General features: G+C 42.3%; 12 protein-coding genes across 14 annotated transcripts in view; 5 read left to right on the top strand and 7 right to left on the bottom strand.

The window, feature by feature from the left end:
- Positions 1-8,085: 8,085 nt before the first annotated feature.
- Positions 8,086-13,483, bottom strand: prokr1b (prokineticin receptor 1b; the record flags this gene model as incomplete). Its single annotated transcript, XM_084562474.1, has 2 exons — positions 8,086-8,868; positions 13,017-13,483. The coding sequence occupies 2 exons, from the start codon at positions 13,481-13,483 to the stop codon at positions 8,163-8,165; spliced, it is 1,173 nt and encodes a 390-aa protein (XP_084418600.1). The 3' UTR covers positions 8,086-8,162.
- A 10,077-nt stretch (positions 13,484-23,560) lies between these two features.
- Positions 23,561-32,550, top strand: bfsp1 (beaded filament structural protein 1; the record flags this gene model as incomplete). Its single annotated transcript, XM_084562386.1, has 8 exons — positions 23,561-23,934; positions 24,741-24,801; positions 25,137-25,232; positions 26,784-26,876; positions 28,956-29,069; positions 29,862-30,082; positions 30,870-30,961; positions 31,237-32,550. The coding sequence occupies 8 exons, from the start codon at positions 23,561-23,563 to the stop codon at positions 32,244-32,246; spliced, it is 2,061 nt and encodes a 686-aa protein (XP_084418512.1). The 3' UTR covers positions 32,247-32,550.
- A 1,649-nt stretch (positions 32,551-34,199) lies between these two features.
- pcsk2 (proprotein convertase subtilisin/kexin type 2) lies at positions 34,200-62,512 on the bottom strand (the record flags this gene model as incomplete). Its single annotated transcript, XM_084561556.1, has 12 exons — positions 34,200-35,095; positions 39,784-40,011; positions 41,348-41,448; positions 45,039-45,254; positions 48,963-49,138; positions 49,651-49,739; positions 50,700-50,776; positions 55,287-55,324; positions 56,211-56,319; positions 56,771-56,884; positions 60,417-60,521; positions 62,330-62,512. The coding sequence occupies 12 exons, from the start codon at positions 62,510-62,512 to the stop codon at positions 34,606-34,608; spliced, it is 1,926 nt and encodes a 641-aa protein (XP_084417682.1). The 3' UTR covers positions 34,200-34,605.
- Positions 62,513-79,917: 17,405 nt separating this feature from the next.
- On the bottom strand, positions 79,918-81,075 carry LOC311500855 (otoraplin-like). The gene is made up of 4 exons (XM_084562478.1): positions 80,894-81,075; positions 80,623-80,762; positions 80,276-80,386; positions 79,918-80,184 (listed from the first exon to the last, which is right to left on the bottom strand). Exons 1-4 carry the CDS (start codon positions 81,006-81,008, stop codon positions 80,161-80,163), a joined length of 390 nt encoding a protein of 129 aa, XP_084418604.1. The 5' UTR covers positions 81,009-81,075; the 3' UTR covers positions 79,918-80,160.
- A 976-nt stretch (positions 81,076-82,051) lies between these two features.
- Positions 82,052-91,715, top strand: gtpbp2a (GTP binding protein 2a). The gene is made up of 12 exons (XM_084561955.1): positions 82,052-82,680; positions 83,564-83,590; positions 83,983-84,167; positions 84,289-84,397; positions 84,494-84,691; positions 84,850-85,024; positions 87,598-87,817; positions 87,906-88,041; positions 88,145-88,203; positions 88,297-88,468; positions 88,626-88,790; positions 89,270-91,715. Exons 1-12 carry the CDS (start codon positions 82,480-82,482, stop codon positions 89,450-89,452), a joined length of 1,830 nt encoding a protein of 609 aa, XP_084418081.1. The 5' UTR covers positions 82,052-82,479; the 3' UTR covers positions 89,453-91,715.
- A 188-nt stretch (positions 91,716-91,903) lies between these two features.
- On the bottom strand, positions 91,904-96,263 carry polh (polymerase (DNA directed), eta). Its single transcript, XM_084561954.1, has 10 exons — positions 96,126-96,263; positions 95,534-95,668; positions 95,197-95,429; positions 94,917-95,095; positions 94,742-94,845; positions 94,495-94,614; positions 94,100-94,223; positions 93,820-93,885; positions 93,547-93,719; positions 91,904-93,453 (listed from the first exon to the last, which is right to left on the bottom strand). Exons 1-10 carry the CDS (start codon positions 96,260-96,262, stop codon positions 92,544-92,546), a joined length of 2,181 nt encoding a protein of 726 aa, XP_084418080.1. The 5' UTR covers position 96,263; the 3' UTR covers positions 91,904-92,543.
- Positions 96,264-98,662: 2,399 nt separating this feature from the next.
- On the top strand, positions 98,663-101,975 carry LOC311500509 (polymeric immunoglobulin receptor-like). Of its 3 annotated transcripts, none has more exons than XM_084561956.1 (9): positions 98,663-98,718; positions 98,930-99,247; positions 99,344-99,658; positions 99,803-99,935; positions 100,234-100,328; positions 100,425-100,459; positions 101,284-101,370; positions 101,468-101,533; positions 101,643-101,975. In XM_084561956.1, exons 1-9 carry the CDS (start codon positions 98,673-98,675, stop codon positions 101,697-101,699), a joined length of 1,152 nt encoding a protein of 383 aa, XP_084418082.1. In that variant the 5' UTR covers positions 98,663-98,672; the 3' UTR covers positions 101,700-101,975. The 3 variants fall into 3 exon arrangements, with proteins under 3 accessions (XP_084418082.1, XP_084418083.1, XP_084418084.1); XM_084561957.1 differs by having other exon boundaries at positions 101,471-101,533; XM_084561958.1 differs by having other exon boundaries at positions 99,812-99,935.
- Positions 101,976-108,551: 6,576 nt separating this feature from the next.
- On the top strand, positions 108,552-114,081 carry vdac2 (voltage-dependent anion channel 2). The gene is made up of 9 exons (XM_084561557.1): positions 108,552-108,669; positions 109,792-109,863; positions 109,975-110,024; positions 110,627-110,779; positions 110,906-110,958; positions 111,833-112,060; positions 112,549-112,699; positions 112,797-112,854; positions 113,091-114,081. Exons 2-9 carry the CDS (start codon positions 109,797-109,799, stop codon positions 113,180-113,182), a joined length of 852 nt encoding a protein of 283 aa, XP_084417683.1. The 5' UTR covers positions 108,552-108,669; positions 109,792-109,796; the 3' UTR covers positions 113,183-114,081.
- A 1,138-nt stretch (positions 114,082-115,219) lies between these two features.
- Positions 115,220-119,320, bottom strand: LOC311499937 (uncharacterized protein; the record flags this gene model as incomplete). The annotated part of the gene is made up of 3 exons (XM_084561077.1): positions 118,278-119,320; positions 118,062-118,186; positions 115,220-117,866 (listed from the first exon to the last, which is right to left on the bottom strand). The coding sequence occupies exons 1-3, from the start codon at positions 119,217-119,219 to the stop codon at positions 115,220-115,222; spliced, it is 3,714 nt and encodes a 1,237-aa protein (XP_084417203.1). The 5' UTR covers positions 119,220-119,320.
- A 1,714-nt stretch (positions 119,321-121,034) lies between these two features.
- Positions 121,035-124,740, bottom strand: comtd1 (catechol-O-methyltransferase domain containing 1; the record flags this gene model as incomplete). The annotated part of the gene is made up of 7 exons (XM_084561206.1): positions 121,035-121,654; positions 121,737-121,870; positions 121,958-122,012; positions 122,378-122,496; positions 123,050-123,155; positions 124,473-124,591; positions 124,674-124,740. The coding sequence occupies 7 exons, from the start codon at positions 124,738-124,740 to the stop codon at positions 121,502-121,504; spliced, it is 753 nt and encodes a 250-aa protein (XP_084417332.1). The 3' UTR covers positions 121,035-121,501.
- A 69,664-nt stretch (positions 124,741-194,404) lies between these two features.
- On the bottom strand, positions 194,405-197,801 carry znf503 (zinc finger protein 503). Its single transcript, XM_084562126.1, has 2 exons — positions 196,693-197,801; positions 194,405-196,330 (listed from the first exon to the last, which is right to left on the bottom strand). Exons 1-2 carry the CDS (start codon positions 196,945-196,947, stop codon positions 194,903-194,905), a joined length of 1,683 nt encoding a protein of 560 aa, XP_084418252.1. The 5' UTR covers positions 196,948-197,801; the 3' UTR covers positions 194,405-194,902.
- A 6,183-nt stretch (positions 197,802-203,984) lies between these two features.
- The window catches only part of lrmda (leucine rich melanocyte differentiation associated), a 201,036-nt gene continuing 147,766 nt past the window's right edge, over positions 203,985-257,254 (top strand). Inside the window, exons 1-2 of the mRNA XM_084561641.1 lie at positions 203,985-204,468; positions 204,952-205,052. Of these exons, the coding sequence (XP_084417767.1) occupies positions 204,427-204,468; positions 204,952-205,052 (143 nt within the window). The 5' untranslated portion in view covers positions 203,985-204,426. The remainder of the gene's footprint in view (positions 204,469-204,951; positions 205,053-257,254) is intronic.

A 257,254-nucleotide genomic window follows, 5' to 3' on the forward strand; every position in this document is an offset into this window, starting at 1 on the left:
ATGGTGAAGTGATGAGAACTTGCATGCGTGTTTTACGTCACATACTCATCCTCCTTGAACTCCCCAATGCTCCAGAGTGGCTTAAATCCAGTCCCTGACAGGCTGCATGGATGCGTTCAGGTTTGAGTTTGTGCCTGGTGGGGCTTCATTAAATTATGCTGATCTGAAGGATCTGGCAAACCAGCTTGCATATTGTTTCTTAGAGTCATGTCTTTAGTTAATAATGAAGATGTAAAAACATAACTTCTTAGGTAAGTGTCAACAGGCTTTACGCACGTGAACTTCAACAGTTTATGTGTCTTGGAACATCCTCTCAAGTGCTGTCAGATTGAATGGTAAGAGTCAGAACTGCAATCTTCTCCATCTGGGTTCAGTGTTGTGTGACAAGTGAATTGTTATCACACTCTAGGGTGGCTGCACCAAGGAGCAGGTTTTCCTCAAGGACAATTTTAAATTTGGTTGAATTCATTTTGCAATCAGTTCTGACTTATCTTCCTGTCCCTCCCTCTGAGAAGCTCCAACGCAGCATGATGCTGCCGCCCCCATGCTCGCTTTTAGTCACATGATGAGCAGAGCCTGGTGTTAAATGTGGTGCTTTGTGGAGTTCTGTTCAGAGTTACATTTTTTTCATGCTCTCAGATTTTTTCCAGCGCAGTCTGTCAAACTGCAAGCGGTGAGCTGTCATGTGCCTTTTACACAGAATGGCTTCTGTCTCGTTGCTCTGCTATAGATGCCTCATAGATGATGTGCAGCTGAGAAGGTCGCCCTTCTGTCAGATTATATCATCTGAAGCTTAGCTAGCATCTCACATCACTGACCAAGACTTGTTTTACTTAGATCTTTACCTATTGGTTCCAAACGTGTTTTTTTTCACAACGACTGGGGTCACTGCACTCCTGGGAACACTCAAAGCCTTGAATTGGTTTTATACCACTGCCTTAATCTAGACTTCACCACAGTTTTATAAGGAGGTCTACAGCAGTGCCCTTGTATCTGGTTGGTTCTTGACATACTTGTGCATTGTAAGACTTTATATATGGATGTTAGCTTTTATTAAACAATGTCCGATCCATTTAGCTAGTCACAGGTGAATGCTTCTCAGGAATTTGATAATTGATCATTTAAGCAAACAGGATACATTGAACCACAACCACAATGTGTAGCAAAGAGTCTTAATCCTTTGGTAAATGAGAGATTTTTGATTTTTAATAAGTTTTCAAAAAAATCTAATCTTTTCACTTCTTTTACGGGTCATTTAAACTTTCTGACAACCAAGAATCATTTTAAAAAGCAGTTTCTATACTATCTTTAATCAGCATACTCAATGTGCCAAAGCCAGGACAGCAAGCACTGTTATAGCTTCAAGGTTTTCACACAATTACCTTCGAAATTTAAACAGAAAATAAAAATTCACGTGTGTGAAGGTGAAAGAAAAAGCAGCTTCTCAGATCCCACCCTAAATATCCCTGCAACCCTAAATAACAAAGGACAGTGGACAGATGGGCAGGTCTTCATTTAAGCTCTTGAAGGAACAGTATTGATCAACTTGTTCTTTAGTGGGCGCAAACTGAGCCTGAAATCAGAATCATTATTCATGACCAGGGAACGATTTGCTGTCACAAGGTGTCTTCTGCCTGCAAAGCCATGGGCCATGTGAGGCCAGGGAAATGCACGGACATTACATTAAACTGCTATCTAAGAGAAGTGGGGTTAACAGCCCTGTTTTGACATCTAATAGTCATTTGTCTTTTGGAACATGCTAGCTCCTAGCAAAGTCTGCCAACCTGTTGATCTAAAGAGGAAAAAGTCTCGCTCCTGTTTCCTCGAGAAATGAAGGGGTGTAATGAGTGGAGCAAAGTCCACACACATTGAAAACATTTACATTGTACACTAAGGTGAGGGTATCGCCGTGATTTATCTGTTTTTAATTACATACTTGTTAATTACTCACCAAGAGATGGAGCAATTAATGGTCTGTGAGACTTTTTGTTAAATGCAGAAAGGAAAGAGGAAATCACTCACATCACATCATTCACGTTACTCATGCTAGATAACAGGTTGGCAGGGATTACATGTAAACCCATTACTTTGACTTGATTCTACATCTTGTTTGATCTTAATGACATATCTGAAATGTGCATTTAGCTGTAAGATGCAATTCCTTAAAATGATCTATTGATGTTGGGAGGGTATCTGCATTCTGATTATCACTGATTTAATTTGTAACTGCAACTAAATTGAGTAAAAAAAAAAATAGTCATCCTGCTATCCTGGTGGCTAGCCATTTAAGGTAAGCTTTTATTGCACCAAACAGTCCTCTCCCCATGTTAGCAACAGTTAACATGTTTAGTGACATTCAAGCTAAGCACATTTGGGAAGGGGGAAAGTCATATTTAGTCCTTTGGATAAAGTCACCCTGCTGTATTTTTGTCCTGGTGGCAGATGAAACTGAGGGCCAGACCGGCCAAAACAGAGAGACACATCACTGCGTCCACAGACGGACATTACACTCGAGGGTCAGAATGTAAACAGCCCGGTGGGTGGATAAAAATATCCACACAGAGTGCAATATTACTATGTCATTTTTTATTTGCTTAATGCCCTTGATACTTCAGACTTAGACCTACTTTCAAGCGCCTGATGCTCTATAGAACAGGGGTAGTGGAACTACTCAGACTGTTAAATGTGAGAGTTGCTGTGGTGTGTAGCTTATAAAAAGCTCTGAAAGCAAGCCTGTCACTTAGAGATAATGTTTCTATAGAACTACACCATTTTCCAGTTATGTTCAGATGCAGTGTGGGTGGCTGAAGGCAGCAAGGTCTATTAGAAGTCTCGGAGGTGGATGACGGGCGTTGGGGTTCTCACGTCAGGAGCGGGTGTGTGCGTCCAGACAGCCTGTAGGCGGCAAAAGCTTGTTGTTGCAATTAAATGCAATTAAACTCAAGTGGATCTTTACTGTATTGAACCCACCATGATCTTTCCTCCACTTTAGCGAAGCGCTGTAAGTCCAATAAGGCTGGAGCCTATCCCAGCTGTCATCGGGTACACCCTGGACAGGTCGCCAGTCTATCGCAGGGCTAACACAGAGAGACAGATAACCATTCAAACTCACATGCACACCTACGGCCAATTTAGAATCACCAATTAACCTAATGAGCATGTCTTTGGACGGTGGGAGGAAGCTGGAGTACCCGGAGAGAGCCCACGCAGACAAAGGGAGAACATGCAAACTCCACACAGAAAGGCTCAGTCGGCCCATAGATTCAAACCCTGGACCTTCTCGCTGTGAGGCATCAGTGCTAACCACCTCTCCACTGTGCCGCCCTGAAGTACTGTAATCTTGGATATTTAATAGGAAAAATATGATATATGGCGTCAGAGAACATACTGATACTCATTATCAAACTATTTGAATTAGCATAACTTCATGGCAGTCCTATATTATACTGTGGTGAATGTTTGATGGCTAATACGCCAAATGAAAACCATTTTATTGCGTGAATTTTAAACCATGTCCCCGGTGTTAGCGTTGACGCCAGGAACAAAGAACAGAGAAAATCATGCGTTTGAGTTCATGCAAATATCAATGGTGGTTCGTATGGGGCGCGTTTTTATCGCGATTTAAGCGCCGTGAAGTCGAGCAACACAGGAATGCTACGCAATGTCTAGACACACTGTAGGTGACATTCCAGGCCAATCCCTTCACATTGCAGTTTCTGGTACACGGGAAAAAGTAATGAACAAGCTTTGCTAAAGAAACATGACAATGAATAAGGATTGCAGAAATGCCATGCACAGCTTATTGTGATTACTGAACCAGGGTCTCTTCATTCCAATTTGTATGACTCCAGCTAGTACTACATGGATACTAATATAACATGCAGCCTTAGAGTCAGACACAAGTAAGAAACGTTCATTATACAGGTACAGAGACAACAAGCATGTGCACTGTGCTATTAAACAGCTTTGATATTTATTTTAACGTTCATATTGTAGCAGCTGAGTCCAAAATTCTTTATTGGCAGTGGTTAAATCTTTCCATTTAACAGAAACCACCTCTTGCTTCCATATTTGTATTAGATTATATCAGCAGGACTTGCAAGTGGTACAGTCCCTTGCATCATTTTGCCGTTTCAATTGACGCCTTCAATTTTTACGCCTCTCACAATGACACAGCATCTATGAAAATATTCAGTGTGATCGAAAAATGATGTCGGTGGAGGAAATAAGAATATGCGTCACCAAGAAAGAAGCCCGCTGGAGCCAAACAATGAGACTATGAGCTGCATGTTGGAGCAAAATAAATGCTTAAGATCAAGTTCTCAGAAAAAACAAAAAACAAAACAACAACAACAGCAAAAACATCCGTGCACAAACCCACAGGGATGCGAGCACAGAGAGTAATGGGGCCAATAAGCAAGGACCCTGATACTGGCAAAGTAAACATTTCCCAGAATCACAGGCCTTAAGAAAATTAGCATAAGAGGCGACAGTCTTCACAAGGCATCAACATGCTTAACAGTAGCTAATGGCCAAATGAGCAATGCCAAAGAGCAGCATGACTAAGCTCATTGAAGAACAATAAGCGTGACCCGCACGCTGTGGAATTAGGTTGACAAGGAAAAAAAAGGTTAGCATATGCAATTTAAAGTAAATGTGTTCTGGAGACGATATCTCAATACATTAGCCCCTGCTTTAGAGGCTAATGGTTTGGAGCTTGTTAAACTCCAAGCCTAAAACTATTATAAGCACTCAGCTTGTCAGCATGTAATGACGGAAATCGAATGATGACCTGTGGAGAAGGTGCATATTTTACTGGAAAAAAAACTGTGGTGAACACGTAACAATGGAACATGCAATTTGCCGTATATATGTCACTATAGTCAATATTAAGCTAAATGAATTGACAGGAGACATAATCCAGTCTACTGCATTAAAATGTATTTGCTGCTTCAAATTAGTCGTCTGTTAACATCAAGTTTGTTAAGCAAACAGTATTTTTAATATTTTCTCATGCCTTATATTGTAAGTGTCTGGACAGCATTTCTGTCTTGTAGAGATTTTTACTCCCAAAGAAGAGGTTAAATACGAGGTTAAATACGAGTGAGTAAATGCCTCACATTTAATAAGATGTGTTTACAACAATAGACTCTCTGTTCCCTTAAAGGTCAACATAATCAAGATAAATTTCTGTTAAGCAGCACAAATTCATCAAAGTTGAACTCATTTCGCCCCCTCACATCACAAATTCCCTTTACAATATATTTTTTTGTCATTTTAAATTCAGACGTGACAACGCCTTGTCACCAGAGATGATCGTTAGTGGTGCTGGACGCCGCCTACATTTGCTCTCAGTCTTGCAGTGATCAGACTCTTTCTGATTTCGGTGTCTTTGGAATCAGCTACATATTGGTATACCCATATGCGGCGAAGAGGTAAGTAAGGATGCAGTGGTCAGGATGGATCAGTGCGTAGAAAGGCAGAAAAGCTTGTTTAAGAGGTTGGTTTGGTTTCTTTTAAGTGGTGTGTTATGTGTACTTATCCGTAGTCAGATGCGAAGAGCAGAAGGTCGTCAGGCTCCAGGTCGGAGAAGCAGACAGTATAGCACCGGCATGGAGGCCAAGCAGGGAAATGCTTTGAGTAGGGTCAGCAACAAAACATATTTGACCTAGTTTTAGCCACGCACATAAAACAAAACCCAAACAATATCAGGTTTACGTGGATGCTGTACTTGAAATATTTTCACTTCTTTCTTTCTGTCGGTCAGTCTTTTGTAATGGGGAACTTACTGTATATTGCTCTCTTCAAAGCCACCATATTGCATTGACAGTAACTCGAAACACAGGAGTTTACTGTTATGTGTTTAAAGTATCTGTAGCATACAGTATCTGTATATAAAGATGTAAAAACAGCACCCATGGGTTTCCTGAAGAGCACTTTCATCAGTGTGGCTAGCCTGGTCATCGCCATCTTGGCAGTGCCTTATTTCTTCAAACTTCTGCCTAATTTGAAAAGAGGCGGAGTGAAGTGGGCTAAAGTGACCTTTCGGTGGAAGCATCCACATCGGATGGCTTATTTACATATCTGTATAAATATTAGCAACATGAGTTATGTAAACTCATGTTGCTTTCATGGTTCTGGTTTTTTGATTCCTGTGCTCATCTGTTGAGGATTTTCAAGGTGTGAGGTAGGACCCAAATGCTGGAGTAGGAAAAAACTGACTAACTTTCAAAAAGACAAAAACGTAACATCACAAGACTAGAGATCAAAAATACTGGGAACACAGAGAAACGGTAGAAAACAGTATGACGTGACAGAGGACAATGGGAAAAGCAGGACTATATATAGACACACACACACACACAAGGGCAGAGGAGACACAGGTGAAAACAATCAGGGCGGGGCAGACAACTACAAAGGTGGGAAATCACAGGACAGGAAGGTGACGAGAAACAGGTGAAACCAATCAAGACGAGGAAGACAATCACAAAAGTGGGAAGATACAGGAAGGGACACAAGACAGGAAACCAAAAACTTAACAAAATAAAACAGGAAACTGAAAAACATGAAACATGTACGAAACTCAAAACATGAACACAGGAATCAAAAAAACAGAACCATGACAGTTACAGTCTTTTTGACATTTTAGGTCTATAGAAGAATGACTCAGCTGGCTATTTGAGGAAATACACTTAGATGCTGGCTTCATTTTTCAGTCCTGGAGGTTTCCTCTTGTTTTTGACTCATTAATCTGGATCTAAACACTCAGACACAGCAACTGAAATAGGCAGCTGTAGACCAACAACTTGAGTTTCCCATAAGAAAAGGGTATCTGTCGGCAAGGTTAAGCAATGATATTAAGCATACACTAAAAATTATTTTGCTATAAATTGGCCTTAATTGACATCCCAGAACTGCAATCTTGTCCTCCTTACAGACATAGCTTTTAGCGGAATAATAAAACACGTTATCACTGGTGAATGACAAGCAGACAGATTACACACATTGGATGAAGTTTCTGGATATCAATACTTCCTTCAGCCTTCCAAGCCTCTAAATATTAAAAACGCTGCCTCGTGGTACTTTGCCATATTTATATATTGACTACACTGGATGTTTAATGCATTCGAGCAGTGAGTCATCAGATATTCCGAAAATATCTTCAGAGAAAAAAGTCGTGACTTCTCTACTTTAACTCAAAAAGAGGCACAGAGAAAAAAAAAAGGAAAATTCATGAGCTGGGTTGTTAATGCATGTTCAACAATGACATTTAAAATGAAAAGTAGCTGTATGTCGCAGCATGAAGAACCATCTGCATGTTGATTTAGATCAAAGAAAGGCTATTTCAACACGTCTTGGTATTATACATCTAGATCATTTATGAGGAAACAGATAACCCAGGTACATAATGTCTGCTCTTCTTAGTCCCCACGCAATTACTGATGAACACCGGTGTTGCGTCTTCCAACATGACTTACAAATCAATCCCACTCCTTATACTCTTGTTTTTGATTGTTTGCAAGTGTGTAAGAAACTTGGGCTGTTTGAAAATTCAAAGGAAGCCACTGTTCTTATGCCTCTCGCTTTCTCTGTGCGCGTGTGGGTGAATGATGCTTTGAAGTATAATCATGCCACAGATAATGAATAATAGTGCAGTCAGCATGCGAACGGGAAAGGGTACAAGTTGGTGAATGAAAAAGTCTTTGTTGCCAGTGTCACATTGTTTATTTCCATCAGCACACATAAAACGTATTTGACCACAAACAAGGCATGCAATATATCAATTATTTTCAAAGACAATTAAGCACAAAAACATATCTCCTTTTTATTACATTCATAATGCAGTAGAGATTTATCTTTGTTGGGCTACCCTTTTCTGGAAAGAAAGCTACTCATTACTTACATAGTGGGGTAGAAAACCCTTTTATGTTGGTATCCCGAGGTATTTGATCTTGCGGAAACAAAACAGATACAAGAAATACAAAGATTTGTGTTGTTGATGGATCAGTATCACATAGCCACAAACCTGACATGTAATCTGCTGTACGGGTACAACATTATTTCACAATGTAATGTTTGTAGCCAATGTACAAATGGCACAACAATCATATTCTCATAATAAGAAGAACAGAAAACAACTGGAAACGCTCCTTAACGACCCTTCACCTCAGATGCACGCATTGAATCTCCTCTGTTACATGCATGGTGGAGGTCCTCATATCCATCTCCTCCACAGTCTTACTGGGGGCATAGGTTGACCTCCAGCGCAGCAAAACAATCTTCTTCAGGTACTTAACTGTGTTGTTCTTTACACTGACAAAACAGAAGGTATTAATCATGCTGTTGCTCATGGCGATACACTCTATGATGTAAAAGGCCACCAAGGAGTTCTTCTGGCGGGAGATGATCGTAGGGTGGAAGTCTCGGAGGATGGTGAAGCCGTAGTACGGCGCCCAGCACAGGATGTACGCCGTCAGGATCCCAATCAGGACCATCACTGTCTTACGGCGACAACGCAACCTCTTCCGTATCTGCTCCGTCTGGAAGCCTGGGACGTTTTTGAACCAGAGCTCGCTGGAAATTCGGGCGTAACACATCGCCATGACAATCACAGGCCCCACAAACTCCACAGCAAAAACAAACAGGAAGTAAGAACGGTAATAGGCTTGCTGGTCCACAGGCCATATCTGAGCACAAAAGACTTTGTGAGTGGTTGGAGTGGTGCCGCTATGAGGGTACATGGTCTCAGAAGCAAAGTATGCGGAGGGAATTGATATCAGAATGGGAACAATCCAGACTCCTGTTATCAGGCAGTAAGCGGTTTGGTACTTCATACGAGGCCTCAGAGGATGGACGATGGCCATGTACCTGGAACAACACAGACACATTGTTGTATCATTGAAAAGGCATGAAATAAGCCTCCGAAACAATGAAATCAAACAACCTATTCAGCAGTCTGAGTGCTGTGTGAGCCCTAAAGATTCTGCAAATGGCTCCCAGTCACTCACATAAGATTGAAGTTCATTACACAGTGCTCCATAATTCAGCAAACTGAATATTTTATATTGGCAGAAAGTCATTTTTATAGAGTCGAAAAATATTGTGCTTTTTCTCACTTAACTCACACATAATTCAAAAGGTAAAACAAGAGGAAGGCACTAAAATGGCTCCAAAATGACTGACAAGTCACATCAGTGCGTGACCTATTGCAAAAATATAATTATTAATCAGAAATACAAAATTTTTGGTAAACACTCATATATTTATGTTGTTGGTTATTTAAATGGCAGAAGATGAACATCTTGGATATGGCTTTAATACATAAGAAATTAATAATTATGACATGGACATAATTATAGGACTATAGGATTATAGGAAAAGTTTAAAGTTTAAACTCATGAAGTGGTACTTCACTTTTCAGTGTTTCCTTTGAGCACATGGAATTAATGTGCAATAGCCACTGAGATCCATGCATTTTTAATTTTTTTTTTTTTGTTCTTTCAGCTGTTAATGAATATGTGCCACTGAAAGTAGACGCCTGTGAATAAAATGTCTGCGATTCCTGCACATTTCATCCAAATTGGATCTAAATACCATCACATACAAGCTGGGAATCTGCATTTTAATTTCATGCTTTTCATATCATTGTATCTTGTAACTATCAAAAAGAAGATGAAAATGTGACCAAACATTTCTGGGCCTAACTCTATATTTATATTCTGCTGCAGTGGTGGGGGAAGTGTCACAACAGGCGGTGGGGGTTGCATTTTGCAGAACTGGGTTCCTAGAAATCTGCATTTGTGAAGTTTAGAGAAGTCTAAAACAATCACTGTGCACAACTGACAGGGAGGCAGAAAATCGTTCATTCATTCATCTTCTGTAACCGCTTGTTCTCTGCAGGGTCGCGGGGGGGGGGGCTGGAGCTTATCCCAGCTGTGATTGGACAGGTCACCTGTCTCTCTGTCGCAGGGCTAACGCAGAGGCCAGAAATCAATAGCAACCATTTGAGGCACTAAGGCTTTCACTGATGCCTGCAAAACCGGGATTTTCAATAACCAACACACAGGTGCAGGCAACGAGACAATCAGTTAAACCACTTTCTGAATAGACTTCACGCTAGAGAGACTGAAATAATTATTTTTTTTTCTTTTGAGTGTTTCAGAAGGTATTTTTTTCAAGATGTGACTGAGCACACCGAAATCTGACATTTTCAGACACAAAATAACTAGAGTAGTTTATGAAAAGGTTCAAACTACCTTTTTCTCTTCTTGAAACGTTTGGGCCTGTTTATTCTGACAGTGATGTTAACACGGAGCATTTTTATTTAGTTGGGTTGGTTGAGCTTCAAACTGGTTCTAACCTGAGTAGCTTCCATGTGACTGTATCTAGAGGTCAAGCAGAATGAAAAACAAACAAAGACACAACACAGGGGCCCTGAAATTGAAGCAGCTAATTGAAATCCACCCACTGATTTTATTACTTACATCTGTGCCTTATCACCAATTTACAGACCATGCTCGGTGATTGCACCTCCACCCACTTATATTTAAGGGCCCTCTTGACTCAGTAAGCCTTGATGTCTGAGGGATTCAAATGTTTGGTGCTGGGTTTTATTGTCTTTTTTTTTCAGGTTTGGTTCTCGACCTACACATCAAAAACAGAAGCATACTGTTAGCAGCTGGTCTCCTCTGTGTGCTATCTCTCACTCCAACAGTTACCATTGCCTTCATTCATTAAAATTGATTAGCAACCTTCATCCAAGGATCGTACTAAGTACTGTAACAGACTACTTTTGGCCAGCTTGTTGTGAGTACTAGCTTATAAGAATTTCTTAACATGGTAAATGTGTAAGCAATATCTGCTCACCCGGCAGTTGCAGAGCAACGTTATCAATTATTCATAGCCATGTTCCTTGCAACCTATGTAAGACCAATATTCACTATCTTGGAGCTTTTTATGTTATCTACTTTGCAGTCTTCCAGCTGTTGTGGAAAATAACACGCTCCTTGGCTGTCAAAGGTTTTACAGTGTTCACAATGTGTGTGCCTGTTCATATATGCTGCTTTCAAATCCATTAATACATAATGCATTTGCTCTTTTATCATAGGGCAAACATGTTGAGAGTAGGTCCAACCTGGATTATGTAGCATGTAAGTATTGTGATTTCCATCTCTGTCCCCTGGATGATGTGTGAAGAGTACTTCAACCAGTGCCAAATGGAGGACTACATAGATAATATACCTGGCGCAGACAAATGAGGATATAAAGATGAGCATCCGTGAGAGGATATCTACCTGTTGAATGCAACACAGAAATCAGGTGAACTGCATGTTTGAGAGGAAGATCGCTGAGCAGCTTTCATAGGAACATATTGGACGACATCTTTGCAGTTCTTGGTAATGCATCCATTATGTAGGCAAAATAAGTATTTACTTGTCCAACCAAGAGCAACCAAAGCTAGCCAGTTAACTTTGTTGTTTGTGCCATGCTTTCAGTACCGACACAATCTTTGACTCACTTCAACAACATATTTATGAATAACAGAGCTCATTTTATAGACAGAATTAACTGTTTATGCTGAGAACACAGACTTTGTTTCCGCTGTTGCTTGACCTGACGCTGACAAATGGTGCAGTCTTTAAGCTTTTTCTTTAATTAAATATCTGTTAAATCACGATCTATTGCCAAGGGAGGCAACACAATGATGAATGAGCTGATGACCTGTTGATGAAATCCATCACTGGCCTTGCTTGACAGCATGACAAACTGGATCTGTGACAACACTCCTGTGCAAAATTACAATTCGTGCCCAAGTAAGTGACACATGATCAGTCACCCAGATATTGTCTTTCTGCAAACGAAGGTTCTTTTCATCTGTCTGACAACGTAACAAACCTCGGAGCTTTGGGAAATGAAGTGAAATGAAGGAGCGAGGACTGACTGACGGAGCTGCACACCCATGGAGTCCAACTTGATGGTTACTGTTAATATATAATATATGTATTTTGAATATGCATTCATCTATTGGCTATACTGGCTTTGTCTTCTGGGGCTTGAGCCTGTCCCAGCTGACTCATGTTCACTTTGATTTATAGTGAAAGATTAAAATAAATGAATTACCAGTTAACACACACACACGCTGAACTGTTGAAGAAGGTATGTGCACTTAATTGGAGGCACAGCGAGAACACACAAACTGCTCCACAACCGTGCGTCTTAGCTCTTAAAATGATGTCCAAAAAAACACATATCAAATCCTGTAATTCTGTAAAGTCCTCAGTAAAAGACGTAAGTAATGGCACACAATCAGGAAGTAATGAGTGAGTCCTTAGTCTGGGTACACTAAAAGAATAAGTAACGGTTAGATGATCATGAAGTAATGAGAGACAGCTTTGCCCAGGGATGTGCAGGAAGAGTAAGGAATGATTAAGTAACAAGTGATGGTTAACTCCAATCAGCATCTGAGTCGTAGTTAATCGGGAAAGGCTTATGTTGAAAGTGCTCCCTTTCACGGATCACTCATTATTGTTGCAGACTGTTTTCATTAAATAGATTGAATTTTCTTAAAGTACCACTCATTAGTAATTAATAATTCTCTTGGTACCATATTGTAAAGTGTTACCATAATGACCCCTAAGGAGTAGGTAGCTTAATTAAGAGCAGTAAACATGTCCAAGAGATTTGTTTAACAGTAAACTCACAACAGAGGGGCAAGTCAAAAATGAAAAAGCGTCAATGTGTGTGTGTGTGTGTGTGTGTGTGTGTGTGATGAATAACAAGTTATAAGAAAATCAATATAGAAATAATTGCACAGATACAGCTACAGCTATATTGTGTTTTGTCCGGTTTTGTTAGATTTTGTCAAGAGGTGTGAGGTATTGTCAGGAAATAAATAGTGAAGCTTTATTTGTTCTGTTATATCTCTGCAGGGCAGTCTGGAAGATTTCTGAAAGAGGCAGGTGTGTTGCATGCTCACAGACAGAGACACCGGCATTCAAGAGTATTAACAGACTCACCTGTCAACTGCGATGGCAAGCAAAGCGTTCGTTGACACGTAGAGGGACACAGTCCGGAGATAGTTCACAGAGGCGCACAGCAACAGTCCGTGATCCCAGGAAAGCTGTTTTACCACATAGTAGTCCACCAGGAATGGGCAGCACACCACCGCCACAATGAAGTCTGAGATAGCCAGGTTGGCAATGAGCAGGTTGGTGAGATTGCGGAGCTTTTTGTAGCGTGTCAGTGTGGCGATGAATATGAAGTTCCCCATCCCACAAACCAGCATGATGCAGACGAGGACGACACCGATAACAATGGTGGCCACAAAGAAGGCCTGGCCCTGCGTGGTGTCTGGGATCTCATCAGGAGGGACGCCGTAGTCCGTGTCATAGCTGTACATATAATGATCTAGCTTGGCTTCTGGGAGACTTTCCTGCATCTCTGTAGATGCTACTACCATGTGGCTGATGTTTGAGTCCCCCATCTCTTAGAGCACACTCTTACTTTGGTTTAGAAAATGTTATATCTTAAACCTGAAATCCAACAAATGAGGTAAAAAAAGGTGATGCCTCTTGGTGCATGACGCCCGTGATCCCTTCCTCAACTAACTTGTTTGTATGAAGGTGAAAATTTGAACGGGCCCAATCTTCTTTGGAGCACATCTTCACCTGGAACAGACAGTTCCCACCTCAGAGTTAGTCACGCAGGAGTCACGATTCACGGCAAAAAGATAGGATCACAAGAAATGACATGATCTCACTGCTTCAGGAGCAATCAGTCCGGCGTGTGACACTTCTGGGATATTTTCTGAAGGCGGCGAGGTCGTTATTTCTCGCAAAGGCCTTCAAATAATTTATTAAGACTTTGTCACTTCACAGCAAGCCAACGTCACAGGCGAGGCTGCGCCTGGTGGCAGCACATATAATTTGCTGCAGAGGTGGTCACTTAAATCCACTAGCATGCACACGAGGAGAGCAGCAATATCGTAATAATAATAATAATATATTTCACCAAATAAAAACAGATTTGCCTGATAGATAAGAGATACAACTGCTTCTCCAACACTGTGAATGATACAAGGCAAGGAAGAGAGAAAGAAAGAATGTGATCTCTCCTAAAGTGCCTAAAGCTAAGAGAAGTCATTGCTACCGTGTAAAAAACATAAATATGAATCAATAATACGTGCTACATTCAAGAGAGCCTTTACACACAGAACTTTTATAGCCAATGGTTTCTATTAACCTGCAGAGTATTGGATTATTACGCACTTACAGATAATCAGCATTTCTCCTTCCTCTGGCTTTCTTATGACAAAAATAGTAATAATAATAATTTAACCTTTTGCGCCTGGGGAGCAATTTGGGGGTTAGATGCCTGCTCAGTGCGCCTCAGCCATGGACACGGCGGGAGGAGAAGTGGGACCCCCTCGGTCCCAAGCTGTACCTCTAGCCACTACTCCACAGACCCCCCATAATAATAATAATAATAATAATAATAATAATAATAATAATACACAATGCAGCAAATTAAGACGCACGTTGATATTTCAGGCACTTACCAGCAATTGTTGAAGAAGGCTCCTCAGTTTTTTCTTAGATGTAAAAATAATAATAACAATAAAAACCTGTTAACCTACTGTGAGGTGTGAAACCGAGCTTTGGTCCTGCCTTAATGAGCAGTCCAACCACCAGTGATGGAAGATCGCTCCAGCAGCCTCCCTGCGCTCTGATTGCATCTGCTGCCAGACCGCTCCGCTCTCCACCGGCGCTCCTTGGAAAGGAAAAGTTGCGTCCGTCGGTTTCCTCGGGCTCAAGTGATAAATCTGACGAGGAGGCGCGGTTTCAGGAGGCGTGAGAGAGAGGACGATGCGCCCGCGAGCCTGTGTGCGTGTGTGTGTGGGGGGGGATTGAAAGTTCGCCAATTTATTGGACGTGCGTAAAAGCATTGTGCCGTTTACCACTAGCCTTAACCTAATATTTCACACAGGGTACGAGGATGAAGGAATAAGAAAATAATATGTTGTGGATTATTCTTGAATCGATCGCTAACCAATCACAGTGTCTGCTCTCTGACCACATCAAAATATCTAAAAGATAAAAATGCATTTTTTTTGAGTGCAATTTTATTACATGATCTGGACTTAAATTGGACTATGTTACTGCAACCACGGCTAGATTGTGTTTAGTCCAGTAGGGGGCAGCAGAAACAAGCTGTAAACACAACAAATTATCGTCTTTTAATTAATACCGTGAACTTGTCAGCAATCAGTTGCACCGGAAATCCAGCATGGAGTAACATTAGCATATGTTAAAGTGATAAGACCACAATGTTTGTTGGTTGGTTATTTATTTCCCTTATAGACTCTGCCTTTCTCCCTCTCTTTAGCTGCTGCTTCTTTGTGGCCCGAAATTATTTGCTAACGTGCTTCTGAGCAGGTTGTGTGGAGCAGTCGTGCAACAGAATATTTCTATTGGAAAAAACAAAGAGCTGCGTGACAGGTTTTTCACACCCACATTTCACACATAAGACTGATGTTGTGCAGAGCAGGGCTAAGATCTGCAGTGGGTGAGGTGCTATAGCTTTTGACCACAATCTTCCAATACATACTTTCAGTTGTAATGGTAAAAGGCAGCTTGAAGCAAACACATTCACACGACCAGCCATGTCAAAGGTCACAAACATCTAGAAAGTCTGCACAGCTTACTCTGACTCTATGAGGTCTGCAATGATTATGCTCATGTAGTGCGACTACATCGGATGCTTGGTTTCTGTTGATTTCCAATAGATGCTTTATACTGTTAAGCAGACAAGTCACTGGGTTATGGTGGTTATGTCAATATGACATGATCACCTTTTACGTATTGGACATGAATGAAGAATTTGTGAACTTCTGTGCCAGTCTGTCAGATCTTAGCAGATTATGTGCACTCTGACGGATGATGTGACCTGACATCACTACCTCGCAGCTATGAAATGCCAGCTGTCATGTCAACGCCAGCACTGAGTTTAGCTTGCTTACTTGCTAATACCGTGCAAGTAAGCAATCTGCCTGGAGCGTTTTGTTTGAGATGTATCTGAAATGAAGATCAGTCCCAGTCAGTTGTTAATGAGGCTCCCCTCGTGGACGAGCTGCTCATCCACAGTAGGTAAAGACTAAACTTACTGACCCTCCTCTGCATTCCACTTTTGTCATCTCTGCAGGGTAAATTTGACCCCCCTTTCCATGAAGTTGAATATTTTCAAACTTTCAACTTTGCCACTTTTTTTCCCGGTTCGTTCCATGTTGCATGGAGTCCCACCGCGTCATGTCCCATAAAAACTGCGTTCAGGGATAATGAAGGAGAAAAGTGATGTGCGAGTCTCTTCTTTCCTAGAGTTTTACAAATGAACTTACCATAAAATCGACATTAGAATAGGTCACACAGGACTATTCCACCTTCATTTTATTGGATCTGCTTTGTAGCACAGCTGCACCTGTGAACATTTTCCGAACACAGTACCACCAATAGTCCGCTTAGACAATTGGTTGGTAAAGCTATTGGCTTGTCCCTTCACATACATATTCTGCACCTCAAATAAACTGTACATGTTGGCACTTTGTGTGTGTCAGTCCTGTAATTTGACTAAACAAAACGCTTTGAGAGCAGTCTGAGTGATGTGAAACACTAAATTCAGTTGTAATAAAAACCAAACAGGTGATAATACTCTAATAATCTATTAAAAATATAGATTATACGGAGATATGTATTTGAAGGATTTTTTTTGAATCCTTGGATAATGCATTTTGTGCATCTTTATCTGTATAAATTTAATTCTACTTGAACTTATTCTACCGGTATAATACACTCTCTGTCTGTGTTCTATTACTTTAAAATTTCTGGCTGTTGTCTCAAATGACAGTATCTTAAAGATGCATTTAAACATCGCCAGTTCTCCAGCACATAACTGTAGGTTTTTTAAATATCATCAGTCCATCATTATATGCAAGGTCTTACAGTGAATCGCAACCACTTGAGAAGAGGAAGTCACGTAATCTCTGGTTACAAGTGCTCCACTCTCTGAACTGCAACATTCCTTCCTATAACAGTGAAACATCTGTCAGACCAATTAACGAGACTGTGGACTGATTCTCATCTCTTTTTTTTTTTTTTCTCTATTCGTGGTCGATGTATAGACAGAGCTGGGGAAAGTTTTCAGTATCAAACGCCGTCCCGAGAGGTAGATAAACCCACACAGACAGCTGCACTGATGACTTTTTAGGATCAATTTCTCATTGTGATGGAAAGCTGCAGCTTTTTTTTAGATTGCCTCTGACAATCATCTGTAAATAGCAGCGAGATGGCTTTTTGTGTTATCTCACACCTCCTCTGTATCTGCCAGCAGGGTGCTTTTCAGGCTGCCAGATAGTGGGTGCTGTTTATATATAATAACAGATAACAAAAGACACAAGTGAACTGGCATACAACTCCTCATGTCACCTGTAGTGGTCACAGGAAGATAAGTTTTCTTTTCTAGAATCTGAGCGTATTTCCCCAGATCACAACAGAAGACAGAGCTCTCTTTGCATGTTCCTATTAGTTTTTATTACCCTCTAAATATACTTGCCCAACCTTGCAATTGTCTGTCACTGTAGCCCAGGAGGCCTGAACAGCAGGATAAACACTAGGCTCTAATTTCCAGCTACGGACAGCTCTGTAAGCTCACCCGGGCCTCAGATTTACTGCCACTCGTAACCAGTGAATATGGATGAAAAAGATCCTCGAGTCCCCCTCCTCAACAGGAGAATATGCATAAGACCTGTAATCTACGGCTTCTGCATGTGGGCGGACAGACTGGAAAACAGTGTATTGGTAATAGCGTAACGGGGGAATAAGCAGCAGTGAAACAGAATCCATACAAATACCGTATGTCTGGGGTTTTAAATCTGATCAGAAGCCGTCTGTTTTGGAACAATGTTAGTTCTTTTGAGGACAGCAGGACTTCAGCAAAGCAAGCAAAATCACTACAGCCTTAACTCATGTTTGCATATTTTTTTGACTACGTGTTTCAGTATCAGTTGCTCAATAATTCTGTCTCTGCATATTTAGTTGTTTAGTAACAAGGCAATAGATCTCCAGTTGTCTTTCTTTGCCCCCGTAGTACACAAGGGTGCATTAACCTGCTTCCTGGACCCTTTGTTTTCACATCACAGTAATAGGTGATTTAGACTTTGGCGTCAATTTGACATCGTAGCTACGGCGACAGCGCAGAGCATACACAGACTCTAACGCTGTGGCTGATGTGCGGCAACGCAGACCACAGGAGCTGTGATTGGTCTGCTTGATAGTAGCGCGTTCCCGCTTTAGTACTTCTGGCTGTTTCTCCACCTCCAAATTGATTGTTTTGGATCAGTAAAGACGGGACACATCGAGGAAATGTTAAGCGAGGGGTTTCTGAGATACAAACATTTGTATGTGTCATGGTTCTGTTTTTTTGATTCCTGTGTTCATGTTTCGAGTTTCATTCATGTTTCACGTTTTCCAGTTTCCTGTTTTATTTGTGCCTTTGTGATTGTCTTCTTCGTCTTGATTGGTTTCACCTGTTTCTCGTCACCTTCATGTCCTGTGATTTCCCACCTTTGTAATTAGGCGCGTTCGACTTCATGCAGATCTGTGCAGGTCTGACTTGACGTGATGCATGCTGGGTCGAACAAGTTCATTTTAACCAATCATATGCGAGGTCTATGAGCAGAACAACCCAGCATGCATCACGTCAAGTCAGATCTGCACAGATCTGCATGAAGTCGAACGAGCCTATTGTCTGCCCCGCCCTGATTGTTTTCACCTGTGTCTCCTCTGCCCTTGTGTGTGTGTGTGTGTGTATATATAGTCCTGCTTTTCCCTTTGTCCTCAGTTGCGTCATACTGTTTTCCATTGTTTCCCTGTGTTTCCTGTGTTTCCTAGCTCTGGTCTTGTTATGTTACATTCTTGTCTTTTTGAAGGTTTTCATTTTTGTTTTTGGTTCACCTGCCATCTCAGCAGCACTTTGTGTTTCCTTTTGTTTTAATTAAATGCAGTTTTTGCCTACTCCTGCCTCATCGTATAGTGTCCAGCATTTGGGTCCTACCTGTCCTTGAAAATCTGTGACAGTATGACTCGCATTCGGAGAAGTTTTGGCGGAAGTTCCAGTCGCCATAATTGAAAGTGAAGCAGGAAGTGGAAACAAAAAAGACACAGTGCCGACTAGTGTTTTGGTGGTGTTTTTAACGGAGTGAGCCAGACTGACAAGCGCACAAGTATAAATGGCTCGCACTGGCGTCAGCTACGTGCGTTTATTACAGCGTCTATGTCCTGCAGTACCCCAAACACAGAATCCCCCTTTCTGCTGGCTCTGGCCCTGACTGGATGCTGGTTAGAAATGCCCTTTAATGTGTGTCACTGTGTGTCTCATCCTGGCTGTAGCACTTAAATGCAGTATGTGAAAATGGATTTCCAGCCAATTGCACAATCAAATCTCAAAAATTTAAAAAACAAAAATGTATTGAAGCACATAATACCTTCACCCGCACAGGCAATTGACATTGATGATCAGTGTCAGTGTTCCTTGTAGTCTGTAATCTGTGCACATAGTGGAAATATTACACAGAAGGCTTTATGAGCTCTGAGGGCAGGCTGATTATGAAGTATTCAATGCACTATACAGTATATCACTATAGGTGGAGTAGTGATTGACACAGATCCCTGCATACACTTGGAGAGTTACACCGGCACCAAACTCTCCTTGGAGGCTTGTTAGTTGGAAGAAACATTCACTGCTTCAGTGCTGTGGTGAATGCTAGACTAATTAGACAGTTCCACATTCTTAGACAATGCTGTGTAATACTGTATATGAGTCATACTTATATCTGTGCTGAAGGGGTTAAAGGATCTGAAAGTTCAGGCAAATTTCGGGTGGAGTTTGAAACACTGGGCTTGAATGATCAAGTAGGCTAGCATTTCCTGAGGGTCTGTTACAGACCTGGCAAATTTAAAAAGAGATAATAAGATAAGATATGATAAGAAGAGACTTTATTGATCCCAGAGGGGAAATTTTGATGTTACAGCAGCTGGACAGGACAGTGCAAAAATATAAGTTAGATACAAAATAGAATAAAAGAAGAGAAGGAAACTATATAAGAGTAAATACACACTGATCAGCCACAACATTAAAACCACTGACAGGTGGAGTAACATTAACCAATCTTGTGACAATTCAGTGTTCTGCTTGAAAGCCGCAGCACAAGATGTTGACCTGGCCTCCAAATTCCCTAGACCCAAACTGATCAGGTATCTGTGGGGGGCGCTGGAACGAGCCTGATCTACCGAGGCCCCTCCCTTCAACCCATAGGACCCAAAGGCCCCCATTAACAACATTCTGTTGCCAGACACCACAGGACACCCTGAGAATGCCCGTATTATGTAGCTAGTCATAATGTTATGGATGATCAGTGTATTAAGGGCATAGGAAATATTTACAGACTGTATGAAGTTTAAGTAACTACACTTTGGTGCAAAACCAACCGAAGTTAAATAAAAACTTGAGGTGGAGGCTGAATATACATATTGACATTCATGAATGTCATGAATAATGACAAACTCCAGTAGCTGTTAAAAACAAGTGGTGCACCAACATATGAAAACATTATGACTGCTGAGAGGACAAAGGTTCTTCGGAAGCGTTCTCTCTTGCATTGTGGATGCAACAGTCTCGTACGAGGGGTGAAAGTTTTTTTTTAGGATGTTTAACAGTTTGGCCAAAATCCTCCTCTCACCCACCTTCTCTACTGAGTCCGGAGGACAGCCCAGGATGGAGCTGGCCCTCAGCATGAGTCTGTCCAGTCTGCCCTTGTCTCTGTTTGTGATTCCCCCACACTGACAGACCACAGCGTAGAAGGTTTGTGTCACAAAATGTCCTGAGCAGTGTCCTGCACACACCAAAGGACCTCAGTCTCGTCAGCAGCTGGACGTCTACTTTATTGTTCAAGTGAACAACCCAGGTATTTGTATCCATCAACTGTGTCGATATCCAATCACGGGATGCTCACCGGTGCGGTCTGTGAAGTCAATCATCATCTCTTTTGTCTTGGAGGAGTTGATGTGGAGGTGATTGAGTTCACACCACTCCTTGACCACTTTCCTGTATTACAGGTCCTTCCCGTAAGATACTCATCCAATTATGGCTGTATCATCCGAGAACTTCTGGATGTGGCAGCTTTCTGTGTTATATTGAATGTCAGAGGTGTACATGGTGAAGAGGAATGGAGAATGCATTGTTCCCTGTGGAGCCCCTGTGCAGCAGAGCACCCCATCGTACATACATACACACATACATACATACATACATACTGTGGTGTATTAGTGATGTAGGCGAGGGTCCATGCAGTCAGCTGGCTGTTGACCCCTGCTCCCTATAGCTTCCCCCTGAGCAGCTACTGTTGTATTGTTAAAAAAAACCATGACCCCCACAGTGCCCCCAAGAGGGATCTGTGCAGCAGGTAGATGAAGGAGTCATCCACCAAAGTGCTCTGTTTGATGCAAGAGATCAAGCTTTGGGTCGGACGCGGTTCAGCATCAGCCTTTTCATGACCCATGAGAAGTTAAAGTCACAGGTCTAAGGTCTAAGGTCTAAGACGACAACTGCAACAGCCTTTTAGTGTATTGCTGGCAGTAAGCTGCTCAAGGGATTTAGCAAATGACGGGCCAACCTTGAAGTCAAAGCTTTACTGCTCATTTTCGCAAAGGACGACATTCAGACGGAAGAGTTTGAGACTGCTGGGGTTTTGGTTCGTTAGTGGATTCATTTACCTAATGGAAGATTAAGTAAATGAATTTCGTTGGCTCTGAAGGGAAGGAAAGTAATGTCATGTTGAAAAGCAAAGAAAGTCCCTGGACAATTGCTGTGAATTAGCATACGACACTAATAATTATTTGATCATCCACGACCCAACACATCCTGGCTACCACCACTTTAAATTACACCCCTCTGGTCAAACGGGACAATTCAGTCACAAAGAACAAAACAGCTTCTTCCCTGAAATTGACTAATGGCAACTATTCTGAACTCCTTATTCGTATAGTATAACCTGTTTTTGTGCCCTAAAACGCTTTTTTACGTCAACTTATTGGCTGTTATTGCTGCTGTCTGACATAACTGCATACTGTGCTTTGTTATTCCTACTGTTTACTGGTTACTTTACTTCAATGTCCTTAACTGAACATAAATGTTTTCTTTGTCTCAGTGAGTGCTGTCTACACGCGGTTGCATTGTCATCTAACCCTCAATGCGATGGTAATTAAGTTCTCCTTGATCTTGATGGAATATCTGTAAAGGTTGAACACAAACATACATTGCTTAAATGAAAGTTAACTTCCTCAACTGTTTTGTTCAGTAGCTTAATGTTTGCTCGGCAGCTTGACTATCGCACGTCTGCCCTTGAGCTGAGGGCTTTGCCGCGGCCAAAATCTGCTGAAGGGCTGATGTGATGCCACTTGACAAGTGTTTCGTTCAGCTGTTTTACAGACAGCATGCAAGATCCATCTGGCTGAATTTGTGCCACAGCTTGTGGGAAAAAAAGCCAAGAAAGAAGCTCGTCCATGTCTTCATTATTTTTCTGTCTCTCATACTCCGTCCCTCATTTCTGCCAAATGTCACAATAAGGGGATAAAATGATTGGAATAGGGTAACAAAAGGAAACAAAGACCTTGACTCAACCAATGAGAAACAACCAGAGACTTTCATTTTCAGTATCACAAATTGCTGTCATGCTTCAGAGCACCATCTCTGTAAATCACAAACACCAGGAAAATTGTTTCTAGGAAAGCAGTCAACATGATGTTTAGATGAGGACTTATTGATTCTCAGTTCAATTAAACCTTGTTTGTTTGATCCATTTTGGCTATACACGGGATCATTAAACATTCATTATAGTGTGCAGCTATTTGTCTTAGTTGCAGATTCTGTCTGTCTAAAATGCATCAGTGAATGTGAATATAATGCTTCTGAGATCATAAACAGAAACACAATTAGAACTCACTTGTAAACAAAAAAAACAACTGTTCTTTCAGCTCCGTTTGTCGACATTTAACCATGTTTGGCAGGAGCAGTCCTCCATAGTCCCCACAAATGCGCTGCACGAAATTTCCCTTCTGTCCTCTGGTGGGACAACATCCAATCTGCCATATCAAACAGGGATCTAGAAAGCAGCTGACTAAGAACCAAAATAATAGTGTTTGACAACCCAGTGCTTTCGCGGACCGGCCATTTGTTTGTCCGTGTGGTTCTGCTTTGTCATCAACACCATGGCTTTTCTAATCTCTGCCACAAAGACAACAATAAACTCTGGAAGGCCCCAGGCTCGTTGCATGTGCGCTGACAGCCAGGGGGAGGTTTTGAGGGCTATTTCGCCTCCAGCCAGTGCTGTACAGTGTTTAGTCTAGCATGAGACAGCCAAGGGTGAGCACCCAAGTTTTCACACAATAAAGGTGCTGAAGGGGACCGAGCACTCCAGGGATACCACCAACCCAGAGGAGAGAAGCTTGCCGCCATGTTCAAGACCAGCTACACGCGCGAGGTGCGCAAGGAAAAATACGAGCGCTCAGATGTCTTCGACGAAGAAGCCGAGGACTCTGAAAACTCTGCAGGCATCTCAGCTATCCACGGCTGGGAGAGCCTTCAGGAGCTCAACAGCCGCTTTGCCCGGTACATCAACAGGGCACGGGTTCTGGAGCAGCGCAACGCTGTGTTCCGCAAGCAGCTAGAGACACTGCAGCGGATGGAGGAGGCCAGCGGCCTGGAGGAGGCCTTCACAGAGCAGATTGATGTCAACAGACAACGCATTCGGGAGCTATTTTCAGACAGAGCAAAGCTGGAGCGAGAGCTGAAGGAGGCTTGCCGTATGCTGGACGAATTTACCAGCAAGTAAGGGAGTGGTTGGCTGAATCTGTGTGTCAAATGTCTTCCTTTGAGATTAAGTGAGAATTACAGAAATGCCATCAGAATTAAGAGAACGTGATAAAGTACATGAACTTAAAGAAGATGATCGTTAATCACTGCCAGAATACATGCAGTCTGAAATGTCATTATACTGCCTTATATATAGTGTGAGATGATAGTCTGTCTGACATTGGCTGTACAGTGAACGAGGGTAAGTGAAATAAACACTCAAACATGAATGCTCACTTATCAACTCTGCAGATGTCAATCAGAAACTGACGGCATGCAAGAATACTCGTTTCAGCTCTTTCCAGAAAAGGTCTTCATATTACTCTGCGTACTCTACAGAACGTGATGTGTTTTCATAGGGGCTGTTATAGCTGCAGTTTAAGTTGCTTAAACAAATCCTGCAAGCCGTATCTCAAAACCCGAGTGGTACACGTGTGCACAGTTCCAGATACCATTCAAGAACGAGGAAGAAAAATCTTGTCTAGATTTAGATAAAATTTAGATCAAAGCTTTAATAGCAGCTTTGTAGAAAGGCCTTGTAATCAGCTAGAGCTGCAGGCAGCCTCGCTACAGCACTGATGAACTGAGAAAAATACAGCACTAGCTAATAGGTGTTAAGCTTCAAGAAAGTGTTAACCTGTGTCACTTTTAGCTGACGAAGCAAACACTTTATTGTATATGAATAACACACAGAATATTCAGGATATGTATTGTAGCGTAATACGACATTGTTTTGCCTCTGCCTTTGTATTCATTCACAATCAGGATACTTTGTGTTCCAGATATAAAAATGAATGTGATTATCAAGAACAGCTACGAGGCACACTGGAACAGCTAAACAAGGTACTGTATGGAAAGAATTACATTGTTAAACACCCTCCTACAAAGGGAAATATAGAATATCATCTTGACAATCATGCATCATAATTACTTTCCTTTATTCATAGAAAAATGTGTGCATTTAAAGCAAGAGGTGGATTAAAATCAATAACAAAACTTAATTTAAAGACTGAATGAAGAACTGCAGTTTTCTCTCCACAAAGTAGGCACTGCGAATTTGAATTTAAACTTACCACCGTGCACTTAACTGCTACGACAGTGAAGAGCTTTCTGCAGTCGTTGTCTGGATGGATTTTGTCCTCTCCTCTTCTCTCCTCTCCTCTCCTCTCATCTCGCAGGAGGCTGACAGTGCCCTGCTGAAAAACCTGGAGTATCAGATCCAGTCTCAGTTCCTCCAGGACGACATTAATTCCACCAGAGACAGACACAAGAAGGTGAGAGGCAGTGAAGACGTGAGCTAAACTGAAATGAAGGATAACGAATTATTGTGCAGGATCCTTAAACAGCTCCTAAATTAACCAAGACGACATACTGTGTAATCCTAACATTCCCAATAGGACAGCACCTTGTTCTCATATATGGGCACGTTTAATGAAATTGCTCTGCTATCATATTTAAATAAAATGGGCAAATATGTTTTGATGGAACTCGGCGATTGCCATCTGGAAAGTATACAACACACCAGAATGGGAGCGATGTGTGGTTGAGTTATTGGAGAGTCATTAAATGCATCGTGTCTTAGACTTAAACTGTCTTTTGGCTTAGAAGATTTAAATAAAACCTAGGTTTAAGACTCATATAACATCCTACTGCAGCGCTACGAGAAGATATTTTAGTGCAAATTAAATTTACCAATGAAATTCATGTTGTTCCTCCAGCGTTACGGCTCCTTGAAATTATGCATTAAGGCATTATTCAATGAGTAATAGCAATTTCTAGGAAACTGGGTTGCACACTGGGACAGTGTTGCAAATTAGCTGGTACATGCTATGAATATATGGATTTGTTTATTCTGTACAAATTCTATGCTTGGTTGCAGCAAATAATACAGAAAAAAATTAATTTTTTATATTTATTTTTTTATTTATTTGGCTGGGTCTCTTATGTCAGAGCAGTTCATTTGGTATGGATTTATTGACTAACTTTGAGTCAGTGTGAAAACCTAATACGTATCAAAGACTATTAGTTCAAAGAATTTTAGATAACCGGATGCCTTTTTTTTCTGTTGCTTTTGAACACCGCCGACTGTCAAGCCGCTGCTCCTTGGAGCCACGATGACGGTATGAGTGAGGAAAGCACAGCAAAGAAAGCGCAATACCGCTCATCACAGGCTCTGAAATACGACTGGAGAGAACAAAGGGGAAACCTGAAATATTACCCCCGTGTGCAGTAGAAACGGCTGGAAGGTCCTACACAATAGCTGTAAAAAATGCTGAGGCAAAACAGGCCAGAATGTTACATAATGGATCACGCACACTTTCCATTGAGCCATTTCTCTCCCTTTTTTAGTTTCAGCCAGTGCTTCTTCTGAGGATGAATTAATACATGAGTCTGCTAGGTCGAGATAGCCTTTCTAAGGGCACTGCTATTACTCTATTGTGTGCAAAAGAATAGGGAGTCCTCTCGTGTTAATATTAGGCTTCTGTTCCTGAACTCTGAAGCATCTGGTGAGAGAAAAATATGGCTGCTCTTTATTAGAGTCTGAGATCATGCTATGAATTAATTTATGGGGTGGAGGTGGGGGGAGGTGGGAGTTTCGTTGTTATAAGGAAATGTTTGATTAATTAATATCTTCTAAGTTAAATTTTATTTTATTGACACTTTTATTGAATAGCCTTTTTTTTTCACAAAGTAGGACGTGCAAAGTAAACAAGCAATGGGTTTGTGATCAGACAGTTTTAGTCGGCAAATTGTTTGGAGATGTTTTTCCTGTTGCTGAGTTTAATATTTTACGTTATTCTTTTGTGTTATCTTCCTCTTCGCAGAACCTCGCAGAGATCCAAACCTACGTAAACATTTTGCAGCAAATAAACCAGACACTTCCTCTTGCTCCCAATGTGTCAGTTGGCATCTCCGAGGTGAGGTCACAAATGCTGTCATTGTGTGTGTGTGTCTGTGCTGCTCTCCCCGCGGGAGAAGATGGCGCTTGCATGTGTGTCAGCCCTGGCTAAGTGTAGGAAGGTTGATGAGGTTACTGGCTTCTCTGTCCATTTGGCCGCCTGTGCCTGCCATTGTATGTGCTTTTTTTTGTATACGTAAGAGAGCGCATGTTCAGAAAGCAGAGACACTGTCAAACAGTCTTCACCGAAAGGGCAGCCGCTTGAGAGCGACAGGGCACATAATGATGCAAATGCAGCGAAGAACAGCCATGCATTCTAATTTTTGACTAACTGTGCCACAGTGGCCCGCGTTTGTGTGGCAGATCGAGGATTTATTTATATAAATGTTTCTCATAAGCAGAGCTGCTCCGAATGTAGAAACCGGTTGATTGGTTGAGTTAAATCTCAGTGGGTAGTGACAAAGAGTCACAGCGACCGGCTACAGTGCTGAGCTGAAATCGAGAGAGAATAAAAAAGAAAAATTAAGCAAGGAGGACTCATTAGCCTCCGAGTTTCAGATGTGCACAAATACAGATGGGTGGCAAATTAAAAGAAAAGCTTTAATTAATGAGCGTCAAAACAAATTAAATGTAGATGCTCCCGTAAGGATCTGAATGATTCATATGCTAAGGCTTTTGCAGACTAACCCGTCTGAACACCAGTAATACATTTTGATGTGTTAGGCGTCATTAAAATGCCAAATGAAAGAATACCATTCACCCTCCAGTAAAGTTTAAGAGACTTATTTAGAGACCTGAATAAACTGCCAGGCTATGAAGATGATCAAGCAGCTTTTGCAACACTTTTTGAGTTGTTTTAGTCTTTTTGGTAACATAGCTACACGTCTGGGGATCTTGGCAGGTTTTGGGTATGAACACTTCTTTTAGATAAATGCATGACATCTTTGAGACAGAACAAGGTTTAAACCACAGCTTAAAAGAAACTCAATTCAAAAGGAATCTATATAACTCTTCCCCACAAGAAAACAATACCAGTGCTATTAAAATACGTGCATTTTAATAGTTAATTTTGAAATGATAAAGCCTGCCGTAGACTGTAATAATAATTGATATAACAACATTATGTATGTATGTATGACCTATACACATCCTGGATGCCATTGTAGTGAATAAATGAAAAAAATATATTTTATATGCAAAATGTAAATACATATGTTCTATGTAGTTTTCCCAGTTAGTGTAAGTATCATTATTGACTCACAAACAAAGGTTCTGGTTAGCTAAGTTTGCTGTGGGCTAATAGCTAGCTAGCTGGCCTTCTCGCTTGTTTGCCATTGATTAGCATTTGACGATTAGCTGAATCGCATGTTTACAACTGTGTTTAGGCAACACATAAACCCAATTTTATAGTAAATTTTATTTTTTTTATTTTTTTTATTGGTTTATTTAAGACAGGGACCATGTACAAGGTTCATTAATTACGCGAAGTAAAAAGATGGCTTGTACCAGATTATAGCTAGGAGCTAATTTCCATCTGCAGTCCCTGGGCAGGTAAGAAGAAGTAAATCAATGTAACAAATGTAACACTTGAAATTCAGCTTTAAATGGATTCGTCTGAACCACCACCCAGCTTTTATTTTTTATGAGTAAGCCTCATTTGACCAGATGGTTTTGTTACCACCTGTGAAACTTTGTCAGATTCAAGGTAATTTAACTTTAATCACTCAGTTAAGAGAAATAACACACCCAACCTTCTAAGCTTTAAATTTAAGTCAATAATCAAAACATAATTTCTTGTTATTTAGACTCTTCAGGAAAGACAGCACCCTTTATTGATCTCCATGTTTCAGGAACAATGCCACAAACATGGATTTGATTATAGTCATTATATTTAATATCTCAAATGGAATGACTACAGCTCTAATGATAACTCTAACAAGACTATAATCACTGCTGTTAGCTGTCTCAGTCCCCTTCTGTTCAACAATCAATCATTACATTTTTAAATTCACGGAGATACTTGTTTGTTTGTGTGTCATGCTGCAAATGCGGCAATTCTCTGCATGTTGTCGTAATGATTTGATCTTAATATGTGCAGGAGCAGGAGAAGCTGCTGGCCCAGAGGAAAGTGCCGGGGCTGCAGATTCAGCTGGAGGAATATAAGAGCGCCCTCTGTCAGCTGCAGGCCCAGAAACAACGCCTACGGGCTGAGGTGGGTCACCATGACAACAGGAGGTGCCACATTAATTACATGCAGTTTTATCTCCTTTTCTTTTTTTTTCTTTTTTTTAACTACTAAGCTTAAAATAAATAAATAAATAAATAAAAATTATTGTTTGGTCTACAAAAGACTTACAACTGGTCTTTGATGGCAACATATGGATTTAAAACAGCCTAAAACTAGCACTAACATGTAGTTAGTTTACAGTTTTGATTAATATTTGAGTCTTTGTTTAGACTACATTAAACTAGAATTATTTATCAAAGTGCATTTTCATTTTCGTGTTTTTCTTGCGTTAAAGCACAACAACCACATAGCAAGGCATTAAATAGGCCTTCCCACTGCAGTCTTGATGATGTTGTTGTACTAGATACAGATGCTGCAGACATACCACTAGATGTCAGCCATGACCACCTCATGACAATGTGGTTATGGATTTTGTGAAGACAGTGTGGACCCCTTTGGCATAATTGAAGCAAAATTACCAACCAGTCATTGCATTGATTTCCAAATTTTCTTCACTTGGCTGCATTGTTCCCACAGATGTTGACCTGCATCTGCATTTGCACAAGCAAGCATCTTTATTTTGCATCTGTTATGCACAATCTATTTTTTTCTTTTTGAATAATTTTATGCATTTACTTTACTCAGTTACATTGTCTTATCTCCAAACACTGATCCTTCTTTCATTCATAATACATACTATGTTATTATTAGTGAAAGTTTCTTGATTATTTTAATTTCATATAATTTCTTAAACCCTGTTTCCATTTCTTCTGTAAGACTTCAATGCTGGATCAATCCATCAAAAGCACACAGGAAAGTTATGACGATGAGATCCAGATGTACAACGAGCAAATTGAATCTCTGAGGAAGGAGATTGAGGAAGCGGAGAGGTCCCTGGAGAAGATCACCAGTGAATGTCGCCACCTGGCCATGTACCAGACGTCTCTCGAGAATGAGCTGGAGAGGTACAAGAGGATTATCGAGAACGAAGATACTAGGTAAAGTGCCTCAGATTGGCTGACACACACAGAGACACTTACACAGACATGCAAAGCCTGACTGAAAAGGTTAACGGTTCACTTCAGGTTATTAAGAATTGACACAGAGGAACTGAGCTCTTAACCGTTGGCTGACATAAAATGTCAAATTTAAGGGTTTACATTCTCATAAAATCCCACAAGAGGCAGGGCTAAAGCCCGAAATGATGTGGTCTTTATAGAGTCAAGCCCCCAAAAAGAGTTAGATTAGCTTCTAGTCAACAACATTTACATATTGATTACTTTAATTATTAAGTAATAATTTCCCTAAATGTCATCTCTTGTGTGAATTGTTTAAAAGCTCTCTCATGAAGTCCAACAAGAGCTTCTCGCAATGCCTCTTGACAAAAAAATAAACAAAACAGTAACATTTAACATTATTTACATTGAAGAATACTGAAATTAGCATTAAAATACACTACATCAGTATTGTGAGTGCAATTGTAGAAATGCAGACTAGTTTACAGCTACAGAGATTAATCTTTTTCTGTACTGTATCAGGGTTCATGTAGAAAAGGAGACCAGCCAGCAGATGGCCCCGTATAACGACAAATACTTTTCTCTATTTTGCTCTTAATGTAATTTAATGTTTTATACATATTTGTGTAATTTAAAGCTACCTATTGTTTACTGATTTTACAAATGTGAATTACTAACTTCCTTACCTGATTTCCATGCATAATAAACCTGTTCGGTACATTCAGTACACTGTTGTATGGGTGACATTTTACTGCTCTCTTTCCTGCAGGTTGAATTCAGCAATAATTGGCTCTCCCATTACCCTGTTTACAACTAATTACCGCTACACTCACACACCCTCTGCATCAAGCAGGGGGAGAGGTAAGGGCACATCACAGCTGGTTTACATTGGCAATGACAGCTGAGTGCACAATCAGCTGCTATTGTAGTTGAGACAAGCATGTCTGCACGGTCTTAAAAAACTGACAAATCTCCTGACCATTTAAAGTAATAGTAATATCTAATAATATCTAGTTATAGATATTATATATACTTTCTTTATAATATTTACTGTCCTTAATATGTGTGTTTGGGCATATACAATGTTTTTAGTTCATCACTTCCAGCTACTTGACTCATGCCTCATTTGTGCCCAGATATCACCCAGGCCATCCAGGATATCACCAACATCAAGCCCCGGCAAAAGATACTGGCCAAGAAGGTTCTGAAAAAGAAGGAGCTGAGCCCAAAAGATGTGATGGACAGCAGACAAGAGGAGAAAAATGGTGGAGCTAGCGGCGAGGCTCCAGATGAGGAAACAAAAGGGATCCCATCTGAGCAAGTGCAGGAAGAGAAAGTGAAAAGAAAAGAGCAGAGACCTCATCTCACCGGAGTGTCTCCACAGGATGTGCCAGACGGAGCACAGATTAGCAAAGCCTTTGACACACTTTGTAACATTGTCAGAGACAGAATGAGGAAGTACAAGAAGCCTGAACCAATTGCTGATTTCTACACCAAGGGCCGGTACGTCCTTGTCACTGGTGACGGCAGCTACCTGGATCCCTGTTTCTACACCTCCACACCATCTGCTGGCCACATCTACGTCACTATCAGAGATGGAATGATCTCCCCTTATGAGCCTTACGGACGTAGCACACCCTCTCCTCCACCTCCTCAGCCCATGCTAGACCCTACCCCTCTCGGTCCCACCCCGCCTTCTAATGTAGGAGGAGGAGGAAAGGAGGATAATAAGGGTGGAAGAGCTAAGGATAATGGAGGTAAAGGAAAACATAATAATGGAGAGCCTCACCCTCACGCTAAAGATCCAAGCCCAGTCCCTCCACCTTTTGGTCCAAACTCTGGCCACAAAGATCCCACCCCAGCTGGCAATCACTCCAAGAAAAACAGGGGTGACAACGGCTCAAGTGGGCCCGTCCCAAAGCCTGCTCCTCGCGGTGCCAGCACAAGCTCCAGCTCAAGTTCCAGCACCAGCACAAGCACCAGCACCAGCTCAGGCAGCTACAAACCAGACAGCATGAGCTATGAGAAAGTGGAGGTGGTGGAGTCTGTGGAGAAGATCTCCAATGACCGCAAAGTTAAAGGTTATGAGGAGACTTCCATGGTTGTGGAGACCATGATTGAGAAGTCCTGCAAGAAGAAACACTGAAGTCACGTCACCTGATGAAGACTCATCTCCACCAAGGTCCTACATGGTCCGGGACAAGAAGACGATACTGATGTCGGGGTCAGACTACATAAATGACATGGTTCCTCAGACTACTTTATTAACACTAATGTTTCTCTTGGGGAGACCAACCATGCATAAAGACCAACCACACATTCCTGCTCTGATAATCAACGCTCCTTCATTTGCTTGCAGTCTCTCTGGTCTTGCGTCCAGAATACGTTTTGCTGGTTCCATGAGTACTGCTGTTGTTGTTCGACTCGCACCTATACTCAAGCTATGAGTCCTTTACTGTCTGAAAACTTGGGACAATGAAAACCAAAACTCTATGCCACCTATAAAAAAAGAAGAAAAAGAAAGAAAAATGTGAGAAGTTGTGCCGCCCTTCTGAACTCTGTCTTAGAACTCCAACTTTCCCCTTTGAGCTCATTAGTTTAATTGGATGCCACTGCCTGCCCTCAGCACAATTTTGCTGTGTATTAATTTGCTTTGATATATTGAATAATAAAAAAAGAGATTCAAACATCAATTGACACCTTGTTCGACTTGATTTAAGAACATCACTGTGCACCAAGCATCTCACATATTTATATGATAGGTTACAAAATATTATCAGTATATTGGGTTTAATATATACCTGTTATTTTATAGTGTTTAACAGTTTGGAGATATTTCTTCCAGTATCATTGCCACCTTAACTCTGTGTTTTATTTAAATGCTGCAGCATCCACAGGATTCTCATTCATTTTTTATGTGACCTTGAGTAGTTTGCAGTGTCCTGTGCAGGTCGAGTCTGTCTTTAGAAATGATGAGAATGATAAGAGGAAAAAGAGTAGATGGTTTTAGTCAGAGATATAAAAGAGGTGGTGAGCAAAACTGATTAAGCTAGTCAGAACCGCACACCAAAAGTTTTATATATAACTTTGAAGTTGTTTGAGTTGGGCAAGTTGGTTAAATTAATTAGTGGCTGAGTATTAGTGTGCTGGTTATGGTGCAGTCCAATACCCCATATGCTGTGTGTTTCATAAATACATGAAGCCATGAAGATTTGTTTCATTCTTTGCCCTGTTTGCACGTGAGAAAAACAACCCAAAGTGGACCACATTTGAAGTTAGGCAGCTGCCAGCAACACCAAGAAATATTAAAATTAATTTGTATTCATGGTTCTGCCACCCCGATAAATTCAAATCCTACGTTCATACTTCCTCTTTAGCTTGAAATATCCGGCTGTGTTACCTTAGCTTGCTAAATGCTAACTAGCTAATTGTTGGTGCTACTCAGGGAGCATAGGTGGATTTTTGGTTTCCAAAAAGTTGCATTTCACATAAAAATGTTGCCTTCATTTTCACATGGCATACATTTGACCATTAAGTCAATTTTATTTTATGTTTTAATACGTTGCTAATAATGAATATGACATACGATTGACTGATGCTACATTTATCATCCTCAAACCTGAAGAGTATCTTGGCCCCAATACATACTGTAGCTGAAGCTTCACTTTTTAGGGGGAACGTGGTGATTGATTAAAACAGTAATCTGCAGTTATCCTTTTTCCCTGGCCCACCAAAATGCTTGTGCGCCAATTTAATTAATACATTTTTTAGACTGATAAATTTCCTCCACATTCTCCATCGTGCGATTTTATCAAATTCTGCTTTTCTGTAGTTTCCTCAAATGACAGAGAATGATGAGCTACATTTAGCCACTATCTTTGGCAGCGTGTCCCAAATCACTCAAGTGCTTTAATAAACAGCTGAATAGATTTATTATAGTATACGTCAAAGATTATGAAATATGAACTGATGACCACAGGCTGCAAAATGAATTACACATTCCTTTCCTTGTTTATAGAAACAGTGCATGTCACAAAAATATAAACAGAAAGAGATATCACTGCTCTGTTTGCAAGATATTAAACTTTAAGTAGAATGACACAGAATATCATTTACAGTCACAAACTGTACAACAGTTGGCAGGAGAGAGGTGCGGGGCAGTTAAAGCAAGACCATGAAAGAGTGGCTTATATTTGGTATATGTACAGTTCTGTAGAGTGTAAAAATTCTGGTGATATAGTTACTCTATGAAGAACAGATTACTGAGGGTTACATTTTTATCGTGATTGGATTACAAGAAACATTCATTGAGGAGGGCTAATTGAAACACTTGATGACAAAAAGCAGAGAGAGGAGGGGAGGGGCGGAGAGGTGGACAGAGGGGAGGATAACAGGAGACTGAGAAGAACTAAGGAGATGCAGTGAGATTTAGGGAGGGACAGAGCAAGACTGCAGAGAGAGAGAGAAAGATAAAGTGAAACAGTTGGCAACATGCAGATGTGACTTTAGTTGTTTTTACTCAGCAAACTCTTCAGACTTCTCTCCACAGCCTCATCCAGCTCCTCCTCCAGCTCCTCCTTTTTGGACATGGCAAGTTTGGACTGATAATCACGCACGATCTGGTCTATATAAGGGGCACTTTGTGTTCCGTGCAGCATGAGAGTCCACTCCTTCAGGACCCCGCGCTGTGGCTCGTCACCCTGAAAGCCCACCTCGAGGATCCAGGTACCACGAGGGTCCTCGCCCCAGGTGTGGGTGGTCATGAAGGGCCACTTGTCGAAGCCCACCTTGGCGTCGTCGTCACGGGGCCTCCGGCTCAACAGTATGGACTTCGTGCCCATGGGTGAGGTCATGTTGATGTTGAGGTCTCCGCGGCGGCTGGCATTGACAGTGACTACGGCCTGAACGTGCTCCAGGTAGCGGACAAAGTTGTCCTTCCCCTGACAAGCCTCAGTGGTGATAGCCAGGACTAGCTTGTTGCCGGACTGGATTTTACTGGGGAAGGAGAGCCAGAATGAAGACATTAAAACTGCATGTCAGAGAAACAAAGAGGAGCCAAATATCAGTGATAAAGGTCAATAAAGAAAGAGCGCAACGAAGGAAAATAGAATATGGGTTTGAACATAACCTAAGACAGTCTTTGGAGTAAACCGCAATTGACCTATTTTTCTTATAGATTCGTCCAACCCTGACAAAGAATGAAGCCTCATTTTGAACTTTCTGCTTTGTTGCACAAAAGCAGTGACAACTGTCATGTTTGCTCGCTTTGCCGTGTAATTCATCTCTAGCACAAGGAATAAAGTGCTTGTCTCTGTGCTCACGATCACATTTTGTCACATAAAGTTCTAGTTTTAACCAGTATAAAGGGCACACACATGCTCAAATGAATGATGGATGATGCGTTATTATCATTATTAAGCAAGAGTAGACAAGAAAGAATTAGAAAGGATTGGACTTTAAGGTAGAATTCTCTGCTGAGGTAGTTTCTGTGAAATGTTCAAAAACTTCAATACAGCAACTAAACAGACCTGGTAAAATGACCAGTTATTAAATCTATGTAATGACGTGTATTCAAGTGGAAATCTACATGCATCCAACAGTCAAACGTTGATGAAAAAAATCCATTTGTCATAAGCAAGTGAAATTCTTGACTATGTGCTGTGCAGTGAATCAGTACCTATTAAATGGATTTATGCAACTGTGCTGTGGAAGTGTTGATTGCAAATTTACTGAATATATAGTGAACTCTGTCCCTTTGCACTAAATGTGAGCCCTTCTTTCAACAACCTGTGTGTAACATTTCATACGTACTGAAACAGCACTGAATTCAAGGTCATTTTCAGTTCATAAAGAGAGTTCATATTTTCTTTCTTTAGTCACAATGGATTTGTTCAGAAGACTGGAAAAAAAACAGGTTGGTTCTGTTATTGTTGTTGCTTTGTGCTTGGGAGCACATACTGCTTTTCAATCTCTTTGGGTGATGGAAAGGAATAGTGAGAACACAGCAGGGCATGGGTGGTGGCCAAAGCCTGCGAAGAGGCTTAATAACATTATTAAAGGCTGAGGCTGCATCACAGGCGGTGGGGGGGGCAACCGGGACAAGAACATAAACCGAGGGTAAGGTACGTGTAGAACTGCACTCAGTATGAAAAATGATTAATGGAGCACTATGCTGAGCACAGCAAGGTGATTGCAGCGGCAAGCTTCTAAGGTCTGACGAAGAGAATTACTATTTCCCAGAAAAACAGAACAATTCATTGTGAGATGTTGCACACTAAGTAATAACCTGCACTCTGTGTTTGACATAAACAAATACTAAATTGTTTTCCATTGTCTACATAGAAGGAGAAAAACCTTTATTGTCATATGTTTAACACATTAAACATGACCTCTGCATTTTACTTATCTGTACACAGTGAGCACAGTGGGCAGCCACATGAAGGGGGGGGGGGGGGGGGCTTGCTCAATGGAACGTCAGCCATGGCCGTTGAGGGGATAATGCTGCTTATTTATTTTACAACTTTGCAATTTGCTACAATAGTCCCCCCCCCCCCAATTATCTATAAAAGTGTCATTATTAATTAGGTTTAATTCATGTATCAGTAGCTTTTTAGTATAGTTTTTATGACTAGTCTAAACAAAATATAAACAGATCTAGGAGGGAATTTGTTGTGTTATGAGGAGGTTCGCAGTGGAGCTGGAGGCTATCCCAGCTGTCATTGGGCGAGAGGCGGGCTACACCCTGGACAGGTCGCCAGCCTATCACAGGGTTAACACAGAGAGACAGAGAACCATTCACACTCACACCTACGGCCACTTTAGTATATTCAGTTAACCTAACGAGCATGTCTTTGGACGATGTGAGGAAGCCAGAGTACGCAGAGACAGCCCACGCAGACACAGGGAGAACATGCAAACTCCACACGGGAAGGCCCCAGAACCTCCTTGCTGTGAGGCGTCAGTGCTAACATTTTTCTAACCATCAACTCCACAACCCCTCAAGAACCAAAGAACACCAGCAACTCAAATATCTTAGAGTGACTGCATCCACCGCAACAAAAACACATGAGACACCAAACACTGATTATAGTGAATTATTTCCTCAGACTCAGCTGCAATGTGTACATTTGCGTTTTGACACCGAAATGGATTTTGTGTGCTGCAGTTGCACCGCTTCCATCAGATAATATGCACAAGTAATTACAGCAGTCGGTCATAGAGCAGGGAGAGGGATGCCTCTGAAGGGCAGGACCAGAGATTAAAAACAACCCTGGTGCACAGTGGGGCACTGCGTGCCAGCTCCACTGATAATGAGAAGTTCTCCTCCAGCTAAGTAAGCTGCAGTCAGCCAGAGCAGCTATCAGATCAGTGCCGAGCAGTGTGTTTGTGAGCACTGCAATGTTAGTGTTTATTGCTTTTCTCTGGTGATACACTATCATCAGAGGTGGGCTTGTTGTAATTATAGCTCTACCACAATAGAGGCAGCAGAAGCCCTGCAGTGCTGCTGTGGAAACAGTGAACTGATGAAAAATATGACACAGCCAGTGATACAGCTTTTAAGACGCAGCTCAAAAATAGTCAGCGAAAGAGAGATGTTTCTGTTGGTGTTTCTCCATTTCACATATTTAGCACTAGAGCTGATCGCACTTTCATCAAGTGATAACCGCTCTGTATTCGAGACTAGGTCCTTTCGACCATTTGCATGAGATATCCTCTATACAGCATGCAACAGAGGCAGCATGGTGTTCCTTTTTATATCCTTTATCTGCGCTCAGGGGAGGGACACACACATGCATGCACACTTTCACACCATGTTGTTGTGACGTCTGCCGAGTGCTGATTAGAGGCTAAAATAAGGCATCGGGGGTGTTGATGGTGGCAAAAAAAAAAAAAAAAACTCACACAGACTGCATTGTTTTTATCTTCACCCACACGCTGGCTCTTTCACAATGCATGTTAAAGCACGGGGTTAGGTCGCACACGTCTAAACAACAAACACACCTTCACCCGGAATCCCTTTCTGAATGTGTTTCCAAAGCATGCCGAGCTGGGCCATTTGTGGCGCTCTAATTAGAAGGAATAAGAGGCCTAGCCACAGGAAACCACCAGACATCACACACTGGAGCCCGAAGCCTCAGGATATGAAAGATGAAGGGATAGCGGAGCCCTTGTGACGGGTGCAGCGGGGACAAGGGGAAGTGAGGCAGAGGAGGTGGGAGTGCGAAGGACAGGATGACAGGAATGGAGGCTGGAAGCACAGAGGGGAAAGTAAAAGCTAGGATGTAGATGGAGGAGATGCGGGGAGGGAGATAGGGTGATGCAAGGGGAGATACTGTGCTTACACAGGGAGGATAAGATGAGGGGAAGGACGCCTTAACTACAGCTGCATCGTGACAGATGGGGGCAGACACGGAGGGACTTCTGGAGAGCAGAGGCCAGACTGGGTTGTTATCAAACTGCCTCTGGCCAGAGCTCTAATAGAAGGAGATACCACTGTAACATGTGAGAGATTTTAATGGTTCAAGTACTGACGATGCAATTTAGTAAAAATATGCTTCTTTATTCATAAAAATCCAATTTCTCTGCCCATTTTTTATTGAAAACCCCCCAGACGTAATTGAAATATGAATATTATGCCATGATACTGACTATGTCTCTCCCTCGTTTCTCCCTTCCCTGTGTCGGCCCCTTGTTTGTTCTGTCTTTGTATCTATGCGTGTTTGCCTGGGTGTGGAGCTATACAATCCACCTGCACCTAAACATGATACTCTCAACTCTGGCTCAGTCTTGCAGTTCCCATTGTTGTTGTTATCCCTCGTTAATCCTGACTTTCTTTGTGCTTCTGGTTCACTGCGTCACTCGCCGGGCCTGCCACGCTCAGCTTCATGCCCTGTCATCTCCCCAGCCCACTCTGCCTGTTACGCTTCTCCCGGGCCTGCTCCTCGGTTCAGCTGGTGTGGCCACCAGCCTCGCTAGCCACGCTCCATCACCTGCTTGCCACGTGCCTCAGAGAGCCCCAGTCTCCCAGCTCTCCTCCAGCATCTGCTCTCAGGATCTCTCCGTTCCCGCGTTTGACGATAACGCTGAGCCGATCTGAGTGTGGACACGCTGATCGCTCAAAATGAATTTCGAAATGACACGCAACGTCAAATACAAAGGGAAGGAAACTGAGCAGACCTAATGCTGCAACTAGCAGAGCACGGTGTAGGACAACAAGGAGAACAACAGTCTGTGGACAGAAGCCAAAATAAAGTGATCTGATGGATTCTTGTTGGGGAACATGCGTACAAGAAACAGAGCTGGACCACTTAAAGTAGAACCACCAGCTTAGCCAATGAAAAGACTTTATTCAAACCTAAACTAGAAAACTGAACATCATCTTAAGCGGCTTACCTGTCAAAGAGAAACCTATCTTTGATGTCAAAAGATTAGTGTCTTAATCCACAAACACTAGCTTTCAGGATTTTTGTAATGCTATCATTATAAATCTCCAAGACCATCAGACAGATTGAGCAGCTAATCTAAATATTACAGGGTTATAAATTAGACACTCCCACAGCAGATGTTTTACTGAGTCAGGCCGTATTGGGATTACCCAGTAATTAGATGAGTGTGGCTCTTGCGCTCAAAATCTTGGAGAGGACAGTTTGAGACTGTAGAAATGATCAGAAGTGTTGACTCACTGGGCTTCCTGAATGGATCCTGCGACACAGTGGAAACGCTCCGGCACCGTTTTCCAATCCTTGGCCATTTTCACCATCCCTCCGGCGTCCAGCACGCCGTAGCCAAAGAGGTGGTTAAACTCGAGGCCCACGCCATTCCTCCTCCACTGGTGGACTTCGTCGTGGAGCTGGTTCCTCTTGGAGGTGAGGACTGACAGGTGCTGCATGTCTCTCCACGTCAGGTTAGGACTGGCATGGACAAGTGTACATAGCGCAGAGGATAGAGTGATGGAGGAGAGACAGTGTTGTAGGTTAAGGGTGGGCAGGCTAACCGGAAACACATTAAGAAATAGTAAAACCAGTAACAATGGTTTACAACAGTAAACATTTCTCATTCATGGCTTTGCTTTAATTAAATGCTTTGAATTATCTAAACATCATAGTGTCTGTGCTTTCAGGCAGACGGTTGCCTTTGTCTCCCACCATTATCTTGTCCGTGTGTAGTGACAGCTTTGTTCTGGCTGACTCACTGACTCCTGCTGTCGCGTGGTTCAAGTGTGTTCGGGCAGTAAAAAGGCTCGTGGGTTATTTGCCGCCGGACAGAGTGAGCATCCGCTCCTCCCAACAGCAACATCATTATCGTGTGTGCAAAGCAAACAGCGTCTCTTTGCTCAGCTCCACTAGCTGGTGTTACTTAATGGCTGGAGAATCTTGTCAGCCTTTAATGTGAGAAATGAAGCATCCGGGACAAAGGGAAGGCTTTCCTCCAGGATTTGAGAAGGCGCAATTCTCCAGGTTTTAGATTTGTCGTGTTTGCCTAATTACGTGTGGGTGGGTTTACTTAGGTGGCCTTCGTTTTTCGGTTATGTCTTGATCCACAAGGAACAATCTGTTTTGAATTCAAAAGGATTATAAAATAAACTCGCAGCACGGTGTTAATATGACGTGATTAACAGATTTTGTTGTCAGTGACTGAGGCGTTGGTATCACTGTTAGCGCAGAGATAGCAACATCTTCAGCACGCTGAGATGATGAAGTACCGCAGTCAGTTACATCACCCAGCACTCTGCTCTGAGCATATAGAAAGAGACGTAATAAATAAAACATAAGCACTGAGCCCTCTGAACAGCACATAAACTGTATTTTTTTAGCCTTGTACTGATATAAACAGCACTGATCCAGACATGATGTGTATCCCTGATACCAATACATAGAGAGTACACTCTGTGGGTGAAAGAATGAGTGCGATTTCATTTGGCCTGTGGTTGTGATAAATAAGCCATCCTGAAAAAAGAATTGCAGAAATGATTTGTGTCTTTAAAGGGTTGGGACAGACAGGTAGAGATTCTGAAAAACTGAAAAATAATATCGGAGGATAGAGACTGTCAGATGGCTTTACTGCCATATAAAAGCTCAAGGTTGAAAGAAACAGCCGCCCATAAACGAGGAGATACCTTCTGAATACCACTTTCCCCTGCAGAGTGGCGCTGAATGAGAAAACTTAATAATGTTTGATGCAGACGGTCCATCTAAATCAATAACCATAATTATTACAGGTCTGCGGAAAGGGCCGCAGAGTACATACTTAGCTTCAAGAGCCAGAGCAAAGACGCCGGCTGCCTCTGGAGCTGCTGCTGATGTCCCGGAGTGACGCAATGTGCAGTTCCCATACAAGTCTGTTGTGGCCTGAAATAACCAGTCACAGGAAAGAAAGCCATATTTAGAGGTAGAGGCTGAACATTTTCCATGTTTCATGTTTTTTTTTAAATGAAGAACTTAAAGGGGAACTACTGTTTTTTACAACCTGGACCTTATTTCTAGCATAAAATACTCACCCATATAACTTTTGTGTCATTTGCACTCGTTCAGGAGATAATTAGAACAACGTATATCCATATAGTGGGAGTGACTGGGGCATCGAGACGCAGCCTCTAAATAACGCATTATCTGCCAGTATCGCAAATATGGTTCATTTCGAGTGCTATGGTTCGTCCACAACCTCAGAATCGGAAAAATATTCAGCCATGTTGCAGTAAAAAAACTAGCAGCAGCAAATTACAAGTAAACAAGCCGACTGTCGCGGGTGCACTCAGCGTTCAGAGATTACATCATCCAGGTCAGAAGACATCATCCCTGTTACCTGTTATCATCATCCGGGGTCTGTAGATTGACCTACAGACCCTGGATGATGATAACATACACTCCTGATCAAAATTTTAAGACCAGTTGAAAAATTGCAAGAATTTACATTTTGCACTGTTGGATCTTAAGAAGGTTCTAAGTAGTGCTTCAAAATGCAAAAAGAAGAAATGAGAGTGAGACAAGAAAAAAATTTGAGTAAGCAATTTATTGCAAACAACCATTAAACTGAAATAGGCTGTTCATCAGCTGACCAAAAGTTTAAGACCACATCTCAAAAAACCCGAAAACCCCCTAAAACAGAAATAAAATTTTCAAAAAAGGACTCAGTAATGAGTAGCTGCACCATTCGTGTTAATCACCTCAAAAATTCGTTTCGGCATGCTTGATGCTAGTGTTTCCAGGAGGCTAGTGGGAATGTTGCTCCAAGTGGTGAAGATGGCTTCACGGAGGGCATCCATTGTCTGGAACTGGTGTCCATTTTTGTAAACTTCCCTTGCCATCCAACCCCAAATGTTCTCAATTGGTTTTAGATCAGGGGAACACGCAGGATGGTTCAAAAGAGTGATGTAATTTCTCTGGAAGAAGTCCTTTGTCAGGCGGGCATTGTGAACTGCAGCTTTGTCCTGTTGAAAAACCCAGTCATTACCACACGGACGATGGCCTTCAGTCATGAGGGATGCCCCCTGCAACATCTCCACATAGCCAGCTGCCGTTTGACGCCTCTGCACAACCTGAAGCTCCATTGTTCCATTGAAGGAAAAAGCCCGCCAGATCATGATGGCGCCCCCTCCACTGTGCCGTGTAGAAAACATCTCAGGTGGGATCTCCTTGTCATGCCAGTAACGTTGGAAGCCATCAGGACCGTCAAGGTTAAATTTTTTCTCATCAGAGAATAAAACTTTCTTCCACATTTCAATGTCCCATGTTTGGTGCTCTCGTGCAAACTCCAAACAGGCAATTTTGTGCCGTTGAAGGAGACGAGGTCTTTGAAGACGTTTTTTGTTCTTAAAACCCTTCTCTCTCAGATGCCGTCTAATGGTTATGGGACTGCAGTTGGCACCAGTGACAAGCTTAATTTGGGCCGAGGATCGTCCCGTGTCTTGACGGACAGCCAATTGGATCCTCCAGCTCAGGGCCGGTGAAATTTTTTTGGGTCTACCACTTGACTTTTTTTTCCCATAACCCTCAGGATCTTTTAAGAAGTTTAAAATGACTGTCTTACTGCGTCCAACCTCAGCAGCACGCTGCGAGAGGCCTTGCTGATGCAGCTCAACAATCATACCGCTTTCTAAGAGAGAAAGCTTTTTTGCCTTTGCCATCAGGAGGTCATGACAGTGTGGGTACCTGACAGAAAATGACACTGAATCCACATTTTTGCGAAGATTTGGGCTTTTAAAGGCTGTGGTCTTAAACTTTTGATCAGCTGATGAACAGCCTATTTCAGTTTAATGGTTGTTTGCAATAAATTGCTTACTCAATTTTTTTTCTTGTCTCACTCCCATTTCTTCTTTTTGCATTTTGAAGCACTACTTAGAACCTTCTTAAGATCCAACAGTGCAAAATGTAAATTCTTGCAATTTTTCAACTGGTCTTAAAATTTTGATCAGGAGTGTATTACTCTGGACTCAACGGGGAATAGCACTAGCGTATCATAACAAAATATTGGTGAAATGAACGAGTTTCGTGGCAGATAATGTGTTATTTAGAGGCTGCGTCTCGGTGCCCTGTCACTCCCGCTATATGGATATACGTTGATCTAATTATTTCCTAAAGGAGTGCAAATGACACAAAGGTTATACGGGTGAGTAAACGACCGTATTTTATGCTAGAAATAAGGTCCACGTTGTAAAAAACAGTAGTTCCCCTTTAATGTTTCCTCCTTGACGAGAAAAAAAAGGCAACATCTCAAAGTAATGTTACTCTATTGACTGGTACAGGTCATTGTTCCATTAATAGAGGCACACATAGTGAAATTATTACAATTCAAATGAAACATCAGTACGACAAGCTATAGTTTCTAAGCCTCTGGGACTTCATTTCAGATTTAGGGACACAATCCAAACCTTTTTGCTTCAAATATAAGTTTCAGTGTACAGATGGAAAAGGACACATACGACAGTAGAGTTAGCTCAGCAGTTATGCACACGCATCAACATAATTTATGTTATATTCGCTGAATAAATATTTATTTATTTAATTTGCTGCTTAATTAGAAGCGATAACAGATTGACTGCAATTAGAAGGGAAACCCTAGGGAGGAACCATAGCTCTGTCAACAGCCAAAGGTGATTTGCATAATCACTCAAACGCCGCTGCCTTTGTACGCTTTATTCCCAAGCACAGGCCGCTGGTCTATAGCATGACAGTGTGCATGCTGGGATATAAGAGCCTTCATTAGTCTACCGCCGACCATCAAGGTCAGGAATTCACCCTCGGTGAAAGGATGTAAGCGCAACCTCTGAAGATGCCTCGTCCTTTCGTTTCTTCAGGTATTAGACACGGATGACACTATTCATTATGTAACTGCTCAGCTAGAGCTAGAGCCAGACACAGTTATGGCCACTTTGCTTATACAGTACTAAGGTTTGCCACTTGATTCAGTTTTATGTCTCAGTCATTCACTTGATTAAAAGGGTCGAAAATGCACCTCCTAATAGCTTTATTTTCTTTATTAAAATGGGAAATTGGGAAAGAACAAGGTGACATAAAAATGTTTTTCTTTCCCATTTCTCTCCCACCACGCTGTAAATCAGCAGAGTAGGGAGACCGCTCTGAGAATCTACAGCAAAATGATGGATCTGATGAAAGTCATCAGCCAAGAGCCATTCTTCCACCTGAACCTCCATTTTTCACAACTAGCCACCAATTACAGTGTAACAGCTTCTCAGGTTTTTTGTTCGTCCAATCTCCTGAAAGGAAACACTGCATGCTGAAAAGAAGTTATTTGCGGATCTCTCTGATAACTCTCTGAGAGACATTAGACACAAGTGTTCATCCCTGAGAGTCATCCCTGAATGCTAAAAGGCCAAGGACCATGGAGTATCGAAAACATTTGATGAACTGCAACAAAGGCTTGAGATGATTTCTTTTCCACTCATGTGTAACACGTATTGGATGCTATTAAAGACACTCACGACGCCGGCCTCTGGGTTCCTCTTTCGCCCGTTGCTGAATGTGGATGCCAGGGTGGAGGAGCAGCTCTCATCGTACAGGGCAGTGCGCCCGTCGTTGATGGCGGAGTTGATGGAGATTGTCCACATGCTTGAGGCATAACCATCGCAGTTGCAGTCGTCATAGCTACCACCGTCTCCCGATGCCCAGACGTAGATGCTGCCTTTTCCTCCGCGCCCCTAAAACAGCACATTACCATCAAGTGAAAATATGTCACAGTTCTGCTTATTGCTAGATTTATATGTGTGAAACGAGAACTGGGGATATGGGGACTTAACTTGATCGTAATTATACAGGAAGTGCCACTGCCATTCAACCTATTTTCCTTAGAGCACTTAATAATTGGGCTCCTCTGAACATTTCTGATTTGCTCACTGACTACAACCCCAATCAGACCTCGCTTGTCACCAGGTGGTGGTTTTCTAATTGTTCCTGGAATAACTTCTTTTAGTCACTCTGGCCCTGCGCTATGGAACAAGCTGCCTAATCATACAGTGCCTAATGAGGTCTGTCACAACAGTGGTCACATTCAGAAGCAAGCTGAAAACTCGCTTGGGCTTATGGTAAGCTGCTGAGTCCGTCTGGTGAAGCCGGTGATGCAGGGTTTCTTGTTTCTTTATTTTTGTCAGGGGTGACGCAGGGAGTAAACAACTCCATACAATCACATACACTACCACCACACTACCATTCAAGCATCCACCGAGTCCACAGTCTCCTCCCAGTTAGCATTAAAATTAATCTTTTTCCAGAGCTACATGCATGAAAAAGAAAAGAAAATACCTGCTTTTAATTAGTTTCCCTCTATGTATGCATTTCATGGTGCCAACCAGCCACTTATTTCTATTATAATTAACAATACATAGCTTCCGTTTGTCTTTTCTAAGAAAATGTGTTCCCAGCTGGGGAGGGCGTACAGCGTAGACAAAATTAGAACTAATCCATTAATCCATTGGCACCGATAACGCCAATAATTGGCACGATAGCAAGTTAGCAATGCAAAAACAAAAGTACTCGAAGGTTATCATACTGTAAATGTGTGATAATTAAAAAAAAATACATATGTTGGTACTGATTAAAGTTCCCCAGCTGACTCCATAGCTGACTGGCAGCAAAACATCGCACCAGGTTACAAGCATTGATGCCATGAGGAAAAATAATTTAAGAAAGGTAACACATCAACCCAAACGTGTTTAATTAAATTTTAGATTTCAGTCTGCTTCAAAGGAACATGCGGCCCATAAAGGCACAAAAGAATATTTGGTCAGTCTCTTAGTTTTCTCTTTAACACTGCAGCAGGTAAACAGGCATTACTGTAGTCACAGCAGACAGAGTAACAGTTTTATGTCTTCCCTTTCTTTGTGCCTCGTAGTGCAAAGGAGCGCAAGGCTCTCTGTAAATTCAAAGAGACTGTAAAATGTAATCTTCACAACTGAGAGAGAGAGCGCCTTGAAACATTTGACTGTGGCTCCGCCCAGAGAGCATCCTCTTTACCAAACGCTGCACCTGTTCCTGTAAGAGGACCACTGCTTCCCTGCAGAACAAAGGATCAAGTGGAGGAGGAGTGGCATGTCCTTCCCCTCACAATGTTTATTTAAGTCTCTCAATTTGAATTGCAAAAAAAGAGTTCTGAGCACCGCTGACCTCACCTATGTGCTTTATGCCTCGTCTCCTGAACAGTCCAAACGAAGTGCTTTCATTTCGCACAGCACACAGTGCAATTTATTTTCATCAAAGCCGCACTGTCTTATTCAGTTGTTAATATGGCATAATGCGCTTCTTAATTTTAAATGTCTCCTTGTGTGCACGGTGCGCCTCGTGTTCAGCCTACACGGCAGCTTATATAAGTGATCATTAGAATCTAAGTGGCAGATTGCAGAGTGGCAGCTTGATTAGTTGTGTTTACATGATCAGAGATTACAGTGAGCTTTGCTCCTGTACTCGCCCACCTGCCTGAGACAGGGTGATTTCAGATCGGCCCACACCTGCCCGCACACGGTATACGATGATTAATCAAGCAAGTAATTGGCAGTGGCCCTGTTAGCATGGTAACTCTGTGTGTGTGTGGGGAGGGGGGGGTATGTGTGCGTGAGTGTGTGTAAAAAGACTGCCCTTCAACCAGAGGTCCTAGGTCTAAGCCCCTTGGCTTTGGAGAATTTTCACCTTGCTGAAGTGCACTTGAGCAGGACACGGAACAGAGTGTGTAATCAACTTCAGAATCCCAAAGCACCACTCTGACTTACTGGGAAGCTAATGTTAATTAGTAAAAAACAACAGTGGAGTGGACTTAAAAGAAGCGCCACGCATTAGGGATTCTATGATAGACTGACTGCCCGATTACATCCTTTTGCCTCTAAACTGGCTGTTTGTGCGGTTAATGTCAAAACAGAGCACAGGAAAGCCTTGGGGTGTAGACCTTTTTTTCATCTTTGCATTAGTGCAGTGGCACTTTAGTGTTTAATTTATGCATTTATCAGTCAAACAATAAGAATATGCAAGGCGACGAGTCCATCGCCACGCTAGCTGGATGTATCAAAGAGATTCTAACATGCTGACTATGATGATGCATTGCATTACAAGCTGCATGATATGAAATGCTACACGCTTCCTGTCTGCTAAGTGCGTGCCATTATTGTGGATATCAACAGAGCTGTTTCAACCCGCTGAATTGCTTTGCACCACGGTCCTGGAACAGTCTACAGTCAAGGCTCCAACTGATGGGCGGTTCAGACTTCTGCGATAAGTTGACGCAGAGGCCACGGCGACAAAACAGAATCACGCAGAGCCTGCACAGACCCTAGTGCCGTAACTAACGTACACCACCCCACAAATGTAACTACGCGCCGCGGTGACACAGAGCCCAACAGCTGTGATTGGTCTGCTTGGTAGTAGCGTATTTCCGCTTTAGTATTCGTGGCTGCTTCTCCATCACCACAATTTTCGGATTGATTGTTTTGGATCAATAAAGATGGAACACACAGAGGGAAGATTAACTGAGGAGGTTCGGAGATACAAATGTTTGTATGACTTGTCTTCGGCGAACTTTAGGCCAAAGTTTCACTCGCCATTGTTGAAAGTGAAGCAGACTAGCATTTGGGCGGTATAAATGACGAGCACACAAGTATAAATGTTTGCACCGGCACAGGCTACATGTGTAGGTTACAGCGTCTATGTCCCGCAGAGGTATAAGCTCTGCTTTACTGGTTACTACCAATAGGTACCTAAGGGAAGCAGTTAAAGCCTTCTGTTTTACAAAGCTTGGACATTTATAACGTGAACGCACTGATGCACTATTGCAGTCAGAATCTGTGCTTGCAGGACTTGCCACTAGCCTCTAAAAGGGTCAAAGCTGTGGCACAACCCAGGGAAATGACTCTTGAGTCCACCGTCCATCTGATTGTATTGTTCTAAGGTAAAAGCAAACCTGCTAACGTACACACAAAGACAATGCTGCCATGTCGATGTTAAGCAGGTATAATATAAAATCCATTTTAGTTTAGCCTATTGTCTTGCTAACATTTGCTAATCTGCACAAAACACAAAGTGCTTTTCAGGCTAATGGGGATTAGTCTCACAAGTATACGGCCATAAACCAATTGGGAATTGAAATTTAGGCCTGATGCTGCGACATGAAAATGCATTGTTTCAAACTGACGTCCTCGTGGCTTCAGGTAAGAAGTCTGGGGTTCAACAAAATCATTAAGTTGAACCTCTTCTATGGAAGACATAGAAGAGATATTGCAGTCTCTCCTAAGGAGTCTGAAAAACTCATTTAATATTCCTGAAGACCAGTAGCTGATTAGGTCCAATAGCTCACATGCTTTGATGGAAGCAAACTAAATTTAAAAAAGATAATTTACATCTACACCGATGAACTGTGGGCAGTTTACCTTATTGACGCCATCAGCCATAGCCTGCAATGTGAGCTCTCGAGGTCCATCCACTGTCTTGCCGTCATCAGTTGGTCCCCAGCTGGCACTGTAGATGTCAATTACCTGAGGCATGTGGCTGATGGATGATGCCTCAATAATGTCTGTCATAAAGGGTTGGTCCAACATCCTGATACCTGAAAGAGGAAGACTGGTTTACAGCACTGAAAGGTAGCCATACATGGGTGATTAAAGAAAGTGTACGGCTGCAACGACTATAATGTAAAGATAGCACATTGATGCATCCTATCCCTTAACAACGCCAAAAGTTAATGTCAGTGTTCGAGCAGAATATAAATGGAGCTGTCAATATTCATTGTCTTATATCTGCTGTGTTACTCCCAGAGCACATTTTAAAAAAATCAATATGAAACAGAAATATAGCGCTGTCTAGATTAATGGTGATGCCCTGTTGCTATGCGGACTCTAACTGACCTCTTCGGTAATTTGCAGGAAATCTGCGAGTAAAGGCATACCTCTATGTGCTTCAGCAACTCACCACCATTCTTAAAATGACCTATATTTTATATAAAGATGCACTCAGCGTTTCCCCTCGGTGAATCACCCTCATCAGACCTCGGGTCCTTTCACCGTCAGAGCTGTTATTTCGCATCGCCGCTGTAAACAGCAGCTTTAACATGACACACACCTGCCACCTTGGAGTTGTAGGCGACTCCCACGCCGCAGATGTTGTTGTTGGCCGCCGCAGAGACCTCTCCGGCACATCGTGTGCCGTGACTGGTGACGGCAAAAAGCAAAGAAAATACTTAAGAAGATTTGCATGAATTTACATGAATCTGCAAAGGGTATACTGTGAGTTAAGACTGAGCTACGATTTCCCAGATTAAATGTAACCCCTGTTTTTGCCGAGGTTTGTTGGATACTGATAAGGGAATATGTAGGTCTAGGACCATTAAGCCGTAAATCTATTAAAATTTGCATAAATGCTTGATTTGCCAGGGCATGGGCAACAACATTTCCATTCATTCATCCGTCATTCATCGTTGCCCAACTGAATGTGTTTGCACATATCAGTGTTTTGTGTTCATCATGTGACGCGTGTCTGTCGCTCCATCCCTTCTCTCGCCACAGGGACACTGCAGAGAGTCAACCCCTCTTTCCCGGCATGCTTTGCTTCAGACAGGCAGCTATTTATAACAACCAGCTGATTACCCAGCGAGCATTGCCCGACAGTCAGCAACTGCTACACTACTACAACCAAATGCTCCCTCCTAGATCCTACACGCAGGCTCACACACATGCATGCATGCAGACACGTCTGTGAAGACGGAGGAGAGGCAGAGGAGGAATATATTTATCTCTGTTCCCCTGCTCGAGTGTTGTAGTGACAGAGGATCACCCGGTGTGACTGGGAGATGGGAGGCAGATACAGTGTTATCAGACAGAAGGTCACGGCTATGAACACTCCCTTATGAAAAGAGACTTTTTCTAGTCTAGTCCTCCTTTATCTGCCTCATCTCCTCCGAGTGAGCAGGAAAAACTAGGCACCATGTTTTCTATTGTCTTGTGCTGGACAACAGCTCTGTTTATACTGCACCATTATACCTTAATGGAACTATGTGGAGAGAAAATCAATAGAGGAGAGCTGCCAGACTCCGGGGAGAGCACACGCATGTGCACACAGAACCACACTGAGTATGTGTACATATAAACAGGGGTTGTCTGGGTGAGCTTTACCTGTTGAACCAGTCATCTGTGTAGCGAGGAAATGGGTACGGGTCATTGCTGCTGAAGTCATAGCTGGCATCGGCATTCTGAAAGGACCAAATGGATGAATTCACAAAAACAAACAACACTGAGGCAGGAAAAACAACAGGAGAGAAGCAGAGAGGAGCATTTCGTGGTGAAGTGCTGACCTTATCACAGTGTGTTTTGTTGTATGAAAGCACAGGCTGAATATACCCACCAAAACATAGCTTGATGGTGCGGAAGTTAACCAACCGCGGTGTAATGGAATAGGTTCTGGAAAATATTTACTTTCTTGGAAGCAATAGCATAAAAGTACCTTGGAGTAAAGATGGCACACAGGAAACTCATATTATTCTGCGGATTGTAGCACAATTGAATTCTATTCTACCTCCAAAAAGTTAAATCCACAGTCATGGCAGGATTTATCGCAGGACATCGGATCAGACTGCATTAACTTTAACTTGCTGTTCCTAATAAACTGTCAACGCAGTGGATCCACATTAACATTGATCTGCAACACCTTGATGCAATACTTAACTACGAATCTTTACTCCGCGGCAATACCGGGATAATGTGTGGTCACAGCGGGGATTTCAAGCTGAGAAAATAATGGCCCAATCACTGCGAGCATTTAATTCCACATGGCCAAAAGTAATAGGATAAGAAGGAACAGCAGCGGAAAGGCAAAAGAAAGAAGGCGCAGGAGATACACATCTGCCAGGGAGACATTAATGCAGTCAACATAATTATCAGAAAAGCCAGGTCTGGAGGAAACACACACGCACACACACACACAGAATAAGAGTCTACAGACATCACCGTGAAAGCGTCCCACAGATTTCTCTTAGTGTAACACACTTTGAAAGCTCATTCAGGATATTGCAGCGCGCTGAAATCTCTCTTTTATTCGTCACTTGGAGTGTTATCTGTTTTGTTCTTTGCGCCCACTACCAGGTGCTCGGGGTGGTCATGAGAATGGAGAAGCCAAATTCATTAGCCATAGACCCAGACACATCAGATCAGTCCTCTGTTTCCACGCAGCAGCCTGACAGCCCCGAAGGCTGGCATTTAAAGGAGATGACTCAGTCGGCAACAAAAGAGAGGAGGCAAACGACAAAAGCTTACTGACCCATTGGAGAAACACTGTAATTATCACGATGCGGAGCAGGTAACAAAAGGAAAGTAGAAATTCTTACATCGACTAGGGTTACATGATAAAGTGCCCATGGAGACAGGTGCACACCTCTGTAATTGTTTAACAAGTAGTGGTGATGAATAGAAGGATAAATACCATCAAAACTATTTCTCTCTTTCTTGCTTCTTATTTTTTGCGTCCTTCTTTTGCTCAACGAAAGTATCTTTAAAATGTAAAAACAAAAACTTAAAATGTCGTTATTATTCAAAGCAGAACACATCTGAGGAGAGAACATGTCACTCCCAAACAGGTTTTGCGCTCACGTCAGAAGCAGGAGTGCGTTTTTTTTTCTTCTTCTTTTTCATTAAATGGAGTGAAAAGTGCTAGGCCCTGGTAATAAATAACACCCAGGCATGTCCATGAATCACTTTCTGTGCTTCTCAAGCTCATATCTTCTGCTATCAATCAGACTCTTCTCTTCATCGTGTGTCCTGCGAGCAGCCGGAGTTAGAATAATGGATTGTGCCAAGCCTGGGCCACCTCACCTTTCTCCCAGCAACCCTCGGACGTCCTCACAGCAAATGACGCTTGAGTAAACAGTGACTCCAACGTGCTGTAGCGAGGCGAGTACATTTTCCGAGATTCAGACACCACTTAGACCGAACGAGAATGAACTAGCTTGACGGTATATAGAAAAATTATAACAAAAAGGTTGTCACAGCCGTTAAAAGAACAATTGCTTTCCACATTTCCAGTTTACCGCTATTTTCAGACGGAACTATTGTACTTTTCTCTCCACTAGAATTATTTAACAGCTGGTGTCACAACTTATTTTTTAGATTTAGATCTTACGATGCACTGGAGAGAATTACGGTCTTGTCTGGGTCCTCAACGGCACAGTTCAGATATCTGAAATGACATGATTTCAAGATCCCAACAAGGGGAACAAAAACCAGAGACTCGAGAAACCCTAAAGCATTAAATCAAAGTGACCCATTAATTGTATTTTAACTACGTAACTGTTGTTAAAAGAGCTTGACCAGTGCTGGACATCTGTATTTACAACGCTATAATTCATATAACGATATATATATTTACCATTATATGTGTGATACTGTGCATCCAACGTGTGCTACGGATGTGTTTTATTCCTGATGTTGATAATGAAGAAGATTGAGCAAAGAAGAAACTTCCGGATATACCTTTCTCTCTTGGCCATTCATCATGTTACCATGGCAGAATTAAATAGTCCATTCGGGGACAATAATCTTATCTATAATCTAGGAGAGCTGATGCATATTTCGAATGTGACCTTGCTCGAAAAGTCCTTTGCAAGATGGTTAAACAGTACAAGTACCATAAAGGGAGCTATAACTCAAGGGCCGAGTCAACTTTTAACAGATTACAGTAAAGATGGATGTTGTCCATTTATAGCTCTACTCTTGAACATCATCTTCAGCCACTTCAGCCCCATTATATACACCGTATTGTAACAGCGCATACATCTTCTTTACATATATTTAAACATATGACTTGGGATTCGTGGCACGTGAGGTAAAAACATACTGTGGCGGTAACTTCCCGGAGCGTACGTAAGGGCGGCCACGATTAAAACAACATATTCCTCGGAAAGGTTTAAAACTCAGCAACACGCACGTTCTCCTTTCGCACAGCTCTCTTTGAACAGAAAAGGAAAAGGTCACCTACTGATCAATACCACTGCTATATAGAAATCCTCTAAATACTGCAGAAGCCAAGCACATTACCACCATTGATCAGGCGTGGGTGAGTACGCACATAAAAGGGGGTAACTGCAAACTTCTACAACGAAATCAAGCTATATATATTATAGCATTATACCCTGTTGCCCATACATTTGGAATGATTTAGTTTTCAGACAAGAAGAGAATTGGTCAATGAAGTTTTGAGAAGACATACACTTTATCTCTCAAGAATAAATCACAATCATTTCATGAGAAGAGGTGAAAGATATTTCATTCCAACTATACGGGCAACACTGCATACTCCCATCTGTTAAACAATAGACTACATCTGCTATCACACCACTTAGTGTGACATTACAATCTGTGGAGATGTGTTTATTTGTGCAAGATATCACTTAAAATACTATAACGGTTGGCATTTGCAGATAAATGTGCCGTAAAATTGAACGACCAAGTCAGAAATTTCTCATCTCAGGACACACACAGTCTCACAATTAATTCGCCATATCAAAACACATCCTATGAGCTATTGCAGTGTAATCATCGCGCCAAATGGGAAATCTTGAAAAAACAAACACAATCCAAACGCCCTCGCACAAACTAACGTTTTCTTGTTCAAAGCAGCTGCACACAAAGATCTGCCGCACGGCCGATTCAGATCGAGATGAACCCAAAATTATATTTCATGCTTCTTCTTTTTTTTTCCCGTTTTTATTCTGCTGATAGTGGGAGGCCTTTGTGGGTCTGCAAAACACCATGACAACGCTAACAAAACAGGATTACATACACAATGTCGCTCTCTCGCTCTCTCACCCGCACGCACGCTGTAACACTCGCACAGACACGCATTTTGGGTCTGTGCGCAGCGTGATCCATCAATCCAGCGGAGCATGCTCCTGCATCACCACAGCTGAGGCTAAGTGTTATTTTTGGGCCGCGGCTCATCTCTGTTCACAGGCAAGAAACATGCAACGGCAGGCAAACACGGCGGCAAGTGTGCAGATGCATGCACACAGAAAGGAGACACGCTTATGCAAGACACATTAAAAGGGAACCCGCACACGAGCTGAAGCAGAAAAGCAACAGAGAGAGAGAGAGAACGCTGTTTCAGGTTTTTGAAATGTGAAAAAAAAATGGGGGAGATAAGAACACAAACTGCAGGCATTCATTGATGAAAGAACAAAAAAAACCACAAGGATAATTGTCAAGAAGAGATGTTTGAGACCACCAAAGCACTCCAGTTTTCTCTGGAAGAAGGGTCTGTGTTTGAACCTCCCCGAATTCAAGAACGCAGTCACACTGACGAAACCACGAACGCAACAGTGAAATCAAACCAAGCCTCCTGTTCCATTTAGCACAGCCTCTTGTCCTTTAAGGTTTTATCAGTATTCTGGAGATAGAGCATCACATTATGCAGCGCCAACTACCCTGGCATTATCTCTGCTTGTGACAGATCGGCCTGCCATTGTGCCTGCCACAGTGCAGCGTGCATTAACATTAAACAGCTTGGCTGGCCGTCTGCCCGTCCCCCGCGTCCTCCAGGAATACAAGGAGACTCGGCAGCCATGAAGGCGACTCGGAAAGCACCTGTCACCGCCAATGACAAACCACACGAAGCCCATGAAATCCTCCACCTGAACCCCTGCTTCATGCGTTGACGGCACTTCACCAGAAACGGAAGGAAAATAAGGAATTCAGACACACTTGGGTACTTACGTAATTTGACGCGAGATCTGGATGTAGATAGTCGATACCTGAAATGAAATTTGGATGTTAAGCGAGGATGTAATGAAGCATAACGGCATGGTGAAGTGAATAGCGGGCTTCAAGTGTTTTGTCGCTACAACACCACAGTTTCTTAATGGTGTTATTTTGTTATGAAGCATGGATAGTTTAATTCTGACAAAAACCAACCAACTGATCATATCATGAAACATTCTTACATTCAGATAGATAGACTAAAGATAGACTAATCTATCTTTTAGTCTTTTTATCTCCCTAGTTTGTGAATTAAAGTTTTGATATAGCGTTTAAAGTAAAATGCTGCGTTATGAGTTGAGAAAATGCCATGTTTATAAATGGGAATGTTGGAAATTGTGCGCAGTAACATGTGGCTTTTGGAAAACTTGATCAGTAATACATCTTAGTTTGATACACTGAATCATCTTTACATACATACTCTGGAAAGCAACCTTTATATCTTAGATTAAACTGAAGAGCAGTGTGTGCCTCTTTGGGACTGTGATGAACTTTTTTCACCACTGCCTCACGTTTTCTATACTGAAAGATCAAACGATTAATCAGTTTTCCGGCGTATTCTATCAGTACAGGCCAATCTGAACTGAGCCAGCAACACAGGAAGGATTAAATACTGCTTTACGAGTTGAGAAAAACTTGACGAATAGATGCACTGTAGTGAATCACCTTAATCGGGGAATGTCAAATTAATCTGAACCAATATGTTTTCTTCATAACAAATGGTCACTCTGCAGTACATATACTGGGAAGCAACCTTTTTCTATTCTTGATTGTTTTGTTAATTAAATGGATACGAGCAAAGTAATTAATTAAGTCCACGTGAGTTTAATTAAGTGCTTCCAGACAGAGCTCAAGGGTGCAAAGCGGGGACTTTGTGCTCACCGTCGTCCATGATTGCGATGGTAACTCCTTTGCCCGTGTAGCCCAGTTGCCAAGCTTCAGCCACATTAAGATCCAGCCCAGGGGTCCCGTCTGCTTGGCCCGTGTTTATCTAATCACTCAGACAATATGGAGAACATCCATGACTCATGGCACCCAGGTGAGCCACCGTTAGGAAATAATCAACATGGAGGATGCGTGTATGCGCAGGAAGGGAAGGTTATGGATAGAGGCTGCTAGGGGCCGGGGGAGTTAAAGGTGGAAGGAAGGGGGAAGTAAATGTCAGCGATACGGCACATTCATCTGACGTACCGGATGAATGAAGGCACGGCAGCCGCTGCATAAAAGTCACGCTTGCCAGTTAGCGTAAACAAGAGGGGAGGAAACTAGGCAGCATGAATGCAGAGATGAGATTGCACGGCATTGGCCGGGCTAATTTAATATGAAAAACAACGCTGATACAGAATGTAGTGTGGAATATGCCTGGCTTCTGAGTAATTAAGGTGAAAGAATGTGGGTTGCTACGAAAGGTCAAGCAAACAGCAAGTTGGCTGATTACTCACCAGATACCACTGTTTGGTGAATAGAGGGTCGCTCATGTTGACTTCAATATCGTTGATATTTCTGTAGCCTCGCTTCTGACGACTAAAACCATCTTGGTCAAAGACATCCTTCACCTTAGGAAGAAAGCAAAAGAAATGCCAGGTCAATACTAGTTTAAAGTCCACGAACAATTTTATAATTGGCTCGCACAAGTTGCAAAATTAAACGCAGGTGCTGATAGTGCCTGTGCTGCTGGAACACAACCAGTGGCGGGATTCATGCTAGCTGAGATGAAGGCATGTGTTGCTCTGTGCGGAGGGAATCAGAAACCCCAGCTGTGTTCTGATGTACCAGGAAGGCAGAAAAGCATGCAAATCAAAGGGGCATTTCTTTCCCGCCTAATAAGAGGGGCTGCAGCTGGAGCCAAGGCTTCCAAATTCACCTGCCTCGTGGGAGATGATCTTTTCTTTCCCTCAGAAGCAACAGAAATTACGCCCACAAACGCACTCGGATTTCTCTAAACCTCGGCACATTAACAGCTGTGTTTTGGATTACGAACGCTCACCGAGAACTGGCACAATACAGACGTGACGTGCTGGAAGATAACACAACAGAGCAAATGAATGATGGGGATATTAATTTAGGTGTTTGATTAGCTGGTGGTTGGCGCTGAAATGATTGAAAGTGTTTGACAGTGATGTTTTTATTCCCCTTTAGAGATCAAGTCACATAAGGTAAAAGACGGCCTGGGTGCAAGTCAGTAAATTTAGTTTGATTCTTCTGCAATTTCTGCAAGTAGCTATCTCACCACACTTGGAAAAACAAAAGAGATTGAGGAGAAAGTAAAGGATGGATAAATCTGATAATCTTTTACAATCTGGCAACTGCTAGACCAAGCCTGATGTGATGTGAAGCTCTCAGTTTGGAATTTATTACCAACATTCGGCTTGTCACCAAGGACTCACGCACAATGATTTCATTTGAAGGTTTAGATCCTTTCCCATCCCTCTCTTGTCCTCTTCTCTTGATGTGCTCGTCGGGAATGAACTCAAGCGCGGCATTTGTTGAGACCAAATAAATCTATAGCTTGAGTGCCTCATTGACGGATACCCGTTTATTTCATTTCGTTTCCTTTAATACCTGAATTACTAAACAATGAAAGAAAATAGATGTCTTTTTCACAGTTAACAAAGATGCGTTTTTTCCCAAATGGGTCCCTGGATAAATGTCCCTCTTATGCTTACCCTTAGCAAATTCACTCCGGTGTGACTCAGAGAAACAGGCATTGTCTGGTGTGTTTACCGCCGCAGATAAGAGAGCCGAGCAGCACTTAAGATGTCCTTCTAAAACGGCCAAAGCCTATTCATCCAGATCTATCTTTTATGGTATACTCTAAGCAATCTGGAGGCACACACACTGTAAATCAGAACAGTCCTTTAAAAGACAGGTCAGTCCTGAAAGAATACAAACGCTATATCTGCATGCATATCTCTCGTCTTAAAATTCAGTGCTTTTGCCCTATGTTACATTTCTTGTTGCATGATATTATTAACATTTAGAGAGGGAACTACCAGCACTTCTATATATAATTGCAGCATTTCCACCTTCTCTCCATCCACCCTCAATTTATTCCATCGGCTGGCAGGAGAGCCGGTATTTCCCTTGAGACGGCATGTCATACTGCCCACTCACAACATCAAACAGTGCCCGTGCACCCCCATCACTGTCTGCCTTTGCCCACTGCCTGCTCACAACGCTTCAGTTCACTTCAAATCAAAGAGCTGTGCCTTGCCTCGCTCCTTTCTCCGTGTCCTCATTTCCCTCCTGGCTTTTCCACGCATGCATCTTTCAGGGCCGGGGGACGCCGGTCGTTCACGGCGATTTGATAAATGTGTCCACAGTCGTTTGCTCCGCTCTTACTTCCTAATTTACCTTAAATAGCTTTTATGTATGGTGTAAAGAAAAAAAAAGGGAACCATGGATGGACTGGGTGAAGGTGTGGATGTGCGGATGAATGGACGTCTCATTGGGACTTGAGATGTGAAAGGACAAGACAGGGGAAGATCAAGTAATCAAGCATCAATACAGATGGAAAGGAGAGACAGAAGGAAATGATAGCGGGTGAGTCAGAAGTGGGTCAACATGCTTCACTAATAGCGTCCAGGGCTCATGGGACGCCATCCACTTCACTCATTGCTGCTACTTAATTAGACATGTTTTAAATATGTTGAATGAGTGTGTAATGCCTCTTTTATATTCAAAAATTGAGCTTAACAGTCTACTAAACCAGGAACTGTGGGCGTCTCGGGTGTCCATTGCGCTACCTTGGACAATGGCAGCAAGACACTTCAGAACGACAAACAGCCGACTTTAAATCAACCTCATGCGTTTCCAGAGATGCACAGAAATCAATAGCCCGCAGCGTCACGTATGAGCATCCGATTAAAATCTGTAATGTGGATCTGCACATGTCCACGCTGTCTCACTTCCATTAGCTGTATTAGCTCGGTGGAGTGGCTCACATTTATTTTCATTAGCACCTCTCACAACCGCAATTACAGAGGTTAGTTGATTGTCTGCGGCAGGACCTCCACTTTCACCGCCCCCAACGGTGGACAAACACACAGGGCCGAGCACAAAGCCAAACTGTTGTACAGATAAGGGCCTGAGGAGATAACACATCTTTGTGCTTTACGTGAGGAAGAACGGCTGAAACTATGCGTCAATTCATCAGCGAGTAGAGTGGCATACCATTAATCTACAGCTATTTTTAGAACCGGTTAAGTGATGTTTTCTGTTTCCATTGTTTCAAATGTCTTACATTACTGCAAACTGAATATCTTTATTCATTTACAATGCGCACGCAGTAACACTGGTGCACCCACTGTACTGTAACAACAAACAGGCCTTCGTTTGTGTGTCTTCACCAGAGTGAAAACAAATCAGAATGAAAACTAAATTGGGTCATAACAAAGAAACATAATTGGGTTTTGACAGGCAAAAACACAGTGGCATTTTTCTGAAGACGGGGCACTTAGCAGATAAGAAAACACCAACTTTAATACAGTTTTACTGCTTATATTTACTTAGGTACACAACTGTGACTGTACACACAATGAAGTTCCAACCTAGACATAAAGACAGGTCGTTATTAGCTTTCTTTAGTTTGATAACATGAAGAATATTATGTATTAGTTTATTTCTCTCTTTCTCTTCTTTCTCTCTCTCTTTCTCTCTCTCTCTCTCTCTCTCTCTTTATATATATAGATATATATATATATATATAGATATATATAGATATATAGATATATATATATATATAGATATATATATATAGGTTATAATTTGCAGTTATTAAGTGGGTTTTGATGTAATGTGATCATACACGACATGAGAGCTTTCTTTGCTTTCTTTGTACCTGGTGGTATTTTCTGCACATTACAGGCTGCATAAATATCCTCACTTTTGCTAATAGAGTGTATCCTGTTCATGGAACTGTAAGTTCTATCCCCTTTATTGTACATGGATATACTAGCCTCAAAATAATCATTGTCCTGTTGCCCGGCTGGGAAGCTATATGACTGGATTCGTACAGTACTCTGGCTTTCAAAGTAGAATGTGAAACACACAGTGTGGTTTCTCATGCATCTCTGCATGAAGGCTTACCCTTCTATCTTTCTGGAGCCGCTGTCTACTGCGAGCGCTGCGTTTGCTCCGCCTCTTTGAAGTGTCCTGAGGATAGAAGTGAAAGAGCCCTTCTCCGAAGGGAAGCTGGAAAATAAAAGAAGAAGAAGAGAGGAAAAAGGATCAGGGGCAGAAAAGGAGATGAGAACTAATGTGGAGGCGGCGATTATAAAGTGTGAATGGCAAATCAAAACACAATAGGCCGTAAACAGAGGAGAAGGACAGCAGGTCATCTTCCAGTTGGGAACAAGAGCACTGATTCCCTGGATTTTCACTGAGGATCTATTTTAAGGCACCGGAGAATAGTGCTGGAATCAACCATAATAAATCACAAGGGCAGGGAAATGAGATGCATCATCCAGAGCTCTCCCTCCAGCACTGTGCACAGATTAAAGACCCCCTTATGCTTTAGTAACAGCCAGGGTTCAGGTCAATCCTCAAAATAAATGCTTTCAGATGCGCCTGTCAGATCGAATATGAAAATGCAATTCTTATGAAAGGATGAAGATTATTCCTCCACTGCGCTTGTAGTCTGAAAATATACAGGAGCTTGTCATGCAAATAGCAAGAATCAAAGCAAAACACTGCATATCTACTGAATGCGCTTTTAGTGAGAATTGTTTTTTTCACATTGGTTGATCCCAGATATCTTTTTCACTCTCTTATCTCTGTGCTCCCATTTGTGTCCAAGCTCTGCACCCCAGTCGTGTTAATTAAGCAACAAAAGGAGATAAATCAAACAACGCCAACATTGTTTAATGGGGCATACCCCATTAAGACAAATATAGCTGCGGATTACATAACCTGGGAGGCAGTAGATGGTGAAGATGATCTAGGTGGCTACAAGAAAGCGAGCAAGCAATCACAGAACTGGCGATGCTTCACAATCTCCACACAGACATCCCATTGTGATGACTTACAAATTGAAACAGGTTTTGTTTTCCTTTTTTTTTTTTTTATCATTATTATTGTGGAAAAAAAGACAGAAAATCCTCATTCAGAGTGGAGCAGGCACCCCTCTGTTCACTGCTACGCCTCACTGACTAAGGCTCCAGCCAATTTCACCCACACATTTATTTTGACATGTGACAAGGAACACACACTGTCGGGGAATTATTTCCATTGGTCTGAAATAAACGGCGTGTTGCGTCTTTTGACATTTTTGGAGGCACCCCGCGCTTGTCAATCCATTTAATAGGACGCTGTGTCTCAGGTGAGTTAAATGCCATTATCTGCAGGGGAAGGCCGCGCATGTGAGCAGACGGAGGCGAGGGGAGACGGGGAAAGACGTGTGTTGTAAAGGGACAAATAAAAACCGAGAAAATGAACTTAACTTTTATTATCTTTTGATGGAATTTAGAGACCGAGGGGGGAAATCTGTCCAGCTGCCAAGGGTGAGATCACACCACAACTTCATGTTGTGAGAGAAATCCCTGCTGATGCAATGCTTGAATGCTTGGTCTGTATATATATATATTTTTTTTAAAGAGCAGCTCCCATTATTGCTCCAGGCGCCCTGTTTCTTTGCCGGACCCTGGAATTGGATGTGTTTTAAAATGCAGTTTGATGTGACCCACAGGCCAGTGGGCAACCTGCTAACCAGGGCCTTCATTTCACTGGGGATGACGTCATCAAATTACGAGAAAGTGGAACGAAGTCAAAGCTGAAGAAAACCTCAAGATGATGCCTCCTCTCGCAGACAACATGTATGTGGCCCTGCAGCTACAGTCTGCCTGAATGTTCTGACAGAAATAATAGAAAACAAGCATAAATATTTGATGTGAACCTTTCCATTTGCATGCACTGATGATTGGTTTACTCAAGAGACATATTAATAAAAAATAATTTTAAAAAACTGTTACCAATGCTTGACAGTTTCATCAGAGCATCCCTACCTTTCGGGCACTCTGAAACCCATGTTGTGTTGCAAGTTGGTGAGCCTCGTCCTGTGCGTCCTCGTGCAACTGAACCAGAAGATGGTCCGTCAAGACTCCTTCTGCAGCCTGCGTCGCGAACAGCAGCGCGTTCAGCAGCACTATAAATCCCACGGCCGTCCCATGTCGGGGAGATCCACGCATTGTGTCTGGCTTGTGTCAGTCCGCCTGTCTGCCTGGCTGACCGTCGGAGTGAAATCAGAGTGCGGGATGCTCCTCGTTAGAGATGGGAGGAGGAGGAGGAGGAGGAGGAGGAAGAAGAAGAAGAAGAGGAGGAGGAGGATGTGAAGAGGTCGAATCAAAGCGCTTGCGGACGCATCTCCTCGTCGTCGGCTGATGAGACCGCTGGAAGTTGGATTTCGCCGAGGTGCAGCAGCTCCTGCCGTGTGCTTCGAGTCCTGTGTGTTGTGGACCAAACCTGCATCCTCAGCTTTCTATCTCTCCTACTCCTCCTCCTCCTCATCCACTCTCCTGTAATTCATTTACCTTCCTCGCTCGGGTAGTTTCTGCGCGTGACGTTGTACCAATGGGCTCCGGCGGGTGTGTCCCCCTCGTTTCCTCCCCCGGATGAGCACGGGGACACTTTTCAGCACCTTGGAGAATTCCTCCCATCGTCCTCGGAGTTGATGGGAATGGTATTGATCAGCGGGCTGCCTGGTTTCTGGCTTCATCAGAATAAAAACACGTTTGGGTAATCTCCCAGAGAGGATTAGTGTGCCATTTATGGTGACCTTCTTGAAGGCGTATCACTATGCCTGTAGAAACCCTAAAATACACCTCTCAGCCCACAGTTCTCTTGCATGCACCTGTTATACCCAGCCTCGACCCTCTTTGTGCAGCGGAATGTAAGACCAGTCCCACTGGACTGTAACAGGTCATTTGGATGTGAACAGCAGGCAGCAGCAAAATGGACTGCTCTTACCAAAGCTGGCTCATTAAGGGACTCCAGCTCTCCTGCCTTCCTCCTGCTTCCCTGCTGCTAGACGGTGGAAGAATGGGATCCAGGGCTGCTGTGAAGTGATGTAGCTCTGATGTGCATAGGCTATGTGAGAAGGCAGAGAGCAAGACGGGCAAATGAGTTCCTGTGAGTGCGATGCTACTAATTTGCTTTCCACAGGCAAGATCCAAGGCCCGTGATTTACTGCTGTACAGCTGGCAATCATTGCAGTCATGAAGACTTGAAGGTGGTCAGATAATGTGACAGTTGTTGCCTTGGTTTGATTAAAGATGACACCTGAGCCCCCCTTCATTTAAGGTCACGTATACCAATCAACAGGATCTTTAACAGATTTCTATTTGCATTTTTGCACGAGGGCAGTGGAGTGAGTGCAGCAAGGTTGTTGTTACATGGTTCTGTGCTTTAAAGACGTATACCTGAACAAAGAGATCTTGAAGAAGAAATCAGGTCTACAATCATCCCATTAGTGAGTATATTCCAAGCATTGAGCATTGCGTACATTTCACAAGACACAAAACCATATGTGCACGGAGGAGAATTAGAATAGGCACATAATAAAGCCAATTAAAACATGATGTCTTGACTGTTTTGCACTTAATCTCTTTTATGCACCTGATTAAAAGATGCAGATCTATCAGCATTGCAGCGTGCAGTCGCATGCATTGTTCACCATTACACGGCATTGTCTGCAAAAGTGCAGTATGCAGAGCACAAAAGCAAGTCTGGAAAAATAATGAAGGTGAATTTTCTATAAGTGGATCCGCTTTACTAATCACTGTTTCCGTGCTCCCTGCAGACCTCCTCCCACACTCCTGCCATCCAGCCGCCCAGAGATTATTTATTTAGCTTGGGCGAGCCGTTCTCCTCTCTGCCGGGCCCTCGTGAGCGATCCACGCTTGGACCGCTGATTCACGCCAGCTGGCTGCATCCTCACTGTAATATATATATATATATATTACCTGTAAATAACAAAAAAATAACAGCGTCTTCTGCTGCTAGGCGGTGAGGGAGAGGGTTTATGTGACGCTTGAAGACATGACACATGTGCCTGTAGTGGAAGGAAATGGATTCAGGTTGACTTGACAGAGTACAAACTGTTTGTAATCTCTTATTTCCTGCCCTTTACAATCAAAATACAGAATGGTGGGTAAGTGATTACACAATAAGACAAAGTATATATTCATTAACTTTATGAGAAATGTAAATAAATATACTTTTAAACAGAAAACATAACGTTTTAGAGGTCGTCCACACAAAACAACCAGTTGAGTGAAATAGATTTTCTGTAATGCTCTTTTTAGGCGCCAAAGCACCGTCTACACAACCTCCTGAAATCCCAAATCTTGTCAGTTTTTGTTGAGTTTTGTAACATAAATGAAGTCTGTTTTTAGATATTTCATTTACAAATCCCAGGATATACCTAAAATATTAATAAAGCTTGTGAAGAATTTGATTTAGAATAAAAAAAACATTTAGTAATATCAAAATTTTTAGTAATTTATGAAGCACAAGCTTGTAATTCATTCGTTTTTAAGGATCAAATGACACTTGAGTTTGATAGACAGCATTATGAGTTCTCATACTTTATTAAAAGCCAGTTTCTTCTTTTTATCCTTCCTTTATCGTGCGTGGCCTTCACGGCACAATTCCGTTATAGATCAAAGTTTTTGTAGCATTTTAATATGCCGCTGAAAGACTTCAACGGAAGATTGACTGAAGATAATAATATGTTCACACGGCTGCATGTCTTGTGAGACGATTTAGTTCCACAAATACACAGAATTACAGGTTAATTGTTAGTGCGAAGCTCCAGAGGCATTTGGAAATCTGATATTTTATAGCTGCATGGTTAAACAGCCCTCTGCCGTGCTGTTTATCCACTTGTGAGGAATGACACAACATAAATGGAGTTGTTCAAATGCAAGGATCTGCGGCAGTGTTGGAGGAGGAGCTGAGAAACACGGGTCTTTAATTTTTCATATTCGCCCGGGGCTGGAGTGGATGCAGGCAGCCTGTCAGAGTTTCAGCAAGAGGAAGAGAGATTAGGCCGGCGGCTACAAGCTGATACTTGGCAGATAATCAAGGGAGCGCGCGCACACACACCAAAACGCGCTGATCCTGAAACCATGGCAAAGCCTCTGAAGCCTTTGCCACCAACCTTTCAACCAGACAAGAGAGAAAAGCATATTGATCTTCCACCTTGCAAGTCTGTAGTCAACAAACCCTGAAGCAACCAGTAAATTTGCGGACTGTTTTTATGTGTTTTGCAGATCATGAATTAAGCCTGGACTCGTTTAAATCTTGAGCACTTCTAAAAAGCAAATACTCACTGACAGAACACACTTGGGAAACATTCATTCATTCATCTTCTGTAACAGCTTGTCCTGTGAAGGGTCGTGGGGGAGCTGGAGCCTATCCCAGCTATCATTAGATGAGAGGCGGGATACACCCTGGACTAACACAGAAAGGTCCCAGTTGGCCCATGGATTCGAACCCAGAACCTTCCTGCTGTGAGGCATCAGTGCTAACCACCACACCACTCTGCCGCTCCACTTGGGACACATCAACCAGCAAATGCGACTGTTACAGCTTTCCTCCCTATTAGTGTCACGGAAATGAAAAGCCGCGCAGAGAGAGAGGCAAAGACAACAACAAAATAAGACAAAAGCTAAAAGCGGATCCCTCCCCGTAGTTAAGCTGTCATTTCAGAGGCAGCTCCAGTTCTATACTCCACTGCCTGTGTTGTGGGATGGGATGTCTCAGAGTGAAGTGGGGGATTGTGGTTACTATATCCGCATTGATTGCAGTGCGGATAGCGTCAGGAGCTTCACATCTGATTTCTGTTTCACTCCCTCTCTCGCTCTGCCTCTTTCTCCGTGTCTCCCTGCTCCGCTCTGCCTGTAAAGCACCCGCCCGCCTCTGCTTGTGTGAGATAAGATGCCGGCCTTCATAGGTAGACTGATATCAAAACCCCCCAGACAACGCTGGTCTTCATAATGGAGGAAGGGTGACGCGTCGTGACATGTCACCTAAATGCCTCCTCTTGCTTTAGATCATTTCGTTTGACATCAGTCTTCTTGACGCGAGAGCAGACAGTTCAGTGGCTCTTGGTTTCGTCAAACGAAGCAGCTGGGGACGCCAGGTGAATAAAATGTCACACTGAATGTAAGTGTGCTCAGGAGATGTAAAGTCTCCCGGTTCTGACATTCTGAGTAATTCACTGTGGAAGTTGGATTTAATTGCAGCCACTCTACAAGTGAACCTGACTCTAATACTGTGTCATGCAGATCTTTTACATCCATCAGGGCAGCTGGAGGAGCAGATAGCAGGCAGTAGAGGAGCACCGTGAGGTTATGTCGGGGCTAATGCTCTGCGAGGCGCGGCGGACAGAACGGCCAGGTGAAAACACCACCTCGATTTGTCATGCACCACGCAACTCAGCACAGAACATTAAATTAAACTCATCGCTCCTATCTTTTATATCCCTCTGTCCAGTTGCCTCTCTCTCTCTCTCTCTCTCCCTCTCCCCTCATCATTTAACATTTCCTCTCTCCTCCAGCTCCTGAAATTGTAATGTTCCCATGTAAGTGTTGTTTACAACCCCCCTGTAGGTCTGAGGGAGCCTCCAGAAAGGCCGTTCCGCCCCGCGGCAAACAGGTAATACATGTTACCACAACCCACAGCTTTCATTTGTGAGGTTCAGTTCTGCACTGCTGTGTTGTTTTGATTTTTCTCACTGCGGGGTGCAGGCTAATATGGAGGCTATTGATATTTCTGCCCGTGCTTCTGCTTAGCCTTGAGCTTATACCGAGCGTATTATAAACCATGAAGTCTAACGTCCGTCGATAAAACTGTAGGTTTCATTGACACTGCGAGGCACAGTCCACTCGTTCTTGATATGAAGACCAACTCGACAGAAGCCGATAATGGTAAAAAGCACATAACAAACCTGTTCACTCTAAAACAGCTGCTGCAGAAACCATGTGTTTATCAGATTAATAACAGATGTGCTGGACTCTCTAATATCTCAAAATATACACTGATGTTTTGGACACTTGTTGATACGGCAAACTTGTTAGCACTACCATCAGGTAGATCCAAACTGGGGCCACACTGCTCATAATAAGCCTAATTTTAAGTAATTTCAGCTGTCTTTATTCTGTAGTAGCTCCTGACACATAGCCGCTACATGCTTTAGATGGTAACTACCTGTTACTACACTTTCACAAGCTAGTTGCTAAATTTGTTTTAATAATGTAATAATGTATTTAATATGATTTGTGGGTATCATTATTTAATCTTTGAATAATTTATATTCACCAGGTATACGTACAACCCATGATGATGTTATTTCGCCAGCTGCATCATGTTTTATTCATCAGCTGGATAGATAAATTATGCAATTGTGTTTCTTAGCAGAGATGAAAAAAAAAAATCCAATTTTCTTCTCTCTGCCCAGATTATATAAATCACTGTAAAATTGAATATAACTGGGTTTGGGACAAGGCGCCTCATCAGTATGGGGGGAAAATGTCCTGTAATATCAATTGTGCGTTGTTTTCCCAGAGGCTGGAAAAACAACGCACTGCTGCAGCCTATAGCAGTGCACTGCTCACTCAGACAGAGACTGAGCAAGAGCAGGGGTGCCACCTGCTTTGACAGTCAGAGCATATCCCAGATAGAAATTTAGCTTAATTGGAAAAGAAAAACAACTGCGCGAGCAAAGATTATGCATAATCACAATAATTATTTCCCTCTGTGTATTACTTATTTTGAGGCGAGTCTTCTGTGCCTCCTAATGAATGCATCACCTAGGAGGGAATAAAAAGGACATGCAAATTAGCATTAGAGATGAATCACATTTGTGATAGAGAAAGAGAAAGAGAGGGGATGAAAAAAATATCCATCTGATTTGATTTATTATCAAACCCGCTTTGACTTGGAAGGAAATGGCTTTTTCCACAGTTTGCCTGGCAGAGGATTCTCCAGCGTGTTTCAAGACTGCAGTGTATTCTTAACTTAGTTCACAAGTTTGAGGCCAAATTAAATACAAAAAGTTCTTGCTTTTTCCAAAACTAAAGAAAAAAAAAAGTGAATCTGTGAGACCTCTGGACCTGATACAATCCTTACCTGCCTTATCCTATGTGCTCTTACTATCCTCCCTTAAGGGGAATTACCGTTTTTTACAACCTGGACCTTATTTCTGGCATAAAATACGACTGTTTACTCACCCATATAACTTTGGTGTCATTTGGAGTCGTTCGGACAATATTTAGATCCAGCGGATCCATATAGTGGGAGTGACTGGGGCAACGAAATGCAGCCTCTAAATAACGCATTATCTGCCGTGAAACTCGTTCATTTCACCAATATTTTGTTATGATACGCTAGTGATATTCCCCGTTGAGTCCAGAGTTACCTGTTATCATCATCCGGGGTCTGTAGATTGACCTACTAACTTCTGACCTGGATGATGTCATCTCTGAGCGCCGCGCACACCCTCGACAGTCGGCTTGTTTACCTGTAATTTGCTACTGCTAGTTTTTTGCAACATGGCTGAATATTTCTCCGATTCTGAGGTTATGGATGACGACTTTGTTTATGATGGACGTCCTTACCGTTTTGAGCCAGAGTATACGGATGAGGAGCTCGTTGAAAGGAGGATGCAGAGGCAAAGAGAGGAACAGCTGGCCAAAGAACAACAAACTGCTGCACGTCTGCAAATAGATAACAGGTAACTCCGGACTCAACGGTGAATAGCACTAGCGTATCATAACAAAATATTGGTGAAATTAATGAGTTTCGCGTCAGATAATGCGTTATTTAGAGGCTGCGTTTCAGTGCCCCAGTCACTCCCACTATATGGATGTACACAGTGCTCTGCTGGATCTAAATATTGTCCGAACGACTCCAAATGACACCAAAGTTATATGGGTGAGTAAATGGTCGTATTTTATGCCAGAAATAAGATCCAGGTTGTAAAAAACGGTAATTCCCCTTTAAAGGTCTTGAGACTCAACTTCCGGGGGCTCACAAATATAGCCACAAGAGAAACAAATGGGAAATCCCCAGAAATGAACATGTTTACTTGATTGGTACAAAAAAATGCAGTTGCTAATTTCAGCATATATGGTAACTGCACCGGGTAGATTAAATTATATTAAGGCTTAAATGCATGAGCACTATGAGTGTCAGGTCACACAGGTTTCCAGCTGTCTGCCTAGGTGTTCACCTATCAGCTCCACTCACGCTTCCAAGATGGTGGTTGCCAGTGCCACCCACACTGAGCTTCACAACCGCTCTTCAAGAACCCTACAGTTGACATCATTGAGGGTTTTTCCATCTTTATAGACAGTCAATGGGCGTCACCTGCCTAGGTAACACGACTCGTTGCCTATTTTCGGAATAGCTGGGACTGTGTGTGTGTGTGGATGACTTCACAGAGGTCTCGTCCATCTTTACGTACAGTCCATTGTTCCTTCTTTGATCCGAACGAAGCCTGTGCAATATTAGCACCTGACTGCAACAGTTTGATTGCTGTCACTGTAGTAATGACAAATCAACACTGTGGGAAATGTGTTTTGACACTGAGCTTTAGGTGGAACTTTACAACAGCGTTGCACTTTGAGCTGCACCCAGTTGTCAGTAGCTTCTGCTCCGTGTCACATAATGGGATGATTTGTCAATAGCACAACAGTAATCAGCTAAGTGATATCAGTGGGTGCTTTAGAGTTTGTGGTAAGTTTGTGGATGAGCAACGTCATTTACTGAAATAAGCAGTCATGCCCAGCGTGTAGCCAGAAATGAGTCTATGTCAGTGTCATGACGGCAGTGGTTTAATTGCGATTTCTAGTGTATCATGCTGAGTGCCCTCAACTTGCCAGAATCAAACGCCTCAAACGCATTTGTTGCTGATGATTTTGATTTGACACTGTGGGAAACATTACCTCCAACTTAATTTTTCCTAATCAAGCCTCCTGAGCTGGACCTAGTCCTCACCTATTCATAGCACTGCCAACTTTCCCATTTCCTTTCAAACGCTCATTAAGTCGTCAGCCACCTCCAATCTGATGTGTGAGCAATTATCAGCTTCGGTTGGGCTGTGACGTTTGAACAGCGCAGTGTTTAACATTGCATGCTTTTGTGAGAGCCTGATGATGAGACACCCTGACCTTTGTGGAACAATAGGAAATATTCACTCTTTAAAATCACATTAACCCTGTTGAGCTCCATGTCCTCAGTATGCGCAAAGAAAGGCTGACTCACATGGAAACTCAACATCACAGAGAGAGGTCATCCTATCCATCAGGTTTTCTTACATTGCTTATATTAGAAATGGTGTGTGCGAATACTTTTTTGTCAAAACTGTATCTATTAGGCTGGGAGACTGAAACATTACACACAGATAAAATAGCTAAATACACAAGTGCTGAAAATGGAGTATGAAATGTTCAACAGCAGCCCATCAGCTTCAGAAATGTGCCTTTTTTTTTTTTTTTACAAGAGACTCATTTCTAATGTGTCTGTGACTACAGGAAGGGGACAGGCCAAGTGACCTTGGCAGGGTTAGAATGACAGAGAGGTTGCATCACACAAACACCGCACACAGCAGTCTCTGTGTGTGGGCGCTTATGCTCTTTCCATTTTAAAAGGACATTAGGCGTAATGGTAATGGTATCTCAGAGGTTTCCAAGCCTCTTTCCAGCACTGCCCTACGTACTTGCAGCCAAAGAGCATAGTCCATTAAGAAAGCAAACAACGGATATTTTTCATAGGCCACACAGGGCATAGGGTAAACACATCTACGCCACAAGCAATTAGAGACATATCGCGTGTTTTAGCTGTTTAGCGATGCTCCAAGTAGGGACATTATACTTAAATATTCATTCATTCATTCATCTTCCGTAACCGCTTGTCCTGTGAAGGGTCGCGGGGGAGCTGGAGCCTATCCCATCAGGATAGAGGGGGGTACACAGGTCGCCAGTCTTTCACAGGGCTAACACAGAGAGACAGACAACCACTCACGCTCACACTATCCTTTAATATCAACAGAGATTTTCTAAAAACGGTGATAAGGAGCAAACATTGCCATTAATCAAGATATGAAGTCACCATCAAGACCACTTTAAAGCGTCAGCGACTGGAAACAAAGGTTGCGATGGAGGCAGACAAATGCTGTGTAAAAAAATCCATTGTGTGTTCGCAATATGCCCGTGGATACTTGTCTTTTTCCATGTCGCTCAGACGGGAAGGCCCAATCTGATTTTTTATTTGTTGTTCTTTTGCGTGCAAGCAGCTCATGTAACCTGAAGCAGTGGCTCTCATGGAAACCCAAACTCTTAACATAGGTGTGAGAACCTGCATCGTTTGATCCAGCCTGGGATTAGTGATGGTCACAGTCTCTTAGTAGCGGAGGAACTGCACCGAGTTGACGGTGGCTAAAGGATAAGCCTGCCGTCGTGCCTATTGACTGTGAAGTCAACACAGTTATTAGCAGTTCCCTCCTGGGCTGATTAATTTATTTGGTGCGGCCTCATTTCTTTAATCGAGTAAAGGTAATCACTTGAATTGTTTTCCCTTCACAACTTCACCTAACATAGCCACTGTGTTTATATTATTAAAAGCCGCTCGCCTCATTGTAACCAGTCAGCTGTGCTGTGTATCGTGTGCATTGCTTCCGTCGACACCTTTCTCACAGATCCATCATGCTGTTGTAAAAACCGCCCGCTTCCAAAGTGTGTAAATAAACCCTTCGTCGGCCGATCCAGGAGGGCCAATAAAACTACTAGCTGAAATGCATTTAGAGATCCTCAATGAGAATCTCATTGTTCATTCCCCTGCGATTTGCGAGGATACCCCAGCCAATCAATACAAGGACCATTAGGCTTAACAAACCCGGTTTGTCTATAAACTGCCTGCAGGCTCTCTAGAACAGCCTGCTTACCTATAAAGGCTTTGAGGCAGGTGGTTTACACAAAGCAGGATGTAATTTTATTCTGATACACAGCATTCTGACTCTTCTTGTCACTTAGCGCCAACAATTTTTCCATGTCTCGCGTCCGTGTACTGTACATGTGGTGACGCAGATAACCCCTCAACTAATACCTCTAATGTATGCGCGCGCATCTGCTCAGTTTTTGCCACAGTGTTTGCTCCGATTTGACATTTAGCAAACTGAGAAATACACGGCCGTTTCCCCCACAATGAGAAGTTCTATTACAGCAGATTTTTTCCATCACTGTCAGTCATGTCACTGTCTGGCGACAACCTTTGGGCGGCTGCAAGACTGAGATATGGAACTTGAAAGAAACAGGAAGAAGCACGGCCTAATGCGGCAGAGTGACACAGTGTGTCGAGATTCGACATTCAAAATGGGGCGTGCTAAAAATCGTACTAAAAATAATCATTCTGTGATCGCAATTCACTGCTCTTAACATGACAGGGGAGCTGTCCAGCTTGAGAGAATGTGTTCTCCTGTAGGTCTATTTGTTGTCATTTCATCACTTTGAATATACATTAAATGTTATTCTGTAATTTGATGTTAACAGCTACTTATAGCTAAAATAATGTTTTTACACATGTAGTATATATGGCCTATTTCCAGCCAAATATTGTTAGGTTCCTAAAATGATATTCTTACTTTACGTTACTATATTTAACAATGTTGCTGAATGACTGTTCATACCAATGTGAAAACATACCACTGAAAAGTATGTACAATGGTCTGATGTACGTTGTTTGCTTCTAAGACGTTTGGAAACCATAGAAATAGACCACCAAGTCATAAATATTCCTATAGGAAACTCCGCACAAGACCATTTTGCCGCCCTCAGACAGTGCAAGCAGAAGCACAGCGCAACACACAATTTTGTTTCACCACTTAATTGCCTTACTTATCCTTGCTGCTTTTGTAATGGGTAATTGGTTGTCATGACAAACACTCAGTCTATTCATAGCTCAGAGGCTTGTGTAAAAAAAAAAAAAAAAAAAACAGAAGGAGAGAGAGAGAGAAAGAAAGAAAGAAAAACCTCTGCAAAAACATTTTAAGACAGGACATTTCTGTCAGGAAGATTCCTGATGTAAGCGTTCCTCGTCTCAAGTGCCTAGAAAATAAAGACATGACATTTTTTCTCCATCCCTCCCAAAAAAAACCCTGTAAGCATGACAAAATGGCTCTAATTTCAGTCAAAGAAAACCGTCTTTCAGTCTCACTTTTATATAAGAGGGAACTCAAGCTTTGTGTCTTTAATAAATGGCTTTTAATATACAAACATATAACAAAGTGCGTTTCTACTGATACTTCAAGACGTTTCTTTCTTTGTGTTGTGCACACAGTGTCATGACGCGCATACGTCAAACACAGCAGAACATGCTCTCCAAGACCTCTGTTCTTATGTTACCTAAACCATGCATCATTTACAAAGAGGTGAAAAGACAAGGCTGTGCAGCTTCTGTGACCCTGGAGTCATAATAATGACAGATAACATTATATACTGTATGTAACAAAAGAGGTGACGTGAGAAACTCTTTTGTTCTGCATCCTTGCAAACCTCCTTTTCAAAGACTGACGGTGACACTGACATTTTAACATGTTCCCACTCAAGAGATTCCAGCCATTCACGCTGACATTCAAACATAAGGGCAATCTGACGCTATCTAATCTTCCGACATGCAGTCTAAACCTGCATGTCTTTCCAAGCAGAAAGGCTTTCAGGTTTGATCCCAAAATCATTTTATTATTTGAACTATTTTTCTGTTAACACTATCTACAAGCCCTTCAAATGGTAATAAGATTTCCATTTAAACAAATGATTCACGATCGCGGAATGGTTAACACAATGGTGATTCAGTCAATGGCCCACTGGTGAAACTATTGCAATAACTTGCATTTTTATGAACTTGGTTTGTGACAATATTCCCTGGAAAAAAAAGGTATATTGAGTTACAGCTACTGTCTACCTACACTGATCAGCCACAACAATAAAACCACTGACAGGAGAAATAAATAACATTGTCCATCTTGTGACACACACACACAAAAACGGTTGAGGAACAACTAAAAAAAGCATGAAGAACAGCACAAGGTGTTGACCTGGCCTCCAAATTCACTAGATCCCAAAATGAACTGGAACAAGCCTGATAAGCAGAGGCCCCTCCCCTAAACCCATAGGACCCAAAGGCCCCCACTAACAATATTCTGTTGCCAGACACCACAGGACACCCTCAGAAGGTCCATGTCCATTCTCTGATGAGTCAAAACTGTTTTGGAGGCACAAGGGAGACCTACACAACATTAGGAAGGCAGTCATAATGTTATGACAGTATACATCACTACAGAAATCTTGACATGAATGCAAAGTGATAAAGTGTCCAGACGATAGCCGATGGGTTTGCTGCTAATGCAGACTAAATAAGTCTGAGCTGACTTTTATTAAGGTATAGTCCATCAAACGCTGTGCATTTTGTCAGTGAGCTTAGAACTTAACGCTATCACCTAAGTACATCTCCACAACAACAGCAGCCATTTTTGGCATTTTCTGATGGCAGATTCGTTCGCCGCTGTTAGACGAAGAGCTGCGGGCTGCACACGTCCGACTACTCAGCTAGGTGAGCATCTCCTTTCACTGTGCCCTACTTTTTCGCAGGCTCACGGCTGTCTGAATGATTTGTTTTGCTTCCTCTGTGATTCTGTGACCTGAACATCAGATGTCACCAAATCAGCCAGAGCTGCCACCCACTCTTAAATGAAATTTTCAAGGATAACGTTTGAATAAAAGCACGGCAGCTGGTGAAGTATTTGTTTTGTGTAAGCACGCCGCAAAAAGCTAATTAATAATGACAGCGCAAACAGAATCGTCAACTGATAATTGGATGATTTATTTCCACCCTTTGCCATATACTGCTGTTTAATTATTACAGCTGCCCACTCGCAAGACCTTAATTATGTATGTATCTAATACTTCTCTAACCAAGTTGTCTCATTATGAGGCTCATTTCCTCATGGTATGACTCATTTCCTCTTTTTTTTTTTTTTTTTCCAGCTTTATGACCTCTTGACCTAAAAGGACTTCAATAACCTAATAGAGATGGTTTACATAAAGCTTATCTGGGTTGAAGGTCCTCTTATGACCAAGCTCACCGTGGACCACATACACTGTAAAACATTTCAAGAAATGAAAACTTAGAAATGAAAGTTCACCTGCTGCCTTAAAAATGTGAGCAAAGTCAACATAAAGAAAACCTGTTTCAACTCAAAAAGCTAAGCCGTAGTTAATGATGATTTATTTCTTTACAGCTTGATATATGATAGGTAATACAATTTAATAGGTTACCTTATCCACTGAAGAAAGCTCATTATATCTCGTCAAATGAACTCACAATTGCTCACTATTTCAACTCACGTTTCCAAGTTGAGATCAGTTTAACTAAATTCGTATCAACTGCCAGTTGAGAGCACTAATGTTTTTGTTCCTACGTAGATTTCTCATCTTGACGACTCATGGCAAGTTTTAAACTTGAGACTGATTCAACTCACACCTTGCCAGAAATTTAACATTTATTTTATTTAGGCCTTTTAGAGAGGAGGACATTAAAATCAACCAAAAACAATCCATTCCTGGTGCAGAAACCGGTTCTAAAATCCACTCATCTGTTACACTTATGGTGCCAGTATTTGTCCTCCTCCCCATCACTTTTTCAACTCAAAACTTAAAGACATGAGTTAAATGAACACTGATTACGCAGACAAAACTCACAAGAAGTCAAGACAATGGATTACTTTAAGTTTTTATGGTTTAGAAAACTTATTAAATTGAGTTCAATATCAAAAACTTGTCATGACTATTGGAGTTAAAGAAAAGAAAAGCATACACATAACTGTAACGGAGCTGTAATGTTTTACAGTGTACACACACAGTAACCTTTCCATGGATTTTTTTTGGTAACCACGGCTACAGGCAAAACAATGGAAGGAAGTTGATTTCCTGGGGCGGAGAAGCCAAGGAGAAGGCTGTCTTGGGGAAATGGGTTTACTCAGGTGCGCCAGAAATCCAAGTGACAGCTGAGACGAGGAAGAAAAGTGGAATAACAGGAAAATCATCAATACCTCCCTCCGACTCTCTCAGGCGGTTTTCCTCCTCTTCACTCCCAATGAGCCAATACTAACACACATTCACACTTTTAATACAGTTCACTGGTGCATGTAGGGAAGTTAAAAGGTGATTGTACAAATGGATTAGTGTGAAATGTAACTCTTTTTTATCCTAAAATGCAGGTTCTTTTTGACTTCCAAGAACAGTAAACATCACGTAGTAGATCCAGCGGCGTCCTAAACAGCTCGGAGGGTTGAACATACAAGAAATGAAATCAATGGCATCTTTGTGTGCCTGTGTGACAGAGAAAATGGGGGGAATTACACTAGCTTGTGCAATTATGTGAGTCAGAGATGTAACTCACGGAGACGGACGGGGAGGGAGAGAGACCAAGAAAATAACACAGATCAATTTGAATAGAGGGAGAATATTGATGAAGATGCACTTTTCTTTTCAATGAATCATATCCTTATCCTTGAAAAATGGCAGCAATGCGCACGTTGTGGCCGGCTGCAGTCGCGCATTATTGACCCGAAGCCGGACTGACGAATGCCTTTTGAAATGTAGTGGATATTAATCAAGTTAGAAGGACGCCGCTGATCCTCAGGCTATAGCGGCGACTGATTCGTTCTGACTGATTGACTGATTAGTTCAAACAAGCAGTGAGCTGACATTTCCTTGAAGAAAACTTGCCCAGACAAACCCTGTCATTCAAACACCTTGGAGACACTGCTGATTAATGCAGATTTTTGCCTCTGTTCGTACATGAGGGAGCGTCTTCTGACCTAGCAGGTGACGGCAAGCTACGTTTTTGTCCGTCTTGTGTTGAGTGAATGTGTTTTAATTGGGAATGGAAGCTTCTTCTATGTCCACAGAAAGAAATGTTTCAACCAGAAATATTCACCTTGGGTCATCCCATGCTTAGGGACAGAAGCAGTGTGTTTGACTTGTTTTCCCCCCCTTAATTCTGTTCAGTTGACATTTATGGTCACAAATGTTTGCGAAATTATCTTCCGATATATAGAGTTATTTTTTGATAATTGCTTCATCTTTAAAAAAAATAAATCCTTACAACTCTCTACATCACGCAGACAGGCCGGGCAGGGGAGTCATTTCTCTAAATGTCTCAAATGTCACACTCAGATGCTAACCAAGCCTGAAGCTGTTGATTTCTTAGCTCTACAGGGTGCTGCGCTGCTGCCTGTAGAGGTGTGGGTGTGACATTGGATGGAAAAAAAAAAAAGAAAAAGAAAAAGCTACAGTTGCCTGCGTTTGGCAGCTGCTCCTCCAAGCTCACACAGAGGAAAGACACGAGCGTGCACGCACATCAATCTCTTGTCACAGTGGCCCTGCCTGTCACCATGGCGACACCCTAAAGCGACAGCTGTCTGACGGAAGATTGACTTAACTTGCTGTGATATTTGTCTTTTGCGGATTTGCATAAGCACACATATACTCTTGCACAACTTCGCTTGGCAGTCGGTTGGAAGGATGTTGAGCTTTCCACCTCTTTGGGGCAGCTAACAACCACCGTGTCCGGCATACGGTTCCTCCGTGGATACGTCTCTTCTAAAACTGCCACTGCTTTACCAGACATGCCCTAGGTATGTTTTTCTGGAGTGACATTTTGCAATAGCACATTCGAAGTAAGTTGGTATTGATCTGTGCTGAGAAGGGGACAGGGGGAGATTGATCGTACCTTTATGTGACAGCCCTGTTTCCTAAACTTGTAAGCATGCATTTCCAAGAATGCCCGAGGTGTTGTAGAGATAGACTAATGAAAGTGACCTGTTTCCAGTGGACTCAAAAATCATTACATTCAGCATTCCTGTTGAAATGAAATTGCAGCTCTGAAAAAAAAAAAAAACACTCTCTATATCCTCTTTTGTCAAAATGAAATGTCTTTGATTTTGATAGCCCACTCCTGTAAATGATCAAGATTCGACTGGGATCCTATATTCACCACCAGGCCTGTGTCTGTGTGAGTGCTGTGATGTAGAGAGAAAATATACTGACGGTTCAAAACTAATCAAAAAGAGATTCAAATCGTCCTTTGAAAATAGTTATAACAGTCATAATCTGCCAGGCCATGTTTAATCGTGATGGTTCTTTGGAAGCTGCATGTGTGGGTGGATGGGTTGGCGTATGTAAAACAGACAGACAGACTGCTAGACAGACTTAATCTTCTCTTGGAATTGATGGTTGCATAACTTTCATCATTTTAGAATTTTCAGCGCTTTTGGGCCGTGCCTATGAAATAATGTAGCAATGCTTTATGGAAAATAACTACAGCTGGGACAGTCATGAATATGAAGTGGTGGTAATACGCAGTAAAGAGTTTTTCTCTGGCCTGAAACAACAAGATCTTACTGAGATTTTAGCAAAAGATGTACAAAAATGCATTTTTTTTAAGGCAAATGTAGAATCAAATCTTTACAACTTAGGCCAAAAAACAGACTACAAAAAAAAGTCAAAAATGTAATTGCTTAAGGAATTGTCACTTCAGTAGACTCATTTGATTCATCACAGCTAACCAGAGATGCTAACAGACCACGTGGATATTGTTGATGAAGAATGCATTTCATCCAAGCTGCAACCTCCAGGACTCCAGGGCTGAAAATGAACCAGTGACAAAAACTGCAGTTCCTTGAATGGCCACTTGAGGCAGACTCCAAAAGATGGTCAATCTCCTTGGACCTCCATATTTAATTAGTTATTAATTACAACCTGTTATCTATTTTTTTTCTTATTATTATTTTTTAACTTTACTCACCTGCTGTAATTCTATTAAGGCTAGAACTTATGCATAATTTAAGACGTGGCTGCTTTGAGTTACACATCCTACAGATGACACCATGGAGGGTTTGTCTTCTTTATGTACAGTCAACGGTCACATTCTCACTTTTTTAGCACTTTTTCCTCCTCCTCCCTCTTCCACACTTGTTCCCATTTCCCCATTAACGCTGCCACTTTTTACTGTAGTCCAGTTCCACCGAGCCCTTGTTTGTTTGACGTTGTGCTCCAGCCTCTTACCACAGGGCGTCTGCTCGCTCATTAAAATTACTCAACGGCTCCTACGTGCTACTCTGTGTCTGCGCACCGGTCATGACACCTTTGCACAATTATTGCTCTTAGATCACATTTCTTTTGAGAAAGAGAAGATAAGCAGTGGACTTCCTCCCCTGCTGCCTTAGAATGAATCACAGCTCATGGCAAGTTATGATTCATGTCTAACAACAATAAAAAGAAAAAGTCTCCGATAGCATACAAGCATCACAAAACCTTGAAACTTCAGCAAAAAGGTTAGAGCAGCAGAGCATATTGAATCAGATAATATGTTTAAAGAGAAGATCTTCAAGGCAGCAACACATCTAGCAATTGCGAGCAATTTACCAGATGGTTTCAGCAGAAATGTACTATAAAATTGCAATTACAAATCCTGAGAAGTCACAGCAGCTATCAGGGAAGCTTATTCTTATCTTATTGTCAAATAACTGACATTTTGGATTGACATGGAAACAAGGTTTATTGAGCAAAATATCTGAAGAAACACAGATAGCTATGACTGACTGAGGTGTCAGAGCTATGGCGCGCTGAGAGGATCCAGCTGAGGATAAGGCAACAAGACCAAATGGCACATAATCAGACTCACAAGCACAACAGAACAACTGTTTGCTGTCATATAGAAGCCAGAGTTACAACAAGAAAGACTTGAGAGGAACGATTTTTCGGTCTGCCATCCCTTACTCACAGAAGAAGTCCATGTCCTGAAAGAAAGGCAAAACACGATGTTGACCACCATCTGCTGTTCCATAGACGTATTCATCTGAAAGTCCTTCAAAAGACAAATATACTCACAGTTGTTTGCATTTTAACCGTGTCTGTCGTAAACTTGTGTTTCTCCTTCACCATAGTTTCAGGGAAGTACCCAACGATGCCCATCTGGTCCACATAGCGCTCACTGTACACCTGCCATTAAACATAACACAGGTTTTCTAGCAAATTAACAAGTATCACAGAGTGCATATATGCAAATAACCTTCCATACTAAACTTGTTTGCTCATTTCAGATACTGTGAACCTGAATATTTAGTGTCTTTCTTGATATTTTGCTCTTGTCAGGATGCCCAGGGAGTTCTCTGGACCTTGAAACAGATTTTAACTTTCCAGTGTTACCAAATGATATGTAACAAATATTCACATACACTTCCAGACCAGAAGACTCCGGTGCCCTCCTCTGGTATGAGTTTAGAATACACGTAGACCATCTGACCCTTCTTTAGGTTAATGAATCTGCAGTCAGGAGCAATGAAATCATCCAAGACTGTGGCCATGGAGAGAACATCTAACAAAGCGCAGAAAACAAAAGTCAAATGCAAAATACAGGTTTAATGATGTCAAGTGCATGCATTTACTGCATGATTTAAACATGGATTAATTACAAGATGCATAACTTTATGCATGACTCTGACTTACATGAGCACTCTGCATCTCCACAAAGCTTGCTGTCTGCTAGTTTATCCATGAGGACGCCCCTTGCAGTTTGATGCAGCAGTCCCACACAGAACAGAATCACCAGCGGATAACTCATGCTGACCTCACAGAGCAGAACCAAGGGACCGTTGTTTGTTGGTGCGAATGTGAATGTGGACGTTTGAGTGAACTTACGGTTCTAAAAATCCACAAACACTTCCCTCAGCCAGGACTGAATGGGCTGAACCCCTACATCAGAGGTTGCCTGACCAATCAGTGTCTAGTTTCAGAAATGCCAGAATCTGAAAGCATTCATCGCCCACAGGGGAGTTGGCAGACTTTTCTCAAAGTCTCAGTCTCATTGCAGGAACAAAGAGTCACAGTTCAAGTTAACTCTGTGTTTTGAGCTCTATAAATCTAATTCGTGGGCGGAAATACAGTATGTTTTCCTCTCAAAAGGTCTTGGAGTAACGTATTTCTGGACAGACCAAAATGCACTATGCAAGAACTTTTAAGGCATGTTGTCTAACTAAATTAAATGTCACAGCTATCAAAAGTGTATCCTGAAATTGTTTAAGCATATTAACCAAAACCAGTTTGAACAGCATTTTCAAATATTTTAGAAATGTGAAATTCACTTTCACATTGCAATCCGCTCTGTTCTCTCAAGGACCCCAGTGGACCTCAAGATTGCAGTCCTATTTTCAAAACACCTCAAGGCACACTTGTTCCTTAGCTATGGTCTTGTAATTGCACCTTTCAAGAATATCGGTTGTTTGTGGGTCGAAGAAATGAGCAAAACACATTCCATGAGTAGACGAAGGTTAAAAACAAGTTTAGGGGTGGATAGGTCAACCCAGTGTAGCGGCATACGTTTTCAGCTTTTGAGAGTGCAGCATAAGATAAACAGAACAACAGTGAAAAAATAAGCTGATCACTGTGTGAACATTTTTGATCGTGAAATAATGAAGCAAAAACTATTTATTGACATTTGTGAGTATGACTACAGCACTAAAAAGCCTCTAAATGTCTGTGCAGGGGTCACATTCTATATGTCGACGTTTGTGACACGTTTTTCGATTTCATGGCATCATCTTTTGTAAACAACCTTTCCAAAGTCTTTGTAAACAAGTGCGTAATTATTATTCCCTTTTCCGTCTGATGCAAAGCTCTGCAAAAAATGTGTGAGCGCCTGTGTGTGTCCGCCGTGTCAACCTAGGTAACTCGGCGGGGCGGAGTTTAAACCCTACGTCTAATCCAGTGCGAGACGAGAAACAAAGAGAACCGCTCACTCGCGCCCTGCGGTTCAATAAAACAAGCGCACTCGTTGACGTTTCGGCCTGTGACGTAAGCACACTGTAAACTCAAAACGATAGCATCGGTCGGTTCTGTTATTGTTCGGTTTGGAGAGTTGGGGGAGGTCGGCGCTTTGTTTTTATATTTTGGGGGCTGTAAACTACCACAAGCAGGTTTTTTATCACGCTTAAACACCAGCACCTGCATGTCCGGGCTTGGGAACATTTTAACAACATAGCGTCATATTTGTCCAGGCAGTGGTAGGCTAACAAGTTAGGTCCCAGAAGTAGCCGATGGATGCGCGGGTATCGGACTTGTTTAGCTCAGGAAATGGACACGGCTCTGGGTCTCAAGGTGTCGCGTCCAACGTCAAGCCGGGCAATGGCTATGGGGTAGCCTCCAAAAAAGCCTGTGCGAAGAACAACAAGAAGGCAAAAGCTCGCTTCTCTCGCAACTTCAAACCGAGCAATAACACCCCGTATCTACCTCCGGAGGTAAGCCTAAAAATTGCGCTCAGAAAAAAATACTACCAAGCTAATATTATTTACCACACGTAGCAAAGTTAGCTAATAAACAACAGTGAAGAAATGTGTGTGTTTGTGAGTTCAGGTAAGCATTTAACTAGCGTTTCCTGACGCCGGCGCTAGCCTTCCTATCCCGACTTGTCTGTGAACCTGCAGTGACACGTAGCTAGTCGTTACAGGAAAATGAATGAAATTGTTTATTGGGGCACAATTAGCAGTTACATCAGTTCACAATGTGTCTTTTTCTGCAGTGTTAAAGTAGTACTAAACCACATGTGTGTTCATTAAAAGCCGCTTCGTGTAAGTGCGTGGCTAGCACTTTGCTAGCTAGTAAAAGAGGAAGCGCTGTGTTTGTAAATAGGGGGGCGGGTATACAGCGACCTAAAAATATTTCTGCTACAGTCCCTGACATGCATGCCTCTACTCGAGCTAGCTGGGACCTGGAGGCAAATGAAAACATTGGGTTCAAGTTTAGGTGTTGTTGTAGATATGTGTAAATTCTGCACATTGACAATAAAGCTGACTTTGACTTTGATGAATAAAAGTTAATGCAGGCAGATTACTCTTGAAATTAAGCTCATCTCCATGACTGTCATAACACATTTGAGATATTTGTTCCACTTTCAGGAGCTCTAGTAACACACGGATCATCTGTGTATTGAGGCTAACTAAGCAGTTACTCAGTTTGTATAGCTTTTGCTTTCTATTCACGGTGGCACACTGACTGCTCATTCAGTGGGATCGCTTTGCTGTTTGTCTTTAAACAGATCAATAGCCTGTTGTCTCACGTCTCTACAGTCTGACAGCTGTTGTTCCTTTTCTGTCTCTCTTTGTTTCCCTCCCTGTCTCTTAGGCTGAAGAGGGAAATATAGAGTACAAGGTAAGCAAGTCAGCTGCGATGCAAGGATCTTGTTTAGTTTAAAATGTATTTTTGTTCCCATCGAAGGGAGTTCGTTGCTCTGTGTAACACTATAAAAATGCTTTATGACACTAGTGTTGATTCATAATTACAGCTCACTCTGCAATATGTAGGTAAGAAAGTATGTCAGAATATTTAAGCACTGTCTTCCCATGGAAATTCAACACCACAGTGGATTAGCGGGAGCATTTTTAGTATCTTGACAGCTGCTTCACTGAAACATCCTTGCCTCAGTCTTTCAGCATTCCCTTGTAATGTTAATCATTTTCCTCATTTAATAACTTGACCCATTCAACTTTCCACAGCCTAGGTTCAAGCTAAGCCCTGACTTTCAGAGTCTTCCCCTTTCCTAGTTGAAGCTGGTGAACCCCACACAATACCGCTTCGAGCACCTGGCAACGCAGATGAAATGGCGACTGCAGGAGGGTCGAGGCGAAGCTGTCTATCAAATAGGTGTTGAGGATAACGGCATGCTGGTGGGACTATCGGAGGAGGAAATGAGGGCGTCACTAAAAACACTCCATAGGCTCGCAGAGAAGTAAGTGCGCGTCTGTATTTATTTATTTAGATATTACCTGTATTAACCAGTTGGACGGTCATTTACTTTAGTATTCCCCCTGGACAAGCACTACAATTTATATAATTTGTTTTTCTGACAGAGTTGGAGCTGACATCACAGTTCTCAGAGAGCGGGAGGTAGACTATGACTCTGATGTGCCTCGAAAGATTGCTGAAGTTCTCATTCGCAAGGTGCCAGATGACCAACAGGTTAGTGGGGGTACTGTGAATATGTTTTTTTTTTTTTTTTTAACTCACTTGAAACTTATCTGCCGTGTTTAATTCATTCCTGTGTTTTTCCCCCAGTTCTTGGACCTGCGCGTAGCCGTACTGGGTAATGTGGACTCGGGCAAGTCCACTCTGTTGGGAGTTTTGACGCAGGGTGAGCTGGACAATGGACGGGGAAGGGCGAGGCTCAACCTCTTCAGACATCTACATGAGATTCAAACTGGACGCACTTCAAGCATCAGCTTTGAGATCCTTGGCTTCAACAGCAAAGGAGATGTGAGAAAAGACCCACTGACAGAGCATAAATAGCAGCGAGTGTTGAATACATTATGTTATGTTATCTGATTCATATGCAGTGCAATATTGGTATGCAACTATTGCATTTTCATGGAATTCTTGAAACTGACATTGAATGTTACTGTTTTTATTTCTAGGTTGTGAATTACAGTGAGTCTCGGACGGCTGAGGAGATTTGTGAGAGTGCTTCTAAAATGATCACATTCATCGATCTAGCCGGTCACCACAAGTACCTGAAAACCACCATCTTTGGCCTCACCAGCTACTGTCCAGATTTTGCGATGCTGGTCGTCAGTGCAAATACTGGCATTGGTAAGCAATAATGAATTAACCTGACTTTTGTATGTCACCGTTTGTCAGTTAACATAACAACACACATAGCATATACGTATGTCTGTGTGCACTTAATCCAGTCCCTTGACTATTCAGTAAAGCCATAAGGAGAGTCTGTTAGTAAACACTTGTAAGACCAGTCTAACAGAGAGCCCATGTTTGTGTACAGTACACCTCCACACTGTAGTGGACCATTTGTGGCTCAGCACTTTGCAAACATTTGATATCGGAGCTTATGTAAGACACCACCCTTCAGCCCCTTTACCCTTCCTCCTCACCCCTGTCTTGCACTGCTGGTCCCAAAATATCTCAAATACCAACTAATCACGTCAGAGTGGTTTCACCCTCTCGAAGTAGTTCTGTGCTCGATCCGACTCTAAACCTGACTCCTGCAAATGTGTCAGTAAGCGAATGTAACATGGCTTACTTTGCAAAAAGGACGTAACACTTGACAGTGACCGGAGGTTATGACCCAAATAGTTGCTCAGTTTGACTTTGAGTAAGTTAGTAAACAGGAACCAGACATCAGCACAGAATAAACATATATATGGATACCTAAACGAAAGAGGAAAGGGAGAAGAAAATGATAATAAGCATATCTGGTGTTCCAATAATAAATAAAAAAACACACAGCGGTTTACATATTGCTTGTGTAGCCAAACTTCACTGTCCAGTTTTTTTAAATAAAATAAATAATAAGCCTTACTTGGCATTATGTTTCAACACTTTGTTTTATTTATAGATATAGATTTTGCGCATAAAATGCTTTCACTAACTAGGACCACTTTATGATAATGGTCAATGAGACTGAGTGCAGGAAGCTCGTATCCAGGACGTACTTTGGAACCTGAGCCTCTGAAATAGTTGGTACATAAAAGGCAGTTATGTGCATTTCTTTGTTTACTTTTGTTGCTGTGGAACTTTGTAGGATTTCGTGCTCACTACAACTCACCACCACGTGCAATGTGGCCGTGGATCGCTCTAACATTGTCACATGTAATATTTCTGTTTGTGTCAACTCTGCTAGATTATGGGATGAAAGTGGGTCCTTGACTGTTTTAAATCTGTTATGTTGTCCTTTTGCAAGTGGCAAGGAGACCTTCATATGAAACCTTAGCCTTTGAGACACTCGTTACTTAGCACTCATGTTAACAGCCTGCTGGAGTTATTGGGTCAACAGTATTGAGCTGCTATTAACTGTCTTTCAAGGTCACTTTTGATATTTGATTTTTGAAGATTTTGCAAAAGGTTGTTAACAAAATAATCCTTCTTGTTTTATTATTTTTGAGGCTTTTTAAGGACCTGTGCACAGTCGCAGTATAATATAACAATATATATTTGATTAGTTAACACACCCAATGTGTCGTTCATTAATAAGCTGCGTTTAATTTGCATCCATTCACAATTAATATGCCAGTGTCAAACGATAATTACTCCCATTGCTGCAAAAGCTGACAATTAAACTTCTGTTCGGAAAATAAGTTCAGTCCAGATGTTCATAGATTTTCATACCAATAATTAAGGAAAACAACACCATTCTTATCTTAGGCTGCATTAAAAAAAATCTAATTTGTTTACGTTGGAATTTTCCTGCCTGTTGCACTGTAGGCTTTGCTGTGTTTATGTAGGTGTCTGTTCTGAAATAGGCATGCTGGGAAAATGGGGCCAAGAATCTGTGCAATAGACAGAATGGGACATGCTGTCTGCAACCCAAGAGCTACAGCTTTAATTATGAAACAGTGTAATGTATCTATGTAACAGAGAGGGCTCGTCTAAGGCTGTATATGTCACAAGCCAAAAAACCAAAGGGCGAGCGGCCATAGGGATTTCAATTTTTCCTATGCATCTTTACTTCACATGCGCTATAAATAGTTCAACTGGCAAGACTCCCTGCTGCTCAGCTGATCAGAGGTCAAGTTATTTAGAGTCTCACCCAGTCTGTAAATGTATGTTGTGGAACTGCGCCCTTGAAATCCTCCGTGACGTAGGACAAGTTGAGACTTGTGTCCAAACAGTCTACTACACATATCACTGTCGTTCACATGCCAGTTTTGTTTACAAAGCAACTTAGCCCAAGCTATCTGTGTGTGTGAAGTCACTTGGTTTAGAAAACTGGTTATTTGGTATTCTGGACAACATAGATATTAAGTCACGTAGTTATTATGAATATATCTCTTTGGTTCGATGACATAACAATCATACGTCATGGTAAATTCAGTCTGTGAACATGGTATCTAACTCACATTAAGTGCCAGCTTATGATACCCTGTTATCTTATCTTGCACAGGTTAGCTGTTTGTCATTCATAGAGAAGGCTGCCATTGTGTTTGAAATTTTATTTTTCCGTTATTTCTAAAGTTGGAGTTTCTTAGGTTTGAGTCTACCTGAGGCAATAGCGATCATTATTCAGTGTCCTGCTAGTGTGCGTTTAAGTAAGAGACTCGATCCCTTCTTGTATCACATTCAAATAAATGTTGTATGTGCAGAGAGAGAGCAAGATGTGACTCATTTCTAACTATTCCTTGCTTCTTCTCCTTCTCGCTCTTTTCCAGCTGGTACGACAAGGGAGCATCTCGGCCTCGCCATGGCACTGAAGGTACCCATATTCATTGTTATCAGTAAAGTGGACCTGTGTACGCGAGCCACTGTGGAGCGCACGGTGCGGCAGCTGGAGCGCGTCTTGAAACAGCCGGGCTGCAATAAGGTGCCCATGGTTGTAAGCAGCACAGACGATGCCGTCACAGCAGCGCAGCAGTTCGCCCAGTCACCAAGGTATGAAACACATAATTACGTGAGCCCGTTTACGTGCGCTCTCTCAAAAGTATCCTGACAGTGTCTCTGTGCTCTCTCTCTCCGGCAGCATCACACCCATCTTCACTTTGTCCAGTGTGTCTGGAGAGAGTCTGGACCTGCTCAAGGTCTTCTTCAACATCATTCCTCCTCTTAGCAACAGCAAGGAGCAGGAGGAGCTTATGCAACAGCTAACCGAGTTTCAGGTACGTGTGAGATGGTAGGATCAGTGGGATGCACGCTCCTCCAGATGCAGCGTAAATACAGAGATGACTGTGATGGAACTGACAGCAGTGTGCGTCATTACAGGTGGATGAGATCTACACGGTGCCAGAGGTGGGGACAGTGGTGGGAGGCACTCTGTACAGGTCAGTGCCTTGAAGTGCTTTTTTTTTTTCATTCATGTGGGATTATTTTTAGCACGGATTGTCCCTAACACATTAATCTCTTCGATCATGCAGTGGTATTTGCCGTGAGGGGGATCATCTTGTCGTAGGGCCCACAGATTTGGGCCAGTTCCACAAGTTGACCATTGGAAGTATCCAAAGGAATCGCTCGGCATGCAGAGTACTCAGGGCCGGCCAGGCTGCTACACTTGCCCTAGGCGACTTCGACCGGTCACTACTACGCAAGGTCAGACTCTTGATTTTGACTTTCTTTATACAGAATGTGTGCGTCTCTGTATTCAAAGTGGTTGTGTTTGATTTGTAAAGAAAACCGATGTCAATGTGGTAGACGGAAATCTAATCTAATGTACTTCATGCACTATCCATGTGTTCTCCACTTAAAGGGCATGGTGATGGTGAGTCCAGAAATGGATCCTACCATCTGCTGGATGTTTGAGGCTGAGATTGTGCTGCTCTTCCATGCCAAGACCTTCCATAAGGGCTTCCAGGTTACTGTGCACATCGGCAATGTGAGACAGACTGCCACAGTGGAAGCTGTGTATGGCAAGGTGAGTTCATCCATCCCAGTTCAGACCCCAGTGGCAGGTGATGAGCAAGATGAGCAAATGCAATTTGACATACAGTAACCAAATACGGCTCCAGTGTAAATACCAACTGGGTACATACAGGTTCTCCTTATGTTGCTGGTTGGGCTGCTTAGTTGTACGTTTGTATGCACTGACAGCGCAGGGAGCTATGTTTGCTTAATCGAGCAAGCCCAGTTTTACTGCATCGTCTAGGCAACGCTAGCTGCTTTTATGTGCAGTAATCTCTCAAAATGATGCTTCCTTGAAACCTGATACCGTGTGCCATGCCCTTGAATAACAAATACAGGAAGCATAAATTGGCAACATAGTAGTCATTCATCATGGAGAATCAGTCCATTAAAGCCACAAATATTTTTACTAGTGGTGTATTGGGCCCAGATGATCCCATCAACCTTAATCCTGTCATTGTTTTATTCTTATGCTCCATGACTGCACCTCAGGAGGAGTTGAGGACAGGAGAGAAAGCAGTGGTTCTCTTCAAGTTCATCAAGCACCCAGAGTATCTGAAGGTGGGAGCTAAGGTGCTCTTCAGAGAGGGGGTGACCAAAGGTATCGGCCACGTCACCAAGTTGCAGCCCATCGCTCAGTACCGGCCGTCCCAAAGTGAGGATGAGGAAGCCTAAGATTTTCCAGACAACCACAGCAGATAACACCGTCCCACCCCTGAAACAAGGTGCTTTATAAACCACCACCTTCCTCTCCTTGTGAAGGCCACTCAGCCCTGTTCCCTGCACAGTAAATCCCTTTTGCAGGATTTTGTTGTTTTATTACCCTTTTCCAAAGCCATGTTACCATCTTACTTGTTTGTCCTCTTTGGCCTTTTTAATAACTGCTAATGTTTTTATGTGCTTTCTTTTGTGGAGGTTTAAAGAGTGTTGCTTTTCTTGGCACTGATAAGAGGAAACCCCTCAACCATCTCTATGACAAATTCACTTAACAACATCTACCAAAGTGATATCGAATGAGAGAGAACACGTAGTTGCACAGATCAATAAGTGGCAACTAAGACGTTGCCTTCTCACATCCACGATCAAGTGCTGCTTCCAAAGTTTACACCTCAGTGCACTTCTAATACAGTTCAAGAAAGATACTCACATATACACACACTGCACTGCACTGAAATATACACTGATCAGGCATAACATTATGACCACCTTCCCAATATTGTGTAGATCTGCCTTGTGCCTCCAAAACAGTTGTGACTCATCAGAGAATGGACATGGGCCTTCTGAGGGTGTCCTGTGGTGTCTGGCAACAGAATGTTGTTAGTGGGGGCCTTTGGGTCCTATGGGTTGAGAGGAGGGGCCACTGTGGATCATCCCACAGATACTTGATCAGTTTGGGATCTAGTGAATTTGGAGGCCAGGTCAACACCTTGTGCTGTTTTTTATATTTTTAGTGTGTGTTCCTGTTTCAGGCTCCATCCTGCTGGGGAAGCCTGGCCTGGTCTAGCAGGGTGGTGCATGTCTAGTAACATCCACATGAATGCCAGGTCCAAAAGTTTCCCAGCAGAACAATTGTGTTGTCACAAGATGGTCAAAGTTATTTACTTCTCCCGGTCATAATGTTGTGGCTGATCAGTGTAAATGCCAGCGCTGGCATAGCAGATCAAGTATGGATGCTGTAACATTAAGGTGTTACCAGCGTAACTTGTTCTACCAGCATAGTGCCTGACTGATGACAACAAACCTCTGATCACACATTGGAATGCTTTCAGTGTCAGACTAACAATGAAAAGAAAAAAAACAACGAGATGTATTTGTGGATCTCGGACACATAATAGGGAAGCTGAATGATCGTGCTTTAAGCTATGTTGCTGCCACGGGCACTTTATCAGGACGGAGAAGAGGATCGTGAGGTATGCAAAGCTAGAACTTGACCCAGTTTGTATGTCAGTCTGCCAATATAACTCACATTGGCAATCACGTTTTTATCTGTCACATTCGTCTGCGAGAGTTATTTTATATTCACGACTAATGCCTCACGATGGTGCGGCGAGACAGCAACAGCCCCGCTGCCTGTCTTTCAAGTGCTTTAGTTACTCAGGTCGGTGTAGATATTAGACGGCATTCCACTTTCACAGATCTACTCCAGTGGAGGTTTCTGTTGACTGACTTTGAGGAAAAACAGGCGGGGTTGTTTCTCCCAAAGAGGCGTGTCAGATTATGCATTTTGTATGTCGAAGCCGCCCACTGATGCGGCTTTGTTTGAAAGCAGTTATGGTTGAAGTACTTGATGACGTCTCTTCGCCTAAGTTACTGATGTCATGGACTTTGAAGGGGTTTAACACAGTGCCTCATGGAACTGCTATTTGAGTAGCCTTCCATTACAGCCCAAAGTTTTTACAGTTTAGTAAAGAAATCCACTTGAGTTGGTGCTACTACTAGAAACTGCTTTTGATATTTAGACAACACAGTTAAAAAAAAAAAGAATGTTAATTACTGAAGGCTTGTTAGCCTTACCATCTGTCTTATTATTGCATGTCGATGTGATTTATATACACATGGCGGTCTCACTGACATCTATGATCTGGAGGACTATTGTTTTGTTGCACCCGCGTCGTTAACGCAGTTTGTGTGCAGTCAGGTAAACTAAGAACACAACCAAAATATTTTATAGCATTTATAAAGAGTTCAAGTTTGTTTTAATGCATTTCCGACATATTTTATAGATTTCTAGTAGTTCCAGATTTTACAGTTCATTCTCACGTTTTTCACTGTGGCAGTTTTTTTTAATGACACTGGCACATCTTCACTTTTTCAAAATCACGTTCAAAAGCCTATTTTTCTTTTAATTGAAAGTGTAATATTTAGATCATTCTTTGGGTGAAATGCAATATTTATGTACAGATCCAATTTGTGTATCATGATGTACATGAATAAAACTTTTATTGCCTCTTTCACGTGCATTTTATTTTTGTTTTTAAGTGTTTTGAAACTCATCTTCATGCGTCCTGTGGTTATGTCACAAAGGCTGAGTCACTGCACATAATTGATCTTTAAAACAGTTTCAACTTCCTGCTACGACTGATGCAAGACAATGCAATAATGATTACTCATTCAGGTCTTTCGATGGTCGCGAACTACAGAATGACTTCACCGCTACAGAAGAATGTAACGGTTCAGTCCTTTATGGTGCAATTCCTATCATATTTTTATTTTTACATACAGTATAGTCACAATGATGAAGACATGAGGATTAGTTCTTTGCGTTTGTTCTTAGAAAACTGAAGTGAAACCTCCATATTGGATGACGCTGGCCTTATCAGCAGTGTGACCAGTGCTCTGTGTACCTCTGATTAACTGTGGTGTTTTCTCTTGTAAACACGGACATACATTTGTCTACAGATGTGTTTGAATACCTCACCAATAATTTAACAATATTTAAAATACTACATACTCTGTTGCTGAAACATTTCTTTATTCTCTTCAATTCAATTTGAAAACGTCCTGTTGACAATCAAGTGAGAATTCCTGGTCTATATTCAAGCTGACCAGTGGCATCTGCTGGTGTGTCACAATACTACAACTTAAAGTGTAAAAAGTATCTTTAATATCGTCTATTACAATAAAATCCCTTTTAAATTAAAAACATTAAATAAGCAATTTTATTTGCACACACTGTCATAATAAAAAGCACAATGATTTTAATGATTTGATGGCTTTCAGTTCTTTGAGCAAATACAAGGATTTATGACAATGTCCTTGCACATCTTCAGTTCCTCTTGAAGAAAGAATCCAGAGTGCCTGTACTTCCACCTTGGGAGCGGGGTCTTTTCGGCGCGGGTCCCGACTGGCCTCTGGTTTTTGTTTTGCCTCTGGAGGACTGGGCTGCTCCTGCTCTGACAGGAGTTGGAGAACCACCTGAAGGGGAAGAGAAAGAGGAAGGCGAGGCCTCCGAACCCGCAGGTGAGGAGAGTGACTTCTGGAGGTCCATGGCGAAGTGATAGTCATTGTGTTCAGGCATTTCCCAGACCAGCACGTCCTGGCCGCAGCGTTCACATTTCAACAGGTCTTCTCTGGCGACGTTGGTGGGATGCGGATTGAAGTCCGGATCGACGTCCTGTTCATCTTTTAACTCTTCACATAGCGACTGGTGAGATGTAAAGTCTGATCTATTTTTTGGCTGTGTGCCTGACACAGCAGCAACACAGTCTTCAACAGAGCCACCGTTTGTTTGTTCTGTTTCAGGCTGGTTCATTGCTGAAACTGGGACCTTTAAGTTTCTTTCAAGGTTTTTCTTGTGGAAGAAAGAGGAAATGCCAGAATGGGGGCTGCCTGAACCTATTTTAGAAGGAGAGGCCGGGCAGTTGGTCTGATCTGTCTCCGCCTGACTATCAACAGCAAGAGGTGGTAGGATACCTGTTGAGCTGATACCGTCGTCTTCTTCGTCTACATTCTTTCTAACCTTCTCTTTTTGTTTCTCTGTTGCCTTCTGGAAGAAGGACTGGATGTTGCCAGGTTGTTTCGATGGGGAGTGATTTTTCACTTGAGACCGTGGCTGGGTGGAGGAGAGACTCTGGGTTGAAGCAACATCACTGGAGAGAAAGCCAGCAATCCCCGTCCCTGATGGAGCGTCGCTGAATTTGCTAGCCGAGATGTGCAGCATAGTGAGCGGTGGAGTCCTGGAGACATGATGTAAGACAGAGCGTTTGAATCGCACAGCATTCCATCAGCCCATTACTTTAAATGTCACTGCATTATCACACTCTAATTACCATGCGGCTTGGTGGTTCCCTGCCGTGTTGAGACTCTTGATAATGGCAAAGCTGTCAGTGGATATTTTGGTCGCCTCGTAGCGCACTAAAGCGCAACATCGAGAGAAGCTGCTCGGCCTCTTATCGCCGAGCTGTCGGACACCGACCGTCAACTGCTTAGCCACTCGACCATTCTGTGAGACAGAGATAAATTTAAAAAAAAAAAAAAAGCTTTATTTAGTGTTTATGACATCAACGTGAAACCTATGTCGGGATACTTTAGCTTTCTCTTACCGCTTCTTTGTCTTTGGTCAGCCTCTCCTCCAGCTCAAGGGCCAGTTGGTGAAGCCAGTACTGCACCTGTCCAGACGTTGTTAATAAAAAAATAACATGATAACCATCTCGCAAATCATCACATAAAATGATGTAAACGTCTCATATTGGTTAACAGTATCACTAGATCACATCTGCATGGATGAACTACATTTCAGACAATATGAGACTAAAAATAAAAGACTAATAGTAATTACTAATAATATGCTGGTGTGAAACAGAGGAACCTCATGTCCTGTACCTGATCTTTAGTAGCCAGCGATGTCTTGCCAGGAAAATTCTTACTGCAGCCGATGGACTTCGGAAGCTGTCGGGGTTTCACAGCTTCAAACTCAATCCCGCGACACAAGTCGTGCAGCCACTGGCTGAAATTTAAGAGAGATTAAATAGTAAATGCGGTATAGTATAACATGCTCACAGTTTAAATCCAGTTTATTTCTGAAGCAGGTTTGTCTTTGTCTGGAGTCAGAGTCTGGTAGTATGCATGCTGACGTTCAAAAATATATTAGGCGGACCATGTACTGACTATTTGCAAAATCATCATCATGGTCTGACCTAGTGAATGCTAGATTAAGCAGGAACTTGTTTGCCAGTCATCTTTTTAAGTTTGACTTTTGAAGGGATATCTTTTCTTACCCTGTTTTTTCTCCAAAGTGCTGTTCCAGCTGGGCCTGAGAGAACTGAGTGACCTCTCCCATGTTCTCTATTCCCAGGGTTTCAGTAATTGAAGCACCCAGCTTACCTCCAAGGTTACGACTGCATGGGTGAAATAAGTAATACAGTTAGGCAGTTTGTTGTTAGGCACCTTTTATTTTCAACATTCTTTGTCTGAACATGTGAAAGAGATTGAACTCTTTGTGCCAGAATTATACTTTGAACTCACATCTTCCCGATGGGCAGAGAGCTGAAAAGTTCAGTCACGGAGTCCAGAGGCAGAATAGTTTGTCTGTTAGGTTTGTTCAGACCACAGGCTAGTTTGGACAGTACCTTGGGAGAAAAATAGAAACTGTTAACACTGCAAATATAATTGCTGCACATTACATAAGAGTTAATCCTACCTTATTGTGTGATATCCCTGCTGAACAGCGAAAACCTGTGTGTTTCTCCACGGCTGCTCTCATTTCCTCGACAATGAGGGCCCCGACAGTTAGCTGCAGTTCTGCAGAACTCTGCTCCCCTGATAAAGGGGCAGGTAAGGATGCCAGCCACTCCTGGAGCCCTCTGGATCTCTGCTCCTCTAAGGACAAACATGATACAACCGTTTTTTTTCCCTCAGTTTTCAACACCAACCAACAAATTGTTCAATAATTGTCAAGTCAAAATTTAGTCATAATGTACCTTTGTCTAAAACGGCGTCTTCTGCAGATGGTTCCGATCCAGGTGAACTTAGTGGGTACCCCTGGATATAGGTGGTCCTCAGGAGGGAAGCCTCTACTTGTTTGTCATTCATGTTTTTCAGCCGTTGGTGGACAGCGGCAGTCAGATCCATGTAGGCCTCATCGATGCTGGCTCTCTCAATCACAGCAAAGCGAGACATCACCTCAATCACCTCCACACTGGCGTCCCTGTAACTACGAAGCAGAGTAAGTTATTTACCTTACAACTCAGGTCACAGGAATACATGTATTTTTTTTTAAAAAAGAGGAAGTTTAGGGGTGAGCCCGCCAACACTTACTATGTCAGATCTGCCTTGCCATGAGACTCACGCACTCGTGCCACCTGGAGATCTGGACACAGTTTTTTTGCATCATCCACCCACATGTTCCTGGTCACACCATGGGCCCTGGCCTCGTAGCTCACAGCTATGATACTAACAAAGGATAATACTTAGTAAAGAATACATTTTTTAAGACATTATATATTTGCATCAGTGGCTGTGGAAAAGGCGGTTAAAGGAAGTGCCACGCATCAGTGCACTGCAACTTCACAAGTGCCTTCTGCAGAGTTAAAATTGTCAAACTACTCTTACTGAAAACAAAATAAACTCCATATAGGCATATACACCAGAACAGACATTGTGTTTTGATTAAGCATTGATGGGCTGAGATTTTAGAAATCTGTGTTTACTGTCTAGAGTAATATAATACACCATATAACAGCCCTGAGTAAAAACAGAAAACATTTTTTTATATAACTTCCGGTTTTGTAACACAACATTATCCTCACATCAGAGCCCTAACAACACATTATGACATGACCTCATAGCAGTCAGTTTAGATTTTTTTTTTAAATTATTAATAAACAGTATATCTGTGTCAGAAGCTCACCCGCCTCCTTTCCACGTCTTGTACTGGGCCACAACACAGGATTTGCCTTTCAGAGCTGGATTTAGCCTCTGTTCAACCTGGACGTAAAAGCAGTCCATGTCGACTAGCGCCACCACTCTCTCCTTCCCGTACTCCATTGCTGAGAAGAACAAATCAAATGTACACCCACTGACTTGTAGGTCTGTCCGTTGGCAGCTCTCGCCAGCTCTGCCTGTGTTCACTGGAGTTAAACAGAGCGCCGAAATGCTCCTCTGTCGCTCAGTGTTTTGCAAAGCAGCCCGTGCTTACGTAAAGAACGTCATCAAAAGTCGACGGGCATTCGGCTCGACCACTGCAGTGCCAGAGACTGAATGCAGTGAGGTTTAGGGTTTTCTCAGTGTATCGTGCTAATCATGGTAGCTAATAACTGGTAACTGGCCTGCTATTTTTAAATGCCACACTATATAAAAAATAAATAAAAAGCATACACGCAAAAAGCAAATATTTTAAGCACTAAAAGTAAAGTCATGACACTTTTCAATAATGGCTTGGATAGAGTGAATTGAAATAAAATAAAAAATGTAGTCTACCAGTTTGCCTATGTAAATGTGCACACTTTTTTGTTCAGGGTATTAGGCAGGTAGGTTGCTCCAAGCATCTTGAAGTTACTTTTGTCTCTTAATGCTGGGCTTTCAAGTTTTGAACTTTGAGCTTGGAGTGAGATTTTTTTTTTATTTATTTATTTATTTATTTTTTTAAGGGTTGCAAGGGTGAAGTGCGTTTGAAGATAATGTATTAGTAAATTATTAATCTAATAAAGGACAAATTCCTTTAAATCAAATAAACTGTTTTATTTACAAATTTCAGGACAAAAAAAGACATTTGGCCAAAAGGGGCCCCTTGAACACCACTGGTCATTGGCTGCATTCATTAGCTCCTGTGTTTCTAGGAGGTTCAGCCTGAACATGCAGACAGCATACATGTGTACATTTACATGGCAATTACAAACAGAAACTCAATTAATTTAAGCTTTCTTAGATAGCCCCTTCTAACCATAACCGTCCAGAACTGTTTAAATAATGTGAAAAAATGATCCATGAAGCAAATATCCTGCATAGTTCCTTGACTTTAATAAGCAGCAATTGTAAAAAAAAAAAAAAAGATGAAATTATTTTGTGTTCACAGGCTTCCACTTCCCGCTCTTCAAATTCGAGTGCATTTGTGGAAGGCGCGGTTACGACTGTATTATTTCATCTGGCAACGAGAAATACTATTTTCTGATTGGCTGATAGGTTGCCGATTCAAGCAGAGCAGTCTGCCTTCGCCTCATCCATTCATAGATCACTAATCTCTTTTTTTAACGGCCTATGTGTTAATAATGCTAAATATACCTGTCATTCTCATAGCAGTACAGAGACAGGCGTTAAGATATATCAGTAAAGCTAACGTAACCGACTTATTTAATATCTGACTTATAGCTACTGGCATTCTATGATCAGCAAAATAAACGAGAGCACACTGTAATTTATGCCAGAACAAGTACATTTTCAAGAGTGAAAATAAATAAACTCCTTCATTTAGCTGAAATGTAGTTCAGGCACTCGCACACTCCCTCACATAATTAAAGATGGTGTGTTTAACGGTGTTGTAGCAGTAAATGGTCAAGCATACTACAGGCCTGCACAGAAACATAGCGCCACTGGTTAAAATTATAGTTAGTCATTGTATCAGAATTGATGACGTGTTAATTCAAGACCACATCCTAATCTTAATCAACAATCCTCTGTTTGTCTAAAAATCTCTCTAATGGATGTTTGGATGTAATGGATGTCTTGTGGATGAAACCTTAACACACCAGGAAATCATGACTGGTAAAAAAAAAAAAAAAAAATCAGTATAATTCAAGCTCTTATGAAGTTTGAGCCTTACTCAGTGATTTGCATAGCGAACATCCACAGGCTCCAGAGGGCCGGTCAAACTTTGAATCAGTCAACATACTGGATTATATTATTGTATACACTATTATATTTGTTTTTAAAAAGCAAATGTCATTATGCCTTGCTAACATGATGTTTTTTGCCAACATCAAGGCACGCTATTAGCTATTACATTATTTTGTGCAGTCTGTTCAGGATCAAAACATCCACCTGTGTCAGAGTGTGAGTCAGTAGGTACTACTGTTGCTGTAGCATCTTAAATTGGATTGAAATTTTAAACTTTAATTTTACTTGGATGTAAAAACATGTACAATATTGAACCTCAATGAACACAGCTTTCTTCTGCAGTCCATCTTCAGATATATATTAAAGGCAAATATAAGTATATTTAACATAAGAGTATAGATAGATAGATAGATAGATAGATAGATAGATAGATTATTCATTTATTAATTCCAAACTGGGAAATTTCACTACTTATGTATATTACTGTACTGTAACATAAGTACAGTGCAGTGGAAGGATTTGAGTAATGTTTGAGGGAACACTGTTCAAAATGAGGAAGTAATCGAGTTAGAATTACCACCTCTGAAAGTGAACGGGAACACTCGCTGAGAACACTGATGCAAGCATGACATATCTCTATATTCCTCACCTCGTGCTGGCAGCACTCATGGGTAAGTCAGCTATGCTTCAACTTGTTAATTAATAGAATTGAATTTGAGTCATTTTAATCGTTAATATGCTGTTTTAATATGATAATTTTAAAATTATGATATGCGCTTATATCAGACATTTTAGCTATGCCATATTGTACATCTTAGTGACATACACAGTGCATTTGAAGGTGCACCACTTAAAGTTACATGTCTACTTTTGCTTTTGCAGGGATTCACTGTGAAATTATTACAGTCAGTAAGGTTTCAGTAGCGGCTGGAGGCTCCATCTCTATCCCGTGTCTCTATAAGCAGCACTACAGAAATCATGTGAAATACTTGTGTGAAGGGTATTATCAGTTCGGATGCAATAAAGTAATTAAGACAGACCAAATTAAATCAGGAAGATTTTCCATCTCTGATGATCCTGACCAAAGAATCTTCACTGTCACGATTAATGATCTCACAAATAAGGACAAGAATTTCTGGTGTGCTGTGGAGAGGAAAGTCATTGATGTTAAAAAACATTTTGAGCTGTCAGTCACCACAGGTAAGGTCCTTTGAATGTTTTAAATAACTACTTGGTGAAAATAAATCAGATTTTCTTGTTTCAAATAATACAATCACTTCATTTTGTTTTCTGGAGGTATGCCTAGTCTCTATGTGAACCGACAGGAAATCACAGGATCGGAAAGAGGAAATGTGACTGTTGTCTGCCACTGTAAAAATCCGGAAGGAACAAAGTGGTGCAGATTAGGTGGCACCTGTGTGGCAGCTGAAACCGGATCAATCGATGGAACAGCTGTGCATATACATACAAGCGTCCCAAATGTTTTCAATGTGATGATGAGCGAACTGAGCCCAGAGAGCAGCGGCTGGTACTACTGTGCCAGTGGAGACTTTGAGATGCCAGTGCATGTGACTGTTGACAAACTAACGACAGCGAGCCCCAATACACCAAGTAAGCTACTGATGTAATTTTCTAGAATACTGCAATATAAAAGCACACTATCAGCTGTTACAGTATGATAACTCATGCAACAAAAGTCTAAAATAATTTGACTCAATGCACAATATGGATTAGCATCACTTTTCACATTAAAAGACTTCACAGGGACGCTCCCGACCACTGACCAGCATGCCTTCTTACTCACGAGTACTGAACCATATACAGTTCAGCCCACAAACTCCACCAGAAACAGAACAGGTGGCGAGAGCCTGCAAGATGAAAACAGGAGGTCTGTGCTTGTTATTTCACTTCAACAGCCTGACTGGGTTCAGGTCTGATTTCTGCATGTCCTTCCCCACCCTCTCAACCTTTTCAGTTTCAAATGTTCTGAATATAGTCTCTTTAAAACATTCTTCCTATTCATTCTTAAGCATAGATCATGACTACTACTAAGACATGCACGTTTCCTTCAAATTCTTTGTAAACCCTACTGTATATGAAATATGGTTGCATTTGTGGATTTGTTTAGTTGAGTAAAGACTTTAATTGTACTTCAGCAATGTAATGCATGCACATTTATCTTCTAGTTTCACTATGAAGGTGATGATTCTCGCAGTCACCCTGGTCCCACAGCTGTTCATTATCCCTGCGGCCTTTTTTGGATTGAGGATGATAATGCGTAGTGAGTAAACTCTACTGAAACTAGTCCATGATTAAAAAATAAAATAAAAATATATGTTATTTTAAAATGTCTTCTTTCCAAATTGCTGTGTTTTAGAGAAAAACAAACCAGAAGAGTGTGACACCACTACGGTAAGATATAATCATATTTTCCTTTTCATTTATTGCGTCATTATCCTTTGCAGTGTATCAAAATTAGCTATTGATTGTGAATTATCTGGATTCCATCATCAGCATACAGTGTAATATATTGTGGATACACAGTTGTAATAATAAAACCAATGAGATTAACAAACAGACAAAAAAGAAAAACAGTTTATTCCCACAGTCCATCTATGGATACTATGCTGTAAAATATGGATAAAGAAAAGCTGGTAAATCTTGCATGGTATCATCTGCATTCTTGCATTTATTTATTTTTCAACATGAACAACTGAGATGCATCAACTGTTAAAATATAAAACCTTTATGCAGAACCATGCTGTCATCTAATATTAACCATTTTAACCATAAATGGTGTCGTTTTGTGTCTTTACAACATTCAAAGAATTTTTCTGTGCAATTTTATTCTCCAATACTGCTGCTGCTGGTGCTATTGTGTTAAGAACTAGAGATTCTACCCTGATGAGTATCTATGCATTTCAAGTTTGAAAACCATTTTAGCATGTCACTTTGAGATTCTGTGACACTTTGGGATTAGAATGCAAATAATGCAATATGTGTAAAAAAAATAAAAAGTGCAACCCTGGTAAACACGGAGCTCCTGTGAATTTTTAACCTCAAACAGGAGACAGCAATGCTCATAACTGAAACATTATTGTTGCTGGATTTGTGAATTAAATATAGTAAAGCTAACACCTCCATACAAATGTTCAAACAAATGTGCAATTGAAAAGGAGAAAGAAATCCATACAACAGATGATAAATATGCAGTATTTCAAATTTTTTCATCGCAGTTGTCACAGGTTAATGACCCGGATGTTCTCTATGCTACTGTGGCTGCTACTGTGGCTCATTATCAACATGTGACAGCCCAGACAACGGTAAAAAATTATATTTAGAAATATTTCATCGTATATGATTGTGATTTATTTTTTATTATTCATGCTCAAAATCACTTTGACTGCATTTGTCATCCAGCAGGACTTTACGCCCACTGAGAATCCGATATACAGCATCATTGTGGAGACAAATGTGCAACAAACGGTATGTGATTCGTTCTATATTCTGTTTAGGCCTCAAAATTCACTATAATCACTATAATCTATAAATCTACTATCAGCGTTGCTTGCCTGTGTCTGGTTTCACTCTTTAGACTGAACCAGCAGATGAAAGTGTGATCTACACCACACTACAATATAACAAGCCCTGAAGAGCGAAACCGGATGAGACGACATTAAGCCTGGGGATCTGAAGATGAAGTCATTCTAATGTGCCCTTTATTAGTCGTATCTTACATGATTCTTGATAAATCTGTCAGCCCAGCAGCAGTGTGTATTAGAAACACAGTTGCGAAGCAGCAGATTTTATTGCTGCATGAAAAATAACAAGGATTCTGCTGCTCTCAGTAAACAGTGTGTCATAAATGTGTTTTTTTTTTTTTACTTTTACAACTTACCTTTCATTGTTCTTCAAATAAATCCTAAAGATCTGCTTTTATGTCTTTTTTTCCATCTGTGCATATTTACAGTAGGTAACTCAGGTTTGGCACAAATGTTCAGTTGGACTGAGTATGCACTAATTAGAATTTGGTGGTCACAGGTCAAAGGTCAAGATTACAGCGACATCACAAATCATAACTTGAGAATATACTTTTAGATATTTCAGACAAATATCTAACTTCACCATATGCAAATACACTTTCATTACATTCAAAGTCTTCACTACATGTATGACACGAGTCTAGGCAGACACGGGTGTAAGGGACACAGCCATGTACTGTGTAATAGTTCTGTATGTGGCCTGACTTTCTGTCTGAGTGGTGTTCCCTCTAGTGGAAACCTCAAGCAACACATGTGGTATCTCAGTCTGTTAAAAGAAATATGGAAACGATTGTGCATGCAAACACATGTATAAAAAGAAAGTAGATGCCTGACCTTGGTTTGACACGCAGACCAAAAACCACACCTCCAGTATGGCTGGGGACCTTTACAAGTCTCTCCTCATTTCCCACCACTTCTCTGTCGAAACATAAAATGCCCCTAAAGCTGTATGTTAGTATTTTAACACAAGGCTAAATCAATGAGTCCTTATTTTTTGTCCTTATTTTTTTGTCATACAGTATGAAGACATGTGCATACTAACACGAAAGGCTTGGCTTCTCAAAAGTGTGCTTGAAGGTATGCAGTACAATGTTTAAAATTAGAGACAGGTCAAATTAAGGAAGTAGGTTTTACCCAACTTACTCAAGAAGAAACTTTCCGGTCTGGAGAAAGTGTTCTGTCTTATTATGTAATTATTTCTTCCAGTACCTTCACACGTGTGTCTTCCCATATGTAGATACGAGATGTTGCAAATGTGTGATTTGCAGATGTTGCAGTCACCAGCATGTATGATGCATGTATTCGTGCTTGCAGTGTTGTGCAAGTTCACGCTAAACAAGAACTAGTTCTAATTCATAGTTCACATTTTTTAGTCCACAGACTCCAAAATGAACAGTTCCCGTTCATTTCTTTTCCGAACCTCTGACTAACCTGCCCATCCATCCCCAGCCCGTCATACACATGCTTTTTTGAGTAACCATTGACTGTATATACTAGGAAATAACTCAGCTGTTTGTATGGATCAGCTGCTTCTCTTTCAACTGCACCAGCCTTGCTGTATGCACATCGGCTGACTTTTTTTTCAGCCGATGTTGTTATTTCCCTCCAGATGGAGCGAAACTCGCGTCTACGCTCACAGCTGGCAAAATTAAGCATTCAGTTCACAGTTCACAAAAATATGAACGCGCTCATGCACAACACTGAGTGCTTGCATAAGATGCAAATCATACAAGGAAGAATGACCACAGTCATGGTTGCATATGTAGTTAGGAAAATCAGGAAGTGCAGAATCGGTGTGGTAGTGCGCAGATTCCGGTTGATTTCTCCACTCACTTGTCAGTATGGCTGTTTATCTCAGCGCTCTGCTTCTCCTCACCGGACTAACAGGTCAGTGATGTTTTAAAATGTTTTTTTATTTTTATAGTCGTATTGTAGTCCTCACATCAGATGATATTTCAGTTACGTGATTATTTGTACTCACCTGGCAGTGTTTTATTTCCTAAGCTGTCAGTTTGTCATAATTATAAAGACACAATTTAATATGGAGAACTTGCAGATTATAGATACATACTATTGGTGAATGAATATTAAAACACTGCATTTCTTCTTATTGCAGGAATTCACAGCTCAACTTCAGTCAGTAAAGTACCAGTGAAGGCTGGAGCTGCTATCTCTATCCCCTGTCTCTATTCCACGCAATACAAAGACCTTGTAAAGTACTTGTGTAAAGGATATTACTGGGCCTACTGCAAATATGTGGCTCAAACAAACCAGCCACATCATTCAGGGAAGTTTTCAATCTCTGATGACAAAAAGCAAGGAATCTTCACAATGACTATAAAACATCTGACATATGACGACTCTTATTTCTGGTGTAGTTTCCAGCATGGTGGAGGATATGACAGAACGTATTTTGAACTGTCAGTTACCAGTGGTAAGTATCGTTTAAATTCTTATGCACATTTCAAATACTTTATGAAAGTTAAACAATCTGAAGGAAAAACACACGGTGAGACCATAATTTTGAGACTCATTAGCTTTATCAGTCTAAAGCTAATGAGAATAAACATGAGGGCTGAATGGCACAGACAGTTTTTATTTCTTATTTTTTTCCATTCATTACTACTTGTTTTCAATCAAGGAACGCCCAGTCTCTCTGTGGACAATCAGGAGGTTAAAGGATTTACTGGAGAACGCGTAACCATCAACTGTCGCAGTGCCTCAAAGGAAATTACTTGGTGCAGGATTGGCGGAAATTGCGTGAAGAGCTCATCTGGGTCAATAGACAGAACTGCAGTGAACATAAATAAGACGGGGGATAATGTTTTTACTGTGACTATGAGTGCGCTGAAACAGGAGGACAGTGGCTGGTACTGGTGTGCAAGTGGAGACCTTCAGATGCCAGTGCATGTTACAGTTACTGAGAAGCCTACTACTTGTAAGTACCTAAAGTGATTAGAAAATGTAAAAGTGTATCAGTTATTTGGAATTAATAATATTACTCTATCAATGATTGTCTTGTTTTAGCTGCACCCAGTCCTACTGATTTTGAAGACAGGGTATCCAATGAAATTGGACAACACAGGTCAGGAGACTTTGCATTTATATGCAGTCTATGGTTTACTATGTTCACTATAGTCAGTTTATTAGGGAAACTTTCTATGAATTGTTATGCCTTTTCAAATGACCTAACTCACACTCAAATTGTGTGCAGCACAACTTCTTTTGACCTAAAAATGCTCATCATCCCTCTGAGTTTGCTGATCCTGATTGTGATGTTGACCTTGCTCGTCTGGTTCCTGTTAAAACGCAGTAAGTATTCAATATTTTTACTAAAAGTTCAAATTTTTGTGTTCTTCCAGAGTGAGTTGGTAACAGATGTTCTGTTTTTCTAGAGCGGACCAAAGCAACGACCAAGGTAAGTTATTCTGATTTATTTCCCTGCTAGACTGTTTTTTTGCCATGTTATCGAGATTGTTTTGTATTTTAACAGATGTTATTTTGAAGTTGTGCAAAAGTGAGGTTTGTCCTCTGACATTTAGTTTTGCTCATGCACCACAGGCGGATGAGGAAGTGACATACAGTATTGTCACCCACAAGAGAAAACCTTCAGCCCAGGTAACGTCCTGTGATCAGGAAATCAAGTTTAACATTTTCAGTGAATCTATAACCAGTCCACATATATGATTGCAGATGGATCCCTAATATTTTAGGGATTATTGACCATATTTTTCTTAGAGTTACTGATCTTTGGTTTGCCTTTAAAGGGAAGCACTTTTTTATCACTTTTTTTTATGACTGTTTCGACAAGGGTGGAAATGGTGATAAATGGTGAAATATAATGAAACTTAAGGCTAAAGGGGAAGTAACTTACTCTAATGTTAAGTATTTAGCTCAAGGTTTCATACATTCATATTAAACTATTCAAGTAGACCGAAATCTAACTCGTGGTTTTACTGAGTGCAACTGCGTCTGTCCCAACCCCAGGTGTCATCTGTCAAAAGTGATGTGGACATCCTATACGCTTCTGTGGATGTGAAAAAGAAAAAGGCTGTAAAAAGGGTAAATATTAAAAAACCACTGTTTCTCGCTTCCTGTAGTGTAGTCATTTCACTTCATTTTATTCATGGTCCTGGTACGTCAGAGGACATATAATTTGACCTCCTGATTCTTCTTATCAGAAAGTTTAGTTTGTTCATTTAGTCTTACCAGTCACATTTGCTTCTGTTTTTCAGCGGGATGAAGCAGATTGTACAGATGTTACATACAGCACACTGGCGGTTCAGCATCAACAACGCATTTAAATGTTACTTCTATTTGCTTGTGTATAACTGGAACTCTTCTTAATAGTACTTGAATGTGGGTTACGGTCATCGACTGGTTGTGCAGTAATGTGCTTCTTTTTTTTCTTTTTTTATTTGACCTGTGCATATGCTTCTTGGTTTCATTGTATTATTTATAAGCTCATCAATGAATAAACATGATATCTATTTTCAGGCTGTGTGGGAATTCATTGTGTATAGTAATCACTATATATATATATATATATATATATATATATATATATATATATAGTATGTATTAAGTGATATGGTGTACTTATGCCATTTCCAAGTTCCCTGTGGTTAAAAGAAGCTGCTTGCACTCTATAGAAAAGCTATGTGGTGCAATAAAAATCACAATAATTGTTTGAATTAATGTTTATCCAACAGAAATATTACTCATCTATCATCTATCATATGTACAGCACATCATATGACATTTTGTATTGGCTTAAACTTACACCAAGAAATAGGAGAAATAGGGCTGTGCACACCAGCTCACCGAGGTGCTGACAGACATCTTCAACACCTCCCTCCAACAGGCGTCAGTTCCCACCTGCCTGAAGACTGCCACGATCATCCCTGTTCCTAAAACGTCCACAGTGACAAGCCTGAATGACTATCGGCCAGTAGCCCTCACCCCGATAGTCATGAAGTGCTTCGAAAGACTGGTCATGGCCCACATCAAGGACTACATCGACATCACTGTGGACCCGCACCAGTATGCATACAGGAAGAACCGATCCACAGAGGATGCCATTTCTTCTGTGGTCCACACCGCACTCACCCACTTAGAGAACAAGAACTCTTATGTTCGCATGCTCTTCGTGGATTTCACTTCAGCATTCAACACCATCATACCACAGACCCTGGTACAGAAACTGACAACACTTGGACTGAGCTCCACCCTTTGCAACTAGGTCCAGGACTTCCTAACCGACAGGCCGCAGTCTGTGAGGATCCACGACGTCTCCTCCACCTCCATCACCCTCAGCACCGGCTCCCCCCAGGGCTGCGTGCTGAGCCCCATCCTGTTCACCCTGCTCACATACGACTGCTCAGCGATTCACCCGAGCTGTCTGATTGTGAAGTTTGCGGACGACACAGCTGTGGTTGGACGCATCGCTAACAACGACGAGTCCGACTACAGGAAGGAGGTGGAACACCTGGAGGGTTGGTGCAGAGAAAACAACCTCTGCATCAACGTGAAGAAGACCAAGGAGATGATCGTGGACAGAAGGGGCAGACACCCGGAGAAGAAAGCTCTGCAGAGGGTGGTGAAAGCTTCACAGAAGACTGTGGGACACAGTCTATCCACCACCACGGACATTTACACCTCCAGATGCAGGAAAAGGGCCACCTGTATCAGGAAAGACCCCACTCACCCCGCACACACACTGTTCGTCCCGCTCCCCTCAGGCAGGAGGCTACAGAGCATTAAGAGCAGGACCACCAGACTGAGGAACAGCTTCTTCCCGGAGGCTGTGAGACTGTTGAACGCTGAAAGACCTCCGTAGCCCCCGTCCCCCGCCCCCCCTCCAACAGCCACCCACGGACACATCTGCACAGATTGCAGTTTGTTTTGCACTGTCACTTTAACTCCATTTGCACACTACCTCAATTCATTGCTGTTAAATTCTATGTTGATACTTTTCACCGCCTATATTTATACATACCTGCTATTTTGTATAATACTTGGAAAGATAATTTTATTCTATATTCTATATTTATACTTTTGTTTTTTTGTTTCTTTACTTATGGCTTGAATCGGGACCAGAGTAACCAATTTCGTTCCTTCCCATGTACCAACATGTGTCGTAATGACAATAAAGAATCCTTGAATCCTTGAATCCTTGAAGGATGCTACATATATTCAGGTAATCAAAAATGTAACAACACACATATGTTTGAGTATTTTGCATGTATTATACATGCCTGCATGTATGTACAGCACGTATTGGTCAAATCTGTGATTAAGATGTGACATACTTGCACAAAGGGTGAATATTACGAGCTCATAGGCCAACTTGACACAGTTTTTCACATGATAAATCTTTAAACTTCTAGCACATTCACTGACTGTAATGTGAACTATGGAACAGGGTACATTCACATCTTGTTCAGGATAACTTGCAATCGACTGACAGGTCAGATTTTGTTCATGATTAAATTCCAGCAAAATCAGTTACATTCCCAGGCTCATCAATTCTATTTGCTTCTTGCATGTTTTCTTTGCTCCTCCTTTCCGTAACTGTGACTCTTCTGTCCACCTATCCACGCACACAAAATAGTACAGACCTATTTGTTAGACAGAAAGAAATTGAGATTAATTTAAGAATTTTTATTTTCAGGCTGCAAATAGCCTGTGTGTTAACATCTCTAATGCATTTTTGTGACATGCTTACTAAATAAATCTACTCGCGGTGCTTAAAGGGGAACTAAATCATTTGATTTCACTGACTTTTTAAGCCTTCCAAAATTTAAGACTGCAGCACCACCGTGTCATTTGGTGCTGCCGTTGCAATCTGAATAATTTGGCGATTTTTACCATACAGTCTATGATTTTGACAATCATTTGTACTCAGGCACTCATGCGGCCACCTCGGGTCCTTAGCCGGGATGTGATAGGTCTGGATTTCATTGCAGTGCAGTCTCCTTCAGCTCGTCCTCCAACCGGTGACGCCTGGCTCTGACTTACGGTGTGAGGAATATCTCCAAAAAAGTCACTTTAGTTCACCGCTAGACCCGTATTTTACCGGTAAGTGACTCATTTATTCACGGTGACACTCTTAATGTACTCCAGAACAAGGAATAAGCAGCGTTAAGGCGCGCTTTGCATACGCCGGTACTACTGCATGTTAGCTAAGTTAGCTATGCTAGCCGTACTTAGCATGCTGCGTCTGTCACATGTCGGGTAAAAATGTCAGCCTTGCTTTGGCTCACAAGTTCCGTGCTGTTTTAAAAGTACAGCGTGTTCTTCAAATTTACTCGTTGAAAACATTTAAAACTTATAACTTAAGCGGTTGTTATGTTTTCGTTAACCGCTCCGTGGCCTAGTTCGCACCACAGGTGTAATTCTAGCTTGCTCATGGTGCTGGTGAACCGTTTAATTAACCCGTCCGGCTAATTGTCGCCGGCATGTACCGTGCCACGCCTAGCTGTGCCTGCCAGTTCACGTGGAGGGCTAGATTATTAAGAGCCAGGCCTGGACGGGGTGCTCCAGTGCGTCAAAATGGCCACTGTCTTAACCAGTAACCTTGTGTGCTGGCTGTCACACACTGCTGGAACTACCTGCACCACTGGATCGCAGCATCTGTGCTAGATGTGTGTAAAGGAAAAGTGAAACCAACATCGTGACTGTCAGGTTAGACCGGAAATGTAAATGTGACTACATGCACACTAATATAGGCAACGTAAAACATATCTAAAAAGGACTCCAGTTTCCCTCAGGGTTTTAGATTATGTTCTGAGTCCGTTCACCTGGTCATCAGCAGCAGAAGAGTACTGTATGACTGGTTGTAAGTGCTCCCTAAAGGAAGGCCTAGTTTCTGCGCAACAGGTGTAGCAACTGCAGGAAGGGTAGACACTGTTGCAGTTTGCAGTAAATAGTGTATAGCCAGGGTAGTGTATACCCAATACATGCCCTGGGTGGTACAATGACAAGAGCCGCCTGCCCTAGCGTCCGATTATTGGTGCTATCCACATTAGTATATGGCAGACCTTTTCAGTTGTTTATTTGGCATCGGGCATCATGGAATTTGTTTTATATGCGCCACTAAACCGTACTTTTATTGTTTTATTATGTACAATGTGGTTAATGTGCACTTCAATACTAGATCAGGAAGATGACTCAACAAATATATTTTGCTTTCATCTACAGATACAATGGCTGTGCCTCCCACATATGCGGACCTGGGCAAATCTGCCAAGGACATCTTCGGCAAAGGCTATGGTATTATTTCTTATAGCTTGACCTCGTAGTACTGGACCATTCTTTAGCTGCCAGGTGTTTTTTGACTAAAAACTTTTGAAATAATCTGATTAACGTAAATCTTTCTTTCAGGATTTGGCTTGGTGAAGCTCGATGTCAAGACAAAGTCAGCCAGTGGAGTGGTAAGATCATGTCTTTTGTTATTTAATTTGACATTCAAGAATATAAACCAAAAAAAACGGACTTCATAGTGGTATCTACATCTTATGGTATTCCAACCTTTTGGAGCAGATGCAGTACTTTATAAAATGAAACTGCTCCTCTGGGACTGTAGTATTACATAAGTGATAGATAGATACTTTATTTATCCCGAGGCCAGCACAACACAAAACTAAGACATATATGCATAACAGTCAGCTATATGGATTATAAAGGCTGCAAATAATCTTGTCTCTAAAATTTCTAGAGTCCAGATTGATATCTTTAAATTTCTTGTTTTCTCTTATCAACAGTTAGAAATCCAGAATTAATACATTAATAATAATGGTGTCTTTATTGCTAGGTTAGTTAATTAAGTAATTGATCATCAATATGAATAATCCATCTTCTGCCAGTACAATCAGCCACTTCTGCAGATTAACGATTGGTAACGGCCTGTACAAAGACTCACTGACACAAGATGCATAAAGGCACTGAGTCAGTTTATTCATAGTAATTTTGTCCAGAGTAACGTTTTATTATTCTTATCTTGTGATTGCTATTTCTCTAAAATTGTCTCCCACAGGAATTCAAAACATCTGGTTCCTCCAACACCGACACCAGCAAAGTTGCCGGCACCCTGGAAACTAAATACAAGAGGTCAGAGTACGGCCTGACATTCACCGAGAAGTGGAACACCGACAACACCTTGGGAACGGAAATCACCGTTGAAGATCAGGTTAGGGATATATTCAAACATTTTCTACTTCTGTTCTTTAGGGATGTCAAAATGAAGAGTCTTTAAGCATGACTGGACAGAAATGGTTTGTTTTAATGTCGAATGTTTCTCCATGCCTTCTTACAGATTGCCAAAGGTCTGAAGTTGACATTTGACACAACCTTCTCACCAAACACTGGGTAAGGTGATGGTTAAAATAAGTTTTATTTGAAATTTTACTTGAGCTCTTGGTGAATGTAGCCTTCCCTGCATGTTGTCTCACTACATGAGTAATCGTGGCAACCCGATCTTTGACGCACATGCTTCTGACAAGTGTTGTTGCCGACCACGTGACCCTAGTCCCAGTATGGAAGTAGTCTCTTGTAACATGTGTTGTTCTGTGGAATAATTAAGAAACTAAATTTTACTACTGTGCCTACATGTTCTGGCATAAATGTGTTTTTTTTATTTTTTTTATTTTTCTGACCGACAAATCACTTGAGGAATAGGGCACATGTCCCAGATGAAGTGTGTCCTCTTTCATATTGAGTGAGGGATTTTGTTACGTGGCTGCACTGAGACAGCATGGTCAAGGCGACAGTGTTGGACTTAAACTGGAAAATAAACACCAGTGTGGAGCCAAGTGCGTCTTTTAAAACTCTGTTGTTTGGCAGTGTCTGCCTAATTCACCTTTTGATACAACCATAATCAAACTTGCTGAACTTATGCAATGTTTCAGCTATGTAGCCCTCAAAGAGAAATCGTTGTCTTATCTGGTCTGCTACTTGAGCTGGCAGCTGGTATAAAGACTAGGCGAATTATCGTAAATCTGAGGAGTAGTGCACAAAGTATTTGCTGCATCCGGGGTAGAGTTGTGGAATCAGATATGGCCTTTAGTTCCCCATGAATGAGATTAATTTGTTTGTTCTATGGTAAACGTATATTTGCTCTAACAAACTGTGAAGAGTTCCTCATTTAAAGTATTTGACGAACCCTGATGCTTAATCTGATGGCTAAACTTTGTATTAGCAATTCATTTTGAAGTTTATAAAAGCCCTGTTATTTCATCAACAGCAAGAAGAGTGGCAAAGTTAAGACCGCCTACAAGCGCGAGTACGTTAACTTGGGCTGCGATGTTGACTTTGACTTTGCCGGCCCCACCATTCACGGAGCTGCTGTTGTCGGCTACGAGGGATGGCTCGCCGGTTACCAGATGAGCTTCGACACTGCCAAATCCAAGATGACCCAGAACAACTTCGCCATTGGCTACAAGACGGGAGACTTCCAGCTACACACCAATGTGTAAGTGGAGATCTTTTCTCATGAGGTTTGGATTTTTTTTATCAATAACTTCAGTTATTCAAAGGCAACATAAAGGTGACAGCAACCCTAGAAACATAATGTGTAACATAGTGTTCAAAGCAGCAGACTTGGCAACAACACTGCATAACATAGTTACTGGCCTTTTTATGATTTATTTTAGGCTAATAATCCATAAAGCCGTATTAAGAATAAAAATGGAACAGTCGATGCATCTATGACAAATGGTTGCTATCTGTAGGATGCAATGTTATTTTTGTCCATGATACAAAAATCCAAACAACCACACAGAATGTCCTGTATGTAATAAGTCATTCTGAAATGGTTTTAAACTAGTTACAGAATATGAGAAGCTTAAAGCTTTGAAAAGTGGAACAAGTGTTTCAAATGATGGCGAGACTTCCACCACCTTTATCAAAAATCCCAATTTCCCAATAGCATAAGATTTTTCTATCTTATGATCTTTAAAGCAATGATGGAGCCGAGTTCGGTGGCTCCATCTATCAGAAGGTCAGCGACAAGCTGGAGACAGCGGTGAACCTGGCATGGACCGCTGGCAGCAACAGCACACGCTTCGGTATCGCGGCCAAATACCAGCTGGACAAAGATGCCTCCGTCAGTGTAAGTAATGGAGTGGGAAACTTGGAGTCAAACAGATCTTATGTTAAACTTACACAATTAATTACCAGTGACTGAATTTTGTGTTTTTAATTTGCAGGCTAAAGTGAACAACAATAGCCTTGTTGGTGTCGGGTACACCCAAACTCTGAGACCTGGTAAGGTGGTTTCTTATGGTTTAATTGATCGCTGCACTACACTTCTTTCTTAACTCTAGAGTCATTTCACTCTGTACTCCAGTTTTGAAACGGTGATAGTAAATGATTTGACCTAGAGTAGAGTTATTTATACCAACACTTAACAGCCTGCAATTCCAGTCGAGCTTCATTCTCAAGTCTCTGAACCTTTGCTTGAGTAATGTGACGGCTGACGTTTGATCCTTTTGCTTGTGCAGGTGTGAAGCTCACTCTGTCTGGCCTGGTCGATGGAAAGAACATCAACGCAGGCGGCCACAAGCTGGGTCTGGGCCTGGAACTGGAGGCCTAAGCTTTCCTCATACTGCAAGGGACTAGGGAATATCAGAAGAATCTGGCCTTAAATGTGTGTCCAACTCAAACCAGCACGGGGATATTATGGAGAGATTGGTTCAAAGGCTTCTGCAACAAACTCTTGAGTACCACGTCAAGTTGGTGCTTTTGTCATTGGTACATTTTACCTTTGTTGCTTTTTACTTTGTAGTTGCAACTTTTCAAGAGACAGTTGTTGGCCTGTTATTTATATATCATGTCATTGTTCCTGTCCAGCACTGCCATAATAATCTGATCAATACAATCCCTATGTCTGTCATCAACTGTGTGGCTTCCTTGTGATAATCTCAGACACTCCGTTTTTTTTTTTTTTAATGTGAGAACATTAGTTTACGGATTTGTGTGGTGAGAGTGGTCATACTTTCTCTCTGATTTTACCGTCACAACCATCTGATATTCCTTTGTCATCTGAACAGTTTTCATTCGCAAACCTCTTTAAAGTACACTAAATTTATTTTCAGCTAATATTTAAGTACTATTGCACCCTCCCTGATCATGCACACAAGGACAAAAGCTCAAGCTCTGTAATATTTTGTTTTGCGTTGGCCATGAGGGTTTGTGATATTCTTTTAAAGCTGCACAGCTTCCCTCAAACTGGACAGTTTTTGGGTCGCTGAAAGTGGGATCTGTAATTTGGGTCACATGGCCGACCAAGCAGAAAAAAAAAACAGAAAACGGGGGTGTAATAAATGTTCACAATAATGCCAAACTATCATTATCTGAAAGAAGTGTAACTTCAAGTTGCACATATGCACTCTCGGAAGTGCTTCCCTGCGCTGGGCGGTGATGGAGCCCACAGGAAGTCTTGGAGGTCCTTAAGTGTATGTACAAGTTTTCAATAAAGTCGTTGAACTCTTATGCTTGAGCTTACTTATGCATTTTTAGTATGTTATGTTGAAGTTTCACCAAGCAAACCTCAGTAACTACCTGGTTTGATAAACTTTCTAGTACAGTTATAATAGTGGATGTGATGGATCGAAGTATTGCTTCTCAATCTTTAAAATTAGATTGAAGCTGAGACTTGTGACTAAAGTATTTTCAGAAAGCTAACCCAAAGTGCAGACCAGTCTCTTTTAAAGGGATGTTTTGGGAATGAGGTTGCATAATTTTACTGACACACCCCCAGTCATCTCTACTCCAAGGTAAGTAGACCTTGAAAGAGGAAAATGTTAAAATGAAATGGGGTGAGGATGGGCAGATGGATCAAGAGACTAACCGAAGCAAAGCAGCAACAATGAAGAGACGTGGGTAAATAGTCCTTCACAAGTTAGGAAACTGGGTAGAAGGTCTGAACAACCTTTAGTTGAATTGATGATATAAAGAAGCAAGATTGATAAATTGATCATACAAGCATTCTTGATTGTGTTGTGATTGTACATTAACTGATGTTGATGTACTTTAACATCAGAGGAGTGAGTGAGCAAAAAAATCGATTCATCTCTGAATGGTTCGTCTTCATTACAGCGGAAATCTAAAATGTTTGCATTATTTATACAGCGGCCCAGTAATTGTTACTGGAAGTGCGTCCATATCTGTTATGCTTCTGAACTCTTAATATCTCCATTCACAATAAAACCCAGAATCACTGGCTGTTTCAGTTATTGCATTTATTTTTCAGCACATATCAAAGCAGATAAAGATCAACAGAAACTCAAAATGCTCTTTACATTCATAATTATATTTGTTTTCAGGTGAGTCAGAGTTTTCAATACACAAGTTGGTTTAAAGTTCAAAAGTAAAGCTGTTGCAAACATTTAAGGAACTGTTCTCTTCCTTTGTAGTCTCAGCTCATGCCTTGTAATTTGCATCTGCTTTAAATAAGCCATTCTCTATTTTGAGCTTCACAATCCCTGATATTGGCCTGCACCAATTGCTCTTTTGTTTGATTTAGTATGGAAGCATTCTTTATCATGTCTTCCTCATTCACTGCAGATATCCACTGTTTTATTGCATTTTTATTGTGCTTCTACCTTTTATCTTATCTAACCTCTGAGTCTTAAGATGGTTTTGGTTTATGAACCTGGCTGCTCTCTGGTGCCCCCTGATGTTCGCCTTTTATTCCTGCAGTCATGGATATAGTTTCAGTTGGTGACACGGTTTGGACTGTTTGAAGTTTATCCCCACTAGTTGGCTGTGAATGCTCAACTTCAGGAAGACGTTTCATGGTAGATTTAACAGATGACACCTCACCTTTTGCTACTTTATCCTCAAGTTTTGCCTCTTTATCCTCACCTTTTGTTTCTTTATCCTCACATTTTGCTACTTTATCCCCAATTTTTGCATGCTTATCCTCAACCTTTGCCTCTTTATCCTCACCTTTTGTTTCTTTATCCTCAATTTTTGCTACTTTATCCCCACTTTTTGCATGCTTATCCTCAACCTTTGCCTCTTTATCCTCACCTTTTGTTTCTTTATCCTCAATTTTTGCTACTTTATCCTCACCTTTTGCTACTTTATCCTCACCTTTTGCTTCTTTATCCTCACCTTTTGCTACTTCCTCAACTTTTGCCTGTTTATCCTCATCTTTTGCGTCTTTATCCTCATCTTTTGCGTCTTTATCCTCTCCTTTTGCTTCTTTATCCTCTCCTTTTGCTTCTTTATCCTCACCTTTTACTACTTTATCCTCAAATTGTGCATTTTTATCCTCACCTTTTGCTACTTTATCCTCAACCTTTGCCTCTTTATCCTCACCTTTTGTTTGTTTATCCTCTCCTTTTGCTTCTTTATCCTCAACTTTTGCCTCTTTATCCTCACCTTTTGTTTGTTTGTCCTCTCCTTTTGCTTCTTTATCCTCAACTTTTTCCACTTTATCTTCAGCTTTTGCTTCTTTATCGTCACCTTTTGTTTGTTTATCCTCAACTGTTTCTACTTTTTCCTCACCTTTTGCTACTTTTTCCTCAACCTTTGCCTCTTTATCCTCACCTTTTGTTTGTTTATCCTTTCCTTTTGCTTCTTTATCCTCAACTTTTGCCTCTTTATCCTCACCTTTTGTTTGTTTGTCCTCTCCTTTTGCTTCTTTATCCTCAGCTTTTTCCACTTTATCTTCAGCTTTTGCTTCTTTATCGTCACCTTTTGTTTGTTTATCCTCAACTGTTTCTACTTTATCCTCACCTTTTGCTACTTTATCCTCAACCTTTGCCTCTTTATCCTGACCTTTTGATTCTTTATCTTGACCTTTTGCTTCTTTCGCCTCAACTTTTGCCTCTTTATCCTCACCTTTTGTTTGTTTATCCTCTCCTTTTGCTTCTTTAACCTCAACTTCTTCCACTTTATCTTCAGCTTTTGCTTCTTTATCGTCACCTTTTGTCTGTTTATCCTCAACTTTTGCTTCTTTATCCTCAACTGTTTCTACTTTATCCTCAACTGTTTCTACTTTATCCTCACTTTTTTCTACTTTATCCTCAACCTTTGCCTGTTTATCCTCACCCTTTGTTTCTTTATCCTCACCTTTTGCTACTTTATCCTCACCTTTTCTTTCTTTATCTTCACCTTTTGCTTCCTTATCCCCACCTTTTCTTTCTTTATCCTCAACTTTTTCTACTTTATCCTCACCTTTTGCTTCTTTATCCTCACCTTTTGTTTCTTGATCCTCACTTTTATCTTCTTTATCCTCAACTTTTGCCTGTTTATCCTCACCGTTTGCTACTTCATCCTCACCTTTTTCTTCTTTATCCTCTTCTTTTGCTGCATCAGATTTACTGATCTCCTGTGGCTCTGTGTGAGTGTTTACCTCACTCTTGGGTGTTGTGCTTGAAGTTACTTTTTCTGTAACGTCCATTGTGTCTATGGGCAGAGTGCTTTTTGTCTCTGCTGTAACATCTGTGGTTTTCTCCAAAGTATCATCCCTATCTTGCAAATGAACATCGCTGCTTAGCTCTTGAGATTCATCTGTTTTTTCAGACACTTGAGCTATGCTTTCAATAAAGGGCTTTTTTGCTAGGTCTGAGATAAAACTATCTTCCTCAGTACATTCTTGTTTACCGTCGTCAGGTTCTTTCAGAAGTTCTCCCTCCACAGGGACCTCTGGCTTTAAATCTTGTGGCTTTGAAGAGGGATCTGGCTGGACTGCCACCACTGTCCCTGCAGCTTGTTTTTCTCCTGATTTATTTTTGTCCTCTTCCAGACTCTCACTCTGTAAAACTTTGCTTTGAGTATTTATATCTACACTGCTGTCTCCTTCTTTGTCAACTACTTCAATCTCCTGTGATTCCTCTTTTCTTTCTTGACCTTTTTCATCGTCATCCACTTCACCAGTTTCCGCTGCACTCATTTCATCACCTCCATTTAGTTCATTTCCTTGATTCTGCTGACTGTCAGACATCTTGTCACTTTCTTCCTCTCCACCGTCTTTATTATACTTCTCTTCCTCACTGCCCCCTTTCTCACTTTTCGTACACTCCTGCTCGTCTTTTTCTGTCTCATCTGATCCCGTCTCCTCAAATTCTGACATCTCAATTTCCCTGGTAGTCTCCGTTATTATCTCCTCTACAAACTTGTACTGGGGCTCCGCTCGTCGGTATGGGCCCCCTGGCCGGCTGAAGCAAGGGAGGGTGTAAACAGGGGACTGATGGTAGATGTACGGCAAGGAGATGTTGGTGTCTGACATTGTTGATAGCCGAGCTTCCTCGCCACACAGGAGTTTCCTGCAAGATAGAAAAGACAGATTTTATCAGGAAAGACATATTTTATCTGCAAAGACCAATGCACAGTAACATTTATTAGATTTTAGTAGAAAGACTTGATAAAACTTTTCAAATGGGTAGTTAAACACAGCATTCATGACAGATAGAACACATATCAGAAAGAAAAGTACATTTTTTCGCACAAAAATATGTTACCTGTAAGACAGGATCTCCACATCCAAAGCCATCTTCACATTTAATAGGTCCTGGTACTCCCGCAGGTAAGCAGACATGTCAAATTTGCAGTTTATCAGCTCATTTTCAAGTTCTTTGATTGCGTTCTGCAGCGATGACAGAAGAGATTTGTTATTGGTCAACATGCGCATATAAACATTGCACAAGTCTGTTTTAAAACGTCCTAAAAATAAATACCTGATAGCGGATGATTTCCTCCTTCTGGCGGTCCTCGACCTCATGAAGTTGCTTCTCCAGTGCTTCTCTGGTGCCTTTAGCGCAGTCCAGTTCAACGTTTTTGGCCTGCAAGCGCCTCCTGTACTCCTGAATCTCCTGCTGAGTCGCCTTCAACGCCTCTCGCTTGGTCTCAGCTGCCTCCGTTAATTTTGCAAATTGAGATCGGAAAGTTTCCCCTATCTGCTCGAAGTCGGACACAGTGTGACCTTCCAGCTGTGCCCTGATGTCCCGAAGTGCCGCAGTGACGCCGGGGTGGTCAAATTCGTGCGCCCTCACGTTCACCTGCGCATCCTGGCTTTGATCAAACATCTCTGACACCTCGGCCTCATGGTTTCTCTTCAGGAAGTGGATCTCATCCACCAGAGACTGCGCTTTCTTGTCCAGCTGTAGCTTGGCCTGATACGCGTCACCGATGTCCTTCTTCAGGACCGCGATACAGCTCTCGGCATCGGATCTGCTGCGCGCCTCCTGTTCATGCTGTCTCCTCAAGCTGCACAGCTCTTCCTCTAAATTCTGATGCTCGATTTCAACCTGGTGCTTCTGATGAGCTATATCCCGAACCATCTGCCTCAGTTTCCCGAGCTCTGGTCCATACTCCTCCTCCAAACATGATGCGGTTTTTGCTCTCCCTCTGATCTCTTCGATTTCCCTCTCCAGCAGATTGTTCTGGTGCTCCAGCTGGTGCACCTTCTCTATGAATCCCGCAAGACGGTCGTTCAAGCCGTGCATCAGCTCTTTGTCATTAAACTTTCCGGATAACTGCTTGGTCGAATGCATGTCCGGTGTCGTCCCTTTAATCACGACGCTCGTGTCGGATCCCAAACGTCTCGTTTTGTTTGGAGAATACACATCTCGACTGATCCTGTGCGGGAAGTCGAACCCGCTTTCCGTCCTGCGACTCATGCTGTCGTTGTGAATGTATGGTGCAGAGAGGCTCCGTGTGGGCTTTTATATCCGTGGCCATGTGCTTGGTCTGCAGAGCGGAGCTGTCCGCCGTGCTGAAAAGGTGTAGAATCAGCTGATGGTCTAATGAGCGCTTACTGCACAATTTGACGCAGACACCAGTGACGTGGGTGAATGGAGTTATATGCCAATCAAATAACAATGAACTCTTAATAGTACATTATTACTATTACCATTATTGTTAGTATTATTGTTGTTGTTAGCATTGTTCATGATTAACTAATTACCCATGTACACCAATCAGCCACAATAAAACCACTCACAGGAGAAATGAATAACATTGACCATTTTGTGATAATCCAATGTTCTGCTGGGAAACTTTTGGGCCTGGCATTGGTGTGGATGTTACTTAGACATGTACCACCCACCTAGGCCAGACCAGGCACCCCCACCCCATAGCAATGACACACACAAAAACAGAAAAACAGCACAAACTGGCCTCCAAATTCACCAGATCCCAAAGTGACCAAGTATCTGTGGGATGATCCACAGAGGCCCCTCCCCTCAACCCATAGGACCCAAATGGCCCCACTAACAACATTCTGTTTCCAGACACCACAGGACACCCTCAGAAGACCCATGTCCATTCTCTGATGAGTCACAACTTTTCTGGAGGCACAAGGGAGACCTACACAGTATTACCAAGGTGGTGATAATGTGCCTGATTGCTGTATTTAGACCCTACTTCTATACAGCCCACTTTTACTGTTATTCTATAATTAATTTCATGCTTTTTTCCACTTCACTGAAAGTAGACTTCAGCAACAATATATATATTTATATAGCTTTCATATCTTTGACTGAAAAATTTCCTCCTGATTATTTGTGATGAAGCTACTGGACACTGAATTTCCCACAGGATAAATAAAGTACCTGTCTATCTACACTCTGCATCATTCAAGTCTAGAGTTTAGATTCTCAAGTAAATGCAAGTACCTGTTAAAAGTGATAATTATCTTTCTTTTCTCATTCCTTATACTGGAATGTAGCAATGTAGGCGTAAGTAAAACTCATTTTTATCCGTTTACTTCGTACATAGAGCAGCAGACAGAAAAAAAAATTCTGTCAACTCTATTATTGGTGTAACCACTCTTTTGTTTTTAATACTGCACTAATTCTCCTCTATTCACTTGTACATGGTGTTCCCAAGTACTTATCAGGACGGTTACTTCAAACACCGCAGAGAAGTTGTCTTTGCTCTTCTTCTGCCTCTTCATGTGAATCCCAGACTGACTCTGATGTCGAGATCAGAGCATGTGTTAGAGGACTCTTTCTTCCTCTTGCGGTTGGGGATAGTTCTTTATGACTCTGATTGTCAGTGTGGGGTTGCCATGCTGCTGCAGAATAACTTGGGACTGGTTGTAGTGCGTAAAACCTTTGCTCAGTACTGGATATTACAGTCTTGAAGCGTTAATTTGTACGTTACTTCGTCTATGTTGCAGAAAAAAAGCTAATGTGGATAACTTCATATTCCAGAATTATAGTGACATGTTAATAAACAATTATCAGTTAAGTCTCTCATGTATTGTTGTATTTCATAGTGGAACTGTAAAACCGGAGAAACTCCAAAGGCTCGCAACTACTGAAGAGTACAAGTAGTTCACAATACATTTTAAGGCTTACCTAAGCATTTACTTAAGTGGGACTATTACTGGTAACGGAGTATTTCTGCATTTGAAAGGACAAACGTTTGTTTTTTTTGTTTTTTTTTTTATTGGTACATAATATAAAAGCATGACACAAGCCCCCCAATGCAACACAAATGTCCAACAGTTCTTAAACAGGGGAACACTGCTTGCCTTCAGCTTGTAGACATGCAAGAATATTATACGTCAAAATTGTATTGTGTATTGTAGTGACGGAAATCTGATCAAAGCCATCTCTAACATCACATATAAAGAAGTGTATAAACACTCAATCACAACAGTTAAAAACAACTGACTTTATTTCGCTGCTATTTTGTTGCTTTAGATGGTTGTCTCAGTCTTATTTGTCTATAAAACCGCTGATTATATTAGCCTGTCAGCAAAAGGATATGTGCCAATAACTGATTTTGATGCTTAAAATCCTTATAGATAGATTATAAGACTATGAACAATGAAAGGAAGCTGTAATGTGTAATCTGATCTCGAACAGGCTGACAAAAGGCTATTTTTTTATTCACTGATTTCAAGAACAAGTGCACTATTAATAAAACATGTCTAATTTTGTTACTAGTGATTTTAGCGTTTAATGGCGATAGTCAACCCATCCCCCACGGTGAGCATGCTCAGCTCAATCCTCTGGTCCTTGTGCAGCTTCTTATTGAGAGCATCCAGAACCTGGGACGTGAGGTCAGTGGGAGCCGGATTCACGACCTTCCCGCTCCACAGCACCTTCAGATAGATCAACAACAGAGCTGCTTCATCCTGTTCACAGTCAAAACGTAAACCTGCCTGTGTGAGGAGGAGCACTTACATTGTCGATCGCAATAATGCCCCCTTTTCGTATGAGCTCCAGTGACTTCTCATAGTATCCGTCATAGTTGGACTTATCAGCGTCAATGAACACAAAGTCATACGTTCCAGCCTCTCCAGCTGTTATCAGTTCATCTGATGAAGCAGAAAGAAAAATCATAATGTAGAAATTACACTTTTTAAAAATCTGTAATCATGAGTGAGATTTATGAAAGCCCTTACCCAGTGTCTTCATGGCCGTTTGATGCTGTATATCTATCTTATTTTCAACTCCAGCCTACACAGAAAGTTAAATTATATGAACTGGGAGTTGTGCAGAGGAAATCCTGAATTGATTTTGTTGCTTAGCTTTGCATCGTAACGTGACACAGTTTCCTGAGCAGACACCTTTTTACTGTCCAGCGTGCAGCATTTTGTGGAGACACACTGACAGCACCTAGATGTCCAGTGTGCTGTCTGCTGCACAATTTTGTTCTGAGTGAAGCAGCAATCAATCTCACTTGCAAAATGCCAGATTCCAGTGCGCAAGGAACTGGACATTACTCACTCGTGTATGCAATGCAATTCAATTGTTAACATCTTATTTTATTTCATAAAATCTTGTTTTAAAGAAGACAAAAAAAGCTGTCCAGCCGTTCTCACCTCTTTAAAAAATGGTTTGGCAATTTCCACGTAGGCGTCCTCTATTTCACAAGCGACCACTCGTCCATTTTCTGGCATTGCCAAAGCCATACTCAGTGCATTGTACCCTGTGTACATCCCTACAAAAAACATACCGAATCATTTTAAATTTTTATATTTATCCCTTTCAAGATGAAACGCATCTTTCAAGATGTAAGGGACAAAAAAAGATAAGAGAATCTTTTAGACTTGAGCCTGTGGAGATCTGACAATGTGAAATGTGTAATCAATAATTTAAATATATCACTGAATTTGTAGCATTCAAACATCTTAATCCCAACGATCAATGTGTCAGTGTCGAGTCAATGTGACGACTACCTCTTTTGGGGAATGTTCAAGTATTTACTATTTAAAGACTATATTCAAGTTGCACAATCTCAAATTATCTTTGTCTTAAAATTCAATTATGTAATCAATCAACTCTTAAATTTAGATGTCAACATTAAAGACTTAATCAATCCTTAATGGATCTGATCGGTCATATGACCCAAATCAAAACGACAGAAAAGAGAAAAAAGACTAAAAAAATATTTTAAAACATTCGAAAGAGAATGGCAGTAATATTCAAACTTCAAATTTATGTTTTCATTTGGATTTTAGTTCCACGTTATGCGCCTTCCTACATAATCTCACCAATTTCAATAGCTTTAGTGGCATTAATCAGTCTAATGAGATTTGCCATCAACTGGGCCTGTTCGCTGGCGACCATCATGCGACTCCATTGGTCTTCAAGGGTTCTCTGAAATGAAAATATGAATGAGTGTCATTGTACTGTATTGTCTGACTGAATGGAGAGACAGCATTTCTTGAACTGTGCTGCCTTCTAGTGACCAAAATATGTACTGCTTAGACCCTGGAGGCAGGCATAACATTATGACCACCTTCCTCATATTGTGTAGGTCTCCCTTGTGCCTCCAAAACAGTTGTGACTCATCAGAGAACAGACATGGGTCTTCTGAGGGTGTCCTGTGGTGTCTGGCAACAGAATGTTGTTAGTGGGGGGCCCTTGGGTCCTATGGGTTGAGGGGAGGAGCCTCTGTGGATCAGGCTTGTTCCAGTGCATCCCACAGATACTTGATCAGTTTGGGGTCTAGTGAGTTTGGACGCTAGGTCAACACCTTGTGCTGTTCTTCATGTTTTTTGAGTTGTTCCTAAACCATTTGTTTATGTGTGTCTGTGTCAGGCTGCATCCTGCTGGGGATGGCTGCTGCCATCAAGGAGTGTCATTGCTATGGGGTGGGGGTGCCTGGTCTGGTCTAGGTGGGTGGTACATGTCTAAGTAACATCCACACGAATGCCAGGTCCAAACGTTTCCCAGCAGAACATTGTATTGTCACAAGATGGTTAATGTTATTAAATCTCCTGTCAGTGGTTTTAATGTTGTGGCTGAATGGTGTAAATTACTGATTGCATAATAAAACATTTTATGTAAAATCAGAAACTGAACTGATGAAATTCTAAGCAGGTACTTTTTAGCAGTTTTCACTGAGAAGCGGCAGCGTGATCCAAAGTTTAGAGGCCACAACTTCAAAGGCACAATCATCATCTCTGGTTTTTAGCCTGGAGCGCAGGATGACCAGCCAGCCTTCATCTGACCCAAATAACCTGCTGGTGGCTTCAGCATATAGATTAATGTTGCTTAAAAGTATCCTGAACTATCCATCCATTAACTATATATATATATATATATATATATATATATATATATATATGTGTGCTTATCCTTGAAGGTCGCGAGAGAGGAGCTCGAGGGTAATTCAGCTGACTTTGGGTGAGGAGAAGGGGGGGGGGGACAGGTCGCTAGTCAATTACAGGGCTGCCACATAGAGCCAGACACACCTACAGGCAATTTAGAGTCAATTTATAACAACCTGGCATGCATGGTTTCATAAAATTGTCCAAAACTGGAAGAATCCTGAACTGAATTTATTTAAATATAGCAAGCTGATTATAACATGGGACTTTTTTTTTAGGTTGACCTGAATGAAAACGTTACAATATCAAAGATTAAGTTGAAATCTTTTCCAAATGAGACACTGTTCTTTGATTCTCTTACCAGTCTGAGTTTGGTGAGAACTGGATGCTCCCTCAGTGAGTTATTAACCACATACTGCAGCACAAGATCGTCCTTTCCTCCGCTGTGGCTCTTCCCGATGAAGGCAGACTTTCCCACACCTTACCAACAAGACATAAAAAAGCAGCTAAGACAACCATCTACCCAAAGAAATCTCTGTCAACCCGCCAGATCGTCTCATACCTGTTAATACGAAAAAAAGTCCAACACAGAAAAGCATTTTAATATCCGCTGCCATTATGCTCTGCATCCTGTCAAAGTTGGTTTGAATCGACTGAATCTCTCTCTCTCTCTGTGGCAGTGCTTTTTGTAAAGTACCACCTGTGTTTGTTTTGGTCAACCTTTGAGAGGGACGCTCAGGGTATTGATTTTTCGTTTACATTGCGAGAGAAGGGACATTTGTGTGATTGAGAGGTGGACCACCAGCTATTTATAAAAGCTGGAAGATTAACACTCCACTTTTAAAAGGATTCAGATGATAGAATGAAAGAAATTCTATCAGGGCTCACAGTAGATTTCCATGACTGATTCCACTGATTGTTACAGTAAGGGAGTCCAACTTCTTTATTTGCGGAAGCCCCAAATGTCCAAATACTGCGGATAGTTTCTCAATCCATTGCACACTTTGAACCGCTTTATCTGTGTCACTTTACTGTGTCATCATTACTTGGCACTATACAGTATGTCGCCATTGTTCACATGCGAAAGGCCATTTTTTAAACATTTACCTTATCTATTTCACGGGACAAAACCTCCGTGTAAATTCCATCACATTTAGCGAGCGTTTGGAGATGCAGTTTAATAAAATACACTGAAACCAGCTGCAACCAAAAAAAAAAAAAAAAACTGACATGACTCTCCCTCTCTCTTTGTATCAAACTGAGCAGCTGCATTTCCAAAGAAGCCACAGACGTGAGGAGCCTCTTTGTTTGCAGCCACATGAGTTGCATTATTGTGAATGCAAGTGTATTACAGTCAAGGAGCGTTCTCTTCAAAAGTGATATAAATAGTGGAGAGGATGTTTGTGTCACCTGAGACTTTGCAATCATTGAGGTTATTGCACATACATCTACACAATAGATGTGCACTTCTAGCCTACAATGCTGCCTCCTACTGGTAGATGTTAACATAGACAACTTGTTTTATTCCAACACACTCTCACACCTTGTCCTCACATGCTGCCGTTTGGTCATTTAGCCCTGACGTCCTAAGCAGAGGGGGCCCCCTAGACGTCGGCTTAGGACGTCAGGGCTAAATGACCAAACGGCAGCATGTGACGACAAGGTGTGAGACTGTGTTGCTAATTCAGACCCATGACTTGTTATCATGTTGTATACCATTCCAAGATGTAAAACTAGATCTGGAGATAAAGTCTACATTTTAATTAACATGACTGTAAAAAAAATCTGACCTGCTTGTTTTCGGGATGATCTGGGCCTGCCGTAAATAATGTTTCCATCACTGTCCCTCTTAATCCACCTAACATCTTGCTTGCTGTTTGATGGCTGCCTGGTGGATGGCTGACTGGTGGATGGTTCTGCCTCCTGGTGCATGCTTATGAGTTGTTGGAGGTTTTGGAGGTGAGCCTGAAGTTCAGCCTGATCGACAAGGTCACTCATCTCCTTCAGGAGACGGTCCATCTCAGGATCAGACATGGCACACAATATAAACACACAGGGACAAGCAAAAGACAAAACAGACAAACAAAAACACCACTCAGAGGGGAGGAAGGTAGACAGCAAGAGAGAGAGAGAGAGAGAGAGAGAGAGAGAGAAACACAATACAACAGTAGAGAGAATAACAAGATACAAGACAAATGTGGCTCTTAAAAGTGCCTTTTGATGAATTAAGACTCTGCTAATAACTATTTGGAAAGGGCAGGGATAAAGGAACCTGAGAAAGAGAAGAACAAATCAAAATAGAACAGATCACCCATCTACATATTACAATATGAATAACTGCCTAAGAATCACTTCAAAAAGTTAATGTTGAGCCCTGAACACAACATTTAGCTGGCGCATAAATGAGGTACAAACGTGTTACACGTATATGTAACTTGTCACAAATATCTGCCAATGCCAAAAGTACACGTCCAAATCAATAGCTATAAACTAGCACCAAGAGGTCCGAGATAGCTAATCTAGCTAGCTAGCTAGCAGAAGCTCTGCCTAGCGACTTTGCATTTCATTTTGATGCAACAAACAGTTGCATTATGCCAGTCTCTTTCTAATACAGCTCTTACAGTGGGGTTCGAAATCAACAAATACGACAATATGTTATTTTTTGCCATAACTTCATGATTTTGGACGTGTAAATGCTTATTAATTTCTCTTGCTTATTTGACTGTTCTACTTACCGGTGGAATCGCGCTAGGCAATTGGTTTCTGGGATCGTCGCACACAGTGACGCGTTGCACAAAATTGCGCCAAAATATCAATCTTAATGAAAAAGTACAGTCTTGATATTTTATATCATTGCTCAAAATTGGAAAAGAATCAGCACAAATGTCTGAGTGAAGGAAGGAACGGGTATATGAAGCCATTACATTGAAACATATCACTTCCCAGAATGCATCTATTTGCAAAAGAACGTCATTTAACCTGGACAGGCTGGGGATGGCCATCAGCAATATTAACGTTTATGCAGTGGGCTATTTAATTTATCACAACTTCATAATCAATATTTAAACAAAAGATCTATAAAAGTCGGCTATTTTTTTTCAAGTCGACCTTCCGCTTCTGACACGCTTGGGGGGCCTGAGACTGAACCCAGATATTATTAGTTTGTAATTGAGTGGCCAGATAATTATGTATGACACCCATATCCCACCTAAATTAAGGCATGTTTTAAGCCTACAGCAAATATGCAGTCCTGTAACTCCAGTAATTATGTCATTTTAATGTATACTTTAAAAAAAAAAAAAAAAAAAGTCGTGGTAGCGAAGACAAGGGTTTCTGCCCCACGAAAATGTAGGCTATGTTCACTGCACCAATGATTGTTCAGCATATGCGCCGCACGGTAGGCCTACTGCAAAATACACATTTGTAACGCAAAATCAATCGCCAAAAAACATATTTCCAGCGTAGGCAAACCGCTGGATGGCTAACCCCCTTTCCGTCAAAATACAAAGATTAGGGATTTGCATTCAAATCTATCGGATGACCCTCTACGGCGTCAAGCGACGAAGAGGGGGCCCCCTAGACGTCGGCTTAGGACGTCAGGGCTAAATGACCAAACGGCAGCATGTGACGACAAGGTGTGAGACTGTGTTGTTTGTTCCTGTGCTCCAGGACATGAGAATGTGCAAAAGTCGGAGAGAAACACATTTGTTCAATAGTGGAGTTGCCCCACTGTAATTAGATATGTTATCATAATTTTGTGCGTATCAGAGTGAAGAAAGGGAGGAACCCTTCATTCTCACATATGTTTTGACTGATCTGTCCTGAATTTTATTCATAAATCAAGCTGTCTTTAAGGAAGTAGCCGAGCAAGTTGCAAGTGGTCGTCTCAGTCTGTGTTTCAGCTGATGCCCTTTGGACCAACAGCAGTAGCCTACTTATTCCAAGGCAGGTGGGCAAGCAAGTAAATGTCAGGAGGTTAAGGGCACAAAAGCAAGGCAAAAGTGTGCTGGAGTGCAAATGCACCTTTGAGATTTAAGACTTTATGTATAGTTTTTAAAAAAAATGACTTGCAAGCAAGTGGCGAGGTGGTTAGCACTGATGCCTCACAGCGAGAAGGTCCCGGGTTCTAATCCATGGGCCGATGGGCCTTTCTGTGTGGAGTTTGCATGTTCTCCCTGTGTCTGCGTGGGTTCTCTCCGGCTTCCTCCCACCATCCAAAGACATGCTCATTAGGTTAATTGGTGATTCTAAATTGGCCGTAGGTGTGAGTGTGAGTGGTTGTCTGTCTCTCTATGTTGGCCCTGCGATAGACTGGCGACCTGTCCAGGGTGTACCCTGCCTCTCGCCTGATGACGGCTGGGATAGGCTCCAGCAGACCCCCGCGACCCTTAACAGGAATAAGCGGGTACAGAAGATGAATGAATGAATGAATGAATGGCTTGCAAGCAATAACCCACAATTGAGCAATTGTGGGTTTGCACAGGATGACTAATATTTAACTAATGTTAGCAAACTTTACATAAGTGAGTTTTTGTGAGTTTTTCAGTTTGTGCTACTGTGAGACACGTATTATCTCGTCATGCAGCAATGAAACACCACAGGAAATTGGAAAGAGCTGTTGAAACAAGTTGTAAAATCACAAGCCTCTTCTGCCACGTTCAGTCCCGGCTGAGCTCATAGCTACAGCTACATAGCTAAAGCATCTATGGAGGAAAAAACTACAGAAAGACACACAAAGGTTGCATATGGAACAACAGTCATTATCTGATAATGACAGGTTGCTTCTCTTAGACATGGAGACAGATTTTGCTTTGACAACAGCAGCAGTGATGTCTGAAATCCATACTTGTCTTGCAGCCTATAATCAAAGTTCAGGGCTAATAACGGAGACAAGTTTTGTGGCAGATAATGACAACTTGTAGCTGCATTTGAGTCACATCTCCAACTTTCCATGGCCCTGGAGTAAAGGTGAAACTGCAAAAGACAAGATTCTCGCCAAAATGCTCAGATTTCTTGTGTATTCTCGTGAAACATTGACGGTATACAACTATCTTGACCTCTTTCACCCGGCCTCATGATGGCCTTACAACCTTAAGCTGCGCCCACATACCTTCATGGCTCTCCAGTGCAGATTTCAACATGAAAATCATCACATCGTATCCTAAATGAAGTATATTTCTGAACCACTTTCAAAGTAGGCAGCAAATATTTTGGGATGCCTGAAGGGTCAGAGCTGGGAGTTAGAGGGGAGTGTGCATCGGCCTCCTAGTTTAGCAGAATACAGTTCATTCAGACTTAAAATTTGTGATGAGCATTCAGTGTTTGACGCCACGCTCTTTAAATATAAGAAGGAAACTCCATTTAAAATGGATTTCAATGGAATATAGGTAGAAAAATAAACAAAACGTTCATAAAGTACCTCCAGCGTATATATATTTCGGAGTTCATTTAGACAACTTTACAAGGGACAATTCAAGGCAACAGATACACATAATTTACAGATGTAGGCCAGTCAACAAAGGTACGACAATGTCACAAAAAAAAAACACTGAAAAGACAATGACAGTTACTAATATACATTAAAACAATGGCTTGTTTTCTCCCAGGGCACATCTCAGGTCGCCACATGAGCCACATCCTCTCCGCCGGACGCTTAAAATGTAATATTTTTGCATTTTTCTTACTTATTTATTGTGGGCAAGGGCCTTAATAAATAAAAACAGGCAACGACACATATATCTGTGCAACAATCACATTTTACAGTGATCCAAAACAGAGTCTGATGACAGTTATTAGGTCGTAACAGAATGTTTCTCTACCTTTAAATTTGATAATTACGTATTTTGTTGAATACTTTTATAGTAAAATACACTTTGATATCTTTTTTTTTTATGCAGCACTGTGGGGAAGTGATACTAACAGGCATGATGTTTTCTGGATTTGACTAATAGACCTGTGGCTGTGGATCTATTCCCCATTTATTTACATTGAATACGATAAAGAGATCACTATTTCATGGCCAGTATGGAGAGAAGGAATGAGTACAGTACCCAATACAGTCGTGTGACTATCGCGTTGAGAAGGACGCTTAAAAATCTGTGCCTGAGGGCTTTATTGAAAGTACTCCAGGTGATTCTTTCCAATGTTTTCCTTGAGCTCAGCTGTAAAGCCGATAAAGTTAAATGAGCAGCGTTTCATAGAGCAAGACCGCGTTTTCATAAATCAAACTTTCACAACATGTCATCTTGCAACTTCAAAACAGGAACAGGGTAGACGGTAGCCAGCAATGTTCAAAAAGGAATATCGGGGATGTGAGTGGGTTGCAAGGTCTCTCCAAGGACACGGCTTCCTGTGTCTATTGCCTAATTAAGAATGCACAGATACAAACAAGAAAAAAAAACAAAAAAAACCCGAAACACACCGCCGACAAGAACGCATCACTTAAATGAGCCGTGACACAAACTGTCTCTAAAAGATGTTTGAGTTGTGATGAGGAAAGGAAGAGGATGTCTCAGGGTGTGCGCACAGCTCTGCTAAAGTCCTCTCGGTGAAAATGAGACGCCGTGTTTTTCCACCATCCTCTCCCTCTCTCCCTCTTCTCCCTCCCGCTGCTCCGGGCCTCTGCTTATGTGACGCTAATTGTTTCTGCTACTTGTGCCAAGTACCTACTCTTCCACGGCACATTCTACAGACAGGCCCTGGTCCCTCAGCTGCTTTTTGTGTCTGTTTAAGGAATGAAAAAATGTGTGCTGCCATCTGCAGCGAGCGCGCCACTGTTCCTCCTCCCGGCCGTGACTGTCACGGTGCCACAATGATACACGTTCACACACTCTCTCTGAGGTAGGGGGGGAAAAAAACTATGTGGAAGAGAAAGAAGAAAGCAAAACTGACACATACAACTGCTAATATGAAACAAAATAATTCAAGAGGTTCCTGTTTTGATGCATTTAGCGCGTGGGAAGGAAGGCGCTGTACATCTGATAAAAAAAAAAAGAAGGGGGCTTTTAAATTTTGCAAAGCATGCAGAGAAGAAATGTAGATTTATCACCGGGTCCATCTAAATGTTGGGTGTGTTTGTTTTTCAAGCATTAAATTTAAGGACTACTGATATAAGTTTGTAAAAGTAAATAAGTTTTGGGCCTTTCTGCATATGGGAGTTTGTTCCAGCTGTATGGTCCCTTTATTTTGTAGTTCAGCACCTAACTGTGACCAGCAAGGGGCAGTGTTGTTCAGCTAATCCACAATCTTTACTGTACACAGGCTAAACATAAGCTCGTGGCACAAAGAGAGTCAGGCCTTCACTCCCCTGTCTGGGTAGTAATATCACTTTCCCCTTGTTGAATTGACCTGTGACACCATCAGAGGGTACGCAAGCGCCACATATTGACACGCTTGTAATGGCGCACGGCCGCTACATCGTCCGCGTGTTCTTCACATGGGTGGGGGGGCTGCTTCTGATGCACTCAAACAGCAAGAGTCAGCTCGGCGTCGCCTCAGCAGCCAGCTAAGCACGCCTGAATATTAAGTGACGCTAATCACAATGGAGGGACCGACGTCGGGACGACTGACAGACATTCCTCGGCATTCGATTGACACCCTCAGATTCATCCTCCGTTTGACAGCGGCGTCAACATGACAAGTCTGTTTAAAGCTTCCAGGAGGAGGCTCATGCACACACGAGCACACAGGCACCAGCACACACGATTAGAGATGCAATGACACTGATTTTACCCAAACTGGGCCACTGTGTGTGTGTGTGTGTTTGTGCGAGCAAGACCCAGTCTAGTTTTTCTCAGCGCACACAAAGAGCATCGGTTTATGTAGGCCATTTGCAGGGTTGCAGAATGTAGATGAGGATATAACAAAAAAAAATATTCCCAAGAATTTTTTTTTTCAATCATGGAAATCTGGATTTATTGCGTGTGTATTTATTAATCTACGCTTTATACCGGAGCGAGAATGTTGAGGATAAGCCATCCAGTTCATTATCATCCTCTCTTTGTGTACTCAAGCCGCGCAGAACAAAACAGTGGATCTGCTCCCGTGAAGAGGAGGGGGAAAAAAATAAAATAAAAAACAGAAATGAATGGCAGGTGTGGTTGTTTGACTTTCAAATCACCTCGGCATCTATTCTATTAACCAGCCGTGTAAATAAATACAGAATTCAATTTCCATGGAGTCACGCAATAAGTTGACAGTCCTCAAGGAGATCAAACAGGCTGCTGCAGGGCACGTGAGCCACAGTGAAAAAATCTTGGCTATATGAAAGGTGTTGACACCTTGAGCAAGCCACGGAAGGAGACAAATGTCATATCCTCAGAAACAATTACTGGGTGAACCTCTGGTTTTAAGCCAGCATGTCTCCCAGCTATCTCATCCCGTATACAGTAGAGCTAACAGAGGAGGGATGCTTAGTCTCTATATCACTACTGAATACTAATGTTTTAACTGCCCATGTCTCCTTTTACCATACACTTCCTCTCATGTTTTGTGTGCAGAGAGTCCCGCTTTTGTTTGCTCATCTCCACAAAGCCAATCTTTGCCTCAGTTCCTGTCCAGAGTCGCCACATCCTCCCTCCCCATTAGACTCACTCTCATCTGACTGCCGTGTCCCATTGTGACCGCACTCGAGGCGCTAATGATAATGTTATAACCCAGACCAATTTGCCATGGCAATCAGACTCACTTAATTGAGTTGATTATAAGCTCTCTGTCTGAGATGACCCCTCCGGACTTCGGAGAAGAAGGGTGCGCAGGGGGGGTTGAATGGTTTTCTTCAGGCATTCCATCACTGTGTAATAAACACATGGGATATGACTGTTTGGAGGCATGAGCTGAGGCATATGTGCGTGCCTGCATGTGTGTGTGTGTGCGTGCCCGCATGAGTGTTCTCCTTCCTGTGCGTGGGGTGTTGGGATGTAGCGTGTATGGAGAGCAGGCCTTCAGGGAGGTGTAAAGGAGGCGAGGGGTGGGACAGTGGCTGAGGAAGAGGGTCGTGACGGGAGGTGGGGGGTGGGGGTGTTTCGAAATCACAACACAGCCTGTGTAATAGACCCAGACACACACACCGCATCTGAAGTTAATCCAATCAGCGGGAAGCACAGCGCTCCCATCCGCTCAAGACACACAAACATAAGGTCAAGAGCAGCTTGTATTAGCGAGATGATGTCAGGGAGAAGTGGTGTAGATAATTGACTTTCAGCACGTTAAAAAGGCTAAGAGAGATGGAGAAATGAAGGAAAGCAGGAGGTTTGCTGCAGGTCCAGCCAAGCAGATGTGAAATGAAGGCAGAATGAGTCAGTGGTATTTTATTAGCAGGTTGAAATCTACATTTTGCAATTTGTCTGACTAAGTCTGACTGTTGCAAGTTAGTCACGGCAGTGGTTCCCTTCACTGTACTTGTAATTCATGAGTACATTTCTTACCTGCCTTACTAATTCTGCGATCACATATTTCAACTTTAAATTTAAAAGATTTTTATTTTTTTAATTCAGGCTATTTTATTTTTATTAAATGAAAAAAAAAACATGAATCAAATTTAGCAAAAAAATATTTCTGTAAGTAAGTAGTCTAAAAAGTCTCAACTGAGGGATGATTTCACACATTAGCTGTGAGGAACATTTTTCTCAATTTTTTTTTTTTATTTTTTTTTTTTTACGAAGCCGTAATACCTTAGATTTATCCCACAGTTTTGCCTCAGTTTTAGTCATTTCCTTTCATATGTGTAAAAAATAATTCATCATTTAACGTTAATCTGCAGTTTTCCATCAGTTGTTGTTTAGCTCAAGCAGTAAGTAAGTAGAATCGTCATCCATGCCAGCATACACTGTAAATCGACACTGCGTACAGAGCATCTTAAAAACAAAAGTGCGCAATCTGCGTATGTATACATTTTTCTTTGGGATATAACAACTGGCGACAAGCATGGCAGGCCTGTGCTGAGAATTGCACTGTTTTATTCACAGTAAAACAGGACACACTAATAAGAGACATGGAGCGTGGTGCCGTAATATCTGGGGATGGAAAGCAAATGTGCTTTAGAGAGCCAAGTATACTGGTCTCTTTCATACACGACTTGGTTCCACCCATGATCGAATGCAACATTCTAAAAGGACTATTTACTCTTTTCATTTCCTCTTGTGTATAACAGACGAAGGAGCGTGTGGCTTGGTGTATGAAAACAGGACCTGGCCTAATGTTGCATGAAGACCATGGTGAATTCATATTGATGGGAAAGCAGCCTCTGAAGCCCAGCAGCCATGATTTTTTCATAAGCCACCGGGAACAAGAAGTCAGTCAGCTGACAGGTGCTAACGCCGCCAATTGTGCCGTGGATAAGAGATGGGACGTGGAGAAAAGAGGGAGAGAGAAAGCAAAAGCAACAACTGGCTCCTCTTTTCTAAAGCACTTCTGTGTGCAGAATGTGTGCGTGCTGCGTTGTGTGTGCTCCCTGCGCCCTGTTCCCCTCTATAGCTGGAGAGGATTTTACAGAGGAGACTGTGTAAACACCAGAATGCATGTCAAATATGATGAGTCTTGATAGCTGTAAAACATACCCAAGGACTGCTCCTCACTTATTATCTACAACCAGAGCCCTGGAGCTATGTCTGCATCCTTCTGCCTTCCCTCCACGCATGTCGTGCCACAAGTCCCTCTCTGGAAAGCATTGATTATTTTGGCATGAGCCAGGGAGAAAGAGAGGTGTGATTTCTTTTGTGTTTCCTTAAGAAAAAAAATCAGCAAAAATAAATATTTTTGTGAGCATGGTGCAGCCACAAGAAAAATATGAGCACATTGGGGAAGAAATAAAGATGATGGATTTGCTAGCTGACGTGTACGCATGCTTGTGTGCCTGGTGGAAGAGGCTGTGTGTGTGTTTGAGCTCTGCAGACTTTTTGCCTGCTACAATTGCTGCATTGTTTTCGTTCATGTGAATGTCGTTTCTGAACTGTACATCTAGAATAGTATTATCTGTGTGTAATTGTGCGCCTCCGTTTGCTGTGTCTCTGGGCGTGCGGTGTGTATGCGAAAGAGGCAGAAAGACTGCTTGCCGAAGAGAGCGACCGAAGCTGCAGGCAGTGTGAGGCTCCAGGGAGCCACTTGAGATTGCAGGCAGAGGGACTGATAAGGCAGCTAGCCATTCATCAGGCCAAATGAAGGCAGTAAAGTTGACTGGAGGAACCCAGGCATCGCCCCAGGACGGCTGCCGGCCTCTCAGTGGAGACCTGTGACTAACACATGCAAGCAGACGCGGGTGCATGTACATACACACACACAAATAGCTGAGGAATGTGGAAAGAAGGCAGGATGAATGGACCGGGAGGAGGTATAGGATCCTGGACTCGGGAGAGGAGGGGAATAGGAGTATAATGGACCTCCAGGAGCAGAAGCCACATCTCCTCAGAGCTACACCCAGCTACTGAGACTCCTGTCTGGGGGTACATGTGGCCCTCTCCGCTCAGAAAACATCCATCAGACGGATATTACTGTAATCCAGAGGTGATACATTAGCTTGTGTGCCAGGGGGACAGTGTGTGTTGGTGATGGATATCTCTAGAGCTCCCTGCTGTTGTCACAGGGGCCTCTCAGACAGAGAGCTGCTGGTGCTCAGCTCACCGCGGCTAATGCTTCCCTGCTTTATGTCACACTTTGAATTTATTCCACTGTAATAGTCTTTTGTATTTTATTCTTAATCACACAACCCAGAGGATGGAGACATATTTCCACAAAAGAAAGTACTACAAAGTTGCACACTTATGAAAGCAATACATTACTTAAGCACTTAGGCCAGCCAAAGAGGAGAGATGAAGCTACTTTAGAGTGTTGCTGGTGTGTTTATAAGACTATATTAGTGTCTCGCTGGTGCTTTGATAGAGCTTGTACCATCAATTTGTGCAAAGACTCTATCTTTGCTTACATAAATCCCACCTCGGGGTTATTATGAATCTGATTTATTTGCTCCGCTTATGTTTATTATTGTGTTTTATGGTTTATATTCTGTGTTAAACGCCATCAATAGGACTGCAGAGCATGTGTGTCTCATCCTGCAAGGGATGAAAATGGTTTATGGAGCAGTGAGTGCCAATAAACAGGCAGCCACAGCCTTTTGGATGTACATCTTTAATGTTTTATGCATGATGAATTCAATAGTTTAGTGCAGGTTCAAGGCCAAATGGTAAACGCTGACAGGACTTCCCGAAAGGCAGCCCCGCGTTACAGGATCAGCAGATTGAGCTGTGTGCTCGAGCAGGGATTCTGTCATATTTTTGTTGTTCTGGGCCTTTGTGCACCTGCCAGATGGTGAAAACCACCCACAAGCCAAACAGAATGTACATGTTTGACAGGGGAAGCCAACATCCTTCTCCTCTGCATTCTGGGTCCAGTCGCGGTCTGGTCATCTGGACACACTCATCCTGATGTTGCCTTGGATCAGCAAAGAGGTGTGGCGTGGGAACGGTGGGCAATGTATGTGATCCGTCTGAGGCGAAATGAGAAGCAGACAGCTCACCAAGGACGGCGGAGCAGATTGATGTTATCACCGCGGCAGCGCACAGTGACATGCTGTCTTCGAAATGTTCTATAGCAGCCAATAATAAGAAAATAAAGGCAACCAGTGTGGGATTTTCTTTTAATAGATCACTGGCCAATCGATCAGAATGTCAGCCATTGGAAATATACAACTGTACTGATTTCTGCTGAAAGATTTTTCCCTGCTGAAGTGCTTTAGTTGCATGACTAACCAATCAAACATGTATCGCAGAAAGATTTGTCACTTGGAGCCTCTAGAAATGACAGAGGAAAACGAAATAGAACCATTAGAGCCACTGTTTGTTGGTTTAATACCAATTAATATATGTAACCTCTATCAATATGTGCCTTTTTGCATCAAGTAAGAATCCACCAAGATCAATCCAAGAATGAAAGAATGTATTTTTTGTTATCTACCCGTATTTGGATATTACTAAGTTATAAAAGTGTTTGGTTTTATGACTATAGTTTTGTTTCAGGCAAACAAACTGGATCCTATTCAACTTCAGATTCAACCAAATTCCTTCTAAAAAGCACTATGATCAGTCCTTTAAACTATCATGGTTGAATTGTTGCAGTGGAAACACTACACTCATGATTTACCTACATTTATAGCTAGCCTCAAAGGTCTCACTGTCCATATATTACAGTATGTAGACGATATTTCCTCCACCTGACTGGAATCAAATAAAATTAGCTAAATAAAATTAGCTGATACAATACACCGATCAGGCATAACATTATGACTACCTTCTTAATATTGTGTAGGTCTCCCTTGTGCCTCCAAAACAGTTGTGACTCATCAGAGAATGGACATGGGCCTTCTGAGGGTGTCCTGTGGTGTCTGGTAACAGAATGTTGTTAGTGGGGGCCTTTGGGTCCTATGGGTTGAGGGGAGGGGCCTCTGTGGATCATCCCACAGATACTTGATCAGTTTGGGATCTAGTGAGTTTGGAGGTCAGGTCAACACCTTGTGTTGTTTTTCATGTTTTTTTAGTTGTTCCTAACGAGTTTTTGTGTGTGTGTCTGTGTCAGGCTGAATCCTGCTGGGGATGGCTGCTGCCATCAAGGAGTGTCATTGCTATGGGGTGGGGGGTGTCTGGTCTGGTCTAGGTGGATGGTATGAATGCCAGGTCCAAACGTTTCTCAGCAGAACTGTCACAAGTTGGTCAATGTTATTACTTCTCCTGTCAGTGGTTTTAATGTTGTGGGTTTTTTTTGTGTTTTTTTTGTCCATTAGTCCTTTCAAGCGTTTGTTTTACAATTCTCATGTAGACGTGACCGTTTGACACCAACTTTTCTCAGTTGAACAGTCCATCAGTTGAATACCACCTCTCTCTATCTGATTAAAAATTCCTTTTCGGGCCGTGCCAATATGATCCAATTAAGGCACTTACATGAGGCATTTTTGTTCTGACTGTGATATTTTCAAATGACTTTCTGGGAAGGCATCATGATGAAGTGATGTAGAAGCTAAGATTTCAGTGCAAACAGCATACACTCCAAACAAAGAGATTTTGCAACCTGACAACACCAGCAATATTCGGTCACTTTCTACTGCTCTATAAAGCATTAATAAACTATTTATTAACCGTTAATAAAGCCATTGATATGGTTGTATAAAAGTTACTAGTCAAAATCTTTATTTTTTATTCTTACTACTAAATGTATGCAACAGGCCTGCCAAAACACATGTGCGTTGCTCCAAGGCCAGGTGAGAGCGATCAGACCCAGATTTCACAAAGTTTGTGTGCCAGGTGTAAATGAGAGAATGTGTGGATTTTCCTCGTGTTTCCACCCTAGCGCCTGTCTCTGCTTTGAGTGAGTCTTTGATAGCTGTTGCACTGCGAGACAGACAGGCCTGTGCCAAGACGATGGCATCAAAAAGCCGACGATTGACAGCTACTGACAGCCGTCTTCCTCCTAAACACACTTCAGGTCCCCTGCGCTCCCCTTCTCTCCCCTTCCCTCCCCCCGCCCTCTCTATCTGTCTTTTTTTCCCTCTCTGTCGGGGGAAATTGAGGAGACTCAGAGATAAAGAGAGGGATGTCGTAAACTGGCACCTGTCATCGTGTTTTGTTTTGGTCAGGGCACAGAGAACATTCGTGAAAGTTTTAAAAAGACATTTTTTGAAAGATTCAGTTCCTTCTCCGCTGCAATTTGAATCTCCAGGTGATCTACATAGTCCTTCGCACTGGTTTAGATCATTGTTCAGCATAAGCTTCAGCAGTGCTACAACAGGAGCACACGTGTGAATTCTTATGAGCTCAAAGGCTGCTAATTTGCCATGCAATCAATCAGACAGAAATTAATTTTTGACAATAATAGTATTTACCAGAGACACTTAGCCCCCTTAGTTTTGTTTTCCAAGACATGCCACATCAGTGTGAAAGGCTGTCACCGAGACCGAGATGCCTGACATGAAACACAAAGAACGTGAGCTCTCTGCCAGGGAGATATGTACATGCATGCACACACAAAAACAGGCGCTGCATTGCACGGGCGCACATTTAAATGGGTGCTTGCGTCTGTGCAAAGACACACACAGATCAACACGCACACACACGCACACACCTGGATTTCTCAGGTTGTTCCCGCGTTTCATCAGCTTCGGTTCGAGACGGCATTTCTCCTCCGTGATCAACCTGTGGAGCCATTATCTCCTGACACGCTTATCCCCCTCTAAATGATTTCTCTTCATCTCCTGCAAGTCACCTAATCAGAATTGAAAGATGAGAGCTTAATGCCATTGAGGGATCCCGCTGCTTTCAGCTGCATTTACTGTCATTATGAAAATGAATGGCGGCAGCTGAGGACTCAGATGTTCTTTCACATCGTGACGGAGAGTCTCTTAATGTGTCTTATGATCTTTGCCGTAGCTGCCTTTGACTGAAGGCCTTGGTCGGGGACTTGACTAATCACGTTACACATCTCGCACATTACATTTGGTCTCCGTATTCAACTCTGCGCCTCCTTTTCTCGCCTGCTGTCGGTGTCACGAGCGTACGCGTTGCTCATCGAGATCATTAGTGCTGAAAAGAGCAAGACAGAAGGGAAGTATAAAGTTTCACCTAACTTGAAGCTGTTGGTCTTTTTGTGTAATGGCTCCCGAGGAGTCTAATAAGACAGGAATTGTCAAGTCTCTCATTGGACAGAGCGTGGGGAGGAGGGAGAGGACTGGATGTATTTCTGCTCTGGAAACCTGGCAGTGCTGTTCACAAATTGTATCGTTACATGTCAGGAGTGTAAAAACAAAAACAACCCAGAGCAGCTATACATACATATATATGTATATATATATGTATATAAAGTCACTTGTTTCAAGCAATTTCTATTTGGTTTATCTCAAAGATGTCTCCTTGTGTGTTAAATGAATACAGCAAAGCGACTTCAATATAAGCCCTGTGAAACACATAATTAGATTTTGAGGTGTTTTTGTTGGGCGGAGGTGTCAATGCTCCTCAGCGCGACTTGTCTTTAGGTTGTCAGCGCCACAGTAACTCCTGCACAGCGCCAACTTCTTCTCTTTTTTTTTTTATTATTATTATTTTCATTTGATTTTTATTGAAAGAGCCTATCAGCAGCTGTTATCTTCCAGATGTGCCATTGTGAGGACGGGATGACACCTCCATCTCACCCCTAATCCACAGCCGTCTGCTGGGCCGCGTTTGCTTAGGTTTTATACGTGTTTACAGAGAACGTAATTACCTCTTTTAGACACGCAGCTGTTAGAAAAACTGATTTTTATGGATCGTGGCCATTGCCAAAAAAAAAAAAAGTAATCTCCCTAGGCTTAAATTGTCAATTATTAAATCATAATTACATTTTCTTCAAAGCCATTAGTTACCAGGGTTTTAACAATCATTTTGCGTTAGGCCGATAACTTCTTCTGCACTTGCCACAAAGAACAAAAAAATAAAAACCCTCACTGATGTGTCTGAATTCTTTTTCCCCCCAATTTAGCTAACAAAGTACAAAAATGATTCATGGCAGATGAAGGCACGATTTATAATTAGATTATAGCTTGATGGAGGAGAATTTATTAGCGGTGAAGACACATACGCGCGGCCTTTAATGCGTTTTCCTCCACACTTTCTCCCTTCGACTTCATTGCTCACTCATCTGTAGTCGGCTGCTGGGTCCGGTTACCAAGTTGTGGTAACGCATTCTTACAAGAAATTATGCGCAAGCACGGACGGGCTAGCCTTTAAGTGATGGCCACAATATGCATTTGCCTTTAAAACTTAAAGGGGGAGTTTAATTTATTGGGGGTGTCACATGGCAGGAATGAGTAATTATTCCCCAACACCCCTGTGGACCCCAGTGGTTAATGTATTCCAGGGCCCTAGGGGGAGCTGTCAGGAGGAGGACACCCTCTCTGCTGCTCTGCCCACTGACCATGTTGGATGGTTGTGGGTTCAAGATACACAACCACAAATCATTCTCCGAGGGTATGTGTTGCGCTTTTTCCCTCCAAACCTCTTTCCTGACTCTCAATTTTTGCAGCTCCATTAAGACTTTGTCTAGTTCACGTCTCACCAAAGCTTCTTAGATGTTAAAACTTTCTTGAGGGGCACGACAGTTGCTCGATGGCTTTTACACGCCGAGCCCCGAAGAGACGATAAGGGAACACCTGCTCTCTCAGCAAAGGAAGCTATTATAGATTTGCTGTTGGTTTTGAAGTCTCAACCATCAAACATTTGTGTTTATCACTTGAGAACACTATTGTTTAGTTGGCTTCCTGTCTACTGCGAGGCGCTGGCAACTGGTCATTGCTTGTCTGAGCAGCTGCTGACAATAACTTATCAAGCAGGAGAATACGAACTCTCCCTTTGATCTCGGCATTGTATGGGGAGCCGATCAGTAACTGGGTCAGACTGCGTGTACAAATAGGTCTGCTTTTCTTGTCACCCACTTATTGTGCCAGTAGGGTATGGTTTAATGCTCAGTATGAAAGTTCAACTGTTTTTGGACTTGTCACAAGTTTAAAGTCCCTAAGACATGAAATCCAATAAGGTTTTTTAAATGATACTCGTTGAACTATACGTAACCCATGTACCCCTATCCTGCCCAATACTGACTGATTTTGTAGGTACTGTTAATGGTATTTTATGGTTTGTCATTTCCTGTCAAACGATTCAAAAATGCTGATGACTCACCCTGCACTTGAGGGCGTATACAAAGCCATTTAATCTACATTTGCGTATTTTCAAATGTGAAACGAAATAGAAAAAACAACAAATATCCTCTGGCTTTTGTTCCCGCGACTTTTTGTTCACTCTCACTGCTCTCATCAGCGTTTATAGAGAGATTCTTCTGCCAGGAGATCAATACAAAGTTAAAAGCAAACTGGACAGGAACACAATTTCAATTAACACAGACGCTGAGTGAAGGTTCAGAAAAAGAAAAATGTCACATCTCTTAAAATAAAGACAAACGTTTTTGAAACTTCCCTCCGCTCCAGATACAAATCACTTTTACCGACTCTCTAACCCACATTTTACTGATGTTCTTTGAAAGCATTTTGTCCTACTAAATAAAACACAAAATGTTAAGAGGTGACGACTAGTATCAGTTAAAATAAGCAGAATTGTAACCCACTGTAAATCAAGATCCATCATGAGCTACTGCACAAGAGCTTCATGCATTAGTAATATGGTTTTGTTAATTAAGCTGCTGAACCTTCGGCCCGTCATGAGTTGACACAGTTTAGAACATGGTGTCTGGGGCATTACGTCTGAAAACCCTATGGACTCGCTTTCTCAGGGTTCAGGCAAAGTGTAACTTTTATTTCTAGCCTTCACACTCCGCCTGAGTGTAGCTCGAAGACAAATAAGAGGCCTTGCTCTTTTTAAACAGCGCGATAATAACCGTGCCTTTTGCATCCTTGAGAAATCTCCCATTATCTATTGATTCAGTCTCACCCTGTGTCTCGGTGACTTACGCCTCCCTCTAATTCCCATTACCGGGAACACTGTACCCTTATCAAGGGAAACAATAAGCCACTTGTCAGTGCTGCAAGAAAATATGAGGAAGCATCTGCCCGGACCAGAGGAACTCATGACTCTGTGGTGAAAAAGCACTCCGCCTCCCTCCTTCTGTTGCCCTCTCCTGCTTCAGCCCTCCCCTTTGTCAGCCCTCCCTATGACCTCTACGAAGGCGTGGCGTCAGCCGAGGCAACTGGATAGCGGAGTAAATCTGATCATCAAGGGATAAGTCCGAAAATTGAATTCTGCTCCCTCCACAGGGGGCAGCGTTTTCATGTGATTCAGCTTGGGGATACGTGTGTGTAGCACAGGTGTGTCTTAAGGGAAGGGGTAGTTAAGTTGGAGGGGGACACCGACGCTTTCTCATCTTCCACCCCCGAATAGAAGCTCGGCTCCTGAGCCGTAAACCTGTCACAGAGATACGTCTCTGTCGATGATGGCATCCGACTTTTTTTTTTTTTCCCAGCTGCCCCTGCGCTGGGCTGTTATCTCCTTCCTCCCTGCTATGTCTCCCTGCTCTTTAAGACAAAGGGTAATAAAGCTATAAATTGTGTGGTCTGCGGAAGGTATGGACATTCTGTCTGGGAGACGCTGTAAGAACTGCCATAAAGCACCCTCAAAGTCATAGCTAAAGATTTACAGTTATTTAACATCCTCCTCTTCCCCTAAATCACAGTGATAAGAGAATTAAGTGATGGCTATAGGTTCTTTGTCCTTAGTCTATTGATTTTCTTCGCCCCTCAGAAGGATCCTGAACATTATAATTATTGAGTCCTGCAGTTTAATGCAGGTTTACAGAGTAGGAAAGGCGCCCTCAGTTCGATTCTAACACAGTTAAAACAAAAGGCACCCGTTTTTCAATTTGGTAATGGGCTTCCAATTATGCTTCATTTACCTTGTTTGGCCAGAGAATGGTTTATCCGAGGCCTCTGTGCTATAAACAGCTTCTTTGTGCGGTGACAAAACCTCAGTAACAGCTCTGTTTATCTTGAATCCAGACCTGCTTCTTCAGCAATTATTCAGCCCTGTGGATAGAAGGATTTTTTTTTTTTTTTTTGTAACGCAGGGTTTTCATTAAGGACATGGCTCTCGTTGCTAGACGTTTGTTCGATACAGTGATCTGGGGCATCTTAATAGCATCTCTGTGAGATAAAAAAAAAAATCAAGATCAACCATGTGTGTCATGGTGTATCCCCACATTATGAAGGCTTTATCCGCTATAAACTGTTACTCAGAAGATCGTAGGACACAGGCTTATCCGTTTGCCGGTGCCGTTGCTTTGTCACTAAAAACGTGACCGTATCTTCTCGAGGTGTTGTGGAGGCTGCTGCCACGATCAAGTCTTCTGAAACGGTGCAAGTCATCAATAGTCAGCACACTCGGTTGATTCAGAGGTTGTGATTGTTAGCTGCGTGAGCATATTTGTGCTGCATTTGATGGCATTCCTGTAATTTTAGTTCCCGGGTCTTTCAGCGTTTTCGCAATGTCCTGAAATGTAATCTTAAACCAAGCCTGAAATTACCTTCGGAACAAGGTAGAGAAAGATTCCCGATGAGGAAATCATTTCAACTTTGGCTTAGCAAGAAAACATAGCAGGGGAATTCAGAAGGTTTCTTTTCTATTTGCTCTAACAAATTGCTAACCCGGCAAGTCCTTGTTTGGTTTCAGTGCCACAATTTTACTGTTTTGGTTTAGGATTAATTTTTATAGATCGTCCTGCAGAGGCATTGCTCTGTAAAGAAAAAGAAAAAGCCAAATGCTCTATTCTACCTGCTTAGCAGCAAACAGTAGACAGACAAAATTAGCAGCTATGTGATGAACATGGTCAGGTATTTAGTGGTTAAAGAATCAGACATTTGAGCCTGGGCGTGAAATATTGCTGTTCCTTAAAAAGCCGCGGGCTTTACAGAAGGACACACGAGGTGTCCTTTGACACTGGTGTCATGATACCAGGGTTTTGCAGTTGACTCCAATGTTAATCCATCTGTAGCAGTATTGTTGTTGCTTACCATGGCTTCTTTTCAAGCAACAAGACATTTTTCTTCAAACACGCCTCAAATTGACCATTTGAACTAAAAGCACAATCTTTTAGAGGTGACGTGTCCCTAATCTAACCTAACAGCTAAAAACACCACTCGGACCTGCTTCTAACGGCTCAGCTCTATCCATTCTTTTTTATTCCTTACGCATCAGCTATATCTTGTACTCTCCTATCATGTTTATAATCTGCATGTACGTATTTATGACAGAGGTATGTGTCATTTGTTCCCCCTGCTGCTCTCTTCTCCTCCTTTCGTTTATTTTTCTGTCTCTACCCGGCCGTCCCGTTAAAGGAGTTTTTCATTGCGACCGTCGCCTCAGTGCTTCATCTGGGGGTTTCAGGCACTGTCTCAAGGTGCTTTCAAGAAAGCCTTTCTGTTGACATTGTATAAATAAAATTGAATTGACTGTGACAAAGTTGAAACCTTTCAGTGTCGCTCTTGCCGTATTATGCTGCAACGTGTAGGTTAACATTCGAGTCAGTTGCAAAGCCTGTGTGTCACGGCGCAGACGCCAAATGCCTCTTGGAGACGGTGGCGACTTTGACTGAGCAGCAGTATTTCACGCCGTGCGAATGACACGTTGGATATTTTCCCACATGAGGTGGTGGAGAACCAAGCGGAGTTAAAAGCCAAGTGAATATTTGATTTGGAGCAACATAAATGTTTATGCCGCTCTGTATTTGCAAAAACAATATGCTCTGCAGCCTCCATATGGCTAAAGAGGATTTAAGGAGATTTAAGCAACAAAACACTACTGGAGATTAGATGTGCATCATCCTCTAGTGTGCTGTTACCCTTGGAGAGATTTAGTCCTATGACAACATCTCTTGAAGTGTTTGAAGAAGTTATCCTGTAGTTTTTACTTTACTAAGTGTACACTGAAACACTCTCTCCCTCTCGCTTTTCTTTTTCATGTGAAAGGACACACATACTGTATAAACACAAACATACACACTTTCACCCCCATCCACATGCATCCCTCGGGCGCTGCAGAGGCCCACAGCCCCACTTACCAATGCCTGACAGTTGGCTTCTTAACAAAGACGCAGGGAATATAATTAAATCATTTACCTTTGATACCCAGCCAGCTTTGTAATTAATTAATCGCCCAGGGTGAGCAGGAATTACACTCACCAGGAGACGGGAGATGAAAAAATAAAAAATAAAAATTGTCCTGCATTCTTAGGGGACCAAACCCTACCTTACTCTCCCCCTCGTCTACTTGGCTTCAGCAGTGTCCTCAGAGACGGGGAGTAAAGAGTTTAAGTGCTTCCCTAGTTGAAATAATGACCCTAAGCTGATGTTTAGGCCTCATCAGCCGCGAGTGCCTGAGGCCAGATCTAGCAGTGGCGGGAGGACAGGCCTTGCTTACACATCCCTCTCATTTGGTCTGACCTTTGCGGTGGCTGTGATGTGGGAAGGTGATTGCTGTCAACGTCACCAGTGTCACGCGGCGCCAGAAATAGCCTCTGCGGAGATTAGCCGTACCTTTGGAGGAGCAAGGCATAATGAACCCTCGCACAGATACAGGTCACGATGTAAAATCCACATATCACGTCAAACAATAGCGGGACTATCTTTATCCACAGCTGCAGTCAATAAAACATCACTATCATTCGTTTTGTTTTGGAAAGCCTTTGTGTCTGCTAGTTCTCTGCACGCTTTGTTTGCACACAGTGTGGAGTCTTTATCGTTTGAATACGCTGAAGAGGGCTTCTTGTGCTTTGCGCTGTCTCAAGGTGTTTGCCTTGGGTGCGCACTAGCTAAAATTATTACCAGTTTTTTTTTTTTTTTTTGCTTTGCATCTGCGTCAGACCTCTGTAGCATTCTCACTGCAAGATGCTCAGAAGGCAGCCTGGAGCGAATTCTTCAGTGTCATCCTTTTTGCCTTTCCAAGAGCATCAAGCATCGGAATCAATGAGCTTTCATCAGCTATGTAATTTTTTTACCCCTCCGTATCACTTAGCTACCGTGCTGCCACTCGGGTAGAAGAAATACAGCGGCGCTGTTCTCATTATTTTTTTTCTTTTTTCTTTTCTCGGTTTGTAAATTACTGCCACGGCAAAGTTAAAAGCATCTGAAAACCACTTCTGTAAATTATTGTCAATAACTTGCAATCAATCATATGGATCTGCGAGATGTTTGATTTATAATTTGGGGCTGACTGCTTGCAGATATATTGCCTCGAGAGCTGCAGGGAGGATTTGGTGTGCTCCATGCGGTCATCCATCATTCTCCGAATAAGAAGCCATTTTTATTTTATGCGTACCGCTATTAGGTCTTGTACTGTTCTACCTCTAATAGGACCATATACAGAGGGTCCGCTTTACAGTTTCGCTTTGCTTTCTTTTGAAATCTGTCTCTGCAGAGTTTTGTTTTCAGGGACATGGCACATCATGTGTCCAAAACTGCTGTTCATCATGTGTTTTTCCGTTAGGGTATCGCCTCCCATCAAACTAATATATACATTCACGACATTAACTGCTCACAAGCCTTTTACATTTGTTCTTACTAAACGTAACTAACCACAGATCAAATCTAAGTAACTGAAATCTCCAAAAGGAGCTAGCAAATTAAAGGGGAATAACTGTTTTTTAGAACCTGGACCTTATTTCTAGCATAAAATACCATTTATTTACTCACCCATATAACTTTGCTGTCATTTGGAGTCGTTCGGATGATATTTAGATCCGCATATATCCATATAGTGGGAGTGATTGGGGCACCAAAACGCAGCCTCTAAATAATGCATTATTTACCGCTGCACGTCCGCAAATAGACAACAGATAACTCCGGACTCAACGGGGAATAGCACTAGCGTATCATAACAAAATATTGGTGAAACGAACGAGTTTCACGGCAGATAATGTGTTATTTAGAGGCTGCGTTTCGGTGCCCCAGTCACTCCCACTACATGGATATACGCGGATCTAAATATCGTCAGAACGACTCCAAATGAAATTATATGGGTGAGTAAACGATTGTATTTTATGCTAGAAATAAGGTCCAGGTTGTAAAAAACAGTAATTCTCCTTTAATACGATAAACTCACTTTTCACACATCATTAACATTACAACCCGTTTAGGGTTACGCTACGCTGTACGTATTCAAAAACAATAAGAAAGGCTGCTAACTGGTGAAAAAACTATTATTATGTCTCATCAGAATAAGCAGACATGTACTAAGAGTAAGTGAAAATATAACAATGCAAAAGTTGCGTTACAAGTAAAAGTGCCTCATTCTGATGTCCATTTAAGTCGTAGGCAACACAATAGAGAAAAATGTTGCAGGAAAAAAAAGCTCCATGGAATTAGATGTTACAAAGAGTGCTGTTAGGTCTGAGGTTCTTGTTGCTTTTATAGTGCTGACAAAAATTGTAAAAGGGCCTTTTAAACACTAGGTATTTTGTGTCTTTTTTAAAAAGGTGGATATATTAAACTTTCCACCACTGAGCTTTGACTCTATCTGAAAGACTCATTAGACCAGGCCACCTTCTTCCATTGCTCCAAGGTCCACTTCTGATGCTCGCATACAAATCACAGCTCCTTCTGCAGGGGTTAGCATGGAGGCTCTGTCCAGTGTGTATCTACGCAGTTGTTGAGATACATCCCTCCTGCAACGATAATCATAGCTTTCTGTAACTTTCTGAAACAGACAGTGTTATTTGTGTCAGGTGTAAATGTGTTTCACAAGCTTAAGTAACATATGTACACACAGTGCATTTGTATATCTAAAATATAATAGAGTAGAAATATGAAGGAGCTTGAAATGGAAATACTAAAGTTCAAGTACTTGTGCATTAAATGTCCTCCTCCAGTTACCATTTACTGCACAGCAGTATCTTTGATTTAGTTCTTAGCATTCTGTAGACCTCCTTATACAATCTGCCCGTACACAACTAATTAGTGTTCGTCAAAACAGCCCACAAACAGAGAGAAATCTGCACAAGATGCCCGTTTTTAAAACATTTGACTTCCTTTTAATTAATCTGCACAGTTTGCTGTACAAGCCACGAGCATTTAGAAAAGTACAAACTCCTCCAGGTCAAGACACTGCATCTATCAGATGGTGAAAAATGAAGGGCTTTCATGTCTCGCAGCCATAAGCAAATCATGTGGTGATAGTATTTACATCCCTCTGAGATCTAAAGAGCATTTACCCAAACCATATGCTTCATAATGGTTAGTGATATTTGCGTGAGCGAGCCCAACAATTAACAAGGGAGAAATGGGTTTGGCGTTAACCTCTGGGTATTCCCTGGATGTTAACACCCTTCTCCCTGAACCTCATGTCTCCCTTTGCCTGCCCTTCTCCTTGCTCCCTTCCATTCTTTCATCCCCCCCACCCTCTCCTTCCCCGTGCTCGTGGGTCCAGTGGAAGTGATTTATCTTAGCGTGAAAAGACTTGTGATGACGCCGAGACAGGAGGCCCCAGGCCCTTGGCATTGAATGCTTCGATGGCGTTTGCATGAAGTTCATGGCCCCGGAGCCACGATAAATGTCAAGTGCAACAAACGTCCTGTAAATAAGATAGAGCGCTGCCAAAGCCGCGGTCTGCTCATTGGCTGCCCAAGCAGAAGGTGGTGTTTGTGTACGTGTGTGTGTCATTGTGTAAACCCCACTTTATCCTCTCTCCCTGAATAAAAAACAACAAATCTTGGATTTCATAGACACAGCCTATACTCTCATAGCAGTTATGAGCTTTCCTCTGCGGGGCTTTTATTTGACAGCTATGTAAAAATGAGAAAATGTTGAAGGTGAAGGCCATTATAAATATGTCATTAAAAGGCTGTGTGTTCTGCACATTGTCCAACACAAAATCTGATTTGCTTCAGTGTGTACATCTGTGAGGCAGCATTTTATGTTGCATCACATGTGACACATGTTTTCTCCTTCATTTTCATTGCTAGCGAGTGGCTACCTAAAATCTAATCCCCCCCCCCCTTTTCACACTTGATTTGTGAAAACAATACACTTCTTTTCTAACATTTTTTTATGAAAACGCTCGCAAATTTAGGTCATGCTCAGTGCTGCCACTCGATGGATCCCAGCTGAATTAAATGTAGCCCAGCGGATAAGAATAATAATAAAAAAAATGGCTGCTACTTTGCTCCAATCTCGGTGATAGTCCAGTCCACAACACAGCAGTGCGCATTCAGTAGAGGCTACATCTGCTTCTCTGCAGTAAAGCACGCACATAGTTCTGCCATGTGCTCATCCCTTCTACACAAACACTTGTGCCTGAGGCCGACAGACACATGTTGGCCTTGGCTGTAACACACAGCAAGGCTGTTCTTTTATTAAGCACCACTCTCAGATTATTTCAGTCCCCACTTTACACGGCGTGTTTGTGTGTGAGCTATAAAACTATACAGCATGAAAAAAAAAAAAACATCTAAAAATTGTTCTACAAAGGACGACACCTACCAGAGATAGACACTGCCTCCTCCTTTATTTTTTACTGAAATGACAAGGTGCCTTTATTTAATTCCGGGATGTCATTCGAGGACTTGGCAGAGTCATCGCGGGATTCAAGTGCGCACTTCAAAGTATCATTTTATTTGATCAGCCTTTCCCACTTCAGGAATTTCCCTGTTGGTTGAAAACGAGGAAGAGAGCAGGAACTGCGCTTCACGTTATTAGAGTTATCTGGGGAAGCACGGTCCTGCATATATCACCTCCGCCGGTGTCATCCCCGGTTGATAAACTGCATTTCCTGTCAGTGGAGGACGCTGAAGGTTACAGCTGAGATTAAAAAGAACAAAACAACCTCCCAGCAGGAACGGCGACGCGTTCTACCTGCTGGAGTTTGATAATTCTGATGAGCATGTGTGTGTGAAACCTTGATGAATCCTCCAGTGGTCCGTAAATACAGATAATGACAGCGTTTAAGATCTTATACACTCTCCACATGAAAGCATCCGAGCATGGGGACATGCCCACACACTTACATTTGACTTAAAACGGGCAGCAATATGCAAACATTTGCCTACATGCACTCAGCTGATTAAACAGGCGCATAAATTATGGTTCCTTGTCATGTTTTTTTTTTTCTTTTTTTTTTATGTAAAGGCACCGGGTTGTTCCACCCCTCTATCGAATTGACTCACAAACATCACCAGCAGCACTCAGAGTTAGTTCTGCCCGAGGAGTGCGGCCTGCTGTATATCCAGCCCTCAGCGGGGACTGTAAGCTGCGTTTGTTCACCAGCTCCAGACACACTGAGGCAATTTATGAGCCTCTGGCTGCGGGCTGATTAGAGCAGTGCTTGTAAAATGTATTTTGGCATGTATGCGGGGTTTTACTGGAGCTCCCCCTGTCACACATTACCCATACATCAGCACTGAAAGAGAGAGGTGAAACAAGAGCGGCGGAGGGAGGGTGACGGTGTCAGTGTCGAGAGAGGGCATTGTTTAATCCTCCAGAGACTCCATTTTGGAAATGGTTTCCATCAAATTGTCATCACCTCGTATTTTTTTTTAGGGCGAAACACTAGATGATCTTGAATCATTATCTCCTGTCTCCGCTGTCGTTTCTTAGTGATATGAGCTCAGGTGTATGAATCTGATGTTTCAGAAATATGTCTCTTAAATCCTCAGTGATTATCTGATAGCTTTCATTAAAATTTCTATTCTCAGTAAATCCTCCTCCTTCTTGAAGTCTTTTGCTCATACACTCTACAACAACTGGTCTTTTAAGTAGACAACAAAAGAGCATTCCCAACTATTCCCTGGCAGGTTTCCAAAACTCCTCCGAGCTCCTCAGGAAGGATGCATGAGCTCTGCTACCTGTCACCAACTTTCAGCATGATTTGCGACAACGCCGTCTGACCAGAACAATTGCATTAAAGAGCGCCCGAAGGCCCCAACCTGTCAGGCTTCGCCGATACCATGTGAGATCTTTATTAAATTACAATTATGAGACGACAAATCCTCTCATTGTTTCACCCCTATGGACCGCGCTTGGACACGTGCCACTGTCACATGAACACAGGGTGAGTCATTTCTCAAGAAGGAGTCTTTACCCTTCTGGCGTCCTGTCCTCTATAGCAACAAAGAGCTGGGAGAAATATGAACTGAGCACATGCTTTGTCGCAGAGAAGATTATTTTCTTAGACTGGAACGGAAGATTGTTTTCTTTTCGATCGCTTATTTTTTTGGGAGTTTCGCTTTATGCCACCTCCAGAAGTTAGTTAGGTAAATGTGATTTCCACAGGCCAGGTTATAGCGAACATTTGGACTTGTTATTGCATGAATAAACAGACGCAATTAAAAAACACGACTGATGGCGGAATTCTATTAGAACGAAGTAATTCCAAGCTGGCGCAGTGGCATGGCGTACTGGGACACCTGATCCAATGGATTCTTTATTGGGAACATTAGGAACACCTGTGCAGATTTTCTACGTATTAAATGAGTGAAAATGAGTGAAAATGAATGGTAACTTGCTGCTTGTGTTGTTGTTGCTTGAAGGTTGCTAGCTAATGAGTGTAATATCAAAAACATTAGAAACAAAATAAGACATTTTCTCATTGTATATAAATGAAATAAAAAATAAAAATTATAGCCTTATAGGCTTAGGCTTATTGCTTTATTGTGGCTGAAATGACTACAGTACATGACTGGGAGTCAAATGCAAAGTGCATTTGTATTGTAATTCCTATTCTGACTCTTTTAAATATAGCCCTTGACAAATAGCCTTATGTTAGATAAAAAAAAACAGATTTCTATTTTTTTCTTTTTCTTTTTTAATTAATGAAAAATCTGTCTTGTATGAGGACATGCTGTAAAGGGTCATACCAGGTTCAGTCGTGTAGACTTGGGTGACTAAAATAGAGCCCACCCAGGTCACCATGGTCTTAGATTGCAGCTACACACAAACACGCATACCAGAAACATTTAGCTTGAATAATTAAAAAAAATAATCCAGTTCGAATCCAGGCCGACTGGGGCCTTTCTGTGTGGTGTTTGCATGTTCTCCCTGTGTCTGTGTGGGTTCTCTCCGGGTACTCCGGCTTCCTCCCACCGTCCAAAGACATGCTAGTTAGGTTAATTGGTGATTCTAAATTGGCCATAGGTGTGAGTGTGAGTGTGAATGGTTGTCTGTCTCTCTGTGTTAGCCCTGCGATAGACTGGCGACCTGTCCAGGGTGTACCCCGCCTCTCACCCGATGACAGCTGGGACAGGCTCCTGCTCCCCCGCCCGCGACCCTTCACAGGACAAGCAGTTACAGAAGATGAATGAATGAATGAATAAATAAATATAGGCTAGTTGGCATCCTTCAACTCTCACTTAACATGTGGTATTAAAACCGAATCTACCTTATTGATTGAGTTTCATGTTCCCAATTTGATACACATATAAAAATTGATTTGCTTTAAAAAAAAAAAAAAAAACATCTCGACAGAGATTAAAACACCTTTGAAACACAACTATGATCGGCAAGTCCTCTCAAGGAAAGCCATCACACATATCCTCAGAATCTCTCCCATTCCAGCCTAAATATCTCAGTGTTCATTAACAAAATTATCTAGCAAGTCCAAACAATTACTCTGACCAAACCGCCTCGGTGCATTAGCGTTATTTATGACGTCCGTGTAAACATAAATTGAGGTGAATAGGAAACGAAGGCCTCTCTAGGGTGTCATTCCAGTCATGCTGGCAAGCAGTAATTCTCACACGCCGAAAACAATACAGTCTGCATATGATAATTCTTCCGGCGGATGAAATATGCCTGATACTTGGCATGTGTGTGGGCTGAGGCAATCACGTATGCAGAGAAGCGGCGGGCGCTCCGGCAGGATCAATAAAGTGCATGGGATTTGGGATTTATGATGACGTCCTATCGATCAATTAGAAGCAGACTGTTTGAGGCACTCAGGGATGCCAATGGGTATTATAACTAAATCAGAGGTTAGACAGAATTACTGTATAACAGAAGATGAACTACAGCATTGCTCTCTGACAGTGACTGCCACACCTTTTCAGTGGCTAATAAGTGTACATGAAGACAAACTGAGTGTGACTGAGTGTGTCTGCTGACGGAGACAGTCACTTTGTTTGGTCTCAAGGACCAAGGCGGAAGATTTGTTTTATGTAGTTTAGTACAATGAGTTTAAATATTACGAGCCAAAGCCTTCATCTAAAGACAGGTCTTTTTCTATTGTTATAATGTTCTACTTTCATAACATGCATACCTTCATTTTTGTGTTGTAAATTTTTAGCAGCATGCTTCAAATTCATGCCTACAAACTTCAGTGGAAGGGCCAGAATAAGATGGAGTGAGAGAAAAACCCTCCTCCCGGGACTTCTCCGGAGGAATGGAGTCATTTAGTAGATTTCTCTCCATGCGCCTATCACTCAAACCGGGCCGCTTTCACCACACAGCTGATAATCATACATATTCTATGCGCCGGAGCGCCATAAATCTCTGTCCCTGTTTCATCCCTCCGTCATTCATCAATCACGCAGAGAGCAGGATGAAACACTGCCTGCTCGCAAATATATCATATTAGTACCTGGGATGTTTACCAAGATAATGTGAGACAACAGCAGAGGGTGAAATATAGCAGCACTGCATTGCTTAAATTAAAACCACTCCTCCTCCCCTTCAGACCACCCTCTGCTGTGGGAGTCTGAGGTTTATGTCTGCAAGGAGTCCTGAAGACTATATGCCCAAGTATTCTTAACCTTCTCTCACCTTGATACATAACTAACTTTTTTAGAGGAGACAAGTTAATTAAATCTAGAACACATCTAGAGTAACTTATGCTTTGGACAGGTGTATAGTCAAAAAGTGGGTGTTATATTGAATAAGCAATATGAATTAAATCCAGAAAACTGGTTTGAATTCACAACAATGGTAACTGCAATTGATAAAGTACTTCAGAGTGGGCTTGGTCTTCAAACCACTCTTGTATTTTTCCAAACCCAAATTTTGGAGTGAAACTGCAGTGAAAAATATATTGGTAATTCATGGACAGAGCTAGCTCTTCTTGCCATCACCAGAATGTAACCAATGATGCATGGTCAATTTGAGGGTAGGAACCAAAGTCAGTGTTTCCTTGCTGTGTTTGGGTGATATGTTAACCAATCCTGTCATATGTTCCCATTGGCTGTGGCCTCGATTGAGTCGAGATTTGCCTATTGTCCGTATTTCATTCGCAATGTCTCTTGTTGCTGCTTCGCTGCTAGTTGCTTCCTTTGTGTGCTCCAAGTTCATTTCAAAACTGGTCAAGACCGCAGCTGTACACGTACCCTTGACATACTCCACAAAAAAGAAATGCAGGAGACCTTAGGAGTTTATCTGAAGAACAGTATTCAAAAGAAAACAAATCCTGCAACGCTGAAAGGCATGGTAAGTGGAGTGATGCTAACAAAGCTAACTAGCTTTAGCAATTTGTATCAAAACTCTTAACCCCAAGAGATTTTGTGAATGGTAGTTATCAATTTTAGCTACTGTGCCTATGTACACAGTATGTTGTATGTTTCAGGGTGCTAGGTTTAGTGCTTGCCAGCTATTTCCCACTTAGGTACACAAGCAACATTACGTACATTTAAAGAGTTATAGCTAATATAGTGTTACCTCTGTGAGGGGGGAGGGCTTTTGGTGACGAGCAGTTGTTTCTAAGTATTTTCTAGTGAAAATGACAAGAAAGGTCATATATACCTATTGGTATATGTAGTTATTATACGTAATTCAGATAATGTTCGCATATTTTATAGTAATTTGTATCTTACGTTTTACTTGCATCTTGTATTCTTATAGTGTGGTTTATTGGAGTAGCTACGATGAACCCAGTTTCCCACCGAGGATTAATAAACATGACAAGATGTTCATTTGTCTCGGTTTAGGTGCTATTTATGGTATTTTGGTAGTAGATGTCAGCGTCTTACATTAAAACTATTTCATATAAAATACTTCAGTGTGAGGTTTGTTCCCTAAAACTCAGTGGTCATCTCTGTCTCACAGTGAGATACAAAAACTGCAACTTAAACCAGCAATAAACTGGGTCTCACAAAGTCACTGTCGATCAAAGGTACATAGCCTTGAATCCCTCAGAACCCAGCTCAGTGGATCAGTGGACATCCCTATTCAATACCCCTGCACCAATCTGGCAATTAATCATCAATGTTTGAATTGGCTTCTGATACTGTACTTCACTCTACTGCATTTCACTCTTCTTTCCTTCTTTTTCCATGTTCTGTATGGTTTCCCCAGTATGGATTTTCTTCAACACCTTCGGTCAAGAGTTTCATACCACATTTATATTGAATAAAGTATTCTGTCGGTGTTGAACTGCAGTAAAAGTTACAAGAGAAGTTTCGTACTATTGTGCAGATTGCAGGAAAGCAGAGAAAGACAATTTCCCCAGACTAGCAAGTGATTGACAACATTGCTACTACTACAACAACACAACCGTGTTAGATTACAGCAGCAGAAAGCCTAAATCCATGGCATTGTGCAGAACATAGACGGTATCATTGATTGTTGTGTATTATATCCTCCTAGTTATTTTGTTCCCATAATTGCATCTTTGCAACATACATAAATCACTGTATAGAAAATGAGCACAAACTACAAACCTGTAAAATTAGGAGTATTCACCTTGACTCGCAAATAAAACGTGTATTATTAACTTTTTGTAGTTAAATATAAAAGGCCATTATGCACAGGTAGAAGAATATGTATTTTAATGGACGACACGTGTCCTAAAGTATACATGAGTTTGTCATTGATGGAAGTGTTTGAAGTGTTGTAAGGGCAATGTGAGTGTGATAAATAACTATGTGATTATATTTTCAGTGGATTTAACAGACTGGATGCACTGACAGGAATTTGTATATATTTTTATGTCCTGAGTGAGCACCGTATGGTTTTCCCTCCACTTCGCTTGACAAATAAGTCCATGAAACGTACATTACACTGTATCTTTCCTCGCATTAACTACACTTATGCTATCGAATTTCCATTGGCAAATCCTGATGGCGTGTATCATTCTGAAAATCATTAGCAGCAATTACCTCGGGCTAATATCTCTTATTTATTATTCACCAGTGGGGGAAAAAAAGACGGAGTGCTACTCTATTAGCAGCATGTATCTCAGAGTAAATTAAAAATGTCCGCAATCAAAGCAGACCTTCAATCTTTGTGTCAACACTTTAAGTAAAATTCGCTTTTTTTCATTCTATATATATATATTTTTTTAAGCAGGTTCCATTTGAGTCTGTATACAGTATATTGGTATTTTTGTTCACCCAGCATCGTAAGCTACTAAGGTGTGTACTCCGCTCACAACGAAGGTCCTTTCCCTCTCAAGTATATCCCCTTTTTAGATTAGAAATGTAATTTGAAGAGATGAATGTATTCTATTACAGTTTGCTGTGATCAGGAGTACTGCTGTGCGGAAAACAGCATTGCTTCCCGATTATTGAATTTTTATGGCCAGGTAATTAATTGCAGATTCCCTGTTTTGTTCTATTTCTTCCTCTCTGACATTTTAATTTCGACAAAAAGCCACGGTCTCCGCGCGGCCCTTCTCTGGAGATCCTAATGGCCTATAAAACATGATGACTTATAGATATGGCGAGACTTCACTTTGCCAATGATTGTTTGAAACCTTGCTGATCACACAGAATTTAGTCCCCCCTCTTGCTTCCTCCCAGCTGCCATATCATCCCTGCCGTTCCCTCCCAACCGCCTGAATTCATTTCTTGTCAATTAAACTGCAGCTACAGTGTCCCGTCTGAAGAATAGGAATCTATCAATGTGTCATCGACCGGGAATTCATTATTGCACGCGGCCTGGTAACTTTTCAAAAGCAGCGTTAGGGCCATTATTCCTTAAAGACGATTGTCATTACTTGACCAGGCAGGCGAGTGTCCTTGGCGTGCATTGCAAGCGCTGCATTTAAGGGCAAGGGGGAATCAATCGTGGCGAAGGGTGACAGACGCCATATCTCAAGGCAGACAGGTTTGAATGCTTATATCAAATCAGAATCCTTTGCTAGCACAGGGGACATTAGTTACCCTGATGTCAGGCGCACATGTAGGCCACAGCCAGCCATCCAGGAAGAGAGAGAGGGAGAAGGCGGTTTGTTATTTTATCCAGGTCGGCTACAATGTCCTGCGGAATTGATTTTTTCTTTCTTGCATATTAAGAGCATATTTAATGCCTCGGCTTTTGCATACAGTAGCCAGAACAGGCTTGGAAATGTATATGAAAAAATATTATAATAAAAAAAAAATACTGTATGTTATAATGCAAATTCAGCAAGCTTCTCCCAAGACTATGGCTCATTACATTAGGCACCGAACAGACTGTATTAGCATTTAACAATAGCCTCCCTATTATGGTGAGATGCAGCAGAAAGGTTGATATGAATAAGTCTGGGCTGCAACACTAATCTTTCCCGTGTCCCTCGCTGCTGCTCTAATGTATGTCCACGGGAAATCTATCCAGCCGTGTTTATTTATCATCCCTCCTTTGCTTCTTTCTTTTCCTGCTGTCCCCTCGTCATGGCGCTCCTTTCTGCTGTGTAAGCACAAGTCCGCGCAACATATCACTCCTGAAGCGCGCACATCCCCCCCCCACCTAACCTTCAAGAGTTCTCCCTGTACAGTCCCCACCGCTCCGTAATGGCTGATGCAGTTACCATATTTCAGTCCTAATTGGGTCGGAGCTACAGAGCCAATTTGGGATGGTAGTTTGGAAGAGAGTTCCTCTGCGACATTGTTAGGCACTGGGATGTCTTGCGTGTTGCCAGGTGCGGACTGTAATTGCCACTGAATGAAAAGAGCACCTTAGAAGTGGAGGGCCGCTGTGGTTTGTCGAGGGTACTTTATCCACAGCAGTGTTTTTCACTCTGTTCCTGCTCAATAAGTCAATACAAAGAAGATGAGACTGGGTGACTTGTCTTGTTTACATCTTCTGGGTTTATTTATTTTTTTTGAGGAAACTCTGTTGCCCTGAGAGAACAGTGTTTGTTCAGTGCATCCAAGTTGTGCACTCATCAAAATGACATACGACTTACCAAGCGTTTGCTGTATTCTAGTTTCTGCCATCATCCTATTTTCTCCCGCGAAGCAAATTCGCTGTTTTGTCCGTGAGGCATTGCTCACGGATGAAGATGCGTCTTACTGTCTGACCTTACGTGTCGCTCCTCAGAGCCAGGATCTATAGCAGCCATTTTCTCTCAAGCCAGTCATGAAAAAGCAAGAGATGTAAATGTCAGTCTGTGTCTCCTTAACACTCAATAAAGGCCCGGGATTGGGCCCTCCGCTCCGCCAGTCGATTGGCCATCTAATGAGGAGAGGCCTTACCATAACTCTAAAAGATTCACTGCTGTTTGTGTTTCACCAGAGGCCCTAGCACAGTAATAATTCCAAGTGGATAAATGTTTTCCCGATAACAAGCTGAAATAACCTGTCGGGCTGAAGTTGATGTAGACAAGAAGAATCACACAATTAGCGATCAGTGGGGATTTATCCTGGTAGCGGGAGACAGAAGGCAGGAGGAGCTTAGTCCCTTTCTCTGTCTGGTAAATATCAAGGCTACCCTGATCAGATGTCCTCCTTCTCCTGTATTTCCTCAACCCGTGTGTCATCGGTCACAGCCTTTACCTTCGCAGCTGCCCTCTGTGTTTTTACCTCTAAATGCCCCCTCACACTAGCATTTAGCTTGGTAATGTAATTGAAGTCACTCCGAGGGAAAGGCGTTATGGATGGTGCTCTTGCGATGAGACAATGCTCCGTGATCTCAGTTTATCTAGAGGCTACTTCCCACCTTGAAACGTGGCGAGGAAATCCATTTAGATTTGTTGAAAAGATAATAATAAGGGAGGTTTTAGATTAAAGACATCAGTTATTTCTAAATAAATTCCATTAATGGCTCAATCTGCAGCCGCTTCCTATGGAAAAGGAGACAAAACTCTATTTTAGTGGCTTATTTTAATTTTATTTGCTAATTGGCACTTTTCTCCGCAATAATTTCAAATATTTAAGTATCCTAAAAAGACAGAGATTACATTATGTCAGCCTATTATACCTCTCCACATCTCGTAATGTTTCAGCACACTCTAAAGTTGATTAATAACAACCAATTTCGTCATAAAGAGGTAGGACTACTGTAGCTATTGTAATTAACCTTTAAGTGTGATGGACTTTACCGTGTATTTCCCATTTCTGCTACTGACCCACATATATCAAAGCGGAGTATGCAGCCGTTCCGTGCACTGAGGGCCTCCCAGGAGCCTCGGCGCACTCTCTTTGTCCGATGACATCATATCCCCACGGGGCCGCGGATCGTCTTGTTTTTGTCTTATGTATTTTCACTGCTGTTCTTGCACAAATGTATCATTTAAACCATTAGCAGCACCTAGCTCTTTCATTAGTATGAACTATATCATCCCCTCCCCAGAGGCACCCGCGAGCCATCGGACTGTGAGAATACATTTCACTGAGAAGGAATACTGAAGGCGGCAACATGCCTAGGTAAAGTATTACTTAATTTATACTGCTAATGTATAACATTGATTCTCTGCGGGGAAAATAAAGGACAACATATTTTCAGAGCCCACATCATTAAGGTTTAATAATTTAGACCCAGTTAGCGTGATAATAAATATACTGGGGGAACTTAAGTGAGGGTTTTGGTGATGAATACAATTAGAAAACGTTGCACTTACACAGAAGAGTAATATGAATGGGGTGTAGGAATTAATTGGAGTAGGAGAAATGGTGTGGCCTGCGGTGTTTCACGGGAGGGATAAAAAACAGCCTATTTTTCCAAGAGCCCTTTGCAGAATACTAACCATCCCCTCTGCACGCTGAGTTTCCCTATCGGTATCTACATAGCTAACAAATGGCTGGCCTAAGAAAATACGGGCTCCTGCATCTTCTTTTTATTTATTTATTTTTTTTCCGAATGCAGGTTTGCGCTTTGAAATTAAAAGACATCGGCGGTGATGTGCATTTGGGATTCTCGTGAAGTGCTTTCCTTCATTGCTGTTTCGATGACTTTACATCGCCTATAGTGGTTCTAGTGCATCATTAGATGGGGAATAATGGGATACTGTAATAGTCACGGCTTCGTATCCGGGCACCATGATTTATTTGCCTCGTACGGTATGTATCAACAGGACTATAATAAGTCTTCAAAACTATTTATTATGTTTCATTTCAAACTGCCTGTAAGGAAGATACAGTACACGGTGGTGACAATTAAAGTGAAGCATGAAATTGAAACCAAAGGATTTAATACGAGTCAATACCACCCTCCTGTTCTTTAAAGATCCATCTGGCTACTGTAATTGTCTTGCATTTTTATGTAGACAAATGGCATTATGTTAAAAAGGGCTTTAAATTAATTGCATCAGATAATATAATGTGTAAAGAGACATTAATTCACACTGTTTGGGCCAAAACGGAACATTTTAATGAACCATATCATATGTTTTGCCACGACAACCTCATTTCCCATGCTCCTCGCTGTTTTATATATACATATATATATATATATATGTATATATACATTATGGCTTTACAGATTTTGAAGCTAGTTTTAAAGTGCCCATCATAGCTAATACCCAAATCAAATGGCGATGTGAAAACAACGTGACAGTGTGAAAGGAGAAGCCCCAGGCTCACAACGTACGTTTTTGGTAAAGCATAATTAGTCCCTCTAGTCTCTTTCTAATTTTAAGACTTGAATTGGTTCGAGCTTATATTGTAGCCATTTGTTGTAAAGTTGTGTTTAATTAAACGGCCAAAGGACTGTAAAGCTGCGACCAACAATTATGTGTGACGGTTATGTTCTTTAATAATTGCTTGTTCTGTGCAAGCAATGTCAGAAAATAGTGAAAAGGTCCTGTGGATATTCCCTGAAGCCCTTAAAACTCAACATATTTAAATGTACTGTTTTGTCTGACCAGCTGTCAACATCCCAAAAGATGTTAAATGTAATGTAACAGAAAGGTGGAAGCAATAGAAAATATTAATTTATTCAGTTTTTGGTATTTGCAAAGAATTGAAAACCACTGCCACTGTTTAGAGTTTCAGTTCAGTCTCACAGCTGTAATGTTCAGCCCCAGCAGGCAGCTGCTTTCAGTGAAAAAGGCTCTAAACTGTACGCTACCTCCTCAACACCAAATGCCAGACAGACACTGTCAGTGTTTTAGCCCCATAGTGGAGCATTTGACGGCTAGATATTACACCGAGGGCCTTGTAGAGAGCAAAACACAGAGCTGAAAATCATCAGTTGGTCAGAAACACGGCTTCAAATGAATCCTGGTTGTGAAACTAGAGAAGCGGTTTGTCATATTGACTTTAAAAATCAAGATTTCCACTGCCTCTGCCTCTGGTTTGCCAAAGAATACATTCATGTTAGTTTTAAATTCAAATGGAAAGTAGGTGAAGTATAAATAAAAACATTAAGGAAATAGTACAAGAATTATTTATTTGTGATAAAGCAATTCTTTCAACTTTGTGTTAGTTGTTGCAGGTGCTTCCAGTCAGCAATGTACAAAATCCATGCTACTGTTTTTTTTAAAAGGCATATTTTAGAAAAGGAAAGCTCTCCGGTGGAAAAACAGAAAATACACATCCCACAATTGAGCGAAATGTACGTCCGTCCTGCAGTGTACCAAAAGACTGACTTACCTTTATGTTATCCAAATGGAGTAGCGATGTTGGTGTTTTAAAAATGCTGCAGATCATTACTCAGTAGAAAACATTCAGCTTTTTTTTTTTTTTTTGTCAGGTGCGAAAAGCCGTAGCCTCTGAAATTTTTAGCTCACGTACTGTACTGACTAGTTCATAGCAAAGAAGCTTTTCCAAGGAGACCATGAGATATGAGGAGTAGCATGCATTTTGTAGCATTCATAATGTTCCAGTCAAAGACCTTGCACCGCTGAAAAAAAGATGGAGAGCTTGCAGGTTTTTGAAGCTTTCCCAGAGCTAGTTTTTACACCCCACCGAAAGATTAATGGACGCCGCCCTTGAAAAATGAAAATCAAAGGTATCAAAATGCTCCTTGGGATTACAGCCAGGGAGTCTGATATCAAGCCCAGTTTACTCTTTATGATGTAATTTTCTTTTTATGGAGGAAGCAGCGGGTGAAAACTCAAGGCAGATACGGGATCCAGGTTTGGGGGTAATCTCTCATAAATCTGATCCACGGATCTCTGGAATCAGGCTTCTATTGACAAGAGCGTGACACTCTTTTTGAAAAGTGATAACTGTGCAGGCGAGTTCCACCAAACATTTATGGATGTCATTCCTGCCTCGGTCTGGGCCCCTGCTCCGTAATGGCTTTTAGCGTCATGTAACACTCCTACGTGTGAGTGAATGCACAAATGTGTCTGAGACCCTGCTGAGTAAGTTTACGCTCCCCGTTAATCATTGTCTGGGCCAGCTGGCTGTGGCCACTGGGCAGGTGGGCCTGTCAGGTTGGCAGCCTCAGTCATGCAGCACTGAAACCGGAGCCCAAAGGGATGACCGTGTCCCTGGTGTCTCTCAAGTCCTGCGTCAACTGGTGCTTACCAAGTGCTATTTTGACTGATACTTTAGATAACAGTGCGGTGTGTTGAAAATGCCCAATAGCGGTAATTAAATCCCAATAAACAGATACATAAAATTGAAAATGAAGACATAATGTTTTTATTTTGTCTCTGGTTTCGTAACAATGAAACATTAGTGGGATTTATTCACTACCTCGTGGAAATAGATATCTTTACCCTATACTGTAAATATGGTTTTGACATTCTTGAGTCCGTTACTTTAATGGGAAAGGTTTGTCAACCTGACTATTAGTCTAGTAGTTTTGTCTAGTACCACTAGTGGAGATTTTTTTAAACTTGTACCATTCCAAAAAGACTCAAATCTTAAACACTTGTCTTTGACTCTGACTAAAAGCAAACAAAGAACACGTGAAAAAGACGTACAGTATTACAGTTTGAGATCTTGCTCACATGCACGTTGTAGCAGAAGTTGTAGCAAACACAATGCTTTGCATCTGCAAGTTCCTGAAGTGCAAAAGTAAAGTGTAAACTTTAAGCTGACTCATTGAAAGACCTTTTCTTCTTGTTGATTGAGGATACGGCATTGCTTGCATGGATGTTGATTTCCCTAGATAAAATTGGAAAATAGTTGATTTAAGTCATTTTTTCCCAAAGCTCAAAAGATTTGCTTTATGGCCACTTTGTTCTGAAATGACTGTTTTCGCTCCTGTAGTTCTTTTGTAGATGTTACTCGTCTTACTGTCTATTAAATGTAGTCTTGGCTGGGTAATTTTATTGGAAATCAAATCAGTCATTGCTCATGAGGCTCTATGCCATTACCAGAGTAAGTACTTCAGAGACTCAGAGACTTGTGTTAGCTGATGCCTTACCGGCGTGTTGTCTTTGAATTATCTGCGCATGATGAACCTACTGTCATAATAGATTTAATGCAATAAAGTAGATTTTGAAAGCTAGGGGGAGAAAAAAAATATTTTTTGAATAGTTTGGGAGGTATACGCTAATTCATTTTATTGTCCAGATGACTTAGATATGAAGTTTGTTCCTCTTATGTCTGTGGGTTAACTAGAGTTGGTGTTGAAAGATGATTAGCTTTGCATGGCTTACATAAGGATTTACAAACAGGGGTAAATTACTTGCATGGCTCTGTCTAAAACTAAAGCAAACCTAGTTCACAAATTAAGAACGGACAAACCAGCCAAATTGTGATGTTGTTGTAGTAGCCCTGCTACCAGCAGAGAGTCCTCTACATTTTAATGTTGTACGTAAACGGAATAAAACTTGTTACCTGTTGAACACAGAGCTGCTGAAAGATGGATATTTGTAACTTTAAACTGAGCCAGCCCAACTACTGATATGTGATATCATGGAATTACATATAAATACAGTAGCGCACCACTCCATTTCGTGAGTCACGTCTGAGCTTTTTAAGCTGTTTGCATTTAATTTTACGCCGTTAAATGATATGTGAGAATGGTATGGTTCGAGCTAAGGGTAGGGGGTGGTAGGCGCTGAGACTGTGTAATTACACGTGACATGACTTGATGTGGGACTCATATACCATCTCGTGACTCCCAGCTGGCTATTTCCAACCTATTTCTGCCTGCTTCTAGTGTTTATGCTAAGCTATGCTAATTGCCTTCTGACCTCTCCATGATTAATGACAAACACGAGAATGCTATTGATCTTCACATCTAATTTGTGGCAAGTAAGTGAGTTAGCACAGCTCCCAAAATGACAAGCTATACTTTACAACCAAGTAAGATCTTTGTAGCATTTGTGCGCTGCTTCAACACAAACTTTCAGGTAGCTTGTAATGCACATAAAAAGTCACTACACGGTTATGTGAGCGATCATAAGATGAGTGATTAAAGTCAGCGATGAATTAGCAGCTCCGGTGTACTAGGAACATGTTGGTACAGTTTATAAACAGCTTGAAAACAAACCAGCTTGGCCTTTCTTGAGTTTCACACGGCCATCAAACCGTCAAGTCTTGGATCAGGCATCTACCCTTTAGTGTCTCCTCATCCCTGGCTGTGCCAGTAAATTCTCTAAAGAGCAAAGACTTCTTTACTGCAATCTTTTAGCGTTACACCGACAGCTATCGCGGCCCTCGTCTTTCTCTCAGCTTACATGCATGTAATAACTCCCCCTGTAAATCTTTAAGACATATTAATTAAACATCCAGGGATGTTCAGTATTCAGTGCAATTTTTGTAAGGCCGTTTCAAATAAGCCCTTCATAAAAAGGGTTTGGTTACACATTATAGTACACAGTCCTCCGCACACAGCGTGTTCATCACCCTTACCGTGAATTTTTCGCAATTCACAAACAAAGATAACTCACCCAGGTCTTGACATTATCTCCTGAGCCCTGTTTCTCAGAGAAAGTTGAAGTGAAATTTGTGATCCTGCGTAATGAGAGTTTGGGGGTGCCACAGGAAAATCACAGTCATAAAAGTAGGTGCTGTAGATTATATTGACAGCAAACACACACGCACATTGCGCACATACTCACATCACTCATGGCTCTGTTTCCAGCCGTCTGTTTAGAGCTGCATTCCTGCGGGCAAGATTTATAAAAACGCCACTGACAACACATCCTACTTGGCCTTTAAGACCTACATAAGCGGTGCTGTTCTGAGGCCAGCTGGGTATTAATAGCTGGCATGGGAAAACATAAATTATTACTCTCTTACCAAAAATGTCATTCAATCCCTACTTTCGACTTGTTTGGCTCGTCCACTCGAACTGCTCAGTAAATCACACCATATGTTCTACCTCAGGAAATAGTCCAAATCCAAAGGCTCAGCAATTACCAGATCAACTTATCAATCAATCACCATGGCTATCAATTTGAGTAGGAGAGTAATTGGTCCTCTAAAAGGTTCTGTGTCCTCCACACTGTCCTCTATTCTGGAACTTTGTCCAACAGTTGAATAAAGACATTTTGTGTCTAAGGCGTTCATGCGCCACCACATCCTGCTGTCCACCCTGTGACAACACGAGTGTTAAAACGAGATACTCAGGCCTATTTTGAGCTGGAATGACTCCAGGGGTCAGTTGAGGATGAGGGCAAAGTGTGAAGGAAAGGGCTGGCATTGTGCGAACATGCGCTCGCCATGCAGCTAGAATGGCCCGAGCTGCAATGCACACGGTCGGTGTTTCGGTGTTTACACTGGCCATCCTGATTCACCAAGGAGATAGAAGTTGGAAGTATGTTCAGCTTAAATCTGATAGTTTTCAAGTATTTATTGGGCTTAACGATGATCACTGGGCTATATGTGTGGGAAAAAAAGGTTGAGGTTAGAGATTTGTGTACAGCTGCTTATAAAAGCTACTTATAAAAGCTCTATGTAAACAGATATATGAATGTGAATATGAAGAATGTGTAGACAAGGTATGAGATTTTGGTATCGGAAGCTTTCTGGTTCCTGCTCGTAGTCATGTTTAAGTGGGGTTTTGGTTGCATGCTGGTAAAGGGGTCCATGTGTAGACCATACCCTGACCATACCCTGTCAGCAAACTAACATGTCATGTTCGTTGAGTGTACACCTTAAACTAAATCTAAGTGAGTGTAAACCTTGTTACTTGTGAAATAATCATGTTTTAGACATCATCCCTCAGGTTCGGCCCTATCCCGGCCTCTCAAGTTGCTAGTCAGACTATAAACAACATTCAGAAGAGAAAGTACGGAGCCAGATATCTGGTTATATGTTATCCAGATATCCACGTGCTACTCCGGAAGCCCCGAAACATTAGCCAGAAGCTAAGTCGTGAGACTAACCCATGGGTTCCTAGATTGCTTTGGGTAACACTAGTGCCATTAAGAGACGTAGCCCATAAATCTCATTGAGCTTGTTGAAATATTTTCTCACCTGTTGTCGGCTACAACTTAATATGGTTTAACTTTGGAGCTGACTTTTTTGGAGACTAGGAGTCTTAAATGAAGCATAAAGTGCTCCCATTATGATCTTGCTGCAGGTTATATGGACACTAGAAATAATTACTCTGTAAAATACAGACAGGTCAAGATGGTTAATATCTGGATCCCATGAGTTCCTCTTACCTTCAAACACTTTTAAAGGCACAAGCGTGATCTGGACCCTGGGAAATAAGAGGTCATTTTAAATTCAGTTAGCGCTAATGACTCCCACCGGGATTGTTTACCTAAATATGATTTAGTGATGAATGAACCCAAATTTGTCGTCATCCTCCGCTCCATGTGTAAATCCTTTTGGCATGGCTGCGGAAGCGGTCATGAGGATCGGAACGGATTCCCTTGCTGGCGAGTGAACATCTGCTGGGCCATTTAGCCAGCTAATAGATCAGCCTGGAAAGAGAGCGAGAGGGAGCAGAAGACGTGCAGGTGTTCCCGGCCAGAGCCAGAAAACATCAAACCCAAAGCCCAGGCCAAATCCACCAGAGCACAAAGCTGAATGACTCACAGCCTCTCACAGATAATAAAACAAGCATAAAGTTTGCTTAAGGTACAGGTGGGGGTATTTTGCGCCGCACTCAAGAGAGACCCAGCACAGGGAGAAAGGTAATTGGGTGCATATGGGAGGAGGTAAATGAAAGAATTTCTAGACTATCTCTGTGGAATACATAATGGGGACAGGACAGAAAAGGAAATTAAAAATTATTCGAAGCAGATGGACTGTTCTTTGAGTTTTTTAGGGAAATTTATTAGTGCCGTGAAAGAAATGTGTCTGTTTATTTTGTGCTGCCATGAAATGAATGGCCTGCTGAGTTGCGCTTGTGTTAGTTTATGACTGCCTGGCCATTATTCATAATTTAGAATGCATTTGTTATCGATTCATGATTTAGCGTGATTTATTGGTGCTTGTCAGTTTTCATTCAAAACTCCACCACTTTTATTTCAGCAGCAAGCCCAGAGTTTATGAAAAATATAAACAAAGTTGGGTGATATGCGGATACTGTTTCATTTGTACTTTATTACATAACAGCCTTGGCTGGATTCAAGTGGGGCCTCACCGTAATTCATTTGTTCCTGTTATTTCCTTATTGCCAACAACAATAAAATTAAATGTTCCGCAGTACAGTATCAGTCAAGACACACTCTGTAATGGAAATGTTGATGAGAAAATGTCAAAATCCCTCCAAGTTCAGAGACTGTTTAAAGTTCAGTGTGGTCAGGTAGGAACATAATATTAACAATTGATCAGGAACAGCAGTTAAGTATTATGCACCTATCCCAGGAGGATTTGTTAGGGAAGCTGTTTTGTTCCTGCAGCAAGCATCATTAAATCTGACTCTGACTCTGGACGTCTGGGAACATAAAAGGTTAGCACTGATATTAACCCAACATGTGGTTCAAATTTGGAAGACATATCCCAAGATTAAAAGTCTCTTAACATAAGAGGTTCAGCTTATAGCTGTATACGGTCTATCGTAAATGTAGCCCTGCTTATGGGTTCACCTTTAATTTCCACGACACGACCGTTAGGACGGGACTTTTATCGTGACCACCGCCAGTGCAGTTATGATTTGTTCTCTGCGAAGAACCAACATGGTCATTGTTACAAATAAGCAGCTGTTACCAGGCGTAGCCAATATTTAAAATTAATCAATGTGGGGTTTTTTATTTTGATTCCAGCCTGCACCCGCTGACGGAAAGAAAAATGTTAAAACACAGAAAACAGAAGATGCTTCAAATTAGCACTGACTCTCTTTTTTTTGTCTTCGTTTTGGGATTTTATATTTTACGTTCCAAGCCTGAAAATAGTTTGTTGAACTGAGTCATACTGTCTGCCGATACACTTTCCAGATGGCCAAGTAAATAATGATAAATCTACCAACATATTGTGGCTGTTAGTGGATTTAAATGTGAGTTTTCACTTATTTTGCCTGATTAGACCTTGTCTAAGGACTGTAAGAACTTTGCCTGACTGAGAGGTTCAACACGCGGGACGAGACTAGCGGTGATGTGGCGACAAGAGACCTTGTAATGTAACGACGTGGTTGCGGCGATGACCAGTGGGAGCAACTGATACAGCTGAGTAAACGCAGAGTTTCCCAAACAATTACTGCAGGAAAATACATCGTCCTCCGACTTCCGTTCCTACCGCCGAATTCACCACGCTGATCGCAGTGATGGAGCGTCGGGTGAACCCAGATGGAGCGGTTGCGTCTTTGGCAGCAAGAAAAGCTAGCTCCGTCCATGCACTAGCAATATTTCTTGTTTGTTCTTCTTGTTTGTCTCAGAAACGTTTGGGACGGGAAACACAAGAGTACAAGAGGGTTATCCAGGCAACCACAGCCAGGAACGTCCACCAGCGACCAACTGTGAGCTGCAAAGCGATGGGTGACGAGCAATTAGCCCCTACATGTCGTGTGACACTAGTTTCCTGCGTTTTGCAAAATTTTCTGTTGTTAACAGCTATTGATTTCTGTTCTGTCTTGTGGGTTGCAACAGCGACATGTCTACATCTGCATGTTGGTGCACCAGGTGTGGATGTGTGCGACCTGAGCAGGACTTTTTCCACAGTAGGTATCTAGCCTAGTGACCTTGCAGCTACACCATCAGTTTTTCTACATGGGAAAGTCAAAGTCTCTTCCGTGAAAAAGCCATATGACCGAACTGCTTGCCTTGTGAAGAATGTGCAACCTACTGAACATGTTTATGAAAGGTCAAGAGATGTATAGCCTCACTGAAATCACACTTGAAATTTGTGTAACCGTCTATAATAGAGTTTTCTACTAGTTACTTTACTAATTAGATTAAAAAAACTACTCTAAGCTAAAAGTTAGAGGTTGAATATGGGGCAGGTTCCTCTGTTAGGACCAGATGTGCGATTAGTGGACCATAAAAGCGCTTTAGTTTCTTCACTGACAAAGAAAAAAAAACTAAAATACACACATATAAAAAAAAAAAAGAAAAACAACAAGAGCCAGACAGAGATGTCTCAGGCTGAATCATTCACCTCCTCTTCATATGTGCCCCTCTGAGCTGCAGGCCAAGAAGAGAGATATGTTGTGAGAATTGTGAGAACAAAAACAATTCTCACCTTGAGATAAACAAGAGGCATCACCGAGGCCTGCTCCCTTTCCTGCTGTGTTCACCGAGCGGTTCCATCCCAGACAACCAGGAATTCACCCGACAGAGGAGTTCACCCACTGTCAGTATAAATAAATAACTAGATCCAATGAGTTCTGACAAAGGAGTGCGCACTGGGATTTGATTTCTGTGGGCTCAGATGAGAAGTTGGAATCGATAGAACAAATAAAACAAAAATGAGAGAAAAAAAATAAATCATAAACTTGTTTCTAAAAAAGAAAAGAAAAAAATGGCTTCTTTTCTCGCAGAACAACAAACCCATCCAGGTATTATTTTATTTGATGAAGCCCTAAATGTCAGGCGGCCTAAAATAGTTAGGAACAATTAATGCTCCGCTTGAACTGAAACTGTGTCAGAACCAGATTAGTTTAGCTAAACGTGCGAGCAGATGAAGCCCGGTGGCTTGACTTGTGTGATTATCTGTGGAGCAGTGAGAAACGGCACACCCTCACATCGCTGGGCTGCTCCCGTTTCATCTGGATCTAAACCCAGCTGCACCTTTCAAGTCTCACATCGGCGCGACTGACTGAAACAAACAAAACCCTTCCCGACAGCTCAAAAGCCTTTCCGCGTCTGTCTGAGTTTAGCGACGCTCCGCGAGCTGACGCATGGCATGGGAAACAATTGCTTTATTAGCAGGAAGCAAAATAGTTGCGAAAAGGACCTTGTTCGCTGCGCACTTGGGCAAATTAACTTAATCTCTGACAAAATCGTTTGACGGTGGAACTGCTTATATTTTATAGTGTATTTTATAGCTCCTTGGCATTGCTGCTGAATAGGGCAGCGACTCTTATGTGCAGACTGACCCCCATTAGAATGAAAATTACTTTAATTGAGGGTAAATGTATGAAATCATAAAAATCTAAATCAACTGAATAGATTCAGACATAATAATGTACTGATTGTGAAATAACCCCAATAATGCTGTATTCAGAAAAATGAATTACTGCTAAGAGAGCTTCAAATGTAATAACTAATGCTAAAGTTTTACAATACATTAAAGTGTAAATTAGGTTTCCAGTTGGATGTAAACACACAATGGGTTACCTGGAAAAGATGCCTGCATGTAGTGAGGGTGACGTGCATGGACTCCTTCAATGTAAAAGAGACGGCAGCATTCACTCACTGAGTTCTGCGTTACTGTTTTTGGATGACACACTTCTTTGGACTTTTTATTAAAACATTGCAACATAACCAAGGCTCCCAACTCCGTTGTAAGCAGATACACGAGTTGCGCTTCATCCTTAGCACGTCTGAGAACGCAGCTGCCTGAGGTTTGTTTGCTGCTGTATCCAGTTGTCACTACATGCCGTTTCACACCGACCCCTGGGATCTGTATTATTGAAATGCACCTGCTGTTGCCACAAGTAACCACAGGTGATGACAACTGAACTGCTGGGACTGAAACCTTCAAGCTGCTCCTATTAATAGTTTTAGATTTTAATAGTCAATTTAATGTAAAAGGTGACGTTCGTGCCCGGGCGTCAACTCAACGCGCATTTCAGCGTCTTGTTCTGGTAGGATTTGTGTTTGGGTTTGCTCTCCTTAGCTCTGAGTGTTAGCATTAGCATAAAGATAAATCACAGATAAATCTACCAGACTGCAAACAAATAAAGTTAGAAACTAGCTGGAGCAATCAGCAGCAGGCCCGTATCAGCTTACTGCACATGTGTAACACTGCAACTTAAGTAGCGCATTATCGCTGCACATTTTCTCCTTTTCGCCTTAAACCTTTCGTGCAAAACATCCCTTAAGTGACGTGCTGTTTACATATACATAATTTCATGATATAATGTAATTAGCAGCGAAAGAGCTAGATATTTCCCTCAAGACGTGGTAAAGACCAAAACGGACGTTTATATTGAGCACCTAAATTGCCTAAACATTCTTGCAGAGTGTAGTACACGTGACTGTGCAAGAGACTGAAGTTAAGGTCAGTGTTGCTCCTTATACGTTCTATGTGTAAAGAGACAAGCAACTACAAACAACTTTCTCGCTGTTTATGGTTCCATTGATTACAGAAATGCATTGCCACGCCAGATTTTGTTGAGTTACAGATCCCGGAAGTCCGAAGAGCAACTTATTCACCAATATGAGTTATCACACTGTAACGTGAAGTAAGTTATCACGTAAAAGTAAAATTTCACGTTATATTGTGAAACTTTTGACGTTCCTTTTTTCTTTTACTTGCGTGGCAGCAACGCGCTTCCACAGTGGGTTGCTTCACAATGACTTGGAACTGCAGCTGCCCAAACTTGAGCAAATAGAGAATAGATTGAGCTAAACAGATGCAAGAAAGTGTCATCCTGCTCAGAAGGATAGCAGGCGTCAACTTGAGAGTTGAAGTTCCAAAAGGAAGATTGCAATTAGTTACAGTATGTGCCCCATCATTCACTTCCAGCCCACGCAAACACAGCCATCGCTACTTAACCTTCTATCTTGTAATGAATGAACGGCTTGCTTGAATTGAATTGGCGTGTCAGCAGGAGAGCAGGGCTTTGTCGTTGTAATGGATGCCAACATACTTAACCCCGCCATTTTAGACATTAGCTTCTACCTCTGGAACTCCTGAGAGAGGCTGCTTCTGGAAACACTTTTCGCATCCAGTCAGCTTATAGCCTCTCCCCTTTCCTCGAACACTTGGCAGAGAGGAAGATCTTATGATTATACCAGCTTTTTTTTTTTTTGTTTTTTTTTATCTTCACCATGCCTGGATGGGTTTTGGATTTCAAAGAAGTTCAAGATGCGGCAGACAGTCGGGGGAGATGGAGAGACGGAGTTAAGGTGTGAGAGAAAAGAAAGCAGAGCAGAGGGAACGTGGTTGGAGCGAGAGTGTAATGCAGTCAGGACGGAATCTGTCACTCAGCTTATTGCATGTTGATGACTCAGGGTAGTTTCGGCTATAAGCAGCTCCTGATTTATGGACAGTCAGTGAACTCCTGCGGCCAGAGATGTAGGGAGGGGAGGGAGATCACAGCCTCACAACCGCAACAGGGCCTCCCTTTTTCAACAGGGCGTACAGAGTGAGAGAGAAGGGCTGAGAGAGAGAGAGAGAGAGAGAGAGAGAGAGAGAGAGAGAGAGAGGCAGGGCCTGCATTTTTCCCCATGCCAGACTGCTTTGCGCGGCAATTAGCTGTGTCCTCATTTAGTTTGCCCTGTCCCAAAGGGTAATGAAAGTCATACATCATCTTCAGGGCCTGCTAATTATCCAGCTCAGTTGCAGGTAAGCTTTGTAACCATGAGAAGGCCCTGTCGCCAAGATATTTATTGCACCTCCAATAAGGGGGTAAAAAATACTCTCTTGAAAGGTTGCCTGTACCAAGCACCTCACATCCTTGACATACCTTTTCGCAAATGTGCTAGTCAAAGGGGAAATGTCTTCATTCCAAATAAATCATCTCTTCTGGTGCAGCAACAAAATGTCCGTCCAGAGCCGTGCGCAAGTGCTGGAAACCGGAGAACATAAACACTTTGGGGGTCAGCTTGTCTGTGTTGATTTACACGTGGCCGGCTAATGAAGGAAACACAAGTGAAATTCTCGGCTCGGTAATGGCATAGCTCTCGGACTTCGCCTGCCGCGGCTGTTTCGGCTGAGAGTCATGTATGTTGGTTTGTGCTGCCCGGCTCTGAAATACATTCCATTTTTTTCTGTCGCACCAAATGTACTTATTTGGATAGCAAGCTAAATATTTGCAGGTAATCTTGGCTCGATGGTAATGAAGACAAAGCACTGCGGAGTACGCTGAGTTCTGAGCGCAAATTTGTCACATTTGGATGTTTATTTGACAATTTAGTTCAAAAGCAAAAGGATTTAATAAGTGAAATGTTTTCACTGCGTCACCCCAACGGCTGAAAAGACCCAATCATTAGTCATGCCCAACACTCTGAGCAAAATTAGTCAGGCGGGAGCAGTGAGTACAAGATAAATACAAAGTGAGCAGAAGGCAGAGTTTTTCTTGCCATCCTGGTTAAGATGACACAGTAAATCCAAAGTGGTGCCCTGACATGTTTGGATGTTTGGGCCCACATTTGCTGTCACCCACATGTACCGGTAGGGAACCTGTCTTGGGCCACAATCAGTAACCCGAGACATTCCTTTCTGTCTTCCTGCTGTCATCTTCACCCCGACGTCCTATCCGCTTTGAGCCTGGCAGCTAGTGCAGTCTGGGTATTGGAGTCTGGAGAGCGCGAGGTGAGAGCTGGAGGCAGAGAGGAGACTTATTGTCAAGGTTATGCCTCGGAAGATGATTGATGCCAGGCTGGGCTTTCCTGTCAGCCTGTCAGGAGGCAGGAATGTTTAATGTTCTCATTATTGGTTACGCTGTTGTGTATATTTCTCTGTCAGCGCCGCCGAGCCATCTGAACTGCCAAAGCACTTCAAAGGCCTGCAGGTCATTTATCTTCCCCTGACGCTCCCAATGCTCAGCCTCAGCTGAGTGCCAGTGATTTGTTATGACTTGAGAGCTGGCTGACAGACAGGTCCTCTGTAAGGAGGGGGAAAAAAGGAATCCTTTTTGTCACACTGTGAAAACATCAATGTTCCCGTAATGGGCTACAACTGTCAGTGGAGGCCAGCACCTGACAGTTGTGTGGCCTCACTAATTTGCAGTCCTGGTGACTTGCACTCTTCCCAGTTTAGATTTGGTTGTGGTGTCACATACAAACAGGCTGCCATCTGTTGTTCACCGCCGCAGGAAAGGGCGGAGGAGACGAGGGAAGGCTATGCTAATTGAAGAAGCCTCGTCATTTCATATTATTCATCAAGCCCACATATCTTTCTTTTGATGTCAGGGTCGAGAAATGAAGAGAAAAATAACTCTGTCTCGTTCTGAGACAGGGAGGAAGATGTGGCTCAGGAACGCTGTCCAGAGCATGGGTGGAAAAAAAAAAGAGAGAGAAGGCAGAGAATAAGAGATAGAGGAAGGAGGTGGGGAGAGGGGATGAGGGAATGAGGGGAGGCTAGAGGGGAGGAAAAGGAAGAGGTGAGGAATGGGGGGGTGTGGGGGTATGGGTAGAGAGCGCGAGAGAGGGAAGAGGGAGAGGAAAATCAGATCTTTGTTTCCTTTCCCAGGCCATGACATGATTAATCGTTTTCCTCTGATCTAATTTTGGAACATGAAAAACAGCACATTTGTCTTGAAGAAAAATGATGTGCCGCGCGGTGCAGATGGAAATTTCAAGCCCTGAAAAAGATTAAAGTGAAATTCCACTCCTTAGACCTAATCATGAGTTGTAGATTATACTGTCGTCTTAACCAGATGGTGGGTTTGATTCCCCAGACCCTTCCTCATATTAATGAATGTTAGACCGTTATATTTGACTTTGGTAAGTGAAATGTCTATCAGACCTAATGGACTGCCAGCCAAACGAACACACGCTGCACCTCTTTCTGCTCTTCCTGCATTTTTCATGCCTCCGACGGGCGCTCTATGCAGAACATTGTGCTTCCCCTTCCATTTCTCACCGTGTTGTCGCCCGCCCTGCTCGCTAAATATTTTCACACAGAGGGTGGAGAGCAAGAACAAACTTGTGTCCACAGCTAATTTCCTCCCATAGGTTAGGGCCATAACTCTGGACTTGGAAGCGTCACCTGGGGCAAAGCAGGGACGGGAACTCAATAGTAATGTGATTAAGCTCCCAGTCAATATGACTGCATGCACGGCAGTATGTTAACCAACCTAATTATGAGAGGGGTGATAAAGGGAGAGGAGTGGGTGGCCGGGCATTTCATCTCAGCACACACATGGTTGCCCCGTGGCACTGTCCTTTTCCCTAACAGACACCCTTGTGCACACTTGTATTTCAATGAATAGAAGAGCTTTCCTTTTTGCTTGCGACAGACAAACTGGGTTGCACAATTAGCTGCAGCTAACCGCCCACTCTAAAAGTGGCTACTGTCTCTAATGTTAGAAAGAAATGGACTGTCGCAAACAAATTCCCATCAGGGTTGGATGATGACAGCACAGTATTTCTTAAGTAACACTCATACTAATTTCAGTATTTACAGGACTCTCTAAGCTAAACTGCAAAACAACTGACATCAGCCTTATTTAATGTTGCTATCCATTATTCTTTTTGCTCCATCTGTTTACCTTAGGGGAATACTCCCGCCTCATGAAAATACTTTGTTTGGACAGTTTTGTGGGTTGTTTTGGCTGCTGGTGGGATACTTGGAGGCCCTCTAATCCCTTTCATGCCGAAAACTCTGCTTGCGTTTCTTCTCATAAGGTAAATCCAGTGTAATGCTGTCCACTTTCTGGCCCCGCTTTAGCTGTCCTGTCTGTGTCTGGACAGCCAGAACTGTAAAATCTGGTAGCTGATGAACTCTCACAATGGCAAGCTGCCACTCTCCTTGTTCCCTAATATAAGAAATGCAAATGTTTGGAGGAAAATCTATGAACAGGGAAAAGACCATGTGTGGGGGGGAGTGAAGGGAGGCAGCCAGCACAGAACTTTATTCATGAATACGCCAGGCGCAGACTCAAAACAACAGCCCCCTGAAACTTGGACGCCATCGCGAACCGCGAACATGAACGGAGGGAGACAGAAAGAGCACAATGCCAATATGTCACACGCTAAATAGTTTTAAATTAGAGCCTGTATACGCCTGTTGGAGACTACATTCATCATACTCAATGTTGGTCTGTTTCTTGCAACCCTGGCAGTAAGAGCTTCCACATGCCAGTGTCGGCGCTGGGGAGAAACAGAATCGGGTTATCAGCAGAAGTTTACTTGTCTTTAATCAGCCTGTAGCTAATTACCAGGCTTCCACACAGCGTGGCCATAAGTCATTAATCATGCGGGGCGTCTGGGAGCTCTCAGCTTTGTCCCGGACCACTGCAGCAGACAGGAGCTCCCTTTTCCATGATGGAGCTCTTTCCTTTTCTCCCTGTCTCCCTCATAAGCAGCGATGCCTCTGGCTGCAACGGCATCGTCCATTAGGGTGTAAATTACAGGCCTCGTCGTAGATACCCAAACAAAAGGCCGTCTGTTTTCCCTTCCCAGCAGCCTCACTTACGAAAAAGATGACTTCAGAATTATTTAAACAAAACTCGTGAGTTACGTTTGCCTTTCTGGCAGGTATTGTCAATCAATAAATCAGCACTGGAGGGTGATGTCAGTGTTTTAGCGGCAAACTCGACTGCTAGTTAGCTTGACCGGCGATCAAAAGTTGCCATGGAGAGAAGTGGTCCAGTAATGTTCCGCAGCGAAAGTGGAAGTGAGAAATAAAGTTGTCATTTAGCCCGAACAGGTGATAAATCATTCTGTCTACACTGCAACGGCCTCGCTCACCAGTGACTGCGCGGGCCAGGGCCGTTTTCAGATTATAACATTGACCGGTGTTCCGAAGGAAACATTTTTAATCTGTCGTCCATACAGATAAAAGCGTGCGGAATAGAGACAGAATATTCCGTTTCAACATTTCTAATGGTCCATCCAACCAGACACCAAAATATCAGGAGAACAGGGAAGAGAAAAGGGAGACCGGGAAAGAGAGAGAGCAAGGGGGATGTCTTCTTCCATCACTCTGATCCCTCGGACAGCTCCATTCACCATCCTCCATCACCCTTTGACAGGGGATATTTCCTGTGACCCAACTGTGTTTCCGTGCTACTAAAATTCCATGTTCAAACATACAAGCATCAGTCCAAAGACGAAGACGAAGAAAAAAAAAAAAAGAAAAACTTTGAAAGGAGCTGGCATCTGTAAAGTGAAGCTTTCAGCTGCTTTTCATGCTGCTGCACGGCAAACTCCCCCCGGTTGGCTGAACATCTTCGTCAACCATTCTGCACAAAACATCCCTTTGTGCACCTCGGAGGTCAACCTGTTCCCCATCATGAATGGCACATACATGTAAAACACCAAAAGTGTGGTGTTAAGTGATTTTTTTTTTTTTTGTACAGATGTTTCTCGGAGGGGAATATGAAAGGTTGCCATTTACTCCTTGCTCTTCAGATATCTGAGCACAAGGTTGCGAAGACAGACGGCATAAAAGTAAAAGGCTGGCATCAAATGAAGGATTGTTTAAAGTCAGAACTGCCAAAGCTTTATGCCCATCATTTATCTTGTTACCAATAGATCAAGTTCACTTCATGGCAGAGTCATAAAAATGTATGAGAATGTAAATGGCTGAGTGACCCATTCATCTTGTTTAAAGTGGCAAATGTAACATGCTTCTCATCCCGGGTGATAAACTCATACTTCACTCTTTTATGAAGGATTCATTGTTGATGGTGAAACATCCAGAATTTCATTAAGGCAGCAGGTAGAGAGGCTCTGCCAAGCTACTCCTGCTGCAGTATAGTATCTGTAAATCACTCAAACTGTCCGGGATGCAGTTTTTTTTTCCCCGGCAGTAAAATTTGACCTCAACATTTTCTCCTGCCATCTTCCTTAAAGCTCACCCATGAAGTCAAAACGAATGCTTGCTTTTAAAAAAAAGACAAAGCTGGTGTATGTCTTCTCTGCTGTTATTTCCTGAAAATAGTGTCAATCATTTTGATTAAATATGAAAAAGTCCATATGAGTGACTCTCATCTGGCTTCCCCACCCTACAAAAAAAAAAAAAAAAAAAATGCAATCATGCCACTAGGACTCAATATTTCTGCTGGACACCGTGAGTGGTGAGTGAATCAAAGGACAGGTTTTTCCCTCAGTCCAACCTACGAACATACACACATTCAAAGTGTCGCAAACGCACACACACGCACTGAGACAGAAACATACACACATTAGTCGACAGGGCAGTACACTGGGGTGGTTTATGCTTCTTGTCAGTTGGAGGGCGTGATGAAGTAATGATTAATATGGGGGATGTTTGGAAATGTAAATCTGTGCTGCAGCACAAATAAACCAGGGGGGTTTCTGGGATGATTAAATGGACATTTCACAGTTGATTGAGCATGCAAAAAGTCATCTATTCCCCCCCTAACTCTGTAAACAGCAACGGCTGCCCCCTTTCCTGTGAAGTATATGATGGTCGTTGCGGTTTTATATGCACACACAGGCCATTGAAGACGAATGAGTGGCTCAATTTATATAACCACTGGGATCTCCTGATTAGGTAATTTATATGGAGGACAGGTTTATAACTGCTAACTCACCGTCATGTCCCGCAACAATTATTCCTGAAATCCGGCTGTAAAAGCAGACTGTAAATTCTCCATTTTTTCTTTGGCTGTCATCAGAGCCCATAACCAGAGATCTGATTTTCAATCAATCTTTTTTTATGAATGGAGGGCAATTACATCGAGGGAGAGAGAGAGACTTTCCAAATTGATCTGAGTAGTGAAGAGTGGCATGTATAGTGTCTATCTAAGGTTGCCCTTAGTGGCCTTGGTGAATCTAAAAGGCTTCCAATTTACAGTGTGTGCCCCCCATAGATGAGAAAATAGAGTGTCGTCTCTTAATGGGTCAGATACTCATCTTCCGAGGCTGAAGGTTATAATTCATGTAATATATTAGAAATGGAAAGAAAAAGGAAGAAGAAATTGACAAGAGAAATGTCACAAAAACGCACGCTACCTGACTGTGTAAAAGCAACTATACATAACAACTTTAAGGTGTGGACACATCAAACTGATATCAAAGTTATACTGGCAATGATGTTGTCTGGCTCCGCCTGTGTCTGGATCAACAGCCAATGGCCACCTAGCACATACTGTGTAACAGGAAATACCTCTTCATAGAGCAATAGCTTGTATTCCTCATTCAAAAGTTGAAACTGGAAGAGCTACCATTAGCTGAGAGTCTAGGAAGCAAGCAAGAGCTAAACAGTCACACAGGGCTGGCCTCCTCTGAATCAGACTGATCAGTCAGTCTGCAGTTCATTACTTCCACATGATCATGTCATGAAAATATTCGTGCATTGGAATATTCAGATTAGATGAAAAAGTCCCCTTTGAACTTTGTCAACTTTTGCCCGCGATCTAGCCAACCGACGCCCAACACCGACTGTCAGGTAGTCTATTTTCTAATTGATCTTCACTGATCATACATAACATTATGACCACCTTCCTATTATTGTGTAGGTCTCCCTTGTGCCTCCAAAACAGTTGTGACTCATCAGAGAATGGACATGGGCCTTCTGAGGGTGTCCTGTGGTGTCTAGTAACAGGATGTTATTAGTGGGGGCCTTTGGGTCCTATGGGTTGGGAGGGGCCTCTGTGGATCAGACTTGTTCCAGTGCATCCCACAGATACTTGATCAGTTTGGGATCTAGGCCAGGTCAACACCTTGTGTTCTGGTCTAGGTGGGTGGTACATGTCTAAGTAACATCCACATGAATGCCAGGTCCAAAAGTTTCCCAGTAGAACACTGAATTGTCACAAGATGTTAGTCACTTCTACTGTCTGTGGTCATAATGTTGTGCCTGATCAGTGTATGTGCAGGAGATTCCAGAGAGCTTTATTATCTTCAGCAAGGAAAATGTATTTGCAGCTCCAATCAGGGGCCTTCAAGGACATGCGTTATCAAGAGACATGCAAATAAAAAGAAAAGAACAAAAAAGCCTACAACAGGCTACTAATACAATATACAATATTAAATTGAATGAGAAAGTCATTCATACGTAGAAGGGTAGAAGACATTCCTGTCATATTGAAATAAACATGGGCATGAGGAATACATGCAGCTGTCAGAGAATGACAGCAGCTGAAATGTACAAATTCAAATTGTAATCCATATTTTAACTCTTCTTATAGCTGACCAGAAAATGTTCTCTTGGGCCAGTGGTGTCTTTTACGTCCAGTGGTGTTTGGCTGAAGTACAAAGTAAGACTTTGGACTTAAAATGTAATGTCTTAACCCTAAACAGTTACTAGAGCAATCATCAATAATATTTTTAAACGTTCCTGTTTTGTATCAGTGTGTCAAGTGTTGTTAATGTCAAACAGTAATGGGCCATCACAGATCACAGAAAAATAATAACTCAAATTCCATGATGGATATTAATATAAATTTATTTTATCTTGATTAGCTTGTCATCTGCACCGGCCGTCCACCTGTCTGTCCAACTGTATGTTTAATGTTAGTTAGTGCAGGCACAAAATAACAAGTAGTCACCAACCAACAGCACTTCTAAGCTACTTTTTGTTACTGTACGATGGCGCCAGTTAAAACAAAAAACAGAAAGGAAAATAGCCTCCATGAGTAACATTAAAACTCCTTTAAAGTTCAACACTGTGGCCCAGCATTCATAGCAAATTGCTTTCGACATCTCTCTCAGTATATGTTGGTTTGTTCTGGACAGCATCTGGTGAGAAGTGGATGTGTGCTATTAACAAGTCCTCTGGTTGGGGTCCCACCCCAGCATGGCTGCTTGTAAATGGCACTCTCTTATGGAGACAAATCACCCACTGGTTAGGTTTCAATGAAAGGGGATACAGTTCGAGTACATAAATATAGCCCTAGGAAGCACCACTAACCATGTGATACTCAAACGATGGCCAAGAGCCAGATTTCATTCCAAAAAGACTCAGATTCCAGAAGAGCTAAAAGCTTCAACGTATACAGTGTGTATGGAAATTAAATCTGTGGCAGAGCCGAGGCTCAGATAGTTTTCAACAAGCACATTTAGTCGAACAGATGAGATGGATGAACCATTAAATGGCACAGAAAATACAGAGGACTGTGTGCCGGCTCTGCGACGTGTGGAAAGGCTGCAGCATTCATTTGGATTTTAATATGTATTTCAGCCAAACAGAGTCAAAGCGCTGGCGAGAGGAGCTAGGAGTTAATCAAGAAAGACAGAACAAGAAACATATATCACTGTTGGCTGCTTATTAAAATCTGACAGCCAGAATTGTGCGCGTGTGAGGAGAGTGTCAAGTGCGAACATGCATTTCTGTTTGTGTAGATTGAATTTGGGACAGGAACGCAGAACAAAATGAAGAGAAAAGACAGGAAGTTGAGTCTCATGCCAGATGTTTGCACAATATGGTTATTGTGGGATTTAAAAAAAAATCTGTACAGTTTTATTTAATTACTGTATGTCGACAGCCATGTCATAGACAGGAATAAAAAGCTTGTTTCCTCATTAGTGCTCTGATCTGAACATGAGTGTTATTAATTATAAGCAGTTTTATGGTTGTCTTCTTACCTAAAACGATGCATACAGTGAAATCAGTAGGATAATGTGCCCTGTCTCCTCACATGTGTTCATTTTGAACTCCTAACCGACGCTCTGACAGACAAATAGCAGAGCACTTCACCATGAGACACTGTACCGCAAATCTCACGGCTCAAATTAGCAGTTGCAGCTTTGAAGTTCACGAGATTTAAGAGAAGAAATAAAACATTTTGCATCTCACATGGCTGGCTTCCCCGTCATCGTCGTATTTGTTCACAGCTGTCACATTGATTCTCTTTCTTTTTGCCAGGAACAAGGGGATATTGTTCGTTCGTTCCAGAGTGAAAGCATGCAGGCACTCAACCTGTCGAGACCACGCTGGGCTGTGTCGAGCTCTGAACTGGAAAATGCCGGTTGCCTCCCCGCAGTTCTGGACCCGTCTAAAGAGGTGGTTCTCAAACATTTTCATGACACGGGATTCCACGGAGACACGCGTTAGCCCACCGACTAAAATTTCATCCCCTTAGCACCAATATAAGGGTTAGGCTGAGCTCAGACTACATGAGTTATCGGCCGATTTATAGCTTGATTTACTCCTCCACACGATCGGAGAACAAATCCTGTCTGGACCTTTTTTTGGTTTCAAGGTTTGGCCCAAAAGCATCTCGTTTACAGATCCGGTCCTAAACCTCAGCTTGCAAAGTTATATTCTAGCTGCCCTGACTGATATCAAACATGACTGATATTTAAAAGTTTATGTCTGTACTTTAACAATAGCCAACGAAAGAGACAAGGACACAGATCAACTGTATGTGTTTGAAGCTATAGTAAACATACCAACCCTTGAGGCTAACTTTAGCTAGCACACTACTGCTGACAGGTACAGCATTAAAACTGACGGATAAAATCACACCTCCAGTTCTCGCTCAATTCCGTGTTTATCAGATCTCCCCGAGCATTTTCTCATCCACACTCGTTTAACCTTCTACTTTAGTTTTAGGGTTTTTTTTCCCCTGACTAAAAAGTATTACAAAGTTACAGCAAGTTGCTGCACCACAGTCTCAGATTTGTTGATATTGCTCCCTATTCTGGCACTATAATGTAAGTAATGTCCTGTAGTTTGTGTTGCGCTCTTATGTTCTAATCTTGCAATGTGTGCCACCATAGAGAACATCTTGGAAGTTTCTCCTTAAGTGTATTATTCAGCCTGACTTCAAAATTGATTAAAAAACATATGTCACCCTGGCCCAACTGTAAGGTTAATGCTGAAACGTATGAATAATATATAATATTTCTGCTTCGGTTGTCATCACAACACACTCTTATGACGAACTACTAATCATTTAAAAAGGTATGGAATTAAACTTCACGAAACAATATCTAATCTTATCAAACCACTGGACTAACGGTAAATAAAATTCATGCCATTAGCAGTCAAGAGTTAAACAAGTCGACAGTCATCAAAAGAATGGGCGGCTCAGTTCTTTTCCGAGGCCATAATCAACAGGTGCTCAAAAGTAAACACCGGGGTGATTAATTGCCCGCATATCAAGTCTCGTTTTCCAAAAGCGTATACTCAAATTCAATGTACTGCCGGAGACATTAAATATTAACAGAGAATAATATTGAAGAGAATAATACCTTTTGATTGGCGTCATCCGTGAAATGAAGTTTAAATGAGGTAGTAGTGAATAATGCTCTCTGGCTTTGTTTGCAGATCAATAGAATGGCGTTCCACAAAGGACCAACGGTGAGTTTCTTTGAACTGGCATTTAGACAGGCAAACATTTGCCAAAAAAACAGACCCATTTATATTTCATAATAGGACTCCCACTGCAAACACCGAGGCTAAGCCGCACATCAAATTTCAGGATGGATCTATTTCTCATGCGCACTACATCGGATCGCTCATATTACCGGTGGAGTCCTGGACTGAGGTCTATTCACAGATGCACACAAAGCACACAAGCTGCACCTCGGCTGCTTCTGGTTATGCAGTGTTTCCTGACACCCTGTTTGGAATGAAGTACCGAGCGGCGTATTAATCAGCGCTGAGAGGTCTCCCATCCATCCAAGCATATGGCGGCTTGCCTGTGGAACATTTTAAAGGCAAGCAGGTCTATACAACAACCATTAAAAGCACCAAGAGCCATATCCCTGTAAATTATTTAGCTGGGAGAGGGTAGTAAATCAGTGTGAGTGTCATATACTGAACATGGCACACGCTGGAGTGAAAAATGCATACAGAGCGACTATTCACACTCGGCGCTGAGCATGGCATTTAAAACCCCATGTCGTCCACCATCTCTCCGCAGCCCTGTCAACTTCAAGTCACAACTAATTCATTGAAGTTGATTATGAATGATCCATTTTGGGAATTTGTACAATTGCTCTCTGCTGAGCGTTCAGCTTATGTACAGTGGGAAGAGGTGGCTTATGCTACGCTTCGAATCGATGCTTTTCCACGTTGTTATTTCAAAGAGTGAGGCAAGCAGAGAAGCTCTCCGGTGTATCGCAAATGGAAAACCATAGGTTCAGTCTGAAACATATGATGAAGCTTTTGAAGCATTTTGTGGCGTTAGCGGAAAGCATCAGTAATGCTAGCTCCTGTACTAAACATTTTGTAGTTTAGCCATAATCAGTTTTCCTTCACACAGCTGTTCAAATATTCCATTTGTAATTTTTGAGGCAAGAGTTATTCCTGAACGTCAGCGCTTGAGATCTGGCTTGTCGACAGGCTTCACTGTGACTGACACACTCATCAAAATGAGAATCCTTCTTGCCTGGGGGAACTGTGATACCTGTCAAATGGTGGATATCTTTTAATGTTCCTGTCTCAAATGCATGTCAGAGCAAATGCCAAGTCATAACATCAGTTATTACCTGGATGTTCAACGCCCGATTCCTCTTATTTACCTAAGGTTTCAAAAGATCCCTTCACTTGTCTTTCCCGCTTTCTTTGTGCTGAGAATCATCCCGGTGACAGTTTTTCTATCTTCAAATTTTCAGTAGATTTTCGTCTGTTTATTTTTTGATTGACTCCTTGGGTGTGCGGTGTGCGTGCGTGCGCGACTTATGCGTGCTTGTGCTCTCGTAATATTTAAAGCCTTGAAGGTTGATAACTTGCATTTGTCAGCTTCTATCATAAGAGAAAATTACAGACTTTCACATCAGACGCACTCTGCAGGCTCCTATTGTGTGACTTCAAGCTGACTCTGTCTATAGGGGGAGCAGTTCACCATTTGACTTCATACAATATGTGAATTCTTTGAGTTCATTCCTTTTTCCACAGTTAAATGAATCAATTAGGAAATAACGAAGAGGAGCCTTTGCAACCGTTTTCCTATGTCCACCGACAGACAAGACAGGAAGTATCTTACAAGCAGAGGCTGCACAATCTGAGATGGACTGCCTGTCTGCCTCTGAATATCTACTTGACTTAGCTACACGAAATGAAGACAGACAGCACAGGTCTTCTTTATCTGTCACAGGACATGGTACATTTGGACGGATGCAGATAGCATTCTCACAAGGAGACATTTTCTGTATACTGTCTTGACTATCTGTGCATGTCTCGGCTTATACAGTGCAGCACTATCTGTAAGGGCTGTGGGGTAACAATATCTAAATGTGGCTAAATACAAAATGTCAAGATCATTAAGTGGAACTTATTCTAAAGAAAATCAAGATTTGTATCTATTTGACATTATTTATCCCCTTCTTTTTGCACACGTAATCCCCTGAAATGTCCCTGTAATTGTATCATGTGGGAGAAAAAAACATAAGATTGTTTCTTGATTTTTCTCAGACGTAAACTTTTTCCACAATAATGCATCCTCCCATTTTAAATAAGCAACCTGTTTCAAAAGGAGAACCGAAAGACTTGCTTGTTCAGCATTCGCCTGCCTTACACATTTTCACCTTCTGCAGGGCAGAAGACGACGACAAGAGAAAAAACTGAAAAAACAAATGGATTGTAGGTAATTCGAGGTTCAATTTCACAGTTAACACTAAAATGCTTTAAAGCAATAAAAGTGATGCGAGCCTCCATATTTCCTGGGGCTGTGTTGCTGTATGTCTGGCCCAATTTGTCTCCCAGTCAGGCCCATTAGTCTACAGCGCTCCCTTCTTAATACGCTCCGCTCCCCCAAATGCCTCAGATCAATGTGTGATACATCGCAGCATCATCACTTACTGCATGTGGATGAGTTGAGAAATGTCCCCCTTTTCCTCTTATTTCCTTGGAGAAGTCTTTATTGAAAGTCATGTGGGCACGGGCAGGGAGCAGCAGCTTGGTTTAGGGTTGTTGGTGGTGGAGAAGGGGCTGGGGATTGTTTTGTACACTGACATGAATGGATCGCTGGAGTAATGTGGAAGCTGGTAACAGTTGAATAGTTTATATCAACATGATAAATATAGCTCTCATAAATCACCTAAGTGTTATACATTGCTGCTTTTCACACATGGCTCCAACCAGGAAACTCTTGAGGATATCACAGTGGAGTGTACGCTCCTTTTTTCCCCCGTATGCACTAAGTCTTCAAATTGGATAATGGTCCTATGGAGTATACCATCAGAGGAAGAAGTATTAATGCTCCATATGGTTCTTTGCAGAATTCTGCTTGAAAGGAGCTGCTGTGGTCGGAAATTCAGCTCAATGGAGACAACTATGTTGGCCGTAGTGTGTGTCTCATCACAGTAAGCTAGTCACATGTTAGCACAGAGATTACTTTTAAAAAACTTTGCGTGCAGTCAGCTTCTTGTATCTAGAAGGAGGCATGTGCAAACTTCTCAAGCACAATAAAGCACTTGTTTTATCTTGATCTTAAGATCTGATCACATATGGAGTTCTTCTAACATTTGCCTAGTTCACATGAACAGTGATTCACTCATTGCCCATTGCTTTACAGCTTGACAGTGTAAATATGGACGGCGGAACAGTAAGTAGAGCTCCCCCTGGTGGCTGGTTGCAGTATATGCCATAAGCTCCACCTCCTCCGTGTTAGTGGATGGGACATTAAAATACACGTCAGATATTTTTTTCAAGGATAGTTTCAGTCATTTTGGGTAGTTAATACAATGCTGACGCAAGTTCGAGTGTTTCTGAATAAGTTTCCTTTAAAATTAGTTATTTGACGCTATAGAAACAGGATGTGACATAATAGCGACTACCAGTTGCCATGCCAACCGCTTCGTAAAGCGTCCAGTGGGACCGTGAGAGTTTTGGGGGGGAGTAATAATCCAATATGTCATTGTAACTGGTGGAGGTAGAGCAGAGCGTAGTATTAATTAAACGAAACGCGAGTGAGTCCGGCGAAAGTGCTGGTCGGGTCATCGATATCGCGGATAAGCGTGTGTTCTCCACTCTCTGCGCAGACTCGGGCTCCAAACTCGCAAGATGGCGCCGCCCGTATCCCCGGGGAAAATATGGAAAATAGCGTCAGTTTGGCCAATGCAGGGAAGTGGCGACACGTTGTCCTTATTTACACAGTCCGTGCTAGTGGACATGCCTAGCTAACTCTCTCATATATTTGCCACCCCGAAATGTTTCTGGGTGAAACAAGCATTAAGTAAAAACAATGCTAGTCTATCGACAGAGGTAGCTCCGCTCACTATTTGGAAAGAAAACACCGTCTGGGTTCCCCTGAGACTCCAAGCCCGCTGTCAGCATGGTACCTTTGGTGGTCGGAACCAAAGTTATGGACAGTGTTTCCTTGTGGGAAACATTAGGTGAGTTCATATGTATCGTTCAGTGGTCGCCACATTGCTGGTAGTCTTTTGTTTTGTGAAATCCCCCCATTTAGTTACAGGGCAGGGCAACATCCAGATGGAAGATTCGTGTATGGTCAAACAGTGAGAAACAATGGACACCATCTACCTTGAATGGTCGCCATCTTGGAGGGACCAATTTCAGACTGGAGGTAACAGCCGAGGAAACTGCCGCTACTGTGGCTGGAACAGTGAACGCAACACCACACAGTTGTTAAGGTATGCACATCTACGAAGTGTCTATTCCATACGGCCTCATCCGTTCATACGTTATGTTACCTGGTTATGTGCTTGCTTAATTGTTAGCCTCTGTGGCGTCCAGATACCAACGGTTGCCTAGCAGCACAGTGCTCGTGGCTTACAGCTGATGTTACCTCTTGAACGACAACTACTTTGTGTTGTGAACGCAACTTTCCTTGTGTACAAACAGCAAACGACTTTAGCTGATTAGCAAACACGCTAACCGTTCTATCAGGTTATCATTTAACAGTGACAATAAACCTCTGCAATTCTGGAACGTCACAGCAGGACAGTCTCCGGTATAACAGTAAAACCACATGCATTCCATTGAGTTGAGCTACTTCCTGGGTACTGGCCTTTTATGTGATGACTAATAACGGTCATGCCCTACTTGGAAATTTCTCACCTCTTCCTCGTATGACAAGTTAAAATAGCTGCCACAATAAAGTTATATGGGATTTGGCCTGCTGCCAGTTGTAGAAGAAGAACTCAGAACATTTAACTAAGTAAATGTTCAATTTGAGCAATGTAAAAATGCTAAAATATTATAAGTCCTGCGTTAGAAAGAGTCTACTCAAGTAAATGTGCATAGCTTTTAGCAAGAAAATGTAGTTAAACTATGCAAGTAGTTCTCATTTGATGATTCCTAATGAAGCGTCACTGTGTAAGCAGAATATTTCTATTGCTGCTGAAGGTGGTGTCAGTTTGAACTACTTTATGCAGCTTATGTGAAAGGACAACACATAAAACCAAGGGGTTGTGATATGATTAATGAAGATTAATGCCTTCTTCTACAATATGACCTTCTTCATTAAAGTGGCGTGAAGTATAAATGGATACACTCAGGTAAAGTAAAAGTCCTTCAAAAATTTATTGTTGTGTACAGTACTTGAATAAATATACACCAAGTGTGGCCACAATGTGTAAATTATATAGCCTTTAATTAAGTGATCACATTACGAATTGGTTTTCTCATGTCATATTCTAAAACATATAATACACATTGGCACCACAGCAAAACAACCCAGTGGAAATCAATGCCTGAAATGTGATTTATTATTTTATTTTTTTTCTCTTCTTATCGTTGGTTGTATCCACTTTCCTTCCAACTCTCTTCGTCTACGCCCACTTCGGTTGGTTGGTTTCTTTGAAAATACCTTCGAGAGTGTGGTTGAGCTTGTTGAATCCTGCTATAATGCGTAGGTGTATCAAGCAATGTTGACACCTATGGAGTAAGATTTCCCAGTAAAGAATAAGTCACAAAGCCAAATGGTCACACTCTCCATCAAAGCCAGCTACACAGAGCTGAGATTTACTGAGCTGCTGTTGGTGGTGCAAATGTTATCTCACCCGCTGCTAGGGTGGGAATTTCCATGTAAAATAAACAAACTGAGAAATTTTATACTTCATAGTGTTAATTGTATTTTGCACAAATTATATATTTAAATGCAGTTTTATTTATCACGTGTGCATGTGCAATATTTATTTTGGATTAGATTTAATTCAGTTTTCAGTAAGATGATGTTCAGTTACTTTTGCAGCATGACCTTAGCCTTTTTAAAAATATTGTCTGATAGTTGTGAAAAAAAATTCCCAAATTATGATATTTCTAAATTACTCAATATGAAAGTATACATATTTTTTTCTGGATCATTTTACCATCTTTATGGTATGAAAACTGTTTTTATTGTCTTCATTGTGCGTATTTAAACAGAGAAGGCAGTTGTGCTCTACTTCGGATGCAATGATTTTACATTACTCCAACACCAGTCGCGAATGTGCATATAACCACTTCATTATGTTACTGCAAGAAAGCCAGTCAGCTGATCCCACTGCATAAAGCACTTAAACCATTATCAGCATAATAGGTTTAAAGTACCAGAATGGTTCCCCCAAAATTACAAGTCATATACTCGGTATCAGCTGCTTCTATTAGCAGCCTTTGGTTTGTTGTTTTAGACACTGTAAATTATAAAGTAGATTTAATATAAACAGATTGGCTTTGATTAACATACAGTAATCAATTGCTGCATTACAAATGTTGTTAAATCCAGTTGTCTGTGTTGTGGCTGTTCCCTGGAAGAGATATCAAATGAAAGAGTAGTGACTAATCGCTCTATCTTCATCCAGTACGGCATCCGGTGTGGATTTATGCCGTTAGTAGGCTTGTGAGTCATGGTAATTGGTGGCCCACACCCATGGAAATGGCATCGTGTACTCACTGTCATAAAAGATCATCAGGGTTTACTCATAGTAGAGAGGGAACAGCAGAAGATGGCAATTATGTGGTAGACTGAAACCTCAACCTGTCAAAAAAAGACTTGGAAAGCAAATGCCTTGATCTCAAATTAAGATGGAGGACTCTCGTCTTTGATTGTCTACTGGTTAGCTACGCACAAAGGCGCATCATTTTAGATGTCTCATGCTGCATTCGCACAGCTTCAAACAAATCAGAATAACCTTGCGATTGTGTACCGTAACGCCCTGAAGGTGCCGTGCTTAGGCGCTGCTGATTTCAAATGAAGGCAGAGAGCCGCTTAGAGCCGGGCCCATCCCTGACATTTCCTCTGCTTTTTACATTTATCAATGACAGACAACAACCTCATCAGCTCGCACACTCCTCCAACATACTCCATTAAGGTGCACGGAATAAGGGTGCATTTCCATAAAATATTCTTTGTCAGAATCAGAAAATGGGCAAATTATCTGAACACTAAAACACCCCAGTGCACTGTAGAGCCCGAAGCGGACAGAAATGACCTCAATTAGACTGTCTAAGCACAAGGAAGTGTCTCACTGGTTAGAGATCTGAGTGGCGCAGATAGATCAACACTGCCACTTCTCTCACATCACCTGGATGAGCACTTTACATTTGTAAATCAATGAGGAGGGTAACCACATGTAGAAGAGCTGGGAGGGATTCCTGTCTGCCTCGGCACGGATTTTGAGAACCAAATTACCTCTATTACAGCTCTCAGTTGGGGTGCTGAATTCCAGGATCAGTCCGTCAGAAAGGGGTGCTTTAGTGTTGATGGATGCGACACGTGACCAAAGACAATGTTGATTTTTTTTTAATCTCCTGGATAATAGGCAGATTTAGCACGGATTTGCCCAAAGCGGTGGCTCTGTTTACGACCACTGGGTCTACGCTTTGTTTCACGCTGCTGCTCACTTTATGGCTTCATTACCACAATCACAAAGCTGTGGACACTTCAACAGCCCGTATCACCATAAATCACACACCGAGATAATGACAGTTGAGTGTTCCAGCTAAGATGACGCCTTCGACGGCAGCTGGAGTGCGAAGGTGTAGATGAGCTGTAGGTACATGCAATGTACAGTGCTAGAAGGCTGAGGTTCGACCCGTGTGTGTGGCATTTGAGAAGCAGACGTATAATCCATATATATTTGAAAAGTAGCAACAAATGCAATTAAGAAATACAAAGAACCAGTGAAGTAAACACTGCAAACAAGGCCAGTATTGATCTCCACTACTGACAGCTTGATAAAATGACCACATATACATTAAAGATGATCATCGCTTTTTGACTTATGTCCGAACATTATGGCAGCTTCCCCATATTGACACAGCTGTTATCCAAACTATAGACTTGCCACTGCAGACAACTGCATGTCTTTATGTTGTGCCGCACACCCACTAATGACAGCTTTAGTGGCGGTAATTCAGCGGGGTTGAATATGGGGTTAGGTGTGTGAGTCACGTCCTGGGCTCCCCCTGTTGCCAGATGTCCTGCTAGGTTTCCTGCAGTGTGTGTGTGTGTGTGTCTCTCCGCGAGCATGTCCCAAGAATCTAAGATGGCTGCTGTAGGTACCGATCCCAAGTGTGAAGAAGCACAGTATATTTTTTTCTAAAGAATGCGTTGTTCACAGTGCTTATGTTTTTTGCCATATTTCGGTGACTGTGTTTCGTCCTCTTCGATTGGCGTTAAGACACTGCTGAGCTGAAGGCGAGCAGAGCACAACTCTGAGGCGATGGAATGAGAGCCTGTAAGGAACTGACGATATATTTTTATAATTTCGAGAAAACATGTGACTAGATGTCTTCTTTAGTAAGGCATCGCCGGTGGATTCTTTAAAAAGTCTACAAACTCAAAAAAATTAGAACGTTTTTATCCCTGCAGCCTCTCTGTGCACTTGAGAGTTCACTAATCATATGCACATGAAACTTTTTACACTGTTAACCTAAGTTGGGCCAAAAGTGAAACTAAAACCTGTCTCCTATCATATTAATTTGCTCAACGAGATCACTGTTAAGAAAATCAGTAAAAATGAAAAAGTCAAAATGCCAAAATACGCAGCTCAATATTAGTTGTTGTGGATGTTTTGGTTTCTGCACAGCTCCTCGGAGTGCACCTAAGCACTCCGAGGCCTTGATGGACACAGTGAATATGCACTTTAATACTCTCGCATACTCTAATCCCCCATGTTCCCTCTCCTCTGTGTCAAATCTCCACAGTGGGAGAGGGAGGGAAGGAGGGCTGGGTAGGTGGGAGCGTTGGTAATTCATGCACACATGTGCCTGCCTGTTCCTCCTGTGACAGGGCCAGGGGGAGGGGCGCATGATAAATTGCTTTCCACCGGGGACCTCCGAGCACAGCCACCATGATGTGGGTAAAAATGGAAATTGCTCCCTTTCACCGTCATTACATCAGTTTAGGACGCGTGTGGGCCTCATACACACCACGAGAGAAGTTGTTTTTTTGTTTATTAATTTTTTTTTTTCCAGACTAACCGCTGTGCGACAGACGAGAGACGGCATTAGCTGAAGATGCGTTCTTAATAATAATAATAATAATTTTAATACTTCTGGCTCAACAGCATATCCAAAGAAAGTTAACGATTACGTTTCTAGGAATACAAAATGTGAAAGCCATTTAATTGTGACTATAAATTGTCTAATCGAGGCACCGATTTCGACTTGTCTTAAAAAAAAAAAGTCAAAATGCGTAAAAATACGCAACAGATATTTATGTCATTAAAATCAGCTGTAAAAATACATGGTCGTTAAGAAGAAAAAAATATATGTACATATATATTATATAGGCCTACATATTAAGTTTTTGTGTAGATATATAATTGTTGGGACGTTCTCTGTAACTTTTAAAAATGCATACATATTTAATGTATGCGCAATTTCGACTCAGGAGTCGTTTCATCTGCATTCAAATTCCACAACTAACAAGGTTAGGTGAGCTGATCAAATTTTAATAACAGCATCCATTCAAAAATAACATTCACGCCGAAAAGTCACCCCTGTGGAGAGGCTGAGTCTTCCTCTCAGCCCCAGCGTAAATAATAATAATTATAATAAAATAAAATAAAATAAACACCCACGAGTTTAAAACGCTTGTAACATTTTTAGTGCATTAAACTTCGAACAGCAGCAAATGATTCAGATCAAAGCCCGCCTTTCTTTTAAGGTTGTGATATCGATTTTTTTCTTTTTTTTTAATATATATATTTAATGAATAAATTAAAAATACATGTACTCGTGTTTTTATTTTTATTTTTTTAAACTACAGAAACACCAGATGTCCTTGTCCAGTCGCTTTCTGGCGCATTTCACACGTTTTACGCAGGAGAGCCTCAACGAAAGCTGTCAACCCCCCTGAAACTTATCGACAAAATCCCCTCCCTTCAACAGCAAACTGAAATCTCTGGAATAAATTCACTTCACGAAGCCCGTTTAACTCTACGCGCACACGCAGAGATACACGCACGAAGAAATCCCCACTTGCATTCTTAAAGCTTGACAAAAGTTTGGCTCGTAGCGAGGAAGAAGAGAAAGAAAGAAAGAAATGAGAATTAAATGTAAAATTTTCCACACATAAAAAAAAAAAAAGCCCTCATACACAATTAATTAGTAATCTGAGTCTGACTGGAAAATCTATAGGCCTGTGTTGGCGGAAGCGATCATGTCAGTATTTCTCAACCCTAATAATTTAACAGGCGGACTGAAAAAAAAATGTCAGTGGAAAAATAAATCTGACTCTTACCTAAAAGTGAATAATGCGAACACTTCAGAAAATGAGGCACACGGAGATATGGAACAGAATTGTTTCTTATTTTTTTTTCCAGAATACATACAAAAAAATACCAATTCTCTGTCCAATGGTGTACACCTGAAAAATAACGGCAATTTAAAATGTGGACAATTTCTGAGATTTTAAGAAACAAACATGCATGTAAATTATTTTCTTCTCAATGAGACATTAAATAAGAACAAATACAATCATAGCAATTTCAAATTAACATCGAAATGAGGACCCCTACTTTAATTAGTACTCTAACATATGTGTGTGTGTTTTCACTTTACCTATAGAGTTCAGTTTCGACATAATGCACTTTTTGAGTTGCTCAAATATTTTTCCATTTGCAGCTTTTATCGCCTGCTTTTAAGCCGACATATAAATAAATACAGTTGAAGTCCACGGATCCCGCCCATAAGTTTTAGCGCAGTTAATATAAAAGTCTTTATATTTGCATTCTTAGTACTATAAACTTTTAACAAGTCCTTAGTTTTGTTTTTTTTTTCCCCTCCTCACTGGTATCCAAGCGCTGATGCTGTGGTGAGTCTCTGGCCATACAGTGCGTAAGGGGAGTAGTAAGGGCCGGTGGCTGCGGGGACGGGAACAGGGCCACCGGGGGTTGGCAGAGGGCTTTTGGAGTACGGATGGTAGCGGGTGCTGAGTCCTAACGCGTGATGCGGGCTCCTTAGAGCCAAAGTCCCGGGACTCCCGGGGGGTCCTGATGGTGGCATGTGCATATGGCAGGCCATGGCCGCTGCTGCAGCGCTGGCTAGGGATGAAGACCCGGGATAACCAGATATCAACTTCTCAGCCCCGGTAAAAGCAGTGTGTGTCCTCAGGTGGTTCAGGAGCTCCTCTGAGGAGGAGAAACGCTTGTCGCACGGTCCATTTGCCGACACCCAATTACAAACATGAGGGAGAGGGTCGTTGGGGAGCATGAAACCGTACGGGTACAGGGGGTGTCCGGTAAATGATGGCGCCGAGGAATGAACGCCGTGTATGGGGTGTGTCGGGTACATTAGTGGATAGCTGTTCTTGAGGGCGTTAGCGGCAGCTGCAGCTGCAGATTCGTGCGTGCAGGAAGCACTGGCTGCGCCCGCTAAGTGACTGGCACAATGGTAACTGAGGCAGTAAGGGTCTCTACACAGGCTGGCTGACATGATGGACGGTGGAGAAGCCCCGGCCAAGGGACTGGATCCAGCCTTACTGCAGCCCAGTGAACTAGCCAGCTGTGCGTTTACCAAGCTCCCTCCGTGGGGCAGGAAGTGTTGAGGGTAACCAGCGTAGGCCCCAGCCAAACTACCTGGGTAGGTCATACCGGCAGGAGGCAAAGGGAAAACTGTCTGTCCCGGTTTGTAAGGAGAAACCGGCGCCACAAGTCCTGACCCGAGAACGGATGCGGAGGATACGGAAGTTACAGATGAGGACTCCGAGGAGGAGGATTTAGTGCCAGGTGTCGTCTCCTGGTGTTGGTTGACCTCCACGTTAATTCCACCACAGCTCACGCTTATCCTGCTGTGGCTAGTGGTGCCAGACCCGTCCGTAGTGCCATTTTTATTGCAGTCAGAGTCTTTCTTTTCGTCCCTTTCCCCACACTTCCCGTCCGATGGCATGGGAGAGGCTGAAGTGCTGGAGTTGGGGCTGCCTGTCCGCGGTGTAAACGGCTGGCAGGTGGCGCTCGGCACTCGGAAACCAGACTTCTCACTGCCAGAGACGCCCGAAGACGAGTCCTTCTTGTCTGAAGGTTTAGAATAAGGTTTGAAGCTAGATTTGTCATCCACACCAATGTCACTCATTTTCAAAGGGCCTGATTTAGATTCCTTTTCACTAGATCCATTTGATGTTACGGAGGACAATTTGGAGGAGGGTGGTGGGTCCGGTTTGCCGATCTGGGAGCATGTCTGCGCCAGCAGAGCTAGCGGACTTTTCTTGGCATCTAGCTGCAAAAAAAGATCAAATAAACGTTGATGAATGCTATTAAAACACACAGCGACAGCGTCCTTACACTATTATAAAATCCACAACCTCAGAGACGACCGTTTAATCGAGGTATTTCCTGGCTTTTCCAAAGGAAGGTGTATGGGTAATAATTTTACGCACGGCTTTTCCGTGAAAACTACAGCCGTAATGCTTATAAAGTCAACAAAATTGCGAGGCTGTATATTAGCCAAGACATAATAGCTTTAACACTGGAATCGCAGTTGTACAGGATATATCCCCGAATAATAGAAATACGCTTCCCGAACGTAAATAGACTGACGAAACAGCAATAACTAAAATATGATCAAAATGTTTTCCTTACCTCTATAGGACTAACTGGCGTAGAAGGCAAAGGCTGCAGATACTCCGGGTGCAAAATGTGTCCCGACCGTGCGGTAAGCATTTTCAAAACCTTGATGGGAAGTCGGTTTGCTTGCCGTAGTGGATCAGACGGAGGTGCGGAGTGAAGAAAAGGCTTGTTGATGCTCGCCGAGCTACTATTCCGAGAACTGCTCCTTTCCCACGCTGCACAAATATCACTATTCTTCAGGACGGACGCCGAGGGCGATGTGATCATGTCCCAATAGTCAGGAAAGGAAGTGGCGATGCTTTCGTCAGATTCATTAAGAAAATCAAAAAAAGCACTGCGCCTCTCTCTCGGGGAAAAAGAATCGTAAAACGCTTCAATAAAAGGTAATCCTGGTAGTAAAGGAGCAAGGCGCGGCAGCTGGAAGGAGACCGTGCGAGGTTATCGCAGATCTGTGGCTGCGTCTTGCACCATGAGCGCTGCGCCTTCTGTGCGTCTGTCTGCAGGTCCTCGCTCTGTACTCCCGAAGTACGAACTGGTAGAAATGTTCACTTCAAAAGCAGCTGAATTAGTCCGAGATTAAAGCCTTTGCCGCCTTCCAATCAAATGGGACCCTGAGGTGATTGGAGGGTCAAGGGGATGTGACGTTCTCCTCTTTGTAAGCGCCTCTATTTTGACAGCTCGGGGGAGGAGATAGGAATAAATAGTTTGGTTAGTGTGAACGCTTGCGCTGTTCCGTACGTGGGCTCGGATCAGGATGCGGAATTGCGGTCAAAAGACACGAGCAAACACAATGTACCCACTTTAACGTAATCAATTTCGCCTTATATTAAAGATATACACTTTGTGTGTGGAAGATAAAGCACACTCAAGTTTTTCGTCTTATTTTCCACGTAGAGTTAGGCTGTAACTTGCCTTTACAGTAGCTTTCCAACGCTTTGCCACTCCATTTAAAGGCTATAAAACCATCCATTCAACAATCATCACGTTTAGAGCGCTTCGTTGTATTACCAGGCGTTTTTAGCCCCGTTGTCTAACTGTCTCTAACCCGAGAGATGCCCAAATTACGCACACATTACGCACGGCCACCTCGGGGACTTTTTCTCCACCGGCAACCATAAAACCAACCACTTCAGCTTGAATTCCCTAAAAGACAAGCGTTGACAGGAATAGACCAATGTAGTGATGGAGGGATGTGAATGTCACATGTTTTCAGTATAATATACACCGCCCTTCTATTTCTATCTCCACCCCTCCGTCAAGTGTCAATTCTGCTCCACCGCAATCAATCAGTTATTTGTCAGACGCTGTCAATCCACCGCTTGATTTATGTCAGCTATTGTGGCTGATTACATGCCAGTGTGACTGCGGGAAAGAAAAAAAAAAAAAAAGAACAAATGGGCATGGAGGGAGAGAGTGGGAGACGCTCCGCGAGAGACGCACCAAGTTTTCAGAGGAAATAAATCGATTCTGGTGTTAAGATTTAATTTTTCAGATGCATCGACAATAGCCCAGCAGCCCCCGTGTGTCAGACAGCGCAGGGAAGGGGAGGCAAAAGCTGCGGATTAAACTTCATATCCATTCAGTCGGTTATTCAATAAGGTCTGCTAAGTTTTTGGAGTTGTTCATGAAACACCTCGGAGGTGGTATACATGATGAAACTTTAATAACTTGCAGACAGTACGGCTCACATGTTCTACAGAGGTGCCGCTAGTGCTTTAAGGTGTTAAACCGCTTTTGCTATAATCGGCCGATTATGGTGTTAACAAGGAGCCTTGGGGAAAACACCGGTGCCAAGGAACAAATGACAAATAAATAGAAAATCAATAAATATCACATCATTAAAAACAGGAAGATAACTTAATGTGTGAATATAGAATGATGTTTTGTATATATATATTTTTTTTTATAATCTACCATATTTTAAATGCCCTTTTTTCCTGAAATAAATCACACTGAAGTAAACGTTAATTCAGAAATGTTAATGTGCAACCACCCGGTCAAACATCACGCTCTCTCCAGTTTGGCTAAACGCATCAAGCCATTGTGTTGTTAAAACCTGTCATCTGCCTCGGGCACACTGTCATCTGCAACAAGAATAACAAAGACGGAAAAAAGAGAAACCCACACATTTTATATCCACGTCAGCTCGATTTTATTTACATACAATGAAAATGATTTATTTTCTTTAAGGGGCAGAGGAGCGGACGGGGAGAAAGAAAGGAAGAGAAATGGTCTGTCAGGCCGCTGAGAAAAGAAGTTTAAAATGCCTTGAACTATTCACCGCTGAGATGGCTAATCAGTATTGAGGCTCCGGGGCAATCGGGCAGCTTTTCAATGTGGTTCTCCTTTCATCTCAATCGGGATGGAGGCGCTCAATTAAAAGCCTATCAGTTTGTAAGTAAATCAACGCCTATCAAAGTTGTCACATCAAACAAAACGATTATTATTGCAACCCGCCTCTGCCATTAATCTCTTTCTGTGGTAATCTGCTTGACAGGTCAACTTGGAGAGCAAGAAAACCTGGAGTGGACAGTCGAGGGGGGCAAAATATGTTTTCTTGAAAAACAGAAATAAAAATACGCAAAGTCCAAAACGTGCGTAAATTCAATTTGGGATAGCGAACAAAGTAAAAGTTGCTGCAGCCATTTTCAAGTAAAGAATGCAATGCAAACAAAAAATAAATCATCTCACAGGCCTACACTGATTATAACTTGTAGGAATAAATAAAAAAAGAACCAACAATTGTCCTCATTATTATTATTATGCTAGATCAGTATATCTAAATGAACAGCAGTTCCAAAATAAACTTTCTTTTTAATTTAACGTGTGAGGGGAAAAAGTCAAAATGAGCTGAGCTTCAATGTTTTTTTTATTTTTTATTTTTTCCTGGCAGAAAAAAAAGGGGGGACGTTTCACAATATGCAAAGATGTGTGATTGATAACAGGCTTGCTGTTTTCTGCAAGGGATGTCAGTCCGTGACACAATATGTGAGTTATTAGGGCAAAGAAGGGCAACCATAAATTTCCACTGTCAGGCGAAAACCCTCTTTATTGTCCTTATGACGAATGGGCTCCCCTTGCACCAGACACCAAAATACTCGGCATTCCTCTTAAATGGGAACACATTTTCGCGACCATAATTCACGATATTTAAATAGAAAGTTTTAATATCCCCTTATATTTCATAACAATGACATGTTTATGAATCACCGCGCGTGCAAAATGCAACTATTTACATCTCGCGAGGAAATGTGTTGGGAGTTGCAGGATTACTGTGAGCAGTGCTGGGCCGAGGAAGAACGGATTCACAACAGTAAAACTGATTTATAGAGCGCACATTAAATAGGAAATAAACAACTTTCCTAATTGCGGACCTCCAGTTTTTATCTAATCTATAATTTAAAAATTAGTAAATCATCTGTGCCGTAAAGTTATTCATTTTTTATCTTAGACCGCTTCCACTTTCTTATTTACTTTCAGAGTATATTTCATTAAACTCAAGCCTGTGGTTTTCAAAAAAGAAAAAGGGAAAAAAAGAAAAGAGCCACATAGAAGATATTCAGATAAAAGAGAACACAAGTTGCACAGGAGACTATTAAATCTATCAAAACGCATGCATGAAGCAGTTTTTTTTTTTCTTCTCTTTTTCCCAAGGAAGGAAGGACAGGTTTACAGGAAAGTCCGTGGCACGACATTACCTGGAATCATTTCCTATATAAGCTCCGATGTAAAGCGTCAGAAGAATTTAAAAAATAAAAATAAAAAATAAAAAACACTGTAACAACATTAAGACGTCCCTCTGTCTAAAGAAAACTTATTTGCTCAAACACAAGATTGCGTTCAGTCGCATGAGAAGCACCGAGAGGAGCACAGAGAGCACTGAAACCACGCAGTCTCTCTCTCTCTCCCTCTCTCTCTCTCTCTCCCTCTCTCTCCCTCTCTCTCTCCTGGCGAGCAGCAGGGAGACGGTGAGCGTTTCCGCGTATGGGAGGTCCCTTGTGACGTCATTCCGTATGCAGGGCGGCGGAAGAGCAGCATGGCGCTTTCAAACTTTCTGGTGCGTCTTAGCCAGCAGCTTCTGCGACCCCAAAAGCGTACAAGTTCACCCCATGAAGCAACAATACTAGTCATTAACACGTTAAATTAAAGCAGGACAAACATAGCTGCCAGCTAAGCTGATTTAGTGTTAGACAATGTCTGCTTGCCTGCATGTTCTGAATGAAAAACGAATGTTATGGTCATTTTTTAAATCAGATTTATTTTAAGTTGTCAGTCAGACCAAATCAGTTTTGCTGGGCTCTGATACACATACCCAAATGGAGGTCTGTGTCATGGCAGACAACCCTGAGTTATTGCTTAAAAATCTAGGTAAAGGACATTAGATCACCTGGATGTAACACTAACCACTATTTGAATATCATGATGTATATCATGCATGATACATGTCATGATACATGATATTCAAATAGTGGTTAGTAGCCTAGTTAATAGCTACATGAAATCTCAGTGCACTGTGAGCTAAGATGTTAGTTTCCCGTTTCATATTTTTGGCTTAAAATGAAATTTTAGTTTTAAGTTTAACAACAGAATATATTCATCATGGCAAATCTCTTGCATTAAAAGCCTCTGTGTGTGTGTGTGTGTGTGTGTATGTGTGTGAGGATTGTTTTGGCCTTGGATATTCTCTGGTCGCTGGATTACAATTAGTTACAATTTCACCACTGCCCTATGCAATTTAATAGTTATTGATAATCACCTGCTGTTACATCTGCATCCAGTTACCCTTTAAATCGGGGATTTAGAGATGCATAATCCATCTGGGCACAGGTTATCTAAGGAATTATGAACAAAATGAATATTCTGAACAAATAAGTCTCTAAAATGTACTGAGACTAGCTTCATTCCCATTCCTATAATGTTGCCAAGTCATGCAAGTTGCAAGAGGTGATGCAAACTATATTATGAAATATGTATAAATATGTTAGCCCCTAATCCACCTACGAATGCTAACTATTGCAAATAGCAGGTGTCACATCACATGCTGTGAATAATATCAAGTGATCCAAGGTATACAGAGCTTACCGGCATTAGTATCATGGTGTGCATCAGCTCATGTGTCTTAGAAAGAGCCATTGCCTGCAAATATCTTCTTCCTTGATGCATTTAGTGTCCCTAGGCTGTGTTTGTTTCTATCCATAGACACCATTTCATTTTGCATTCCTTTTAAAATGTTACTACTGGGGTGATTCATTCCTAAACCCCCTATTCCCACACAGTAGACAAATTGAAAGGACAGTATAAGGGGTTTGCTCATGGTTCCACAGCAACATGACAGATGTTTACGTATATTGTTTGGAATACAGACCAGTGCATTGTAAAACTAAAGCCAAAATGATTAGCCTAGTCATGTCGTCATGTAGTTTGGACAAACCGATGGAAAACCTGATGTCACAAGTCTTTGGTAGCCTATCATGGTTAAGTTTATACATTTTGAGACGGATTCTGTTCCACATTCCACATCACAGGTGTCATTGTCAGTAAAAAGTAGCAAAACTGCGTTCTAGAATAGAATGTACATTAGTTAGAAGTTAAGCATTTTACATTTAAATTGTTAATTGCTTAGGCTATGATTTAGAAAGCAGTATCCTAATTTCGGACTAACTCATTCATTCTATGGGATAAATCTGGATGCTGAGTTTAGGAAAGCATTTGCTATTTGCTATTAGGGATGTTTGCATTAGAAATACTTCTAATAATGGTAGATATGGCTGGATGATACTGTTTGTTGACCCCGGAGCAAAATGAGTCCCAGCCGACCTAGTAGTTCTACTGAATCCCACCAAATGTTTTGACAGCAGTTTCCATAGGAGCTACATCTCTGGTAGGGAGAAGGCATGTTCCTGTGGAAACTATTCTCAACAAATATATATATATTCTTGCTGCTAGCTATGCCAAAAGGGTAAGTAATGTGTTGTATTTGAATGAATTTATGCTATGAATTTGCTTTATGGACACAGGGGGCAGCACTGAATATTTCATGGACAAAGAGGCATAAAGATGTTGACAGTTGTAACTTCCAGGCCTACCTGGAAAAAGGGTAGTCTGTGCGTTATTAGTAATATTTGTAAGAACCATGTTTTGGGTTTATAAATACCTTTTAAGAATTAGGATCAGAAAGGAGTTGGACAGGTATATCTCCTGTAAACCCACAATAAAGGACCTTTTACGTTCCGATGGTTAAGCAGGCTAATTAATGCAGCTACTTAAGCTAACATAAGTAAAATTAAGGCATTGCATTCATTTTTGGGAATATTAACGCAAATATATAAGTTAAACCACTAGTTAACCAGAGTAACTGTATAACTTCTCGTGATCTCGGCTAATTTAGGCAGCTTCTTGGGCTACCATGGGGGAGCTGCTACCTAAGCTAGCACAGGTAAATTAGAGGCATTGTATCCAGTTTATGAACTTTTTATTTATTTATATTTATTTTTTGAATGAAGTTTGAATGAATATCTGTAGTAATTTTCAGGTAAAGTGGCCGGCTGTTAGCTCCTTCTAGTGGTTAATTTGGCTAATTAAGGTGGCTACTGAAGCTTTTATATGTTAGCACTAAGACATTTAAAGACTGTCCTTTTGCTTATGTATACATTTATTATTATTTAGGTTAATGACATGAGTTTGGCAAGTAGGCTATAGGCCAGGGGTGTCAAACATACAGCCTGAGGGCCAAAACCGGCCCGCTAGAGGGTCTAATCTGGCCTGCAGCATGAATTTGTAAGCTTCTTTGCACTAACAAAGAGAAACAATTGGAGTTGTTGTTATTTATAGGTTATTATACTATTAAGTTACTGGTCCGGCATGCTTGAAATCAGATTAGGCTGTTTGTGGGCCCTGAACTAAAATCATTTTAACATCCTATATACCCTCAGTCGGTGCACACATTCATGACAGGCAAACCAGACAATTCTTTGTGGTCCCATGAAAAATATGGAAAAGGTGGGCCCAACATGACTATATTTTACAGGTCCAGATTTGGCTAATTTGGGCTGCTTATGTTCAGTATGTTTGGTTTGGTGACTTGTTAACGGAACTAGCTCAATGAAGTGAAATCTCTTGGGGATAGCGCCGGTAAGCCTTTGCATGGGACCCCCCCAGAATCTAGGCTCGCCACTGCCCCTCAGTCAGCTCCTTATGGTTAAGTGGACCAGTTAAGACAGCCACTTCAGCTAACACAGGTAAAATGCAGACAATATCCGGTTTAATTGGTTATCCATCTATCCAGCTGAATGTGTTTTTTATTATATTATTCAGGTGCAGGACTTCCTGTGTGACTGTGTGCTAGCTGCTTGTTTAACAGATTAAGTTGGACCTATTCTGAAATGTTTAACTGTTAAGTGTTAACTAATACGCAGTGTAATGATAAGCAGCAGATTTCCCCACCTGCGTTGTGACTGTAGTCCTAACCTCCATGAGACTGTCAGCAGCACTGACATTTGCTCACTAACAAACAGTGGCCGCGTGCTTCCGCACAACAGCAGGTCAGCTGATCCAGGCGGCACGCGGAAACTGTAGAGTCAATTGAGAAGCGGCGGTAGACCCTCAAAGAGAGCCGGGCTTCACCATCAAACATCAGCATTTAATGTTGACAGCAGCGGGGTGTTTTTCAACGCGAGCCGGAGTTTGGAGACCAACCCAGATACCTTTATCTAAGAAACGCTGATCTGTCATTATCCGGAGGAACTCATGGCACAAAACGAGTCGCTGGTCGCTTTGAATGGGACCCAAGTAAGTTTGTTTGAGGAACTGTTTGTGTCAGACTTTGTCTCCGACACGTAAAAAGCGATATCTTTAAACAAAGCAACGTATACCAGTGCTGTATACATACTGATTTTGTTTTTCACCGGTGTCATGTGACACACTGCAGCCAGAGTTAACTTTCAGTTGTTCGGATCCTCCCACAGTTTGACTGGAGAAAATAACGCCTCTAAAGCTGCAGCAACATCGTGTACCTACTGCAATGTGTTGTAACTACTGCTCACTTGATAAAGTGTAATTCTAAGTGAAAGGCATCCTTACTGTATTAGCAGCATGACAGGTGTTATTGACACCTGGCTTTGTTTACAATTAAGCATCATGTCTGTGTTATAGCTACTGCCATATGTGCCATTCATTCAGATAGAACTAAACCTTACTGTGGTGTAGTGTTTTGAAAGTGTACAATATTTGCAGCTTATCTCACAATTATTATTTCTTGTTTTTAATTTTAAGATTTCATTCATCGGACATGACTGCAATGAGATTCCAGGGTTCCTCGGAGACACGTACGGACAGTTTGCAAAAAGACTAGATCTGAGTTTCAATCAGCTCAGGTAAGAGGATGACCAAGGCATGCTATGCACAGCCTCTCTTTACCGTGATCTTGGTCTACAGGTGGTCAGAGTGTCTTCGGGCATCAAAGAGCTGGATGAGCGTTGGAGACGGGGCCCGGTGACATGCTGGGGCCAGGATAAAAGCTGCGATCGATAAATGTGACATGCTAATTCAGGGTGCAAATGGAAGAAAAGATTCCTCTGTCAGGGCATGAAGGAGCACCTCGTGGCAGCTGCTTCAGAGGGGGCTGCCATTTCAGCAGCAGGACTAGCATAGTTGATCTGGCAAGTAAAAGGGAAGAGATGATGGTTATGAGGTGCTTTTGTTTCTGAACCCTTTTCATGACTGTCAGGCCATGGAGCCATCTCAGTAGAGGCAGTTTTTTGTTCACAGTTGTTGTCTTGAGGCGGTTGTCTGCACTGGAGATTTGAAGCCTTCAATTAATCTGACTTATGTTGTGTCATTGTGCAAATTTCCTCATTTATATGCAGTTTTCAGACCAGATCAAAAAACGAGTTCCCAGGAAACCTATGACCTTTTGACCTAATAAATACTGTATGCATGTGTGCACACTGTTGCTGTGTTGCTTACCTTCACACAGTGGACGTCTTTTTATTCTTTTTAACAAAGACTGCTGCCCTTTCTTAACTGAAACTGAAAAAATGTGAATCATAGTTTAGACTTTTTAATAACCTTTCTCTCTTCGTTGCTGTTTGGTTGAATTTTTTTATGGCCACGTTGCATGTTTTAATGCTGTATCTGGCAGTCTGAGCAGCAAGTGTGTCCTTTAAACTCTCTCTTCCCTCCTCATGCTACAGATTTAAGCCACATTTATGGTTGCGCATCAGATCATCACTGTACGTAGAGATTTCCATTGCAGAACTGATTCCTTCACTGCGTGTGTCCCCCCCGCAAACCTTTAAGACAAGTGGTAGTAGATGATGGATAGTAGTAAACAAGATAATAATAATAACTTCCGGGCTTTTGATTAATTGCTCATAAATACAGAACTTCCATGACCTTTTTATATTTCTTCATATTGCAAATAGGATGCATGTTCATTATACAGAACACTCTGTTGGACATAAATGTCTCAGTGTTTCATCAGAGGAAGTGAAAGGCTGTTTCGTTTCATGGAGCACGTTATGAAATCTGACCCAAACCACTCTTCTATGTGTTGGTTTCAGGGATATCAAGGCTGGCATTATGTTTCTTGCCCTTGAACCTGTCACATTAAAGACTGGCTGTTTAAAATCAAATATTCATGGCTCAGATATTACTAATTTATTATTAGTTTTCACTTCGGCTAATCTCAGATGTCGGATATCGTTACTGGACTTCAAAGGGTGGTGTGGGCAGGGAAGTGGTAAAGAAGTAGTGCTCGAACCATTTGGGGCTCGTATTAGTGGACTATTGATTGACGGTTTGCGAGAGGGAAATGGGATCTGTTGCGTTGCGCTTCCTCTTTTATGTTTAAATGTTTTGAAAATGTGTATCACGAGCGAACCAAAAAAAAGCACCCAGAGACATTTGTAAAAGCTGATTCCAATAAGTAGCACCAACATAACATTAGCCCTCAGTCTAAGCTATATCTTTATCCACACTGAATACATTAGCTAGTGCGGTTATTCAAACCTTTCCGCCATATACATTCTTGGTGTGTGTTGGTGCTCACATGACAACACTGGGAGGTCATGGGTGGGCAGAGATGTGAAATTAAATAAGCCGCTCAACATGTGATTGTGTTTTATGCTAAGTAAGGCACAGCAACCCCCCACTAGGCTTTATATTCACATGGAATGCAACTACGAGAGCCCTGACTCTTACTTACTCCTTGTGCTGCTCTATCTTGAACAGACTTTAATAAGGAAAAACTCAAATACCACGTGCTACTATATTGATATACACTGATCAGCCACAACATTAAAACTGGTAAGGTAAAGTGAATAACATTGACCATCTTGTGACAATTCAATGTTCTGCTGGGAAACTTTGGACCTGGCATTCGTGTGGATGTTACTTAGACATGTAGCACCCACCTAGACCAGACCAGGCACCCCCACCTCATCAGGATTCAGCCTGAGACAGACACACACACAAAAACGGTTTAGGAACACTAGATCCCAAACTGATCAAGTATCTGTTGGACGCACTGGAACAAGCCTGATCCAAAGAGGTCCCTCCCCTCAGCCCATAGGACCTAAAGGCCGCCCACTAACAATATTCTGTTGTCAGACACCACATGACACCCTCAGAAGGCCCATGTCCATTCTCTGATGAGTCACAACTGTCTTGGAGGCACAAGGGAGACCTACACCATACTGGGAAGGTGGTCATAATGTTATACCTGATCAGTGTAGCTCTCTGTAAGGAATGTACTCCCTTTTTTTTTTAGCAAGAAACTTGTTCATTTAAAGTTGCAGAATTAATAGTTTTGATTATGCTTTAAGTGATGTGCTTTTTTTATTTTACTCATCAGATAAATAAGTGATAAATGTTCCTGTTGACCTCACCATATTTATCTATGAAACGCCCATGAAACTCCAAGCATTCCTTAAAGACATAAAGGACTGGAGGACTCATAATGTCCTACTTCTAAACTCAGACAAAACAAGGTACAAGGCCTAAAAGATTAAGATCTAATTATGTACTTAGTCTGGACGACTTTACCGTCAGTGCAGTTCTGCTATAAGGATCCTTAGAGTTGGGTTCTCTGAAGCATCACATGTTGATATGTTCTCATTTGAAGGAATAGTTTGGCAAATAACTCAAAGTCGAGTTATTCTGCAAACAGCGGTTTGCATTTTACAGCTCAGCAACCTATATGGCTTGATCATCTAGAGGCTAATTTATCTGAGTAAAGATACACAGTCAGTTAAGAAGGTGCCCACTGGTCTGTTGTTGTAATCTTAATAAAAAAAATCATTATTTTAAATTATTTAATATAATGCTAGCTTGTTATGTTTATTTATCATTTATTAGGTCTAATAATGCTACCGCCTGGAGTGTACTCGGTGCGCAGTGGTGGATTTAGTTCATCTAGAGATAGCAGGCAGATTCGTTCCCTTGCAGTCGTTCAGTTGGTTGAATAGCAGGATTTCAGTTAACTGTAGTTTTCTTTTTGGGACTACCCTAGGAACTGTTCATTACAATACAGCCAGGGCTTTGTTGTCCATATTGCCATTCAAGCTGATCTGTAAGTTTATGCTTGGTGTAGATTCTAATGAAAAAATACTTATACACACACAACACAAGTTTTTTTTTTTTTATGGGATATTTTTACCTGGATGCTGGTGTACTAACACAAACAACTTTTAGATTTCCTTTTAAAATAAGCTAAAGTGTCACGTTTTAATTTACATAGTGTATAATTGTCAAGCTAAATGTGAAGACACACTTTCAGCCTTGTCGCAAAGGAGATAACCATCCACATATGGAGCAACTCTGATAGTTTTCTATACAATTATTCATCTCATCAGCGGTCAGCGTTCTGCTGACATTGTGTGTCAGTGGTAGAGACGTTCGTGTATTGACACCTTGACCCCGCTTCAGTGTCAGCTCAAGCGAAGCAGGTGTAAACAGATGCACACGTTGGTTAAACTCAGTGGAAAGCCTTCAGCCTGCTGCACTCCTTCATGCTGCTCGACTCAAATCGAGAGGGAGACACTGCCAGAGATTGTTGTAGCTAATATGCTTATTTCTGTCAGCTCAATTGACAACACTCATCCGGCAACCTGACAATGGGTCACAACGAGAAGCAGGGTACTGGCACCGGCTTTAACTGAGTCCTGTGTGTTTTCGTGTGTCTTGCACCTGTGTTTATGTTTTTGTGTACGCTTGTGCATGCTTGCTTCCTTGCAGTGTTTGTGCATCTGTCTCTGTGAGCATAACTGTGAGTGGCTGGGCAGGTAATGGCAGGATGAAATTATGGTAGTGTGCTGTCACACCCACACCTCTCCTCCTGTGTGCTGCAGTGTCAGCCTGTCTCATCAATGTGTTGAGAAGTGTGGCTCACAGTGAGATTTCTGTCTCAGGACGGGCTTGGTTAGTATTGTGTTGTCCACTTTGTTCCAGGTCAGGTGTGTACACAATGCAGTGAGGGGGCATGTGTTATGTTGACATGATTTCCCTCTGTGACTGGGGTGCACCTTTGGTGGCAGCATCTGTTACATGCAGTGTTATCGGCCTGGACACATGAGGATTGAGGAGGACACATGTCTGTGAGTCACGGGAAGAATCCTCAAATTGTTACAACACTACAGATTTCTTTAGAAATCTGACAGAGCGTCCGGATAAACAAATCATGTTTGTGAATCAACAAGATATGTGGAAACTTAAACAGGCGCTATTTTACTTTTAAGAACACCTGCGCAAAATTCTGCAATCCAGCAGCCATGCAATAATTCCTAACTTGACCATATTCAGTTTTTGTTGTGACTGTGTCAGAGGGATGTTTAACTTTGTCTGTATTGGATTACATTATGACAAAGCTGTTTCTCTTGGAGAAATACACTCACTTGTCAAAACATTAGGTACACTAGTGAAAAACGGTTCATTTCATGTAACAGTCCTGCTCTAAATCTCCTTTCATGACTTTTATAATGTTCAGTTTGTGTTGAAACGGCACCAGAAGAGTGGTAATTCACCTGTATGATCACTTGCAGTTGTTGGTGCTCTTAAACGGGATTGAAATAAACATGAAAAATGAAGACACAGTTGAATCAACATCTCTCTCAGTTATTTTAAACAAATGCTGAATACCATAACCTTTATTAAGGTAAGATTTAATGCAGGACTGTTATATTACTATCCATTAATTTCCACTAGTGTGGAAGTGATTATAATTGCAAAATGTCTGTGTTATTTGTGCAAGACTGTACAAGGCTTACTGAAGGTGTACTGACGCATATGAACAACTAAAATAATAAAAAAAAAAAGTTTAGTTTTCAGTAGGAATTATTTTTGTACAATAGTGTCAGATCCTGACACTACTTCAACCCTGGCACCTCTCTGCCACCAATTGTTCATCTACAGCAAGTTGTAATCACAACTGACAAATATAACACATTTTCGAAGCGTAATGTATAATGGTAAGCCTTAATTGGTTTGTCTGCTGCAATCATATTTAGCAGTAGTCGATAAAACATTTTATTTTTGGTGACATGGTTATATTTTGATAATTTCTGAGCGCATGGATCTTTAATTCATTTGTTAGCCAAACTGGGATCATATGTTTATTTACTATATAATGTGAAACATTAACATTAGTCTCTGGTGTAATTAACAGACTTCTATGAAGCAGATGAACTCGACATTTAGACTTTTAAGTCGAAATTCAACCTGCCATTAAGAAAGAGAGCGACCCACATCGGGCTTTATCACACACACACACACACACACAGATTCACACTGTATGTGAGCGTGTACGTGCTGGATGTGTGTGCCTGCGTCTGTGTGTGTGTGTGTGTGTGTGTGTCTGACGGGGTACGCGCTCACCCAGGCCATGTTGGTGATGGCAGGCGTTTTGCATTTTAATGACAAATCAAGTATGCTAACTCGCATTTTAAAACGAAAGTGCTCTAAATGTCGCCCGGCTGTCAAAATGAGATGTAAGTAGTCTGATGAAAAGAGAACAAAGAAGACAAAGTAGGGAGGCCTGGTACACTGAGAAATGAAATAAAACCTTGTATGGCCTGTCAACTGTGTCGTTTTATATTCATATCTAAGGAACATTATAGTATTACTCCGCCGCTCAAGCCTCACTCATCTGTCTCTTTTAATTCGTCACAGGCGCCGCTCTGTCTTTCAACTTGCTGTATGTCAACACTGGAAGGGGCCTGCTAATTGACAAATGAGTGTCACAGACTTCAAGTGTTCCTTTTCTATCCAGGCTAGGTACACTCTGGCTGTTTGATGGTGAGGCGAGGAGGAGGAGGATGGGGAGGGGGTGTCTGATATTGGCAGGAGCCCAGTAAGAGGCATGAGACTGGCCCCAGAATGAGAAGTGACAACAGGAAGAGAGGCTGTCATTGTCTTGCCTAAGTGTTCAATCTACAGAGATGCCGGTATGCAGATAAAGTGTCAGTTAGGAGGAGAGGATATGAAACATTGGCAGTATGAAGTCCTCAAATCACTTAACTGGGAGCGTAGAGTGTGTGCGTGTCTGGTAATAGTGGTGGCGTACTCTGTTCTTGCTGAGGAAATATATTCCATATCCGATCTATCAGGCCTGTTTAGGCCGATATTCCGGGATAACCTGATCTGTGTCTCATAAATTAAGGAGTATGCAGAGCTCTCCCAGTCCTAAGAGATTTAAACCAGATAGATGAAAGGGACACGGTCTGCAAGGAAATAACTTATTCATATGAAGGACATTGATATTTTGTATCATTCCGTGCCGCTGGGAAAAAAAAGAACCTTTTTAATTTTCACTGGGATGTTTTTTTTTTAAATGATGTACTACTCCTGGGAAAGTGGCGGGATGACATGGAGCTAAGGATGTTATGCTTAATGGATGGCTTGTCTTGTTCCTCCGTCTCTCCAATTTGAGGCCACACCAGAGTTTGCTTTTATGTGATTGTTGCGAACACTTCTCGCACTTTGATTCATCAAAATTATATGTGGAGTATGTGATGGCACCAGTCATGTAAATGAGGTTATGCTGTGGAAAGTCTTTAGATTTATCTTTAAAGGGTTCAAACAATCTCTTGCTGCATAAAGTCATACAGGAAAACCACATTCTAGTGTTACAGAGACACACCTTAATCTCTTTGTTGGTTTTATTTTGGAAATGCAGTTAACTTGTATATGAAGGAAAGCTCCTCTCCATTATTTCTTTCAGTCGTTGGTGGTTCTTGCTCTGTTTCTGTGTTTCCTGTGTCCAGCAGTGGATAAAAATCTGCCCGGCTGATGATGTTTGCAGGTGAACTCCTTATTCTGTCCACATGTTGTCACCTCAGGACCTCAGTGTTTGTTAAAATCTATGGTTTGATCTATTTCCGTAAGTCTCTGCACGCTGGGGAGGACAATGAGAAGGCTTCATTTGTACTCACAAACTTGGTGGACACACCTCCGCTAGAATCAAACAGAACCAGTGGAGCTTTGGTTTGCACTCGTATAAAGAATGGAGGGTTTTGTCGGATTGCACATGCAATGACCGATGGGTGGAAAGGGGATCGTGAATGGATTGATTTAAATAGTTGACACTGAGTAACGGTGATCTTTACAAGAAAGATCAAGCACTGTTATTTTCTATGCAGAAATTGGATACACCGGATTAGTCTTTCTTCTCGGTCGAAATGGAAGTATTTAAACAAGTTTTAAATGGAAGCCTCATTCAAATAGACCCAGATGTTATATTCTGATGTGCCCACAGAATCAGTCATTTTAGCCCTGTGAGTAACTATACTGCTGCTGTATTCTGATGAATCTGCACAGTTTTATAAAAGATCTGAAGTTAAACAAAAACAGTGGCTCCAGTTGGTTAAAAGGGAACAACAGGGTGACTGTAGAGGGCTCTGTGGATCAGGCTTGTTCCAGTGCATCCCACAGATACTTAATGATCTAGTGAATTTGGAGGCCAGGTCAACACCTTGTGCTGTTCTTTATGGTTTTTGAGTTGTTCCTAAAGCATTTTTGTATGTGTACTTGTGTCAGGCTGCATCCTCCTACTCAAGGAGTGTCATTGCTATGGGGTGGGGGTACCTGCTCTGGTCTAGGTGGGTGCTACATGTCTAAGTAACATCCACATGAATGCCAGGTCCAAATGTTTCCCAGCAGAACATTGTATTGTCACAAAATGGTCAATGTTGTTTACGTCTCCTGTCAGTGGTCATAATGTTATGCTTGACTGGAGTATATAACCAGTACTTTGCCACAAAAGTTTCTTTTACCCTTACACCCATATTAATCTTGACAAACGGACATCATACCCAACACGCGAGTGTGGCCAATGACTTGTTAGCTGTAGCTTTAGTCCAGCACTGAAGATTTATGGGACAAAGGAATAACCTTCATCAGGTTTTGGCTACGCATGAACGCCTTGGTGCTACGTTCAAAACATTGCAGGCTTTAGTTAACTGCCATTTTGGACAATACAAAAAAGACTTGCCAACTGTATTAAGCTGAGCCTACGGAGAAAGTCTAGCGGTCTGTAGACACATGCAAATTGTATTTTATGTTTTATGTATATTTACTCATGTTTACCAGTGTAACTACAGTGATTGTGTACTGGGCTCTGAATACTGTAAAAATACAAGGTCTAAAACGGTACTATTCATAAGCACTTCCTGCACAGACACCGAGCGGTGCAGCTGCCGTGCTAAAATGCTGAACACACTACTCCTTCTGTATAGACATGGTGTAATACAGCTGAGTAGCTAGTCTATTAGCTCCTTCAGCCCGAGTATAACAGATATAGTATAAATCTTTATCTCTCTATTAAAACACAACAAAGGGCCACAGAGCCATCACTGTCAGGATCCGCCATCAGCCTCCCAGAGCATTCCACAGCCTCCTCTCTCCTTCAATCTTAGACCATCTTGTGGCGTAGGAACTGAATGGAAGGGAACATCTTTATGTTCCTTTTGTTCACATTATATATACTGGGCAGTGATGCCATTCCTTTTATGACTGCGTCACATTTTTTATTGTATATCCCAAGACGGATGGCGTGCCACTGACACAGAGATTTACAGGCCTTCAGCTTGCAGTGGCAGAGCTTTAGACGGGCCTGCTGACATGTAGCCAACACTTTGGAGGAGGAGAATAAAAGCTGACATTTTATTGGCTCTAAGAGAGAGAGGGAGAGAGAGAGAGAGAAGAGTTGGGGTTTTTTTTGAGGGGGGAGCAGGGTGGAAGGGAGCGAGGAAAGAAAGGAAAAGAGATTCTGTTTCTCCACTTTATATTTTTCAGCACTGCCAGCTGTCACGGAGACCTTGCTAAAAAGAGGGGATTTATTGGGTATTATTTAGAAACTTGTCAGTGGTAATGACTACAGCTATGATTTCAATTATCACCCACTAAATATAGCTTAATTCACTGCCTTGCCGCCCATAATGAGCCACCCTGACATGATTTTTTTATATTTTTTTATTTTTTTGAAAATTCGATACCATGCTATTTTAATATTTTATGTTGACCACTGATTTAATTTTCCTCCCCGGTGCTTGGCATGTGGCGAGGTCCCTCTCCCTCATGCGCAGTTGGGTAGTCAGAGCTATTGAGTTCAAAGCCGTCCCAGGGATATATTTTTTCCATTGACAGAAATCCAATTAGTTTTAGTACACAGTCTGGCTGAATAAAAAAAGGGTCTTAAAATCTACAGTATGTTTCCTTAGCGTTTTAGCAGAGTGCAGAGCCAGTGATGGATCTTTATGATTTGAACCGATGGGGCCCAAGTGGACATACTCCCTTTTTCTGTTTTGGCAAGTGAAAAACAAACTATCCATATGTCTTAGTCATTCTGATAGGCATCGCCGAGTCTTTTTGATATTGGGTAAACATCTACTTTTGCGGTGCGTGCCCTGGCTAAGATCTTGACTCTCCTACATATTTAATTTAAACACTTATTAAATACTTTACAGCTACTACACAAATCCTGCCAAAACACCATGTAAATATGAGAGGGGAGGAAAAAAGTCAGATGTATAATTCATTAGTGACATGTTTAGTAAGTAGACCATTTGGGGAGAGTTAATATGTACTCAGGTTTTGACGTGAGGGTGTGCATTTTTAAGCGAACATTAAAAGGGAGATGATTAGATCTGGCGCTCGGCTGTCAATAACAAGCCCGCCGCTTGAAGTTGATGATGTGGGTGAGTTTTTTATTCTGCAGAGCCGATTCCTTTCTCCTCCCGCGATGATGGTTTTACAGTACAGAGCACATGCGAAGTCATTTAGGCTAACTGCCAACAATTAGGACCTCTCCACGTGTGCATTTATAAAAACGGCACAGACACGACCTGCGTCTCTTTTAGCCCACAACTCAAACACTGTTTACGTTCATCCCATCACATTTAGCCATCTCCTAGATTGATGATGTAAGCAACTGGAAGGCATGGAACATATTAGAACAGCATGAAGAGGGGCAGCCATACTTCTACTTCCCTTGGCTGAATCCCAGATGAGGAAAAAAGGTTTGGAGCCTGTTTTGGATGACGAACAAAGGAGCCTCCTTTGGTATGGTCTAGGCAGTTTTGGTCGCTTCATGGCTTTCAATCTCCCACAGTCTTTCCTAGAGGGCCCAGGGGTGAAAAGTGAAGACAGATACATGGGTGTATCCATGCCAAGTTTTGAGAGGATGATTGCAGTTTTTGCCATGTTTTGAATTTTAGGGGATGGATTTTTTTTAAGAGGGCTGCATGATAAATGTTGTCAGTGGATGAATAAATCCTTCGTCCATAAACTGCACTTGGAAGCTGTTATGAGAGGGAGAGCAGCTCGTGAAGGCCTCGCGATCACTGAAAGAATTTGTACGTACTGGTGAAGGCGAGGAAGCAATATAATAATCTTTTAACCTCCATAATTTGAGTCAGGTTTAATCACGGTTTGCCACTCTGGATGTGATAAACTGCAGTTCATGCAGGCCACATTATTTGCTTGTTCTGCAATTTCAGGCCCCCCCCTCTTTATTTTTTTCGGCACCCCCCGTAAAATGCTTAAACCATCCCTGGCCCTGGACAGCTGTGCCACATTCTCGGCACAGCTGTAACTCATTTCCTGTTTCCATTTTAGATAAACTTGCTCGCATCTTTCACAGCTTTCACGACTGTCCCTCCGAGCTGCCATCCCACGTTCCCCTCATGGGTCGGGCGGCGAGATTTGTCTGCGATAACCCCTGCGCTCCCCCCTCGGCTGCGCTCTCCCCCCCTTTTTTTTTTTTTTTTTTTTGTTTACAGTCTATATTTGCTCGCTCCATTTGTGAAGCATGAAGAATAAGTTTAGAAAACTGTAGTTGGGAATGAGCTCAGAAATCAAGGGCAAGCTACGGTTCTTTTGAGGCTACATCTGACATCCATCAGCATGGAAATATGTTTTAATGGTCAGGCAGGCTGCAAGACATCAGTAAGCTGTTGCCTCACTTTTCCACCCAGGGACATATTGAGATAAGAAACAGTGACGGCATGTTTCATGTCCATGCTGCTGACACGTCTGTGCTGGAAAACTACAAGGAACAACCCTTCCATTTTGGGGCCAGCAGGCTGCGTATTACAGTATTCCTATTCTCTGTTTTCCCTCTTAAAACGCTGTTTATCCATTAGGATGAATGCACTGACTCCCATCGTACTTGTTCCACCGCAAGCTGCTGACTGCACTATTAGCTGACAATATGATTACGTGAACAACAGACCAAACAGCCTTCTGATCTCCTCTGTCTGTCCAGACGTTTGGTGATGGTTAAGAGTTTATCCCCAGTGGTAATGGCGAGATAGCTTTTGTACTGGGGGCACTGTAGAGTTTCTTTATTTTCTCCCTCTGTCTGGATCCCGGGGCCCCTGGGTCCTCCAAAGCTCAGAACATGTCTGTACTCAGATGTTTCAAAACACCAAACAGCAGAGGAAGAGGAGGAGGAGGAAGAAGAAGAAGAAGAAGAAGAAGGGGTAAAGGAGAGGCGAAGGGAAATGGGAGGAGGGTGAGGAATCCTCCCAGGGACCAAGTGTACATGTACAAGCAGACCAGGCAGAGAGGCCCAACAGGGTCTGTGGACTTGTGATCTGAGGGCCGTTTGTGTGTCAGTCAGATCAAAGTGTGTGGAAGAGCGAGAGAAATCCCTTTACCTTCTCTGACTATGGAAACCCTTATTGGCAGCTAGGTAGAAAAGAAGGAGGGGGAGGATAACAGTGGGATGCGGTGAAATGCTTCAACTCGTGATGGTTTTCATTGTTTTTGTTTCACTTCAAGTTAAACACAAACCCTCCCAGAGACGGTTTTATTCATACGGCTCTTGGCTCGTTGCCTTTGGATGGCGTCAAACACGTATATACGCGTTTTACTGTCAGCATTTTACGAACATATGAAATTTAAGTCAAGTGATACTTTGAGGCTGCAACCCCTGGCCTCCAATTCTGCGTCTCGCGCAGCGCCGCTGTGTTGCTTTACGCTCCACGAAGCGATATTGGTTTATAGTATGAAACAGAAAGACATCTGTTTCTCAGAGCGCAAACAGAAGGGTTTTCATAGTTTCTTACGGGGGGAAGATTGATCGGTCGGTTGGTCGTAAATCGTCCCTTTTTTGCTAAAGGAAACACACATGAAAGGGTTCCACAGCGGCGGATAGGAGAACATGCGGCAGTCTTCGAATAGAAGCAAGAGGTTGGCCTGCATGATGAATCATACCCATTTGTTGTTGTTTACTGCTCCTTCCCCTTTGGTCCAGCTGTAATGACACAGCTTGAGAGTTTTTCCTTCTCAGTATTAATGATATACAAGGAGGTTGTTTTATGTTTTTTCCCCCCCCAAAACATGAAGACATGACTGAAAAGCTTGACTAAAGACAACACAGATGACCTTCTCATTATTCTATTAATGCTTTTCTTTTGTATGATTGTCTGCACAGTCTTTACATCTTATCTTTTTTCTCAGGTGTGGTGGTGGTGGTAGTTAGAAACTACTTTACTAAAACTCTTCTAGTCTGAGGCAACAGACTCGTTCACCACTTTTAATATTATAGTACTGATATAACTCCCATACACCATTTCCTGTTTGCATTATGTGACTGAATTTTACAGCATACTGTCCCTATACTGATTTAATAGCTTTTTAAATTGCATGGAAGTACATATGAATGTTTGTCGTGACTTCTAAATAGGTGCGTGTGGGTTTAAGCTAAATGTCAATATTTAATTGTATGCAGATGATGCTACCTGCTACGTGCTCCCAACCCAAATGGTTAAATAGCATCCAATTAACACTACATATTAGTGAGGATTAAGCAAGGCCGGGGTCAAACTATGGAGGCAATCAGGTTGAACATATAGTAGACCTATATACCTATACACACACACACACACATACAGCTGTTCCTTCCACAGACTGCCAGACAGTCCGTCACTCATACTCACCCCCTCACGTTGGGAACATGCAGTGAGCGTATCCTTCCACGGGCCTCGGCTGTTTTGAATTAATTATTAGTTTTATAGCGAACCCCGAGGCCTTGCACAGGCAGCTAATCCCTGCAGAGGGCTAATCCGACCCCACGTTACAGAAAATCAATGCCGGTCTTTGGTGTAGGCATGCCATCAGGGCACGGGGACACATGTCAGACAGGCCTCCTGATTTTTTCATGAGGTGTGTTTTTGAAGTGGTGCAGCCAGTGGAGGATGCTCGAGGTAGGCAGAATTGAAAAGAATATCCGGAAGCGATTGGGGGGGGGGGGGGGGGTGCAAAGAAATCAAGAAAAAAAATCAGGGGTTGCATGACCAAATGTTTCAAGGGGTGAAAACAGATATTGACATAGATGCAGGGAGAGAGCTCATCCTGTCACAAATGTGAGTTGTAGAAAATAATGTATAATATTTGTGTATTAGGGCCTTTTAAAAATATTCTCTAACAGATGTTTGAAGTATAGCACTCTACATGAGATGCTGTGTTTCTCTGTAAGAATGACCTATAGAAACCTCTGTGGTGATGGATGTGTGTGGTGGATGAGTGTCCTGCAGTCATGAAGGATTTGAGGGGATTTTGTTTCCAGTGACTGACTGCACATCAGCTCATCTGAGTTACGACATGCTTGCGTGTTTCCTCTGGGTTTTTTTTTTGCGGCCGAGGCTCGGTGCCAGTCGGGCCTCGCCGCGTAAACACCAGGGCTGTTTTCCCCGATCGTCCGATGAAAGGACGGGACGGGACGGGGGCGGTCATTTTGAAAATGTCAATTTGCGTCTTTTTAGTAATAAATCTTCCCTCGTGAGCCGAAACGAGAGCGTCCCATTTTGTCTCGGCGATGATACAGACAGTCTGTGATTTGAGATCAGTTTAATGTCTTGTCAGATTTGATCCATTGCAAAAATTGAAACCAACCATTCATTTTCTTTTACTCTGTCAGGATTTAATACCATTCAGAGGAGATATGAATATTTCTCATTCCTCGGTCTCATTTCATATTCTCAACTGTCTGTCAGTAATTGGAGGATAGAGAGGGAGAGGGAGAGAGAGAGAGAGATGATTTGACCCAGTCCCCTACTTTCTTGCACCTCTCATTCTGCCTATTAGTTTTGGCTTACCAGCTCTCTCTCTCTCTCTCTCTCTCTCTCTCTCTCTCTCTCTCTCTCTCTCTCTCTCTCTCTCTCTCTCTCTCTCTCTCTCTCTCTCTCTGTGTCTCTCTCTCTCTCTCTCTCTCTCTCTGTTTCTCTTTCTCTGTCTCTCTCTCTCTAGCCAAGACTGGCGGCTGAAGATAATAGCTTTCATAACGTGTGGAGCTTCATTCCAAGCTCTCTTTATGAGAGAACAAAAAAATGTCGAGCCCAGTCACTCTGTTCGTTTCTTGTGTTTGGGGATTAATGAGAGGAACAGTGTTGTCTCAAGCCTTTTTTCTTTTCTTTTCTTTTTTTTTTTTTTTGACAGGCTTCAAAGTCCACGTACAGAAGGACTCGTGTCTGTTCGCCTGTACGGTTCACACCGGCCGATTGCTCATTTCCTTGTACTCTGTGGCAGTCGATTAGGGAGGCTAGTGCCTGATCAAAACTATATGCTGCAATTGTCTCAACATTTGCCGCCAGGTTTGTTTGAAAGAGACGAAGTGATACAGATACGATGGAGTCAATGAAACCGCCTTTAGCTCATTTCACGTATTTTAAGCGTTTGTAACATCTGGCCTAAGTGTTTCTTTCTGTCAGCTCGAGTTCCGAGTAAAACCTTTGTGGACTGCGTGTCGCTCCGGCTGGGTGGGGGTGCCGCTAATGAGGAAATGACGTGCATGGAAGGCCTTGTGTCTTGTCATGAGACCTTTGGGTGTGACTGCTTGCAACTCCTTCTTACCCAGATCACAGTGAAGAAGTTATTACATTGGAATTAATATTATCATCCTTGTTAATCAGACTATACTATACGCTCAATCCATCTCATTCATATACTGTTTACCACTTTATATTTGTATGATATCATATAGGTTATTAATGTATAGAAACGGGAAATATTCTATAAAACCAAAAAAACATGACTAAATTCATGTCTGAATCAGCGAGGCCGTGTTCTGAGAAAGACAAGTGGTATGTATCTCCAAACTGCACAGAGTTATGTGTTTGCAGCAGTCGCTCCTCTGATGCTTCTACCACATGCAGCCTATTAAGCCATTAAAAAAAATCTCTTGTGACAGCAACAACTGTGCCAGTTTTTCATCATATGACTGACACAGCAAACAAAATCAAAACAAAACCGTCATTGTAACTGTTGCAAAATTTTCCCTCGAACTCCCTCAGCGTAAGGTTGACTTTGTGCGTGCACCATCGGCCGACGTGCTCTCACGTCTTAAGGCAGCAATCTGTTTCTGCTGTGGGCTATTTATTTGGGCCAATTTGCTAGGGTTACTTATACCGGCAGACTGCTATACTCTCATTCTTTTTCATCTCCTGTTTGGAACTTTTTATTTTACCACCATTTACCTCACATGGTGACCAGAGGCTTTATTCACCTCCTTAACCAGTTTGTCATATTTTCATAAAAAGGCCTCATTTTGATCTGCTCCTGTTTGCCCTGATAAAGTTACTAGAGTTACATTACACTGTCGATACCAACCCCACACTTCCTACAAGCTGTGGAAGTGCTTTTGTTGTGAAACATTTACAGGCATGCCTTCTGCAACAAAAGCTGTACAAGACTGAAGTGTGACAAAGAAAATATACACCAATCAGTCATAACATTATGACCACCTTCCTGATATTGTGTAGGTCTCCCTTGTGCCTCCAAAACAGTTGTGACTCATCAGAGAATGGACATGGGCCTTCTGAGGGTGTCCTGTGTCTGGTAACAGAATGTTGGGTCCTATGGGTTGAGTGGAGGAGCCTCTGTGGATCATCCCACAGATACTTGATCAGTTTGGGAGCCGCTGAATTTGGAGGGGTGCCTGGTCTGGTCTACGTGGGTGCTACATGTCTAATTAACATCGACATGAATGCCAGGTCTAAAAGTTTCTCAGCAGAACATTGAATTGCACAAGATGGTCAATGTTATTTACTTCTGTCAGTGGTCATAATGTTGTGCCTGATCGGTGTAGGTATACATGCTCACCGTGAATGAAATGAATGAATGACAGTAATACTAAATATTAGTAATCCTAAACAGCGAAGTGTTAAAAATAACATTGTTTTGTTGAATTTGTTTTATTGAAGTGTTGGAAATGTACATTTAGTTTATCCTCCATTGTTTTTTCCTCAGCCTGTATTTGGGTTTGGGTGTTTGACAAATGGCTACCACTTGTTGTTGTTGTTGTTTTTGAGGAAATGCAGCTAGATGACAGGACAAAAAGAAACCCCAAAACCCCCAGCATGTAGAAAGATTCATGTTTCCCGTCTACACAAAGTTTGGGGGAAGTCAAAGAAGAAATTTCGGAAAAACTTTCTTCCCCCCGTACACAGGCGGCGGAGTCGTGTATTTGCTTTACATGGCTTTGATTAAAGGGTTTGAGAGAGAGGAGACATTTCTTTTGCTTTATGGCTCGCTTTGCCAGCTTGGCAGCAGCACTAGCATTTAAATGCCCATTAACAACCTTTTAACTGTCAAGATCTTTTGAAATATGGATATTTGCTTTCCTCGCTGCTTCATAGCCACCAAAATTACTTTTAATAGCGCAAGTGTTAGTATTAATATGTTCCTTCATGAGCGGTAGACTGGCTGCACGGCTTTCTATTGCAAAGGAGTGTGCCAATGATGTCTGATTAGGACTGCAAGGGGAGATTAATAGATGTTTCTTCCCCCTCATTTGTTATCACTCTTTTAGTGCGTTGACTGACTACAGCATGTGATAAATAGAGGAAAGCCTCAGCATTTCCTGAGTGTGACACTATCTATCTACTCGTCAGCCCAGCTCTGTGTTGATGCGATGTCTCCTCTGACAGCACATCCGAAGTCGGCTTCCTAGTCCTGTGCAATTTCAGCGGCAGAGGGAAAAGGTGTTTGGGATCTGCATTTTAATCCCGGCCTGTTTAATGTTTGCCCCCTGACAATCTGGGCCAGACATCGTTTTAATGGTATGTACAGTGATAAAGCCAATAAAATGTCAGGATGATTGATAATCTGAGCATTATAGCAATATGACTTTCCAGTTCTCCTCTGCGCTCCAATGATGGTTTCCAAATTGAATTCTTTATGTGTGCGTGTGTGTGTGTGCACGCATGCACGTCCACATGGCGCGCATGTGTGCGTGTTTGCTAAACCCTAGGTGAGGAGAAAACTGAAGAAATCTTGTTAGTTTCTAGTGAATCGGTTTTTAGTGCTTATGCAATACATTATTTCCTAAATAGCAAACCATATCGGCTGAATAGATTATCTCCGAATTTTTGGCCTGCTTACGGTGTTTGTCTGGAAAATATGGATCGGAGTGGGAACAATTATGAGGATGATTACCATATTTCTTCTCTTAAATAAACGACATGAGGCTTCTTTTTTCCTCCGCGTGTCAGAAGCTTTGAATGTGCGAGCCACTGCGTGTGTGTGTGTTTCCTATCAAATCTGGCTTCCTTTTGTCTGCTGGGTGTAGAGAGGAGGTGGGGGAATGCGTGTCATTTATATCTCTTGACTTATGAACTTGTCCAAACACAGATGGACATTGACGCGGCGCAGATGCCGGCGAAGCAATCAAAAGTTGCGTTTTGTTTGTAAGCCTTTTTCTTGTTTGCCGCAATTTGACAATTCTCTTTTGTTCCTGTTGAGGCTGTTTTCATCTGTTGAAACATTAACCTGTCTATTCGGGGAGTCTTACGGAGGAGATCGCTGATTTATTGCCTTCTATTTGCAAACCAATAGCAATCGGTTGGAGATTGACAACACATGTAGGCTTGTAGCGCAGTCAATGTCTCTTTGGACCTATGAAACAGCTCCTTTCATCTTCAGCAAAGTCAGCGCAGCGCTGCCTGAGACTGGCAGTCATAGAAAGCTCTTTGTTTTATGTAAATGGTGATTGATGACATGTCTGGCTCAGCCTGCAGTTTTTGACAAAAAGTATTGATGGCTGCTCTCAGTAAAGTGTTAGTCCAGGTGACAGAGCAATCCATTTTAAGATGAATGAGAGAGAAAGGGAGCGAGAAAGGCTGGGAGAGGGAGACTGAAACAGGAAAGTCATCAGCACTTTCTGGAACGAGTTATGTGTTTGGTAACTCTAGTTCCATGATCACAGGCTTTTCAAATGGAATATGCATATACTGATATTCTGCTTTAATTATTGTGAGCCATGCCACAGGACCACAGCGTTGTACATCAACAGAAAATGTTGAGCATTGCATCTTGTGGTTGGCCGGTTATTTATTAACAAAAAGAACACAATGTACGTTATCATTTCTTGCAGCTTGGTTCCCTCAGCCATCCCCGAAGGACCTTTTTTTTTTTCTAACCATTGGCGCTACGTGCGCAAAAACTGCTCTGCAGTAGAAGAGGAGATTAAAAGAAGGAGTTGAGGTACAGAAGTTAGGATTAACTATGCAGGGAACAAATTATTCGTGTCAGTGGCCAAACATGGTATTACATCAACAATGGCATTGTGTGCATTGGCAACATTAAAAAAAAGAAGGAATTATAGGCGTTTCTGTCTGTCTTGGACAGCTAATGCTAGATGCTAGCTAGCAGCTGCTACTTTGTAAAGAGCCGACACAACAAAGGCATTACCGTGTGAGATACCTTAAAAAAACTTGTGATTTAATTTCCCCCTTACTGATGGTAAGCTGTCCAAGCCCAAAGGCAGCAAAACAACTCCAGGTCATGATGCTTCCACCTCCGTACGTCGTCACTGGAATGAAAGTATAGTCGCTACGTACTCAGTTAACAGTTTGTCCAATTGTGGATGCATTTCTTTGTGATATCGCTTCTTAATTATGCGTCTTGTGAGATTTATTTTGACAAAGAAGGTCTATTTTACACCTCCAATCATGTTTGCATACTGTTTTGTTTTGTTTTTTAACACCAGTTAGCTTCTGCTAATGTCATTAGCCAGGGGTTAACGTACTTTTCCCACCTATACTGGAAATTATTTTTATTTTTTATTTTTTAACTATGAATAAGAACAATTTATTTTATTTATTTCCAATTTTTCTCTTCTTGATTAAAACATAGTATATTTTTTCATAACCAGAACTTAGATTTATAAAACTTAGAAGTTATACATATGTGTAATCAAGTGGCAATTTTGGAGAAGTCTTGATTTAGTTATCTGATTTGTCATTATGCATAAAAAGCATTCAAACATGATCATAAATCATCTCCAAGTGTGAGATTTTATTTATTTATTTTTTTTACCTTTTCTGTTCTGTGCAATTCACTTGGTCACAGTTCAGCTAACTGTACAAACGTGTACTTTATGCTAAAGCAAATGCTATGGCCGAGTATTTGGCAACATGTTGGGTTTATTCAGTAATAAAGAGTATAGGTTTATTTGGCTGTGTATATTCTAAAGCTAAATGCACACTGCCTTCCCAACACTGATGCTTTTACGTCAATTACTGAAGTAGCCCACTAAAAACACACACTATGAATGTAACCAGTAAAAGAAAAAGCTCCCATGCCTTGTCAAAATATACCTGTCTGTCAGTTAGGGCTCATTTAGTGCCTATGGGACTCAGAGATTTTACAGCCGCTGGATTTGTTTGAGTTGGATAATGGGTCCGTGATCCACAGGGGCAGCTCCGTCCCCTGTGCTCCATCTCCTCTCCGACTTTGGGATGATGAATGTGAATTTACATTCGCTCTCTGTGCTTTTACACTCCGCCGTAATGTAATTTCACTAATGGAGCCACTATCAAAGAGAAGTTTACTTTTGGATCTATATCGAAGAATTTTTCAGCGGCAGCCAGAAAGTTCAGATACTAGGAAAGTTTGATAAAAACAATAAGTCTGCATGAAGAAGAAAATCTATAACAAAAACTGGTCTAAAAACGGACCTGGTGCTGACGTGTGTCTGACAAAACCAGATTTAACAGATGCTTCAAGGGGACCTTAACCCATGAAATCACGCTGTCCTGCATCCAGAGCCCCACCCTCTAACTGCTGTATAAATAGATTCTTGTGACAGGGTAATTCATCTCTGGCCATGAAAACATCAGCTTTAAAAGACAGCTCGCTGAGACCCTGCGCTTGTTAGGGGCCAGATCAGCAGCCCAGATGCCTGGGATGTAAACTCATGAAGAGAAGATTAATTTATCTGTCATCCCTGACTTTGACAGTTGTTGTAAATTTGACTCTGGCCTCTCTGCACACGGAAGGGAGGACAGGGGGAGCGGAGGGGGGGAGAAACGAGAGACGAGTAAAGATACGGAGAGGAGTGTGAAGAGGGAGGATGGCATTAACGAGGGAGGGGTAAGGTAGGGGCGAGCGTGTGTCAGAAATTTCAAACATACAGTATTGACAAGAAGTCTCATTCACTCGCTGCTGGTGTGCAGCTGGACTACATCTACAGCCCACCTCTCCAGATGATGTGTCTGGAAACCTATTGTTAGGGGAATTTTGGCAGCGGTTTTTAGCTAACGTCTCTTCGAAAAGCACCCTTCCTGCTCACCATTTTTCTTTTTTTCTTTTTTTCCCCCACCCTTACTGCACTTTTCAAGATGGTGGACACATAAGGCACACTGGAAAATGAGTAGTGCTGGTGTCAGGGAAGCCATTTGGGGTCTGATTGATGGTAGCAGGCAAACCAGAGCGGCCATGTTCTCTGATCTCCCTATGTGCGAGCCATGCTTGGCGCTCTCCGCGAAACAGGAGAAGTTTTTTTTAAAAGTTAATGCCGCCGCCAGACACGCTGCAATATATTTCTCCTCATATCTGTGTCGGCGTTTCAGAAAATAGATGATGAATTGCGACGCGTGTAATGTTTATCATCCGAGAAGAAGGTGAGCTGGCTGTGGAAGAAAAATGGCAAAACATATTGACGCTATCATCAAAATCTTGCTTATTGTGGCACAGATTATAGATTTAGTGTTTCTTTTATTGATAGTTGGAGTGATAATTCAGTTTAATAGTAAATAGTATTTGGTTTTATTGCCATGTCAGGATCTTAAGATATAACGATTTACAGCTAGCCTAAATTACATGATTGCATGTTTTGCACATTATGCATTCCTGCTGAAGAGCAACTGACCACTTTTTTCCACACATCTCAGTGCCATCTTTTTTATTTTTTTTATTTTTTTTTTGATGGAGCTACAGATGTTTGTATTTTCAGCATAGACGCAAGAGTTACGACGTCTCTTCTTGGCTTCATTTGACCCCTCTCGCTTCCTGTAGGCCTGCCATGAGTGCCACCGAATATGCAGTCTTTTCAACTGACGCATTCACTGCATTACTAATGTACTGAGCATCCGAGGAGCGTTCCTACTTAAATATTCCACCTCTTCATTGGATTTGTTGTGTGTCTGCTCACCCCCAAGTTTGTATGCAGAGGCTAGAATGAAAGCAAATCAATTAATTTTTGGTTCGGTCTGTTATAAGCAGGCCTTATACGTCTGATTGTACCTAAGGGAAGTGACAAATATAGCCCAGGAGATCTTGAGCTTTTATTGTGGATTAGCATGCTAATAGGCTTTCGACTTGATTTGACAGTCCTCGCTTCCCCCTGGAGAGGGACGGCCTCGAGCCAGAGAGAGGGGTTCTGTATGGGGGTAAGCATGGAAAAAGAGGGAGGGGGGGAGAGGGAAAAGAAAAGGAAAAGCGAGTTTCAAAGGAGCGGGGTGGATGGAGGGGGACAGGAGGTGATACAGATTTGAAAAAGTGGAAGGTATTGCCAATTAGCATGTGGAAGAAAAAAAAAGGTTCTGACAGGAGAAGTAACCCAGTCAAGATAAATATGGTGACTTAACACTCTCTCCTCCTCCCCTTTTGTCTGTCAGACCCCACATCTGTGGACTTAAGAACTCTTTTCACCTAAAAGGAAATCTAAAGATAATCCCAAGTTTGATGTTTCGAAAAACTCTTGAGTCGGAGGGGAAAAGGGGTCATCGGTGTATAGGGCAACGGGTTTAATCTGTAAACCCTTCACAAAAGGTTCTGACAGAGTCAGTTCCTCCCCAATCTCTCCCAAAGTTGTGAGCACCTTCTCCGTGCATGACTAAACCTACTGAAGAATAGGGAGATAAAGGCAACCGCTAGCTTTAAGCTAAAAGTTTAATTTCCGCCCAAAAAACAAATTTGCGGTATCAATCAGCGAGGTGAAATTGAATCCTCTCACCTGTTTGGTGTTTGTCAAAATTCCTGGCAATAATTTAAATAGGTGGCTGAGTTTGATTGACGCTCCTCTCATAGTTTTGTCAACATCAATTGTTGGTATTGTTGGGGATTTTGGCGTCTTATTCCAAGAGGATGATGAAACCGACTGAAGATTTGTCTGGATATTTTTGCCGAAAGACTCGATTCAGCTAATTTCACTCCTTCGAGTTAATACATAAAGTTGTTCTTTTGACTTTAGTTGAGTGAAGTGAGGCATATCACGGTACACTTTCATTGTCTCCGTCCACAAAGACGAGGGAAACAATGGAGCCGATCAACCGATTAGCCTTTTAAGCATCTTGCTGCGTTTAGCAATTTGTATTGTCTCAAAAACAGCTAACGCATCAACATTTGAATTCTTCTCTTGTGTTATTAACTTTAACTCTTAACATACTGTACATGTAATTCATGTGACTTTTTAAATTTAATTTCAAACTGTGTAGCCGACACGTTAAAAAGCCGTTAGTCCCGATTTATCCGAGCAACGCAAATAAAAAACGCTTTGACCATCTCTTGACCGTCTTTTCCTTTCAAGGACAAAGCTGCAGTACATTAGCTGTCTGTGTGAGGAGATAATACCTGTGCTGATGATGGCAGCTGACCTTGAGAAGCTAAGATGACAGTAACCTTGCTATCATCCCTTGAACCCCGGCTAGGTGCATGTGTGAACACGCACACACACACATTATATTTTTCCTGAAACCCACACAGCAAATGACCTTTCGTCCCCTCCCTGACAGTTCCATGCAACTGGCAACTTCAGTATTGCTTTAGAGCACATTTGCTTACCATAAGAATGTAATTTTCAGTGATAAGGTCCTGGAGCTTGGCAGGGGCGGCGGGTGGGGGGGGATCTGTCATTTGGTGCCAAAGCTTCGGTCCTGGATGATCCAGGGGCTTGCCCTGGGGGACAGCTCAGGGCTGAGTGGGCCAAAGTAATGTCATCCTGTGGAAAAATGATTAATCTATCCCTGTCTGTCCTTAATTCCACAAGGAAGGAAGGATGCGCCGCAAAATGCAGTGGGATAAGTGGCACAATGGCGTGTATGTAAATTTCATTTATATCGCGATTAGCTCGTGCTAAATTGCCTCATCATTCTAATTTAGGGGTAATTGAAAACCGAGACTGGGGAAATAAACGTTTGTGTTTGCAAAATAATGCGAAATGAGTGCATTTGATTTGTTAGGGTGGTGTTTTTTTTTTCTTTTAACGATTTGGTCAGTCTTCAGCTAGACTCATAGGATCTATGTACCCTTTCGAGCAGCGGTATGCAGTTGCACACGAAGTTCCCCGGGTGAATATCAGAGCTGAGCGCCTCACCATAAATACCCAGGTCAGAGCTGTCAGCCAGAACACTTCTCTTCGTGGTCTGTCTTCCCTTTTTAGTTTTAATCCACTCATCATGGGGTGAGTGTGTCGGTGTGTGTGTGTGTGTGTGTGAGAGAGAGAGAGAGAAACAGATACAGGCAGAGATGGCATGGTTTAGTACAATAACAGATTGGAAGGAGCAAGAAAAGTAGGAGAAAACCGTACTCTGAAGTGTGTGTGAATCCATAATAGCGCCACTTAATGACACAAACTATCTTCCCTTGCTGTCGGAGAGAGGCTAGGCTTCCTCAGAGTCTCAGAGGGCCCTCTGTTACAAAACAGAAGACAGTAGGGCTTTGACAGCTCCAAGTGTCTAGGGCCAGGGAAATAATTGATAGCAGGCTGCCTGCATCCAAGGTCCTTTAGCAGTAATTGCAAGCAGAATCTGACTCTCTGATCTCACCAGTGGTATTGGCTATGCCAGAACAGCCTGGCTTTGACAGATTGCCTTCCTGCAGTAATAACTTAGGCATGTTCCCTGTTTTCTCACACAAGGCCATACAGCGCTGTCTCCACCACAGGACTAGCCCAGAATCATCAGTGATTATTTTAGATGTGTATTTTTCTTTTAACTCTTGGCAGATTTTTCTGACAGGACACTCTCGCAGTAATGGTTTTGCCTGTAGCCAACTGCTCCGTGCATCGTTCCTCGTTTTTTTTTTTTTAAGTAGAACAAAATTTTTTGTTAAACAACAGTGTTGCGCACTTTTGCATTCTGCAAAGCTTGTGTTCTGTTTTTTTCCCTAATTTCCTAGAGATATCATGTGTATTAGCCTCAAAAGGATGACGGCTGCGGATCAGCTGTGGTGCGAAAATCTTTGTTGTTTTTTTGGTTTAAAAAAAAAAGGAATCTCCAAACACGCTCCGTTGCCATGGCTCTTCCCTTGAATGACAGCCTGAAGGCTTTATGGCCTTTTGAGGGATAGTCCTCTTTCCCCCTTCCCTCCCCTCATCTCCTTGTCTCCTCTCCCTCCTCCCCTCTCGCTCAGTGGCACTCTTCCATGCTCACTGTCTGCACTGTAAGGCACTCTGGGATTTATTGTCAGCTGGAGTTTCCTTGATGGGGTGTAATAATACTGTGCCTTTCTCACCCGCTAAGGTGGTAGAATCCCCTCCCTCTGCCGATGAGAGGACCCCTGCGGGCTGCCCTGTGTGCGCCTGTGTTCTGTGGCAGACTTATAAGCCTGGCAGCTCCACCCCATGGCTGTCCAAACAAGGTTTCTCAACAGGCGCCCACATCAAAAAGAGCAGTGTATGGAGGCTACAGGAAAGTGAAACGGCAGGATGTTGCCTTTGGTTATTTATTTATTTCGCTTTTTTGCAAAACATAAGAAAAGAGTTAAAAGCATGTGAGCTCTTAAGGCGTGGAAAGGTTTTTATTTTTTTAATTCATTTATTTTTTGGTTTGTTTGTATTTTTGGCAGCAAACCAGTGAATTGTTGCTACTGCTAATTACATTTGAATGGTTTTGTGTTCATACTTGCCAAATGTAATCCCAGGCAGGACTGATGAGAGTAAACATTAAACTGATTTTCTGAATGAAAATCATTAAAGGAACTGAAGTGTAAATAGACACGATCCCCATGACACCCCGCAGTAGGAAACGCGATACTGTGGTTAGCACTTTACTGCCAATGTCTGCCAGTTAATCTAATTTAATCTTTAAATAAAGGCTTAAATCAATGCAAATAAACATTAGTAAATGAGTCTGGGAATAGCATGTGGGAAAAATATCAAACACAATACGAAGAAAGTTAAGAGTCCTTAAATGCTTCAAAGCGCAGCGGGTGAGCTGCGAAAGCCGGCTGCCGGGATAATATAAATAGAAACTCCTTTCACAAACCCGCAATTAATAAAAGATCCTTTGAGCGATCCTTGAACGGGGCAGGATGTGAGGAGACAGTTTGTCAGGTCAGGGTGGGATAAACCGGTCCCAGCTCCCTGTCCCCTGTTAGGGCCTGGTGGCAAGATAGATGGGCACGTCATGCTGCTTTGAAACGTCTAAACATAGATGTTTTAGAGGTGGATGCAATGTGAAAATGTAAATAAACTTTATTGGAACTCCGGGGTCACGATGAGGTTGGATTTATGGTTTTGGCATTCACCCCTAGACCCATCCGTCATCCCTTTGCCCCATGAAGCCCCTCAGTCCCAGCTCCTCCTGCTTGAGCCAAGTCCCTCCTCCCCACCACCACCACCTCCACCTCCACCACCCACCCCCAGATCACAAGACCCTCAGCTGAACTACAGCCGACCTGCTGGATCCAAGGCCAGCTGGGCTTCAGATGCCATAATAAGAACCATTCAGTGCCTTTTAATGATTGTGCGACTATTGGGCAGGCCTCCCTCTCGCCCTCTCTTTCAGTCTCTCCTGTTTTATATATATATATATATATATATATATACCTTTTATCATTCCTTCTTTACCCTTGCTCTTAATTTCTTCACTACTCCCTCACCGCGTTGCTTTCTCTGATGTTTTTCGGGGCGCTGAAGGATGTGATTTGGTGCCAGCGTTATTTGGGAGGTCTTGGGGGACATGTTGAGTTTAGGCTAGCTTCCCGCTGGAGCTCGTGTCACAAGAGTCTGTGTTCACTTATTTGCGGCACAGATGCTTGTCATGCCAGTGTTCCCAAATTATCAAGACATAACAGGACTCTTGTCATCAGCTGTGATCTCACAGTAAAAACATCTGACGGTCGCTCTATTGCCGTTTCGTTTTGGGTAAATAACAGATGTCAGAAACATCCGTTTTGCAATCTTTCCATTGTGTTATGAGGGGAATTACACAGTTTTGGGGGTGTTTAAATGTGGTAATGTTATTAACAGTGAATCCAGAAGAGTCCTGCATATCATTAAAATGAAGCATGCAGTAAAGTCTGCTGTTTGCCATTGATACCATAATGTTCAGTGTCCTTAAATTTGAAATATTTTATATCAGTATCGTGATTCTCATTTTTATGATTCAATTTATTATAGAGATTTGATAGTGATATACTTGATATTAAATATAAAAGTTATTTAATGATTACTCAGCCTGTTAAAGAATGTACAAAAGTTTAATGAGGTATAAATAGCACTGCTGTTTAGCTTCACACATTTCACTTCAGCATGGCTTACTGGAAAGAAATCCTCAGATGAAGCACGCCAGCAACTCCGGTTATGTCAAGGAAAAAAAAACAAACATTTCCCCTGGACCCTTTTTCGGTGGCTGAGTTTGTGCACTCGCCGCGGCGTCAGGATACGACAGGACACCTGCCTTAAACGACCGAGGGAAGCCGGGACGGGCTTTGATCTCGCGTGACGGTTTGACTGCCTCGATGGGAGTGGCACTCATAATCCTTTCGCTTAACTCGTGCTTTTTTGGCCCAGCCGGGGTCTTGTCCGGGGATAAAGCAGTGGGGCTAGGTCTTAATCAAACAGCGGGGTCGCCGGCTGCAGTGTAACGAAGGGTCTTGGAGGGTTAGAGTGCGGAAGGGCGCATTTAGGACAGGGGTGAATACACACCAATGGAGGATTAGAGTGTTTTTGCCGACTAGCGGGCACTTCTGCAATACTGACAGAGCGAGTCTGTGATTTTAAGAAAGCGGGGAGTTGTTGTCCTCTCCATAGACCTACTTTCAGAGCAATGCATGGTCCGTAACAAAACATAAATCTAGTCATGGCTCTTGTATACCGACTTTCTGATAATTGCGACAGTCAATCTTTGTTTAATGACTCATGTCTGACCGCAAAACACATATTGCGAACGGTCAGATGTCATGCAAACAGTGCACATAAAAGAACCCGCTCTGCAGATTAGGTATCTAACAGTGAGATTATGTTGGGCCCGGTAGACATGAGGACGGTGGATGACCAAATTTTTTGCTATCTACCTCGTATTGCACCTTTAATTGAATCCAAACACAGTGACAAGCATGGGAGCCTTTGCAACTATAATAGAAGGCAAGTGACAGCAGCGCGGCACACATTTCCCAAGAATCTGCTAACCGCGATGCAGAGAAATTTACTAAAGCATCGTCATCAAAACTCTGTTTAAAATCTGCCAATAATTGCCGGTGAATTGCCGTTATCTGCTGCGACGGACGAACCTTTAAAAACGAGAAAGACAGCTCATTCAGAATTATTAACCATTTTCTCTGTTTGTCACTTCTATTGATTTTCTCCTGCCCCTGTCTCTCGTAGTTTATATCTAGCTATAAGACATAGACCTGAGCGGGATTTATTGTGGCTGTAGGCCTCGCCCGGCAGGTCTGCCATTACAGAGAGAAGAAGAAGGGGGGGGGGCTCTACGGTGGTATTGGATGGTGTTTAAATACCGTAAAAAGAGCCCGCTCATTTACCCGGTGAGAGCTCTGAAAGGCAGACTGATGTGATAATCCCGTGACTAGCAGGTGGCCTCCTTTAATGTTGGTGTAAAACAAAATTGCGCTTTCTCATTTTCAGGCCAGCCTTTATAATCTCGAAATGAGACAATTGATCACCTGACGGCGAGGAAACCGTTTCACCAGTTCTCATTCAAAGGGACCTGAGGAGAGGATGATGGTACGCAGGCTGGGAAGGGGAAACAGAGCCACATTGTCTTTAGCTTCTATCTCCTATCTTTTTCTTCCTCCCTCTCAGGCTGGGCTGTCAGCAGTGAGGAAGAGGAGGAGGAGGAGGAGGAAGCGGGCCTTTTTTCTTCTTCCCCCACCACTTCCGAATTACCTGCTGGGTCCGAGCTCTTTTATGCTCTTGTTGTGACAGGTAGATTTATAAGGCTTGAAATTTGTACAAATCAGTTGTCATTCAGCGGCAGCTGTCAATGTGTCAAGCTGTCAGGGCCTGCTGTGAGGGAGATGCCTTAGGGGGCTGAGCGAGGGGGCAACCGCCCAGAAAAGAAAATGAGTTCAAACAGACCTGAGAAGCTCCTCTATTCCACAGGCCTCCCTGCCCCTGTGGAGACGCCATCGATTTCTCTTGATGTTGAGCAACAGCGCGCCCAAAAAATGACATGGCACACCGCGCTCAACCCAGTCAGACTGCGACACACCGACATGCTCTGCACCAATCCCCTCAATCTGCAGACGCCTCTCATTCTCTGCTAAATGGCTGGAAATCTGTAATCTCTCCGAGGAGGGAGAACACCAGAGTTGTGTTTAGAGGTTGCCGGCGATGGCTGTCGTGTTTCATGCGCCGCTTAAGTAGCCGAAATGGAAATCTCTCAGAGGAGAATGACAAGCGCGTTTAAACATTGTTGTCGATTGTTGTCTTGTTTGCTTGTTTTCCGTGGCCTTGTCGCAGCGTGGGCCTGCCAGGATGTGATTGGCGGGCCTGCTGGGGCAGTGATGGGCATGACAGCCTCTCTCAGTCAGAGGACCCCAGGTGACACACACCTTCTCCATCCTCTCTCCTTCTACACTGTCTTCACAGAGGAATGGCAAAGACAGGTGCTGCAACCGGTGTGAAGTGTGGGGAAACAAAAGACAACAGCTGACAGAGAAGCTGTGCCGTGCGGCAGTGTGCACGTCAAGGTGTGGGATGACACAAATATGCTCACATTTCTCTCACACACATGTCTTTGTGGCATCATTGGTTCAGTTGTCACATTCAGTCTGTGGGAGCAGATGGAGGTAAACAGGTCATTATTGATAGCAGATTATTAGCACACTGTCTCAAGGCAAAGGGATTTAAAAACACAATACTGCTCATAACAGGTATAAATTTAACCCGATTTTTTTTTCCCATGCATACATCTGTACAACAATCATATTTATAGTGCATCTTAATGTGAGTTGATTGTTCGTTTTGTTTTTAACAGGTTGATTTATTCTGTCTGAAACACACCCATACATCTCCATTTCGTGTAAACAACGTCTTTTCTTTCGCACCCAACAGTGAGACCATTGTATGCCCAAGCCGACTTAATGATGCTGTCACATTTGTTGTCAGCGTTTTGCAGTTGTGAAACAGTACAGGATGTTGTTATTCAAGGTTTTTGTCACCTCGCCCCTCCAATTTAATGACAACAACGGCTGAGAAACAGCTCTCAACGGAACAGAGCTGCTTACATCCAGGTGTGTCAGCCAAGTTTGTTTTCACACCCTTCATGCCTGGGTTTGTTATGTGCCACGGCCAAACTCCGTCCCCCGAGACGGACCGAGCACGGCCCGCTGAATCTCATTCAAAGACTTAGCCGCTACCTTGAGGTCGAGCTCGAGAATGAACGGAAGCGATTTGAATTCTCCTCGAGAGCTGGTTAATTTGAAAGCTGAGGTCTCAATTTCTTTTCATAGCATGGCATGCTCCGGCACTGCTAGCCTGGCCTCAGTCCAAAGCCCCACCTAAACATGTGTGAACACAGGCACAGACATAGACATACATCAGAGCTGCATGGCTACGCTGTAATTAGCCTGATGAGGTTTTTTTTTTTTTTTTAGGGGAGGGTGGTCCTCCGAGCTGATTTATCATCTCCACCTGGCAACGCGGGGTCCCTGAAAGAGAAGGTTTCGCGGGACAGCGTTCGGAAGGTGACACCCGCTCAGCAGCCTTGCAACAAGGGGTGAAATATTAATCAAAGTTTTCCATGCAGCTATTAACAGCTGCTGGCCGTGGCCTTTGTGTGGGCCTGTGTGTGTTTATTGTGTGGCAATGAGCAAGTTGGTCCACAGAGAGATGAGTGTGACGTGTCTGAGTTTGTCTTGTAAAAATGCAGCTGTCCGGGACATGACAGCTACAGCGTTAGAGGGGCCATTACGGGGTGTAGAACATTTCCTGGGAAATGGCTTGAAAAATGACAATGCAGCCTGTGCAATATTAATTGCTACACAGTCGCCATAAATAAGTCAAAAAGCTTTAAGAGAGGAACAAAGTAGAGCAGCCCTGGTTATCCATTGATCATAAAACAAGAGAGCAACATTAAATCTCACGCATCAATTACTTTTAGTATGTTCTTTTCTTGGTAATTAGATTTTAGATACACGTTTTTATGTTTGTGCCTTGCCATTATATTTCATTTGCCCCGCAGCGGGTTAATGTTTTGCTACGAAAACCGGTGGCCGTCTTAGAATTTAAGCAGCGTGTTGACATTCGTTCCGTGAATCCGTCCCCTTTGTCCCCTGTGACCTGCGTGACTCCGACTTGTTAAATGTAGGACATTTGTACTTCAAAAGGGCCCCGGCTTTGGTTTGCAAATGAAATCTTTAAACGTGCACGGGGAAACTCCCATTTAGTTGCAAATTAACAGTTCATTGTTGGGAAGCTGTTGGCACACGTTTGGCTGAACCGTTTTCACGTAATGAATGGCTTACACATGTCATGGGTTTATAAGGCGAGCGCAGGGGAAGGAAAACCGTCGAGCCTTTGCATTCAGGCTCGCCGTTGAGTAATACCTTTTATTTACTTTCAGTGCAGATTTATTTGACCTCTCGTGACAGGATCCAACACTTCTGCCTTTGTGATATCTTACTTATCAAGTTTAATTACACTAAATAAAACAGATTTTTGTCACTCATACGGCCCTGCCTTTTTATTTCTTAATTACTGCACACAGAAAGGAGAGCAAAGCGGTAAACACTGCAGCGCTGGTGCAGTTTGTTCTGCAGTTATTGTTTTCATGTCTTGTTACTCAGCAAGCTTTTCTCTGATTTAGTAACGGGCATGTGCTGTTTAATAGGAAATTAATTCTCACCCCCACTGCCTACCTCCCCAGTAAATCAGGCATGTAAACCCAAAACCTGAACACAGTGACTAATTAGAATCAAAAGGGTCTGGAATCCATAATGGGCCTCCTTCACTCAAAACACTACTCTATAATTGGCCATAAATAAACCCTTGCTGTTTTTGTGCGAGCTGTAAACAGCTGAATGCTTCAATTAAGCAGAAATACACCCGCGCCATGTTAAATGCAGGGTGCTTGGGAGCCGCTGACATATGGATATGATCTGCGCCCCCTTACCCAACCGCCCCCCGCCCCACCCCCCCAGCACTACCCCGCCGGTTCCAATTCAGGCCTTCTTTTGCGGAGTGCGTGAGAAGCACAGATAATTTCTTTTCGCCGGTGTAATTCTATAGCGACTCATAAATAGATGGTCACCCTCTCGGCCCTAAAAGTTTTCATTAAAGACGCCTGAGTTTTGTTATTGACACCGCGGGTTGCCTATGCAGGGAAACACAGTAAAATTTATCAGTGCGCTTTTCCTCACCTAATAAATCATCTAAACAGGGCAGACCATATGGCAGATAAGACCTTGGAAATGTGGCTTCGGCATGTGAAGAGTCAAGTTGTTTGAAATCAGGAACGATCACAGGCTGCACCCCCCCCCCCCCCCCCCCCCCCCCTCGCTCTCTCTCTCTCTCTCACACAGAATATCTCCTAGTTATTTTACACGCCATTTTCTTGTTCACCTTATCACCTCTTTGTCACTTGTTTTTTTTCACTTTCCCCCAAGAAGAGAGAAGCAATTCCTGTGTGTAAAGGACTGGGAGTAGATAACTCTCTCTCTCTCTCTCCTCCTCTCTTTTTCTCTCTCTCGCTTCCACTCCTCCCCCCCTCCTCCTCCTCCTCCTTCCCCCCCACCCCCTCTGCCGAGAGGGTCCTGGGAGGTGCACAGACTGATGGGAGAGGATGATATATGTAGCGTCTGTGTCCCGGCTCTCCTCTGGCCCTTTGTCATTAATCATAGCCATTAGCTTTTCTCACTGCAGCCTTGTCTGCGCGCGGCTATGAAAAAGCAGCCTTTTCTCTCATATCCCACACCAAGAGAGCCTGCTAATGCTTCTGCCTCACTGTCACACGGCTGCATTCTCTGCACACAACAGACAACGATTGTAATGTGGAAGACGGATATTACATCCCGAACCTGCTATTCTTCACCGGCTGGGACAGGGACATATGGGTGGAATTATTGAGTGGCTGCGAGGTGGAATTGATCATCAATATTGATTTTTGCTGATAATACTTTCTCTTTTTCCGTGCCTTTGCGGCGCAGGTTTTTCCCAATATAACGACTGTTGAAATTGACCAAACAATAAAAAAAATTAAACAAATGGTAAAAAAAAATATACCTCAAATGTGACAGCGTCTGTTTCGGACTTGGACAATAGACCTGGCTTTCGCGGAAGGCTGCGGAGTCTCGGTCTGGACGGCCAACGTGTGGGCTAATGAGAATAAACAGCTGGCCACTGTGGTGACCATCTAGTGTAATAGAGATGTATGGCCACCGGCTCCTGCACGCCTACTCCTCCAGTCCCCAAACTGTGCCTGACAGATATACTAAAGCCTCATCAGTCTAGTCACAGTCACAAACACAAACACACGCAAACATTCTTGTGCGTCATACAGGAACACACACACACACACGCGCGGGCCTAAACTCACAAAGCAGTGCAGACCTGGTGCAAACACACATATCTTCTCTCTTGCGTGCACACTCGGGCACAGAGCCAGCACTTTCCACATTAGAGACTCAACCCTCTTTTTCTCATTTCCCTAACTGTATCATCCATACTGTACCTAATGAAATGATTGCAAGTAGTTATTGCTGACTTATTATCTAGACACACAGCTTTATCAAAGGGCCGCATTGATTTAGTGGACTGTGTCGCCATGAAAACTCCAGGGATATTTCATTTGCCTGGCTACGCCATAATAATGGGACCCATCCCAGTATGCATTATGCATAGATAGGCCGTAGATAATTCAAACAAGAGGAACACATGCATTACCATGGCGCTGTAAGCTCCCAGTCTCATACTGTCTATTATATTAGGTTGTGGCGTTGTTTGTTTTGCGCTGCTCCGGGATCCCATTACAGTGAAATGATAAGAACCTGCACTGCAGCCGGCAACGCGTACAAATTTGTGTCATAGTTTTCAGCTTTGATAAATCCCGAACACCTTATTCAGCAGGTATTTGTGCTTCCTCTCATTTGACGCCGTTACGTCCCCACAAAGAGAGAGCTAGCTCCAGGTGGCTCTGCGCCTCCCCCCCCCCCCCAGGGTTTGCAGAGCGAGATAAGCGTTTGTCTTTCCTTATTCTAAAGTGGCTCCTGTTAAGCCCCATACCTGGAAGATGACTGATTTTGACAATACAATTTACATCTCTGTATAAAACAATCTCACACTGCGCCTGCCGATTTACACCGGATTAAACTGTTTGTCTCTGTCACGGGGTAACCACACAATCTATCAGGGCCCCTGTGCCTTTTCCAATACCACATTCTCTCTCTTGTCCCTCGAGAGAGGAAAATTGATCCAGAATACAGAGCGGGGCCTCCCCCCCCCCCCCCCCCCCCCCCCACTCACGCCTTTTAAAATTGCTACAACAGCTTTGGAGGACCTACAATTATTGAAACATGCAGATGTCAGTAATTTCAATAAAACTGATATGGTGGTAATGAAAACATCTGACTGAGGGGGCGACGGCTGCAGGATTTATGGCTGCATTAGAGGAAAAAGGCTGAGATGACAGTTTCGCGGCGATGCTCGACACTCCCTTGTTTCGCACACATTAAAAGGCGCAGATCAATTAGCGTCCGACGGCGTTAGCTCCGCCACAGACGGTCCTTTTACAGTGACATGAAAAATGCATAGGTTCCTCGGAGAGATTTTGGAGCCATTAGCTACCCTCATCCTCGCGTGTTTTCACATAAGTGTGCATTTGCAATGATGCATGTCTGTACAGTAGCCAGTAGCTGCTTAAATCCCCTTTTTTTATGATCACAGAAGAACCCATGACCTCCGTTTTGTATCTTTTTATCCTGGCATATAACTCTAAATGATTATCCGTTTTGTAGAAACAAAATCAAGATTTATTATTGCTACTAAATAACCTTAGAAAGCAACCAACCTGCGAGCCGGACTGTAACAATAATGTATTATGACTCTTTCAGCAGTTTAGTATTAAATCCACTTGGTTAAGAATGTTATTATGCAGAAACCCATACCAACTCAAAGCATTGTGTCAGCCCACTCAGATCAAATCCATCCATTATTCTATTCTATGATCTCATAGTGTCTGAGTGCTGCCTCTCCATTCCCCTTAGGTGAGTCCTTGCAAGGCCTGTCACCCTCTCTGCTCCATACGCCATATGTCTAATTCTAATTAAATGAACATTAAGGACCCCCCCTTTCTCTTTCTCACCCTCCATGATGCTATCAGAGCAAGGAGAGCTCAAATGTTAGAGTAATGAATGTGTTAGCACTGTGACAGGAGCAAGAGGAGGCGAAGGAGGAGGAGGAGAGGTGTCTGAGAAGAGAGTGTGTAGTGCAGCTAGGTTTTTCTCCGTGGCGGCCACCGCGACAGCGACAGGGCTTGGTCACGTCTGATTTGCATAACCTGCTAAAAAGCTATCAGAGGGCCTGCAATTGATTGAATTTCACCTCAGAGAAGTGCTAATTAATAACGCTGTGGATCTGACAGGCCTTTATTATGTGCGTGGGACAGGAGATGATGTCTGTATTAGCAGGGTCTCTGGAAGCTGCGGAGGAGAATATAGAATGATGAATTAATGGAACGATGTCCCGGCTCTATCATCATATCATTAGAAGACCATTGATGGTTTCACACTACAGGTAGAAATCTATAACGGTGTAATGGTGCAGTAATATTTAAGCAGCAGCTTATATTATCTGCACTATATCATGGGTGGAGTATGGGCTTCATGTTCTCGGTGTGTGTTCAAGCACAACTGAACTGGGATTTTCGGAGTTGTTGCTTGTCACACAACTGTAGAAGAATATGTCCGAGAGTGTGTACCCATCTATCAGTGTGTGTTTTAGAGAGATGTACTACTACAAGCAAGTTTTATTGGCATTTTGACGTTTTGTTGCCAAATTATCCAGCAATAATTGTCAGTTGTCATCTTCTCATCATGATTCGAACTTGACCAATAGATGTAGTCTGAAACAGACCCGACGGCTGATGGGCCCTAAGGGTTCTAGACGAACTCGGTCGAAGCCAGCTGCTAACTCACATGACGTATCGCATGCGTTTTAAGTGCTGCGCGAAGGCTAGCGCAGGCAGACAGCTGTGGAAGGTGAAATGTGCAAAGGCTAGCTTTGCACTCCATCCACAGTTCAGGATTGGCAATGATCACAAAAACCTGTCGTCGTGTTCTGCATGCTCATTTTGGACTTGACAGCCAGAAAACTTCACATCACCATATAAAATGTCCTCAAAATATTATATCTCCTCATTAAATCGTGGTAAATGCAGAAACCAGGCTATACCCAGACTGGGAGAGGTTGTTCCGTCTTTCAGTCGGTGTGGTCTTCACGGAAAAGCTCTGATTAGAATCTGCCAAGGGCGCTGCTCACTTTGGCCTCTTAGCCAGGACAACAATGGGAAATCACTCTTAAGACGCCATTGTAAACAGCCTGAGTGCTATGCTGTGTTATTGCCAGCAGTAATTACCCTGGTAGAAACAACTTAACTATGTGTAAATGACCACTGCTGCTCGGTGAGTATCATATTTCCCGAACGACTTATTGGATTAAGTGACTTCTATGCGGGGAGATTGGAAACGACAGACACAGAAATCGAGCCCAGATTTGCGCGGCGTATCGGACCGGGAGTCTCTTCGTAAAACATTGCTAGCAAGATGAATTCCTTTTGTTTATAACCGTGAACTCTGCTGCAATAAAAACAGGTCTTTATCGTCAAACTGCTATCCTGTTATGAATTGTAGTTCAGCGGTGAAACGGATACAATAATGCAAACATCTCCCTTTTTATGTCTTTTATTAAAGCACTATATAAGCACACATATATTAGACGCAGCGGCAGCGTGTGAAAGAAAGATTAAAGTATTTTTCAGATGAAGAACCCCATTACGGTGGTTTACTACTTATTCAAGGTCATTCTGTAATAGTAGTAGTGCCGTGATGCTTTCATGGTGTTCATTGCTTATTGCTCTAAATTAGCTCTCCTAAATCACGGCGGCCTTTCGTATTGGACGCCCGAGAGTCCTGCATGTGTTAATGCTGTGTACGCTGCACTATTTGACTTGAAGCCGAAACGCTCTTCATCATTCCGTGAAACAGGGAAATGCCCGTGGGTAATGAGACTGACTGCAATTGAAAGTAACTTATGGAGCTAATATTCTATATCTGCACATAACCAGGGCTTTACAGGACGTCATAAACACACACTTGGGTGTGTTTCCCCAAACATCATTCTGCCATGCATATTATTTCCCTGTCCGTCTTCGTGGAGGGGTTGTAATTGGTGGGCGACTTGATGAACTGCGTTTGATATCGCGGAGCGGATTCTCAGAGGGGGTTCCCCCGTCTTTGCGGCAATGCAGTCCATTTTTGTTTTCGTCTGTGTGCGACATTATTGCCGCCCCTCTGATCTAGATGCTGGTTGCTAAGCTATCATATGAAATGGGAAGTTAAGGCTGCGATGCAAGGGTAGCGTTGTTGCCTCCTCGTGAAGTTTCGGGTATCGTATCGGGTTTAAATCCTTGCTCAGGACCTCCCAGAGAGTCATTTGTCCAAATGAGCATTAGTCATTATTCTTTAAGCCCTTATTGGAGCTCATAGATCTCACAACAAATAGGTGGTCTGTGACAGAAATAAGGTGTAAACATTCAATAACCCGCCCCCGTATTCTGCTTTGCACTCCCTCCCTCTTGGCTCACTACCTTTTTCTCTCAGTGTAACACAAAGACATGCATAATGTGGACTGCAATCTGATAAGTGTTCCTTCATGGTAGCCCTCCCCTGCTCTATACATCACAACAGTTAGAGAGGGAGTGTGTATATTTGTGTGTGTGAGAGAGAGAGACAGGGAGAGGGAGAGGGAGAGTGAGCAGATCAGAGCAGAGCAGGGGGAGCTGTGGTTGGGATTGAACTAGGCTGTCTGAAGTTGATTAATCGGCCTGTGAGGGTGAGAGACTCCCGGGCCAGGCAGCAGGGTCCATCCCCGTGGCATGTGATGCTGATTGGCTTTGTCCTGTGCGTCTGCGCTGGAGGAGCGGACATTAAGATTAAGTGATGCTGTCGTGTCGGGGAGCACTGCACTGCATCATTCTGGGAAGAGACAGCTGTGCTGCTTAATCCTTCATCACCAGGGGAGAGCTGCCAGGGCCCAGATATACAGCCAAAGATAACCCTCCATAACTTCTGCTAAAGATCAGGAAACTTTGAATTCGCATCCATCTGCTTGGCTCTGTTCGCCTCCGCCCCCCGCCTCTGCCTGAGTGCTAGAAATGAGCAGTCACTAAGAACGCTAAATAAAAGGGAGGAGGAGAAAGTGAAGGATGGCTGAAGGGAGTAATCTAAGACCAGTAGTGTGCATGAGCTGTGTAGGGATAACCTCTGGCACCAAGGACTGCCTTTTGTCTTAGTGAATGATAGAGTCATAATACAGATTTATTGCATATACAGTAACCATTTTTTTTTAATCCTAATCACTCAGGAGAAAATCACTTGGATTAAACACATTTTTAAACTTTCCATTGCCCTCTAACCCTAGCACAGCTTCAGTTTTATTCAATTTTTGTAATGTTTGACAGCATTTATCAATACCTATCTCGACCCAAATAGAGATTTCTATCAAAGGAGCCGACACAGATTCGGGATCTCTGACTTGCTCAGTGTTGGGGGAAACGATCTCCTGAGAGCTGCAGCTATGTGTTGTGACACTGCTGTTAAAGCCTGCCACTATAGGTTTCTGATAAAGCTCAGATGCAGCCAGTGAGCTCCAGTCCAGATTGCTGCCTTACCCAGTCAGTCAAATATGTCTAATTTTCAAAAAAAAAAACCCTACAGACTTTATCTGCGCTGAATGCCATACACTGCTGTTATTAAAACCTGTACAAATTGCGTGCTCAGTGAAAGTAAGCCTACATGTCACCTCTCAAGGCCACGCAGGGTACATTTGTTAAAATGGATTGTATTTACTTTAGCTTTGCCAGAGAGAAAAGCAAGCTGGTGTGTTGTGAGAGCAGATAAATCCTGGGCGGAGGCCCGAGCGGCTGACTGATTCCTCCTGTATGCGGCGATGGGTGGCGTCAGCAGGTTTCACACTGCTGGCCTTTGCATGTTTGCAGCTGGCTTGATGCAGCTGTCAGCCCGTGATTGATGAGTATCATCATTTAAAGTGTAAAAGAAAACGTCTCTGTGAAGGGAGACATGATGAACTGCCGCCTGCTGGTGCTCTCAGAGACACGCTCGGCGCTTCCTCCTCCCTCTGCCTTTTCCCCCCTCACTCTCCCTGGTTTCTACTCCACTGCTCCCCTGTCCATCCCTCTGTCCTTCGCTCCCTTTCGCCTGCTTTTTCTTCTTTACCCTTTCTCTTTAAGTCCTCAAGCACCTCCCTAGCTGTCTCCTCTCCTCCTGTGTTCCTCCCACTTTTCTCCTCTTGGCTCCTTCTTCCTGTTTCTCTGCTGCCACCGTGATTTCCACTTCTGTCATCCTGCTTTTATTCAGCTTTATTTACCTCACTTTTCCGTCTGATCCCTTCTCCCCTTTTCACTCTCTTGCGCTCCTTTCCTGACCTCTCCGTGTCTGTGTGTTTAGTGCAGGGACAAGGAAGTCCTCAGGAGCAGCTTTGTTCTGATTAGTCCATCTGGCTGTCTTAGATCATACGAATTGTCTGAATTCATATGGACCCTGGAAAGCAATATATTTAGTCCCTGCCCGCCGCATACCTCCACAGCAACCATGACAGTGACATATTAGTTATGCTGTCTTTTGCAATGTGATATCTTTAAATTTGCCACCTTGTTAAGTTTTGATTAATGTGATTCCATTTCAGCAAAGTAATTGGCTTGGCCCTGTTGTGAGCGATACACAGGCGTTGCGCCGGAACAAACGCTCCAACATGGTAATGAGGCAATGAGTTTGTTCTATGGATGTTGGCAAGTGACAGTTATTAATGATTGTTATGATAAACAGACGAGTGCGGGACGGGGGTGGTGGGGGTGGTGGGGGGGTTGGCCGATGAGTCGGGCCAGACTGACAGTTTAAAAATAACGCGCACCGGAAAGTACTAACGAAGTAATACAGTGTTAGGAAAACAATCATGCAGGTTGTCAGAGGAAGAGGTGTAATTACAGAGCTACACTGCCCTGCCTGGGAGGAGCTGGCTTCTAATAGAGCCGGAGGAATATGCACTGACAGAGGAGAGGAGAATGATATACAACTTTAATTGGATCATCTTTTTACCCCCCCCAACACCCAACCACCCACCAGTCCCCCCCCCCCCCCCCCACCATCTCTCTCTTTTCTCAGAATACAAAAGGAGGTCTGTGCTCACAGCTGTGTTATGATAGGTTTGGTCTCCTGTGATGACTAGTGACCCTGTGTAAATGACTGTATAGTACAGGGAACCGCTGTGTTTGTGTGATCTGAACATGGACTGTTGCTAAGCTTGTGTCTGCTCAGGATCAAACCTGGGAAAATGTGTATACAGCGTGTTTAAATGGTGTGAAGTGATATAATTCATGCGCCGTTTTAGGCCAGCGTTTTATTTCCATAGTTTATCCCCTGCTCAAGCATAAGATTATGACCACCTTCCTAACGTTGTGTAGGTCTCCCTTGTGCCTCCAAAAACGCCTCTGACTCATCAGAGGATGGACATGGGTCTTCTGAGGGTGTGATGTGGTGCCTGGCAACACAATGTTGTCAGCGGGGGCAGGCCAGGTCAACACCTTTTGCTGTTTTTCATGTTTTTTTTTTAGTTGTTCCTAAACCATTTTTGTGTGTGTGCATCCTGCTGGGGATGGCTGCTGCCATCAAGGAGTGTCATTGCTATGGGGTGGGGGCGCCTGGTCTGGTCTAGGTGGGTGCTACATGTCTAAGTAACATCCACATGAATGCCAGGTCTAAAAGTTTCCCATCAGAACATTGAATTGTCACAAGATGGTCAATGTTATTTACTTCTCCTGTCCTAATGTTGTGGCTGATCGGTCTGTAAACAGGAGAAGTTGTCATCTCTTTTTATGAGAAGTCACTGTATTTAACAATCTGAACAAAATTCCATATGCTAGTGTCACACGTCTTACAGCTTTACCTCCACTACCTGCAGGGGTAAACCCACATTTCTGCCTCTTCATATTCTTAGTCTTCTCTTCTTTTTTTTTTTTTCCCCCCCCATTAGGGGCATATTAAATTTGTCCATCTTCCGTCGTCACGCCTGAACTTTTGGTGACATTTAACCTGTATCGGTGCGCCGCTGTCATGCAATACTTGCTCTCGGAATGCGACGATCAGATGACTTTGCCGACCTTTGCGTGAACCTTGTCTGGTGTTGATTTAGTGAGGCACGGAGATCAAAGTGATCCCTCGCTGCGTTTGTCGGTAGGCTGTTGGCGTTATAGGTCCCCGAGTGCGAACAAAACCAAACCTACAGAATGCCGGTGAGCTAGCAGCGTGCCGACTGCGCCGAGGTCACGAGAGGGATCAGGAATCATGTTGAGTAATTTCAAATTTTTTTCCATTTAGGTGACGAAACGTGCTTCTTTACCACCACATCTTTGTCTTTTACATGACTTCTATTGTTATGTTAAACTGTGCAAATTTATCTTTCCTTAATTACCTCGATGACGCCAGTGAACGAGTTGGCCAAAGGCGGCATTAATCTCTAATTGTGGACGCTACTGTTTCCCTTTTAGGGTTGATTACCTGTGGAAATAGCTCGGAATGGACTCATGAATCAAATTACTAATTCAATGTCAGCCTAACCCTAAATATAGGCCTGGTATCTTGGAGTCACGCTCCACTATCTGCACTATGGTGAAATAGTTAAGTGTGCTGAATGGAGTTTTTATGGCGTTGTCAACATGGAAGGAGATAAAAACCCCCTTACTAAACAAGTCAATATTTCATTTTCCTCTTTCATTCCTATCTGGGTCTTGCTGTGGAAATTGATTGTGGTAAGATGGTCAGGGAGGCAGTGGTGATTCAGTGCAATTTTCAAATAAACACCAAAAAAAAAAAAGAGAAAATTGTCATTTTATTTGGCAGTAAGTGTCCTAGTTTGGGATTTCAGGGCCCTACGCTATCCATTAACTGAGTTTTCCAACACCCTGTCATTGCTGACAGGTGGATTATAATTTTTCTGTGGCAGAACAATTGAAATGACAACGGTTTAACAAACTTGGATGGGACAAAGGAGGCGCAGAGTTCCAACAGGAAATCTGCTGCCAAATCTGTGTGCACTCGGTGTTAGGAAGTGAAAAGTCCTGCGTTCTATCTTACTCAGGAGTAAGAGTTTTCCAGATTGTTCCAAGTATGCAAACACGGCTGCTTTTGATGAATGAGCGGTTCAACATGAATTCAAACCCCGCAAATAACACTGGAAACCTGCAAACCTTTGACCTAGAAAGTATAACATACATAGCGCTCCAAATGGATCACTCTTGAATTCCATTACAGAATTTCAAGCAGTTTGATCTTCCCTGCTCTATTTATATAACAAACAGCATTAGCGGCAAATCAGTGTTGTATTGGCTGGGATCCCATTTCCATGCCACTTGCTTCTTGGCACTGTCATACGAATTCTCTTCACGGTTCTATTCTTTTTCGTTTTGAAGGCTGTGATTCCTGGCCATATGGAGCCCATCCCTTTTGTTTTTCTGTGGTGCTATCGCATCGCGGGGCCTGTGGTAGCGGCTGGGTTAGCGTGTGGAGCTGCTTGGTGACTGTCAGCACTGGTAGTCTTCCGTCGGTTGACATGTGAAGCCGTGCAGCATACTGTAGGCCTGATGTTGGAACTCACTTACAATTAACTTGAGAAGGCACTGACACGGGGCCTTCTGTCTCGACAAGTACGCGCAGGAGACAGCTGTGTGTTATCCAATAGAGCATAAATCAGTTATTACTATGCCTATTTAAGAGGACATTATATGGATGCTGACCTAATTTAAAAAAATGCATAGAATGTTTTTTTGGAGAAGTGTGAGTGAAAACGCAGAGGGCTAACAGGAAGTGGAGTGCAGAGCCGCTGTACCGAGAGTATGGAGAATGTTAAAGCATCCTCCAGCTGCACACTGTCTCATTGGGCATGTATCAACACCGAGCGATCTGCTTCTCCTCATTGTCCCGACTCTCTGCTATAACTTCAACAACTCCCGCCCCCGAGCCCCTGCGACTTCATAATGAGTTTAGTCAGAGTGATTATAGCTGTACTATTCTCCTGTCACCGATTATTAGACAAGAGCGAGAGCTGAAGACCTTTGTCAGCTATTATTTTAATAGCACTATTAGTATGAGTCCTCCGTGACCATCACCTTCATCAGTCATCATAAACCTAATTGTGTAGTGCACATGCGGAGTGTAACTATTAGCAGCGCCGTGTGCTTGTGCCGTAGCACCGGCGTGAACAATGTAATTGTCAGTTATTACGTAGATAAGGTGACATCTCGGCGTGTTGTTGTCTAAACCTGAGATCAACGGCCATGTTAATGTGTGCCTGGATGAACCGTAAAAGAGCTGCGGTAAGTAAGGCCTGCAAGTTGGGGGCTTGCAAGTCAGATATGACACAGCAGAGTAAGTTGTTTACTGGAGTGACCACCCAAACCCATGTGCACCATGAGGTTAATCCTTCTGTAGAGGGCTGTCACATGACAGAGAGGCCCAAGTGGACTTAGTTTATAGGAGTGTACTGTTGGAGGTGCTATTTAGGGTTGCATCTAGCTTGTGTTTGTACCGGTACCTAAAAGTACTGCCCACTAAATTTTTTTGTTGGGACAGGCGGTCTGGGGTTGTTATTGTTTTTATACTAAAGTTCCAAAAATAGAAAAAAAAATTAAAATTAGCATAGCATTATAATGTATTAAAGGGTGAATACTGTTTTTTTACAGCCTGAACCTTATTCCTAGCATAAAATACGATCGTTTACTCACCCATAAAACTTTTGTGTCATTTGCACTCATTCAGGAGATAATTCGATCAGCGTATATCCATATAGCGGGAGTGACTGGGGCACCGAGACGCAGCCTCTAAATAACGCATTATCTGCCGCAAAACTCGTTCATTTCACCAATATTTTGTTATGATACGCTAATGCTAATAACTAGCGTATCATAACAAAATATCGGTGAAATGAATGAGTTTTGCGGCAGATAATGCGTTATTTAGAGGCTGCGTCTCGGTGCCCCAGTCACTCCCACTATATGGTTGTAAAAAAACTGTAGTTCTCCTTTAAGTAGCATGTTACCAAGGAATTTCAGATACATCTGGTGGCTGCTTGCTAATGCAGGTGAACATCTAACGTCAGCCGGGACAGTGAAAAAGAAGTTCAGTTATCTTCAACAGCAACTATTTAATCACGTGTTGACCCTGTCGATGACTCACTTAAAGTTGCAGGTGCTCTGCCAACATTAGCCAAAGCTGCTTCAGGGTACTTAGCTTTTAGGCGATCAAATACACCCTAACAAATATTTTCACATCATCATCTGTGTTAAGTTGTGCACAGCATATCGACGTTATTTGCGACCATTTTTGGCTCACCGTTGTCCTGACCGTGGACGACCGTCAAGCGGTATAATTTACTCTCCCAACTAGATTTGCACACGGGTACCAAAGCCTTAAAGTGAAATGATACTTGTAAATTGCAACGCAATTTGTTATTAAGAGTACGGCGTGTAATGAAAGATTTTCTGTCACTATTTGGAATAATTACGAGCGCTCCGCTGAAGCACAGGTGCAAGCCGTTGTGTCGCGAGTGCACATGCAACGCGATACATGAAGGCCGGTGTAATATGAGTTAAAGCTGCTTACAGGATGTGCTGATGTGTTCTGTCTTGGAGGAGACTGTGGTGAGAACATATTGATGTTGATTGATTTTCTGTGGCAGTGGGTCAACTTAGGTCGGCCCGTCTTCATTTTCAAATGCTACTCTGCAGTCCTGTAACGCGGGATGGGCCTGTCAGCTGCATCGGTGACGTGCCGAAGAGCATGTTCGTAATGAAATGCACGTGAAAACACTCGAAAATGCATGCCCTGATTTACTTCAATGCTAAATATTACTTTTTCTTTTTTTTCATGTCTGCCTGCTTTGCTGGGTCCTGTACAATGCTGATTGGGTGGATTTCTACTTAAAAGGTAAGCTTTTAACCTAAATTAAATCACACGGTCACCGTTATACTGTACTTTAATGTCGCCTGAGAAATGTAATTCAAAATCCATGGCTCAACCATCTGTTTGCCTTGTTTACCGTGCACAGCGTCATTGTGTGCGTATTAATCATGCTTACACAAGTGTCTTAATTACTCCCAGTGTAGCTGCTCCCTCTAGAACCCAGGAGATGACCTTTCTTTCTCTGTTCTTTTACACCATTAATCATCCATAATCAACACCGTCAGAGTCAAGGAGAGGGCCACTCACTGCTGTCCACCGCGGCCCACAGACCTCCGCCGGATGCACGCTCATATCTTTATTAATGGCCCACACATGGCACAGACGCAAACAGAAACACTAACTTTAACATTTAAATGGATGCGTCTGATTTGCCGGCGTGAAATGTGTCACGCTGATCCGCCCGACGACGCATTCTTCCTCCCGAAGGTCACTTTTCTATTAATATTCAGAAGTCAGTCATTTCGATGTTCTCTCATATCCCGCGTGGAACCGGAGGAGCATGCCCACAGGCCTAACAAATGGTATTTCACTTATAAATGCGATGCTCTGACATTCATGGCAGACACTTGATTCATAGCCATCACATAGCTGATATGTCTAAGTGCCCGGGACGCACAAGGAAGTGAAAAACTACGGTGTGCAGGGCTTTTAACATTTCAGATCTTGTTTAGCCCTGCCAATGGCAGATTGACAAGTGGAGTTTCTGCTGTAGCAGGTAACTGACATGCCTGGCTTCTCCCCCCTGCTGACTGAAAGCTTAATATATCATTTGTCAGTCAAGGATGGGCTTTCATTCAATCATGGCTTGGCACCCACTCAAATGCCAGCTGGGGCTTCGATTTCATGCAAAAGAGAAGTTGAAGAATACGCACTTAGCGGGCGTGTACTGGCTGTAGTGATTTCTAAAACAGGCTTGTTCAATAGAATTCATTCGAGTTTAACAACATTTTCTGTCGATTAACTTCGATATCTGGATGCAGCACAACTTTTGATCATGTGGTGATCATTTTTTATTTATTTTTTTTAAATAAGAGGACTTAACGACATTTCTGCACCGCTGGGTCATCTTGCATCACTTACATGCAAAAGGACAAAACGCCACTTCAAAGTTCTATAATAGTTTTATGACTGCCCACAAATTGCTGTCATAAATTTTTCATTCTTTTTAATTTACTGCCATAAATCATGGCTGCTGTGGGCTCGCCGCTGCAAATGGGATTGCTCCATAGTTTTGGCATGCGGCAATCTGGCTTTGAATCTCTGAAAAACAGACAGCACACGGAAGGTAGTGCATTAATTTAGGCCCATAAATTATGCACTTACTTTTATAATGTCAAACCATAAATAATGTTGATGCATTGGGAACTGCAACACATCACCCATAGAAATTATGCGTTTGAGATGAATGGGGATGCCGTGATGGATAATGGATCTCAACCAGTGTGATCTATTTAAGTTTGTTCCCCAGAGGAAATGACGGCGCGGAATTAGGGATACAAGTTCTGCGGGAGCTGTATGATAGTCGTCAGGTGCCTCGTCTAACCTAGCTCCTTTATATGTTGTATATATTGTGTAGTATACGTCACTTCCTTAATTCTCCTTCCCTATGCTTTTATTGTCCTTTACGTCAAAGGACTTTGCTTATGCAGAAAACATAATCCTCAACATCCAGATGCGTATTTGCTCAGTTTAAAGGCTTACAGCTGTAGATGAACATGTGCAGCTCTGTTCCATTGCTTGGCCTCAGTGCCGACAGAAATGTTGCCTATTTTTCCCAACCTTCTCCCCAGAGTACAAGATGGATGATTAAGTAAGGGACTTTACAAAGGCTTGCGCAAATGCTTAGTACACTGAACTCCTGAATATTGTGTATTATCTGCCATTAAGCGGGGATAATACTAGCCACTCTCCCTGTAATGGCTTAGGAGAAGAATAATTGAATGTGCTTACGGGGCTCTGGTTCAGCGGAGTCATGTGTGAATGGGAATGCATCAACACTCATCTGGTGTTAATATTATACCTCCGTATTCCTCTTAAAACCGAGCCTTGCGGGAGAGTTTGCAGCGGCGCTGTGTGCACGTCCGGCATCGCTCTGTGCTTTTATGATCGCCTGGATGTATTAATTATGTTCAGAGAAGCTTGTTTGGACAGCTCATTCATTTTTGCTTGATTGTATTGACAGGCCTTTCTTAAGCAGTCAAGGTAAATGCCGTGATCAATACTGCGGTATTGGCGCGCATTATCACAATAATCCCTGGATGAGAAAATGGCAAGAGAGACTAAAGGGGATCATCCAGACTTTGTAAGGGCAAAACGCCAATTTCAAACGTCCGATAAGTAATAACGTCTTCTTAGTTCTTTGAAAGAAGGTGGATTTTTTATTTTTTTTTGGTAGCGTGCCTTTTTCCTCCAAATATTTTCACACCAAACTCTACTGTGTCTGAAAGATCAGGACGTGAGATCGCTGTTTACATGAGTATGTTGAGGACGTTACAACTGTTAGCTGTTTGAAACCGAACGAGCGTACAATTACTTCATAGTGGATTGCTATTAAAATGTGATCCCGCTGTTTGTAATGTGAAGGGATGTAAGTCTATATAATGAAGGCTGAATGGGGTTGTGTTTCAAATTAAAGCGCTGCCTCAGCCACGATTTGACTGCACTCCAATAAATGTTCTGTCACTGAATTTGATACCAGATAGCTGCATGTGCCGTCAGGCAGAGTCCCCGCTTCTGTGCAGCGAGTATAAATCATCTTGATGTTCACATGGTGGTCTTGTGTACACTTAAAATAGAGGGAGATGCCACATCGGCGGCGCGGCGAACGTTGTGGACCATAGCAGAGTAATTAAACGGCGCACCCTGGGCAAAACGCTGCGGAAAAATATTCAGAACATCCAAAGTACTCCGTGGATCGCCAGTTTACTTTATATGTGATCCTTCAACGCCGACCTCACTGTTTGAGATCTTAGAGCTCTGGTGACACACGGGGAAGACTGTTTTATTTTTCCTTTCAGACGAGACGCAACACCCAGTTTTCAACAAGTATTTCCAGTTGACCCCATACCCCTCTCCGGGATAATAAGTTCAGACACTGACAGTAAATATCACTCTGGGTTTCATTACCCTCTGTTTTCCGTCATAAATTCTTCCAAAGGAGAAACATTCTCCAAGCTAGCCATGCAGGTAGATGTGTGTGTGGGTGTGTATATATGTGCACATACAGTTTAGAGTTAGATCTTTGATAGTTGGTGCAGCAGAAGCTTCTGCAGAGGCTAGATTGTACAGTTTTAAAGATACGAAATGTTGGTAAGGATTTTAGAACACTATACCATGGACACTACGGCCGGAAGACGGTTTATCGTAGTGGGCTCTGTAAGAGTATAGTATATCCATGTCTCCATCCCTTCTGCTGTCCTTGCCACAAAGTCAACAGACTACAGGGCTATAGTCAGTGTCCCTGCCCCCTTGATTTAAGACTACACTTACAAGAACCCAGTGAAGCTCTTGGTCCTCTCTTTCTGTGAGAGCTGTCACTCTTGTGTGTAATTTGCCCTGCTGAAGGAAAAAAAAAAAGCCCAACTCAAACCGTGAATAATGAGTGGTTGTTAGCTTTTGAGACAGAACAAGCAAAGCGAAACACAAAACACTCCAGTGAAAGAACTGTAATTACCCACAAGCCTATGAGTGCACTCTTAGAGGGATTGTTATTGTGTGTGAATGACCTTTCATGTCTTTGGCATGCTGCTCTGAGGCTTGAAGGTAGACTGCTGCCGTTCCATGCAATCTGGTTGCATGTAGAAATGGGAAATGTGTCATTTGTGGACGCTTTCAAGAGGTGGTTTTCAAAAAATCACTTTGTGTGAATGCTCGAAGATATAGCCAGTTTTTAAACCATTCTCTCCAAAGCAAAGCTGTCAAAAGGCGTCTTTTTAACAATGATATAGTTATCAGCGGGGATCCTCTGCTTCTGTGACATGAAATTGCATCTCAGCCCATCAACTTGCTGATCTAGAGTTCAGCATTAGCTTTGTTTTTTATGAATTTCACCCTCGGAGACCACCCATAGGAAGATGGATTACCCGGGAGATGTCTGTGTCACAAAAAACCCCAACCTTCCCTCGGCCCGTCCACATCTTCAAAAGTCCCACTCAGGCAACAACAAATGGACAGATTACACAGTGACTACGGGATGACAGATAAGGCAGCGCAAGCAGAACTGCAGTGCGGGAACCTCCTATCCCGAGCCTCACAGAGTGACTTTTTTAAGATTTATTCCATCAGTCAAGTAATTAACATGATTTATGGTGCCGGGGTGACTGTTAGTGAGACAACAAAGGGGTCGGGCGGTTCCTCCCCCAAGGAGATGCTATCAGGTGTTTTCTGCTGCGCTTGCAGTGCAGTCAGCATGCAGCTGTAAATCCAGCCATTCTGCATTGAAGAGAGTTGACCCCCCTCTTTACTCTTTTCTTCCCTCTACTTCTCTCCCCCCCCCTCTTCCTACTTACCCCAGGAGGTCACAAGTTCACAGCTCGGCCTTAACTGTTAAAACCTGGGGGCTGAACTTCTGACCTCACCTAGTGTAAAGGGAGCACAGTGAATAGTGTTTATAAGGGCTGCCATTCTGAGAGGCCAGAGGGGTTTAGTGAAGGCAAGGGTAATGCAGTGGCTCAGGCGAGAGGCCTGCTCCATGGCCAATGCAGACCAGACGCTGTGACCTTTAATAAAAAGCACAGTGAGGGAAGACTGCCCCTGGTGGCCAGTAAAGGGTATGGCACTTGCTGAAATCAGAGTTGGAAGGCCGTTCAAGTAACACACACCGAGCTATCTTCAAAACAGGACCGGACAGGAAAACAGGAAGTCTCCAAACCTAATTTCAAGTCTGAGGGTTTGCAGTGAGACGGCTCGATGCCGCTATAGATATTGCCTTGAAGCATTAGCATAGTAACTGTCTGAAAACAAACAATCATTTCCAAGCTCCCCTTATTCATCTGTCACATAAAATATGTACAACACTCATACCTGCTTTCACAAGAGTGGCAGTTCCCCGCGAAGCTGTCGCTCGCAGGCAAAAACAAATGCAGCGAGAAGTGCTCGGCTTCGCCCTGTTTACACGCACTCTACTTTTCCCTGTAACCTCTATAAAAACAAAACACGGTTTCTCCAGGCTGCCTGTTTCCCCGTTAAAACAAGAGGGGGGAAAATTAAATGCCTACAAGCAGATTTTATGATCTGATAAAAGATGGCATTTACTGTTGACTGATTTACTACCTGCCAAAGTTTGTGAGTGTCTTGTAGTACAGCATCAGCCCTACAACAGCACAGCAGACTTGTAGAGATGGGCTTTCGACGCGAGGCTTTTTTTTTTTTTTTCAAATTTTTTGTCTACCTGCGGGATTTTCCATTAAAAAAAAAAAAAAAAAAAAAAACTGTAAAAAGCTGTTGCATGATTCTTTAGAACAAATTACATGCAAATACAGCACAAAGTCACTCATTCCGCTCAACACGTCTAGCTAATCTGCTCCGATTACTTTGTGCAGGTGCTATTCTTTGTCAGAGAGGGCATTAGTCTTGGCAGGCGGAGAGGCATTACTGTGTCTATTACTATTGACTGACTAGCATGCGGTAAAACAAAGCTGGAGTGATTTATTGTCACCATACAAATATTAGTTCAGCTAAGCCAGTATTGCTTTGGTTCTAATCAGAAGGAGTGATCTCCCCTGTAAGTGACAGCTCGGAGATCTCACAGAATGGTGTTTACATTCGCTCCTGGTTTCCTAGCATACACTCGTGTTAGCAAAATAAGCCTGGCTGACTGGCGAGGAATTCGGGCCTTGGCTGCGACCGCGAGCGCTGCGTGTTAGGCTTGTTTGTTAACAAAGGATTTATGGCTTCTCTGAGCTTTGTTAATTGCCCATTGTACTCCTGTTCTGTTGATGCATTTCTTTTAATAACGCGCTGAAAACACATTTTCTCCGCTGTGTACTGTTCCCGGGGATATACTTGACTTGTTAAGTGGCTTCTTTAAATAAAAGGGCGATGATGAAGCGTCGGTTGCATTAGTAAGAGCCGGGGTCTAAATCTGTGCTGGGGATGTGAAAGATTGTCCCTTGACACTCATGCTCATGTGAACCCATAAAATATCTTTATTCCTAGAGCGGGGATTGTCATTGGACGGGCTTCTCGAATGTTATTTAGTCTTTCAGTTGCCATCTCGGTGCAACTCACACAGAAATATCTTTTAATTCTCTCAGGGTGGTTGTCAGTTTACTTGGCGTCGTGTTGTGCTGCTGTGAGAGAACTACAGCCGCGCCCCTATTAATTTTCATCCAACCTTTCCCAGATGTTGCTGGGCGTGTTTTAAGTGCTGTATGTTTGTTGGCTGTCATGTAAAGACTGTGTTCCCTGAGGAGTTGGATAAAGAAACTATACTGCTGTACTTTTCCACCTCGTCAGCCGTGCATTTGGTTTTCTCAGAAAACAGAATGTATTGCTTTTTTTTGTTGTTGTTTTTTTTTTAAAGAACATTGTAGCTGGTCAGTGGGAGTGTGAACCGAAGCCTCCTTGGGTTGTGATGCATTCTTCCCATTCTTGATCTTCAAGTTCTTCTTACTTAAAATCCATTGTGTTCAATTTTGGACGTTGCATTTGAGGTTGGCTTCGGTCAATTTAGTTTGACAGGTGTTGAAAGGCTGTTATGAAAGTACTGGCTCTCCGGAGAAAACCTACTGTTGTTTTAAGCTAAAGCAGAGCTGCCTGCGTTTGTTATGTCCTTGCGTAGTCGGCAATGGACGCCACGGCCTCAACAACAGGATCTCTCCCTGTGCAGATCAAAGGGCGTGAGTGGCAGGGGGACAACAACTTCCAGCTCGCTCCTTTTAATCTCATCCCCACCTCCTCACATTCTAGCATCTCTAATTGGAGGAGAACTGAGGTGAAGGAACCCCCCCCCCCCCCATGTCAGGTTTTGCATTCTTTGTGGTTTCTCCTTTGTGCCATTTACTGGCCCAGTGAACTCTGCGTGCACTTTGACCCCTCACTGAGCGCCAGTCAGGCATTTTAGCCTTACTTTTTTAAAGGTCTGAACAGAGACCCTCACTAACCTCTTGACTAACCATGAAGCAGTTGTCCAACCCTTTATCCGTCCTCCAGCTACCACCCAGATTGTGGACTTGTACGACTCCAAGCAAACCAAGCCAGACACGGGAGCGCTTGGTGTCAGGAAGCCCTGATCACATGACGATAGCCAAGTGTGTTTGGTATTAGGATTTTCTTATCCGTTCCTAAAGGCGCTTGTGTGACAAACAATGAGCTTTCATACTTTGTGCTGTTGTAGATCGCTTAAGTAGATACTCTCATGAAAAGAATG

The sequence above is a fragment of the Chelon labrosus genome (genome assembly GCF_963514085.1).
Source record: "Chelon labrosus genome assembly, chromosome: 15".
Taxonomy (NCBI): domain Eukaryota; kingdom Metazoa; phylum Chordata; class Actinopteri; order Mugiliformes; family Mugilidae; genus Chelon; species Chelon labrosus.

Excerpts from the sequence above, each read along its gene's own strand:
- LOC311500855 (XM_084562478.1), bottom strand. The coding sequence starts at position 81,008 with ATGAGTTATCCGCTGGTGATTCTGTTCTGTGTGGGACTGCTGCATCAA. Across the intron at positions 80,387-80,622 it reads GAGTCTTCTGGTCTGGAAGT|GTGTACAGTGAGCGCTATGT; the intron begins GTATGTGAATAT and ends GTTTAATGGCAG. Across the intron at positions 80,185-80,275 it reads CGGTTAAAATGCAAACAACT|GACATGGACTTCTTCTGTGA; the intron begins GTGAGTATATTT and ends CCTTTCTTTCAG.
- gtpbp2a (XM_084561955.1), top strand. The coding sequence starts at position 82,480 with ATGGATGCGCGGGTATCGGACTTGTTTAGCTCAGGAAATGGACACGGC. Across the intron at positions 85,025-87,597 it reads CAGTGCAAATACTGGCATTG|CTGGTACGACAAGGGAGCAT; the intron begins GTAAGCAATAAT and ends GCTCTTTTCCAG. Across the intron at positions 88,204-88,296 it reads GTGGGAGGCACTCTGTACAG|TGGTATTTGCCGTGAGGGGG; the intron begins GTCAGTGCCTTG and ends TCGATCATGCAG.
- polh (XM_084561954.1), bottom strand. The coding sequence starts at position 96,262 with ATGGAGTACGGGAAGGAGAGAGTGGTGGCGCTAGTCGACATGGACTGC. Across the intron at positions 95,669-96,125 it reads AAGACGTGGAAAGGAGGCGG|TATCATAGCTGTGAGCTACG; the intron begins GTGAGCTTCTGA and ends ATCCTTTGTTAG. Across the intron at positions 95,096-95,196 it reads AGACGCCGTTTTAGACAAAG|AGGAGCAGAGATCCAGAGGG; the intron begins GTACATTATGAC and ends GTTTGTCCTTAG.
- LOC311500509 (XM_084561956.1), top strand. The coding sequence starts at position 98,673 with ATGACATATCTCTATATTCCTCACCTCGTGCTGGCAGCACTCATGG. Across the intron at positions 99,936-100,233 it reads CTGCAAGATGAAAACAGGAG|TTTCACTATGAAGGTGATGA; the intron begins GTCTGTGCTTGT and ends TTTATCTTCTAG. Across the intron at positions 100,329-100,424 it reads ATTGAGGATGATAATGCGTA|AGAAAAACAAACCAGAAGAG; the intron begins GTGAGTAAACTC and ends GCTGTGTTTTAG.
- vdac2 (XM_084561557.1), top strand. The coding sequence starts at position 109,797 with ATGGCTGTGCCTCCCACATATGCGGACCTGGGCAAATCTGCCAAGGAC. Across the intron at positions 112,700-112,796 it reads ACAAAGATGCCTCCGTCAGT|GCTAAAGTGAACAACAATAG; the intron begins GTAAGTAATGGA and ends TTTAATTTGCAG. Across the intron at positions 112,855-113,090 it reads CACCCAAACTCTGAGACCTG|GTGTGAAGCTCACTCTGTCT; the intron begins GTAAGGTGGTTT and ends TTGCTTGTGCAG.
- znf503 (XM_084562126.1), bottom strand. The coding sequence starts at position 196,947 with ATGATCACATCGCCCTCGGCGTCCGTCCTGAAGAATAGTGATATTTGT. Across the intron at positions 196,331-196,692 it reads CGCCAGTTAGTCCTATAGAG|CTAGATGCCAAGAAAAGTCC; the intron begins GTAAGGAAAACA and ends CTTTTTTTGCAG.